Here is a 249,081-nt window from a genome sequence, read left to right as displayed (position 1 = left end):
CAAAATTGTAAGGGCTACTCGAAAGCCGCAACTACTCGATCAAATAATAGCCGGTACGTCGAACGTGGTAGTGGTAGAGCCACAATTTTCCCATACTTCATCCTTCTAATTGTATAGTCCTAACTCCAGGGCTAAGGAGTACCCATTCTGGCCACATCTAAGCCAGGCGTGGAGTTACTATTCTTTATAAGCCGATAACACAGGAAAGGAAAATAATGAACAGCCAGTTGAACAAACCGATGGTAAAGAAATTTTAAATAAAACCACAAATAATAAACGGATCAAAGAAACAACCGCGAATATCATAACTAGTAATTAAAAACCCATAAATCCGCAAAAATATAGTTTCTTATTGTATACATGTTAAAGCAATTATGATACATTCCAAATACTATGTATAAAACCAAACACGTTTTCGACATTTATAGCATGTTCGCGGAAATACATGCAACAGTATAAAAGCGTAACACTAGGCAAAATATTCGCCTAGGGGGCCCAGGATGTTTAAATGAGTTAAGCCTCCCCCCTCACTCAACCTGGGAAAAACTTGCGCACCGCAATTCCCCACAGCTGATGACACTACATCACACCACAGTTGAGAACATCACCACACCCAGCAAGCTGTCACCACAACAAAAAAGGATTTGAACAATGTTTCAGACGATCATTGCACGTCAACATTCGAATATACACATTCGCTTTCAATTTTTCGTTCTCGAATGATCCCCCGCGCTGCAACGTATCGATCCTACGCGGCGCCACGTCGATATCTTCTGCTATCACTCGGTTTGGGAACTATATCCACCCCGTTCCGTACAATTGAATTTCCAACATACATAACTATGTATTTAATACTTGCGCTAAATAAACCTTAAAATAAAATTATTGTACATTTTAAAATAAAGCATTTTTTATTTAACGAGTGTTAAAATGGTCGGTAATTCTTTTTAAAAAATTGGCTAGCAATTTAATCACACTTATTTCAGTTTAGCTAAGCCGAAAGTTGTAAAGAGTTTTACACCAACAGTATTTACTTGTGATTTTTGGACTAACTGTTCATACCGTTTTGTTAAGTAAGGCCACTACAAATTTATCCAGCAACAAAAACTATATAGCGGTAAAATAAACATAACATTAATACATTGAAGCATTGTCCCATATAATTATTTCGCGCAGTCACCGTCGAACTGTCATCGTAACCGGTTGCTTTTCGCTCTGTGCTTATTGAGTTTGTTAAAACGGTATAACGGTTTGTTCTGCGTTTATATTACGCTCGTGCTTTGTTTGTGAATTAATTTTTTATCGTTTTATATCTTTTCAATCACTTAATTTCTTAATTTGTTAAACTAAAATTCAGAAAGCGTTTACTATGGCCCCTAAATACCAAATTAGGGGGATAATAGGTTTTCCTATTATCTCCAATAATAAAAAGAAAAGAAAAAAACCAAATCCGATCCCGTTAGACCAATTTCCAGAATTACCAGTCTCAAACACGGATGATCCAAAATTTTTGGTCATGTGTCATCGCTGGACGACAACAAGCCACTTAATTCGTTATCATGCTTCGCTACGTATAAAGGTATTCAAGCAATCAGTAAGGAAGTAAGTAAAGTTACTGAGCTACGTGATGGTAGCCTACTGCTCTTTGTAAATAACAACAAAACAGCTAGCAAATTTCTTTCTGCAAAAATTTTACCTGGCGGAGGTCATATCAATGTCAAGCTTCATAATACTTTGAATACGGTTAAAGGCACCATATACGCCCCATTCCTGAATTATCAGAAGAAGATATTGTTGATGGTCTTAAGGAGCAGGGTGTTTCTGCTGTACATAAGTTTTCACGAATTGCTGACGGCTCCCGTAATCCTACGGGTGTAGTTTTATTAACTTTTGATAAATACAAACTTCCTGAAAGAATTCGATGTTGCCTGGAGGAACCTCACTGTCCGTCCGTATTACCCTAATCCTATGCGTTGTAAGCAATGTCAATTAATTGGCCACACAGCAAAATACTGCCGTAATTCACCTTCTTGTGTCTCATGCAACCTCCCTTCCGATCATACCCCACCTACTGAATGTAAGAGAATAATGTGTGCAAATTGCTCGGGCGACCACCCGGCATCATCTAATACTTGCCCTAAATATCAACAATCCAAAGAAATATTAAAAATTAAAACTATTTATAAATGTAGTATGCGTGAAGCTGTTACCAAGTATAAAATTCAATTTTCTCATACAACTTCTAATGCAAACTCTTTTGCCTCTATAGCTAAAATTTCTAACAATACTAATCAAATCAATAATGAAACAACACCTAATAACAAATCCAACAATCCTACCAAAACTAATCTAACAACAACTACAGACATCAATTCATCTAAACAATCCCTTCCAACCCATCCTACCTCCTCTTCTGTCACTTCTCCTTCCCCTCTCTTTTCCCCTTTATCCATCTCTGACTCTCCTCTCAATATCCTTTCCTCCTGTCCTATCACACCCTCCCCCACCCTCTCCCTGCTCTCGCAAGATCCTCTTGCATTACCCAATTTTCCTTCTTACAATGAAGACATTTAGTTTAAATAAAATATTCGTAGCTTAACTTTTTTCTTTTATAAGTTTACATATGATATGATTACACTTCTTCAATGGAACATTAACGGTTATGTTAATAATTATATTAACTTAGAGTTACTTATGGGATCGTACAATCCATCTATTATCCTGTTGAATGAAACTCACCTATCTTATAATGCCTCAGCTTTTACCCCTAGGGCTTATGTGGGATATTTTATTAATCTCCCACATAACACCACCAACAAGCAGGGAGTTGCCATCCTAGTTAAAAGAAATCTACCTCACGTATTACTTCCCATACCCCTTTCAATTTTTTTCTTCTGTAGCTATTGAGATCCTCGCCCCCTATAAAATTTCAATCATCTGTGCTTATTCCCCTCCTGATCAATCATTTTCTACTACTGAATTTTTTAAATCTTATTCCTTCCGGTTCAAATCCTTTTATCTTGTGTGGTGACTTCAATGCTTGGAGTCCCCTTTGGGGCTCTGCTTCGGCTAACTCCAAGGGACGTAGCATTGAGGATGCCTTACTAAGATCCAACTGCATTGTTTTAAATGATGGTTCCCCCACCCATTTTTCCACTCACTCTACCTTCACTAATATTGATCCTCAAAAATATCCTGGTGTTGTATTGATGATCTCCATGGCAGTGATCATTTTCCCATCCTTTCCGAAATATCTACTTCTCGCCCTCATTCATTTTTTAAGCCCAGGATTCGGTTTAAAACTGATTCGGCTGATTGGGATAGGTTTGAAGAAGCCTGTTTTTCGCATTCACGTTATTTCCCCTTTTCTTCCAATATAAATCAAGAGGCTTCTAGAATCCAAAAAATTATACGTTCTGCTTCTAACTATTCTTTTCCCCTTTCTTCTTTCTAAACCAGTCAAGCTTGCTCCTCTTTGGTGGAATAATGAGCTTTCTCTGCACTAAGAAATCTGAAACAGATCGCATGGCATCAATTTAAACGTTTACGTTCTAGTGCAAACTTAATAGCTTACAAAAAATCCAATGCACTTTTTCGCCATAAAGCTAAGGCTGCTAAGGTTCATTGTTTCCAAGAATTTACGAATAATATCACTTCTTCTTCGGATTCTAGAAAAATCTGGACTGATATGAAAAGACTGGCTGGTTTATCACCTTCTTCTCCTATCACTTATTTAAATACTCCTCGGGGCACTCTACTATATCCCAAAGATATAGCCTTAGAGTTTGCCACCCACTTTTCCAATATTTCTTTGGACTCCAATTTCTCTTCTGATTTTTCCTCTAGTAAACTTTCTTCTCTTTGCTCTCCTTACCTTCCTCCTTCCACCTTATCTCAATCAGCTGAATATTTAGATGCCGATATATCTGAACTTGATTTTAATTTAGCCCTCTCGTCAGTCAAGGGCAAAACTCCTGGCATTGATAAAATCTCTTACCTTATCATCAAGCACCTTCCTCCATTCCTTATATCCCGTCTAGTCAAACTTTACAATAGTATTTTTCTCAGTGGCAACTACCCTGTCCTCTGGAAGACTAGCGCGATTATTCCTATTTTAAAACCTGGTAAACCTCCTGGTGTGGTCAGCAGTCATCGTTATCGTCCCATTTCCCTTCTTCCTTGCCTTGGTAAATTGATTGAAAAGATTATTGCTACTAGACTCGCCTGGTATGCTCAATCTAATAATCTCATTTCGCACAACCAAGTTGCGTTCAAGAGGGGGCAGGGTACGTTGGATGCTCTCCTGCACCTTGATCACTTTATCTCTGATACTCTGTCCCACAAAAATCATGTTTCTATTCTTTCTTTAGATTTCCTAAAAGCATTTGACAGGATTGGGATTCATGTAGTGTTAAGACAGCTTAGTAGGTGGAGAGTGGGGTCTCTCGTATTTTTAACTTTGTCAAATCTTTCCTATCCAACCGTAAATTAAGTGTTATCATATCCAATGTTTCATCCTCTGTTCTACCATTAGATAGGGTCACCGCTCTCGGTGATCCTATTTACTATTGCATTTGATGAAATCAGTACCATTCTATCAGATTTTGTTACTATCCGGCATCAGATTTATGCTGATGATTTAATTTTATTCTCAAAAACTTCAAATTTGACTTCAGTAACAATTACTTTCTCTGAAATTTTATTGCGTCTTTCTCGTTGGTCCTCTACTTCAGGCACATCAATATCTTTTCCTAAATCGAAACTTTTTCATATTTGTAAAAAACATCAATGTACTATCCCAACGCTCACATTTGATAATACAAACATTTTGTGTACAGATAGTATTAAGTTCCTTGGTATTGTATTAGACTCTAAGTATACATTTAAGAAACATTGTCAGTATATAAGAAAAAGACTTTTTGTTAATTTAAATATTATTAAATACCTCTCATGTAAGCGCTCACTCATCGGCTCGGCTTTACTGGTCAACGTCACTAAAGCCCTCATCTCATCTGTAATTAATTATGGCTTGGAAATTTATGGACATCATTCTAAGAATCATCTAAAGATGCTTGCTGCGCCCTATCATTCTTCAGTTCGTTGTTCTCTTCGAGTGTTTCCAACATCGCCAATTAAAAACATACTGACGGAAGCTGGCCTACCTTCTCTAAAAGATGCAGTGGAAGATAGCTTAAATAAGCTTTATTCAAAACTCATACTCAGCACGAACTTTACTATAAAAAAGGACTTTCAATCATCACTTTTTGCAGAAAGAGGTCTCCTAAAATACCGTCTTCTATTTTTAAAAGTGCTTTGTTTGCTAAAACCAATGAGTTGCCGCTTAAAATATTGCTGCCTTGCAGTAAATATATTCCACCGTGGAAAGTAAATGAATCTTCTTTCATTAGTGATCTTACTTTTCTTCGCAAATCCATCACTCCAAGCACTGTGTATAAATCTCGATTTTTGGAATTATCTGCGCACTTCAAATCTTTTGGTTGGCAGTTTATATATACTGATGGCTCCAAATCGTCGCATACATCTTTTGCTGTAGTTGATGATAACCAACAAAGAATATCGTATGATTTATTATTTCCATTTTGTTCAATTTTTACCGCTGAAGCTACGGGTATTCTCAAAGCTGTCCAGTATGCCCAACAAAACCTTGGTAAATTCATCATCTGTACAGATAGTCTATCGTGTTTTCAAGCTTTAAAAAACCGCAGTAACTACAATGACGTCATTATTGGCATTAGATCGCTGTTGTTTTCGTTAGCACATAGACTAAAATAATGTGGATACCCGGTCACTCTGGAATCATTGGAAATACTTTTGCGGACTCGGTGGCTAAGGAGGTGTGCATCACTCCAACAACTACATCTGCACCTTGTTTGTTAAGAGTGATATAAAACGGCTTATTATTCAACAAAGATCCACTAAATTGGCGGCTTGATTGATGATTGCAGACACCACTACTCTAGATTCACACTAAATTCTACACTAAATTCAAATCGTATCAAACCATCCTTTCCGTCATCGCTTTCATCCAATTGCTATCATTCCATATATCAGACTTCGCATTGGCCACTCCATTATCACACACGCTCACATACTAAATGGCACTCAGATCAACCAATGCCCATTTTGTGATTCAGATTTAAATCTATTGCATCTTCTGCAACATTGTCCAGCACTTCAAACTCATAGACTGTCAAACTTCAATAATACTGATCCAATAATTTTATTGATGGATCCCTCAAGCAACAACATTTCGAAAATCTACAACTTTTTGAAAGACAGCGACCTTCTTCGACGCATATAACATAACCAGTCGGCCGATAGCCCATGATGCTAGTGCTGCGTATTTTCTTAAGTTTGTATAATAATTGTATTATTATGTAAGCTTTTATAAAATAAAAAAAAAAAAAAAAAAAAAAAAAAAAAAAAAAAAAAAAAAAAAAAAAAAAAAAAAAAAAAAAAATAAATAAAATAAAATAAAATAAAAACAAAAAAAAATTATTTCGCGCACTGTACATACATAATTGTTATTGATAGTTTTGCTAATATATTACATACAAACTTTCAACATATAATTGTTGCCATAATATGTAAATGTAAACAAAAAACTGTTTTTATTTTAGAGTAACTGGTGGTGAACTATTCGATAGAATTGTAGAAAAAGGTTCCTATACCGAAAAAGATGCGTCTGATCTTATACGTCAAATTTTAGAAGCTGTTGATTATATGCATGAACAAGGTGTTGTTCACAGAGACTTAAAGGTAAGTAAGAAACGTAATACCCTTTTCTTTATTTTCTTAAGAATTCCCAGAAAGATTAATCAGTTTTTACTACCAAATTATTTTATTTTATTAATCCCAACTTTTCAATACAATCAAGACGCCTGATACATTAAAATATGTACATATATGCAGGGTTTGTCCGGAAAGTAATAGGGTTGATTTTCTTTCGCCACAACTGTACTTCAGAGTGTGCGCGAGTTAATTTTTATGTTAAGTAAAAATGAGTCAAAAGAATATATTTTGAGCTGCACCGAAATGTGTACTCTTTATTTATCCTCTTAAGACTAACTTATTACATGTTTCTTACTTCTATTTATACTAACTAGTATGTTTACTTATTACTAGTTGACAGTTTGTTTACATTTATATTGTTTGCTTAAAAACATTTGCTTTGTTTTAAGATAAGGTTGTTGCGGTACTCAAACTCAATGTTGTTTTGATACTTGTTTGTTTAGGATTGATTGTTGTAGTGATAGTGCATTTCAATTGTTGGAACTCAAGGTTGTTTCTGCATTCTGTTTACTGAAACAAACGGTTGTTTTGATGTTTGTTACTATTATAAGGAATACAATCCTTAACTCGGGCACCGGTAGAGGCCGTTCCTAGCTAACGAACGAGCCACTGGTCAGTTGTATCCTGGAAAGTCAGGACAAACATTTTCACGCAATGTGTTTCTGGGGGTGGCACAAGCCGAAAATGCAGCGTTCGTTAAAGCAGAGGTACGCTTTTAAATTGTGTGTGAAATACGGTTAATCTACGACAGAGACATTTGATAACCGTCGACTAAAAATTCTTTAATTGCTCAGATGTTAAATTTATGAAAATCTGTGATTCTTGACATTGTGTCGGAGCACTTGAACATGAGCAAGGTGTGCGCTAAGATGGTCCCAAAAGTGCTCACTGACGACCAGAAATTGCGGCGAGTGGAAGTGGGCCAATAAAATTTTAACACGTTGTGAAAGAGACCCCCAATTTTTGAATAACGCAATCACAGGTGACGAGTCATGGATCCCGAGACAAAGAGGCAATCTTCCTTTTCTTTTGAGACGACAAATGGGATCAAAGCAGCATGCACCTCGGCCCTCAAGGCTATTCGGGAGAACGCCTTCAACGCCTGGAAATCGCGCTGGCAGCGCGGCATCGACGCAGAAGGAGCCTCTTTTGGAAGTTATTAAATAATTGTAACGATTGGTTCAATACATGTTTTTAAATCGACTTAGTCCTATTACTTTCCGGACAAACCCTGTATACTTATGAGTTATTTGTCTATATATTCAAAACATGAAGGTTCTGAGAAGATATAAAGCGATTTTACCAATTCACTGATGTTAAGAGTATAGATTTCGCCGGTCGGAATTATTGATTTCTAAATATTTTCTGTTAAACTATTAAAGTGAAGGTAAAAAGTATTGCTACGCAAATCTGAAGAAATGCATACTTGAAAATTCTAGCTTAGCCACGAAGATGCTGCTAAAATCAGAAGTAAATACTTGTAGTATGCAGGAATAAGTACAAAGATGGTGAGGTGTTCACTTGGTGGGTATATTTTTATAGCTTCTAAACGTACTACGCGTTCTCATCAATTAGTAGTTTTATGAATAATGATACTAATGTATAACAAATGAAATATGTGTACCTGTTTTTTCGATGGACGAACCTTTCTCGTTCAGCAAACGTTTTTTGGTTCTAAACGTCAAATAAAAAGTACAACTTAGACAGTTTTTCTTCTTCTTCTTCTTAATTGGCGTAGACATCGCTTACGCGATTGTAGCCGAGTTAACAACAGCGCGCCAGTCGTTTCTTCTTTTCGCTACGTGGCGCCAATTGGATCTTCCGAGCGAAGCCAGGTCCTTCTCCACTTGGTCCTTCCAACGGAGTGGAGGTCTTCCTCTTCCTCTGCTTCCCCCGGCGGGTACTGCGTCGAATACTTTCAGAGCTGGAGTGTTTTTATCCATCCGGACAACATGACCTAGTCAGCGTAGCCGCTGTCTTTTAATTCGCTGAACTATGTCAATGTCGTCATATATCTCGTACAGCTCATCGTTCCATCGAATGCGATATTCGCCGTGGCCAATGCGCAAAGGACCATAAATCTTTCGCAGAATTTTTCTCTTGAAAACTCGTAACGTCGACTCATCGGTTGTTGTCATCGACCAAAGCCTCTGCACCATATAGCAGGACGGGAATTATGAGCGACTTATAGATTTTAGCTTTTGTTCGTCGAGAGAGGACTTTACTTTTCAATTGCCTACTCAGTCCGAAGTAGCACCTGTTGGCAAGAGCAATCCTGCGTTGGATTTCCAGGCTGACATTATTGGTGGTGTTAATGCTGGTTCCTAAATATACGAAACTATCTACAACTTAAAATTTATGACTGTCAACAGTGACATGAGAGCCAAGTCGCGTGTGCGACGACTGTTTGTTTGATGACAGGAGATATTTCGTTTTGCCCTCGTTCACTGCTAGACCCATTTTCTGTGCTTCCTTGTCCAGCCTGGAGAAAGCAGAACTAACGGCGCGAGTGTTGAGGCCGATGATATCAATATCTTATAGAAGATGGTACCTTCTCTATTTAGTTCTGCAGCTCGAACTATTTTCTCCAGAAGCAGGTTGAAGAAGTCGCACGATAGGGAGTCGCCTTGTCTGAAACCTCGTTTGGTATCGAACGGCTCGGAGTGGTCCTTCCCGATCCTGACGGAGCTTTTGGTGTTACTCAACGTCAGTTTACACAGCCGTATTAGTTTTGCGGGGATACAAAATTCAGACATCGCGGCATAAAGGCAGCTCCTTTTCGTGCTGTCCAAAGCAGCTTTGAAATCGACGAAGAGGTGGTGTGTGTCGATTCTTCTTTCACGGGTCTTTTCCAAGATTTGACGCATGGTGAATATCTGGTCGGTTGTTGATTTTCCAGGTCTGAAGCCACACTGATAAGGTCCAATCAGTTTGTTAACGGTGGGCTTTAATCTTTCACACAATACTCTCGGTAGAACCTTATATGCGATGTTGAGGAGGTTAATCCCACGGCAGTTGGCGCAGATTGTGGGGTCTTCTTTTTTATGGATTGGGCATAGCACACTTAAATTTCAATCGTTGGGCATGCCTTCGTCCGACCATATTTTACAAAGAAGCTGATGCATGCTCCTTATCAGTTCTTCGCCGCCTTGTTTGAATAGCACGGCCGGCAATCCGTCGGCCCCAGCCGCTTTGTTGTTCTTCAGGCGGGCCATTGCTATTCGAACTTCTTCCTGGTCGGGCAATGGAACGTCTGCTCCATTGTCATCGATTGGGGAATCGGGTTCGCCTTCTCCTTGCGTTGTGCGTTCACTGCCATTTAGCATGCTGGAGAAATGTTGCCTTCATAATTTAAGTATGCTCTGGGCATCGGTCACTAGATCACCTTTGGGGGTTCTACAAGAGTATGCTCCGGTCTTGAAACCTTCTGTAAGCCGCCGCATTTTTTCGTAGAGTTTTCGAGCATTACCCCTGTCGGCCAGCTTATCAAGCTCTTCGTACTCACGCATTTCGGCCTCTTTCTCCTTCTGTCTACAATTGCGTCTCGCTTCCCTCTTCAACTCTCGGTATCTATCCCATCCCGCACGTGTAGTGGTCGATCGTAACGTTGCGAGGTAGGCAGCCTGTTTTCTCTCCGCTGCGACACGGCACTCCTCGTCGTACCAGCTGTTTTTTTGCTCTTTCCGAAAACCAATGGTTTCGGTTGCAGCTGTACGTAACAAATTTGAAATACCGCCCCACAGTTCCCTTATACCGAGTTGTTGACGAGTGCTCTCAGAGAGCAGGAGTGCAAGTCGAGTAGAAAATCGTTCGGCTGTCTGTTGTGATTGCAGCTTCTCGACGTCGAACCTTTCTTGTGTTTGTTGGCGTTCGTTTTTTGCTGCACAGAGGCGAGTGCGAATCTTAGCTGCAACATGATCGTGGTCCGAGTCGATGTTAGGACCTCGGAGCGCACGCACATCTAGAACACTGGAGACGTGTCTTCCATCTATCACAACATGATCGATCTGGTTGTTAGTTTTTCTATCCGGAGACAGCCAGGTAGCTTGATGAATCTTCTTATGCTGGAATCTAGTACTACAGGTAACCATATTTCGGGCCCCGGCGAAGTCAATCAGCCTCAACCCATTTGGGGATGTTTCGTCGTGGAGGCTGAATTTACCGACCGTAGTGCCAAATATACCTTCTTTGCCCACCCTGGCGTTAAAGTCGCCAAGCACGATTTTGACATCGTGGCGGGGGCAGCTCTCATGATTGCGCTCCAAGCGCTCATAGAAGGCATCTTTGGTCACATCGTCTTTCTCTTCCGTCGGGGCGTGGGCGCAAATCAGCGATATGTTGAAGAACCTCGCTTTGATGCGGATTGTGGCTAGACGTTCATTCACCGGAGTGAATGATAGTACTCGGCGACGGAGTCTCTCTCCCACCACGAATCCAACACCAAACATGCGCTCCTTTATATGGCCACTGCAGTAAATGTCACAAGGACCTACTTGTCTCTGTCCTTGTCCCGTCCATCGCATTTCTTGGACGGCGGTGATGTCAGCCCTTATTTTTGCGAGGACATCAACCAGCTGGGCAGCGGCACCTTCCCAATTAAGGGTCCGGACATTCCAGGTGCATGCCCTCAAATCGTAGTCTTTATTCCGTTTGCCATGGTCGTCATCAAAAAGGGGGTCTCTCATCCGAGGCTGTTTAAACTTTTTCATTGGTATTGTTTTTTACGTGGCGGGTCCCAATCCCAGCGCATAACCTTGAGAAGGGATGTTTCGCCTTCTCACATTAGTTCGCCTTCGAACGGATGTTCTTAGGCTACCCAGAGGATACTTGGTCAAAGACCGGAAGTAGTGAGCTGCTTGAGCCATGTGTAAAAGAATCGTTTCTGGCCACTCCCAAGTGAATGGCGATCAGAGAACTTTCCTCACTTGCGTGAACTTCTACTCATGACTCCATCCTCCATAGACAGTTTTTCGCAATTCGAAAAATATCAAAAGTTATTGCAATTTATATATTTTTTGCAAGATATTGGAAAATATTTTCTCTTAACAGACCAAACCAATTTCGTTTATATTCACTAATATTATTTATTTTTACAAAAACCAATGTTTGTACAAGGAGCGTTCCAAACTAAATAGGACTTTTTCAATCTATATGTCGACTGGTGCGTTAGAATCTGCTATCTTTATCGATTGTCCAGTGAGAATTTCATGACATTTCATTGATGAGAGCTTCGAACAAAGAGCCAACATTAAATTTTGTTTTAAAATTGGTAAAACTTTTACCGAAACGTTTCAATTGATGAAGCAAGTTTATGGCGATGATTACCTATCCCGTAGCAGAGTGCACGAGTGGTTTCAACGTTTTCAAATCGGTCGTAAGGACATAAATGACGATCAACACGTGGGTCAATCAAAATCTGTGATCACCGGAAACTCCATCGAAAATGTGCATGAATTCATCAAAAAACAGTCGAAATCGTCATTGAAATTCATGGAAATGAAATTAAACATCTCCAAAACATCGATCTATCGCATTTTGACCGAACATTTGGGCTTACGAAAGGTGTATGCACAGTTTTTCCGCACAAATTGACTGACGACCAAAAATAGTTCTCTTCGATCGACGCTTGTGACCGATTATTTGACTAAAAATCACATTTTAACTATTAACCACTCCCCGTATTCACCTGATATGGCATCGTGCGACTTCTTCCTTTTCGGAAAAATCCATTTGCTCATGAAAGGAAAGCGTTATACAGACATAGAGGCTATTCAAATGGCTTGCACCGGCATACTAGCGGTCATACCGGTCAACGAGCTAAAACACTTGTTCGACATGCTTTTGGACCGTGAAAAAAGCTGTATTGAAGCAGAAGGAAACTATTTTGAATAAAGTAAATTAATTTCGCCGATTTTGCCATTTGTCCTTTTTTTTAAGTCCTGTTTACTTTGTAACGCACCTTGTAAAAAATGGAAACAACTTTCTTAGACAAATTTAAAAATTTTTTCATAAATTGTTCACTTTTTCGGCTAAATAGTTGTTTATAGAGAATCGACAAGAGCGATGTAAGCGACGCACTGGTTCCGATGACGTAGCATGATGATTTGGATCGAAATCAGTTCGGTGTGTTAAGTGAAAGTAAATATTTTCCAAAAAACAATATAAATTTAAAAGATAACTTTCGAAAATTTTCGAAACAAAGCAGCTCAACATGGGAGGTTTTGTTTCATATGTTATACATTAGTGGCATTGTTAATTGAATAACTCCTTACAGATGTGTTCAGTGCCCAAACAATAGCCAGTAACTCCTTTTCATTATTGGCGTAAATGATCTCCCTTTCCGTCCTATGCCATAGGCCGAAGTACCGATCGTTTGTTCGAATGGCTTGTTGTAATATGGATACCTAAGCATTTTAGGCTCTGGAAATTCTGCAATAGCCTTTAATTTCTCCTGGTCTGTTGTTGTATCGTATCCAAAAAAGTTCACGCTCTTCTTAAAAATCATGAAACATACTCATTCAGAATTCTTCAGACCGAAAAGGAGTCTTCGAGCATCGTGCTTCCTCCCATTTATCGAGAAAAAATTTTTATCACAGTTACCTTCTGCGAGCATTATTTGATGACACCCGGACTTGCGGTCCTGCGTTGAGAAGTACTTGGCTTTACCAAGTGCCAAGTACCCATGATATATTAAGTATCGGGTACTTGTCAGGTGTGGACCTATCATTAAGGGGCTATACCAATGTGATGCATGAAAAATTAGGCGAATTTCGTGATTTTTTTTAGGAGAAAGTACGGGATTGAATATTTCGAACTTCTTTGAACGTATAAATGCATAATTTCAGCTATATTTTAAGATTATTGTTTACAAAAATATTGAAAAATAACGGAGTTATGGGCTGTCTTAGGAGGTGCTGAAAAAAAATCCCCGAACTGCTGACATGATTCTGACCGAATGATTAGCTGAACCAAAAAAAAATTAAAAAATAAAAAAAAAGTTTATTAAACTTAAAAATATTTCCTATACAATGACCTACTTCTTCTTCTTAATTGGCGTAGACACCGCTTACGCGATTATAGCCGAGTTAACAACAGCGCGCCAGTCGTTTCTCCTTTTCGCTACGTGGCGCCAATTGGATATTCCAAGCGTAGCCAGGTCCTTCTCCACTTGGTCCTTCCAACGGAGTGGAGGTCTTCCTCTTCCTCTGCTTCCCCCGGCGGGTACAGCATCGAATACCTTCAGAGCTGGAGTGTTTTCGTCCATTCGGACAACATGACCTAGCCAGCGTAGCCGCTGTCTTTTAATTCGCTGAACTGTGTCAATGTCGTCGTATATCTCGTACAGCTCATCGTTCCATCGAATGCGATATTCGCCGTGGCCAACGCGCAAAGGACCATAAATCTTTCACAGAACTTTTCTCTCGAAAACTCGCAACGTCGACTCATCAGTTGTTGACAACGTCCAAGCCTCTGCACCATATAGCAGGACGGGAATTATGAGCGACTTATAGAGTTTGGCTTTTGTTCGTCGAGAGAGGACTTTACTTTTCAATTGCCTACTCAGTCCGAAGTAGCACCTGTTGGCAAGAGCAATCCTGCGTTGGATTTCCAGGCTGACATTGTTGGTGGTGTTAATACTGGTTCCTAAATAGACGAAATTATCTACAACTTCAAAGTTATGACTGTTAACAGTGATGTGAGTGCCAAGTCGCGAGTGCGACGACTGTTTGTTTGATGACAGGAGATATTTCGTCTTGCCCTCGTTCACTGCCAGACCAATTTGTTTTGCTTCCTTGTCTAGTCTGAAGAAAGCAGAACTAACGGCGCCGGTGATAAGGCCGATGATATCAATATCATCAGCATACGCCAGCAGCTGTACACTCTTATAAAAGATGGTACCTTCTCTGTTTAGTTCTGCAGCTCGAACTATTTTCTCCAGAAGCAGGTTGAAAAAGTCACACGATAGGGAATCGCCTTGTCTGAAACCTCGTTTGGTATCGAACGGCTCGGAGAGGTCCTTCCCGATTCTGACGGAGCTCTTCGTGTTGCTCAACGTCAGTTTACAAAGCCGTATTAGTTTTGCGGGGATACCAAATTCAGACATCGCGGCATAGAAGCAGTTCCTTTTCGTGCTGTCGAAAGCAGCTTTGAAATCGACGAAGAGGTGGTGTGTGCCTATTCTTCTTTCACGGGTCTTTTCCAAGATTTGGCGCATGGTGAATATCTGGTCGGTTGTTGATTTTCCAGGTCTAAAACCACACTGATAAGGTCCAATCAGTTTGTTGACGGTGGGCTTTAATCTTTCACACAATACGCTCGATAGAACCTTATATGCGATATTGAGGAGGCTAATCCCACGGTAGTTGGCGCAGATTGTGGGGTCTCCTTTTTTATGGATTGGGCATAGCACACTTAAATTCCAATCGTTGGGCATGCTTTCGTCCGACCATATTTTACAAAGAAGCTGATGCATGCTCCCTATTAGTTCTTCGCCGCCGTGTTTGAATAGCTCGGCCGGATATCCGTCGGCCCCAGCCGTTTTGTTGTTCTTGAGGCGGGCAATTGCTATTCAAAATTCTTCATGGTCGGGTAATGGAACGTCTGCTCCATCGTCATCGATTGGGGAATCGGATTCTCCTTCTCCTGGTGTAATTTAAGTATGCTCTGGGCATCGGTGACTATATCACCTTTGGGGCTTCTACAAGAGTATGCTCCGGTCTTGAAATCTTCTGTAAGCCGCCGCATTTTTTCGTAGAATTTTCGAGCATTCCCCCTGTCGGCCAGCTTATCAAGCTCTTCATACTCACGCATTTCGGCCTCTTTCTTTTTCTGTCTGCAGATGCGTCTCGCTTCCCTCTTCAAATCTCGGTATCTATCCCATCTCGCACGTGTTGTGGTCGATCGTAACGTTGCGAGGTAGGCAGCCTGTTTTCTCTCCGCTGCGGCGCGGCACTCCTCGTCGTACCAGTTGTTCTTTTGCACTTTCCGAAAACCAAGGGTTTCCGGATGCAGCTGTAACGTAGGAGTTTGAAATGCCGTCCCACTGGTTCCCTTATACCGAGTTGTTGATGAGTGCTCTCAGAGAAACGAGTGCAAGCCGAGTAGAAAATCGTTCAGCAGTCTGTTGTGATTGCAGCTTTTCGACGTCGAACCTTCCTTGTGTTTGTTGGCGTGCGTTTTTCGCTGCACAGGAGGCGGAATAGAATCTTGGCTGCAACAAGATGATGGTCGAGTCAGTGTAGGACCTCGGGCGCACGCACATCTAAAACACTGGAGACGTGTCTTCCGTCTATCACAGCATGATCGATCTGGTTGGTAGTTTTTCGATCCGGAGACAGCCAGGTAGCTTGATGAATTTTTTTGTGCTGGAATCTAGTACCACAGATAACCATATTTCGGGCCCCGGCGAAGTCGATCAACCTCAACCCATTTGGGATGTTTCCTCGTGGAGGCTGAATTTACCGACCGTAGTGCCAAAGATACCTTCCTTGCCCACCTTGGCGTTAAAGTCGCCAAGCACGATTTTGACATCGTGGCGGGGGCATCTCTCATAAGTGCGTTCCAAGCACTCATAAAAGGCATCTTTGGTCGCATCGTCCTTCTCATCCGTCGGAGCGTGGGCGCAGATCAGCGATATGTTGAAGAACCTCGCTTTGATGCGGATTGTGGCTAGACGTTCATTCACCGGAGTGAATGATAGTACTCGGCGACGGAGTCTCTCTCCCACCACGAATCCCACACCAAACTTGCGCTCCTTTATATGGCCACTGCAGTAAATGTCACAAGGACCTACTCATCTCTGTCCTTGTCCCGCCCATCGCATTTCTTGGACGGCGGTGATGTCAGCCTTTATTTTCACGAGGACATCAACCAGCTGGGCAGCGGCACCTTCCCAATTAAGGGACCGGACATTCCAGGTGCATGCCCTGATATCGTTGTCCTTATTTCGTTTTCCATGGTCGTCATCAAAAGAGGGGTTTCTCATCCGAGGCTGTTTGTCGTTTTTCATTGGGGTAGGCTTTTTACGTGGCGGGTCCCAAACCCAGCGCACAACCCTATGCAGGGGATGTTTCGCCTTCTCACTTTAGCTCGCCTTCGAACGGATGTTCTTAGGCTACCCAGAGGATACTTGGTCAAAGACCGGTAGTCGTGAGCTGCTTGAGTCATATGTAAAAGAATCGTTTCTAGCCACTCCCAAGTGAATGGCGATCAAAGAACTTTCCTCACTTGCCTGAACTTCTACACATGACCCCATCCTCCTATGACCTACGATCTTTGAAAAAATCAAAAATTAACAAAATAGCGTAAATTTGAAAAAAAAATCGTTTCTTTAGGGAAAAAATGGACGTGTTTTTAATGCCAATTGCACAATTTTCAACCAATAAAAAAAATAATTTCTCGTTGAGCTGTGAGTTAAAAGTTTCACTTATATATGTATGTTTGCACCTCCGAGTGGTCTTTAGAACGCTGTCATCCAAAAACTATTCAAGATACGACCTTTCCGATTTCACAGGATAGTTTTGAAAATATAAACTATCGAAAAAGTGTCACATTGGTATTGCCCCTTAAGCTAAGTCAGTTTCTCGGACTTTTGTATAATGCCATTTTCAATGAGATTTTAAATTTCTTTATTGGCGAAAGCAGCTACCTCCATTGGGTATAAGTAGAGTCTGGCATAAATGGGCTCCTAATCTATTTGTCTGATCTTAGCTACCACCGCCATTGATCTATTATTCCATAGAACATCGACTGGTCCTGCAGAAAAAAAAATTTGCTTCCATGTTGAAAATTGAGACAAAATATTTTTGCGTTATTTTGGTTGCGCCGTGTATTGAGTGTATTGTAAATGGGGTCTCTACTTATCAGACGGCCTTCAACCTCTTATGTGGCCTAGTAAAATTATGAGTCCGTATTATTTTTCTTGTATCACAAACACATAAAAATATATTTTTAGTTTATCAAGATGCTGAACGGTTTTTTATTTGTATAAAACGACTACACGTATAAACTTCAAATGGCAAATGCTATGCAAGCAAGTAAGGAAGGGCTAAGTTGGGGTGAAACTGAATACTTTAAACTCTTGCAACTTGCAAAAATTAAGTTAGGAAAATACTCAAGGCTGATTGACTTCGCCGGGGTCCGAAATATGGTTATCTGTAATACAAGATTCCAGCATAGAAAAATTCATCAAGCTACCTGGCTGTCTCCGGATCGAAAAGCCACCAACTAGATCGATCATGTTGTGATAGACGGAAGACATGTCTCCAGTGTTCTAGACGTGCGTACGCTTCGAGGTCCTAACATCGACTCAGACCACTATCTTGTTGCAGCCAAGATTCGCACCCGCCTCTGTGCAGCAAAAAACGCACATCAACAAACACAAGGAAGGTTCGACGTCGATAAACTGCAATCACAACAGATGGCTGAACGATTTGCTACTCGACTTGCACTCCTGCTCTCTGAGAGCATTCGTCAACAACTCGGTATAAGAGAACTGTGAAACGGCATTTCAAACTCCTTATGTACAGCTGCAACCAAAACCATTGGTTTTCGGAGAATGCAAAAGAACAGCTGGTACAACGAGGAGTGCCGTCTCGTAACGTTATGATCGAACACAACACGTGCGGGATGGGATAGATACCGACAGCTTAAGAGGGAAGCGAGATGCATTTGCAGACAGAAAAAGAGAGAGGTCGAAAAGCGTGAGTGTGTAGAGTTTGACAAGCTCGGCGACATGGGTAATTCTCGAAAATTCTACAAAAAGATGCTACGACTAACAGAAGGTTTCAAGGCCGGAGCATACTCTTGTAGAACCCCCAAGGATGATCGGATAACCGCTGCTCAAATCATACTAAAATTATGAAGGGAACACTTCTCCAACCTGCTGAATGGCAGTGAAATCAAAACGCCAGGAGAAGGCCGACCCGATTCCCCAGTCGACGACGATGGAGCGGATGACAAACTGAACGATCGGAATCAAGTTCTTGTATGGAAAACTTTCACATTTGACAATGTATCTTCACAAAAGTTGGCACAGGTTATTTTCTAATATAATAATGTAATGTCCGAAGAAATTGTTCAGATCGGCTTACTATAGCATCTAGCTGCTATAAAAACTGAACGATTGGAATCTAGTGCTGGTATGCCTCCCCCACTCTACCTGGGATAAACTGACGCACCCTAGCAAGACACTTAATACACCTCAGACGATAACACCATAACACAACACCAACTCAACTCACCACATCTGCACCCCTACCCACTAAAAAAACAGGATGGACAACAGGACAGGAGACACAAATCGTTCTACACTTTCGCACGTTAACATACACACTGCGCCGCGTCGACACCTATGTACGTTACTCAACTTCTATCGATACCGAAATATAAATTATAAAAGAAATTATAAAATCTATTTAAAACTTACCTTCCTCAACAATTTAACGACGTTATATGTCTTTATGTAAAATGACAGCTAAAACAGGGTCGCATTTATATTTTTGCGTGACATTGCACGCAAATATACATGGGTTTTGGTCTGACGTATTTTATAGCCATTGTAAATAATTTTCTGCGTGTGTTTGTTGTTGTGCCGGTGCACCAAGGGGAAATATGTATATGCAATTCTTGCACCATGCAAGGGTTTTGCAAGAGCTAGCGAATACCCCTAATGTGTTATCTTTGGCATAGTTAATAGTTTAATAAAATCTAAAAATTAAGTGCTGGATGTTTCCCACTAAATTGGGCATCCAATTTATTCATGGTCCTTCGAGCCTTAAGGCAAGGCACCTTTGGTTTTCAAACAAACTGACATAATAAAATCAAAACTAATTTTGGTGGCAAATTTCAAATGCGATAATGAAAGTGAAAGATATACATATATAAAGTGCAGTGGAGAAAACCAAAACATAAAGTGCAGTGACTCAAATAGAACAAAAAAAAATAAAATAAACAAAGCAAATTAAAATATACTTATACTTAGTAATACAAAAATAACAGAAAAGGTGTAGTGACAAAAACCAAACCAAATTCCAAAGAAAGTCGACAACAAATACAAATTACAACACAGAAATACATACATACATACACATGTGTGCATAACCAAAAAAAAACCAAACGAGTGTTGTGAAAAAAAAACATTGCAGTGAACAAGCAGAAAAACAAAAAAAAAAAAACATTATTATATATTAGAAACAAAAAAACAAAAGAAAGTACAGTGCAGTACACTAAAAATATTAAATACATTCGGACAAACACAGTAAAACAGTTCCAGCAAACAAACAAAAAAAAACCAACACAAACGCGAGAATTCTAAAAGCAAAACCTAAATCGGGCGCGAAATTTAAAAGTGCTTTAATAATAAAACACAACAAAACTACGCAAAAACGAAACAATCGGGCGCGATAATTAGAACAAATATATATGTATACAAACAAAACAACAGCAGAAGGAGGTAACCAGCTGGAGCACGGAAAGAGGAACAAAACGCAGAAGGCATTAGGGCAACATATGTACATACATACATACACCCTGCAAAGCAAAACATACAGAAGGAATACTAAGTGAGCGCATCAAGACATTTAATATATTATATGCATGTATGTATGAAAAAAGAACCTATAACACTTTAACAAGTCACCAAATGGTGTTAATTTTGGGTTTAATTTACCGGAAAATCCGAAAACAGTTTAGTATATCTTACCTTCGTGTATTCAAGCACACTTATTAACAAACAATTAAAATATTTACTTGCAATTTTCCAGCATATATCTTATGTTTCACAAAAACAATAAGCAGGATTGCATAGGCAAGGGCGTAAACATAAATTAGAATCATAACATAAAAAACAAGGCAAGAAAGGCAAAAACTACAAACATATATATAAGCACCTTTACCTTTTTTCAAATTTTCAGCAATACCCTCCTTCTTTGTCAAACAAAAACAAGAAGGACTGCCCAAACGTTACAGCAAATATTTTGCACACATACGTTAGCACAAGCAATTCGTACAGATTTATGTAAATAGCACATTGATCTCTTCAACGAGCTCTCAATTGCACAAAACATAGGCACTTACAAGTCCAAGTCTTAGGGTGTACCTAAATACAAATCATTCAGACATCAAATATTTTAATTAATAAAAAGCGCGGTTTTCAATAGCAATTAACAATTCAAATATATTTTCGAACTAAAATATAAATAAATAATATTATTTTCCAAAAATGGTTAACAACAACAATAATCAAAATACACCTGCAGGAGCTACACGCCCAAAACAGGTTGCTAAATTTATTTCAGAAAGTGACAGTTTAACAAGATACTGCACTAGATTTGCCTCTTCATCGATTCAAGAAAACTCCGAATCATTACTAGAAATCAAAATTATAAATCTCAACAAATTTTGGACACGACTCCAAGCGGCTCATAACGCCATTCTAGATTCTGGCGATTCACATCTACCACAAAATTTTAAATTATCTGCTTACGCCATATACGAAAACTGCTTAGACCAGTAAGAAGAAACAAAACCTATGATATCCGGTCAACAAAATTTAGAAAGAAACAAGTGAAGCATTCATAAAGCTTCAATCCACTGTTTCAAATTGTTTGTCGGTTTTATCGACACGGAATATTCCCACAGATAACTGGGACCCCATTCTGGTAAATATATGCACCGCTGCATTACCAGAAAAATCGTTACTTTTATTTGAGCAATCGCTCTCATCGCGAAGAAAGTGCCGAATGTGGCAGCAAATGAAAGATTTTCTTACTACCCAATATGAAATTGCGGAAAGAGTAGAAGAAAAAATAATCAAAACTAAGAACATTAAACACCACCAAAATAGAAACTTGAATAGACCCCAAGTTAGTAACAATAACAATTCAAACAAAAACTTTTACAAAACGCAATCGTTCACATCTGAACAAAGAAAACATACGTCATGCGAACTATGTAAAAGAGGGCATAAACTTATATCTTGCGAGAAGTTTAAAAACTTAAAAGCTAACGAACGAAATAATTTTGTCAGGTCACACAAACTTTGCACTTTGCACAAATTGCCTGTCACATGCGCACACATATAAAAATTGCAAAGGCAAATTCAATTGCATCTATTGTTACAAAAGACATCATTCAATGCTGCATATAACAAATTATTCCATCTCACCCCAAAGAAGCGCTTATACAAAAAGAGACACAAGTTCAACTTCAAAAGCAAATACAGAAAAACAAAATACTAAAAATTGTCAAGAAACGCCATGCACAAAAATTTCGATTGCTACACAGCGAAACTCAAAGTAGACCAATTTCAGAACCAATTACCACTATAAAAACTCAAGTTGAGGAAACCACGAACGAATGCTTCAATTCACAATTGAAAAAAATTTCGAGAGATAAGAAAACTCCCTCCCCTATCAAATAAAACTATAAAGATTCAATATTGTGAAGCCTCTTCTAGAGCCACAACGACTCGATCAAATAATGGCCGGTACGTCGTACGACTACTACTAAAACCACTAGTTTCCAATACCCCACATATTGGTAGAAAAAACCAAACTCAGAATTTAGTCTAACAATATTAAAAACTCAAATATATGCTACTTTTCGACCCCGCAGGACGGCTTTCGCCAATAACGAAAAAAAAATTCCCTGAATAAATCTTTAAGCGGCGGCAGGCTGCTACTTGCCAAATTAATGCACAGCTGCTGAAATATTACATAAAAGAAAATGGTTCAAAAAGTCGAAAATTCGACACCCATCATAAACTAGTGCCTAATAATTTTTAAATAATAAAATATAAGGGTGGGAATCGGTTGTACTTGTACTAACTTGAACATTCCACTTATAAAGAAAAACTGGAAATTACCAAATTATAATTCCAATAGAAGCCGTTCTCCATTCACGGCCACACTCTCGCAAGATCCCTCATAGTCATTTCATAGACCTAATCCAGGGCTAAGGAGTACCATTCTGGCGATAATCCAAAAAAGCAAGTAATAAATGATCAGCATAATAACTATCAAAGAAACAACCGCTTTATATAACTGCGAAAAGCAGTTACAAACTCGTAACTGCGCAATATATAGTTTCATATCGTATGAACGTAGAAGCAAATACATACTAAAATAGTATGTTTAAAATCAAAGCCATTTTCACAATTTATTCTGAGCCCTCGGGTACTCTACTATCAGTACGCCGATACACATTCCATCGCATATACATACACAATACTAGGCAAAATATTCGCCTAGGGGGCCCATGATGTTTAAATGAGTTAAGCCTCCCCCACTCTACCTGGGATAAACTGACGCACCCTAGCGAGACAGCTTAATACACCGCAGCCGATGACACCATAACACAACACCAACTCAACTCATCACACCTGTACCCCTACCCACTAAAAGAAAAGGATGGACAACAGGACAGGAGACACAATTCGTTCTACACTTTCGCACCTTAACATACACACTGCGCCGCGTCGACATCTACGTTACTCAACTTCTATCGATACCGATCCTGTGCGCTTCGGAAATACAATTAAGTTCTCAGCGGTCCTCAGCGATATGAAAATTCAATAAAGTTAACTCTTAAAGTGTTTACTATTTAATCATAAAATAATGTGTTTTCTTTGGCATAGTTAATGGTTTAATAAAACCTAAAAATTAAGTGCTGAATGTTTCCCACTAAATTGGGCGTCCAATTTATTCAATTTCCATACCAGCACTAGATTCCAATCGTTCAGTTTTTATAGCAGCTAGATGCCATAGTAAGCCGATCTGAACAATTTCTTCGGAGATTACATTATTATCTTAGAAAATAACCTTTTGCATTTGACAAGATATGTTAACGAATTTTGGTATATATTATTTTCCAAAGCAACAATGTTATACATATATTACCACCACTTACTTGTTAAATCACTCCAGAATAAAAACCTTTTTTTTGTGTTATGGCCAAATGATTGCCTTTTAATTCTTTAAAGTATTTATATGCACAAGTTTTACACAATATTTCAAATGAAAACTTAAGAGAAAAATCTCCCTGGTCGGATACCAGTGGAGTGACAGTAAACGTGTGGAAGAACCGTATATTGATGAGCTCCTTGGTCTGATACCAATGGAGGTTGTACCAAGTATACGCAAAAAACGAAATTAGGATAATTGGATGAAGTGCTGCGCGTCGAAGATCAAAAGATGAGACAAGATGCTTGGAGAAAAACGTGAAAAGTTGCTGCGCGCCGAAAACACGTCCGCTGATGTGTATCACTGGTAGATCGTGATCGAAAAGGACGGCCTCTTCCAGGACGAGGGTTTTTGCTCGTTGGGCTGTGGAGAGCTATGGTGGGTTGATGTACGGCGTGTATTAGTGTGTGTGTAGACTTCTGCTTCCAATCGATGAGTGTTGTCTCCAAGTGTGGTGAGTGTGCCAGTGTTGCTTTGTGAACCAGTATTTATTTTGCATTTTAGGTGACGATATACACTTGCAGAACCTGTGCAACAAGGTGCTTAAAGCAAAGTGCTGTGAACCCAAAAATGGGTAAAGACATTACATGTATTAAATTCACTGCTGATAGTGACAGTTTGATAAGATCTGAATCGTCATTAGAAATCTAAATCCAGAATCCCCACAATTTCTGGACACGTCTCCAATTTGCATATGAAGCAATTTTAAGTAGACAACATGAATAAAAGGGTACAGAATTTATGTAGGATAAAATAAATGTTGGTTGTATTTCGACCATTTGTTGAAGGAGATAATAAGTTTTAATATTATAAATGTTAATGTTAATGAAAATAAGTGTCGACGAGCGGTGAGAATCCTAATACGACTTGCCGGCACTGGCGATCTATTTTCCGCAGGATCGTGGTCGAATTGTAGAACGGAATATATTAGCGTAGGTGTCGGCGCGGCGCAGTGTGGGAATGAAAGTGACGGGCGAACTGTGAATTGACGTGTCGAATTGTTTAGGACGAATGTGTCAGCTTCCTCGTTGTCCATTCCTTTTGTTGGTTGGGTTGGTATACATGTAGGTGTGGTGAGTTATTGGTTTTGCGTTGCAGTACCATTCTGTGGTGAATTGCGCTGTTTTTTTAGGATGCGCCAGTTTTACCGGGTAGAGGGGGTGGGTGCTTAACTTATTTAAACATCCTGGGCCTAGGCGAATATTTTGCCTAGTAGTATACGTATAGGTAAGTATTTCGACGTACTACTGGTGGAGTAGCCGAAGCGCGGAAGTATTTCTTGATGGAGTTGTAATATACTCATGTGTGTCCGTGTGTGTAGAGTACGGATTTTGGTTTGAAACATACCCATGTATTTAAATGTGCATTTTAATATGCGGGTAGGTGCTTAAGAGAAGCAACTTTATTTTGAGGATTTATTTGATTTTACTGTCAACTTTTTGTATTTGCGATTTTTTCTTTTTATCGTTTTATTAAGTGGATTATTTATTATTTTCCCTTTCTGTATGAACGGCAATTGTTTGCATTTAATTTATTCTCGGCTAATGAACGATAGTAACTCCACGCCTGGCTCAGATATGGCCCGAATGTGTACTCCTTAGCACTGGAATTAGGGCTGTGACAATAGAAGGATCTTGCGAGAGAGTGGCCGGTAATTGCGAACGGCTTCATTAGAATTATAATTTTTTAAGTGGGATGTTCAAGCTTTACAACAGACTCTCACCAACTCTTATGAGGAGCGCTTATGTAAGAATGAAAAGAACGACCTTTGCTTTTTGTAAGCCTAAGTGCGTCACACTATCGCATTGGGTATATGGTGCTCGTTGAACATTAATTTTGTTTAAGATTTTATTTATTCTGAAAATTTACGAAAAAATATCGATTTTTCGACTTTTGATACAACTGTGTTTATTTGTTTTTATTTTATGTTTTTATGTATGCGCTAATTTGGCGTTAGTAGCCCGCCACCGCTCTAGGATCTGTTCAGAATTTTTTTTTTTCATTATTGGCGAAAGCCATCCTGCGGGGCCGAAAAGTTGTATGTGCTTTTAATATAGGAAGAAGTTTCCCTATATCTCGAAATTTCCTTAATTGTGAATTAAGGTATTGATTTTGTTTTTTCTCAACTGGAGTTGTCATGGTGATAATTGGTTCTGTAATTAATCGACTTTGTGTTTCGCTGTGTAGCGTTTGAGCTTTTTGTGCCTTTGAGCAACATGGTGTCTCTTGGCAATTTTTAAAATTGTGGATTTCGGGATTTGCTTTTACTAAACCCGTGGTTTCTTTTGTGTAAGCGTTTTTTTGGAGTAAGTTAGGATATCTACTATAATGAAGCATTGAATGGTGTCTTTTGTGACAATGGAAGCAATTAACTTAACTTTTGCAATTTTTATATGTATGCGCATGTGACAGACAATTTGTGCTAAGTCTTTTTGGCTGGACAAAATTATTTCGTTCGTTAACTGTTAAGTTTTTAAACCTCTCGCAAGATGTAATTTTATGCCCTCTTTTACATAGTTCGCATGACGTTTGTTTTCTTTGTTCTGATGTGAACATTTGTGTTTTGTAAAAGTTTTTGTTTAAATTGTTTTTGTTACTAACTTGGGGTCTATTAAAGCTTCGGTTTTGGTCGTGTTTAATGTTTTTTTTTTGATTATTTTTCCTTGTAACCTTTCCGCAATTTGATATTGGGTGGTGAGAAAATCTTTCATTTGTTGCCACGATGGGCACTTTTTTCGTGATGAGAGCGATTGCTCCCATAGAAGTAACGACTTTTCTGGTAATGCGGCGGTGTAAATGTTTACCAGAATTGGGTCCCAGCTGTCTGTGGGAATATTTTGTGTCGACAGAATCGACAAACAATTAGAAACAGTGGATTGTAGTCTCGTAAATTCTTCACTTGTTTCTTTCTTGATTTTAGGCAAGTTTAATAGTGTCGTTACTTTTTTATCGACCAGACTTCTGCCGTTTTCATAACTCGCTTTTAGAGCTTCCCAAGCCAAATTGAAATTATCGTAATTAAGAGCGAACTGTTTTGCTATGACGCCTGCTTGACCTTTTGTCTTGTATCGGAGGTGATACAATTTTTGTGCTTTTGATAGTTCTGGATGGTTGATGTAAACGGCTGTAAACATGTCCCGGAAGGACGGCCATTCTTCATAACCTCCATAGAATGTTTCTGTGTCACTTGCGGGCACCTCTTGACTGTCTATTTGTGGCAGCTCTACTCGAATGTGGGGAGTAGGTGCAGTTGCTTTAATTAGCTTTAGTTGATCGGAGATCATAGCTTTTGTGTCTTCATATTGGTCTAAGCAGTTTTCAGAAATATCGTAAGCCGATGATTTAAAATTTTGTGGTAGATGTGAATTGCCAGAATCTACTATGGCGTCATGAGCCGCTTGGAGGCGAGTCCAAAAATTTTTGAGATTTTGGCTTTTTATTTCTAATAACGATTCCGAGTTTTCGTGAATCGCTGAAGAGGCAAATCTAGTGCAGTATCTTGTTAAACTGTCACTCTCTGAAATAAATCTAGCAACCTGTTTTGAGCGTGTAGCTCCTGCAGGTGTATTTTGATTTTTTCGTTATTAACCATTTTTGTTATATTGTGTATTAAAATATTTCTCGAACGAATTAAATTTTCCTCAGAGTAAACTGATTTGAATAAGGCAATTGAATTGAAACTTTTTTAGGTAAATGTTTTTATTTTCAGTTTAAGTAGCTGTTATTTCGTGTTATTATTACTGTTTCTATTTATTTGCCAAATAATAATATTTATTTATTTTTTTTTAGTCTTAAGTTTGCCAATATCCGCACTTTTAATTTATAAACACTTTTTACGTCCTTATGTTAGTATTTAGGTACACCCTAATACTTGGACTTGTATATACATATGTATGTGCTTATGAAGGTACTTATGTTTTGTGCAATTGAGAGCTCGCTGAAGAGATCAATGCGCTATTTACATAAGTATGCACGAATTGTTTGTGTGTTTATGAATATGGTTATTTTAAGCAATTGAGAGCTCGTTAGAGAGATTTTGAATATTTGAATATGTGCGCCCACAGTTTTTATTTAACCGCGATTTGATTATAGTTTTTAGCAGGGTTCCGATTTACTAATCCGTAGCAGCAAAATTTCTAAAATTATTGCTATGCTATCGCTACCGCTCTCACTTTGTCGGGAGCCACAGCATAGCCTTAGCATTACAATGTAAAGTATGTGCTCTACTCTGCTCCGAGTTTTGTTAGATAAAAAACTATAGCTAGAGCGGCAGCAAAAAATTAAATTCTGCGCTATGCTCTGGCGTAGCGGTAGCAAAAAATTGGGAGCGGTAGCACAGCAGAGCTAATGAAAATTTTCATGTGCTACAGCTCCCGCATGTGTTTGTCGTTTTTTTTTTGCTATTTTCTGTCATAATATTTGAATTAATTGAATAATTCAAACAAAAAAAAGTTATGCAAATCATTTTGGCACTTGTTGCGTCAAGTAACTTTATAAATCTAAAATCAACTATTTTAAGAAATATATTAATAAAGTGAATTAGATAATAATTGAATAAATCATAGAATTTTTTTTATTATGTAGAATATTTACCATTTTTATATTACCAAGAACATCATCTATTCCAAATGTATGTATTACAATACTCAATTACTATGAATTTTCGAAATTAATTTTAACTACATATACTTTCCCTCTTTTTATATACTTTCCCCCTTTTTATATACATTATGGTGTTTTTTTTTTTTTTTGAATTATTAATTTTGTTCGTCCCGTCACGAAATTTCCTTGGAAATTCCCCAAAAAAAAATTCCCTGAAAATTTTAGCCCTACATATTAACATTAAGAACTGGACCGAGGCATGTAAACATTTTCCATAGAAAATACGCTACAAGCTTGGTTTTTTATCTTTAAATTCCTACAGATCAGAGGTATTTTATGGCATCGCTTTGACTTTAGACGCTGTAGCTCTTGTCAGTTATACAAAAAAATGCGAATTTCGTGGAAAAATCAGGTTTAGATACCTCGCCTTTATCTTTTGGAATACTGGTAATCAGTAAATGAATATTTGGTTAATATTTGGTTAATATTCATTTACTGATTACCAGTACCAGTTTTAATCCATTGCACTGCGTATTTGCAGTTCTATTCTACCATTCCCAATATTTAGTAATTTTATCATTTTTTAGGAAGAATCAGTTTGAAATTGTACGCATATACATACTTCAATGTATATTGCAAAGAATCGAAAAGATTTCTGTATATCTAAAATTATAATAAACCTTTTTATCAACACTCCAATTATTCCGCTATATCTTTATGTTAGATATCCCGTTTGGTTTGTTATGAATGCATTTGCGTCCTTGACTAATAATCGAGCAAAGTATCCGCAGTGCATTGACGATGAAAATTTCAATGCCATTTTTTGTTGTGATATTAAATATATCGGACGGGTTCGTCTTAAAAGAAAACTACCTGCTTAAGGAGCAAAATCAGTATAACCCATATACTAAGCATGTTTGGATATGAAAATTTTTATTTATTTCTTTCTATTTTTGAATTACTAAAACTTTCAAATGATTCCTACAAATATGATTTTTAACAAATGCTTATGATTTCAAATATAAAATTTGTATTTATGAATTGTATTGAATTTTAGCATAAAGAGTTAAAATGTATCCTATGTCCTTACCCTGCTTCTAAGCTACCTCCCCACCAATTTTAAGCCAAATCGGTTCAGCCATTCTTGAGTTATAAACGACTTTCTTTTATATGCCAACTTGTACCATACTTGTAAATGACAGAAAATAGCAAAAAAGAAAAAAAAAACAACAAACACATGCGGGAGCTGTAGCACATGAAAATTTTCATTAGCTGTGCTGTGCGGGATGCATGGGCAGTTGGCCACCAAGATCATGCGATTTAACGCCTTTAGACTATTTTTTGTGGGGCTACGTCAAGTCTAAAGTCTACAGAAATAAGCCAGCAACTATTCCAGCTTTGGAAGACAACATTTCCGAAGAAATTCGGGCTATTCCGGCCGAAATGCTCGAAAAAGTTGCCCAAAATTGGACTTTCCGAATGGACCACCTAAGACGCAGCCGCGGTCAACATTTAAATGAAATTATCTTCAAAAAGTAAATGTCATGAACCAATCTAACGTTTCAAATAAAGAACCGATGAGATTTTGCAAATTTTATGCGTTTTTTTTTAAAAAAAAGTTATCAAGCTCTTAAAAAATCACCCGATATATATATATATGTATTTTTGTTATAGAATTGAGAATATAATGGAAATCTATGTATGCCTGTTTTTTGTGTTGCTTTTTATGCTTTAAATTTAGTTTTTGCCTTCGCTTAATAATTTTAAGCAATCCTGATTATTTCTTAATCAAGTATGGGTTTTGCTGGATACTGGTGCAAGTGAATATTTGAATTTTTGTTTTGTTGGTAAGGTAAGCTTACTTAAGTATGTACATATATACAGTAGGCATTCAATTAATATTTAAAAAATTATATATAAATGTATATATCTAATGCGTTAAGTGGTATTGCTTTTTTGCTTTTACCGTGTTTAGATTTTTTTCCGTTTTTATCAAGCCGTTGAAGCGGCTTTTTAGCAATACATATGTATGTATGTATATATTTGCATATAACCCTGCGAACCACGGCTACCCGCTTGAGACAAAAATTCCAATACAACTACACATTTTTTCTCTATACACTAACACCAACGCACATTTTCGGGTTATTTTTTGTTTACCTAAATGCGATGAAAAAAAGTTTCTTTCATCTCTTGATTTATTTGAATGAGTGCGAAGGAGAAAACATTATTGTCAATAGTGACAAAAGAAAATCCCAAAAAGGGTAATAAAAAAACGATTGAAAGACGCATGTCATTCGTGATCGTACTATCGTAAAGGAGGCTCGTACAACAAGAAGGTAAGTGAATGATTTTTTTTTTAATAATTTGCAAATAATTACTTTATTTGTTTTTATAGCATTGGAATTAGCAGCTGCAGCAATATCATCAGAAGCACCAAATTTAAATTGTTAAGTAAGTGTGTCAGCAAAAGTGTGTGTTGTTTGAAATTGAATTGCGCAGTTCAACATAATACGCAAAAATAATTACATACATACATATGTACATATGTAAGTATGTATTTTATGCGTTTAAGGCGGCCTGCACAATCCAATATAATATGTGAAAACCAAGGTTTGCCTTATATTTTAAATAATCAGATAATATTATTCTTTTATTTCAGATATTATTATGACTTTTATTTAATTATTCTTTCTTTTCAGATTTTATCACTATTTGTATTTAATATATTTTATGCTTTCAGATAATATTAATCTTTTTTTTCAGATATTATTATCATTTTATACAATTAATCTTTCTTCAATGTAATTATTATTTATTTTCAGGTATTAATAATCTTTATTTTATTTTCAGGTATTTGTCTTTTATAATATTTTTCCACTCTTTTATTTTCAGGTTTTAATAACATTTATTTTATTTACAGGAATTTGTGTTTTATAATATTTTTCCACTCTTTTATTTTCAGGTTTTAAAAATTCTTTTCTTTATTTCATCTTTTTTTAAATATTAAATATTTTTAAAATTAAATATATTTTTATTTATATAAATTGTAATACATTTTTTGTAAACATATAAAAAAATAAAATAAAATAAAAATTTTGAAAATTTAAAAGTTTAGTTTGAAATTTTAAAAGTAGGAATCAAACAATGCAACCCTGCATCAGATGTTTAAAATGCAACCCTGCATCAGCTATTTAAAAAGAGAAAATGCAACCCTGCATCAGCCGTCGATTGGGGATATTAGAGCAGGACAGATATACTTTTTTATATGACACTGCTGAATGAGCGCAACAAAGATGTCTGATCACATGTATACGTACGTGAGTAGGTAAAATATCTGCCTGGCTTAAGAAACATTCTATATGTTTACCACCACGTTTACCACCATGTTACCCGCTAATTATCTGGTGTTTTACCCGCTCATGGTTGGCAGGGTAAAAATTAAAAGAAACATAATACTCTCACTTTGTACTCGTATGGTATGCTTTGCAGGGTGTATTTGTGTGCATATATTACTGCCTTCTTCTATTTGTTCCTCTCTCTGCGCTCCAGCTGGCTACCTCCTTCTTCCGCTGCTTGCTTATTTGTTGTAATTATCGCGCCCGTTTTTTTATTTTATTGGTGCTATGGTTTTTCGCGCCCGATTTCTGTTTTAGCTTACTGTTTTCTTTTCGCTTTCGCGAACGATTGTGTGGGGCTTTTTTTTGGTCACCACACTTAGTTTTTTGTTCTGTGTCTTTCTGTTTTATATATATGTATGTTACTTATGTTTGAACATTTTTTTTTGTCACTTCACCGTGTTTTTTGTTTCTTAACTGCTTGGTAGCTTTATCTTAGAAATGCATTTTGTTTTTTGTTTGTTTTGTTTGTTCACTGCACTGCAGCTACTGTGGATTCTTTTTGTTTATTAGTTATAAGTATATGAATATGTTGCTGGTTTTTGATTTTTGTTCTGGTTGAGTCACTGTACTGGTTTTTTCACTGCACACTCTTTTTTTGTTCAACTGCACTTTTTTATTTTATGTCTCGTTTTTGGATAAGCGTATAAAAACTTTCTTTCTTTTCTATATATATGTACATAGGTATGTTTTTTGTGATTGGCCCACTGCACGTTTTGTTTTTCAATTTTCGGAGACCGCGCTCTTTTGGCTTGAGTATTTTTTTTGATTGTTCGCCACTTCTTCACCGCACTGCACTGGATTTTCTTGTATTTTATTTTGTTTAAAAATCCATAGAGCCTGTCACTATGGCTCGAAGGACCATGAATAAAAGGGTACACAATTTATGTAGGATAAAATAAATGTTGGTTGTATTTCGACCATTTGTTGAAGGAGATAATAAGTTTTAATATTATAAATGTTAATGTTAATAAAAATAAGTGTCGACGAGCGGCGAGAATCCTAATACGACTTGCCGGCACTGGCGATCTATTTTCCGCAGGATCGTGGTCGAATTGTAGAACGGAATATATTAGCGTAGGTGTCGGCGCGGCGCGGTGTGGGAATGAAAGTGATGGGCGAACTGTGAATTGACGTGTCGAATTGTTTAGGACGAATGTGTCATCTTCCTCGTTGTCCATTCCTTTTGTTGGTTGGGTTGGTATAGGTGTGCTTAGTTATTGGTTTTGCGTTGCTGTAGCATTCTGTGGTGAATTGCGCTGTTGTATTAGGATGCGCCAGTTTTACCGGGTAGAGGGGTGGATGCTTAACTCATTTAAGTATAGATCTACCGAAAAATTTGAAATCATCGGATTACGCCAAATACGAAAACTGTTTGAAGAAACAAAAGCAATTATTTCTGACAAATTAAAATTAATTAAAGCAATTGCGTCTCCGCTCTATATCCGAGAGTAAAGCTGTCACAAATTCAAAGTCAAGAGTCAAGTATGGGTATCCATCTCAATGTACCCAGAGAAATTTTTCATGATGGTTATGAACAATGGTCGTCCTTCTGAGACATGAGTACAGCAGGTAACATAATCCATCAAAACTTATCCGATACAAAACAAAAGGTCAAGCAGGCATCATAGCAATGCAGTTCGCACTATAATAAATGACGAGAATGCAATTTGGCTAGGAAATCTCTTAAATGACGATACGAAAGCGAAAGAATATTGATCGATAAGCAAATAACGATGTTAATGAACTTGTGAAAAATTCAAACGGAAATAAGTGAAGAATATCGTAACGAATCTTTCTGCTGCCCTGCTTCTTATAGATTGACACGGCGAGTATGTCCAGGGTTCATTACAATAAATTTGTAAACATTGGGGTTCTCTATGAATCGTAATTTATTTAGCTTTATGTTTTACTAGCTGTGCCCGCGACTTCGTCCGCGTGGAATAGTGATTTTGGGCTTCGTCTTTATCTTCGTCCGCGTCAATTTCTGTTATCAAAGAACTTCTGCGTAAATTATATTGTTTGTTTTATTTTCTGGTGGCAAAAGAACATATTGATTTTCTCCGCAACCTGATCTTGACAACGCAACATATAATTGACCATGTGAAAAGCAGTCTTGGCGTAAATCGATCCCCACGTGTTTAAATGTTTGCCCCTGCGATTTATTAATTGTAACGGCGAAGGATAGCTTAAGGGGAAATTGAATTCTTTTGAAATTAAAAGGTATATCATTTGGGATCATCGGGACGCGAGGTATAAGTACTGTTTGACCAACTGCTGGACCAGTCAAAATGATTGCAACGATCATGTTATTGCGAAGAAATTTGACTTGAAGTCGGGTTTCGTTGCATAAATTATGTGGTTTCCGATTTCTAAGCAAAATTATTGGGGCGCCTATTTTTAGCTTAAGGGAATGTGGAGGAAGGCCACTTGGGTTCAAAGAATTTAGAAACTCCTGTGTGTAATGGACCACATCTTCTTGATCCATTACATTATCAATAGATGTGTATGTGACTATATCTCCTTCAAGTTTATTTAAAATTATGTCATTAATTTCGTCCACGCTACTGTTTCTCGCCGCCAATATTGCCCTTTGACACATCCATTGGTGATCTTTATTTTCTATTTCGCTGATGTCAGGGTAAACTTTTGATATTAAATCCTCAATGTTACCTACTCTTACTCCTAAATCGCGGTCAATTTCAGTTTTATTTTGAAAATGAGGTATTTTCCCGTCTCCTACTAAAAGTAATTTTGGAGGGAAAGTTATACTACCTCCCCCCAAATGGGCTCTCATATTTGTCAATAATTTTAAAATATGTACAAACTTCCATAATGGAGAACTTTTAAGGCAAGACTTTACAATATCTGCTCTAGTTCCCCTTACTATTACGGGTAAAGTTTGTCGAAAGTCCCCAGCAAATATAACAGTAGTCCCACCCATAATTTTATCACAGCTTCTAAGATCTCTAAGAGTTCTGTCTAGAGCTTCTACGTGAGCTCTATGGATCATGGTACATTCGTCCCAGATTATTAAACTGACATCTTGTAAAACTTTTCCCAAAGGGCTATTTTTACGTATAGAGCACACGCTATTTTTCTCTAAAGAAACACTTGGGGGCAGTTTAAAAGTGGAATGAGCTGTGCGTCCACCTGCTAATAAAGTTGCAGCGATACCTGACGACGCTACTGCTAAGGCTAGCTGTCCCTGAGACCTTACTTTTGCTAATATAAGATTAGTAACGAAGGTCTTGCCAGTCCCACCGGGAGCATCAAAAAAAAATTCTTCCTTCATTGAAACGAACACTTTGCAGAACACCATTATACGCTGTCACCTGGTCATTAACTAATCTTGGTTCATTTTGCATAATATACTCATTTAACTCATTTATAGCATATGGTTTTCGCAATGCTACTTCTAACGGGTCCAAAAGCGAATGATTTCTTTTTGATGCAGGAAGCCCAAAATCAGTTAGGGATTTGTCGCAAATCTCATGAATTTTATCTTCAATTATGATTAGTCCATCATTGTATACATCATCATTATGTGCTAATGTCATATCTTGATTCTCATTACGCAGTCTGTTTAATATATCTTCACATAAAGCATTACGAAATTTATTCCATAACTCTAGGGGGTCAGATGGTTGGCAAAATATAGGGATGATGGTAAATAATTCCCTTAATTTTGTAGCTGAATCAGATATGACAGCATCGGACATGGTATTTTGCCAATGTTCATCTCCCTCCAGTACACCTAATTCCTTGCAAGCGCCTTGATAAGTTTGGAAAATAACACCATTCACGGTCCTTAGATGTTCAAATGACACTGGACCGCGAACATATTGCAGTAACATCCTTAAATAAAAACATTCAGTTTGAGTTGGATGAATGTTGTAAACACGGCCTAAAGTTGTGTCTTTTTTTACACCGGGATATCCTTCAACATCTTGCCCACGTTTTCCTCTAGAAAATGAATTTCTTTGCCACACGTAATACTGAGGAAAGATCAAAGAACGCTGTAAGTGTCGTTGATGAAGGATTGTTAACACGATCTTGGAGATTTTCATTATTATAAAAATAAACTCTTTGTCCAGAAAAATTGGAAAATTCTCCAGAACACTTCCGAGGAACTTATATAGCGACCATTTAGGTATCTTTCTACTTCATCGTTATTCATTTGTAACGAAAATGTGGCTTGATCAGAACCTTTATGAATATACTTACAGATGTACTTAATAGCTTTGACCGATTGACAAAACTCTACGTTAATGTGTGCATTGAATTTTAGATTCGTGGTAGCACTGGATTATAGGGAACCACCCAACGATTATCCACGCTCATTTCTGTACCTTTGACACGAATTACTGCTATGTTTCCACCATTATCTGGACACCTGCGTCTGTAGGTTGGAAATAAAATGTTTAGGGTACTTTTTAGAACAAACGTTTTCTTTCATACATGGTGACGCAGGATTATGAAATCCGCAAAGACCATGTATCATATTTTTATGACAATATTATGAAGAATTGGATCTTGTTGTTTGTCAGGTATTTCAGCCGATATTACTGCATCTATAGAATCTGGTTGTACTATGTTAGCCAGCCACAATAAAATGTGGGCGTGAGGTAAACCTCTTTTTTGCCATTCTACGCTGTAAACAAAAGCTTTCGATGGTCCAAAAATATTCTTCTTCGTTAGTAGGTCTATCATTTTCTTGAGTTTTAAATGAAATACTCTAGAAACCAAATCATGTCTGTCGTAAGAATGTTGATTAGGTAATAACTCAATTTTTATTTCCGGCCATTCTGAGTTACATGTAAATGTAATGAAGAGATCAGGTCTTCCAAATTTCCTGACATATGTCATGGCATCTTGACTTTTTTCATTCATGAATCTGGGGGATCCTGTAAATGACGACGGCAATATAACGTGCTGGCCAATATTAGAAGCGTTTATATTCCCATCATTTACGACGGCATCTCTTAAATGGATGTATTCTTCTGTATTCTTCTGATCTCAATTTTTTTTGATTTCTTTTGATGAAGTCAAGCCTCTCTGAAATCATTTTTGCCGCCATATCAACACAATATTGGTTGAATAATCCTTTTAAATAATGTATGCTGTTAAAGTCATTTATTCTCACCATGAGTCTAAATGCATAAAACTGTATACATGATACTGTTTTAGATGTAGCAGTAGTATCCTGCTGTGGAATATTAATACAGTATCCGTCCTTTCCAAAGGGAAATAGTAAGGGAAATTGAAGCGGGTCATAAGATCTATGAGTTTCAGAAACTCGTTGAAGTCGACCATCTCTCTCAGTCAACACAATATCTCGGGGACCTTTGTCTTCGTCGATTAAAATAACAGCTACCTCATCTACTACCGGCGCATTATACCGACCTCGATGCTCGTTGGTAGGTTTCACATCAGCATGAATAATAAGTTTTAAATCAATGGGCGTTCTATTTTCCAGATTGTACTTAAAACTTTTAATATACGTATTATGATCGTGAAGATTTGTTTGGAGAACGTCGATAAGATCGATTTGCAAGCTAGGGTTTAAATTTGAGCGCAAAGATATCTGATCTGAATGGGAAACCAAATATATTTGCAAAAATTCGGGTTGCGCCCTTTCAGCTGGAAGAAAGTCACCGATCAAATGATAAACTTGCCCTTGGACTTTAAAAGTGGGCATAAAGTTTCCCTCACGAATTTCTTTGGCACCAAGTGAAGTCATCTGAAATAGTGTACTATATTGTCTTGAGTGATTTAAGAAATGCTTTGATGATGGATGTGAGCCTGATATCAGTTCTTTTAAAACTGATGTAGGTTGCGGAATTATAGGTATATTTACTTTGCCACCACTACAAAACAGTCCAGGAGCTTCCGCCGCCCATTTTTTTGCTTGGCATAAGTTGCAAATTTTATCCATTCTACCAATATCAATATAATTTTACTCAGTATAGTCAAGGGTGCAATCATAAATAAACGCAGCATTCAATAAATTACTGATCGGGCATTTTGCTGTGCTAATCGATGGGATCGTTCAGCACTTGATTCCTGATTGCGGCCAGCCAAAGTTCGGAATTCTGTGAGGCCAAACGTTGAGAACGTCCAGCGCTTGATTCCCGATCACGGCTAGCCAAAGTTCGGGAATTCTGTAAGGTCAAACGTTCAGATCGTTCAGCGCTTGATTCCCGTTGTCGGTTCGCCAAAGTTCGGGAATTCTGTGAAGCCAAACGTTGAGATCGTTCAGCGCTTAATTCCCGTTGTCGGTTCGCCAAAGTTCGGAAATTTTGTGAGGCGAGATGCTGCGAACGTTCAACGCTCGATTCCCTAGCACGGTTTTGTTCACTGATTGCTCGTTGAGTACCCAATCTATGCATATTCTCATCCTCAGTTTCATTGCTGCGCAAAACTCGCAGTCGCTTTGCAGTAGCAGTCTGCCGAGAAAGCTGAGTTCTTTTTCTAGGCATTATAGTGACAAAGAAAGAACGTAGAAAATTAATAAAAAGAATGTAGAAAAAAGAAATGTAAAATTAATAATTATTTTTACCTGCACTTGGTATTTACGTAAACTGAATATTATGTCAAAAGAATTACCATAAAACGAAAATAAGGTAAACTAACCTATTTATTTAATTAATAATCTACAAAAAAAGGATTAACTACTATAAAACTATTAGAAACAAAGTAATATACTAAAACAAAAAAATATCTCCTATGAAGAAAACAACTACAAAATGAAAATGTGTAGTATTAAGTATAAAAACCGTTCAGTACGGAGCCGACCGCGTGAGTGATAGCAGAAACAGTGGAGAACGTAGAACGGAGGCCCGACTCAGCTTATACGACCTATCTTACGGGGCATCTCGACAGGATAAAATCTATGTCTTGCTAACTGTCAAATCTATTGCTATTGCCATTGCCAAATCTGTACGTGGGCATTTGTTATCATAACATAATCATTTGCGCAAAGGCGTAGGGTAGGTAGGTTCGAGCTGATGTAGCGCATGCTTTGAGCTCTTGAAAAATTTATTTTATCACATTACGAAATGCCGTCGGGTAGGTAGCTGATGTAGCGCACGTTTTGAGCTCTTGAACTCCTTAAATCTTTTATGTGGAAAACAAAAAAGGGATTAAGATGTTTTTGTTTACAAAGGTATTTCTGGAAAAAATAAAATAATAACAAAGGATAAAGATCCTTTTTTTACAAATATATTTCTGGGAAAAATAAGATAATAAGAAAAGGATAAAGATCCTTTTTTTACAAATGTATTTCTGGGAAAATAAGAATTCATATTTTTGGACTACTATATAATTGTGGCATAAATTTTATATACCAATTAAAATAATAAATTTAAAATGAGAAATGATATTTTGATTTATGCTTGTATAAGTTTATTAAATTTAAGACTTCGCTCATCCCCAACCCGATTTGCATAATTATTCTGTAAATTAACAATATTAAACTAAATATTAATTTTTTGGAAGAATGTTATTTTGAAAATGTACTTTATTTTCATAATATAACACAACACAACCGTCTTAATACTCGCTCTACTAAATTTCATATTACCGAAAAGAAAATGCCGTCGGCATATGTGTAAATGAGATATGTTGCCTATTCGAAATTTTCATAAACCGCTTTCGGAGCGCAAGGAACGAAAGCCCTCAAAGATAAATAATTTCCCCCGTTTTCTACACATTTACCACTGTTTCTTCGCTCCTATTGGTCGCAGCGTGATGCTATATAGCCTATTGCCTTCCTCGATAAATGTACTATCCCACACAAAAAGAATTATTCAATTCGAACCAGTAGTTTCGGAGATTAGCGCGTTCAAACAAACAAACAAACAAACAAATTCTTCAACTTTATAATATTAGTATAGATTTGTGTTTAAATATTGTCCCCCGCGTTGTAATGTCGTCACCCTGGGAAAGTGCTGTCGCAGGGTAACGGCTCAGAGTGGCCCGTTAGTGCAATATCGTTTCCCGCTCTGCTGCACTCCTGGGTGCTAATCGACGTTCTGCTCTGCGCTACGACGATTACGCTCTACTACTTCTGCCGGCGCTCGTGTAGGCTCCGATGACGATGTCTTGCGGCGTGCGCTGACGCTCGAGTGCTACGACGACCACGCCCGGCTATTTCTGCCGGTGCTCGTGTTGGCTTCGAACACAGCCATGTCCTGCGGCGTGCGCTGACGCTCTTGTGCTACTTCGGTGATGTCCTTTTGGATTGCTCACTACAGCCGCGCAAAGATACCGGATCACGAGAAACCACGTTAGTTACCGCAATGTTAAAGATTGAGTTGGTTAGAGGATCAACTCACCATCAGGCTCACCCTTAGCCGACGGCATTCACAGTCAGGGTACCAAGACTAGCCAGAGGGTCAACTCACTACGTAGTCTGGTGCTGAGCGTGTGTACCAGAGATAAAGATATGCTCAACTCTCCTGTCACTGAAAATGTGAGAACCGTTCACCAACCTAATTTGACAGCTGACTGGATTGGGTAAGATTTGACGTTTTGCAATTGGAATGACTGGAACGGTCAGATAGAAATTATACCAATAATATATGTGAACTGAGGGATTTGTTGTCGTCGTTCAAGATCGCTAATAATAAAAAATGTAAAACAATGAAAATCAAAGAAAATGTGAAATTTAAATACATTTCATGAAACGTTTTGCAATTTGACGCATAGTAGAATTAATTTTAAATTACAAATGATTAAAAACAGTTATTAATTGATAACTAACAGATTTAATTCACCATATTAAGTATTGAAAACTAAAAAGTCAGTTGTTTTAATATACCATAAAATCATAAAAGAGGATTTAAGTAGTTTCGCCATATATTAAATGTCCAATACATAATAATTTGCGATCGTTATAAATGTTGGGTGTTTTAATTTAAATGCCTAAATATTCTTATTTTGTTCGATCTGGCCACAATGGAAAATGTTATAAAACACGGTTATTTTGAGGCGCTCTCACAATGGAATAATTTGGGCATCCCATTATCCCTGCTGTCACAGTTCTGTGCTGACTGCCTGATCATCGGCCTTCTAACTCTCCGCCAAGCCTGTACTGCGTGCTAGTACATTCGCAACATTTTGTGTTGGGATACGTGTGTTGCTGGCAGTGGCGTGGTTTTACCGCTGCGTATGCATGCTTGTTGTTGTTTCGTCTGCTTGTCTGGTTTTTCCGTCTTCTTGTGTTTCTAGAAGTGGCGTGATTTTCCCATTGTATTGTTTGCGTGACGTGGTTTTACCGCTGCGTATGCATTCTTGTTGTGAATAATAGGATGTGCATTTATGGGTTGTGTGGACTAATTTCGTTTAGATATTTAATTCTCACAATATATCAAACTTCAATCGACTGTTTTCAACTGTTTGTCGGTTTTATCGAAACAAAATATACCCACAGCTATCTGGTAAATATATGCATAATCGCATTACCAATGAAGCGCTGTCATCAAGAAAAAAAATTCCCCATGTGGCAGTAAATGCGGAATTTCCTAAGCGCCTAGTATAAAATCGCAGAAAGGGTAGGCAAAAAAATAACTAAACCAAAAGGTATTCAACACGATCTCAATAGAAGCTTCCAAAGACCCCAAGCTAGTAGCAAGAACAATATAAACACAAGCTTATTAAGAAACACTTCACTTCACTTCCGAACAGTACAAACAACAAACGTCTTGCGAACTGGTGGACATAAGTTCAAGTCTTGCGAGAGATTTAAAAAATTAAATATCATTGACCGAAACAATTTTGTAAAATCAGAAAGACTGGTGCCAAATGCACACATGTTTATAAATTGTGAAAGGAAATTTAATTGCGTTTATTGTCATAAACGACATCATTCGACATATTACACATCCATTCCAGCATTGCACTAATTGTCAGAAAAAACAAAGTCAGAATTTCCTCTGGCAACCCCAATGATAGAAACCCAGACATGTGTAGACGATATCCTGTCTGGAAATAACAGTCTTCTACAAGCATATAAATCCTCACACAGGTTGTAACAGCCCTCAAAATCGTAGGGTTTATATTAAAAAAGATTACTACAAATCATCCAGATAAAGAAAAACATATACCGAAAGAAATTTTGTTGAATACTAATTTCCTTAAATTCGAAAAGAAAAGTGCAACAAAAAATCTGTGGATTCAATGGAATGCGATATCTGACCAGTTTTCACACACTATCGGGTTAATATCTGCATTATCCGCCATGACAAAGTGACGCATTCTATCATCTATTGCAAAATTTAGTAACTGCGTTAGGTAAAAATCGGCGTCACCATGCTTTCTACAAACTCAGGTTTCAACATTTTTAATCAACCTGTGAGTCCATCGTTATTGGGCGTTGAATAACACAGATATTGCCATTCCTTAAGACTCTGTTGTCTTTCTTCCTCGCGCTCTTTAGATATTACTGGCCAGCTTTTATTTTGGTTTTTTTTTTTTCATACACCCCCTTGAACTTGAGAGCCATTATTTCAGATGGCATTATGCCTGAAATCACTCGTGCGGCTTCGTGAGAAACCGTTCGGAATGCACTGGCAACTTTAAGTACACTTAGCCGAAATAAGGATCTACCTGGTTTCGCAAATGTTTTTTGCTTTAGCGCGTTAGCCCATACTGGTGCTGCATACATGTGTTAGCCATTATTCGGCTTAGGGCATTGTTAACTCGCGTCGCTATTTCGCAGGCTTTCTCAGTGTTTGTTTTGTAATTCATTCTCGTGCCAATTATTACGTTCAAGCATTTAAGATGTGGCTGTATCCAACAATATCCAATGTGACGGCTTCTACTTTCTTCCTGCTAGAAATTAGTACTGCTTCTGTTTTTGCCCTGTTTCGCTGTTGTACCATCTCTTAATTTTTGAGCAACAGTGCTGCATACGTACTCAATTTGGTTCAGATCTTTTGCCACTATTGTTACCGCAATATCATCAACATACCTTACTATTTCCATTTCTTCGGTGTTGGAAAGCGAAGGATTCCGTAATAAAGTATGTTCCATAGAAACGGGCCCAGCACCGATCCTTATGGTACTCCACCAGTAGCTTCATACCGCCTTATCCTTGCCCCCCTTATTGAAGTTCCGTAAAATATTTGGGTTTGAATTTGATGGCAGTTTTTAAAGCCCTATCTGGAATGCTATCCAAACCAAGTGCTTTTGCATTGCCGAAACGTTCCGATGCGTGTACTACATCACTGATAGCTCTCCCCTTGCTTGCGTTTGTTGTCTTGGAAACAAGGTTTCTACTACCTCCTGAAGTAGTATAGGACAGGTCGACATTTGTCCTTTATCACCTCTAACTTTCGTCAATACTGCTTTATACGCTCCATCCCACGGGTTTTCATCCAGTTTATCGCAGAATTCTTTAAAGCATGCAGCTTTGCTTTTCCTGATTGCTAAGGTCTTTGATATTTCCGTCGAACTTTGTGGCAGCTATTTCTCAAAACAGCAATTTCGCTATTCGACCAATATATATATATATATAATTCCTCATCTATTGTTTCGTCTTTCCATCCTCTACTTTGAGCTTTTTTCGGCCACCCAGTTCTCTTTTGGCGTTTATTATTACTGCAGCTGTTTATTATTATTTCTTAGTAGTCACTATCTGTGTATATACTCGTATCACATATTTGCTACTTCGGCTTTCCTGCTAGGAACTTACTGACAAACGCAATGTCGATTATGGAGCCATATCCATTTTTTTTTCAAAAGTATACTTGGTTCCTGTGTTTAGCAGTAACACGTCAAGTACCGAGAATGCTTTGAGTAAGGCATTTCCACGTTAGTTTGTCTTTCTACTTCCCCATTCCAAGGCCCAGGCGTTGAAATCTCCTGCATTAAGACTCGGAGTTGTTGTTTGGGCATCTCTAACTAGATGGTCAAGGGGTTTTCATACGCTTCTAGCGATAAACTTGGTGGCGCGTAGAAACTATAGATATCGACACCACAAACCTTCTCTGACATAGAACGATCTGCCAGTCAGTGTTCTATCTTGTACCGTCTGTCGCCGCAGGCCCATATTGCCACTTGACTTGTGCTATCTGAGACCCATGTTCCTGCTTTTAAGCTTCTGTATTGCTCACACATTACTCTATGTACATCTATTTCCTTTTCGTATACCGTTTGTTTTAGCAGTTCCTGAGCTGCTTCTTCGCAGTGGTGTAAATTAATTTGGAGGATTAGCAGATAAACTGGACATCTTTTGCTGCCGATTTGGTGTTTGTTATCCGCCCTTTCACTGATTTTCCAGGATACGAAACGGATCCTTTACACACGTTTTAGCAAAATGCCTTTTTTCTCCATATTTGAAGAAGCATTTGTTTTTATTAAGGATGGTAGTTTCCCATATTCTTCACACAACCCAGCCAATCTTAATTTTTCATGCGTCTAGAATACAAGGTGCGTTCGAAAGTCGACTGGTCCGTTAAAATCTGCTATCTTTATCGATTGTCCAGTGAGATTTTTATGACATTTCATCATTCATTGGAAGTGAAGTTATTGCGTTTGAAGTGTCAGTATTTTAATGTTATCGGTGCGAAAATGAGCTTCGAACAATGAGCCAACATTAAATTTTGTTTTAAAATTAAAACTTTTACCGAAACGTTTCAATTGAGGAAACAAGTTTATGGCGATGTTTGCCTATCCTGTAGCAGAGTGCACGAGTGGTTTCAACGTTTGCAAAGTGGTCGGAGGACGTAAATGACGATGGGCCTATCAAAATCCGCGATCACCGCAAATTCCATCGAAACTGTGCGTGAATTCATCAAAAATCAGTCGAAATCATCATTGAAATTCATAGAATGGAATTATACTTCTCCAAAACATCGATTCTCGCATCTTGACCGAACATTTGCGCTTGCGAAATGTGTGTGCACGGTTTGTTCCGCACAAATTGACTGACGACCAAAAAATTCTCAGAATCCAACATTCGAAGGACCAAGGTCAAAAAGAACAAAAAACTTCCTTTACAATATTGTGACTGGTGACGAAACGTGGTGTTACCATTTTAACCATTAACCACTCCCGTATTCATCTGATATATGTAGGATAGGAGGATGGAGTCATGTGTAGAAGTTCACGCAAGTGAGGAAAGTTCTCTGATCGCCACTCACTTGGGACTGGCCAGAAACGATTCTTTTACACATGGCTCAAGCAGCTCACAACTTCCGGTCTTTGACTAAGTATCCTCTGGGTAGCCTAAGAACATCCGTTCGAAGGCGAGCTAAAGTGAGAAGGTGAAACATCCCCCACATAGGGTTGTGCGCTGGGTTTGGGACCCGCCACGTAAAAACACCCCCAACGAAACGGAACAACAAGCCTCGGATGAGAGACCCCCCCCTTTTTTTGACGACCATGGCAAACGAAATAAAGATTACGATATCAGGGCATGCACGTGGAATGTCCGAACCCTTAATTGGGAAGGTGCCGCTGCCTAGCTGGTTGATGTCCTCGCAAAAATAAAGGCTGATATCGCCGCCGTCCAAGAAATGCGATGGACGGGAAAAGGACAGAGACGAGTAGGTCCTTGTGGCATTTAATACAGTGGCCATATAAAAGAGCGCAAGTTTGGTGTTGGATTCGTGGTGGGAGAGAGACTCCGTCGCCGAGTACTATCATTCACTCCGGTGAATGAGCGTCTAGCCACAATCGCTGATTTGCGCTCACGCCCCGACGGAAGAGAAGAACGATGTGACCAAAGATGCCTTCTATGAGCGCTTGGAGCGCGCTTATGAGAGCTGCCCCCGCCACAATGTCAAAATCGTGCTTGGCGACTTTAGCGCCAGTGTGGGCAAAGAAGGTATCTTTGGCACTACGGTCGTTACATTCAGCCTCCACGACGAAACATCCCCAAATGGGTTGAGGCTGATCGACTTCGCCAGGGCCCGAATATGGTTATCTGTGGTACTAGATTCAAGCAGAAGAAGATACATCAAGCTACGTGGCTGTCTCCGGATCGAAAAGCCACCAACCAGATCGATCATGTTGTGATAGACGGAAGACACGTCTCCAGTGTTCCAGATGTGCGTACGCTCCGAGGTCCTAACATCGACTCGGACCATTATCTTGTTGCAGCCAAAATTCGCACCCGCCTCTGTGCAGCAAAAAAACGCACGTCAACAAACACAAGGAAGGTTCGACGTTGAGAAGCTGCAATCACAACAGACAGCCAAACGATTTTCTACTCGACTTGCACTCCTGCTCTCTGAGAGCACTCGTCAACAACTCGGTATAAGGGAACTGTGGGACGGCATTTCAAACTCCTTACGTACAGCTGCAACCGAAACCATTGGTTTTCGGAAAGTGCAAAAGAACAGCTGGTACGACGAGGGGTGCCGTGTCGCAGCGGAGAGAAAACAGGCTGCCTACCTCGCAACGTTACGATCGACCACTACACGTGCGGGATGGGATAGATACCGAGAGTTGAAGAGGGAAGCGAGACGCAATTGTAGACAGAAGGAGAAAGAGGCCGAAATGCGTGAGTATGAAGAGCTTGATAAGCTGGCCGACAGGGGTAATGCTCGAAAATTCTACGAACAAATGCGGCGGCTTACAGAAGGTTTCAAAACCGGAGCATACTCTTGTAGAACCCCCAAAGGTGATCTAGTCACCAATGCCCAGAGCATACTTAAATTATGGAGGGTACACTTCTCCAGCCTGCTGAATGGCAGTAAACGCACAACGCCATGAGTAGGCGAACCCGATTCCGCAATCGATGACGATGGAGCAGACGTTCCATTACCCGCCTGAAGAACAACAAAGCGGCGGGGGCAGATGGATTACCGGGCGAGCTATTCAAACACGCCAGCGAAGAACTGATAAGGAGCATGCATCAGCTTCTTTGTAAAATATGGTCGAACGAAGGCATGACCAACGATTGGAATTTAAGTGTGCACTGCCCAAACCACAAAAGGGAAGACCCCACAATCTGTGCCAACTACCGTGGGATAAGCCTCCTCAACATCGCGTATAAGGTTCTATCGAGCGTATTGTGTGAAAGATTAAAGCCCACCGTCAACAAACTGATTGAATCTTATCAGTGTGGCTTTAGACCTGAAAGGAGAATCGACACACACCACCTCTAAGTCGATTTCAAAACTGCTTTCGACAGCACGAAAAGGAGCTGCCTCTATGCCGCGATGTCTGAATTTGGTATCCCCGCAAAACTAATACGGCTGTGTAAACTGACGTTGAGCAACACGAAAAGCTCCGTCAGGATCGGGAAGGACCTCTCCGAGCCGTTCGATACCAAACGAGGTTTCAGACAAGGCGACTCCCTATCGTGCGACTTCTTCAACCTGCTGCTGGAGAAAATAGTTCGAGCTGCAGAACTAAATAGAGAAGGTACCATCTTCTATAAGAGTGTACAGCTGCTGGCGTATTCTGATGATATTGATATTATTGGCCTCAGCATCCGCGCCGTTAGTTCTGCTTTCTCCAGGCTGGACAAGGAAGCACAGAAAATGGGTCTGGCAGTGAAACAGTCGTCGCACTCGCGACTTGGCTCTCACGTCACTGCTGACAGTTGAAGTGACAGTGATAACTTTGAAGTTGTAGAAAATTTCGTCTATTTAGTAACCAGTATTAACACCACCAACAATGTCAGCCTGGAAATCTAACGCAGGATTGCTCTTGCCAACAGGTGCTACTTCGGACTGAGTAGGCAATTGAAAAGTATAGTCCTCTCTCGACGAACAAAAGCTAAACTCTATAAGTCGCTCATAATTCCCGTCCTGCTATATGGTGCAGAGGCTTGGACGATGACAGCAACCGATATATCGACGTTACGAGTTTTCGAGAGAAAGGTTCTGCGAAAGATTTATGGTCTTTTGCGCGTTGGTCACGGCGAATATCGCATTCGATGGAACGATGAGCTGTACGAGATATACGACGACATTGAAATAGTTCAGCGAATTAAAAGACATCGGCTACTCTGGCTAGGTCATGTTGTCTGGATAGACGAAATCACTCCAGCTCTGAAAGTATTCGACGCAGTACCCGCCGGGGGAAGCAGAGGAAGAGGAAGACCTCCACTCCGTTGGAAGGACCAAGTGGAGAAGGACCTGGCTTCGCTTGGAATATCCAATTGGCGCCACGTAGCGAAAAGAAGAAACGAATGGCACGCTGTTGTTAACTCGGCTATAATCGCGTAAGCGGTGTCTACGCCAATTAAGAAGAAGAAGAAGATTCACCTGATATGGCACCGTGCGACTTCTTCCTTTTCGGAAAAGTGCATTTGCCCATGAAAGGAAAGCGTTATGCAGACGTAGAGGCCAAAAGGCTTGCACCGGCATACTGGCGGCCATACCGGCCAACGAGCTAAAACACTCGTTTGACATGCTTTTTGGCCGTGCAAAAAGCTGTATTGAAGCAGAAGAAGACTATTTTGAATAAAGTAAATTGATTTTGCCGAATTGTTTTAATTTTTTTTTAAATCCTGTTTACTTTGGAACGTTGCTTGTACACCTTGCTTCTGTTTTTTTGGAAGGCTTAAAACTGCTGTTTTCGTTTCTGCATAGGCTTTTCTGATATTTTTAATTGAAATTTGCTCGACAGTAAGTTCTTTTAGCTGCGAACTTTATCATCCTTTGTAGTAACATTGTCAACGTCCCGAATTTCTATTGAGATCTAATGCGTTAAAACTTTTATTTTCAGCTTGTTGCCTAGAACTTTATAAATTTTTTCTTTGTATTCATTGCTGTTTTCTTTTTGCTCTCTCGCTAGCTCCAGCATAGTCTCTACTTTAGCTGTTCTAATTCGCGACACGTTTTTTCCCAGATTTTAAAGAGTTTCCTCATTTTTAACCACTTTTAAAATCTCACTAGCCCATCCGGTTTCGGAGGGGCATGCTTTTATCCCTTTGTCCTTGACAGTCGTTCAATTTCCATTCGTTAGCGCTTCTTTTATTTTCTCCTTAGTGGGGCTCATCTCCATTTTTCCGTCATTTCTCCTTTTTCTTACCTTCACCTCATGAGATGTCTTGCTTTTATTTGGTGGCGTTTTCCGATTGGCTTGTCTTTCGTTACGGATTCGTTTATGTTGCTAGATTAGCTGTTCGATCCGCTTTCTTAAAATATCGACGGCGGAAGCCTACTTGCCTACCTCCTAAAACCGCCGGCACTGGGCTTTTTACACCTTTCATCGTAACTGCAATGCTTTTTGTGTACTCGCAGACATGTTTTATTAATTCCGGGATCTTACCCGTACTATTTTATACCTACTGGAAGGTGATTTGTCCAGCCGCTCCTAACCTGGAGACAGACGTTGCGCATTAAGCCGCTCACTCTCAGTCAGAGGCTTCCTGGATTTAGTTCGTTTGACATTTATTTATGGGCGATATCGATTCACCTCATCACGGAGACTTCGGCGGGCAGATATAGATTTTAGCTTTAGCTATTCGCTACCTGCTGACCTCACAGTAGTCCAAGCCCAAGCTAGCCCTGTGCCAGAAGGCATAATATGTTACTATCTATGTGCACACCCAAAGCGTTACCGGGACCTGAATCCTCTTATTAGTAGCAAAAGCTAAGGTTGCTTCTTTAAAAATGCTAAGACTACCTCGGCTTGAGCTCTGTGTCGCCGTACTATTCGTAAAATTACAAGTAGTTTCCATGATGCAGACCCATTTAAACATGAAGAATTACATATTGTTTCTCTAATCCATTAAACAATATAACGGCGAACTACCCTAATATTTTAAAAGATATACCTAAAGAAAATCTATTAGACACTAATTTTCTTAAATTTGAAAAGGAAAGCACAACAAAAACTTTGGGGATACAATGGAATGCGATATCTGACCAGTTCTCATACACTGCTGAGTCAATATCTACACTATCCGCCATAACAAAGAGGCAATTTTTATCCTCGGTGGCAAAACTTTTCGACCCCGCAGGATGGCTTTCGCCAATAATGATACAAACAAAAATCCTTATACAGTAATTGTGGCTAGACGGAACTGACTGGGATAAAAATGTGAAACTATTTTGTTTAGAAAAGTGGTCCCAGTTCGCGGTCAATCTTAGTGATATCTCACATACACAAATCCCGCAATGGGTAAATTATGCCCCAGAGCACATTTATGTGCGCACACAATCAGACACAGCGACCACCAGTCATCTACTAGTAGCCAGGGCAAAGGTAGCTCCTCTAAAAACAACAAGCCTACCACGAGTGGAACTATGTGGTGCGTTACTACTAGCCAAACTAGTATCCATGGTACAAACACATCTAAATATGGAAAAATATAAATGGTATTTCTGGTCTGATTCCGAAATTGTTCTAGCATGGTTGGAAAAACCACCACATGAATGGCCGACGTATATTTCCAATCGAACGTCACGACTTAGTGAAATCAGCCACATGGCGACCAGTGCGTAGCCAGTGCGGACAATCCTGCCGATCTACACTAGACATCAAATGAAAGTATAAATGTAATATATGTACATAAACTGGCAATCTCAGATCATTCATTTACTTTAGCAATTTATGTGGATGCACCGTTATGTAAATAAACAGTTGGAGAAATATTTGCACTTATTATTTAGACGCAAAAAATATTTAATGCATCGAGAGTGATTTGTTTTTATTAAGAGAATTTATGTTATGGTGAACATTTTTTTGTTCTGTTCTTAGTAAAAAATTCAAAGAACTGAAGAGAATCAGATCTTAATTGAAGAAGAAGGGAAGAGGGGTGATGAAACATATCAAAAAATATATGAAAAATATTCCATTTCGATCAGAGAGCAATAAAGATTTTTTAATTTTTTGATTATCGAATAGGAAAAAAGAGTTTGCAAAACATTATCTAAATATTTCAACCATATTTTAAGATCAAGTAATTTGGCCCGATGAATTCAAATTCAAGCTAAGGAGTTAAAAAATACGTGAGTGTGGTGTAAACCTTCTGATCGCTTAAAACCACAGTGCATACAATCATCAGTGAAACATGGAGGATGTTCTCTCATGGTTTGCGGCTGTTTCTTAAAATTTGGTCTAGGTAGTGTAGTTAAAATCGATGGACGAATGACAGGTGCTTCATATGTTGATATTCTCTGCGAAATTTTGAAAATAAATGCGGAAAAAGTGAACTTGTGCCCCAATTGCGGTTTTCAACCCGACTTGGTCGAATTGAAGTTAAGGCAATTCAACTTCAGATCAACCAAACTCTTTTTCGGTATTGCGAACTTCAACTAAGTTCAGTCGAAGTATGATTGGCGTTGCCAACCTAAGAAAGAGAATTTTGACAGATAGTGAAACAGCTAAAATTTTGTAAACGACATATTTAAACAATTGATTTCAGTTGTCGCTCGCGAAAAAGTGAATAAACATTAAAATAAATAAAAAATGGATATACATTTTGATTTATATTACAATGACGAAAATATTGGGGGCAAAATTGATGTGCTACGTATACGAAAAAGCCTTCGTGATCACTCAAATCCATTGGAGCTTCCAAATGCAAAGTAAGCCATAGTTTTTTCACAATTGAGTGGCTTTTTAATAATATTTGTTGCAGATTCATAAGTTATTTTCGATTAAATAACGTGTGCGAGGAACGGCCACACCTCCTATATTAAAACTATGCGCAACTCTGCGTTTCCTTGCTGACGGTGGTTATCAAAAATGCAGTGGAAATGGTTTTAACATTGGGCTGGCGCAACCTACGATATCTTTAGTAATTAAAGAGGTTCTAAATATAATTGAACAACGTACATATTTGTGCCCAATGGATAAAAATTCAAATGACTGAGGAGGAGCAAAACGCTTCAAAAGTTTCATTTAATTCAAAAAGTGCTTTCCCGGGAGTAGTTGGTTGCATCGACGGGACTCATGTTCGCATAATTTCACCAAGAAAAGAAGTGCAACATCTTTATCTTAACAGAAAGGGCTACTACAGTTTAAACGTGATGATTGTATGTATAAAATCTGAATTATATTAGAAACAAAATGGTATAATTTCTTAAAATTTTTAGCTTTGTGATTATAAAATGTATATTCGGTATGTGGATGCTAGGCATGCACAATATTTGCCAACACTTTCATGTGGAATCTCCGGAAGAAATACCATCTACTTCAAATACTACAAAGACCAATGATGTTTTGGACATAGAAAGAGAAGAAGAGGATACGGCTCGAATAATTCGCAATAACATTATGACTTCCCTCTAAATAATTAAAATATTAAATTTTATTTATTCTTTCTAATGTGCTATTTATTCAGGCATATATTTAAATTTTATTTCAATAAATTCATTAAATAACAATATCACTTCATTTTTTAAAGTAAACTTACACTATGGTACAAAAATATAAAATATCACTTCATTCCAGAATAATTAAATATAAAATACAAAAAAATATTACTTCGTGTATTAAATAACCAAAAAAAATTAAAATCTTTGCGAAGATTTTAATTTAGCAACTTTGAGGGGCTGCACCTTAATTTTAAGTGTATGGAGTTCATGCGCCTCGTTTGTTTTCCTTTCGTATATCTCCATTTTCCTTTTTTTAAATCTGAAGCTTCGTTTTGGACAGTATAAGATTTATGTTCAGTTTTCTCCAACTATCCAATTTGTTTTTAAATTTGCTGTTGCGTTTCAGCCTGGATTGAAAGGAATTGCAGCCTTTCCGACTCCATGCAATTGTTCGCCCTCCTTAACTGAACTCTCCTGGAAGGAGTCGGGCGTTCCTGCACAACTGGAGCGGACAATGGCGTACGTTCAAAGGGCACATCGGCGACAGTAGGAGGTATATTCTCCACACCAAATGCTGGCCCACTTGGTGCAACTGCTTCCCTTAATTGAATAAGCTGGGCCACGCTCTCTTCCACTGGGCTCAGCGACTGCTCTTGCGACGGTCCACCACCAGTCGCAAGGTAGTTATTCCTGTTGTTGGCAAGTTTTTTCTTTAGATTTGCCTTATAGTGAATCCACACCTAATAAAAAATTTTATTTTTAGTTAATATTTTTAATGTCATAACCATAACTTACTCTCGTCCCCATTCGTAGGCAGTTCTGCTTGGTGACCCTAAACAATTTAACTGCAGTGCCACACTCTCCCACAATTCTTTGTTATTTTGAATTTATTGTTTCTAAATTGTGGCTTTCCTCTTCCTACTTCTGGAAACTTTTCCATTAACTCCACCAATTTTTCGAATTGCTTTTTTGTTGTAACTTTATTTTTTCAAAAAATTTGTAAAAAATATTAATTGAAATTAATTTAACATTAATTTAACATTAATTAAAATAGTTATTTTACACGTTCTCCACTTTTCTTTAATATTTTTTTGTATTTCACTGCACGAATGTTGAACTTCTACTGCTATTAAGCAGTTGAAGTTTATTTATATACTAGTCAACCCCACTTGTACAGAGTTGAAAACCGCAATACCAAAAAAAAGTTGAAGTTCCATCATACTTCAACTGCAATTTTTTTTGACAGATTGAGTTGATGTCGGCAATACCGAATTTTTAAACTTCGACTAAAATGCAGTTGGGTTGAAAACCGCAATAGGCGCATTGATCTTCCAATAAAATAACGACTCCCAACGCAAATCTCGCCTGGCTACTCGATGCATTAAATATTTTTTGAAGAATTTAATCGAAAAACCGGATTGGTCCGCTCAGTCACCGGATTTAAATCCAATTCAGCATTTGTGCTTAATTTTTGATTCCGAAATACCAAAAAGCAGAAGTACAAACTTGGAATAATTTTTCTTAGAGACGAAGCGTCGATTTGACATTATTCCAACGAAAATATTAGAAAATTTGGTTCGAAGCATGCCAAAACGTCTTCGTGCAGAGTAATTCAGAATAAAGAAGGCAATATTAATTACACCAAACTTTTTTTTACACGGTAGGTACGTTCCTCAGAAAACCGTGTTAAAAAAGAGGCGTTTCCTCTAGTAAAATGGGGGATATGTTCCATGTCATCTGAAAACCGTGTAAGATGAAATAAAGAACTATATTTACTTCGAAAAACCGTCTAAAAAATTTTGAAAACTATAAAATTTCAGATATGCATAGAAATTGTATATTCATATGGCATTTTATTGAACATTAAAACTTAAAATACATATGTAATTCATACAGGTGAAAAATTGGTAGAGCAAGCAAAAAACAAAAGAAATCTGTTAATCCAGAATTAGGAACAGAAAAATTAAAAAAGAAATAAGGAAACAATATTGACATAGCTACATATGTAATTATTCTTCGCTACTTGATAGCAAGCGCAATTGTTTGCGACGAACTGGACTAAAGTCGGTGTCGTCACTAGAGATATCCATTTCAGCAATGTAAATATCATGCGAACAAAATGTGTAGGTAAGAGTTATCGAATAAAGGGATTTCCCAGTTACTACTTTGTATGTTCATTTCAGCAATGGTGCTAAGTGTAGTAAATACAAACATAATTACAAGACAGAGCTTTTGAAACCGTAGATTAAAAATTGTTTCCAAAAAATTTTTTTTTGTCAACCGTGTAACTTCAAATCCGTGTAAAAAGAAACCGTGTAAAAAAAGAGTTGGGTGTACTAAATTTATTTTTAAACCAAACGTTTTGTATTTTCACAAAAATTAAACTTTGATCACTTTTCTTTAAGAGTCTTTTTTTTTTAAAGTGTAATAAATCTTTTCTTTCTATTCCGGGGAAAAAATATATTTATAATTTTTTGCTTAAATACCTATGTAAATATAATATTAATGTATTATTTATTATTTGTTTATTTTAATAAAACTGCATTGGAATAACGTCTGCGAAATTTATAATTTTATTTGGTGCCTAGTGTAGGAACAAGAAGGTTCAAAACGCTGCACCCTACCACCACCACCCTCTGGTGGAATAGCCCCCGATGATTAACAGAAGCTCCCGGTATTTGGTCAAAATCAGTCATGCGCAATATAATTACCCCAGAAAGTCAAAAAATTGACTCCTTTCACACAACATTGGATGATACTGACATCTTTGAGCGATTTTCATCGCTCCCCCGAGCCCTCAGGATAGACGTATTTATGCTAGCGTTCATAGAGCGGCTTAAAAGCAAAGACAAGGGAGTTCCCCCAGAATCGTAAAAATCCGACACATTCACGTATCTATAACTTAGAAAGGCAAACGCTGCTCTAATCGGCGCGATTCAGCCGCGGTATATCATTATAAAGGGAATCAAAACCCATTAACAAAAGGAGTTCACTTTTAGTTATTAAACCATTTTTAGACACAAAAGGTCTGCCTCGTGCGAATAAGGCCAATTCAAGCCTAACGTATAACGAACGCCACCCCCTAATTATACCAAAGAAGTCCCGACTTGGCCCTTTACTCCTTAGTTATATCCATTTACTTATGCCTCTCGCAGAACATCGCCTAAAGCAGCATATAATCCGCCAAGAGCTCTGTATTCCCCGTCTTAAGCTCCAAATAAAAAAATGCATTTTCATGTGCAAGATTTGCACTATGTATAAACAGAGGTTGCGAACATAGATTATGGAAGCACTTTCACTATAATGGTGCAACTTCGCGGTCCACTCACGAATAATCCACATACTATACTAATACAAAAACAACATACATCACACACGCAGACATCACAAACCTATACACACAGGAGACTACACACCAAAACTCTACACCACCCAAACCGGTAACACACGTCCGTAGCAGAAGTATTAATTTTCCTGCGATACGCGCAGAATACGGATACCGTGACTTCCGGGTACAACAAAGCTTTAAATAAAAACAAAACAAAAAACGAACCAACTTCTGCATCGTTTTTTCAAACTCGAAAGTTTAGTAGTGAAAGATGAACGTGAACGAGAAAAACAGTTCGTATGCAATGCAATTGATATTTTCGAAGTCAGTTTGTATAATATATATTTATCTCGATTAGTTTTAGATGATATTGTTAACTAAACTATTATACTCTATTGCAACATGTTGTAAGAGTATAAAATTTAATAAACGTTTTTTTTTGGCTTAGTAACAATTAAACATACTTTTAGAATTTGGTACAGCTGTTGTTTAAAGCTCTTTCAATATCAAGGAAGGTCCCAACAGCGAATCCCTTAACCCTAGTGACACGATCGCATCCAGGGAAGTATCCACTCACCTGCTTTTAAAATAAGCATGTTGCGCTCCTGATGAATGGTCCCTCGGAATGTGCCTCCTTATATACCAGCTCATCAGTCTCTCCACAGTTTTTAGTAAGAAGAAGGAGAGTCTGATGGGCCTGAAATCCTTGGCCGAATCGTGGAAGCCCTACTAGCCTTCAAGGTGACCGAAACTCTGATTCGTCTCCAGGCCCAGGATGTAGCCTAGTCTTATACAATTCGGGTTCAAAAAAATTGCGATGGAATTAAAAAGCTGCGCGAAGGTCTACTTTCACTAAATAAGTTATCACCTGACTTTGATATGTGCCTTAAGGGGTTTGTCCGGACAGTCATAGGACTGAGTCGATTTGAAAACCATTATTGAAACAAACGTTACAATTCTTTAAAAACTTTCAAAGTAGGCTCCTTCTGCGTCGATGCAGCGCTGCTGTTTAGGTAGCTGTTCACAAGAAAGGCGGTGTGAGCCGGGATGTCGTCGTGGAGCAACTTCCAATCGGCTGCGCTGTCTTGTCGGACCCGATTGACCCTTCGTTTGAGTCTGTTGAGGACGGTTTGTCTAGGAGGAATGGTGGACGATGCCTTAGATGTCAAAAAAGACAATGAGCATCGTTTTCACTTTGGTTTTGCTCATTCTTCCGGTCTTCAATAGCGATCTCTTCCCGGCCGTCCAAAAAGGCCTGGTGCCACCGAAACACACTACTTCTTGCTAATTGGCGTGATAATATCAAACGTCTCTGTTTCACACAGAATTTAATCGCGTACCTCCGCTCTAACCAATGCCGAAGTTTCGGCTTGCACCGCTTTCAGAAACATGTCGTGTGAAAATGTTTGTCCTGACTCTCCAGGTACTCTGAGTAAAGCGTTCGTTAGCTAGGAACGCTCTCTACCGAATCCTGTCGTTGCGCGAGTTAAGAAATGTATTCCTTATAATAGTAACAAACATCAAAACAATCTTTTGTTTCAGTAAACAGAATGCAGAAACAACCTTGAACTGGAACAATTGAAATGCACTATCACTACAACAAACAATACTAAACAAACAAGTATCAAAACAACGTTGAGTTTGAATACCACAACAACCTTATCTTAAAACAAAGCAATTGTATCTAAGCAAGCAATATATACATATACATATGTATATAGTATGTATGTATGTAAACAAACCTAAACAAATAATATAATCTGTATCTTAATAAACTATCAACTAGTAATAAGTAAACATACTAGTTAGTATAAATAGAAGTAAGAACCATGTAATAAATTAGTCTTAAGAGTATAAATAAAGAGTACACATTTCGGTGCAGCTCAAAATATATTCTTTTGACTCATTTTTATTTATGGTAAAAATTAACTAGCGCACGCTCCCAAGTACAGTCGCGGCGGAAGAAAATCAGTCTTATTACTTTCCGAACAAACTCTGTATATCGATCTCATTTTTTTAGTATTTAATAAGTTTTTTCTTCCAACCAAATGTATTCATGAAATGAAATAATTTAAACTTTATATATAATTCAAAGAAAACTTTATTTTGCTAAGCTGACATAAAAGTAGCAAGCTTTTCCCTTTTCGCTCATCACTTCTCCAACGTGACTTCGGGACGTCCCGTAGCCAATTTATTCCATAAAGGTTCTAGTATACAGTGTAATTTCTCGAAAATGGCGTAATAATAATATATTTCAAATAACGAAATAACAATACTTTCCTCGAAAGGTGATATTTGCCTTCTGAAATGACTATAAAACACGTCATTAGGCATTTGATTAATTGTTTCTAAAAAGTTTTTGTTTGATTCCTTGTTATGTTGTGTCTCCATGGCAAATTTTTCTGCACAAATAATGCAGTCAGTCTTTTACGCCTTTTTAAAATCATTTTTGTAAAAAACAATGAATTTTATTTTTTTGAAGTTATACTTCTTATACGAGTTCGGAAAAGGTTGCGATAGATTCAGGTTGTACAACCTTGCTCAATATGAATCTACGCAACCCCTTGCTCAATATGAATCTACGCAACCTTGTCTGCGAAGATGTTCGAGCAGTAAGCGAAGCGGTGACAATCGGCTATCGTTTGTTCGTTTCTTTCGGCACAGCTCGGCTTTTCTACCAACAACACAATGTTGTCATGCTTATGCTGTTGTTGTTTTTGTAGAACAATGTTTCAATTTTTGGTTGGTGACATATTCAATGAAAAATAAATTCTGTTGGGATTCGAACCTACGTACCTACGTGCTCGTCGTAACTTTTGAAGCGCTTACCACCTCGACCACCATTGACTCCTGTATTGCGTTGTCCTAATTATGGTTTGGTTATGCATGAAAGAAATATACAATGGATCGACGATTGTTACCTCTTTCCTTGCTGCTGCTGCGCATATGTATGTTTGTATGCTTGTTCATTATTGAAGTTATACTGCTTTTTCTTTCCTTTGTCTTTCATTTCTGCGAATTCTCAACTATTTTATGTGCCCCTTTGTTGAAGTACCCTGCGTTGGTCTTTGAAAAATTAAGACTATACTTCATTACAGAAATGATCCTGTGAAGTACGGTCTTCATCATTCCACGATGACGAAGTATTTTCGTTTTACCTGACAGCGTGCGGTTAAGAAGTTCATTTCTAATTTTGTCTTGTGGCATATTTGAAATGATGTTTCTTCGAAAATCATTCGCTTACAACGGATAAAACGACTTCTGAGTGGTGATTTTAATGAATGAATTCCTTTTGGTTGAAACGCTCTGCGTTGGCCGTTGAAAAGTTAAGACAGTACTTCTCAGGATCATTCATTTCTTCAAAGAAATTAATGACATTTAGAAATATGCATATTTGCATTATTTTGTTGTCATTTCCATATTCGTAGCAATAGAAGTTCTATGGCATAAGTAAAGTAATGGCCGCCGATTGTCACCCCTTGCCGCTGCAGCAGCTTCGCCGATGTGTACGCATATGTATGTTTGTATGCTTGTGCATTATTCGGCAATGTATGCAAATATAAGTTAGCACATATACAAAATATACAGACAATTTTGTAAATAAAATCTAATTCAGCAATATTTTGCATTGCTCAAGTAAAATTAAATCAAATAAAATTAAAGTTAGCACATATACAAAATATACAGACAATTTTGTAAGTAAAATCTAATTCAGCAATATTTTGAATTGCTCAAGTAAAATTAAATCAAATAAAATTAATTTCCAAAAATTGCAATAACAAAAACACATTTTCGTCGGCACTATAACAAGCGGAAACCGTGCCGCCGCAATGTGAACCGTTTCACAACCAAACTGAGGTTCGCACTGGTTTTAGCTTACGTTATGATTATTTGATGTATAGAAAGAAATAAGTTCTAGCTAGTAAGAACTCGTACATATGTAAGTTTTTAGTAAGTAAGCAAAATTTGATTATAAAAACTAAGTAAATTTGTTGAATAAAGAGAGTTAAATTTTTTGCCAGCAGCAAAGGTGCGTGTTGATATTATTGGTGGGCAGCATTAACTGGCGCCCGAGACTTCAAATTTAAATTGTCTATATCGGTTGAAAAAAAAGCAGCGTTAGAAAACTCTAAATCGCGCATTGATAAAATTGTTGTTGCCCGCGAGCAGAAAAAAAACAGCGTTAGGAAACTGCTGTTATCTAAACAAAGTGTTTAAAGTAACTCTAATCGCACATTAATAAAACTTCTGTTATCCGCGTGTAAGTAACTAAGCAGCTTAACAAAACATCTGTTATCTAAAAACGTGCTCAAAGAGACTCAAAACTGTGCATTAATAAAAACTATTGTTGCCCCTAAACAAGAAGGAATCAACGTAGAAAAGCTGCCATAACACCAAGTGCTCAAAGTGACTCTAATACGACAATAATAACTGTGCAACTGAGAAAATTATTCTCGCAGCATATTCAACTGTGTAGACAAAAATGCAAAACCACCAAGACAACAATCAAAGCCTGAACTGTGACGGCATCCACTCCCAAGTAGCGGAGTAAAACACCTCAAAAAGGAACAAGTGGACCGCCCGAAATCAGGATGCAGAAGCTGATACTCCCGATACTGTTGTAAGAATTAAAAATTAAGTTATTCACCTTTTTGTAATCAAATTTATGCATTGAGCAATTTAAAATAAATTGTAATAAAAGCAAGATTATAACAATTAGCAATAGAAAAAATTGTAAAAACTAGTGAGCCTCAGTATGGAGTAAGTACAAGAAGCCATCACACACTTGACAGGCGCTATAAACGCGCAAATCGAGCAAGCTAAGATATTAAACAATAGAATAAATCAATTAGAAGCTAGAATCAACCCACACAGCGAAAGCGCTAACCCAAATAACCTTATTCACTTAACAGAGGCAGACCTTGCCGAAATTAGCAGATTGCCTGATAGTGTAAAGAACCTACAGACATTCGAAGGAGACCCGATCCAATTTATCTCCTGGATCCACAATGTAGAATCTATTTTACAGGACTATGAGGTGACAAGGACGAAGCCACTCTATAGAGCCATCTTACGGCACATTAGGCAAAAAGTGAAAGGTCCTGCGGATACGGCCTTAATATCATATAATATATTTGATGACAACTGGGGGACAATGAAGAGTTGTTTCAAACGCGACCTAAGGACCCTAGAACACGAACTAGGATCCTTATCTCAAAAGCACTTTAGCGTAGAGCAGTTCTATGCTCGAATTAATCACCAATTATCTTTGATAATCAATAAAATAAAGGGACAGGACTATTCCAGAGAAACAAGTAGCGTGCTACTAGAAACTTATAGGAACCGAGCCCTTGACGTATTCATCAGAGGCCTAAACGGTGAACTATCCAGGATGCTAGTCATCCAACGACCCAAGAACTTACCCGAAGCATACGCTTCCTGTCTTGAAATACAAAACATTAACTTAAGAAACTATTCAATCTACCCAAGGAATATAGGTAGCTTAAGCCAAACGCAAAGAAACCAAATGAACCAAAAACAGGTATTTGTACCAAGGGAATTAAACTCGTTCGAAAAAAATCAAATCTGTAATAAAAATATTCAAACTCAAGCGCTACCTCCACCTAGGCCAACCCAACCCAAGCCTGCGGTCCCGATGGCGGTAGACCCTTCAATACATTCACAAAAAATAAATTATATGAACCGACCGGTAAATATAACTTTAGTAAAGCCATCCAACAGTTCTTCAAATATTCCTAGGAAACACCCAAAATTATTTAATATTCAAACAGAGGACCAAGAATTTACTGAAGGTGGAGAGTGCGAAGAAATAAATTTTATGACAGACGCCTCTCTTGTTTACCCCATCTAGAACTCACCTTAAAAAATGGGGGTACCTTAAAGTTCCTTATAGATACAGGAGCTAATAAAAATTTTGTGTGTGAAAAACTTTCAAGGAATTCCAGTAAACTTAGATGTCCTTTTGAAGTCCAATCAGCCGCGGGTCTAGTAAAAATAACCCATAAACTGTGTGGATCATTTTGAAAAGTATAGGTATAACAAATAAGATTGATTTCTTTATATTACCTAATTTAAAGCCCTTTGATGGCATCATAGGTGATGATACCCTCAAAGAATTGGGAGCGATTATAAACAGAAAAAATGACGCGCTAACCCTCGGGGATGTGGTACTGCCACTAAAACAAAAATTGGGAGTATCAAAACAGAAAAAATGACGCGCTAACCAAGAAACGACCCATGAACAGGAGGTTAGGGAAATAATAAAATAATAAATAAGTACTCGGAACTTTTCGGACCAGTCTCTGACAGTGCGACAATCAATACAACCGATCTATACAAAATCATACCCTTACCCAACCAACCTCCGGAGTGAGGTAGAAAGACAGATAGCAGAACTTCTGGACAATGGACAATTATTAGGCCTTCAAAGAGCCCATATAACTCACCATTGTGGATTGTACCAAAAAAATCAGGACCGACAGGGGAAAAGAAGTACAGAGTTGTCGTCGATTTTAAACGACTAAATGCAGTAACGATACCTGACTCCTACCCAATACCTGATATAAACAACACTCTTGCTAGCTTAGGCGAGTGCAGTTATTTTACCACACTCGACCTTACATCCGGATTCCACCAAATCAGGATGAAGGAAAAGGACATAGAAAAGACAGCCTTTTCAACAGCCAATGGTAAATACGAATTTACTAGGTTGCCGTTCGGCTTAAAAATGCCCCTTCCATTTTTTCAGAGAATGATCAATGACGTTCTCAAACCTCTTATAGGGAAGTCCTGCTACGTCTATATTGATGATATTATAATAACAGGGAAAACTAAAGAAGAACATCTAAACAATATTAAAGATGTATTCGCGCTCTTGTGTAAAGCAAATCTAAAAGTCAATCTAGAAAAATCCAAATTTTTCAAGACGAAAGTGGAATTTTTAGGGCATATCGTTACAGGAGAAGGGATTTTTCCAGATCCTGAAAAGATATCCGCTATTAAAAAGATTCCTGCACCTGCTAACCTTAAGGAATTAAAAGGTTTCCTAGGTTTAGCGTCATATTACAGGAGATTTATAAAAGACTTTGCGAAAATTGTCAAGCCACTTACAAATTTAACTAGAGGCGAAAATGCGCAAGTGAAAGCAAGTCAATCTAAAAGAATACAAATTTCGCTAACAGATGAATGCTTAAAATCATTTCATGATATAAAATATCTGCTTATGTCTTCCGAAATCCTGGTATTCCCAGACTTCAATAAACCATTTATTTTGACGACAGATGCTTCCAATACAGCAATTGGGGCATTCCTTTCACAAGGGGAAATCGGTAAAGATAGACCCATAACTTACATATCTAGATCACTCAATAAAACCGAGGAGAATTACTCCACAATTGAAAAAGAAATGCTCGACAAGTTAAGGACCTACTTATATGGAGCTAAGGAAATAAAAATCCTTACCGACCACCAGCCGCTGACGTTTGCACTAAGTAACAGTAACAACAACGCCAAGCTCAAAAGGTGGAAAGCAAGGATAGAAGAGTATAATTATAAACTCATTTATAAACCGGGAAAAACTAACGTAGTCGCTGATGCGTTATCACGGTTACCAATAGAAATAAATACGCTCACATCCACAGATGAAAATTCACAACATAGCGCAGAAGAGGATAGCTCAAAACTCATTCCTCACTGTGAAGCGCCATTAAATGTTTTCAAAAATCAAATTGTATTCTTAGAAGGAAAGGAGGAGATAATTCACGAAGAACCTCATCCAAGGTACCACAGGCACCGCATTACATGTGAAGCTTACAATAAGGAAAAACTAATTGAAATCTTAAAAAGCGTTCTCAACCCAAATATAATCAATGGTATTAAAATCCGCGAAAAATATATTTCATTATTACAGCAGGTAAACCAAGAATATTTCTCACAATTTCGTATCAGGATAACACAGAAAGTGGTTACTGATATCCCTGATGAGAAAGTTAAATTTAAAATAATAGAACAGGAACACAAAAGAGCTCATCGAAACGGTAAGGAAAATAAAGGCCAGATATTGGAAAGATATTACTTCCCGCAGATGACTAAACTTATTAAAAAATATACTAAGTCATGTGAAATTTGTGGATGTAATAAATACGACCGACATCCACAAAAACCCAAGTTACAAGCAACTCCCAAACCTTCATACCCAACAGAAATACTGCATATAGACATTATAGAAATATCCGGTGAAAAGTTTATTACGTGCGTTGACAAATTCTCTAAATTTGCGAAATTTTTTAGAATCAAGAATAAATCAGTATTGCATATCAGGGATAAGCTGATAAAGCTTCTTCACTATTTTACTGTACCAAAGACATTAGTCATGGATAACGAGGGCAGCTTTATAAGCCCAATAACATTGAATTATTTAGAAAGATTAGGAATAGAGATCTATTTAGCACCACCCCAAAAGAGTGAGGTTAATGGTGCAATAGAACGTGTGCATTCCACTATTGTTGAAATAACCAGATGCCTCCAAGTGGAATACTCTGAATGCTCTATTAAAGAAATCATCAACATTGCAGTTGACAGATACAATAACACTATACACTCAGTTACGAAAAAAAAGCCAGCCGACATTTTCTTTGGAAGAACGCAGAGAATTAATTTCCAAGATCTAACAAACTTTAAAGAAATAGTTAATTCTGACCTCCGAAATGAAATAGCCAGAAACCAAAAAAATATGTTAAGTTATCATAACAAAAAGAGATCAAAAATAAAGAATTACGAACCAGGGGATACTGTATTTAAAAAGAACAAACAGATTAAGGGTAAAACTAAACTTATTTTTATAAAAGAAACTGTCGCTAAAGACAATACCGTAACAATAACTACTAAAAATAATAGAAAGATTCATAAATCGCATTTAAGAAACTAACAGGCATTTATCTTTTAGACTCTTACCGTACTGGACGAATGCGACGGTAGACACTTACGAATATAACAGCCCGCTCGTAACGATCAAACAAGGACAAGGAAAAGTCAGTAAAGGAACATATAAAATTATTCATACTATCGACTTGAACGAATACGAAAACATTGCCCATGACATCAGACGTACTATAAACCACGAAATTAGTAAAACAAGTATTTTACTTCCACAATTAAAACATCAACTTTCCGAAATAGATAACCTTCTAAGCCAACTACGAACAAAAAACACAACCATACAGAAGAGATCAATCAATTGGATTGGATCCGCCTGGAAATGGTTAGCAGGAAACCCCGATGCTACGGACTGGGACCGAATTCTTTCTACAACACATGAACTGACTGAAAACAGTAACATACAATATACCACAAACGAATACCTTATCAAGACAAATAATAAAATACTAGATAGTTGTAACACAATAATGGACGAAATAAGTAAGGATAACAGGGAATTGTTCGAACAGACATTATATAATAGGTTAGGTATAGTAAAAGATGAAATTGCGAAAATTATAATGGCAACCCAGCTAGCAAAACAAGGATTTGTCCATTCCCAAATTTTAAATAAGGAAGATATCGCTAATGTTCTTTCTCAAACCGAGACACTACCATTCAGAAATGAACTACAAGCACTCAAATACGCAGAACCCTCTATGATTGTCACTTCTTTTATATGTAATTTCACTACCACAAACCGAAGATACCATATTCAATAATATATTCAACTGTAAAACACCTTAAACGAGTTTATTTAGAATTCACTAACCTTTTCATATCCCAAAATGACAAATACGGCATACTTGGGAAATGCATTGAAATAGATGACACTAAAATATGCAAGAGAAACCAACTTCAAAAACTGGACAAAACTCACTGCATCGCACAAATTCTTAGCGGAGAGAAAGCGCTATGCGATTACCAATACGAAAATAAAGCTATAATTGAGTTAATCGAAGAAGGAACATTATTTCTTTCAAATTTCATTGGAAATATTACTTATAATAATACATCCCTTAAACTAAATGGAACATTTCTTATAAACTTCTTTAATGAAACTATAACCTTGAACAACGTTACTTACACAAACTGGCAAACAAGTTCCTACTAGGTCTTACCCGCAATATTTCAGAATAACCTAACAGAAAATGAAATTAAATTAGATCTAAACTATTTACATCAACTTCATTTAAATAATGTAAATAAGCTAGAACGCATAACAGCAAAAAACATTCTTTCAGTTAGCTCAAGCTTCGTAGCAATTCTTGTTGCAATAACACTATCATTAGTTTTGTATATCATACTAAAACCAAAAAATAGGAATTCGTTTTTTATTCCACCAATAGTAGATTATCCACAGATTTCAGTAGCAAATGAAATTTTATCAGCGAGACGCTGATGCTTAAGAAAGGGGGAGTTAGCACATATACAAAATATACAGACAATTTCGTAAGTAAAATCTAATTCAGCAATATTTTGCATTGCTCAAGTAAAATTAAATCAAATAAAATTGAAGTTAGCACATATACAAAATATACAGACAATTTTGTAAGTAAAATCAAATTCAGCAATATTTTGCATTGCTCAAGTAAAATTAATTTCCAAAAATTGCAATAACAAAAACGCGTTTCGTCGGCACTATAACAAGCGGAAACCGAAGCGGAAACCGTGCCGCCGCAATGTGAGCCGTTTCACTACCAAACTGAGGTTCGCACTGGTTTTAGCTTACGTTATGATTATTTGATGTATAGAAATAAGTTCTAGCTAGTAAGAACTCGTACATATGTAAGTTTTTAGTTAGTAAGCAAAATTTGATTATAAAAACTAAGTAAATTTGTTGAATAAAGAGAGTTCAATTTTTGCCAGCAGCAAAGGTGCGTGTTGATATTATTGGTGGGCAGCATTAATTTATATGTACATATAAGTATATATGAATGTATGAACAAGTCAATGCGCGCACATGTAATAAGTATATTGATAAGTGATGAAAAATTTCTGAACGCGCACATGCGTATACATACACTCATATGAGCATATGCAGATACACAAGATAGGATAGAAGATGTATGCCTTTTAACATCGTATACTATACAAATAAACATTTTTCTTACTAATAGAAATTAAATTTATCACAGCAATATTATGTACATATATTGCTGTGATAATATGCTGACTTAAGTATGGTTTGGTTATGCATGTACATAAGAAACATACGATGTTTCTAATAATTTTGTTTAAGTATAGAAATATACTTTTGTAGAACATTTGCTTTCGCAAACATACAGACAAATGTGCAAACGACATAATATATGTATGTATGATTGGTTCGCATTTTGCTTCTACGCCGGTCAAATTTCTATACAAAAATCGGCTGAAATGTGTGAGAAAATAAAAAATGGACAACTAGGGCAAATAATTTTTAAAAAATTTATTGACAATTAAATATAAATGAAAATACATGTAAATTTACTTAAATTTATTTAAATTTATTGAAATTTCGTTTCGCATTTTTCAGCACTTTCAAATTAATTAATATAATTAATATTCACGACTTAACCCGCACACGTCTTATTCGCGCAAAATTTCCAACTTTATGAAAATTGGCGCAATTATTGACACTTCAATTTTATGTAAAGTTTAAAACATGTTTACATATGAATATATAATATATTTGATTTTGGCTCAATTATTGACACTTGTCTTAATATACAAAATTGGGCCAAAACGATACAATGAAATATATAATTACTTTTGCATGTCAATATGGAAATGCCGACGGCAAAACGCAAAGGCATATATTGCACATATGTACATACATACATACAAGCGATTTCTTGGTTGAAAGCAAAAATTGAAGCATGAGAAATTGAAATGCCGACGGCAAAACGAAATTGCTTACATTCGTACATTGCGTATGAATCATGAAAATATCATCATAATGTTTAGGTAAATCTTTTATATATTTAAAATGAGTTATTATAAAATAAGATCACATATTCAATTAAAAAAAATAAATTCTGTTGGGATTCGAACCTACGTACCTACGTGCTCGTCGTAACTTTTGAAGCGCTTACCACCTAGACCACCATTGACACTTGAATTGCGTTGTCCTAATTATGGTTTGGTTATGCACGAAAGAAATATACAATGGATCGCCGATTGTTACCTCTTTCCTTGCTGCTGCTGCGCATATGTATGTATGTATGCTTGTTCATTATTGAAGTTATACTCCTTTTTCTTTCCTTTGTCTTTCATTTCTGCGAATTTCCAACTATTTTATGTGCCCTTTTATTGAAATACCCTGCGTTGGCCGTTGAAAAATTAAAGCTATACTTTAAAGGATTATTTCTGTAGTTAGTCTTCATTTACATTTTTGGAAATCGACGAGGTATATCGTTTTATCTGACAGCGTAAGGTTTAAGAAGCTCATTTCTAATTTTGTCTTGTGGCATATTAGAAATGATGTTTCTTCGAAAATCGTTCACTTACAACGGATAAAACGAATTCTGAGTGGTGATTTTAATGAATGAATTCCTTTTGGTTGAAATTCTCTGCGTTGGCCGTTGAAAAGTTAAGACTATACTTCTCAGGATCATTCATTTCTTCAAAGAAATTAATGACCTTTAGAAATATGCATATTTGCATTATTTCGTTGTCATTTCAATATTCGTAGCAATGGAATTTCTATGGCATAAGTAAAGTAATGGCCGCCGATTGTCACTCCTTGCCGCTGTAGCAGCTTCGCCTACAAACATGCTTAAATATGTATGTATGTATACGTATGATCGTGAATACATATCGACGCAGATTTTTGCGAGAAGCACCAGAAAGTTGTGCAATTTATGATTTTTAGCTTTTGCCATCGTCGCGAAAAGACGACTTGTTTGCAAAGGCATGCTCGGGGAGATAATAAATTATAATAAATTTATAAAATGTGAATTTAAGTTTTCTGGTTTTCTTTCATACGAAATGATATGCATTTCTTGGAATATCACTAAGAAGTATAACTTCATCCGCGCGTAGGGACTCCACGCACCTTTTTTTAATTCAATTAAGTTTAACATTTTGCTCATTAGAGATATACCTAAACGCAACAGTGTTATACAAAGTTTAGAATTAGCAACGTTGCAAAGTATCGAGTGTTTAAGTTAACATAAGCTGCCCTTTGTCAACAATAAAGTCCGCGCGAGTTATAGTTTCCGAAAAAAAAGGAGCTTAGGCTTTTTTTTTTCTACGACCGCCTTTATTGAATTGAATCTTAAGACTAACTAGCTCTATATTCCTTATTAGTTTACATACTCCTTATTCTAATGCTAACTGTACTGACATTCTTAGTTAGTTAGCTTCTAATATCAGGCTTAACTGTATTATCGTTCGACATTAGCTTATTTACTTATATATACTTATTTATATATATATGTATGTATACATTTATGTTTTTAGTTGAGATGGCGTTAGCAGACCCGAAATACGCTCACTCTCTTATTCCGCAACTAAGCCTAATGTGGAACCTAATTTTATGTTAGTGAGCTATTAAGCATTTACAATATACATACATAAGTATATATTATTACAAGGTGTTTAGAGTATAGGAATGTAACTCCTCCACCCTTTGATTTGAGATTCTCCTGGATCTCATTACAAAAATATATAATAATTTTATTAAATTTTAATTAATTCAATAGATAAAATAAGTTTTTTTTTTATAAATATGTAAATTGTAAACATTTTTAATTTAGAGTTGTTTGTTATTGTTTGTTAATATAAATTATGATAGGTAATTATTGTTTTATATTTTTACAATTTTATTTTCAACAATGGTAAGTATATATTTATTAAAATTGAGACGATCGATGGGAATATAGGTTATATACATATAACCGGAATTAAAAAAAAATGTATATTTAGTTTTTTTATCTTCTTTTAAAAGATATATATTGCGCATTACACTGAAGGGGATAGATTTTTGTTTTAAAATGGGCTAATTGTCGTTAGAGTTATATTGTGATTGTTGTCATTTGCAAATTTAAAAGGGCGTTTAATATTTGAAGTATGTACGTTTTCTAGATTTCTTTTAATAAATTTTGGTTCTTCTTTGTGTCTAACGCTTTTGTAATTTCGAATGAAACCTTCTCGCCTTTTTTCTAGGTAATTTTCCTTTTTTGTGTTATGTTTAGAAATGATCTTCAATTTTGCTTCTTATAACCGATTTTTAATTATGCTATGATTAACTTTGTTGTTTTGAACATCTAAAGGAGTAGCTTTTATTGTGGTATGAAATGAATTGTTATAAAGTTTTACGGCTTTACACATTTGGATGGTAATTGGAACTTTTTCTTCTAAATTTAGGGTTCTTATACGTTCGGTAAGGGTATTATTTATTCTCTCTACATCTGAATTTCCCGTATGACTATGTGGTTTAGTGGCATGAAATTCTATATTTTCTCTATTTCAAAATTCCCGGATTGGTTTTGAATTAAATTCATTATCGAAAACAAACTTTTTATATGGCCTTTAATTGACAAAAATTCATTAATTTTATCTATGATCGTTAGACTATTTCTATCGGGTAAATGGAAAGAAATAACATGTTTTGAAAATTTATCGAAAATATATAAATGTTAAACATAAATATGTATATGAACAATTTCATTAACTGTATTTGGTGTTTAGGTAATTTGAAATTTAGCTTTGATCGGATTTCTATCATATTTTCCACCATTACATATGTCGCAATTATTTATTATTTCATGGATTTTAATTTCTAGGTCTGGATGATATACTTTATGCTTCATTCCCTCGTAAGTTGGAATAATGCCTGAATGACCTACTTCGATTTTATTTCTCTTTTTAGTTCGTATTCATCTTCGATATCTTTGGCAAAGTTTGTGCAATTTACAAAAGAAATATTTTGATTGTTTGCGAAAGAATTTAAAAGTATTTGGTCCACTTCATTATGTTTTTCTTCATTAAGTTCAAAATATATAGCGATCTTACCTTTTTCAAAATGTTTATTTATAATATTAATAACGTTGTGAGAGTTAATATCTCCTATATCGATAAAAATGCGTTTGTTTTTGAAAATATTTTCTACTTCTTTTTCTTTTGCTTGAACTAAAATTAATTGCTGTTTGAAACGATTTACGACTGTATTGAGAATGTTAAAGTGATTATAAAGATTTTCTTCATGAGAATGGCTAGTTTGGACTTCTATTGAAAGCATTGTTTTGGTCTTGTTGTTCACCAGCGTTTAAATCTTTTATTTGCAACATTTTGTTAAGGGTCATTCCCAAATTTTCGGAATTCACCATGTTTATTTCATCACTGTTAATTCGGCTCAGAAAATCCGCTATTTTATTTTCTTTTACCGGTTATATAATCGATTTTTGCATCGTACTCTCCTAATTGTACCAGCCAACGTTGAAGTCTTGGATTTATATCCTTACCACAATTTTTCTTTTGTAGCCATTTAAGTGGTTGGTGATCTGTTTTTAGATCGAATTTTCCTCCATATAAGTAGGTTCTATAGTATTTTACTGACCACACTATTGCTAATAGTTCCTTTTCGATGGTTGAGTAGTTTTTCTCGTGGGTATTTAATGTGCGTGAAGCATATGAAATTGGGTGGTCATCTTGTGTGAGAACTGCGCCAATAGCAAAGTTGCTAGCGTCTGTAGTTAATTTAAATCTTTTTGTAAAAATTGGATACCTTAAAATGGGGGGATTTGTAATAATATTTTTTAAATTTTCGAAAGCGGTTATATAACTTGGGTTATTAACGTTAATCTTTGCATCTTTTTTCAGATATGCGACCATAGGATAAGCTATTTTAGAATAGTCTTTTATGAATTTCCTGTAAAAGCCGGTAATGCCTAAGAAAGATTTTATTTGCTTTTGAGAAATTGGTAACTTTAATTTTTGGATAACTTCAACTTTGCTTGGATTTGGTTTTATTCCTTCAGGAGTTAGTATATGACCTAGAAAGTCTGTTTCTTTCTTTAAAAAACTGCATTTTTCTAAACGTATTTTCAATTTTGCTTGTTTTAGTTTTGTAAAAATTTTCCGCATATTAGTTATATGTTCTGACAAAGAAGTACTAAAAATCAAAATGTCGTCTAAGTATACAACGCATATCTTGTTTATGAAATCTCGAAGTACTGAGTTCATAAGACGTTGGAATGTCGATGGGGCATTTTTAAGACCGAATGGCATTCTTAAGAATTCATAATGTCCTAACGGAGTAGAAAACGCTGTTTTCTTTCTGTCTTTTTCATCTACCAGTATTTGATGAAATCCTTTCGCGAGATCGATAGAGGAAAAATATTGTGCTCTACCTAGGTTATCCATGATACCATCGATATTAGGTATCGGGAATTTATCGCTAATAGTAATTTCATTAAATCTCCTGTAATCGACGACGATACGCCATTTTTTATTTCCGTCTGCATCCGGTTTTTTGGGGACTATCCACAAAGGGCTGTTGTAAGCAGAGTTGCTTTCTCTAATTATATTATGTTCTAACATTTCTTTTATTTGTTTTTGTATTTCTAATTCATGAACTTGTGGATACCTATAAATTTTCGAATGAATGGGTCTATCGTTTGTTGTAAAAATTTGATGTTTGATTTCATGCGTAAAAGAAAGTTTATCTCCTTCTTTGAAAAATAATTCGTTAAATTCTTGTAATAGATCTTTTTATCAATTGGCTTTCTTCGATATTTAAATGATTCAAGTTTAAGTTTTCATATCACTGAATTCGAGTGCGCAAATTTCCGTTTTCCATAAAGGAATTCGTTGATCAAAATAAATTATGTTTCCTAATATATTAATAAACGTGTTTTCTACATCAATTTTAGCTTTAAAAGGGATAAGAAAATTTTGTCCTATAATAGCTTCGTATTTGTTGCTGTTAAAATCTATTACTTTCCATGATAAAGTACCTAAGACGTTAAATTCTTTCGGAAAAGGTGTTACAATTTTGTATTTTATTTCATTAATTCCGTTGATAGTTCCATAGCATAACGGTTTTGGAAAGTTTTTCTTTGAAAATTTTCGAATAGGGCGTTTGGTTTATGATGCTAGTTGTTGAACCTGTATCTATAAACATTTAATTCTGTGATTTCCTATTGTTACTGTTATTATGGGGAGTTGAGGGTTTGAGGCGGTGTTAAAAATTTACTTTTTTTCTTCACTGTGCAATTTCCATCAAATTTGAATTATTGGACAAACGACTTGTACTTGGATTGTAATCGACGCTCATATGAGAGCTTTTAGTTTGTCTCGGTAAATTTGGTTGTATTTTATTTGTAGAATTGTTGTACCCGTAATCGTAGTTATTCCGATTGTTGTAATTGTTACGATTAAAATTTGTATTACGTATGTAATTGTTATTGTTCCCGCTTTGTTGTCTATTGTCGTTTGTTGATTTGGTTTGTCTATTGTCTGAAATTTTATTATGTTCGTAAGATCTGTAATTTTTCTTGAAACCTTCGTAGTTTGTTTTGTTTTTATCGACATACTTTCGATGTCTATAATCTATCGCTCTTTTGTCCTGCAGCAATTTTAACTTTGAATATTTTACTATTATATCATTTAATGTTTCCGTTTCGGTTATATGTGCCCTTATAGGCCCATCGATTTTCTCTAACAGTATATCAACAAGGTCCCTATCTACATTTTTTCAGGTTTGTAAATGCCCGGTTTTAAAGGGTCAAATATGTATATTTCATTTATTTCTGCCTCACATTTTTCAAAATTATATAAAATAATTCATTAAGATTACTTACTTTGACTGTCCTACAAAAATTGAATACCTCTGTGTATGTCTTTCGGACGAGATCCTTGTAGAATTTTGGCCTTAATCGCTTCCCCACGATGAGTTGTCCTCCAGTTCTCTTGTTCTTTTCCAGCGGTGCCCAGTATTTTTTTCGTTTGCTATAATGTTGATACAATGTTGGACGAGTTCCTGGTCTGTGCCGCAGAGAGAAATGTTGGTTTCGAACTGCTTTAATGAATGCTTTTGGATTATGATGGTCGTCTAGTGGCTTCATTCTCCGGAATTGATCCATGATGTCCTTGCAGACATGTGAAATCTGTAGAATTGTGGTTGTTGATTCATTTGTAGTTATAGTAGATGTTGAGCATGTTGTTGTTGCATTTCTTGTTGTTGGGTTTGTAGCAATTCTTCTTGCCTTGCGATAACCCTTTCCAGTTTGGTTTAGATTCTCCATTGTAGTAGTAGTTGTAAATAAGTCATTTTAATTGTGGTTTGAAGATGTGGTCCGCGGAGTATTTCTTTTTGGACCAGTTGTGAAAAGTAAAGATGTATTCTCCTTTAAGTTTAGAAGTCTTTTAAACGTTGTAGAAACTTTTTTATATGTATTTTGTTTCTATTTCTGGATGCACATGAGCTTAATTATTTCTAGGCCGCTGTCCTTATTATTTTTCGGGTAACTGTATATATAGCCTTTGCTTTCAGAAATTTTTCATTAACTTTTTATTTTTATATTTTTTTTTCTGTTTTCAATATTTTCACTATAACCAGTATTACTTGGCGTGTTTTGTTTTATTTTGATGGTTAAATTCGGTTGTCCGTAACTGTATACACTTTTATGTTTTAGAAATGTTTTTTTTTTTTTTTTTTTTTTTTAATACTTGTTAAATTGTTTAATTTTCACAAAAATATTCAAACTCTTTTTCTTAATATTTTTTCTTCGTTTTCGTTTTGTTTTTTTTTCAATATATATTTGTTTTTTGACACATTAATAATATTTCAATTCTTTTTTTCTAATATTTTTCGCGTGTGAATATTTTTTGTTTAAACTGTGAATTGGTTTTGTTGGTTCCGCAAAAATATTTGTTTTTAACTTGCTGTTTTTTCTTCTTTTTTTGTGGCGGTTCACAAAACGGTTTTAAAAACTGTAGTTGCTTTTTCCGAAACTGTGCTTTATATATACATATATGAATATATGTATATACCGCAAGTTCCGTTCTTACTGTTTTAACGCGTGTTGCAAGCTGTACATTTTTGCTTTGTCGATACTGTACTTTTTACGGCAAACGTAATTTCCGTTGTTACTGTTGCAAGCTGTGAATTTCTTAAATCTTTGTCGAAACTGTACTCATTATTTGTGATACGTGACACTAGCACTTTTTGGACGACTTGTAACTTTCTGTAAATTTTTCTTTTTTAGCACTTATTTCGCTTCTCTTTTCCTTCAAGATTTTAATGCTTTTTGTTTAATGCTTTATTTTCACTTATTTTCAACAAAAAATTTTCTAATTTTTTTTTTTCACTGTAGCTTTCGTTTTCTTTTTTTTTTGGAAATTTGAGTTCGATTTTCACCAAAAAAAAATGTTTTTATTGTTTTTTTTATTTTCACTGGAGCTTTCGTTTTCCATAGATTTTTGTACTATTTCCATGCTCACTTTTTTTTGTAAAATGTATACTTTAGTATTTATTTTAAACTTTTTGCACTATTGTTTCGTTTTTTATAGGATTTTTTGCTATTTTCGCACTTTCCTTTTTTTGTAAAATGTATATTTAAGTATTTATTTTAAAATTATTGCACTTTTGTTTCGTTTTTTTATAGGATTTTTACTATCTCGCACTTCCTATTTATTTTAAAATTTTTGCACTTTTGCTTCGTTTTTTATAGGATTTTTTACTATCTTCGCACTTCCTATTTATTTTAAACTTTTTGCACTTTTGTTTCGTTTTTTATAGAATTTTTTTTACTATTTTCGCACTTTCTTTTTTTTTGTAAAATGTATATTTAAGTATATATTCTAAACTTTTTGCACTTTTGTTTCGTTTTTTTATAGAATTTTTTTACTATTTTCACACTTTCTTTTCTTTGTAAAATGTATATTTAAGTATTTATTTTAAACTTTTTGCTTTTATTTCATTTTTTATAGGATTTTTTTTTACTATTTTACTTTCTATTTATTTTAAACTTTTTGCACTTTTGTTTGTTCTATATATCTCACTAATTTCACTAATTTATGCATCGTTTACTTTTTTTGTAAAATGTATATTTAAGTATTTATTTTAAACTTTTTCGCTTTTGTTTTTTTTAATTAAACTTTTTAAATATTTTCGGCAATCCGATTCGATTCCTCTGATCTTTTGATCAAAGTTAACCCGACTGCGCCAGTTATAGTTTCCGAAAAAAAAGGAGCTTAGGCTTTTTTTTTTTCTACGACCGCCTTTATTGAATTGAATCTTAAGACTAACTAGCTCTATATTCCTTATTAGTTTACATACTCCTTATTCTAATGCTAACTGTACTGACATTCTTAGTTAGTTAGCTTCTAATATTAGGCTTAACTGTATTATCGTTCGACATTAGCTTATTTACTTATATATGCTTATTTATATATATATGTATGTATACATTTATGTTTTTAGTTGAGATGGCGTTAGCAGACCCGAAATACGCTCACTCTCTTATTCCGCAACTAAGCCTAATGTGGAACCTAATTTTATGTTAGTGAGCTATTAAGCACTATATACATACATAAGTATATATTATTACAAGGTGTTTAGAGTATAGGAATGTAACTCGCGTGGCCTGAGTCAGCGAATCCACATTCTCACGCTGGCAGCTAGCAGTCAACATAAGCACCACTTTGTCAACGAATTCACATTCCCACGCTGACGGGTAAGGCACAGCAGTAGCAGCAAACTGCCAACACAAGCGTAGGTGTCGTATCCGCTGCAATAACTCTACAACTACTACTAACAACGAATTGCGGGACACAACAACTAAGAAAAGGTGAAGGGACTTATTTAAGACATTAGCTTTAGAATGTAAGGTCAGTTTGTAACAGAGAACTCATCAGACAGCATGATCTGATTAATAAAGTGATAATAATAAAGAAACAAGACGGTAATTCGTAATTTGTATTCATACTTTGCATTCAGACGTTTAGTATGTCAGCCGTAATGGGTGACTTCGTTAGCAAACGAATTGCTGACAGTCGCTGCATTATTATTCTTAGCTGTTCAAGGTCCATGTTATTCGATACCGACAGGGATACTATAGCTTAACAAAAACATAACAATACAAAGTTTGGGCATAGTTACACAATATGCGCTCCTTTGGTTTTCGAATCAGAAAAGTAGGTCACAATTTAGAAAAAAAAAATATAATTACAAATTTATTAATTGTTACTTAACGCGGTCATTTGGCGTCAATAAAAATTTATTGTTTTTATGTTTCTACAATATTATTTAACACATATTATTTTAGTTTTTTTTAGTAACAACTACTACTCGTGGAACGTCGGTTACTTTGGAGAACGAGTTGGGATTTCGTGACTACTTTTATTATTGCTATATGAAATGTACTGCAGCTAATTTCTAAAACCAAACTGAAGATAATTATCGATACCATACGGAGAAATTAAATTAATAAATTCCTTTTATAACTAAATTCAAAACATTCAAAAAATTTTGTTCAAACAACCTGTTCTTCTTTTTCAATTGTTTGTTGTGCTGAGCATCTCGAAAATAACACCCTTTGTTCCTGTTTGTGTTAATTGATGCCATTAAGCCAAAACTAATTTTAAAATTAGGCAATAGCTCTGACTTCTGAACTTATGAATCACATACATAGCTAATTTCTTGATCCAAACGATTTGAAGAAATAATGTTTATTTTAAAGTTAAATATGTAGTGAGACGTTTTGTATAAATCATTTTAGACATGTAGTACGATCTCAAAAGCATATGCTAATATTAAATACTTGAATCGTTTGAACCCCTCTCATTGGAATAGAGTACATCTCATTTTTATTGTTTTTAAACTAAATCTCTTAATATCTTGATTTATTTAGTAAAGTCTATGAACAATGACACAAACTGACAATAGATTTGGTGTTAGAAAGGGATGAAATTGGTTCAGTTCTATAGCTAGCCCCTTATATTTTATATTTAACACACATTTACATCTAACATTCATATGATGATTTTCGAATTTCGGGTGACCTTATTACGTTTAAGTCAGTTTAAGAAAGTTTTGGTACATGCTCATGAGTGATCAAGATTCAAAAATATAAAAATTTCTGTACTATGATTTGTGAAAGGAAGCGCAACAATAGATATACAAAAGGAATATACTTAAACATAGCACTTAACGAGAGTAAGATTAATATAGTAGAGGAGAAAGTGCCTAGATGGTTCCATCTCGTCTAGCTTTGGCAAAAACCGCGCGAGCCTTTTGGGCTGTCTTCAGTCCGAACACTTATGTATATATCGGTAAGGTGGACTTTGTTACGAACAAGTATTTCAGAGAACCTCTTCATTCTGGAGTCATAATCTGAATATTCCCCATCTCTTTCCAATTGCTCCTCTATAGAAGTATTAGTCAGACCCGGAATCGGCTGTTCCGTGGAGTTCAGGACCATAAGCCTCTCCTAACCAGAGACGTGAGAATTTTTACTATCCTTCGGTACGAACCCACCACCACCCCCACCTGCCCTTAAGCTGCTGGAATATGGCCTAATTTTACTCATTTCGCGTAGATAGTGCCCATCAGCTGCATGATACTTTCGCTGAAGTTGCGCAGCTATGATGCCGTCTGGCCCTGCTGACTTACATGGCTTAAATGTGCCCCTCGCCCACGTATGATGATGCTCGTTTAAAAAGTCTGTAAAAGGCTGTTAAGTCTTCTCGAAGCTCTTCAAAGGTTACTTCGTGCTTAGATTGGTTTAGCGGAAACTTAGCGTATAAGAGTAGCTTTAGGGAATCGTCACTGCTCGAAAGTCCAGTTACCAGTCTCGCCTCTCAAATATCCAAAGGCGATAAGACTCTTAGCAAGATTGATCCTCAACTTAGAGGATTCATGACAGACCTATACGTTTTCGCAAAAGGCTCTTCAAACAGACCTTTTAGTCTTCCTAATGTTTATCCCGTTCTCATGAGGCATATAGAGCCAGAGTTGCCTTGCTAAAATTAGTTAAAAAGAAAACAAATAATTTATGTTCGATCCACAAAAACCGTTTTCTCTTTGTTCTGCTGGTCTTCGTAAGCTGCCCCTTAAGCGTTCTTAACCCTTTCATGCCCGAATTAAAATGAGCGGAGGTAAAACATTTTTTAGGACAGATATATGTATGTTAGTCCTAACTCTAGTATGAAGTGATAAAAATTTCAAAGTCCTTAGTGTCCTGGTTCGTTAGTTACAGGATGTTGCCTATAGACAACAGCACTTTTATTGTTATTTTAAACAAACTAAACACTTTTCCAATGATTTGTTTTATTTTCAATAACTTATTACCTTTATTTATTTATGTTGTTCCTTTGGTTTTACAATAAAACACCTATTTAAATCTTTTTAAACACTTTTTGGGTAAACACCTTTTTTCGCGATCTTGACAATTTCACTCTACAAAAAAACGCCTACTGAATAAACCCTTGCATAGCTTACGATAGAACAATTCACTGTAAGCTTACACAATACAGCAGACTACATGATGCAAAAAAACGTGCGTCAAAAAAATTGATATAACGGGACTTGGAAGCATATATGTAAATTTTGCCTATAGGCAACATCGAGCATGAAAGTTCTCGGTGGGATATCCTCCTTGGTATTTATTAGTCGGAATGATCCTGAAAACTACCCTATACAAATCATTGCGAATGCTACCTTTTACGTTTGTGGAGGAACCGCTGGATTCCTTATTCAAAAGAAGCAATGCTTGCCGATATGGTTCATCAATTCTCTCAAGATTTTTTAACCTCCAGTCGCGATGTGGAAAAGATGGATTGTTGTACCGCAGAACTTCCTGTCTATTCTATTGAACTAACACTTACCACATTTACTTTGCACTACTTTGTACGGGCGATTTCGAAAATATTTCAATCAATATTCCGAACAATTTGTGAAGATGCCGTTGATGTGGACGGTCGAAACAAAGCGTGAGGTAAGCGATCACGTGCACGTTCGAAAATTAATGCGAAAAAGAGAGTTTTCCATCGATAACTATACAATTGTGTCCGACCGTTGCCCAAACTTTGGTCAATGCCAATTAATCAGCCATTTGCCAAAGAATCGGCCGATACCGATGCCGTTGCCAATTTATTAAAACAAAACTACCCGAATATTATTACGTTAATGATCGTATGTATTCAGTAACTAATATAACAAATGAAAAACATAAACAAATAACATTACCAAACAAAAAAGCATTTAAGATTCACTTTCTTATACATAAATAAATATTTATTAAAAATTACTATTAATATATAATAAAAACTACAATACTTTTTCCAAGAGGAATTAAGAAAGCAATAAATAAAAACAGGGAATGACATCCGAAAAAAGTATAAATGTTTGCGAAGGATCGGCAAAAAATGGCCGATGCCTATGTCGATTCCAATTTTCTTGCCCGATACTGGCCGATGCTAATTAATTATTCGAACACAACTCATGTGTCGTTAATTACATTTAAAACAAATGAAAGGCAGAGAACGGACGATTTGCAAGTGATTTAAGGTGTAATAGCAATAAACGAGGCAAGGTTATAGTGTCAATAAACTTTAAGGAGCGGAGGGCAAATTTATGAAAAATTGCGAACGCGTTTAATCCTAACAATAGATAATATGGTCTCCACATAAACTTAGCATACTCCAAGATAGCACGAAAACAGATGTCTACAATAATTCTAACGTATAGGGTCGTAAAATTTGAAAGCATTTCGACGAACAAGCAACAGAAAATGACTTAGAAGTGATATAATTGTTGTGATAATTGAAAGAAAATCTTTTGTCTAAGATTACTCCAAGATCTTGATTTCAATTACACATCTTAGGACGTACTTTGAATATTGTAATTGGAAGGTAAGCTGCTACGTCCCTTCATATACAAGATTTGAGAATATTTATCTAAATTTAGAAAATGCTGCAATTTCAGGGACCAAAAACTATTGAAATCACATTGAAGTTTAATTACACCCGTGCTGATTAACGTTAATGCTTGAATTAACTGCAAAGTATTATTTTTTTTTAACAGAGCTCTCAAAAAATTTGGAAATGGTCGAGAGATTAGAAATAGGCATGTAATTGGGGAATACATCCTTTTCACCACCTTTCAGGATAGGGGCAATGAATGTCAATTTCAGGGATTTATTGAAGAGAAGCATGAGAAGATAGTATGTATACATACAAAGCTAGTACAATTTTTTATAAGTACAAGCGGCAGCCCATTAAATTCCAATTTAAAGGAAGGCTTGACATCACAACGGAAGGAATGGCCGAACACACCTTTCTAAATTTTGCATAGTTTCAAAAAACTTAGGGTTCGACTTAATGTTAGACTCCGTGCTGTCAATAATCCTTTTATATAGTTACTAGCTGGCCCCGCAGGTGTTATCCTATGTGAAATTATATGTTTTAAATTGAAAAGACGGTTTAATTTATATTGCGTTGAAAATCATTTATTTGTGATTTTTCTACATTTTTTTTTCAAATGTGGCGCAGCTTGATAAACAACATTGTTTTGTTTTTGTTCCCGAGCGTAAATGTACAGAGAAGATGGCTTTCCAACTTGTAAACACGCCACATATAGCTGGCCGTGTGGAAAACATGGCATTTCCAGATTCATGCCACACACTTCTGGCGACTATGCTTGTCCTATTGATTGTCATCGCAAATGCAATTTTCCCTGTTTATTGCTTAGTTTATTACGTTTTATTATAAGATAGGTTTTTAATGGTAAAGATTGAGTCTGTTAGATCACATGTGCTGGAATGAGAATTAAAATCGTGACATATACTGCGAAATGGTTCATTTAACTCAAAATCTTTTCTAGAAAATTTTAAAAGTAAAGGTCTAAACTGCCTGGTAGAGCGAGCGGGAACGTTAAAACTAATATCAGATAAGAGAGATGGACTACAAACTGACCTCTTCATGAGTTTTACAAGAAATATTATACCAAGTATTTTCCTACGACTACTAATTTAAACCGGTTAGTGTAAGGTGGAAGATTTAACCTGGAATCCCAATGCAAATGATTTAAGTTAAAAAGTAAAAATGTTTTTGAACGGACTCTAACACCTCAAAATGAAGGTGATAACTAAGGTTCCAAACCACAGAAACATACTCTAAAATAGGCCTCACTGATGATGTTAAAGGATTTTTGTGGTAAGCGGATCTCTAAACCAAGACCAACGTTTAACAAAACTAAGAGCTTAGCTTTAAAACCCTCGGAAGATGCATGAAGATTAAAATGGAGTTTGGGGTCAATAGTTACTCCCAGATCAACAAAAAGGTATATTTGCTCTACCTTAAAGTTTTGTATTACGTATGAAGTAGGGTCTACAGATCTACGTGAAGAGCACATCGTTTTACATTTTTAAGGTTCAATGGCATATCTTTTCTAAGACACCAAGAAACTAGGTTGTTTAAGTCTGTGCAACTGACATCTTTCACTATTTAAAGTATATGATTTAAAAAGTTTTACATCGTCAGCACATAATAAAACTCTTGAAAACTTAATAATAGATGATATGTCATTAATAAATAACAAGAACAGAATTGGACCATGACGGCTACCTTTAAGAACGCCTGAAAGAACATTGATTTTGTCAGAAAAAATATGGTTAAATATGACTTGTTGAATTCTATTACTTAAATAAGAAGCAACCCATTTTCGAAATATTAGTTGAAAACCAAGAATGGTTTACTTTATCAAAAGCTATACTAAAATCTCCCTAAAGCCCGTTGAAATATGTGATACATATTCAAGAAAATTAGCTACTGCGGATTTATCATTTACTAAAACCGTGCTGAGAACAAGATATTAGTGGAAAAATCCAGGTTATGTTGTCTGTTATAATTGCTTCAAAAAGTTTAGATATTGCTGACCACTTTGCAATTCCCCTATAGTTTTCAATGCATGACCTAAATCCACTCTTATGCAAAGGAATTATAAATGATTTTTTCCCTATAGATGGAAATAAGCCTTGCTAAAGAGTTGAATTAAATAGTTTTGTTAAGGGTTGGTATTTATATTTTGCACATTGTTTAAGAAAGCATGAGGGATTCATATCTGCGAAGATGGCGAAACATGATAATGACAGATCCAACTTTGAGACGCAAATGATGCGGTATGCTACCCAAAGAGCCTCTCCAAAGAATTTAGAAATTTTACTGGATAATTGACGGCTGCGTCTTCACTGTCAAGACGATCGATTCCATCTGTATGAAAGCAAACCTCCCAAAATTTTACTTTGAATCTTCCAGTTTAAGTCATTAACATCGGTATTTTTGAAAGCTAAAATTGCGTGTGCAATTAAGCAATCGCAGTTAAGATAATTTGGCCAATGCTCGGATAAGCATTCGTGCTGAGTTCATCTTTCGTTGAAGTAAATTAACAAAAGGCAGGTGGAATTGATATCAAACCTCTGCCCATTCCCAATTCTTAGCGAATACGATTTAAAATGTCGTCGGCAATGTCATTTTTGTTCCTATCCCATAATTGACGCGGGTTCGAGAGCTGACATGTCGAAATGATCATCGCGAAAAGTATACGAACTTCAGTGGCATACGAAGTAGCTATCGCATCGTCCATCGTTTGATTTCAGTGAATTGTTCCAGCAATTGAAATTGCTGGCATGCTTTTAAAAAAGTTGCACATACCGTACCATTCACAATACACAATGACTCAAATGAATTTGAACAGAGGAGAGAGAGAGAGAACGAAGGTAGAAACAATCGTCGTTTTTCAGGTAGATTGTATAAATTAGTCCCAATGCATTAGTTGAGAACACACCTGGATGTCCATCTACTGCTTGGCCTTGCCTTCTGCGCAATAATTTCTTCGACGATGCATTCCTTTTATGATATCAAGGCATTTCCGAATAAAGCAATGTTCTCGAAAACGGATCCCTGACGCAAGTTGAAAAAAAACTTGTCGATGTCGATTGTGTGGTTGGCGGTGTTTCCGTTGGCTGTACTGTATTCTCTAAGTTGAAATACACTCTTTGGCCTTCTCCAAATGAACAGCGAGATGCACAACAGCCGGAAAACGTTCATGAATTGCAAAAGTAAAAGCGACTCTTTGCAATTCACGTATCGACCCATTTGATACTTGCTGATCTGATCTCGTTCAAAGCCAATAACCGCCATGTTGCTTTCTTTGCTGACGTACTTGCAAACGTATTTGATCGATTTCACCAAAATGCAATATTCAAAATTGATATGAATGTGAATTAAACAATAATAGCGAATATGGTATGATCCATGTGTTGTCAACTTCGATATTCACTCCTCTAAATTGAATGCTGAATTTTCTGCCATTGTCGTCTGGTGAGCGACGCCGATACAATGGATATCCATCATTTCCAGTTTGCGTTTCCGAAAGAAAAGCACGTGGATAGTGTTTCGTGGATTTACTGTCAGACATACAAACCGAAGTGGGATTGTGGGCTAGGTATTGGTTTTCACCACTTCGTATAATTCGGGAACTATCTCTGGATCAGGAATTTCCGCAGAAATGATTTCATCAATTTGATCTGGTGTAACCACCATCCACTATCCAAAGAAAAATATGTTCGTGCGCAAATCTCTCTTTTACCACTCAACAGAGTACATCCAGCATCTATTTAACAGCACATGAACTTTCTGTAATATTTGTTTGTAAGATTCTTCAAGCGTTTGAGGCTCTTAGTATACCAAGGTATCCTATTTGGTTGTACATATATGTTAAACGAGGATATTGTAACGACAAAATTTTTGAATGGATTTCTTAAAAATGGAAAAAAATATTAGTAGTATCTAATCCAGAAAGTAAATCATCCCATTTAAATTCAAGTGGCAGATCGTGGAGTTTTGCAAAATCACAAAATGCAAAATTAAAACCTAGTCTGTCAATAGGTTTTACAGGAGTGAAAAGATAAGTATCAAGGTCAAACGTTTAAAGAGTATGATGAATGGTAGCTGGAGCAATGGAAGAAAAACCATTAAGGAAATATTATTCTGTTTCACCTTATTTAATACCAGCGAGGAAATATTATTTGCATGCATCTTATACAACTCTAGAGGACTATTAGGAGGGATATATGAAACTACAATGAACAGAGCGTGATCGATACAAATACATAGTTGGTCAAGAATTGAATCATTATTATCAAGAATTATTAAATGAGGACGGAATTTGCCATGAACTGGTAACCACCCCCTCTATTACAGCCAGTTTTTTCTATCCTTACGGAAGACATAATAGAAACTTGAATTGAAATATTCACTGTCATAGTACCTAGAATTAAGCCAGGTCTCAACAATAACGATAATATCAAAATCCAATTGCGAAGAAAAATTGCGAATAATATTTGATTTAGACCTAATACCCGACCGATTTTGATAGTACACCTTAGTAGTACACCTTAAAATAATAGCCATTAGGACAAGGTGCAGAAAACGGATAAAGTTATAATTAATTGGCGCATTAACTAGTCCGCGGCATTGTTTTCCCATCTCTTTGGGGCGATTTGGTTTAGCAGCAGCTGTTGGATTGTTTTTTAGCATTGGCTATCAGGTGAGTGTTGATGCTCCGCGCTAATCCACACTGACATTACCAGCAGAAATTGAAACAGCAAAGTTGGACGGAGATGTATTTATAGCAGGAACAGTGAAAAACGTAGAATCGTGGCCCGTGTCAGCTGATACGACCTATCTTGTGGGCGCGCAATGTAAGTGAACGGTGAAAAACGATACTCCCTTCTCTCTTTGCCGTAGGAATCCTCGGCATTTGGATTTTTGCCGTGGAAACGTGTCAGCTGATTGCTCTCTCACAATGCAGGGTTGCCAATCTCGTTATACTGTAGTAATTATAAATGTTGTCTATGTTTGAAATTTTCTTAAAATTACTTAAAATCAGAGTTGAATGCTATTATTTTTAAATATGTAAAGTATTTTTAATAGTTTGTTTTCAGTTTTGATATTTTTTATTATAAAAAATTGCAATTGAAAACATAGATGTGTATAAAACTATATATGCGTATTGAGCAATGGCAACATTGTATAAATGAAAACAAACAAAGATGGCTGATTTCTGCGTTTTTACCATGGGCTCAACTTTTAACACATTTTGCTAAAAAAGGAAGGGAGTAGCGTTTTTGACTGTTTCTGCTATTATAGCATTTACAGCGGCAGAGGAGAGAATGGAGCTGGAAGCAGATGGAGCGGCAGAGACTGTTGCCACACTCATTATCAGTAGAAACGGAAACTGCAACGTAAGGTGGAGAAGCATTTGTACCAGCAAAAGTCGTAGAAGTGAGAATGGAGTTAGCAGCAGTTGGAGCGGAAGAGAATGCTTTCGGTCTAGTGGGAGCGAGATAATCCACACTCACATTATCAGGAGAAGCAGAAACAGCAACGTTAGACGGAGAAGTGTTTATAGAAGCATTTGTACCAACAACAGTCGTAGCAGTGAGAGTGGATTTGGCGGCAGATGAGGTAGCAGAGAGAGCATTCGAAATTGATGTAGAGAATTTGCCATTGTCGGATAATTTGTTTAGCACATTTCAGATCTCTTCATTAAGCTTTGCGAAAAAGAATTTCGATCATCACACAGTTGTTGTATTAATGTGAGCGCCTTCGAGTGTTCACTTCTCAGTGAAGTAACTTCAAGAACCAGAGAATAAAGTAAAACATTTACCTTACTAAAATCAATAGGCTCCGACAAAGGTTCCGTTGCTTCCTGGTTTCACTGCTCAGCATTTTGTTGTTGCAAGTTTACAATAAGAGCACTGCGCACTGCTGGCGACGCAGGTGGCGAACATATAGACTTTTTCCGAACTACCGCGCACACTTTGCAATAAAATGCATTTTTGGATTTTAGCTAAAAAATCCACATCAGCCTCTGATAAATTAACACAAGGCAAATGAAAGAGTTTATTGCATTTTTGACAGTTGGTCTTAGGCAGAGCACGATCAACTCTATGGCCGCAGACACACGGCATTAATACAAAATATAACTAAGAACACGGAGCAAAAATAAACACGTCTCTTCGCTGTGACAACCTAAACCTTTATTTCTAAGTGTCGTCTTGACCATTGTTAATATGTTATGATCAGTATTTTTTATACTCTTGCAACATGTTGCTACAGATTTATAATAGTTTCTTTTACCTAACGGCTGCTCGTATCACCTAAAACTAATACAGATATACATACATATATGTATAGGGTTATATATACATTAACAATAATGCGGTTGACAGCCTGTCCGTCCGTTTGTCCGAGCAAGCTGTAACTTCAGTCAAAATTGAGATATCTTCATGAAACTTGGTATACGCATTCCTTGGTAACAAAACTATGAGTTCGTAGATGGGCGTAAGCGGACCACTGTCATGCTCACAAAACGCCATTAACCGAAAACTTATAAAGTGCCATAACTAAGCACTACATAATGACATAAATCTGTAATTTGGCGCAAATTTCATTGGTGGCTGCATTTTTCCCTTTTCTATACAAACATTTCCAAATATAACGAATTTCTTCATTATTTTCACTCATTCTTGAACAACTGAAGTTTTTTTTAATTTTCCGATTTAAATTGAAATATAGCTTAGAATCTCTCCTGTGTATGACACAATGTGATTGGTAGCACTTCAGATATACGACTTCAACGACATATACGAGTACTGACAAAATACGAAAATACTTTTTCGACTACCCAATATTAACCCTCCATTACTAACCTTAGGGTCGAATCGACCCAGACACGCAAACTTTTTAAATTTACAAAAAATAAAGAATATTTTTTAACGCAAGATATATGTGTAATCTAAATTTGTACATATTTAAACGTTTATAAACAATAAGAATAAGAAACATGTAAAATATTATGCATAAAAAATTGTTTTAAAAAATAGCCTGGGTCGATTAGACCCATAGTTAGTAATAGCGCAATAAATATTATGGGTCTATTAGATCCAGGTTAGTTATAACGTTTTAAAAAAAATTACGAAATAAAACACATCATATACAATAAATTAATTACATAGCAAGGCGTCAGAATTCTTTAAGTCTGCAGATTCCGTTAGGTGTTCGTCAACACTTATTATTCAATTTGCAATTATACATGCACACTACTGTTAGGTCGTTGTTGGTACTTTTTGTTATATTTCGACATATTTCCCTAAACAAATGCAAGTGAGAGATCTTGTGGCTAACGGTATATGAATAAAACAATACGTGTTTGTGTGTCACATTCATGCGAAAACGATTTGCAGCACATTCCCGATTGCTACACTTTGCTTGTTTTTGCGATTATTGAAATTAAGACGTAATTCTTTGTCGCAATGTGTATCTATAATGAGCACAAAATATATTATAACGGTAGTTATCAGGTGCGGTTATTTTCAATTGTGTTACGGAGTTTCATTGAAGTAGTTAAGCGTCTTACATGTTATCAGTTCGCGGTTATTTGTCGAAAATAAAAGACTATAATTGGTGCTTGAGCAAAATTTTAAAATGAATTCTTATGAAAGAGAACAAGAGCGATTGATTGTCTTTTTAGCCGATGTATCAAATGACGAAGATATAATAGATAATTGTTTCAGTAATACTGATAGTGATGATGAACTTTTTAGTAATCATGAGTCGGAAATAGATCAAGAACTAGATGAAAATAATAGTAATTCTGTTCAAAGCACAACAGACAAATATATTGGAAAAGATGGAACAATCTGGAATGCAAGAGCCTATAAAGTAACTCGAACGCCTAGAGAAAATATTTTTACTGTAATTATAGATTTCTACAATCATACGAAAGGAGGAGTGGATGTAACTGATCAGTTGGGTGCTGGATATAGCGTAGCCAGAAACTGTCGGCGTTCGCCTTTAGTAATATTTTATTCACTTATGAATATGGCTGCTATAAATGCTAGAGTTATTTTACTCTGTACTCAAAACACAGCAGCAGAGTACAAATAAAGTTCTGTTTTTATAAAGGATTTGGCAATGGATCTTGTACAGGCAAATATTCAAAAACGTTATAAAATATTAACTTTGCCAAAAAATCTGAAAGCAAGCTGCTCAAAATTTGCAAAGCCATTGAAGGAGGTGGAGGAACAAGAGCCACCTACGAAACAATTGAAAAGAGGCCGCTGTCAGATTTGTGATTACAAACAAGATCGCAAAACCAAAACCACGTGCTCAAAATGTGGAAAATATATTTGCCAGAAGCACTTTTGTATACTGTGCTCAAATTGCATTGCTTCCCCCCCAAGAGAAAGACGTTTATGACGATATGTTCGATACAAATTCCGAATAAAAGGTAACATTTACAGTACATAATTGAAAAATTTTTGCATTAGTCATTCCAATTTTTATTTTTAACATTTTACTTTTATATTTCAGGTTTCAAATGCACTTTATTTGAAGTCAATATCTTTAAAACTTATCATTTTATGCGGAATACAATATACTAAAAGACGTATACGTTTTAGCAATTTATAAGCTTAAACGATTCTTATAGATAATACAAATGAGAGTCGATAAGACCCATGGTTAGTAACCATGCGACATGATTTGAGGTTAGTAATGCAGGGTTAAGTATATAAAATGATTTTCGTTTTTCTAAGAAACCTTTTGACGAATATGTCGATCAGTGTATGAGTTATATATATTTGCATATCTTGACAACGTCTGCCTCCAACAAGACGAGGATACACACAACACGTGCAACAACCGAATTATTACGAGAAAAGTTTGGAGATTGGATTATTTCGAGATATTACGACATTGAATGGCCTACAAGAAGTTGAAGCCATTGGTCTTTTGCAATGAACCAGACTCTCTTCAAGCTTAAGAAATTAATATTGAACGTGCTTTTTATGACATACGACTTGATTTAGAAAAAAAAGTACTCAAAAATTGTTTTCATCGAATTGGTTCCTGCAAAAGAATCCGTGGAAGCCATTTGTATGATTATATTCACAACTTAATTGTTTCGATTGTTTTTCACATAAAACAAGTTATTTTTTATGAAATAATATCACTCTGTTTAGTATACCCTTGTATTTTTGAAGTACATAAAGTGCATTCAGCGATTTTTAAGATGAGTGATATTATTCAACAAAGATGTTCGGTTAAATTTTGTGTGTGAAACAAAATTTTTGGTGCAGAAACGTTCACTATGTTGAAAAAGGCCTTCGCTGATGATTATTTGCTACCAGCAAGTGTTGCTGACTGGTACAAATTATTAAAATAGTAGAAACGCGTTAACGACGAACCACGTCCAGAACAGCCATCAACGTCAACTGATTGATCACACGTCAGTAAAATAAAGGGTTTGGTGCTTGAGAATCGGCGATTAACAGTCAGAGATCTTACTGGCATAGTTGGAATATCGGAAGGATCAGTGAAAACCATTCTGAAAGATCATTTGGGTCTGAGAAAAGAAAAAGCATGATTGGTTCCAAAAACACAAAATTTTTTTGCGAAAACAGCGCCGCGTTAACGTCTGGGAAACAATGTTTTTCGTTTTGTTGACAGTTTTTTCGATTACCGAGGTGCGGTGTATTCCGAGTTCTTTTCGACCAGCGATACTGTCAACAAGGAATACTATTTGAGTGTTATGCGTTATGTGAGCAAAGCTATTCGTAAAAATGGTCCGGAAGCAAGGGCCGAAAGCTCTTGGTTTTTGCACCACGATAACCCCAGCTAACATTTAAGTTAGTGAATGATTAGAGAACAAGTCGAACTCTAATATATTTCTCTAAGGTAGAACGTTAGAAAACTATAAGAAAAACTGTCGAGAACTATAGCATTCTCTACAAAAAGGGGACTTAGTTCTCGATATCGAAAAAAGTTAGTTATCTAGTCGTATTCTAAGGTTGAATTCTAATTGGATTGTAATGTTGATTTTTGATGGTTTTGGAGCTATTATTGGATTTCGTTTATTAAAAAAATAATTTTTTTTTTTCAAATTAAAACAGTTTTATTTCATATTGCCTTATTTACATTGCATTAATATTAATATCTTCTTCTTCTTAATTGGCGTAGACACCGCTTACGCGATTATAGCCGAGTTAACAACAGCGCGCCAATCGTTTCTTCTTTTCGCTACGTGGCGCCAGTTGAATATTCCAAACGAAGCCAGGTCCTTCTCCACTTGGTCCTTCCAACGGAGTGGAGGTCTTCCTCTTCCTCTGCTTCCCCCCTCGGGTATTGCGTCGAATACTTTCAGAGCTGGAGTGTTTTCATCCATCCGGACAACATGACCTAGCCAGCGTAGCCGCTGTCTTTTAATTCGCTGAACTATTTCAATGTCGTCGTATATCTCGTACAGCTCATCGTTCCATCGAATGCGATATTCGCCGTGGCCAATGCGCAAAGGACCACAAATCTTTTGCAGAATTTTTCTCTCGAAAACTCGTAACGTCGACTCATCGGTTGTTGTCATCGCCCAAGCCTCTGCACCATAGCAGGACGGGAATTATGAGCGACTTATAGAGTTTAGCTTTTGTTCGTCGAGAGAGGACTTTACTTTTCAATTGCCTACTCAGTCCGAAGTAGCACCTGTTGGCAAGAGCAATCCTGCGTTGGATTTCCAGGCTGACATTATTGGTGGTGTTAATGCTGGTTCCTAAATAGACGAAATTATCTACAACTTCAAAGTTATGACTGTCAACAGTAACGTGAGAGCCAAGTCGCGAATGCGACGACTGTTTGTTTGATGACAGGAGATATTTCGTTTTGCCCTCGTTCACTGCCAGACCCATTTTCTGTGCTTCCTTGTCCAGCCTGGAGAAAGCAGAACTAACGGCGCGAGTGTTGAGGCCGATGATATCAATATCATCGACATATGCCAGCAGCTGTACACTCTTATAGAAGATGGTACCTTCTCTATTTAGTTTTGCAGCTCTAACTATTTTCTCCGGAAGCAGGTTGAAGAAGTCGCACGATAGGGAATCGCCTTGTCTGAAACCTCGTTTGGTATCGAACGGCTCGGAGAGGTCCTTCCCGATCCTGACGGAGCTTATCGTGGTGCTCAACGTCAGTTTACACAGCCGTATTAGTTTTGCGGGGATACCAAATTCAAACATCGCGGCATAGAGGCAGCTCCTTTTCGTGCTGTCGAAAGCAGCTTTGAAATCGACGAAGAGGTGGTGTGTGTCGATTCTTCTTTCACGGGTCTTTTCCAAGATTTGGCGCATGATGAATATCTGGTCGGTTGTTGATTTTCCAGGTCTGAAGCCAAACTGATAAGGTCCAATCAGTTTGTTGACGGTGGGCTTTAATCTTTCACACAATACGCTCGATGGAACCTTATATGCGATGTTGAGGAGGCTAATCCCACGGTAGTTGGCGCAGATTGTGGGGTCTCCTTTCTTATGGATTGTTCATTCACTGCCATTCAGCAGGCTGGAGAAGTGTTCCCTCCATAATTTAAGTATGCTCTGGGCATCGGTCACTAGATCACCTGTGGGGGTTCTACAAGAGTATGCTCCGGTCTTGAAACCTTCTGTAAGCCGCCGAATTTTTTCGTAGAATTTTCGAGCATTACCCCTGTCGGCCAGCTTATCAAGCTCTTCATACTCACGCATTTCGGCCTCTTTCTCCTTCTGTCTACAATTGCGTCTCGCTTCCCTCTTCAACTTTCGGTATCTATCCCATCCCGCACGTGTAGTGGTCGATCGTAACGTTGCGAGGTAGGCAGCCTGTTTTCTCTCCGCTGCGACACGGCACCCCTCGTCGTACCAGCTGTTTTTTTGCTCTTTCCGAAAACCAATCCCGGTTTCGGTTGCAGCTGTACGTAACAAATTTGGAAATACCGCCCCACAGTTCCCTTATACCGAGTTGTTGACGAGGTGCTCTCAGAGAGCAGTGAGTGCAAGTCGAGTAGAAAATCGTTCGTGCTCTTGTGATTGCAGATTTTCGACGTCGAACCTTCCTTGTGTTTGTTGGCGTGCGTTTTTTGCTGCACAGAGGCGAGTGCGAATCTTAGCTGCAACAAGATAGTGGTCCGAGTCGATGTTAGGACCTCGGAGCGCACGCACATCTAAAACACTGGAGACGTGTCTTCCGTCTATCACAACATGATCGATCTGGTTGGTAGTTTTTCGATCCGGAGACAGCCAGGTAGCTTGATGAATCTTCTTATGCTGGAATCTAGTACTACAGATAACCATATTTCGGGCCCCGGCGAAGTCAATCAGCCTCAACCCATTTGGGGATGTTTCGTCGTGGAGGCTGAATTTACCGACCGTAGTGCCAAATATACCTTCTTTGCCCACCCTGGCGTTAAAGTCGCCAAGCACGATTTTGACATCGTGGCGGGGGCAGCTCTCATAAGCGCGGTCAACAAGATAGTGGTCCGAGTCGATGTTAGGACCTCGGAGCGCACGCACATCTAAAACACTGGAGACGTGTCTTCCGTCTATCACAACATGATCGATCTGGTTGGTAGTTTTTCGATCCGGAGACAGCCAGGTAGCTTGATGAATCTTCTTATGCTGGAATCTAGTACTACAGATAACCATATTTCGGGCCCCGGCGAAGTCAATCAGCCTCAACCCATTTGGGGATGTTTCGTCGTGGAGGCTGAATTTACCGACCGTAGTGCCAAATATACCTTCTTTGCCCACCCTGGCGTTAAAGTCGCCAAGCACGATTTTGACATCGTGGCGGGGGCAGCTCTCATAAGCGCGCTCCAAGCGCTCATAGAAGGCATCTTTGGTTACATCGTCCTTCTCTTCCCGTCGAGGCGTGGGCGAAAATCAGCGATATGTTGTGGAACATCGCTTTGATGTGGATTGTGGCTAGACGCTCATTCACCGGAGTGAATGATAGTACTCGGCGACGGAGTCTCTCTCCCACCACGAATCCAACACCAAACTTGCGCTCCTTTATATGGCCACTGTAGTAAATGTCACAAGGATCTACTCGTCTCTGTCCTTGTCCCGTCCATCGCATTTCTTGGACGGCGACGATGTCAGCCTTTATTTTTGCGAGGACATCAACCAGCTGGGCAGCGGCACCTTCCCAATTAAGGGTCCGCACATTCCAGGTGCATGCCCTGAAATCGTAGCCCTGATTTCGTTTGCCATGGTCGTCATCAAAAGGGGGGTCTCTCATCCGAGGCTGCTTTTTCTTTTTCATTGGTACTGATTTCCCAAACCCAGCGCATAACCTTGAGAAGGGATGTTTCGCCTTCTCACATTAGCTCGCCTTCGAACGGATGTTCTTAAGTCCCAAATGAATGGCGATCAGAGAACTTTCCTCACTTGCGTGAACTTCTACACATGACTCCATCCTCCATGAACATTAATATTAATATAGTTGTGTGTAAAAAGGCCAACACAAAAAGTCTTTATATTTAATTCTAGTAAATTAATTAAAATTATAAATTCAAATTCAAACACAAAAATATTCATAAAAAAATTAAAATGAGATCACATTATGTTCTTAAATTTTTACGTTTTTGTTTTTTTGAAGTCGTATGCCTTTTTCTTCATGTAGCGTCCTTTAGCATGCTGGAAGAAGACTATAGACGTGCGCTCAAAGTCTATATCTGTCGCATGAGGGAATTTAGACGAAAACGTACCTAAAACAAAATAATTAGTTTCGTAAAATTTCGGAAATGTGAAGAACTATACTTTTTAAGGCAGCTGTTACACTTAAGGGTCTCACAGCCATTTTATCCTTCGTACCCTTCCAAAACAAATTCTGCGCAACACCATCGGTCAAAAATTGGCGCCAAGCATTTTTTACGAACTGTGAAAAATTCCTCCTTCTGGAAAGATAAGCATTGAGTTCAAGTTTAACAATTTAGATAGTCTGTTGGTTAATAAAAATATTACCAGTTCATTAAATTTGCTGGAATGCTCCTGTATATCCTTTTCAAAATTTTTAAATTGTTCCAAGTTATCAAATGGAACTTTCAGGAGCTGCTCCCTTCGTGATTTGTGGCTTGTCTTTGTAGTCTGCTTTGTTTCTTGCAAAATTCGTGTCAGGGCCCTCTTTAAGGGTTTTTGATTGTGGTCTATTTCTGTAATACAAAAACGTATCGAATAACATTAAAAAACATATTTTTGACGTTTCATAAGTTGTCACATAAGACTGAATGGTAAAACGGAAATATACGCAGCTACGAAAGTCGCATAGCCATTTTCTTACTTTTCAGTATTTTATTTTCCGACTGGACACGACGGTCCAATATCCCTTTCTTTTTTTACCATTTTTAGTTACAAGAGTATTTTCTGATGCTTCTTCTATGAAGTGGTTAAAATCCATTTTCTATCCGAATAATTTATGTACGTTTATATGTTCGAATTAATAAATAATATTAATAATAATATTTAAATATCCAAAAAAAAAAAATTAAGTAAGGAAAGGAATGAACAAGTTGATGTTAGACTCGTAGTTACTAAATTTTATAATTTTTTCTGATATTTCATCTAAGTTGTGATGATAGACGGAAGACGAAATTTTTAGGACTTCACACGACTTGATATTGAGAATTCCTGATGAGATAGGTGTTTCAAAATAATCCTGCAAATTCCGAACTTCCTTTCCAAGTAGCTTTGTGGCCTTATTTATAGGTTAGGTTAGGTTAGGTAAAAATGGCTGATCGATGATCCCACGTAGACTAACAAATTAGTCCTTTGTGATGCCATTAAATGAAAACTCCCGTATTCGGACTTACAGATTGCCGAAGCGCTTTGTAGCCAATATAAAGTTACACAGACGCTTAACTTCAACCCCCACGCCAATTCGGTGGGGTGTCCAAGAGTATGCGCCCCCAAGTGTCTTAGTCTTGACCTCCCAAAAGCAGGACAGTCAAGCAGGAAGTGCTGGCTTGTTTCTACCACATCTTCCTCTAAACAGCATCTGCATTCAGCATCCGGCAAGATACCCATTCTTACCGCATGTAAGCCAATTGGACAGTGGCCTGTTAAAAAGACCCGCTAACAATGAGATGTTGGCCTTACTGAGGACTAAGAAGATCATTTGATCTCCTGCGATCTATACTGGGCCAGAAGGCTTTTGCAACCGCACAGAGTGCCGGTGCTGGCCCAGCGTTGAACAGCATCCGCGTGGCCCAGCTATCTGTAGTGAGACCACAAGAAGAAACAGGAGCACCGATCCGTTTCCATTTCTACCGATAATGATTCTCGGGTGCCTTTTCCTTGCTAACTCATCAGCTTTGCAGTTGCCCACACAATTCCGCGCTATGGCCCGGCACCCACACCAGTCTAATCACGAAACATCCTGGCTGCTAGAGATAGCTTGACGTTAAGACATTCATTCGACCAACCCTGAACTACTTCGAATGAGTTCAAGGCTAATATAACCGCTCTACTATCTGAGTGAATAGTCACTTGTCTGAAGGTGGATGCACACTGCAACAGCAAATCAGCTGCTACCTTGATGGCTGCGGCCTCAGCCTGGAATACACTACAGTGGTCAGGAAATCTGAAACAGGAGTTGATGGAGAGCTCCCGACAGTAGACCTCTCCACCAACTTTCCCCCCAAGCTTTGACCCATCCGTGAAGAAGCTTGCTGCCCCTCTCCTCCAACGGCTTCTTCCCACCCACATCTCCCTCGTCGGTATATGGGCAGAGAAGGAGCCGCCAGAGTTTGGTACGGCGATTCCATGATCCAGATGATCCGGTATGCAGTCAAAGTTTGTAAGGATATCCGAATGACCAGATGCACGTTCCTTTAAGAAACCATATTCTCTGAGTCTAATAGCCACCTTCGCGGCTATGCACCTACCGGCAATGTCCACCGGCGTAATGTTCAAAATTGCATTAAGTGCCATAGTTGGGGTAGATCTTAATGCACCGCATATGCTAATTAGCGCAGCCCGTTGAACGCTTTCGAGCTTTTTGGCCAGTGAGGTCTTCCCTAAAGCCCTCCACCACATGAAGACACCATAGAACAAGATGGGCTTTACTATGGTGTCATGGGCCAGAAGGATCACTTTCGGTGAGAGACCCATCTTTTGCCAATAGCTCCTCTGCAGCAGTATAAGGCAATAGATGCCTTTTTTGCTCTCTCCTCGATATTCGGCTTCCATAAAAGCTTCTTATCCAGTATGAGCCCTAAATATTTCACTGAGTCCGCCGGCTGCAGGTGAATACCTCCTATCTGCGGCAACGGTACCGCCGGGATTTTATATTTTCGGCTGAATAAAACCATTTCCGTTTTGTTAGGATTAATGGCGAGTCCACTTCCGGCCGCCCACTTTGTTACATCGCTGAGATATCCCTGCGTCAACTCGTACACGGTGCTAAGGAACTTTCCTTTGACCATAAGTGCAACATCGTCTGCGTAGGCAATCACCCGGCAGCCGCGATCCTCTAGTTTTTTGAGCAATTCGTCAGCAACCGGGATCCATAGAAGGAGAAGAACCCCACCTTGTGGTGTTCCCCTACTCACCCTACGCCTCGCACGCGCGCGCTGCCCCATTCCGTTTCGATCACTCTGTCACACAGAAGACTGAGAATGAGGCGCGAGGTTCGATTTTACCCTAATACCGTCAAGGGCAGTTACTACTGCCTCCGGTAGGGACATTGTTGAAAGCTCCTCGATATCCAGGAAGGTCCCAACAGCGAAGTCCTTGGCTTCAATGGCTTCTTCGAGCCATGACACGATAGTATGCAAGGCAGTGTCTACTGACCTGCCTTTGCGATAAGCATGTTGTGCTCTAGACAAATAGTCTCTCGGAATGCTCTTCCTTATATACCAGTCCATCAGCCTCTCCAGAGTCTTTAACAACAAGGAGGAGAGGCTGATTGGCCTGAAATCCTTAGCCGTGACATGGGAGCCCCTGCCAGCCTTCGGGATGAATGTAACCTTGACTCGTCTCCAGGCCCCAGGGATGTAACCTAATCTGATGCAGTTCGCATAGATAGGTGCCAACCAGCTGCATGACACCTTAACAGCTTGTTGCAGCTGCGCTGGTATGATGCCGTCTGGTCCCGGGGACTTGAATTGTTCGAACGAGTTAATCGCCCACGTCAAATGCCGCTCATCCAGGATGCTGACAAAGGCCGCGCAGTCGTCATGCGGCACCCCGATAGATCCCCTAACAGAGGACATGTTACACGGAAAGTGAGCGTCGACAAGCATTTGAAGTGTTTCTTCACTACTGAGGGCCCACTTCCAATTTTCGTCCCCGCTTGAGATACCCCAGGGACACTGGGGTTTTGCGAGAATACGCCTGAATCTCGAGGACTCGTGACAGCCTTCCACTTTTTCACAGAAGCGCTTCCACGAGGTCCTCTTAGCCTTTCTTAACTCGGACTTGTATATTGAAAGTCCAACTTTATACAAAAGCCCAGTCATCAGATAACCCACTCCTGCGGGCCTTGTTGAAAAGCCGTCTGCAAGACGCCCTAATATCTGAGAGCTCCATAGTCCACCATAGAGGTTTCTCTTTTGCCCTTCGGCGATCTCAGCGGACAAGACCTCTCCAGCGCAGCCTTACACGCCGAGCTGAAGACTTCAGCCACTCCTCCACCGCATCGGTGGTGGCCAACGCGTCCACCTCCGGTGCGCGCGGGAGAAGTTTGCCGAAGCCTTCTGCGGTAACCTACCCAGTCCGTGTACCTAGGATTCCTAAAGGATTTGGAGAAAAGGAGTGATCGTCGAGGACCCTCCAGTTCGAGATCAACGGGGCAATCGCTTGTGAGGTTAGGGTGAGGTCGAGGACCTCCTCCTGCCAGCGGACACAAAAGTAGGAGAGTCTCCTCTATTACAAATGCGAAGATCTTCGCCAATAATGAAATCAAAAAGCGACTCACCTCTAATGTTCGTATCCGAGCTTCCCCAGGTCTGGTGCCGCGAGTTAGCGTCGGAGCCGATGATGACGCCAGTGCCAGCCTTAGACGCTTCGGCTAAGGTCCTTCTCAGCATTAGGGGATGTGGCTCCACCACATCATCGTGTGGCATATATGCGGAGATAAGCCAGAAATCTCCGGTGTCACACTCCAGTTTCGCTGTCACAATGTCAGCACTGCTGAAATTAGGTAAAAGAAATACCGTTAATTCATTCCTTACCAGCATACAGGCTCTGTTCCTACCTGCACCCTTGGCCGACAGGAGCCTGTGGCTCTTTGTCCTCAATCCAGATATCCCGTTACCAGTCAGCCACGGTTCCTGGATCAGGACGACATCAGCTCCATCTTGTTCCAGACGGAGCAATAGATTGGCGGAGGCCGCCTTCGCATGCTGGAGGTTAATCTGGAGGAATTTCATCCTTCAGACTTTCCTCCAGGAGCGCTATTTCAGCGCCCAAGTCGTGGTCGACCCGAACCTCCTCAAACAGTCGTTCGAGGCTGAAGACGGAGTCGCCAATCGACGAACCGCCCCCAACACTCGCCACATCCGAGAGATCCGGATCGATTTCCACGGTCATTTGACCGTTGGCGCCCTCTGTCGCACCGATTTCCACGGTCGTTTGACCGTCAGTAACCTTCGACACCTCCACCGCAGGCACCGCAGCTTGGGGCCATCAGCCCTGGCATCAGATGGAAGTACTTTCAGCACTACCATCTCAAAACCATAGCTTATGGCTCCCTTTGTTTTGCTGAGAGGACCGATGGATTCCGTGTTTAGCATTATCAGCGCTTGCCGATACGGTTCATCAGTCCTCTCCAGCCATAAGACTTTCCAGTCCTGCGCTGGAAGTGAGGGATTGCAATATTTGAGGATTTCCTCAATCTCACTCGGAGTGGAAGGTTCGGCCGGCAGCCAGACTCGAGCCCTAGGACGAAGGGGAAGATCCTCCTGGCCACGGCCTCCAGTCTGGCTCCCTTCCAGACCTCCCCCACCTGAGAGACTGCCTTCTTGTACAAGATGGCCGATCTCTCATCAGCACAACAAGTGAGCTTATGTAGCCCCTGGTGCCAACCGGCACTCACACATTTCGGGGGTGGCCCCGGGTTTTCCTTGACCACCCTCAGGAAGACCGATGAGATAGCCGCTGCTACCCTCTTCCATTCATCATGGGAGATGGCACCGTCCTCTCTACTGCGGTCAAGCACCCCCAGTATTCTGGCCCCAGCACCTTTAGCGATTTCGCTGAAGGTTGGCGCTTTTCTTGTCCGCGGTTTCTTAACAAGGGAGGTTTCTCCCTCATGCGACCTCTGCCGCTTGACCGCCGGTTCTGTCCTGCAGGTTTTCAGTTTTACCCTATCGTCCTCGCTCAGCACTTTCTTGGCCCACTCAAGCGTACTAGCATGCTGCTCAGACACCTGACCAGCATGCTTGTCACCGTAGCGCTCCAAGATTTTGGCCGCCAATCGGCGGTCAGACTTTAGCTTTCTAGCTAAAGCTGCCTTGCTCTTATTCCCTGTGGATCCTTTCATAATTCTAGCTGAGGTTCCCCTGCTAGTGCTGGCGATTCCGCCGCGTATGAATGATCCACCCTTCGCTACTACTGCTGCCGACGGTTTAGCGCCGGTTACCCCAGTCTGCTACCTACGGAGACACCTACTGGAGTCTTGTCTTGTCGCTGCCATTAGTCGGCGACGGTTTCGTCGCCATAGGAGCAGCATCCCCACCTAGGTTGGATCTAGGTGCCGATTTCGACAGCCCTTCACCTCCTTCGTCGTTCTTCCGTCAGTTAAATTGTTATTTACCTTGTCCATGCAAAAGGGTCCCCACTCAGAGCCGCTATCCGTCCCCGGAAAGGTAGTCGCCTTTATGGTCCCAAGGTTATCTCGATGACGAGGCCAAGGCGAGGGTTGACGTACGCCCTTATGAGGCAATACGTTCAGAGCCGACCAGCGCAAAGAAGGAGTCATCTCAACATACACCTACCACGCCAACTTAACGACGACGGGGGGGGAACGTACTCTGAGGCCTGCCAGAGTTTTAACGGGACGGGGGCAGTTGCGACATTTGCCTGTCAACCATTTCCGATGAGTGTCACCTCATCGTACTCAGGTGTCAGAATGCCGCCACCACCAGCCCAGGGTTCTACCAAATCTAATAAAAAGTTTCTCAAAAAAACCTGTCCAAAGCCAGAGTCGTCTAGGGAGTTGTTAGGCCGTGAAGGCCGCAGGTCATTTAGCGTTACCCAGGATGCACCAGCTTGGAGGCGACCTGCCTTACATCCCAACACTAATTTAAATATTTTGCCCTTAACGCTGTAAAAGTTATCAGGTTCTTTCGGCGAAAAGTAAAACTTTGAAGATTGTACAAATATCAATGAATCATTTCTAAATTTTCCTTTTTTAATTTCATTCCATGAATTCATAGTATTGTTTGACCTAAAACTGTCCTCAACTAAACGATTGTATACTTGTGAGACGACATGGTTATGCTTTTTTATCTTTCTTTTCAATTTCCATAAGTAATTTTCAAATTTAAATGCACTAAAAGATTGAAGACATCCGAAATTTATGGTATCATTTGCGAGATGTGTTAAGCAATGAAAATTGGATGTAAGGAAATCATCATCGTAATACTGAGGCACAAGTTCTACGAATTTTTCCAGCATTTGACTAGCACATCTATTGTATTTAATATAATTACTTTGACTTAAAAGAATCCTAATGCTCAGTGAAAGAAGAAAAAAATGGTTATATTTTACTGGACCTAAAATTTCTTTTAGTAAAAATATTCCAGTATAGAGACGAAAGCTTTCAAAGAACGTGGGTTCCTAGCAAACTCTCGCGGCACCTGATTGCAAATAAACATTATTTTTGAATCTAATGCTTGAATTTGTTTCTGTTTAAGTGAATAAGGTTTTTTACGTTTTTTTATCCAGGCCAACAATAAAGTCTTTCTAACTCCTAGACAGACTACATGCATGTAATCCAAAGCAAACGATTTAACAATATCTATTGGAAGCTTTTCAATTACCATCGGTTCTAAAATTACATGATGGGCTCCATCAACACGAGCACGAAAATCGGTATCAGTTCGAGGAAGACTATTTTCTTTAACAAAAATTATTTTGTGATTTTTAGACCTTTCTGTATGCATTTAGGACAACACGAATATCCACAATGACCTTTGATACCAAGGATAAACGCACGCGCAGGGGCGTCTCATATAAAAGCTCGACAATTTACAGAGTAATGTTTTTCGTTAAAAAATATTCCATTTTCCATTAAAATAAGTAGTTCATCTACAAATTTTGCAAGAAATTCGTTTGCGCTTGCTGACTTGCTATTCCCACAATACACTCCAATAACCTTCACATCGTCCCACCCGTTTACATTAATTAGAATTGGCCACACCTGAAGGTTAGAACTTTTTGCCAGTGGAAGCCCATCAATATTAAAGTTTAAGTCCAACCGGGTATCATTGATTTAAAAAATCGGTCAAAGCACTTTCAACGCCGTAATGAACATATTGGCTATGTTCGTAAATGCATCATGACGCGCATCATGACGATTGCATAACAAACAGAACGTTCAAAAATGCCAATATTGCAGCACTGCAATAATCAAGCGTTCAAAAAGACAACAATTCTATCAGCTGTCACTCATAATTTCTATCAAAAAATTGTTTACTGCATTTAACTACGATGTCTGACGAAAAGTAAGTGCAAAACTGTTTTATTTTAATTTTTGTATTGAAATTTAGTTAAATTATGTTAATAATAATTGTATAAATTATTATTTTTAAAGTTTTAGTGAAAATCTCAGTAATGCGGAGACACAGTTATTGCTAAGAGAACGGTTGAATATGGAGGACGAGTTTAAATCGGGTAGAAGGAAAAAAAATGTATTGTGGAAGAAAGTTGTGACCGAAGTTAAAAATGTAAATGAAAACAATAAAAATTAAAACGAAGTTCATCAGAAAAAGTAATAAAAAAATTATTCAAATAAAGGAAGGTGAGGTAAAGTAAATTTTTTATGATGAAAACAAGGTGGTAAAATAGTTTCTTCTATCGATTCCATTGATATCATCTGAATCAACACGGCGAATGGGGGCATCTTGAATTCCTTCGATTTCATTGTTGGTTTCCATATCGGCATGTGTTATTGTATCGTTAATATGTTCAAAATAACCTCCCTTATTTATGATAAAATTGTGTAAGATAGCGCAAGCGAGTATTACATTAGATGTACGTTTAATGCTCGAACTTCAATATAATTTAAAATTTTAAACTGTTTCTTAAAAATCCCGAAAGTTTGTTCTATAAATACTTTGTCTTTTAAAAGACAAACATTTGTACCTACAAATTTTTCTTTTTTACTTCAATACCCTTCTTTTTCTTAAATTTAAAGAAAATCTATCATTTCTTTGCTCACAAATTTCGTCTAGTGTTAGATTCAGCAAAATTTCCATTTTAGTATTATACGCGTTCAAAAATGCAAACAAATGTATCTGCTAATTGTCAAAAATTGTATAAGAAGTATCAAACGTCAAACTTGCAGTGTTGCTACTGTTGCTTATGCTGCAAGTCATGATGCATTTACGAACATAGCCATTCTCCCGAACCCATTGTTACTTTAGGTATTTCTTTTGGTGTATTTCTTAAAGTTCTAGAGCATAACGGAAGTCCTGAAACATTCTTTCCTAAAATTTTCAATAAGTCGTCCGTCGCAGAAGTCGTAATATTATGTTTAATTGTCCATTCGGTTAAGTCCTGTGGCAAACTTGAATTTTCACTATCAGAAGCACTATCTATGTCATCATTTGATTCACTAAACTACTTTTCGGATTCACTGCCGCTTGAATCACATTCGATATTGTCACTTCGCTATTCTTTAAGAGCTGGCGGCGAATCTGAATCTGACTCAAGTGCATCGTGGGTTTCATTCCTTAAGTCACGATAATCAAACAGCATGTCCACAATCTGCTCGCTTTCCCTCTTTAACTTTTTTATATACATTTAAAAATTATATTTACCCGTAACTTTGTAATAATAATAACGATATTTATAAAAAAATTTAAAGCACTTTCTTTTCGCACGTATTATTTTTATTTGACACTAGGAATGAGCGACTCAGCAGACACTTATTGTATTCGATAACTATCATTTATATCGATAGTGCATTTCGAGTGTTTCTCTAATCATTCTACATATAATCAAATTCTAATGTTGTTCTCTAAGCTTGAATTCGATTCGAGAAACATTAGAAAACTATATTAGAATTCTAATGTAAAATCTAGCGTTTTCTCTAACGTTAGAGACAGTGTTTGCTGGGACGTACCGTTTTCTCCAAATTTTTAACCAGTATCGTGTCGCAACCACCGTATACGCCTGTTTGGCTCATGGTGACACAAACAACCGATCCGGGAAACCCGTTTTGAGCCAATTAAAGGCATTAAACATAAATCGCTACGCATATTGCAGGATATTCCGGAAAATGAAAACGTCGGCACAAGTATATAGGGCCAAGGGGGATTACTTCGAGAGCGAAGATATAGATTTTGAAGAATAAATTAAGAATTTTAAAATTATCAACAAAGTGTTCAAAAACATTAAAGTACGCGGTTTACGCTAGAACCTAGTGTTGAATATAAAAAAACAAGTAATTTGGACAATTTATGGTAACAAAGTGACATACGATAAAGGCATTATTCGTGCAAGGTTTTATCTCGTTATATTAATTGTTTCTTGATTTGTTCTCTGATCGCCATTCACTTGGGAGTCGCCAGAAACGAATGTTTTACATATGGCTCAAGCAGCTCACGATTTCCTGTCTTTGACCAAGTATCCTGTGGGTAGCCAAAGAACATCCTTTTGAAGGCGAGCCGAAGTGAGAAGGCGAAACATCCCTTCTCAAGGTTATGCGCTGGGTTTGGGACCCGCCACGTAAAAAATGCGCTCAATGAAAACAAAAAAATAGCTTCGAAAGAGAAACCTCACTTTTGATGACTACCATGGCAAACGCATTAAGGATAACGATTTATGGGCATACACCTGGAATGTCCGGACTCTTGGGAAAGTGCCCCTGCCCAGCTGGTTGATGTCCTCGCGAAAATAAAGGCTGACATCACCGCCGTCCAAGAAATGCGATGGACGGGACAAGGACAGAGACGAGTAGATCCTTGTGACATTTACTACAGTGGCCATATAAAGGAGCGCAAATTTGGTGTTGGTTTCGTGGTGGGAGAGAGACTCTGTCGCCGAGTACTATCATTCACCAGTTTTGCGTTTTATTAATCCAAGGTTTTCTAATTCAATGGTCCACCATGGTTTATATGGGTGTTGATATGTATTCGTGGTTTGAGGTATGGTGTGGTATTTTTATTCTTATAAATGGAGCCTCTTGGTAGATATTATTAGAAACAATAAATTTACTAGAATCGATAAGCAAAGATCTTTGTAATATTAATATTGGTTTAAATTTTTTTATCGCCTCGTCTGAAATCCGACTTCTATCATCTATGGGGAAATGATAACTACCTTGAAGGTCACTAAGAACCTTCCAAGGAAATAAAGGAAAAATATTGGTGGAACATGTCGGAACATCTACTTGAGTGAATAATTGATAGGTGGCGAAGTGTGTATGGATACCATCGTTTAAAACTATGAGATTACTGCATACTAAGGCATCTTCAAGTTTTGTACCGCTATCGTTTGATAGACCACATATTCGGTACCATGAATTTAAATCACCCATCCAAAGTATTGGATATCGCGATAGTGAGTAAAATGTTGTCGGTAAAAGCAATTCAATGCGCGTATCGATTCCCGTTTAATGTATTCAATTGACTCAAAACGGCGAATACGGGGGTTAAGGCACGACAATGGTTGAAAATTTGGCGAAGCACTCACCAAGAATCATTGCAGTAAGAGACAGAGCATTACCGTAGTGCAAAAACCAAGAGTTGTCGGCCCATAATTCCTGCCTATTTTTACGAATAGCCGCGCACTAACGACGCATAACAATAAAATAGTATTACTTGTTGACAGCTTGGCTGGTCAGAAGGCATTCGGATTCACCTCTATAATCGAAGAAAACTGTCAACATAATCTTGATTTGACCTGCTTTGACGTGGTTTTTTCGGCTTCGGCTTACCTTGGGCAAGATATTCGGCCGATTAATCGTCTGCTTCCAAGTTATGGTAGTAGCATGGTTTCACAGACGTTAACGCGACGCTGTTTTGAGTAATTTTTGAACCTATTATCACTATCATTCACTTTTCTTAGCCCCAAATGATGGTTTTCACTGAACTTATCACCCCAGCATAAAGCAGAAGTTCCAAAAATACTTAGGGTTCGACTTAATGTTAGACTCTGTGCTGTTAATAAACCTTTTATAGAGTAATTTATCCAAATCACTAAGCAGTTTTGTAAAGTGCTGAAATTGGGAAAAGAAAACATGAGATTTAGCTGAAGATAATTTTCTGTAGTATTTATTTCTAAGATTTTTCAAGCCTTTGAGATCCTTAGTATACCATGGCAGCTTACATGGTTATATATGTTTAACAGGGATACTGGAACGAATTCTTGAATGGATTTCTTAAAAATGGAAAAACTATTAGACGTATCTGGCCCAGAAAATAAACTATCTATTTTAAACTCAATGAGCTGATTGTTGAGTCGTGTAAAATCACAAAATGCAAAAATAAGCTTGTCAATAGCACAGTACAACAGCTAATCTGGGGGGTGAGAAATTCCAAGTCAGGGTGATGGTACTAGGTCAGTATAGTAAAACCCTCACAGGGTTTGGCGTTCGTATATGTCAGTTTTTTTTTATGACTGTCGGGGTATGTCGACGTAGGGGGCCGAGTTCGAATAATTAAAAGATGATTATTTTGAGTTCAAACGTTATAAAATTTTGGTTTAATAATTCATAAGTTTGGGTATATACAAATATGAGTATGTGAGTGTGTGTTTCCAATATTGATTAAATGTGCTTAATTTCTTATTAGCTAGTGTTAAATCTTAGTGTTAATATACATACATGTTCTTGTGATTATAAATATTTTAATGCGTTTTGGGTGTTGGGTTTAGTCCCTCGCTGTGGCGTATTGTAAACGAATTTGCGTGGATCCTTATGTTGTATCCGTATTACTTGTTTGAAAACGTTTTATTATTTTCACTTATTGTATGTTTCATTTATTGTGTTTACTCGTTATCGCTGATAGGAAAAAATGATATTCACTGTTTGCTTGATGTTCTCTGTAGTTACGTGTGTATTGGCGGGATAATAATATGCCTTAAGGCAAAAAGCGCGGGAAAGTTATTTTCTTTTTGTCTTTCCTCCTTCGCCTGTTGCGTGAAGTTGGGGCGGTTGATATTCCTCTGCATTACGCCTCTATTACTTTATGTAATTTGTGGGAGTAATGCAGAGGAGTATTTGTTTGGATTAAACATCCCGGCCACCCTGCAGAATCTGCGAAATAATTGAATATTAACAGGGTAACTGATTGGGTATTAAAAAAATTTAGATTTTTTTTTGAGTATTTATCAGCAATATACTTAGGGTTTGATGGTGCCAGTAAGGGTCCAGCCAAATGCTGTATTCTGCGCTACCACTGTACCATTGTCGGGTTTGAATAGTCCATTTCTGATGATTTGTGGGTAGATATCCGCTCCAATCTCCAACGTTATATCCCTGTTGCTATGGAATTGAGGGTCAGCGAGAACTAAGTGTTCAAAGCGCATTTGCACATCGTCACTTAGATCTCGCTCATATGGGTTTTTGGGTAACTTGTGTGTTATAACTGCGTTGCATTCCAAACAAAACTTTGTTTCATTATTTGAGCTAATTTTGATGCTACAAATACGATAAGTGTTGAGGTATGTAATTGGCAGTTTTAATTTTTTAACGAGTTCGGCCGCTATATTTGTAATTTTGAGGGTAGGGTTTAAAATGGCTCGAACTTTATACCATTCGCCATCGCATCTTAAACGGATCTTCAGTGTGGGTAATAGGGTCTGCTTAGCCAGTAAGGATGGTAGTCGGGTCTCTGTCGCAAGTGGATGTTTCTCAACAGTATTTGCATCGTTGGCCGGGTATAGCCTCGGATGTCCGTGTAGGGATGAATGATGCTTCCCATGACAAGTGGAGCATCGATTTTTGCTTGTGCATCCTTCTGTCTTGTGCGACCTGGCTAAGCAATTAACGCAGTAGTGGTGTTTTATTACTGCTTCGTATTTCTTATTTATGTTGTATGAAGAGTATGTAGCGCAAGTCACTAGACGGTGGTCTTTTTTGCATATTCCGCAGGCGACATGACGATGTGACGTGGGTTTTCTGTGATGTGAGATCGTTTTTCGGGTTGTGCGATCATCACATTCCTTTTCCTCACGAATAGTGGGAAGGGTCGACTTGAAACGCCGCATGCGTCGTGACATCGTTTCGTCTTCCGAAATTGGCGTAATGCTACGGTTGCGCTACGGGACCGGATGGTAATGGTCGAGCTCATACGACGAGGTTTGGGTGAGTTGGTGATTGTTGGGCCATTTCACTAAAAAAAGAAGAAAACTTGTATGTTATTCTGTATTTAATATCACAATTTTTGTGATGGGGCGGGTTATTGTGCCTTGAGCAGTTCGGTTTTCAACCACTCGTGTTTTATTGTCTAAGCCGGGGAAGACCTTTTAGATTCGACCGAGCTTCCATTCGTTGGGTGAAATATTTTCGTTTCTTATAACGACTAAGTCGTTAACTTCAACATTGCGTTGTGGATATTTCCATTTGTATCGTTTGTGAGTCTTAAGGCTCTTCCATCTCTTGCAAATGTGCTGGTAGAGTATTTTTAGTTTCTGCCATCTGTTAACGATGCTTAAGTTTGCATCCTCTAAATTGGGTTCGGCAGGGGTTAACAATGGGGTACCTATAAGGAAGTGTCCTGGAGTTAGAGGTTCCAAGTTTGATGAGTCGTCGCTTATGGGGCTTATTGGCCGAGAGTTTAAACAACTTTCAATGCGGGTCAATAGGGTAGCAAATTCTTCAAACGTGAATTTTTGTAGTTTTGCGATCTTTTTAGGTGGGTTTTTAGACTTTTGACGCCTGCTTCCCATAATCCACCCATATGTGGAGCTCCTGGTGGGTTGAAGTGCCATGAGATATTTTGATGGCTATGGAGAGATGTAATTTGAGTTCGAAGTGTCTGTAAATAATTCACGCCGATCTTTCATTAGCAACTGTGAAGCTCCTATAAAGTTTGTTCCGTTGTCGGAATAAAGATTGGCGGGACATCCACGCCTCGAGAAGAAACGGGAGAATGCTGCTAGGAAGGCTTGCGTAGTGAGATCGCTAACGGGTTCGAGATGTATTGCTTTAGTTGAGAAGCATACAAATACACCTATATATCCTTTGGTGATTAGACATGCTCTCCCAGTGTAGTTTTTGATGTCGTAGGGTCCAGCAAAGTCGATACCAGTGGCAGCAAACGGCCGGGTTAGGATGGTTCGCTCATTTGGAAGAGCTGCCATTATTTGGGTTTGTTGAGCCTTGTTGTGTATAATGCACGTTTTGCATTGATGAATTATTGTTTTAATCAGCATCTTTGCTTTGGGTATCCAGAATTCTGTCCCTAGGAGTCGGAGAACTAGCTGATTTCCGCCGTGTAACGTTGCTAAATGGGTAAATTGAGTTAGTAATTTTGTTAAACGACTATTATAGGGTAATAAGATAGGGTGGCGCTCATTATATGATAGCGCTGCGGAATTGGTTAATCTTCCGTCACTTCGCATAACTCCTTTAGGGTCAATGAATGGATTTAAAGTCAATAATGAACTTTTCTTATGTATTTGGGTTTTACGGGTCAATGCATCATATTCTTCTCGGAAATGTGTTTTTTGAGTGTGAATAATTAACTTCATTCGGGTTGTTTTGAACTCTTCCGGGGTTATTTCGTGGCTTGAGTAATCAGTTTCTCGTCTCCTTGGTGAGGCATTTGCGCAAAACCTGAATAGGTAAGCGATAACGCGAATAGCTCTGGGGAATGAGGAAAACCTTTCGAGTATATCCTCTTGGGTGGTTATCGCAAACGTTTTAACGGGTTTGAATTCCACGGTAGTGTTGTATGTTTTCTCCGATGCTGGAAAATGCTCCTTTTCATGTTGTAGCCATTGGGGTCCATGCCATCAGAGGTTGCAATTCAATAGATCGGTGGGTGTACATCCTCGGCTGGCCAAGTCTGCGGGATCGTCTTGGCTTTCCACATGGCTCCAATTATCGACTCCCACTTTCTCGGTGATTGCAGCTACTCGATGAGAAACGAAAGTGGTCCATGAACAGGGTGGTTTGTTTAACCAAGCGAGAACTATGGTTGAGTCAGTCCAAAAATAATTTTTGTATTGGGTTAGGTGTAGTTGGGATAGGGTAGAGTTAACAAGGTTTGCTAGTAGAACCGCTCCACAGAGTTCCAATCTGGGTAGGGATACGGTTTTAATGGGAGCAACTCTTGTTTTTGAGACTAAGAGAGTTGTCCATATTTTGTGTCCAACTGAAACTCTTATATAAAGTGTCGCAGCATATGCTTTTTCTGAAGCATCAGAGAAACCGTGGAATTCAATGGTGGCTGTTGGGTTGAAATGGGTCCATCTGGGTATTTCAATTTTGTTTATGTTGTCGTAATCCTTTACGAAACTGTTCCATCGATGAAGGGTGAGTGGCTTCAGGCTTTCATTCCAGTCAGTTTTATCTAGCCATATTTGTTGCATAATTATGGCTGGGTCAAACAATTTTGCTATGGCTGATAAAACTTTACGTTTGGTTTGTGCGGGTTTTTTCTCCATTGGGTTGACGAGGAAAAAAAATGAATTCTTTTTGGAGTTCCATCGAATGCCCAGGGTTTTGGTGTTCTCGGGTTCCGAAAGGTTGAGTGTTTCCGTCTCTAAAAGATGATCCTGTGGAAGTCCTTTCAGAATGTGTGGGTCATTGGAGGTCCATTTTCGCAGAGCGAATCCTGGGGACTTCAGAGCGGAAATGAGTTCATCTCGTGCTGACTTTGCCGTGGTCAGGTCATGTGTTCCAGCTAAAACATCGTCTACATACATTTCCTGGCGAAGTATTTTGGCTGCTAATGGGTGGGTTTCGTCTATATCATCAGCTAGCTTCATGAGGGTACGGATCGCTAGATACGGCGCACAATTTATGCCGAACGTGACTGTTTGCAATTCGAAGTCGTCTATTGTGTCATCCGGGGACTTTCTAAATAATATCCTTTGGAACCGAGTGTGATTAGGGTCTACAAGTATTTGCCGGTACATTTTCTGAATATCCGCATTAAAAACGAATTGGAAGTGTCGCCAATTTGTGATCAGAATGACAAGGTCTTTCTGTAAAGTAGGCCCAATATGTAAGACGTCATTTAAGCTTTTGTTATTTGACGTGGGGCAAGATGCATTAAATACCACACGCAATTTCGTGGTTATACGATCGGGTTTAATGACTGCGTGGTAAGTAATATTGGGTCGCTTTGACAGAAGGGTCATATTCTATTTTCTTCATTTGTCCGAGTTCCAAATATTCCATAATTGCTTCGTCATATTCTGCTTTCACTTCGGGTTTTTTAAGTAAAGCTCGTTCATTTCTGAGGAATAGGGCCAACGCTATATGTCTAGAGTATCCGATATCAATATTGTCGGGTTCTTTGAAGGGTAGGGTTACTATATATTACTATATATAAAATTTCCTCACAAATTTGGTCCGATTTGGAAACTATGGATTCCTTTGGGATTTCCTCCACCTCCCAAAAACGTGTGAGTAGATTCTCAGGGTTCACTTTATTGTGAAATGAGACTATGGCGGAATTTTGGGAGGGTTGGGTTATGGGTCCGGACAATATCCATCCGAATTCTGTCTCTTGAGCTAAGAGTGAACCTAGTATATTTCGCTTTACTCCATTGAGTAAAATACTTGGATAGATATCACTACCGATTAGTATATCCACGGGTCTGGGTTTGTGAAATTGGGTGTCTGCTAAAGTGAATCCAAGATTTTTAAGACACTGCTTTGGATCCAAAGGGTATGAGGGTAAATTATCAGTTAGGCTATTTAGTATAAATGCCTGTGCTGATAGCTTATAATTTTTGTTTAAGGGTGAGCAAAGCGTGATTTCACAAATACTCGTTGGTGTTGCTGAAACTGCATTGTTTAGTCCGGTCACTTGGGCTGATACAGAGTGGGTGGGTATATCCAAACTTCTTTGAATTCTTCGAGATATAAATGTGGCTTCCGATCCTGAATCAATAAGAGCTCTCGCGGAATATCGCTGGCCGTTATGTTCTACTTGATCCATTGCAGTACCGAGTAATACATTATCTGTTTCCTACTTGGGTTGCGTGGGTCTTGGGTTGATGATATAGTGGACTGTATAGTTGTAGTGTAGGCTTGCCGATTTGTATTTGTGCTTTGGGTGGGTATAACGGTACTTGAAGCGTTTTCAGAGTTCGAACTAGTGACGTTTTGTATTTCCAGAGTTGATTCAGGTCGAAAGCTGGATTCTCTGTGTATCAGAGTATTGTGTTTTTTGTAACACTTACGACACAAGAATTTACTCACACAATTCTTGTAGCTATGTGAAATGGCCAAGCAGTTATAGCAATAACCATATTTTTTTGATTGTGGAGATACGTGTCTCTACATTCATTGCGAGAAACTTGGGACATTCTCGAATAGGGTGCTGCTTTTTGCAGAGCTTACAGCTTTCTGTATCTATATTATATTGAGAAAAGTTGAAATTATTATTTCTTTGGGTGTTAGAGGGTCTAGCAATTGGCATTTCAGCCACGTTTGCATGAAAAGTGTTATATTTCTTTTCATCTGTTCTTTTAACTGTACCGGTGTGGAATGGGGGTAATTTTGCTACTGCAGCTTTGAAGTTTCCAACAGATTCGAGAGTTTTGTATTTGTGGGTTAAAAAATTGTCGAAATTTGACCACGTCGGTATATCTGAATTATCTGCTAGGGTATATTCAATAGTTTCGAGAGTTTGTTTAGGTAGGTTTGAACTACAAAGATATATCAATATCGGATCCCAGCTTTGTGTGTCAATCTCAAGGTTATTTAAATTAGTTAAAACGTTATTAACGGAACGTTGTAAGCTTTTATAGCACAACCTGTTTCCTGAGTTACTTGGAGTAGATTAAAAAGGGTCTTTAATTGGGTGTTTACCTGCAACCTCTTATTTTCGTATTGGTCGACTAAATTTTTCCAGGCAAGTATGAAACCATGATTTGTTAAGGATGCGTTTTGAATAACCTCTCTTGCTTCTCCTCGGGTCTTCTGAGTAAGGTGAAAGAGTCTTTCAACATTACTTATCCTTGGGTTACGGATATACAGGGCTGTAAACATATCCCTAAAGGTGGGCCAGGTTGTGTAATCTCCGTAAAAGATGTCGAAGTCGCATGGTGGAAGGTGAACTGCAGGGGTGAAATCCATCATTGTGGCTTCTGAAGACCTTTCCTTAATGAGTTGGGTTGACACCTGTGTTTTACGTGTATCTACATCTTCGTTGATGGAAGCTAAGCAAGAGAGGTACATTCGATAACTTTTTTGGTATTTTTCTTTCACTTTAAAGAAATCGATGGTTTCATGACTTTTGTGAGAGATTCTTCTAATCTCGTATCGTATGAGCGCTTTGCTTTTTCATAAAGCGAATTTAGTTCGACCCTTTTAATTTCTAGGCTATAGATCGATTCATCTTCACTTTGGGTCTGAAGATGGTCTTCCACGAATTCAATTAAATCCGTTGTTGTGATTTTGAAATCTTCCATTTCCATTTTTGGCTAAGATATATTTGATTTTTGGGTTAAATGAGAAAAATGAGTCGCGTAGGGTTACGAAAATGTAAGAAAACAAATTTAGAAACTTTTTGTATAGTGCTTTATTTATTTTAAAAATTTCAAATTAATTTCCTTGCTTTTATCTCGATGGTGTCCGATTGTTAATATTTATGGGAAATTATTAAATTTCCGATGAATTGTAGAAAAAAAATTGATAAATTAAATTTTGCAGGGTTTTGTATTTTTCCTACTGGGTCACCTTTTTAATTTCCTACTGGGTATTTGTCTTTTGACGTGCTGTTCGCTAGCAATTTTCGTCACCAACAAATATAAGCGAATGGGTGCGCTATTCGTATGTAGAATGTAGCGGGTGTATATTTATTAAGGTATATATGTATGTATGTAATTTTACTTCAACGAGAAGAATGCAATAGCCGACGGCAAAATATATGCATATATTTTATTATTGCACTTCTTCTCTTGGGTAAATATGTGTGTACGAGTATATACATTTACTTAAATAGTGCAAATCAAATTTTTGTTAACCCAATAAAACAAATAAATTATGCTTAAGTCTTCTTAAGGACACAATTTGACAACTGGGTATTTTTTAACAAATATGATTTGCACTTTGTATTATTTTGTAGAAAAAATATGGGTCGCACTTACAGCTTTTTTCCGGTTTTTGTTTTTATTTACTTGTTGGGGTATTTGTTGATTCAGCATGCAAGCTTTTTGTTTGTTGGGTGCACTCTTTGAATTTTTGGGTTTGGTTCTGGAACTCCAACGATGATGTTGTTGTTAAAATTCCCACGAAGACTTTTTCTTTTAATTATCCGGCTCGAAGGACCAAAAATGTCGGGGTGTGTCGACGTAGGGGGCCGAGTTCGAATAATTAAAAGATGATTATTTTGAGTTCAAACTTTATAAAATTTTGGTTTAATAATTCATAAGTTTGGGTATATACAAATATGAGTATGTGTGTGTGTGTTTCCAATATTGATTAAATGTGCTTAATTTCTTATTAGCTAATGTTAAATTTTAGTGTTAATATACATACATGTTCTTGTGATTATAAATATTTTAATGCGTTTTGGGTGTTGGGTTTAGTCCCTCGCTGTGGCGTATTGTAAACGAATTTGCGTGGATCCTTATGTTGTATCCGTATTACTTGTTTGAAAACGTTTTATTATTTTCACTTATTGTATGTTTCATTTATTGTGTTCACTCGTTATCGCTGATAGGAAAAATGATATTCACTGTTTGCTTGATGTTCTCTGTATTCACTTGTGTGTTGGCGGGATAATAATATGCCTTAAGGCAAAAAGCGCGGGAAAGTTATTTTCTTTTTTGTCTTTCCTTCTTCGCCTGTTGCGTGAAGTTGGATCGGTTGATATTCCTCTGCATTACGCCTCTATTACTTTATGTAATTTGTGGGAGTAATGCAGAGGAATATTTGTTGGGATTAAACAATGACCTTTTAAATTTTTTCCTTATCTTGATGTTTTTTCGCTTACTTGTAACAGGAAGAAGGCGTGGTTGTGAACCGATTTCACCCATGTTTCGTACACGTCATCAGGGTGTTAAGAAAATATTATATACCGAATTTCATTGAAATCGGTATAGTAGTTCCTGAGATATGGTTTTTGGTCCATAAGTGGGCGACGCCACGCCCATTTTCAATTTTTAAAAAAAGCCTGGGTGCAGCTTCCTTCTGCCATTTCTTCCGTAAAATTTAGTGTTTCTGACGTTTTTTGTTAGTCGGTTAACGTAGTGTGATTAGTGATTTTTAACATAACCTTTATATGGGAGGTGGACGTGGTTATTATCCGATTTCTTCCATTTTTGAACTGTATATGGAAATGCCTGAAGGAAACAACTCTATAGAGTTTCCGAGATATGTACAAAAAACTTAGTAGGGGGCGGGGCCACGCCCACTTTTCCAAAAAAATTACGTCCAAATAAACAGACGGACGGACAGACAGACATCCGGATTTCAACAGCTTGCAACTAAGCGAAAAAACATCAAGATAAGGAAAAAATTTAAAAGGTCATAAAAAAAACTGACACATACGAACGCCAAACCCTTTGAGGGTTTTACTATACTGACCTAGTACCATCACCCTGACTTGGAATTTCTCACCCCCCAGACAATAATCCCAAAAATGTTCCACAGTGTAGTTTTTACAGGAGTGAAAAGATAAGTATCAAGCTCAAACATTAAAAGAGTATGATGAATAGTAGCTGGAGCAATGGAAGAAAAGTCATCAAGGAACTTAAAGTTTAAATTATCTCTGAGAAATACTAAGTCGAGAAGTCGATCAAGGCTATTTGAATCAGATTGAGACTAAGCAGGTTATCAATGAGATATAACTCGTGAGAAAACGAAAATTTGAAGGGAATAAAGGCAGGGTTATAGGAACAACTGGACCAGACAATATTATTTAGATTAAAGTCATCAAAAACATATTTAGCAATGGATAAATATATCGAAATTGTCTTAATTTTTTTTTATATCTCACCAAATTTCGTGTGCGGAATCGTTGCGAATGTTGGAAAAGGCTTACGGTCATTCAGTTTTATCAAAACCTTAAGCCTACGAGTACAAAGCCTTCAAAGACGGTAGAAAGATCGTTGAAGACATGCCTCGTTCTGGACGACTATCGACCTCTTCAACTGATGAAAATATCAAAAAGAGATGAATGATATGGTGCTTGATAATTGTCAGGTAGATGTTAGAGAGATCCGTTCGAATGATTTTGATAGATATTTTGGGCATAAAACGCGTTCTTGCTCGACTCGTCCTGTTAGAGCTCCTTGGACACGCTTGATCGAACGAATTCCGATCCCATATTTATGGAGAGGATTATAACTGCCGATAAGACAGGGGTTTAGGAGATTGATATGTTTGTTCCCAAACTGAAATTGCCGCTCCGTGCAACCCGTTTCCAGTCGTTCGAAGAGATAAAACAAAATTCACTGAAGGAGCTGAAGGCCATCAGAAAAAGTGATGTTTCGAGTATATTACATTTGGTAAAAATTACTTTGAAGGCGACCAAATAAATATTGACGAAATTAAATATTTTGCCTTTTATTTACAATTTCCGTGTACTTTTTGTCACAATGTATGTATGTGTGTAACTTTTTAAAGCTAAATTAAGCGTTAAGCTTTCTAATTAAAATCAGATAGTAACAACGCACAATCATTAAACTGCACAACTAAGATGGTGGAGAAGACATCTTAGTTGTGCAGTTTAATGCTTGTGCGTTGTTACTATCTGATTTTAATTAGAAAGCTTAACGCTTAATTTAGCTTTATAAAGTTACACACATACATAGAAGCTTATAGAAAGCAGGTATAAAAATTGAACTATGTGCGTGACACCGCGCACCGTTGGATGAAATCCTATATATCAGGAACTACCAGACCAATTTCAATCACATTTGGTTGGGTACACAGCCTTTTTAACATAAACTGTAAAAATGGGCGAAGTCGGACAAGACCACTTGTTTTCATATAACACTATTACTTTTACTTCTAGTATGTATACAAATTAAACACCAATGAATATATCAGAATAGAACTTTGCACAATTAGTGTCTTAAGGCTCCAGACATCAAATATCTGCACACCCGTTCATTTTACTGTTTTAAAACGATTTTACCACCTTCACCTGTATGTTTGCATGTATGTAAAAGGTGGCGCAAAAATAACCTTCAGATGTTTTTTGGCGGTAATTTTTTAAAATAATATAAAACTTTGATTCTGCTCTGATTAATTTTTTTTTACATCAAGTCGATGATATGATATCATGTAAATGGCCACAGCTGATGGTTATTTTAGCCCTTTTTATGGCATTTTCCATCACTTTGGCCAGAACTTCCGGCGATAGGACCTCACATTCTTGACGGATATTGCCTTTAAGAGCTGCAATGGTGTACTGAGACTGAACTAACAGTTTGATAAGCACTATCCACGCCAAAGAAATACAGTTTGAAAGGCAAAAACACGCTTTTACAGCACTTCAAATTTAAAAATGAAAAGAAATCTAGTTTGAAGAACTAAAGTACTCGCTTTTAAGGCATTGCAATGAACTGGCGATAATATTAATTAAAAAATACTTATATTATTTTGAGAAACGCCTGAGATGCTTTTTTCTATATCGAGCATATCACAGTTTTCACACAATCATACAAGTATGCCACTTTATTGCAATGATTTAAAAGCGGTACAGAGTATTATAGTTTTGTTCACCTAATGGTTGTACGTATCACCTGAAACTAATCGAGATAATATAGAGTTATATACGACGACGGGTGACGAGAAAAGTTGAAATCCGGTTGACTGTCTGTCTGTCCGTCCGTACGTGCAAGCTGTAACTTGAGTAAAAAGTGAGATATTTTGAAGAAACTTAGTTAGCAAGCAAGATCAGTGCCACGCCCACTAATCGCCATTAACCGAAAACCTATAAAGTGCCATAACTGAGCACCAAATTATGATAATAGGTTGTCTAAAAAGTCTTGCGGTATATTCGCTGGTTGGCGCTAAAAGCGCGTAGTTCTAGTTTTATTCGTCGCATCGAGTCATGCTATACCTTTTTGGAAAGCTCATTTCACGCGCTAACACGTGTTTGATTGATTGTTTCTTTTAAGTCGCTCGTGAGTTATAGCGTCGCAAACATGGAGCAAAATAAAGAGAAAATACGGCATATTTTACAGTTCTACTAAGATAAAGGCAAAAATGCATCTCAAGCCGCCAATAAAATTTGTGCAGTTTATGGACCTGATACAGTTTCCATTTCCACCGCACAACGATGGTTTCAACGTTTTCGTTCTGGTGTAGAAGTGGTCGAAGATGCGCCACGCTCCGAAAGGCCTGTCGTCAAAAATTGCGATAAAATCGCTGAATTGGTCGAAAGAGACCGGCATAGTAGCAGCCGTAGCATCGGTCAAGAGCTGGGCATGAGTCATCAAAAATTCATTTCAATTTCAATAAAAAAAAATTCAATAAAAATACCACAAGACTTTTTTGACAACCCATTATAAAACTCATATTTTGCACAGGGTATCGGAGTAGATAGGGGCACCTGTGGGGAAAAATTTGGAAAAAATGGGCGTGGCACCGCACTCTTATAAGTTTAAGGTATCTATTTCCTAAACCACTTCAGATACAACAACCAAATTCGCTCAGCGCGAATATTATAAAAACTCCTACCTATAGTGTGAATATGGACGAAATCAGATGAAAAGCCCGTTCACTCGCCATACAAATTAAGTGTTTTAGTCTTTTTTAGTTTAAGTATTTTTTATTTATGATTAATCGATACGGCGATACAACTCGCCTGTTCCACGTCCACCTTTTTATTGATTCTTACTGCCACTTCACTCTGATCGCAAGCTGACGTAAAATGAATTCGGTGCATCGATTGTTGTTGAAGAGCATTCCACTCTTTTGGAAAAACCCAGATGCGTTTTCCCGCGCATTTTTAGAAGAAGGGGAATTGACAATGGAAAACATCGGAGAGCATGGAAAGCTGTTGCTAAGGCCTCATTTTTGCTTGCGCTCATCTTCTAATATATGTACCATGTGGTATGTATGTATGTATGTAGGTATGGATGCACCGACTGCGTCGGTGGTTTAACCCAACGCACCGCACAAGAGGAACAGCACCTTCTATAGCACGCTGCTAACACGTTACGTTCAAAGCGGCCTCGGTTTGATCAGATACCTCGATTCACACCTTTTTTCATTTGATGAACATACATATGTATAATGCTTGAATTCTCAGAGTTTACTGACAGTGGAAACATATTTGCGTGGTGGTTTGGCTTAAGTTTTACAAAGACTTTGGATTAGTTACTACTGACTACAATAAAGAACAGAATTACTATGAATGTTAAATTATACAAAATAAATTAAACAATGTCGTACAAAGTTAATTATAATTCAATTTGCGAAATTTTTTAAGATTATCGTGATAATTCGAGAAATTAGCAAGTGGTTTATTTAACTATATATTTTATGTTATTTTAATGCTGTTGCCGTTTGCTTATGATATTTTGTTTTTTTATGTGTTTTTGCTTAGAGGAAAATATAGATTTGAATGGTTTTATCTTTAACGAAGATTGCTTTTATGAACCTTTCTGCCATCAATCAAACTGTCGTGCCGAGGTCTTTTTCAATTCTCTTCTCAACAAACACCTTATCAAATTTGTTTCCAAATCTTTTATTTCGTCTGATAAAAACTTTATCTCCAACGCTATAAGTTTTAACTGCTTTCCCTTGATTGTTTCTTTGTAGAGTCTTTTCCTGAGTTTCGGATAACTTGTTCCTTATAAAATCTAGCTTTTCTGTCGCGCATTTGTGAAATATATCGGTTGGTCTAGCATTGATGACGGAATGATAGCTACAATTGTATTTGTGCATTGCTAAAATAACCAAACTAATAGGATCATCTATCTTTTGCTGCTCTTTAATACAGCGCGCAATTTCCAACAAAGTGGAGTGGACCTGACCATTGCTTTCGCTGTGAAGAGTGGGTATGAAGAATTGGTCTATCGAAAAACTATCTCTTAGTAAAATTTTAATTGCATTTGATTGAAAGGCCTTTTCGTTATCAGAAACAATGACTTTGGTGTTACTGAATGCTAATAAAACTTCTAACATAGCGTATTTGATATCAATCGTAGCTCTTGACGTTTACGTTAAAAATAATTGTTTGCCAGTTATAAAAATATCCATATGGAGGATTTCTCCTGGATGGTGTGGGATTGGTGTTTTACCTATTCCTGGGTCGGGGGGTTTTCGTTGGTACTTATTCTCCAAACATATCTTACAATTCGTTATTATTGATTTCAGTAGTTTTTTTATGTCTAGAAAGTAATACTCGCGAGTAATTTGGCGAAAGTTTTCGTGTAAGCCACGATGAGCCCGATTGTGTTCCGTTGCTATCACTTCCATTTGGTCATCTTTATTGATTAATCAATTAAGAGAATCTCAGTGTGAATAAATTTAACGCCAGGAAAAGCCGATATTATTACATTTTGTACTTGTGCTAATGTTTTGAGATCAAAGAATATTCCGTTGGTGACGTTAGGGTTAATAATACTTTTCAAGCATTGAAAAGACTATCTAGGGTGTCGAAGCTGATCGTGTGACGAATCAGTTTTTTAAAAAGAATTTTGGTATTTTTGCTAAAATGATTTGACTTGGAAACTATTAACTGGTTTCTGAATTGGTTAATTGGACAATGAACTGTTTTAATTACTTCACTTAAAGATTCTTCGCTGTGTACAGTTTCGTCTGAAGCAACTTCACTCAAATTGTGGGAAAACTGCCTAGAAAGTGCATCTGCTACTATATTATCTTTTCCAGGTTTAAAATGTAAAGTTGGCGCAAACTCTTCTATGAACGATCGCCATTCTTTCATTTTGGCGTTCGGATTTTTCTCTCATATTGCAAATATCAGTGGCTGGTGGTCAGTAAAAATTTTGATATCTCTGATTCCGTACAAATAATGGCGAAGTTTCCTCAATGCCCATACAATTGCAAGTAGCTCACCTTCTTTAGTAGCGTAATTTTGTTCACTAGCGGAGAGTGTCCGTGAAATCATTGTAATGGGACGACCTTTTTGCGATAAAACCGCACCTAACGCTGTAGAATAGGCATCTGTAGTGAGCTCAAAAGACTGGTTATAGCCGGGGTATTGAAGTAAAACATCCTCTGAAGCTAGTATCTGTTTTATTCGCTCAAAGGCTTGAAACGCTTCAGGGTTAAATCGATTTCCACATTTTTTGAGTTGCGTTTACCCACTTGTCCGTTTTCTCCGCGAAGATACACAGTCAAAGGTTTGACGATAGCAGCGTAATCTTTTATAAAACGCCGGTAGTACCCGGATAGGCCAAGGAATGAACGTAACGCTCGAAGGGTTTGCGGAAGCTCATAATTAACAATATCATGAACCTTATCCGGACAAGTTCTAATACCTGTTTGAGAGACGTGAAATCCCAGGAACTCTACCTTGATTTTAAAAAATTTTGATTTTTCAGGCAATACTCTCATTCCGGCATTCTCAAGTTTTTGAAGTATGTGGTCGATGTGTTTTAAGTGCGACTCTCCATCTGGAGAGTAAATAATTATGTCGTCGACATAAACATGACAATATTTCCCTATAGCTTCACGTAAAACATCATCAATGGCCCTTTGAAAAATACTGGGTGCATTCCTTAACCCAAAAGGTAATCTACAGAACTCGTATTTCCCGTTGTTTATACTAAACGCCGTTTTCTGCCTATCATTTGATGAAATCCTGACTTAAGGTCTAATGTTGTGAAAAATTTTGTGTTTCCTAAGTTGGCCAAGATTACAGATGTATCCGGAATGGGATATCGATCCGGAATTGTTTTCTCATTAATTTTCCGAAAATCGATTACCATTCGCAATTTTGGCTTTCTGTCTTCGTCAAAACCCTTCTTAGACACCACATGAACAGATGAATTATAAGGCGAACAAGATTCCATTATTATACCTTCCCTAAGAAGCGTAGTGTTTACTCACTTGCTTGGTTCCACGACACTTGCTGCGGTTGGGTATCGCACACTGGTTTCCACTCAACACTTCAGATTTCCGCAAAACACTTTTGATTACTTCAATAGAGCACTTTAAGTTTATTCCGCTGACTCCCTATTGACCTCAGTTAAACACTTTGAATTTATTTAGTAAAAACCAGTTGTAATTGTTTGGTAAACCACTTTTGAACGTATGTATGTAGTGAAAATATCAGAAAGCACTTTTGAACGTACGTAGGTATGTATTTGGGAAAATTATCAGCAAACACTTCTGAACGTACATATGTATGTGGAAATATCAGAGAACACTTTTGAACGTTTGTATGGAAAAATATCAGCAAGCACTTTTGAACGTATGTATGGAAAAATATCAGCAAGCACTTTTACACGTTTGTATATGAAAATATCAGCAAGCACTTTTGCACGTCTGTATTTAAAATATCAGAAAACACTTTTCAACGTTTGTATATGAAAACATCAGCAAGCACTTTTGCACGTTTGTATTTAAAATATCAGAAAACACTTTGAAAGTGTTTGTGTTTAGGAAAAATAACTTGTAAAAAAGAGATCGTTGTTGTCAGCATTCGCTTCACTCTTGCCGACCGCCGGAGAATATGTTGTCGCTACGAATGGGAGACGAAAAAAGGTTCGTTGCTCGTTACTGCTGATCTTTTTAAGGGCTGCTGAGTGGCGAATACGCTGTATAACGGCATAACGGTATGATGTTGTCATGTGTTTTGTCTTCATGTGTGATGTATTCGTGTGTGGTCTTCATGTGCGGATCGTGTTGGTGTCGTGAATTATCGTCCAGGGACGTGTATTGAGGGGGGGCGCTAACTCATCTAGCAGTCGCTGTAGTTTCTACAGCGTGGCAGCAACACTGCTGAGGCCAGTGGAGCGGGGGTATGACGACCGAGGCTGTCGACGCCGTAATGCCTCATTTCGTCTCGATATGGTTGGAGGAGGGGCTATTAGCCTCTTTTGCCGACCCGGACGACTGGTCTGCTGCGATCTGCCCGCGGAGCGTTGGCGCATGGCGGCCCGCTTTGGGGTGCGATGCAGCATAGTGTTATGTGGCCGGTTGCACAGTTGGCAGAGGGTGACTGACGTACAGTACTGTGTGTGGTGTATCGTCGCCAAGCAGTTCAGGCAGTGTCCGTGAGCCAGAGCAAACTTCTGGCGTTGTAAGGGCTGCATGCCACGGAAAATGCTGCAATGCTGTAGCCGATGAGAGCACCGACACAGGGGACATCGGCTGCGCGGCGGCTCCGCGGCTGGTGTTGAGGGGGTGGTAGCGGTCGCGTACCACTACGAGGAGCGGTTGCAGGAGGCCTTGCCGCTGGGTTTCGTGGCGCTGAAGCTGCCCCAGGGCGTGGCACAGTAATGGTGGACCTCACTGTTGGCGTTGGCACGCTGGGCATATCCACATCCATATTGATCTGTATAGAGAAGTTATTATAATTACAAATTTGTTGCTTGCAAATTTATATGACGATTGTGCCACGGTATTTGGCAAGAATGAGTCGTCATGTAGATCGACCATTGCGGTTAGATTCGTTAGTAGTTTTGATTAGATTTTATTTGCGGGTTCATCGATTAACTATTTGGTTTTAATTTTGTTTGCGGGATTATCGACTAATTATTTGATTTTTTTTTTAATTTTGTTTGCGGGATTATCGGCGGTTTTTTCATTATATGCGATTTCGTTACTATATGGCAGAAAGCATAGTTTCACGAGCGATCTTGTTAACATACCGCTTTGAGTGCGGAGATCAACAACTCGCACATGACCGTCAGAACCGTAGTGTAGTTTTTCTATGCGGCCAAGCCGCCATTCGGTAGGGGGTTGACAGTCATCATGGATGATGACACAATCTCCAAGCTTTGGCGCCTTTTCTGGACTCTTCCACCGGTACCTTTTATGGAGGTCCTTTATGTATTCTTCCTTCCATAGGCGGCTGAAATCGTGATGGAGAATTTTTATTCTCTCCCATTGATTTAATAAGGATAGCGACCCCACGCCTGGCTCAGGTATGACCAGAATCTGTGCTTTGTTGAGAAAATGCCCTGGTGTCAGGGCTGTAAAGTCAGAGGGATCTTGCGAGACGGTTGTGAGTGGCCGTGTATTGAGAACGGCTTCAATTCGCACTAACAGTGTGGTGAACTGTTCATAATTAAATTTGTAGTTTCCAGCTACTTTTTTGAAATGGGATTTAAAGCTTTTTACTGTTGGTTCCCATAAACCACCCATATGAGGAGCGCTTGGTGGGATAAATTGCCAAGTAATACCTTGGGGAGCATACCTTTGTACAATTTCTGGTGAGACTTGTTTGATAAAATCCACAAACTCCTTTTCATTGGCTCTTTGGGCTCCAATGAAGGTTTTACCATTATCGTTCATCAGTTTTGATGGGAAGCCGCGTCGTCCGAGGAAGCGAGCGAATGCCGCGAGAAAAGCCTCCTTTGTCAGCTGCACAGCTCGAGGTGCACTGCTTTTGTCGTAAAACAGACAAAGACAGCCACATAGCCTTTCGTGAGGGTGGGAGATCTTAGCATGGAAGCCTTTATTTGAAAAGGCCCAGCAAAATCGACACCTGTAACGGTGAAGGGCAGAGCGAAGTTGCAGCGTTCCGGTGGAAGTGCTGCCATAATCTGTGTTCGCAACTTCTGCTTGCGCATAGTGCAGATCTTGCACATGTCAACGCATTTCTTTATTTGGGGCTTAAGGCGGGGAATATAGAACTCATGACGGACTATATGCTGCATTAGGCGATGTTCCGCGTGAAGCATGAGTAAGTGGATATAACTGAGGAGTAATGTGGCAAGTTGGGATTTCTCTGCTATAATTAGAGGGTGGCGTTCGTTGTACGTCAGGCTTGAGTTAGCAAGCCTACCATTCGCACGAAGCAGACCTTTCGTGTCCAAGAATGGGTCAAGAACCAAGATTGAACTCCTTTTATCAATGGGTTTTGATTCTCTTAATAATGAGATATCGCGGCTGAAGTAGCGCACTTGAGTGGATGCGACCTTTGCCTTTTGGAGTTCTAGGTGCGTTAGCGTATCGCATTGGTTAGATTCTGGGTGAACTCCCTTAATTTTATTTTTGAGTCGCTCTACGAACTTTAGCATGTAGGCGATAACTCGAAGGGCTCGAGGGAACGATGAAAATCGCTCAAGGATGTCATTATCATCCAAGGTTGCGTGAAAGCAGTCGATTTTTCGACTTTCTGGGGATATTACATTGTGCATGGGCGATTTTGGCCAAGAATCGGGAGATTCTGTCAACCATCGGGGGCCATTTCACCAGAGGGTGGTGGTGGCAAGGTGCAGAGGCTTGCACCCTCTTGTACCTAAATCGGCAGGATTGTCAGCACTGGCTACGTGTCGCCAAGTGGCTGACCCCACTAGGTCAAGTATTTGTGACGTACGATTAGAAATGTACGTTTTCCATGCATGTGGTGGTTTTTCCAACCAAGCTAGAACGATTTCAGAATCGGCCCAGAGATGCAATCTGTATTTCTTCATGTTTAAGTGGGTCTGCACCATGGGTCTGCGCCACAGAGCTCAAGTCGAGGTAGACTTAGCGTTTTTAGAGGAGCCACCTTAGCTTTAGCTACTAATAAGTGGCTTGTGGTCGCGTTATCGCTTTGTGTGCGCACATATGAAGTGGCACAGTATGCCTTCTCAGAGGAGTCACAGAAGCCGCGTAATTCGACTTTGTGTTCGGGGGAATAGTTAACCCACCGTGGGATTTGTATCTGTGAGATATCGTTTAGATTGCTCGCGAACTGTGACCACTTTTCTAAACGAAGTGGTTTTACTTGTTCGTCCCAGTCGGTCCCATCTAGCCATAATTCTTGTATCAAGATTTTCGATTGTATCAAAATTGGCGAAAGCCATCCTGCGGGGTCGAAAAGTTTCGCCACAGAGGATAAAATTTGTCTCTTTGTGATGGCGGATAATGCGGATATTGACTCCGTAGTATATGAAAACTGGTCAGATATCGCATTCCATTGTATGCCCAGTGTTTTTGTTGTACTTTCCTTTTCAAATATAAGGAAATTAGTATCCAACAAATGGTCTTTAGGAATATTATTTAAAATATTCGGGTGATTGGCTGTAATCTTTTTTAAAGGAAACCCTGCGGTATTGAGAGCATTTATAACCTGTGATAAGGATTCGTATGCTTGTGGAAGACTGTGACTTCCAGACAAAATGTCGTCAACATACGTTTGCGTTTTTAACACCTGGGTTGCCAGAGGGAATTCTGACTTGGTGTTTTCTGCCAATTCGGGCAGTGTCCGAATGGCTAAGTATGGGGCACAGTTGACGCCAAAGGTAACTGTTTTTAACTTAAAGTCGCGTAGGGGACCAGTGGGGGATTTTCTGAAAATAATTCTTTGAAAATCTTGATCGTCTTTATGTACGACTATTTGTCTATATATTTTCTCGACGTCCCCGTTGAATACATATTTGAAGATACGCCAATTTAATATAAGCAGCATTAGGTCTGGCTGAAGCGTGGGTCCCGTATATAAAATGTCATTCAGGGAATTTCCTGAACTAGTGGATTTTGACGCATTGAACACAACTCTTACCTTTGTGGTTTTTTTTGTCTGGTTTTACTACTGCATGATGTGGCAAATAAAACGAGTAGTATTTACTTTGTATGATTTTTTCGCCAGCGATGACTTAAGGTGTGAAACCTTTTGCCAATGCTTGCTATTTATATGATAGCTTGGAAGCATGTTTGTTAATTGCGGTAAGACAATAGCTTCTGCTTGTATGCGCTTATCCGCTTTGGGGGAAAAGAGGGTAATGGGGCAGATTTTATTTGAGTTTTGAACAACTCTTCCGCCCATTCCCGTGATTTCAAAATTGGCCAGTTTTGTTGGCAACTGTAGCCTGTTTTGTGCCCGAGATGCTATAAAAGATCGTTGTGATCCTTGGTCTATTAGGGCTCTGAGTTTAAACCGCTCTCCTCGGTGTTCGATGGAGACGACTGCTGTAGGTAGTAGTACTCTACTGTTGTTTTCGCTATGTAGCGTTTGGGTTTTTAACGCCTTTGAGCAGCATGGTGCTTCTTGGCTGTTTTCTGAATTTGTTGTTGCAACTAAACCTGTTGCTCTTTTTATGTTTGCGCTGTTGGGGGTGAGCTGGAATAATGTGTAACATCGAATGATGTCGTTTATGGCAATAAACGCAATTAAATTTGCTTTCACAATCTTTAAGCATGTGTGCATGTGATAAGCAGTCTGTGCAAAGTCTTTTTGACTTTACAAAATTGTTTCGGTCAATTGCATTTAAATTCTTAAATTTCTCGCAAGATTTAAGTTTATGTCCCCCTGTGCACAATTCGCATGACGTTTGTTTGTATTGTTCAGATGTGAACGTTTGATTTTTGAAGAAGCTTCTATTTGAATTTTTGTTGCTACTGGCTTGGGATCTTTGGAAGCTTCTATTAAGGTCATGGGAAATACCTTTTGGTTTAATTATCTTTTTATCAACTCTTTCTGCGATTTCATACTGGGTAGTTAGGAAATCTTGCATTTGCCGCCACGTGGGGCATTTTTTCCTCGATGAGAGAGATTGTTCCCATAGCAATAACGATTTTTCTGATAATGCGGAGGTGCATATATTTATCAGAATTGGGTCCCAATTGTCTGTGGGAATATTTTGTGTCGCTAAAACCTGTTTGTCGGTTTTAGCGACACAAAATACAAAATTGGAAACAGTGGATTGAAGTTTCATATATACTTCACTTGTTTCCTTTTGAATTTTGGGCAAGTTCATTAATATCGTTATTTGCTTATCTACCAGTATTCGTTCGTTTTCGTACCTTGATCTCAGAGCTTCCCAAGCCAAATGGAAATTGTCGTCATTTAATGCGAACTGTTTTACGATGACGCCTGCTTGAGCTTTTGTTTTGTATCTGAGGTGATACAACTTTTGAGCATTTGATAATTTCGGATGGTTTATGTAAACAGCTGTGAACATGTCCCGGAAGGACGGCCATTGTTCATAACCACCATGGAAAATTTCAGTGTCACAAGCGGGCACCTTGAGGTGGATACCCGAACTTGCCTCTTGATTTTGAATTTGTGGCAGCTCTACTCTCGGAGGTGGAGTAGGTGCAACTGCTTTAATTAATTTTAGCTGATCTGCGATCATAATTTTTGTGTCTTCATACTGGTCTAAGCAGTTTTCAAATTTGGCGTAAGCAGAAGATTTAAAGTTTTCTGGTAGATCTGAATCGTCAGTATCTACAATTGCGTCATATGCAGCCTGGAGACGTGTCCAAAAATTTTCGATTGTTTGGCTTTTTATTTCTAGCGCAGATTCAGAATTCTCTTGAATCGGCGAATTAGCAAATCGATTGCAATCTTTTATTAGACAGTCACTCTCAGAAATGAATTTAGAGTATGATATGTCTTCCCCCTTTTTAGTTTCGTAGCACCTTGCTTCGAGCGTGTAGCTTCTGCAGGTGTACATGGACTTTTTTCGTCAGAAATCATCTTTGGGACTTTTAGTAACTGACTTGGTTTAGAGTCTTTTGAGTCAGAGCTCATTTAAAAAAAATGTGACGAATAGAAAACAGAAATTTTCAATGAAAACTTGATTGGTATTATCAAGTTGTAGATGCAATGTTTCGAAAAGAAGACTCTTTTGTAAGTAAGAGTTTCAAAGAAAATCGATAAACAGATTGTTTCTTTTTTTATATACTGAAATTATTGAATTTAATTTCAACATAGATTTCGGATATATCTATGTATGTTCAGACGAGAACTCTTTTACGTGAATAAGAGTTTTTGATTGAATTAGTAAAGCAAAACGCTTTTAATTGCCGGGTATAATCGTGATTTTTTGTAACCGTCAACTCTTTTTAAGGTAAATAAGAGTTGTTTTATTTTTGCTTCGAATTATGTAATTCAATAGTATTCAATTTAATTTTATTTAATTATTTGTTGTTAATCCGCAAAAACAAACACTTTTTTGTATATATTTGTATATGTACGTGTGTATATATATTTATGTATCTTTTATTTTGTTATGTGCAAATGAGAGCTCGTTTTAGAGATCACTGCACTTTGTACATATGCATGTTTGTACATATGTATTACGCTTTATTATGTTTTACACAATCCTTCTTGTTTTTGTTGACCAAAAATCAAGGGGTATTGTGGGATATGAAAAACAAATTTTTATTTTGTTCAAGTTGCACCCGGGGTATAAATTTACCATATGCGTTTCTGCGTATGTATGTATGTATGTACGCAAGTAAATATTGTATATGTATGTATACGTTTTCACAAAGTAATGTATAAAGGAGTAACATTTACTCTTTCAAATTTATATATATATATATCGGATATAGTGTTATGATGTATGTATATGAATTTTATTTACACATACACATGTACATATGTATGGCTGGTTTTAACTTATTCTGTTATTTCCTCTCTTTCGTCTGTTTATTATTTGCCGTAGCTTATTTTAAGCAGTCCTGCTTATACTTGATTAAGTATAAGGGGTACCGCTGGAAATTGGTGCAAGTAAATACTTGAAATATTTTTTGTTCTTGAAATAATTTTGTGTTTTCAAGCTTTTAGCGGTAATTAATTATTGATTATACGTATTACCAAACTGTTTTATTTCTTAGAATTTATCTATTTATCATCTAACGGATGGTTAGAATCGCAAATTTATCCTTGTTTTAAATTTTGGCTTTATTTAAAAACCATACATACATATATACATATATAAATACTAATAGGAACGATACAACTCACTTGTATTTTCGCCAGGGGTTTTGGGGACAGTTTGAGTGTCTGTTTCTTCGTGGTCTTGAGAGTGTGCGTTTGTAGCCTCTTCTCCGATTTTGTGCGTTTGTTGTTTCTCCCAGTCCTTTGGCTGTGCTAATGATGTTCTTGTTGATTGTGTTTAGTTAGTTTAGTACTAATTATTAATTCGCGCCCGTTTTGTTTTGTTATTTATGTATGTATATTTGTTATTGTATTATTCGCGCCCGCTATGTAGTTTATTTCCTTATTTCGCGCCCGTTTTTTTTGTTTTTTGTTTCAGTATAAGTATATGTATATTATTTTTATTTCAGTATAAGTATATATTCACATATATATATATATATTTTTTTTTTTTTAAAGAATCCATAGTGCCTGTCACTATGGCTCGAAGGACCATATGTTTACTCACTTGCTTGGTTCCACGACACTTGCTGCGGTTGGGTATCGCACACTGGTTTCCACTCAACACTTCAGATTTCCGCAAAACACTTTTGATTACTTCAATAGAGCACTTTAAGTTTATTCCGCTGACTCCCTATTGACCTCAGTTAAACACTTTAAATTTATTTAGTAAAAACCAGTTGTAATTTTTTGGTAAACCATTTTTGAACGTATGTATGTAGTGAAAATATCAGAAAGCACTTTTGAACGTTTGTATATGAAAATATCAGCAAGCACTTTTGCACGTCTGTATTTAAAATATCAGAAAACACTTTTCAACGTTTGTATATGAAAACATCAGCAAGCACTTTTGCACGTCTGTATTTAAAATATCAGCAAAGCACTTTTGACCGTTTGTGTTTAGGAAAAATAACTTGTAAAAAAGAAATCTGCAATCACAACAGACTGCCGAACGATTTTCTACTCGGCTTGCACTCCTGCTCTCTGAGAGCACTAGTCAACAACTCGGTATAGGGGAACTGTGGGACGGCATTTCAAATTCCATACGTACAGCTGCAACCGAAACCATTGGTTTTCGGAAAAGAGCAAAAGAACAGCTGGTACGACGAGGAGTGCCGTGTCGCAGCGGAGAGAAAACAGGCTGCCTACACTCGCAACGTTACGATCGACCACTACACGTGCGGGATGGGATAGATACCGAAGTTGAAGAGGGAAGCGAGACGCAATTGTAGACAGAAGGAGAAAGAAGGCCGAAATGCGTGTATGAAGAGCTTGATAAGCTGAAGAAGTTAATGTCAGCTACGAAAAATGCGGCAGCTTACAGAAGGTTTCAAGACCGGACATACTCTTGTAGAACCCCCAACGGTGATCTAGTGCTGATGCCCAGAGCATAGTTAAATTATGGAGGGAACACTTCTCTGGCCTGCTGAATGGCAGTGAACGCAAACACCAGGAGAAGGCGAACCGGATTCCCCAATCGATGACGGTGGAGCAGACGTTCCATTACCCGACCATGAAAGAAGTTCGAATAGCAATTGTACCCGCCTCAAGAACAACAAAGCGGCAGGGGCCGACGGACTACCGGCCGAGCTATTCAAACACGGCGGCGAAGACTAATAGGGAGCATGCATCAGCTTCTTTGTAAAATATGGTCGGACGAGAGCATACCCAACGATTGGAATTTAAGTGTTACTATGCCCGAATCCATAAAAGGGGAGACTCCACAATCTGCGCCAACTACCGTGGGATTAGCCTCCTCAACATCGCATATAAGGTTCTATCAGAGCGTATTGTGTGAAAGATTAAGCCCACCATCAACAAACTGATTGGACCTTATCAGTGTGGCTTCAGACCTGGAAAATCAACAACCGACCAGATATATCACCATGCGCCAAATCTTGGAAAAGACGTGAAGAGGAGAATCGGCTCACACCTTACCTCTTCGTCGATTTCAAAGCTGCTTTCGACAGCACGAAAGGAGCTGCCTTTATGCCCGCGATGTCTGAATTTGGTATCCACGCAAAACTAATACGGCTGTGTAAACTGACGTTGAGTAACAACCTGAAAAGCTCCGTCAGGATTGGGAAGGACTTATCTCCGAGCCGTTCGATGCCAAAAGAGGTTTCAGACAAGGCAGACTTCCTATCGTGCGACTTCTTCAACCTGCTCCTGGAGAAAAACTCAGGTTCCGAGCTGCAAGAACTAAACAGAGAAAAATTACCATCTTCTACAAGTGTGTACAGCTGTTGGCGTATGCCGACGATATTGATATCATCGGCCTCAACACCTGCGCCGTTAGTTCTGCTTTCTCTAGGCTGGACAAGGAAGCACAGAAAATGGGTCTGGTAGTGAACGAGGGCAAAACGAAATGTCTCCTGTCATCAAACAAACAGTCGTCGCACTCGCGACTTGGCTCTCACGTCACTGTTGACAGTCATAACTTTGAAGTTGTAGATAATTTCGTCTATTTAGGAACCAGCATTAACACCACCAATAATGTCAGCCTGGAAATCCAACGCAGGATTGCTCTTGCCAACAGGTGCTACTTCGGACTGAGTAGGCAATTGAAAAGTAAAGTCCTCTCTCGACGAACAAAAGCTAAACTCTATAAGTCGCTCATAATTCCCGTCCTGCTATATGGTGCAGAGGCTTGGGCGATGACAACAACCGATGAGTCGACGTTACGAGTTTTCGAGAGAAAAATTCTGCAAAAGATTTGTGGTCCTTTGCGCATTGGCCACGGCGAATATCGCATTCGATGGAACGATGAGCTGTACGAGATATACGACGACATTGACATAGTTCAGCGAATTGAAAGACAGCGGCTACGCTGGCTAGGTCATGTTGTCCGGATGGACGAAACCACTCCAGCTCTGAAAGTATTCGACGCAGTACCCTCCGGGGGAAGCAGAGGAAGAGGAAGACCTCCACTCCGTTGGAAGGACCAAGTGGAGAAAGACGTGGCTTCGCTTGGAATATTCTATTGGCGCCACGCAGCGAAAAGAAGAAACGACTGGCGCGCTGTTGTTAACTCGGCTATAATCGCGTAAGCGGTGTCTACGCCAATTAAGAAGAAGAAGAAAAAAGAGATCGTTGTTGTCAGCATTCGCTTGACTCTTGCGGACCGCCGGAGAATATGTTGTCGCTACGAACGGGAGACGAAAAAAGGGTCGTTGCTCGTTACTGCTGATCTTTTTAAGGGCTGCTGAGTGGCGAATACGCTGTATAACGGCATAACGGTATGATGTTGTCATGTGTTTTGTCTTCATGTGTGATGTATTCGTGTGTGGTCTTCATGTGCGGATCGTGTTGATGTCGTGAATTGTCGTCCAGGGACGTGTGTTGAAGGGGGGGCGCTAACTCAACTAGCCACGTAGTTATTTCATTATTTATAAAATGAAAAACAGAAATTGGATAGGGATAACTTCTGGTTCGTTTGTATTTGTACGAATTCTGCCTTTAACGGTCGTGTTGTATGCCAAAGCTCTGTTTGGGTCAGCAAAAACGTTCATATTCTTACTTATAATCTGTTGAAACTGAGCTTGGAATTTGGCTGGGACTGTATCTTCTTCTATCGTAATTAAATTTACTTGATCGCATGAAAGATATTGTAATTTTTCTTTACCATTTCGGTAAAGTAAATACCCTCTAACAGTGTCAATTTTCGCATTAATTTCTTTTAAAAAATCGTAACCTACAATACCGTCGAACGTGCTTAAGTTGGAAAGCAGAAAAAACGTTGAGGTATTGTCTAACACATTAATAATGCACTTTCTATTTATCAGATTTGTCCCGTTTATTGAGTTCAAATTGAAAGGTTTTTCTAAAGGCTTAATGCCTTGTAGAAATGAAAAATTCTTGATGTAATTTTTTGAAGTCCCAGTGTCAATTAAAAGGCGAAGCTCCTGACCGTTTCTGCACTTTCTCATAATAAACGGTAGGAGCGATTTCGGTTTAAATAATTAACCTCGTCACCGTATTCCACCTCAACGTCATCATTGTAATTATGACTATATTCGTTTTCAAATTCAATATTCCGATTCAAGTTTTCCTCCTCATTCGAAATAGTTTCTAATTCTTCATATAATTTACCCTTTGTAGTTTCTGAAAAGGTGAACGATCGGAATGTAACTGTTCGCGATTCCGTTTAAATGTTATTGCCAAATTTGGATTTAAATGCTGCTGTTTAGGGATATAATTAAGTAGGTGTGGTACGCGGTAGAACTGCCTGAAATAACTTGTATTATTATCAACTTCCATTGGAGCTATTCTATTGGAAGCATTTCGGTTGAATCGCGTACTGGTATGGTCGGTCATTGCGCTCTAGTTGTTTGTATTGAGACATTATTGGCCTATTGGGGTTAAAAGTATTTCCGAGCGCAAAGGCTTCTGCAAAATCGTATCGCTTATGATTGACTTGGAGTTCTTGGGCAACTGCAAGAGCAGTTGGAAGGCCTTTGGGTCTAGCAGAGAAAAGTATATCGCACAGTGGGCGGCGGAGTCCTGATATAAAAACGCGTAGAGCGTTCTCCCTAGCGCGTTCATTTAAAGTGGCGATGATATCTTTATTATCGCTATGTGTCATGATCTGCTTGTTTATTATAAGTCATAGTTTTTTATCTACTCTATTGTAGTACTCAGTCATAGAAAGATTATCTTGCCTAAGAATGCTTAGCTCATTTTCCAGTACATATAGCGGCGTTTTATCGGCATATTCTTGACCTAACCTAGCTAATATTGCCTTAAAATTAAGAATTGTGTTAAAAGATGCAAGTGTGGCGTTTGCAGAACCTATAATTTTGTTTCGAAATATGCCCATTGCATTGCATATGTAGTATTTTTCGGACCCCTCGGTATAATAGTTAATGGCAAATTCAGCTGCGCTTCGCCAGGCTGGATAAGAAACTGAATCACCACTGAATTCGGGAAGAGACTTTATGAGATCTAAACTTGAACTATTTTCTACAACCAATGGGTTAATCGCGACAGGCAAATATTGTTCAACGCCACGGGGTTGCAATTGATCAATCGCCAAAGTCAAGCGATTTAACTGTTCGGTGAACTGTTGCCTTGTATGCTCGGTAGCCTCATTAACAATTTCTACCACCTGCTCTCTATTAAGAAACATTTCGTCAAATTTTAACTAATTTTCACTAAAAGACTTGGTAGAGATAACTTCATAAGTATAGTAATAAACACAAAATTCTTATATAATTTTCGGTTTTGAATTTTATTTATACGGGTTCCGAAAATAATCGTTGTTTTAGAAAATAAAATTTATTGTATTGGATCAATTTTAATACTTTATTTGATTCAATGAAAACAAATAACCTTAAAATTATATAAGAGGCACGATATCAAACACGTGTTCTTTCTTTAAGTATATTTTTCTGAAGATATTAAGCACTTTTGTTAAGTACTTTATTGAAAATCTGTGATCAAAAAGTTAAATATTAAGAGAAACTGTAGTTTGTTTAAATTAGTTTTAGAAAGTACACATATACTTGATAAGAATAGTAATCAACACAAATTTGCTTATATAATTTTTACTTTGCGTAATTTACAATACTCGAACAGGTTTCAAAAACAATAATCGTTTAAAGAATAAGCTTTATTGTGTTTAAATAATTTTAATACTTTACTTGATTTAATGAGGATAACTAACCTTAGAGTTATATAAGAGGCACGATATCAAACACCTGTGTTTTCTCCATCGAAAATTTTTTATTACACAAAAAAAAATTAAATATTAGGAGAAACTGTGGTTAATTTGAATTAGTTTTAGAAAATATTTTCTAAACTTACTTAATTTGAAAAACAAAATAACATTTGTGCACCAGGTTTTAACTTCTCAATTTTTAAGTAGTTTCGTAGAATACAACACGTATTTTTAACAATTTAATTTTGAAATAATATCCACTTTGAAAATTTTTTAAATTATCACTTACACGTTTTAAATTTATTTAGATTAAATATGAAGGCAGTCAGAGTTCCTTAGTCCTTTCAGGATTCGCATGTCCTTTCAGCGGTTGTAGGTCCTCGGCCATTCGAGTTGGGCGCCAATTAAGTGTTTTAGTCTTTTTTAGTTTAAGTATTTTTTATTTATGATTAATCGATACGGCGATACAACTCGCCTGTTCCACGTCCACCTTTTTATTGATTCTTACTGCCACTTCACTCTGATCGCAAGCTGACGTAAAATGAATTCGGTGCATCGATTGTTGTTGAAGAGCATTCCACTCTTTTGGAAAAACCCAGATGCGTTTTCCCGCGCATTTTTAGAAGAAGGGGAATTGACAATGGAAAACATCGGAGAGCATGGAAAGCTGTTGCTAAGGCCTCATTTTTGCTTGCGCTCATCTTCTAATATATGTACCATATGGTATGTATGTATGTATGTAGGTATGGATGCACCGATTGCGTCGGTGGTTTAACCCAACGCACCACACAAGAGGAACAGCACCTTCTATAGCACAGCACCTTCTATAGCAACGCTGCTACACGTTACGTTAACTTACATATAACAGTACTGTTAAAAACTACTAAAAGCGCGATAAAGCAATAACTAAATGCGCCAGGGACGCAAAAGTTCGCTGGCGGGAAGGTATGACAAGGCATTATAGGGAACGGGGTAAAAATTGGACAATGGGCGTGGCACCGCCTGCTTTTTAGTGAAATCCCATATCTCGGGACCCGACCAACCGATTTCGACAAAATTTGGTATGTGTTATTTTTTACGCGTTTCTATGTCTTTGTACCCTGCACAGGGTATATTAAGTTTGCCACGAAGTTTGTAACACCCAGAAGGAAACCTCCGAGACCCTATAAAGTATATATGTACATACATATATAAATGATCAGTATGTTGAACTGAGTCGACTTAGCCATGTCCGTCTGTCTGTCTGTACGTCCGTCCGTCCGTCTGTATATATACGAACTAGTCCCTCAGTTTTTAAGATATCGTTTCGAAATTTTGCAAACGTCATTTTCTCTTAAAGAAGCTGCTCATTTATCGGAACTATAACATATAGCTGTAATACAAACTGAACGATCGGAATCAAGTTCTTGTATGGAAAGCTTTCACATGTGACAATGTATTTTCACAAAAGTTGGCACAGGTTATTTTTTAGGGCAACAATGTAATCTCCGAAGGAATTGTTCAGATCGGCTTAATATAGTATATATCTGCTATACAAAGTGAACCATCGGAATCTAGTGCTGGTATGGAAAACTTTTGCATTTGACAAGATTTATTCACGAAATTTGGTATAGATTATTGTTTAAGACAACAATGTAATCTCCGAAGAAATTGTTCAGATCGGTTAACTATAGCATGTAGCTGCCATACAAACCGAACGATCGGAAACAAGGGCTTGTATGGAAAACTTTCGCATTTGACGTGGTATCTTCACGAAATTTGATATGGATTACTGCTTAAGGTAATAATAATGGGTTGAAAAGTCTTGCGGTTTTTTTATTGAATTTTTTTTTTTATTGAAAATGAAATGAATTTTTGATGACTCATGCCCAGCTCTTGACCGATGCTACGGCTGCTACTATGCCGGTCTCTTTCGACCAATTCAGCGATTTTATCGCGGTTTTCGACGACAGGCCTTCCGGAGCGTGGCGCATCTTCGACCGCCTCTACACCAGAACGAAAACGTTGAAACCATCGTTGCGCGGTGGAAATGGAAACAGTATCAGGTCCATAAACTGCACAAATTTTATTGGCGGCTTGAGATGCATTTTTGCCTTTATCGTAGTAGTACTGTAAAATATGCCGTATTTTCTCTTTATTTTGCTCCATGTTTGCGACGCTATAACTCACGAACGCTTTAAAAGTAACGACAATCAATCAAACACGTGTTAGCACGTGAAATGAGCTTTCCAAAACGGTTGGCTTTCAGCGCCAACTAGCGAAAATACCGCAAGACTTTTTTGACAAACTATTATAATCTGCGAAGAAATTGTTCAGATTGGATTACTATAGCTTATAGCTTCCACATAAACTGAACCCATAGTTACTAAAATAAATGCACCTGTGAAGGGTATATTAGCTTCGGTGCAGCCGAAGTTAACGTTTTTCCTTGTTTTTTTGTTTAATTTAAAAAATGAGCGTGTCGGTTACTTTCAATACACAAATCAATAAGCAATTATTATAACGGGATTAAATTTTGCACGAATAATGCCTTTAGTGTATGTCACCTTATGATAAAAAATTAATAATATCCAACAAAAGCTGTTTAGGCCCCTTCTTCTTCTTCTTAATTGGCGTAGACACCGCTTACGCGATTATAGCCGAGTTAACAACAGCGCGCCAGTCATTTCTTTTTTCGCTACGTGGCGCCAATTGGCTATTCCAAGGGTAGCCAGGTGCTTCTCCACCTGGTCCTTCCAACGGAGTGGCGGTCTTCCTCTTCCTCTGCTTCCCTCGGCGGGTACTGCGTCGAATACTTTCCGAGCTGGAGTGGTTTCGTTCACCGGGTCAACATGACCTAGCCAGCGTAGCCGCTGTCTTTTAATTCGCTGAACTATTTCAATGTCGTCGTATATCTCGTACAGTTCATCGTTCCATCGAATGCGATATTCGCCGTGGCCAATGCGCAAAGTACGATAAATCTTTCGCAGGGCTTTTCTCTCGAAAACTCTCAACGTCGCCGTATTAGTTTTGCGGGGATACCAAATTCAGACATCGCGGCATAGAGGCAGCTCCTTTTCGTGCTGTCAAAAATTGAAATCGACGAAGAGGGGGTGTGTGTCGTATCTCCTTTCACGAGTCTTTTCCAAGACTTGGCGCATGGTGAATATCAGGTCGGTTGTGGATTTGCCAGGTTTAAAGCCCCATTGATAAGGTCCAATCAGTGTGTTGACGGTGGGCTTTAATCTTTCACACAATACGCTTGATAGAACCTTATACGCGATGTTGAGGAGGCTAATCCCACGGTAGTTGGCGCAGATTGTGGGGTCTCCCTTTTTGTGGATTGGGCAGAGCACACTTAAATTCCAATCGTTGGGCATGCTTTCGTCCGTAAATTTGAGCTAAAACTTGAATTATTCCCCTATAACTAATATCAGGTTTTTCGAACATCCGGCTGACTTTTTTCAATATGATTCGTTTTTTAGTAACTGCCAAGTTAATAGTAAGGTAAATGCTCCTAATTACGGCATATTAAGGTAGATTGATGAATATACGCATATTACAGTGAATCAAAAGTTAGACGGAATGAAGAATTATAAACAAATCGTAAATAAAGCTTTTATTTTTCATATTAACTTTTCAAATGATAGAATTTGTGTACCGTTTTTTTGTTATTAATGCTTTTCTGAAACACTCAATTGACCCGAATTCCGTTCTAAAATTTTGTCAAAATCCTAATTCCGTGCTACATTAGAAAAGGTTCTTATTTCAACTATTCCTAGCAATTTGTTAGTAAAACTTACACAGTTTATACGTGGAACACAACGAAACATTTTTATTCACATAAATCACATAGAAAATTACTTAGTTAGATAAAATAAAATAACTTCAAATATTTTAATGACATTATTTGTCAGCATTGATGCGATATATAAACATAAAATAATAAGTATTTAGTTAGTAAAACTGTATACATTCAATTACTTGTACGTGAAATAAAATAATTTCAATTCAGTTCAATATTAAATTTTAGTTTATTACATATCAGGTATTGAAAATATTTATAGGCTGAGGTAAATTAATTTTTTTAACTACTTCATCGGCAACGTATTCTAAAATATCTTCTTTTCCTGGCCAATGCCAGTTAGATCCACTCATTGTCATGGTTTTGATTTGAAATTTTTCTGGATTCCCATTAGTAACTTTTAACACCTGTACAGGAAATTTCTCGCCTTCATACCTTACTACAACATAGTCTCCTGGATTAAAACTATTATTAATGTTCCGTTTTGCTTTCACCTTTGAACCTTGCTTTTATTTCTTTTTTAAAATTATCTTTTCTATCTTAATCTTTTTTTTCTTCATCCAAGCGTCGCTGATACTCAATGTATTCAGAAGCAGTGGCGACAGTTGGGGTTAATTTTTTCTTGACAAATTTTTTGTTCGGGTTCACTGGTTGGGGCTCTGGCCAGAAAAGAGCATTTTTGAAAGGCGTTGGAAATTCAGATTTTTTTATTTCTATTGCATTAACTGTGCTTTTTGGTGGAGTTCACGAATTAATATTAACCACGTCTACATTGTCATTCGCCTCCCTAGGGGGCAACTGAGGTCTTGGTGGATGGTTGACAGTTGTTGGGATATCTTCGAAGTTAATGGCTTGAGCTACTGGGCAGGGTATACTGTCCAATATATGTACTACTTCACGCTGCTTGGACTTCACGGCTCAAGATGGAGTTGAGCTGCTCAAATTATGTTTGTTAACTAATTCTTCATTGGAATCTATGAAATCAATACTCATGTTTTCGATATCCAATAAACAGACGTTGTTAGCTAAAATACTCGTAATATTAAGATCGGAAATAGAAATACTTGCAATGTAGCTGCTTGTAAAAGTAAAATGCTGCTTCTCCAAAAGTAAAATAAGTTTTCGTCTTTAACATCACGCTTCCAAGTTCCGCTGCACTCCATAAACAGTTTAAGCTTTTCAGCCGGCAACCTTTTCTCAAAACTTTGTAAAAATTCTTCGGAATTATTTTTAATTTAGTTCCTTAACCAAGTTAGTAACGCAGTTTACAAGTTGATATTTTGTTACTGGAAAGCCTATTTCCGCCAGATAAAAACCCATTTGACAATAAAACTTTCTTCTTCTGTCGTTAAGCACAGCTGGAGATCCTGGGCAGCCTTTTGAATACTTGTATTTAATTTTGTCCAGTAGAGTTTGCTTCGGAGCACGATATACCTTTGAAGCCTTGTAACATGTCATCCGATTGCTTTTTATTGCTTCAAGAGCTAAATTTAATGATTCCTGTGTATATTTTGGCATGATGGCGGCACTCAAATTTCTGTTAAAATGAATTGAAACGTAATTAGAAACACACCGTTCCCAACTGCGGCCTATAGAACGGAATTAGGCACAAAATTAAAAACTGAAGCCTATTTTCGTGCTACGTGTTTTTGTAAATATTAAGCAGGGAGTTCCCGAAATATTTGATGTAAACTGTTTTGCAACTAATTTAAATTCCACCAATGAAGAATCATCGCAAATAAAGTCTTGTTAATCCAATAACATAGCTTTAGAAAAAGTAAGCCTCTGAATTGTGTTTACTTATTTTAAGCTCATTTATGAAATTTCATACGCAAAAAATAAGCTTTTTCCTCAAAAAACGATAGGACGGAAATTGATCTTTAAACAATTTATTGAGTTTACTTTAAGCTAAGACTTTAAATATATATTAAAACTCAATTTTCAACCCCAAAACAAAGTAAAACGAAATATGATATATGTTCCTAATTCCGTTTCATAGCACGGAGATCGGTACAGGTGAAATTTCAATGTCCAAATTCCGTTCTAACTTTGCATTTAACATTTTTATGAGTTTATTATATAAAATTCATATTAAAACATATATTTCGGTAAAAAATGCTATAATGTACAAATATTTTAGTATATATATATATATGCACTTACCCAATTATAATATCAGTCTTAAACAATTTTTACACAACTCTTAGCACTTTTCACAACAAAACTTGTTAATTATCACCACCGGCTAGGCAACTGCTTCCAGCCAACTAACATATGTGAATTTAATATGAAATAAACTGATTTATGGTTTGACATTTTTCAAATGTAAAGTTGAATATATTTTTGACAATTTAAAATAACTGTCCTTTGAATGATGGGTAGCATTGACTTATTTTGTTTATTTGAAACACTTGTAAACGAAATGGCACGGGATTAGGTATTAGGCCGTAATTGGGCACACTTACGTTATGTGGTATTCGGAAAAATAGATAAAATCTGGTCGAGCCCACCTGCCATATACTACATATAATGGTTTTCGATTCTAACAAAACCTTCGGTGCTATTCTGTACTGTGATACAGTCTCAAGTCTCTAAATTTGATTTTTTAAGTTAGAGACAATTTTTGAGACTTGAGACGATTTTGCTATTCTGTAAGTGACAGTCACAAAATCTATTACATGTCTTTATTCAGAGATGTTTTTACACTTGAATGAAAATAAATATGTCGATAACAAATATTAAATTTTCTATAACATAAAAACCTAATTATCAATAAAAATAAAAATAAATCTTGACTTTGCTTCATAATATTTATGAAATTTATGTAAAATTGATTTATTTTTAACCCTTTCGTGTTTGAGTTGCTTACAAAATATAAAAAAACGACAATCGATTAATATTTATGATGATCTCTATTCAGTATATTCAAAATGGCAGACAAGAGTTATTTTTAGTTTTGAGACTTGCTAACTATAAGGTCTCAAATTTGAGGCAATATTTTGAGACTAAAGCTACAGACTGTTTAATGAATAATAACTAGTCACAAATTGAGGCTTTACCACAAAATGTCTCAAATAGAGACTAGAGACTGGTTACAGAATCCCGCTACTTATGTGTCTGTCAGTATAGGAGTTATATATAGTACATGTATATATAAAATTGCTTGGATTTCGATCCTCAAGTTGACGTTTTACACCTTAAAGTACTTCCCTAGCTTTGATTCTTGTAAGTTGAAAGAGTATAATATGTTCGGTTGCACCCGAACTTAGCACTTCCTTACTTGTTCAAACTGTATTTATAATTTGAGGATGTTGTTGTCTCTATGTAAGAAGGTGGTAGGTAGAGAGGCTGTCTGACGACGCACCTATATCTTTAGGAGACGCATTTTGATATCTCAGGGACTAATATTTACTCACACTATTGTCTCCTCTCTGAACCACCGCGTGCTCCTGATGTAGTTCATAAGTTCATCATTCAGTCTTATACATATTTGCAACCTCAGAAAAGTCATCCGAAAACTGTCGACTTATTGTTGCTATTCTTTTTCTGTACAGAGCTATGCATTCGCAAGGGATATCTAGTCATTGTATAGTGCACTTAGGCTGCTGGCTATTCTGCCAATTTGACAGCACCCTACTAGAGTTATTACATCATTCCTTAAGAATTTTAATAGTCGGCATTTGTTTCATTCAAGACACATTTGCCGAGACTCTTCTAACTTTTTGATATGTTTGTCGATTAAATATCTACATGTGGGCAGAAGTATGTAAATACCGTCTTTTTTGCCGTCTCATTGTAGGTTGGTGCCTTTGCTGACTAGTTCATCTGCTTCACTGTTACTGTTATGATGTTAGATATATAAAAAGATCAAGGCAATAAGTGATTTCAATGTCACTTGGTTATCCGTATATATATACATAGTTAATGTATTCCTTGTGAGCACATTTCTTGTACGAACAACAAAGTTTTCTTTGATTGCTGTGATCTCCGCTTGGAAGACACTACAGTGATCTGGTAAACAGAAGGCGATTTCGATATCTAATTTTGCTGAAGAGACACCAACTCCTTTTCGATTATCTAGTTTGGACCCATTCGTATAGAAACGGAAACTTGCTAAGTATCAAGGAATGTCTGTTTTTGCAAGCGATTAATTGGGAGAATTCTAAGAGCCGACTTCGCTGCCTGTTGCTTGTAGAACAAGTCTGTTGGCAACAGTTGTAAAATTACGTTTAGTTCCTGACTTGGCGTTATCCTAAGAGCTCCACTGTTGCATATACTACCTTCTCCTTGTATGCTTTGTATGCTTACAAGGTACCGCGTATTTTTCAATATACCGTATGTTATAATCGGTCAAACAACTACTGTGTAGAACCATTAAGCCACCATAGGAGTTATTTCCCATTTGGGCCCCACCATTCTTTTAAAAGTGCAAAATACTATAGTTACTTTCTTCATCCTAGCGTCTGTGTCATTTAAGGGATCGTCTCAGTGTGTAAGTTCCGAGAAATTTTTAGTTAGCCGCCGCATCTTTTCGTAGAAGTTTCGAGCATTACCCCTGTCGGCCAGCCTATTAAGCTCTTCATGCTCACGCATTTCGGCCTCTTTCTTTTTCTGTCTGCAAATGCGTCTCGCTTCCCTCTTCAATTCTCGGCATCTATCCCATCCCGCACGTGTTGTGGTCGATCGTAACGATGCGAGGTAGGCACTCTGCTTTTTCTCCACTGCGACACGACACTCCTCATCGTACCAACTGTTCTTTTGCATTTTCCGAAAACCAATAGATTCGTTTGCAATTGTACGTAAGGACCTCCCACAGTTTCCTTATACCGAGTTGCTGACGAGTGCTCTGAGAGAGCAGGAGTACAAGTCGAGTAGAAAATCGTTCGGCTGCCTGTTGTGATTGAAGGCGTTTCCCAGCACGAATCCCATACTGAATTTGTACTCTATTGTATGACCACTCAGTGATGTGAACCTTTATTTGTACAAGGACATGAATCAGCTGGGCAGCAGCGCCTTCCTAATTAAGGGACCGGACATTCCACGTGTATGCCCTTAAATCGTTATCCTTAATGCGTTTACCGAGGTCGTCAACAAAAGAGGGGTTCCTCTTCTGAGGCTGTTTTTGACCAAACCCGCCTTAAGACAGATGTAGCTGGGTAGCCAATGCCAGAGGATACTTGGTCAAAGGTCGGAAGTTGTGTAGAAGAATCGTTTCTTTCCACTCCCAAGTGAATGCCAACCAGAATTTTCCTCATATGCGTGAACTTTTACACATGACTCCATTTTCTGGGAGACCACTATGCGAGCCAAATTCTACCCCTAACACGTGTTTTTGAACAAGCTACCTCTAATGCTTGCCAGGAAGATTCCGTGAAGCGTTTAACGAGGATGACCTCTTTGGAATCCTAGGGATACGTTTTTACAGCTCGTACAAATGTTCGTTTTCCTATGATTACTGAAATTGTTGACTTTAGCCACACTTTCTTCAATTAAACATTCCATGTATCGGTGATCGGAAAAGGAGTGTTCATTGACAACTCTCCAATGGATTCCTTTATGTACCAGTTCTTCCAACACAAGTGGGATATCCAACACTTCTTGTCGGCTTCTTGTGATAAACGTTGGGACGTTCTCTTTCGGAGTTGTTGAACTTTAAACGCGTTTTTCTCAAAACATTGTTTTTCTGGTCGGCCCGGGTCCTAACTTTTTTCTACTGAACCGATTGCTTTCAAATTTTAACAGGCTATTCTACACACTTATAGTTCTCGTCGGCACTAACGAGAATTTTTTTCACCCCTAACTTTTGCTAAAATAAAAGGACTTTAACTTCGGTAGTTCCGAGCAGATAGACATGTCTATAGATTAAGAATAATCAAGAATATTTGATTTCAGATAACATCAAGAGCCAAAATCACCCGTTCCACCCACGTGCATTTTTTTTGGGGTTCCAACTTCGAGTGACAATAATAATAGTAATAAGTATTAAATTTTTTCAAATAATTTTTTTTTGTTTTTTTCAATATGTAAATAAAAGCACTCTAAATATTCAAGATAATTCATTTTTATTTTCCTATATAAAACCACTCTCCAAAGAAGTCATGAAAATAGGCATAAGTTACCAGACTACTACCTTAAAGAGACACTCACCTTTATCATTGTTTTCTCAATTCGCTCAGAATAAAGTTTTGAGAGTCCGTCGGCAAGCTCATACCCCGAAAAATGCTCACCTTGCTCTATGAAATGCGGTTCCGGGCCACATCAGCCTACGATTTTGTGGGAGTTATTTCCCTACTCTTCGATCTCTTGGCTGAGGGATTAGCCTCTTCACCTGACCTCTGTCGCTTAGCTGCTTGGTTGTCACTTTGGTTAGCTTCAACCTTCTGGCACTAGCAGCCCTTGTACCTAGACCAAGCTTTGCACCTGCTTTAGTGCCGACTGTTTTCACGTTCGTTGCAAACGCTGCCTTCTTTTCGGAGGTAATTCCCTCCGTCTTTTTTTTTTTTTGAGATTCGGACTGCTTCAACTATTTTTTGTTTTTGATAGTTTGGTTTATATGTAGGGAAATGTATAGTATGTCCGCTTACGCATAGCTCCCGCTGCTAAGTAAGGCTGTCTTGTTACGCATCAACCATGATAAGATTCCTTATTAGAATGCTGTGCTGTTGAGGAGCAACGAACACACAGATAAGAAGTCAGACCTTATCTAGCCCAACTGCAACAGAAGCAAGCTGTTTGCAGCCAATCCTGTCTTATCTATTACACAGTACAACAGCTAATCTGGGGGGTGAGAAATTCCAAGTCAGGGTGATGGTACTAGGTCAGTATAGTAAAACCCTCAAAGGGTTTGGCGTTCGTATGTGTCAGTTTTTTTATGACCTTTTAAATTTTTTCTTATGTTATAGTGAACGAAAATTGGGCTGCTGCAACCGTCTAATGGATTGGAAAAATAGATAATAGTGGTTCGCGAGTTATGTTAAACTACGTTTTTGCCAAAATGTTACTAAGCGAAAAAACATCAAGATAAGGAAAAAATTTAAAAGGTCATAAAAAAACTGACACATACTATACGCCAAACCCTTTGAGGGTTTTACTATACTGACCTAGTACCATTACCCTGATTTGGAATTTCTCACCCCCCAGACAGTAATCCCAAAAATGTTCCACAGTGTTATCAGTTGGCATCTTCGGGGAGGGTTCTGCGAGAGATTTTTGCCAACCATGTATGTAAGAAGGAGAATATCAAAGTAATATAATACCATGTTCACAAGATTTCGACTGTTAAGTAGTTTATTCCACCAATCTTATAAATTTAACAAGATTTCGCCATACAAAAATTACACTTTTTAATCTCGTCTCCGAGGTGATTTCAATCTAATCTACGCGAAAACTCTCTCTGTGCGACACTGATTTAGCACCATCTACTTGTCAACATTGGAGATCTATTACATTATCACAGCTAATTTAGACACTAAAAAGAGAAAAAATTTAAACAAACAAATTAATTAAACACAATAAATGTGAATTCACCTGAAAATCGACTTCCCAAATAAAAAAATGCTCCCCTTATTTCCATTAAATGGAAAATATTTGAAAGAAGACGGCTTCAATAGCAAAATTCTATATAACAATGTTTTCTTTCAATAAATATTATGTGATGTGAATTCTTGAATGGCAAAAACATCTGTTTTATCATCTGTCCAAAGGGCTAGATAAGTGTAATCTAATCACTTAAAATTTTTGGTGGGACAACATAGTGTAAATAACGTTTGTTTCAAATTTTCGCTAAATTTTTTATTTATACCTACACACACGTACATCGGTAATTTTTATCATTTCTTAAGTTCAATCTGTTTTCTAAGCAAAGATATTCTGTTTGTTTAAATTTTGGCAGCTTCGATTTTCTTTTCGAGTATTAATTATAATTTCTGGAATATTTCGTAATATTTACTAGTATTTATTTTCTATACCTTATTACATCTATTTTTTTTATTCAATTAACGAAAAAAAATTCCAATTAAGTTATTTATTTTTCCACTATTGACACCAAACGTCTTCGTAAAATATTTTTAACGTTTTTGTTTAATATTCTTATATTTTTTTAGTTCTGAGCACTTCAAATGGCAGTATATTTATAAAATTTAAGGTAATTTCTTCGATTTATTTCTTTTTTTTCATTATTGCCATTAAGCTTTTTTATATTGTACTCTAAAACGCCTCCCTAGATTGCGTCATAATTCTTTTGTGTAGTTTTGAAATTACATTGTGTTTTTAGAAACTAAATTTTCTATGTAATTTTTTATTTCCAATTTTGTTTGTAAGGAGTTTTATATTTCGCTGAGTGCAGTCACTGATGTTTAATTGAATACTAAAATGTTGCTTATTTTACTAATAATTTCAATTAATCTTTGAAATAAATAAATGCTGCTCGTTTCCTTTTGGTGCGATTAGTATAAGCTCTTGCTTGCATGTGCTTTGCAATTTTGAAGTCAATATCGAGGAAGGGATATTATACAAATGAACACCCTTCAGCCATCAGCCATCAAACGAGTAAAAACTTTTGGTTCTGAGCTTTTTTGGCAGTGACGTTAAAGCTTTGGCATTTGGAATAAACTCCATTTTAACTTATCTTCAATCCCCTGAAAATGAGCCTAAACTAATGAAGTTCACATTGATGGGGACCAGCCAGCTTCATTACAACTCAATCACGGCGAAAGCATTGTCAAAGTTCTTAAAAGCCCTTAAAGGGTAACATGCTTGGCAATTCACGTACGCTAGCTCTAGTTTCCACCAAAAGGATATCCCTTGTCGAAAGTCTTACCGGGTGTCGCCTGGTAGCCGCAACATCCTCAATTCTCAAATTGGGTAAAAGAAAAATATTTATACATACATAATTCTACCTGTTCTGTTGGCTGTTTTCATCTTGTGGATTCTAATCGATTTTTCTTTAGTTCAATTTTCTTTAGTTCAAGCTTCCCACCAATAACATTTCCAACTCGGCAGTTTTCGAACAACCTCTCGAGACAGTAGACGATTCGTTCATCGACGATCCGATCTCAACTCGAAATCATCATTATATACCTGTTTATCTGTTTATGTTCTGCCCCTTTCGATATTTCAATACACAAATTTAAATCTAACATATCGCTTTTTATCGTAATTGCTTTACTTTGCTTTAAGTTACATTTAATTTTAGCCTAATTTCACATAACTATTTATTAGTATAATTTTTCGCTCGATCGCTTTATATTTTTGTACTCATGTTGCTACATATGTAGTATGTTTTGTTCACCTAGCGGTTGTTTGTGTCATTTATAACTAATAAAAATAGATATACGGTTATGTACATATAAATGAATAGGATGACGAGACGAGTTGTCCGTCCGTCTGTGCAATCCATAACTTGATGAAAAATTGAGATGTCGTAATGAAATATGTACACGTGTGGCAAACAATGGAGAGCGAATTCATAGATGGAGCAGACCACCGACACGCCCACAAAACGTCAATAAACGAACCAATAAATTAAGCTCAGACAAATATTATAAGAACTACGACCGGCAAAATGGAAATATTAAAATTTGCACCCGAGATAGTATGAAAGGGCTTTAAAGAAGCCGAGGATTAAATTGGACGAGGGGCGTGGAACCGCCTTCCTGTAGGTGAAATGACATATTTCGAAACATGCTCGAGTGATTTCCAACAATTTTTTTTTTTTTTAACGTTCTTCTGACATTCTTATGTTACAGTCTGAAGATAAGAGAATTCGGACTAGAACCACACATACTTCCCAAATAACACAATTTTAAATTTCATTTGATTCTTTCTGATTCCTTAAGTAGCGAACTCACCTTTCGTTTTACCGAAACTCACTTTTCTAAAGAAGAACGCAAAGTACGGGTTTTTTTTTCCTCTTTAAATATTTTTATATGAGTATGTATTATATTTCGAATTGAATTTCACAATTATACTTTACACCAATCGGCGGCGGAATAAATTGATTCTAACAACGATTTCAAAATTATAAATTATGTACACCAATCGGCGGAGTAAACAGATTATATTGGACGGGGGAAAAAAAGGCCGTGATGATGCGAAAAAAACGGATGCGCAAGTGCCTGAGTCTTAACTCGTACGGAAACCAATAACGAAGTGTGGGCGGCTGGAGTTGTCCGTCCCTTTTGTTGAAAGTTGTTGTGTTCTAATTGGTAGTGTGGTGTCATGTTTGAGTGTATTGATGTGATGTGGAAGGTGAGTGGTGAGTGAGGTGTGCTGTTCGTTTATGATGATTTTTTCTGCCAATGTGGGGTGTTGAAATGTGATGTAGCTGTGTTTGATGACGGTGTAGACTGAGAGTCATTTGGACATCCCGGCCCGCCTAGGCAAATTATTAGCCTAGTAATCTTTGCAACTGTTGCAATGTGGCCACCACGTTACTGAGCCCAGTGGGTTGGCGAGACCGCGGCCTAGGTTGACGCCGCCGCGTAGAGGTATTATGGTGTTGGCGCCGAGTACGTGTTCGGGATTCTGGAGGTGGCTCAGCTCTTCGTGGTCGTGCAGCACGGTTCGCCTGCGGTCGTCGGGTCGTAGCACGACTGGAGGAGGCAAGTATTTGTCTGCCGTCTCGATGAAGGAGTGTGTGATGCGGCCGCATGCATATTTGGCACGTATATCCGGACGTACACTCCGATGTGGAGTGGGTAGTTGCCAGACAGTTTAGGCAGTGGCCATGTGCCTGGACAATCTGCTGGCGGAGCGGAGGCAGCATCCTCTTAAATATGCTGCAGTGCGGCAACCTGTGGGGGCGGCGGCAAAGCGGGCATCGGAGGCGCTGCGGTTCTGCTGGCACCGGCGTCGGATTTGCGCGTGTTGCACTTCGGGCAAGGGTTGGTTGCGTTATGGCCGTAGGATTTCGAGGGACTGGTGTAGGCCCCGTTCGTGGCACGTGAATGGTCGACCGAACGGCTGGCGTTGGTGCTGGCGGCATATCGACATCCATTTGATCTGTCAAAGATATTATTTAAGTTATATGTTTGTGGTAGATACGGATATGATAGTTGGTGCTACGTTAGGTGGCATTGGTGGGTAGTCATGTGGATCACCCATCTATTATTACTTTTGCGGTTCATTAATATATTATTCGTGGTTCGTTTTGCGGGTTATATCGATTTATCGTTTATTGTTTACGGTTTACGTGTCGGTTTTATCGGCTGTGGGCAAAAAGCATAGTTTAACGAGCGGCCGAGTTAGTGATCCGTTTTGCGTACGGAGATCAACAACGCGAATGTGACCGTCGGAGCCGTGGTAAAGCTTCTCTATGAGGCCAAGCCTCCATTCAGTGGGGGGCAGACAATCGTCATGAATTAAGACACAATCTCCATCTAGTGTTTTCCACCGGTACCTTCTGTGGAGGTCCTTTAAATAATCTTCTTTCCATCGGACACTGAAATCATGATGGAGAATTTTAGTTCTTTCCCATCTGTTTAATAATGAAAGCGACTCCACGCCTGGCTCAGGTGTGGCCAGAATGGGCGCTCCTTTAAGAAAATGCCCTGGTGTGAGGGCTGTAAAGTCGGATGGATCCTGCGAGAGGGCAGCGAGAGGCCGAGAGTTGAGAACGGCTTCAATTCTGGTTAACAATGTCGTAAATTCTTCATAATAAAATTTATAAGTGCCAGCTAGCTCTTAAAATGTGATTTGAAGCTTTTTACGGCTGATTCCCATAAACCACCCATATGTATAGCGCTAGGGGGGATAAACTGCCAATTGATACCTTGGGGAGCGTATTTTTGTACAATGTTGAGCTCCGATAAATGTTTTACCATTATCGCTCATGATTTTGGATGGGAAGCCACGTCGTCCGACGAAGCGAGCAAATGCTGCGAGAAAAGCCTCCTTTGTCAGATTGGTACATAGCCCAAGGTGTACTGCTTTTGTCGTAAAACAGACAAAGACAGCCACATAGCCTTTCATCAGGGTGGGAGACCTTAGCATGGACGCCTTTATTTTAAAAGGCCCAGCAAAGTCGATACCTGTGGTGGTGAAAGGCAGAGCGAAGTTGCAGGGTTCCGGTGGAAGTGTTGCCATAATCTGAGTTCGCATTTTTTGCTTATGCATAGTGCAGATCTTGCACACGAAAATGCATTTTTTGATCTGGGGCTTAAGACGGGGAATATAATATTCTTGGCGTACCATATGTTGCATGAGTCGATGTTCGGCGTGTAACATGAGTATATGGATATACTTGATGAATAATGTGGCAAATGGGGATTTCTCTGGTATTATTATGGGATGGCGTTCGTTATGCGTAAGGCTGGAATTAGCATGCCGGCCGTTTGCACGAAGCAGACCTTTCGTGTCTATAAATGGGTTTAGTCCTAAGAGTGAGCTCTTTTTGTCAATTGGCTTCGATTCTCTTAGTAACCCTAGGTCGCGGCTGAAGTAGCGCGTTTGGGTTGATGCGATAGGAGCGACCTTCGCTTTTTATAAGTCTTGGTGCGTCAATGTATCGCATTGGGGGCAAGTTGCTCCCTTTACCTTAAGTTTGAGTCGCTCTGCGAATTTGAGAATATAGGCGATTACTCTGAGTGCTCGGGGGAACGATGAAAATCGTTCAAGGATGTCAGCATCATCCATTGTAGTGTGATAAGTGGCGATTTTTCGACGATTTTCGGCGATTTAGATCCGCAGAATTCTCAGCACTGGCTACGTGTCGCCAAGTGGGCCAAGTGACCTACTAGGTCAAGTATTTGAGACGTTCTGTTGGAAATATATGTTTTCCACGCATGTGGTGGTTTTTCCAACCAGGCTAGAACTATTTCGGAATCGGACCAGAGGTATAATTTACATTGTGCCATGTTTAAGTGGGTCTGCAGCATGGAGACTAGCTTTGCTAGTAGCAGAGGGCCACATAGTTCAAGTCGTGGTAGACTTATGGTTTTTAGAGGCGCAACTTTTGCTTTTGCCACTAGTAGGTGGCTTGGCTTGGAGGATGGAGTCATGTGTAGAAGTTCACGCAAGTGAGGAAAGTTCTCTGATCGCCATTCACTTCGGAGTGGCCAGAAGCGATTCTTTTACACATGGCTCAAGCAGCTCACTACTTCCGGTCTTTGACCAAGTATCCTCTGTGTAGCCTAACAACATCCGTTCGAAGGCGAGCTAAAGTGAGAAGGCGAAACATCCCCTTCGTAGGGTTGTGCGCTGGGTTTGGGACCCGCCACGTAAAAAGCTCACCCCAGTGAAAAACCAACAGCAGCCTCGGATGAGAGACCCCCCTTTTGATGACGACCATGGCAAACGAAATAAGGACTACGAATTAAGGGCATGCACCTGGAATGTCCGGACCCTTAATTGGGAAGGTGCCGCTGCCCAGCTGGTTGATGTCCTTGTAAAAACAAAGGCTGACATCACCGCCGTCCAAGAAATGCGATGGACGGGACAAGGACAGAGACGAGTAGGTCCTTGTGACATTTACTACAGTGGCCATATAAAGTAGCGCAAGTTTGGTGTTGGATTCGTGGTAGGAGAGAGACTCCGTCGCCGAGTACTATCATTCACTGCGGTGAATGAACGTCTAGCCACAATCCGCATCAAAGCGAGGTTCTTCAACATATCGCTTATCTGCGCCCACGCCCAGACGGAAGAGAAGGACGATGTGACCAAAGATGCCTTCTATGAGTGCTTGGAGCGCGCTTATGAAGGCTGCCCCCGCCACGATGTCAAAATCGTCCTTGGCGACTTCAACACCAGGCACTACGGTCGGTAAATTCAGCCTCCACGACGAAACATCCCCAAATGGGTTGAGGCTGATTGACTTCGCCGGGGCCCGAAATATGGTTAGCTGTAGTACTACATTCCAGCATAATAAGATTCATCAAGCTACCTGGCTGTCTCCGGATCGAAAAACTACCAACCAGATCGATCATGTTGTGATAGACGGAAGACACGTCTCCAGTGTTTTAGATGTGCGTGCGCTCCGAGGTCCTAACATCTACTCGGACCACTATCTTGTTGCAGCCAAGATTCGCACCCGCCTCTGTGCAGCAAAAAACGCGCGCCACCAAACACAAGGAAGGTTCGACGTCGAGAAGCTGCAATCACAACAGAGAGCCGAACGATTTTCTACTCGGCTTGCACTCCTGCTCTCTGAGAGCACTCGTCAACAACTCGGTATAAGGGAACTGTGGGACGGCATTTCAAACTCCTTACGTACAGCTGCAACCGAAACCATTGGTTTTCGGAAAGTGCAAAAGAACAACTGGTACGACGAGGAGTGCCGTGTCGTAGCGGAGAGAAAACAGGCTGCTTACCTCGCAACGTTACGATCGACCACTACACGTGCGGGATGGGATAGATACCGAGAGTTGAAGAGGGAAGCGAGACGCATTTGTAGACAGAAGAAGAAAGAGGCCGAAATGCGTGAGTACGAAGAGCTTGATAAGCTGGCCGACAGGGGTAATGCTCGAAAATTATACGAAAAAATGCGGCGGCTTACAGAAGGTTTCAAGACCGGAGCATACTCTTGTAGAACCCCCAAAGGTGATCTATTCACTGATGCCTAGAGCATACTTAAATTATGGAGGGAACACTTTTCCAGCCTTCTGAATGGCAGTGACAACTACCGTGGGATTAGTCTCCTCAACATCGCATATAAGGTTCTATCAAGCGTATTGTGTGAAAGATTAAAGCCCACCGTACACAAACTGATTGGACCTTATCAGTGTGGACCTGGAAAATCAACAACCGACCAGATATTCACCATGCGCCAAATCTTGGAAAAGACCCGTGAAAGAAGAATCGACACACACCACCTCTTCGTCGATTTCAAAACTGCTTTCGACAGCACGAAAAGGAGCTGCTTTTATGCCGCGATGTCTGAATTTGGTATCCCCGCAAAATTAATACGGCTGTGTAAGCTGACGTTGAGCAACACCAAAAGCTCCGTCAGAATCGGGAAGGACCTCTCCGAGCCGTTCGATACCAAACGAGGTTTCAGACAAGGCGATTCCCTTTCGTGTGACTTTTTCAACCTGCTTCTGGAGAAAATAGTTCGAGCTGCAGAACTTAATAGAGAAGGTACCATCTTTTATAAGAGTGTACAGCTGCTGGTGTATGCCGATGATATTGATATCATCGGCCTTAACACCCGCGCCGTTAGTTCTGCTTTCTCCATACTGGACAAGGAAGCAAAACAAATGGATCTGGCAGTGAACGAGGGCAAAACGAAATATCTCCTGTCATCAAACAAACAGTCGTCGCACTCGCGACTTGGAACTCACGTCACTGTTGACAGTCATAACTTTGAAGTCGTATATAATTTCGTCTATCTTGGAACCAGCGTAAACACCACCAACAACGTCAGCCTAGAAATCCAACGCAGAATAACTCTTGCCAACAGGTGCTACTTCGGACTGAGTAGGCAATTGAGAAGTAAAGTCCTCTCTCGACAAACAAAAACCAAACTCTATAAGTCACTCATAATTCCCGTCCTGCTATATGGTGCAGAGGCTTGGACGTTGTCAACAACTGATGAGTCGACGTTGCGAGTTTTCGAGAGAAAAGTTCTGCGAAAGATTTATGGTCCTTTGCGCGTTGGCCACGGCGAATATCGCATTCGATGGAACGATGAGCTATACGAGATATGTGACGACATTGACATAGTTCAGCGAATTAAAAGACAGCGGCTACGCTGGCTAGGTCATGTTGTCCGAATGGACGGAAACACTCCAGCTCTGAAAGTATTCGACGCTTTACCCGCCTGGGGAAGCAGAGGAAGAGGAAGACCTCCACTCCGTTGCAAGGACCAGGTGAAGAAGGACCTGGCTACGCTTGGAATATCCAATTGGCGCCACGTAGCGAAAAGAAGAAACGACTGGCGCGCTGTTGTTAACTCGGCTATAATCGCGTAAGCGGTGTCTACGCCAATTAAGAAGAAGAAGAGGTGGCTTGTAGTCGCTTTGTGTACGCACATATATAGTGGCACAATATGCTTTTTCAGAGGCGAGGCAGAAGCCGTGTAGTTCCACTTTGTATTCGGGGGAATAGTTTACCCACCGTGGAATTTGTATCTGCGAAATGTCTTTTAGGTTATTAGCAAACTGGGACCATTTTTCTAAGCGAAGAGGCTTCACTTGTTTATCCCAGTCGGTTCCGCCTAGCCATAATTCTTGGATCAGGATTTTCGCTTGTATCATAATTGGCGAAAGCCATCCTGCGGGGTCGAAAAGTTTTGCCACAGAGGATAAAATTTGTCTCTTTGTGATGGCGGATAATGCGGATATTGACTCTGTAGTATATGAAAACTGGTCCGATATCGCATTCCATTGTATGCCCAGTGTTTTTGTTGTACTTTCCTTTTCAAATATAAGGAAATTAGTATCCAACAAATGGTCTTTAGGAATATTTTTTTAAATATTCGGGTGATTGGCTGTAATCTTTTTTAAAGGAAACCCTGCGGTATTGAGGGCATTTATTACCTGTGATAAGGTATCGTATGCTAGTGGAAGACTGTGGCTCCCAGACAGGATATCGTCTACATACGTCTGTGTTTTTAACACTTGTGTTGCCAGAGGAAATTCTGACTTTGTGTTTTCTGCCAGTTCGTGGAGTGTACGAATAATTCGCTGAAAATCTTGATCGTCTTTATGTACGACTATTTGTCGATACATTTTTTCGACATCCCCATTGAATACGTATTTGTATATACGCCAATTCAATATGCGGAGCATTAGATCTGGTTGGAGTGTACGTCCCGTAAATAGAATATCAATTAGGGAATTCCCCGATCTAGTAGTTCTTGAGGCATTGAAGACAACTCTGACTTTTGTTGTTCTTTTGTCAGGTTTTACTACTGCATGATGTGGCAAGTAGAATGAGTAATATTTGCCTTTTAAGATTTTTTCACATCGGCTTACTTCCTCCATGTGATTTAAATGAAGGTATTCTTCTAAGACACCATCATAATCTTGCTTCAGCTCACCTTTTCTAAGTAGGTTTTTTTCCATACTTAGAAACTGCTGTATTGCAGAGGTGCTTGAAGCTTCTGTTTAGGTCGGGTTGAAAGTTTTCAGTTCTGACTGTTTTTTTATCTGCCCTTTCCGCAATTTCATATTGGGCAGTTAAGAAATCTTTTATTTGCTGCCACGTTGGGCAGTCTCTTCTTGATGAGAGCGATTGCTCCCATAGAAGTAATGATTTTTCTGGTAATGGTAAACAATTTGAAACAGTGGATTCTAATTTTATGAATTCTTCACTTGTTTCTTTTTTTTTCGGCAAGTTCATGAGTATCGTTACTTGCTTGTCGACCAATATTCTTTTGTTTTCATATCTTGCTTTCAGAGCTTCCCAAGCCAAATTGAAATTGTCATCACTTAATGCGAACTGTTTTACTATTACGCCTGCTTGACCTTTTGTTTTGTATCGGAGATGATAGAACTTTTGCGCTTGCGATAATTTTCGATGGTTTATGTACACGGCAGTAAACATGTCCCGGAAGGACGGCCATTGTTCATAACCTCCATGAAATATTTCTGTATCGCATGCTGGCACTTTGAGATGAATGCCAGAACTTGCTTCTTGGGCTTGTATTTGTGGCAGCTCTACTCTTGAATGGGGAGTAGGTGCGATTGATTTAATAAGTTTTAGTTGATTTGCGATCATAATTTTCGTGTCTTCATACTGGTCTAAGCATTTTTCAAATTTTGCGTAAGCAGGAGATTTAAAGTTTTCTGGTAGATCTGACTCGTCAGTATCTACAATTGCGTCATATGCAGCTTCGAGACGTGTCCAAAAATTTTCAATCGTTTGGCTTTTTATTTCTAGCGCCGATTCAGAATTGTCTTGAATCGGCGAAGAAGCAAATCGAGTGCAGTATTTTATTAGACAGTCACTCTCAGAAATGAATTTGGAGTATGATATGTCTTTCCCCCTCTTTTGTTTTTTAGCACCTTGCTTAGAGCGTGTAGCTTCTGCAGGTGTATATGGACTTTTATCGTCAGAAATCATTTTGGGAATTTTCAAGAATTGAGATGTTTTAGATTCTTTTGAATCTATATTCATTTAGAAAATGTAAGTTTGTAAAATATTTGTATATATTTTCTTTCAGTGTAAACTGAGAACTTTATAAACCGAAAACTCTTTTAAGTAAATAAGAGTTTTTTGTTTTTTCGATTAAATTAATGAAATCCGCGTTTATAGTTTTTATTATTATATTTATTAAATATAATAATAATAATAATATTATTATAACAATATTTTTTTTTTTTTTAATGTACTGCGAGTATATATATTTTTTTTTTTTTTTGGATTTATTGGTATGCCCTCGTATTTGTGTGCGGGCCGAGAGTCATTTAGACACTTTCATTTTCCAATATACAAATCAATAAGCAATTAATATAACGACGTAAAACTCTGCACGAATAGTGACTTTGAGATATGTCAGTTTATGACCAAAAATTGTGCAAATTGCAAATCAAACCAAAACTGTTCAAGCTCCTAAGCACCGAATAAGTTGACCCCATTGCCTATAGTTATATATATAATATATTGTTATAGTTAATATGAGTTAGTGTGCCAGATATACACTGTATATTATACAGGTAAGATTTAAATTCGGACAAAATCATTTACCGATAATAGTATGTCTGTGTGTTAAAAATGGATTAAGCCGGCTCGATACTTTCTTTAGCCCTTTATACCTAATATAAAGATTTTCGAACTTCCGAGTGACTTCATATCGCTTATATCGGCCAATATGTGATTTATATTAATTAAATAGAGAGAATGTGCACCCGTTTCTAATATGGAGAAGATTAAAGATTGATGGTCGGTGTAAATTTTTATGCCTGCTATGGCGTACGTAGGTCGCCTTTTATACTTCGGTATTAGAGCGATATTAATCATCGAAAATCGCTCTAATGATTTTCAAAATATATTTTTTTTTTATCTATACCTTTTGCATGAGTACAAAACCATTTGTCGAAGCACTTTTGTCACTCTGTTTGAGTATCTCCAAAACATGCGTTCTGATCATCCTCTGATGCTCATTGTTCCAGTCGATGTGTGAGAGTTCGCATTGTCGTGGTGAAGAGACTTCGGTAGTTGATTTTCCTGATTTCTTGAAAGATAAGTAGCAAAAAAATTATCGTGCACCACTCAGATTTTACTGTTTTGTTAGCGATCGACAAATTGTGTGGGATCCAACTTAAACAATTTTTTATACAGTCAAATATTAATTCAATGTTGAATTTATGCTAGTCCCACTACTGCCTATAGCTGACTAAGTCTCACGATAGGTCGCATGATAATCTTGCAATATTAATTTGTGCACTGCATAAATAGTTTCCCCAGCAAGAACTGATTTTAAACGACTTTCACGAAATTCGTCTTGGAGTGATCTACGACCTTGATTGGATTCACCATACCATCCGATAAACACTGCTCGTTAATGGAGCTTCATCGCCAACAATTGAAATAAGTTCACCGATGTACTGTTTAAGTAAAAGATTAATTCCATTTTTTGGCCGAAATGAATATTTTAAATAACTGTAAACAATATAAAAAGCGTTCGTATGCTTAAACGTTCTGAGTATGTTTAACATCAAAAATGTCAAACTTTACACGATAAAGCTGTGAATCGTTAGATTGCCACAATTGGCTTGCAAACTTCTGAAATATAAAAGTTATTCTTTATACAGTTAGTTACCAAGTATTTATAGTGCCCAAACAATTCCGTTTACTTTTCCTTAGTTGAGTAGTTTTAATCTTTTGCACTAAGTATTCGTGAGATGATAGCTATCTGGGTATTTTATTGGAATTAGTATTGCTCCTTTTTCGGAACGACTTAAGTCTGTAGTCAGATCAAATCCATTTTTGAAATCGGGTTCTATAACTGGAGGTGCCGGAGAATTGGCCATTATTTCAGTATAAGAGTTATATGCGTTAGTCACACTATGTATTTTAAATGACTTCGAAGAAATTGTGAAAATATTACAAAAAATTACATTTGTTTAAATTTATACCACAGGTCCACTTAGTTTCAATGTTGTAATATTTTGTTTATGTCTGATATATTTATACATCAATATAACTAGCTCAATTCACTATACCAATTATAATAGATCTGTGGGAATGTATATTCAAAAGATATTCGTAATATTAAAAACATATCTTCCATTAACATATGATTTAGATGTTTTTAAATATCGATATTAAAATAATCCCAAATTATACAAATAACTATTTTCCTCATATCTTGTAATAATGGTAAAGTTGACCTTGGGAGAACCATGACTTTTCTGTAAGTAACCCTGTTATATGTAATGTCTTTCTCTCTGCTTTGTTAATGGAGCTTTGTTAGAATTTTTTTTTCTGAGGTAATGTCTGTCCATCCTGACTTAAGAGCAATACGCCTACGTACTAAACTCTTAACTCTGTGGTAGTTGCTTGTATTCAGTACACGAAACTTTCGTTAGACGTTACATCTTGAGGGTAAGCTTAGCCCTTCGGCTCGCCACTCGCGCCTTTCTGACCTACGCTTCGCCCATTATTCTGCTTTCGCCACGCTCGACCCGTTGCCAATTTCTCTAAATCAGCTCCCTCAATTCCAAACGTCAGGCGGGAAAATATGATGTACAGCACATTACTCCTTAAATTTTACTTTGGATGACTGATTTCAAATGTTATTAACAACCTAATGGTCACTGCGCATTTGTTGTCCGCAACAGAGAGCTAAAGAAGGTACTATCGATTACAAGCTCCGACTGTTCTTCTCGGAAGTGTTTTCTTGCTCGGGATGTAGCAACAGCGTGCCTAGCAATAAAAAAAGTTTTTAGGGCGCCTCCACGGCTATTCGTCCTGATGCTACCCTTGAAATTCATCCATTAAAATCGCTTGCGACTTCATTTATGGCAATAGCCAAAATTGTCTCACAAGTTCGTCCACAATTTTTTCAAAAAACGCCTGGTGTTACTTTTAGCAGAATATATTAACTATTCCCAAGATTGTCTCTTGAGAGTATAATGATTTATATCAGGGATGGGCAGATTTTTAGCACGCAAAGTTTGCAAAGTGCGCACGAGGGTTAGATGAGGGGAATATTAGTTTACGGAGGGAAGGGCATAAAATGTTGCGAAAAAAATCAATTACATTCCTCCATAACTTAATGTTTATCGAAGAATGGTTGCGGCCAGGAATAAAGGGATAATAAACTTATTCCAGTGTGAGAGCGCCTCAAAATTAGCGTTTTTTATAACATTTTCCATTATGGCCAGATTGAACAAAATTACAATTTTTGGGCATTTATCAACCCAATACCCAACATTTAGTACGAATAAAAATTACTAAATAGTGGTTATTTATTATATGGAGAAACTATTTACATCTTTTTAAAGAATATTATAACAACTGACTTTTGTCCTTTCAATACCCAATAATAGGATTTAAGCTTGTTAGCTCTCAATCATTAAATTTTTTTAATCATTTTCCATTGAAAATAAAACTATGATGCTTAAAATTCCAAAACGTTTCATCAAAAGGTATATATAAAGGTATATTTCACAAATTTATTTAATTTTCATTGTTTTACATTTTTTATAGGTGGTCTTGAACGATGCAACAAATCCCTCCGTTTACATATTTTTTGGGTAAGATTTCAATCTGGCCATCGCTCGTTTCCAATTGCTAAACGTCAAAACCTCCTGAACTCGATCAACTGTCAAAGTTTAGGTGGTTTTGACGTTTAGCAATTGTTCTCTCACTTCCAGTGAGAGAGAAGTTAAACATCTCTTTATCTCTGGTTGCGGCAATACTGACATCAGGGATAATGGGATGCCCAACTTATTCCAGTGTGAGACTGCCTCAAAATAAGCGTTTTTTATAACATTTTCCATTATGGCCAGATCGAACAAAATAACAATTTTTGGGCATTTATTAACCCAACACCCAACATTTAGTACGTATAAAAATTACTAAATAGTGGTTATTTATTATATGGAGAAACTATTTAAATCTGTCTAAAGTATATTAGAACAACGGAATTTTTGACCTTTTAGTACCCAATAAAAGGATTTAAGCTTGTTAGCTCTCAATCATTAAATGTTTTTAATCATTTTCCATTGAAAATAATACTATGATGCTTCAAATTACAATTACGTTTCATCAAATACCTTTAAATTTCACAAATTTATTTAATTTTCATTGTTTTACATTTTTTATAAGAGGTCTTGAACGATGCAACAAATCCCTCCGTTTATATATTTTTTTGGTAAGATTTCAATCTGGCCATCGCTCGTTTCCAATTGCTAAACGTCAAAACCTCCGCAATCCAGTCAACTGTCAAAGTTTAGGTGGTTTTGACGTTTAGCAATTGTTCTCTCACTTCCAGTGAGAGAGGTGTTGGGCGTGCCATTATTCCTGACTGACATCGTACACAAATTAAAGAGCGGAAGTCTACTTCATATCGGAATTGTACAGTTGTGTGAACAAAAAGAGGTAAACATTATTTGTAGGTTTTAGAGTTTCACATTAATATTGCTTTTTATTTACCTTTGCATGGTGGAAAATTGTAATCACTGTTAGGAAAAAATTATATAAGTTATACGTGTATCTAAAAACAATTTTATTTAATAAGAGAACAGCACATTTTAAATCTTCACAACAACTTATGGTTGTTCCTATTTTGTTCACACCACTGTACATCCGATAGAGTAGTAATGGTGGTGATGCCAGTTGTAAAAATTCATTTTAGCTACAATTGGGAAAACTTTTCTCAAGTTGTGGGCTTTTATACGAACATATGCAAGGCAGTTTTATATATCTGCATAAATAAAAAGAAGGATACTTGTGACCATAATATTTAGTTTGTTTAAACATATTTCAGTTCCATTTAATGAAAATGCTTATATAAATATATATTAAATATATATTATATATATATATATTAATATTTGTGATATTTTCAGTTTGGTTGTTTTATCAAAATATTCAAAGAATTGCGTTTTTTTTCTGTAATTGTTCTGTTTAATTTTAAAAATCTAAGTTGCCTCTGGAAATGTATTAAAATAATAATACGCACTTTAGAAAGGGAACACATATTTCCAATAATATAAAAAAACATCAAATAAAAATATATTTGCGCGGTATGACATTATTGATTGAGAGTGGCTAAGCACTCAAATAGGATACAAACGCTAATGGCAGAAACATAGAATTCCGCTTCTCCCTTCGCTACGAGCGGCAAGCGTTTTGTTCTCGTTTTCATGAGAACAATGTTGGCATTACTTAATACGCATATGTAGTTTTATACACATCTAACTTTTCAATTATAATTTTTCATAATATAAAATATCAAAACTGAAATCAAACTATTAAAAATAGTTAATATATTTATAAATAATAGCATTCGACTCTCATTTTGAGTTAGTTTAAGAAAATTTCAAACATATTGAAGACATTTTTTATAATTACTACAGTATAAGGAGATTGACAACCCTGCGTTGTGAGAGAGCAATCTGCTGATTCGTTTCTACGGGGAAAACCCCAAATAGTTGGAAATTCTATGGTAAGCAGGCGGTAGAAGCGGTGTTGGTTTATCATTCACATTGCGCTCTCATAAGATTCATTTGGGCATATGTGTTTGGAGAAACAGTGGTTCATAAACTGGAGTTAATATTAAAATTACTTTTTATTAGGAAGTTTAAAGAAATAACCTGGTTTGAAACTTTTTGATTCGAAAAAAATTATATCTATGTTTGGAAGTACCTACACTTGTGAATAATTTTTTTCTATAATGAAATTGAACAAACATAATATTAGAAGTAGGTTATCTGATTTAAATTTTGGTACAATAATGCGTGTAGCTACAGCAAATGAGATTAAACCAAACATAGAATTTATTATTTGAAGTAAAGTAAATTAAATGCTGTTAAAAAGACATATTAAAAAAATGATTACTAAAATAAAATATTTATTATGCTTTTTATTATTTGTCTTACATTTTTTAAATTTATAGTAGTATAGTATATAGGCTAATATGCCCTCCCCTGATTTATATGTATAATAGCGGCTTGTCGTGTAAAGCTTTCCCTCTACATACCGATATGACAGCTTTGGTCAAGCCGTCGGAGATCCATGTCGTGTCGTTTAAGATTTTAGACTGCTATACTCACCACATCTACTTTCTGCTCGTTTACAGTCTGCTTTGAAAGCTCCTGTTCTTATTACGACTCCTATCGTGGGGGGTCTCGCACGCTTACGCTGATGTCTGTCTTCGAGACACTTCCTCCGATTTTTGTTTGCCCTTATTCCGTTGTGTTCTTGCCTCCCTTATCTAGTTTTTATCAAAATGGATCAGCTCTTTATTCGAGTGTGTATATGCAGCATGGAGTCATGTGTAGAAGTTCACGCAAGTGAGGAAAGTTCTCTGATCGCCATTCACTTGGGAGTGGCCAGAAACAATTACTTTACATATGTATGACTCAAGCAGCTCACAACTTCCGGTTCTAGACAAAGTATCCTAAGTTTGAAGACGCACCCAATAAAAAATAGCAACCAGCCTCGGATGAGAGACACCCATTTTGATGACGACCATGGGAAACGAATTAAGGATTACGATTTGAGGGCATGCACCTGGAATGACCGGTCCCTTAATTGGGAAGGTGCTGTTGCCCAGCTGGTTGATGTCCTCGTTAGAGTGAAGGCTGACTTCACCGCCGTCCAAGAAATGCGATGGACGGGACAAAGACTGGGGCGAGTAGGTCCTTGTGGCAATTACTACATTAGCTATATAAAGAAACGCAAGTTTGGTGTGGGATTCGTGGTGGTGATGGAGTACTGTCATCCACCCCGGTGGATGAACGTCTAGTCACAATCCGCATCAAGGCGAAGTTCTTCAGACCTCCACTCCGTGGAAAGGACCAGGTGAAGAAGGACCTGGCTTCGCTTGAAATCTCCAATCGGCGCCACGTAGCGAAAAGAAGAAACGACTGGCGCGCTGTTATTAACTCAGCTATAATCGCGTAAAAGGGGCCATACACTACACATATGTGCATTCGATCTGTATGAAATCGTTTCGCCGTACACGACATACAAATCCATTTTGCATTCGTTCTTCAAACAGTGAATATGTGCGACAAGCAAGTGGAAAATTGTTCGTCAGCGATCTTTTCTAATTGACGGCACGAGAGAAATGAGATTTTGTGTGCACACAGCGCCATACACGACATACATGTGTGCACACTGATCATAACAAATCAAACATTTTCGCGATTGCACACATACCGATTGAATGCACATGTGTGTCGTGTATACCCACTTAAGCGGTGTCTACGCCCGTAAAGAAGAAGAAGAAGTATATGCACCATTGCTTCTTAGATTAGTGCTTTAGTCTTGACATCTGTCATATCCTTAATTTGTGCATCTTTTGTAAAAAAAATTTGGTCACTGACCGTCTTTCTAAACCTTAAAATGACGCTGAAAGATATTCTTTTAATAATTATAGCAACGGGTCGAGTGGCGGTTCGTACAATGTCTGCTTTGATGGTAACGTTTACCGCACATGTCCCTCTCTACTGGGCTCCTATGTATAGAATTTCAAGTTTTGCAGATATGGTCTACAACTTTGCTTCCGCCGTTTTCCAATAGATGTCTCTAGGGTCAAGCACTGGTCGATTAAATCGTTTTATATCGATCTTGGACATTTGTGTCAACGCTAACTCAACAAAATATTTGTAGAGATCTGTTTGCATCCAAAATTTATTCTAAACTAAAAATGTCACTTTTTGAGCCGAATTCTCGATATTTGCGGGAAATTTTGCTTTTCTTTTTGAATTCCAAGAAAACTGGGACTGAGGCTCATCGAATGTTTCGGATACGTACGGTTAGGCTGTCCTAAGTGAAAGAACATGTCGCGAATGGTTTCAACATTTTAAGAATGGTGATTATGAAGTCAAAGACCGGCATAGTGGTGGGGAGAAGATTTTCGAAGATGCTGAATTCGGAGCATTACTCCAACAAGATGCGTTTCAAACCCAAGAAGAATTGACCGAATCTTTGCAAGTGACACAGCAAGCCCTATCAAAACGCCTCAAAGCCATGGGGATGACTCAGAAATAAGGAAACTGGGTTCCTTACGACTTGAAACCAAGAGATGTCGAACGGCGCTTCTTTGCATGTGAACAGCTGCTTCAAAGGCACTACCGAAAGGGATTTTTACATCGCATTGTAACTGGCGACGAAAAATGGGTCCACTACGATAATCCTAAGCGAAGAAAGTCATGGGGAAAGCCTGGACATGCCTCAACGTCAACGGTAAAACCGAACATTCACGGCGCCAAGGTCATGCTCTGCATTTGGTGGGACCAACTGGGGGTAATATATTATGAGCTGCTAAAGCCAAGGTGGTCAAAAAATAGTTGGAGTCGCTGAAATGGGAGATCTTACCCACCCGCCGTGTTCTCCAGACGTTGCTCCATCTGACTACTACTTGTTCCGATCGATGGCACACGGTCTAGCTAACGAGCACTTCAGTTCTTATGAAGAAGTCAAAAATTAGATTGATACTTGGATCGACTCGAAAGATGAGCAGTTCTTTCGTCACGGAATATGCATGCTGCGAGAAAGATGGTCAAAAGTAGTAGCTAGCGACGGCCAATATTTTGAATAACATTTTTGTTACCGTTTTTATACAATAAAGCCTTAAATTTACAAAAAAACGGCATAAGCAGAGTTGTAGACCAATTAAATTGTATGTTATTTAAAATACTCTATAATTTTCCCATTAATGACATTTTGTAGGCATAACAATAGATCAATTTCTTACATCTGCATTACCAACCTTCGAATAATTCTTGATACTCGTGTTCTCTAGGCCATGTCTCAATTACAGAAAACGAAGAGATATTCGATTTAGGATATTGTTTCAACAATTGTCCTAATCTGACCAAAATTATATCAACTTTTCATAAGACGCCACCAATTTAAATCCATCATTATCTTTTACATGTATTGTAACTCAACCACAAAATAGGGTAAATAAATACCTTCACCTTTTTATATAGTTTCAAAGTATGTTGCACAGATTATAATTGGTTTATCAAACTTATCCGTTTCCCTTTTGAGATAACAAAGTTAAGGTAAAAGTAGCACTGCATTTTTTACATAGCTCGATAAGTTTGCACAAAATTTGTAATAGAGGCACGACAAATTTATACAGAATTTTGAACCAAATTTCTGGATTTGTATAACATGTTGCTGAAAATCAGTTTTTTAGGCACGCAATAAGTGGTATTATATTGTAATGAAAATTTAATATAATTAATTAATTTAATTATATTTTTTGTATGACCTCTTCGCGATTTAGAGAAATGATAGGATTAGTATTGCAAAACCTTTGCACGGTGCACGGATTACCATGGCACATCAACAAAACATGTACAAAAAAGCTGGTACTGCCTGCCAAGTTTGCTTCATCAAGACTCATGTAAATTTAAGGAATGTGTTAAAATAATTACAGCCTTGAGCCTGCTACCACATTATTTATATACATATATATATTTTTTTCAATTTGATTTTTTTGGAGGATGTGCTGTTTTTTAAGTCTTACAATAAGTTATAAAATCTTAAATCTATTTAAAAACTAGACAAGCTCAAGCAAGTGATTGAGCTATTTTGGTGATACGTTACTCTTTAATACGCAGGCATATCTCTTCTTTTAAGGCGTGTTTGATCGGAAGAATGTGCCAAAGCATTAGCCAAAGGGTTTGGGTGATCTCGGAGTTTAGATATATATATATTTAATTCTGCTATCTTCTACTTCTTTCTTTATTATAGGAATACCAAGGTCTTTATGGATATTTTCGTTCCGCATGTACCATGGGGAACACGTAATTGTTCTAAGCATTTGCGATTGGAACCTTTGTTTTATATCAATATTATGTAGTTGCACAGGTCGCACTCCACAATTAAATGCCATATATCCAAATCGGCTTTATGACCGTATTATATAAAAGCACTTTGTTGTCTTCGTACCTGTTATTTTACTAGGATGTGTTTTCTCCACATGAGCCTTTATATTGTTTACATGATTCAAATAATTCACTGTTTTTTATTTATAAAGTTTTTTTTCTACAATATCCTTCGTGTTTATTAATTAAAAATGGTTTACTTCACATTTATACTTGTAGATAAAAGTTACTGAAGAAGGTATTTATATTAAAAGCGGCTTCTTTATTTATGAAATAAAAAAAAACTCGTTAAAATTGTATTGATTTTTTGTTTCTTTTTCAATACATATACGAGAGTTTGTCACTTAGTATTATCTGCTTCATTTAAAGTGGCTAGAATTTTGTAATGTGCTCTGTAATCCTGCACTCTTGCAAGACTTGGAAAATTTGTAAAACTAAAACTAGCAAAATAATCAAATTAATAATTAATTGTGAAAAATAACTTTTTTTTATATAAATTACAGCCAGAAAATCTTCTTTACTACAGTCCTAATAATGACAGTAAAATAATGATTAGTGATTTCGGGTTGTCGAAGATGGAAGACTCCGGTATTATGGCAACCGCATGTGGTACACCAGGTTACGTAGCGCCCGAAGTTTTGGCTCAGAAACCATATGGAAAAGCGGTTGATGTATGGAGCATAGGAGTTATTTCTTACATATTACTCTGTGGTTATCCACCATTCTACGATGAAAATGACGCAAATCTTTTCGCTCAGATTTTAAAAGGTTAGTTTAAAGTACCAATTTAATTTTTTATATTATTGTAACACCAAACGAAGTTCAGGAAGTAAAATGCTTTTGTTTATTTGCTCTAACTGCCCAAAAGAAAATACTCCAGATTTTCTCTAGGAATATAACAAATGGGAGGATTGTTTTTTCTTCATAAATTATATGTAAATAAGTACATAATTAGTTATGTAAAAAAAAATCGATTAATTAGGATTCAAATTTATATTCCTGATTAATGTAAATTCATGCATATATGTTCATGCGCATTTGACACAAAAACTATTTTTTTCGATTGGATTTTTAAAGTTCATACAAACTCCCATTTGGCTACATACGTAGGTTGTATTTTATATTTCGGGATTAGAAAACAAAAACAAATATTAATCATCTAAATCTAGAATCGCTTTATTGTTTTTCAAAATATTCTGCATTAAGATCCAAAAAATTTTTGAATATGTTTAAACCAATCATCGTTGCACTTTTGCCACTCTGATTGAGGTATCTTCAACACATGCGTTCTAAACATATCAACTGCCTCTTCACTGGCAAGCAAATGGTAAGTGGTAATTTACTATTCTGCGTAGTTCAAGTAGTTTTGCCAAAAAACAGGCAACCATTTGCTTGCAAGTGCTTTGTGTGCGAATAGCTTTTATGGAAAGCATACAACTGATTGTTACGTATGTACATAAGTATATGGGGCAGTTGTGTAAGTTGTGCCAACTGATTGGATGAAAATCAAAATTTTTTTGATATTTAGTCAAGTTGGTTGTGTTACTTGAATAGTGTTTGGGTTGGTCGTGCGACTTCAATCGATTTCGCCACTTAATTTCGGCTGTCAAAGAGAGCGCGTCTACGGAGCAAAGTGTTAAACAAAGTAAAGTTAATAAGTAAAAACAAATAAAAATGCGTGAAAGCGATCGGAAAATGCGTGAATTTATCGAAGTATATAAAACTATGCCGGAGTTGTGGAACAGCAAACTTGACTGTTATAAAAACAAAAATGTACGCCGTAAAGCTACGGATACCAAAAACTTTTATTGGAATTTCAAGAAATAAAAAGCGATGTGTCGATAGACGACATGAAGAAAAAACTGGCAACTATGCAAACGTTGCAAAGTCAAACATCTGGTGCAGGAGCTGATGGGTTATACGTTTCACCTCTATGGTATTTTGATGAGCTCGACTTTTTGCGAGACCTGGAAGTACCTATGGATGATATTGATATCATCGGCCTCAACACCCGCGCCGTTAGTTCTGCTTTCTCCAGACTGGACAAGGAAGCAAAGCAAACGGGTCTGGTAGTGAACGAGGGCAAGACGAATTATCTCCTGTCATCAAACAAACAGTCGTCGCACTCGCGACTTGGCTCTCACATCACTGTTGAAAGTCATAAATTTGAAGTTGTAGATAGTTTCGTATATTTGGAAACCAGCATAAACCCTACCAACAATGTCAGCCCTGAAATCCAACGCAGGATAACTCTTGCCAACAGGTGCTACTTCGGACTGAGTAGGCAATTGAAAAGTAAAGTCCTCTCTCGACGAACAAAAACCAAACTCTCTAAGTCGCTCATAACTCCCGTCCTGCTATATGGTGCAGAGGCTTGGACGTTGACATCAACTGATGAGTCGACGTTGAGAGTTTTCGAGAGAAAAGTTCTGCGAAAGATTTACGGTCCTTTGCGCGTTGGCCACGACGAATATCGCATTCGATGGAACGATGAGCTGTACGAGATATACGACGACATTGACATAGTTCAGCGAATTAAAAAACAGCGGCTACGCTGGCTAGGTCATGTTGTCCGGATGGACGAAACCACTCCAGCTCTGAAAGTATTCGACGCAGTACCCTCCGGGGGAAGCAGAGGAAGAGGAAGACCTCCACTCCGTTGGAAGGACCAAGTGGAGAAAGACGTGGCTTCGCTTGGAATATCCTATTGGCGCCACGTAGCGAAAGAAGAAACGACTGGCGCGCTGTTGTTAACTCGGCTATAATCGCGTAAGCGGTGTCAACGCCAATTAAAAAGAAGAAGAAGGAAATACATATGCCTGCTGTAACATCCATCAGTTCGGATGAAGATGAAGAATCGTCCGTTCGCGTAGTATGTTGAAAAAGCGTTTAAAAATTTTATTGATTTTATTTATGAAATTATGTTTTTTTACTCAGTAATCGTCGAAGAAATTTAAAAAGTTTGGAGACATCCAAAAAACAAATGGATGAAGCAGAAAATTACGCAAAGGCATGGGCTTGCATGTTCAGGCAAATGAAACCAAAGCAGCAACTTTTTGCAAAGCAAGCAGTAAACGAAGTAAAGCTGTTGGGCCGATTTAGCAAATTATGTTTCAATCATCTGAACAGTCCAAATTTAAGTAGTGCGGATGTATCACGAACCAGCTTTTTTAAGTAATGACTCGCAACATTATATTTCGACACCTTTTGTAAATCCAACTGAATCAACGTCACGCTCGGCACATTTTATTTCTGGGCCAACTGGAAGTCCTATAGAATCCATTTCACATTCGCAACGTTTTATTTCTGTGCCAACTGGAAGTCCTATAGAATCCACATCACATTCGCAACGTTTTATTTCTGTGCCAACTGGAAGCCCCATGCAATCAACATCACATTCGCAACATTTGCATTTCAATGCACAAGTGTTCTTGATTTGTTCAATAACTCGCAATATCAATGAATTAAACCATATTAAGATGGAGTACATATATTTTATTTTATTTTTCTCATTTTTTTTTTAATTATTATTTTTAGTTAATTTTTTATGTATTAGTTTTAAGAGAATGAATATAAGTTTTATTTAAAGAACACAACTAAATTAACTATTTTATATGTAAATAAAAGGAATTAAAGAGATTTCAGTTTTTTGATAATTTCACAATATTTCAACCTTATTGTTTAGACCTCATTAGATGCATTTCTAGTCATGCCTGATAGCTGAATATTTTCACGTTCAAATCGATTTAAGTTTGACTGGCGACGTTAGTAATTGTGTAAGTAGAAACAGGCAAGAACAACTGTAGTAACTTTTTCAGGACATAAATTTATTGTCGTTTGAAGAAGTTGAAAACGCGATGCCAAAATACAAAAAGCGTTTTCAACTTTAACCCGTGCTGAGCTCAGAGTTTTGTTAAGCAGCATTTCATTCTCTGTCAAATTGTTGTGACCAAATGGTTTTAAACAAATACAAAGGGGACGAAGATCCGTCTGCAAGCATTGCTTGTGGTTCCGGTAAATATAAACTTCCACTTTCTAATTTTTTAAAAAATTTCGAATTTCTGAAAACGCCTCCATCGGAAATTCGTCCATTTGCACCTACATCTACCATTAAAAAGTTGGAGTTGCTGTCAACAATTGCCAACAAGACAATACTGAATGTCTTTTTATAATTAGAATAGAATGAACCGGAGTTAGGAAGACGTGAAATATTTATGTGCTTTTCAAGGAGCGCGCCTAGACAGTTGGGAAACATCGACTTCTCATAAAATTGATCAGCTACAGCCATCCATTGCTCAGGTGTTTTAGGAAGCTAAAAATATATTTTGTGTTAAAAAAAAGGTATAACTCGAATATTCTTTTAATACTACCTTAATTGAGTCTTTTACTTTAGTAATGGCCTCGTATGTCTCAATTACAATTTTAAGAACCGCTTGCGCAAATATTACTTTTGAAAATTTTTGGTCTTCAGATGAGTTTCCGGTAGCCAAAAATCTTAAACTTATTGCCAAACGATTCTCTGCACTAATTGCTTCTCGCATTATTGTGTCCGTTTTTTTCAATAAAAACTTTCACTTTGAAGAGAAGATCATCGCTCATGCGCATGTAATTCTTGCAGTCTTTTGTCTCGGTTTCTCTCAACGTCTTCAAAAGCTTGTTATTTGAAAATTCATTTGATTTTGCAACCACATTTTAGACCATTTTCTTTTTTTCCGAATGTTTTTTTGGTCCTGTTCTTTTGCTTCCGCTAAAACTTCATATATAATAAGTAAATCAACAACTGAACTTATGTTTAAGCAACGAAGTATGTAAATATTCAAAATGAAGTTTGCCTCAAAATTGTGTTAAAAGTTGTGTCGTATGTAGCGGCAAGGGCAATTTCTAGCCCAACTCAATCAACCAACTAATTGTTGCGTGTATGTCTTCCACTATTGGATCCGGATATTTTCGAAACACTCATTACAATGGAGTTGCCAAATTCCGAAATATAAAAGTCGACCCAGTGAACTTAAAACATAGTGCAGGTTCGATGTCGAACATTTTATAGAATTGAAGTATGGAATTCACCTCAGAACCACAGAATTCACGCTGTGAAATGTTAACATTTTTAACAGTTCTCCACATACTCAAACAGAATATGAAGAGAAATAATATCGGGTGATTTTTTAAGAGCTTGATAACTTTTTTTAAAAAAAAAACGCATAAAATTTTCAAAATCTCATCGGTTCTTTATTTGAAACGTTAGATTGGTTCATGACATTTACTTTTTGAAGATAATTTCATTTAAATGTTGACTCATGTGGTTTCAACAAGATGGCGCTACATGCCACACAGCTCGCGATTCTATGGCCATTTTGAGGGAAAACTTCGGAGAACAATTCATCTCAAGAAATGGACCCGTAAGTTGGCCACCAAGATCATGCGATTTAACGCCTTTAGACTATTTTTTGTGGGGCTACGTCAAGTCTAAAGTCTACAGAAATAAGCCAGCAACTATTCCAGCTTTGGAAGACAACATTTCCGAAGAAATTCCGGGCTATTCCGGCCGAAATGCTCGAAAAAGTTGCCCAAAATTGGACTTTCCGAATGGACCACCTAAAGACGCAGCCGCGGTCAACATTTTAAATGAAATTATCTTCAAAAAGTAAATGTCATGAACCAATCTAACGTTTCAAATAAAGAACCGATGAGATTTTGCAAATTTTATGCGTTTTTTTTTTAAAAAAAGTTATCAAGCTCTTAAAAAATCACCCGATATATGCATATGATGCCATAGCATGTATGCGCAATCAAGAAATATTGAAGAAAAATAAGTTCTTTGATATTCCATTTTTAACAGCGAAAAATGTATACAAATACAGCTCTCTCACATACTCAAGAATATGAAGAGACATGATCATTATGATACTCCCAAAGAGAATATTGAAGAAAAATAATTTTTTTGATATTCAATAGGAAATATGTTCCCTTATGTAGAACTTTTATTTATTATTTTTCAAATTATTTTGTTAATTTCATCTTATTTTATAATAAGTTATTATTAATAATTTCAATATATTGTAATATGTATATATCTTTAAAGAATTGATTTATTTAACAGCATTATGATATTTTCATGCTTCATGTTAGCTTTCAACCATGGAACTTCTTTCATACGCAATGTATGAATGTAAGGAATTTCGTTTTGTTGTCGGCATTTCTATACTCATGCTAAAATTTTTGCTTTCAACCAAGGAATCGCTTGTATGTATGTGCAATGTATGTCTTTGCCTTTTGCCGTCGGCATTTCCATACTGGCATGTAAAAATAATGATGATATGAGTAGAATTTTGTATGAATGACTTGCATATTTAATAATGTTAATTGATTTTTACATAATATACAATAGTACTATAAATAGTTGTGTATTATATTTCTTACTAATAGAACTTAAATTTATCACAACAACATATACATAGTATGTATGTACATCTTCTATCATATTAATCTTATGTCTCTGCTCATATGAATGTACATACATATGTATGTATACACATGTGTTACATTTGCGCGCATTGATCTGCATGTTCATACATTCATAAATACTTAAATGTACATATATTTATATACATTGCCGAACAAATAATGCACAAGCATACAAACATACATTTGCGTACACATGTGAATATGTCACCAAGAAAAAATTGACCAAAACAACAATTGTCTAAAATAGCACAATACTATGTTCGGACCTACAACAAAACCAGTTTTTCCCACGAAAACTTGTGTTTTCGTCCATGAAAAATCTGTCAAACGAAAACACAGTTTTCGGTGAAAACTACTTGAAAACTTACATTCCACTCATTATAATCGGTGCCTGCTCTAGTTTAATCGATGTTTTTGGCAGACATATTTTGCCGGCCCTAAATTGTCACTTGATATTTGTTTACCTTCCATATACAAAAACAGCTGTCGCTTGATATTCTCATATTAGGAGGATTCTATTGCTCTTGCAAAACCTTGCACGTTGCAGAAATTGCACAATTTTCTTCTTGGTGCAACGGCACAACAACAAACACACGCAGAAAATTATTTGCAATAGCTTTAAATATGTCAGACCAAACCTCACGTTTATTTTTGTGCCGTCATATATCACTAGATTCGGCAATGGGTGCTCTCTTGGCCTTGCATATTTCGGTATAGGTAATGCACATAGGAGCATTTGGTCTCAAAAGACGGACAAAATTATTTAAAGTGATTTTATGAATGAAAATGAATAAAAATGCATGATTAAATATTATAATGCAATATATTAAAATAAAACAAGTAAGGAAGGACTAAGTTCGGGTGCAACCGGAAATTTTATATTGAATATATTTGAGAAGGAGGTAGTGCCGACCAGATTTTATCTATTTTTGCTCATCCTACATACTGCTAATATACCACATACTCAAACAAATGTTCCCTCGGTTTCATTTAGGTACCTTACATACAATCAGCAATCATATGGAGCAAGGTCAAGTGGATATCCGAAAATCTTGGTAATAGTTATAAGGGGATGGGGGCTTGTGTTGGAGGGGTCAAGTTTTCGCGCAATTGTACCTATTTTAGGCGCAGAGATACACTGTTATGAATAAAATATGTTCTGCGATTTTCATTGAGACTTGACTCAAATATTGGCGGATATATCTAACATAAAGCGACATAGAAGTTCTAAAATCTTTATATTAGATATAAGGGGGCCCAGGTAAGTATTGACCCGATTCAATCCATTTTTGACACAATGAAATACTATTGTCATGGATTGGATTTAGAAAATTATTGGTCAAAAGTTGGCTTACTTTAGAGGAATTATTACTGCAAAATTTTATTCCGTTATATTAATTAATTCTTTATTTGTGTACTGGAAAGTGAAAGAATCAAATGGAATTTTAAACTGTGTTATATGGGAAGTAGGCGTGGTTGTAGTCCGATTTCGCTCATTTTCACAGAGTGATACAGGAAAATGAAAATAATGTTACGTTCCAAATTTTGTCGAAATCGGTGTGTCATGCCCTGAGATATGGGATTTCACCAGAAAGTGTGCGGTGCCACACCCATTGTCCAATTTTAACACCGGCTCCGATAGAGCCCCCTTATACCATCTATATACCACCCGTATAGAATAATTAAGCAGCATTTCAGAATTTAATTAAAAAAAATAAATAAAGCAGTACCAATTTTATGCAGCTGGCCAACTTTTTTCAAAGCGCTTTTTTTAAACCCGCTAGTTTACTAGGAAAAATAATTCATAGCTCGACCTCGCCCGACACTATAACAAAAACACTAATTTCTAAAAAATTTAAAAAAAGATGTTGTTTTTTTAGTTGTTTTTTTAATGATACATTGTTTTCCTGAAAAAAATCATAATAATACATTAACTAAATTAATTTTTATATCATTAATATAATATTTTCAAGAATTCCGTTCACGCAATAAAAAAAGGTGCGTGGAGTCCCTACGCGCGGATGAAGTTATACTTCTTAGTGATAGTCCAAGAAATTTTTAAAATTTTGTATGAAGGAAAACTAGAAAACTTAAATTCACATTCTATAAATTTATTGTGCACATAAAATGAAGAATAAAGCAAAGTCTAAATGAAGGAACTTTGACTAGAAAAGTAGGAAGAGAATATGCAGCGTAATCATCTCTCTTTTGTAATCCATCAACACGCGTTGAAGGCCCAGCAGTTATCGGTGAATTGACGACCGTTGATTCATCAGTAGTTATAGATGGTCCCGTAGAGATTGATGGAACAGCAAACGTTGAATCTTTTCTTACGCGCTCTCTGATATTCCGCAGCTGTTTCCTCTTCCTCGATTGACTGCCAGCTATCATTTCCAATTTCTCCTTTTCCCGCTCTGCTTTCTTTCGTGCTCGGTATTCACGATAATATTGTGCTGTTTTCCCTCCTCTTGAAACACGGGCTACACTGTCTTTTTCCGCTGTAAAATCAATTTAAAATCAAAACATTAAAATTTTTGCCAATCCAATTGATATTAGTTTCAAAGCACAAGTTTAATACACAAGGTGCATCTTTTACGGACAATTGAAATATTCAAGAGAAACTTACCATCACATAACCTGGAATCCGCTGTGTTATGCGTATTATCACTGTCATTTATTTTATCAACATTGATCGGAGGTCCAGCCGTCATTAATCCATCAACACGCGTTGAAGGCCCAGCAGTTATCGGTGAATTGACGCCCGTTGATACATCAGTAGTTATAGATGCTCCCGCAGAGATTGATGGAACAGCAAACGTTGTATCTTTTTTACGCGCTCTCTGATATACCGCAGCTGTTTTCCTCTTCTTCGTTTGACTGCCAGCTATCATTTCCAATTTCTCCTTTTCCCGCTCTGCTTTCTTTTGTACTCGGTATTCACGATAATATTGTACTGTTTTCCCTCCTCTTGAAACACGGGCTGCACTGCCCGCGTTGAAAGCCCAGCAGTTATCGGTGAAATGACGATCGCTGATTCATCAGTAGTTATAGATGCTCCCGCAGAGATTGATGGAACAGCAAACGTTGAATCTTTATTAGAGAATATGAAGAGGCAGAAATATATGTATTTATAAAATGATTTCTTTGATATTCCATAGGATGTAAATATATTTATGTAGAACTCTTGTATGTAGAACTCTTTTATTTTTGATTTATTATTTTTCAAATTATTTAATGCTAATTTGATCTTATTTTATAATAACTCATTGTAATTATATAAAAGATTTATCTAAAGATTATGATGATATTTTCATGATTCATACGCAATGTACGAATGTAAGCAATTTCGTTTTGCCGTCGGCATTTCAATTTCTATGTGATAATTCGGGTGGTGGAGCACGGTGCTCGCTCGTTCCAAAGATGTGGTTGGCCGTGGGGAAACGGTCGGCGCAATTTATTCCACAAAATGTTAAATAAAACAAAGGGTTTCATATAATAAATGTATTTTAAATAAATAAATTGGACAAACACTTACCACGTCTGTATCTCTGAACGGTCGCAAAAGGAGAGAGCGCGCGCAACTTTTTAGTAAGTGTTTAGTTGCGCGCGAATTAAAACTTCGAAAAAACTTCGAAAAGAGAAAAAGAAAAGATTGCTCTGCCGATACAGACGTGGCAAAGAAATTGGGCGGGGGCGGCGTCAACATTCTTCCCGCCTTGCAGTATTACTGCAAATGCAGTTTACAATAAATTACTTAAAACTAACTTAACTAACTGGCTCCTGCACTAACTCTTCCACGTCTTCTTTGCAGATGGGGTGGCCGACGAGACGAATCGAGTCTGGTTCGGTCTGGGAAATGCCGCTGAGAGGAATCGAGTCTCAGTCGGTCATTGCCATGCTGCCAATTTGCATCGAAGTCACAACTTTCCGAGGTCGTCAAGACGACTCGAATCTAACTCGATCCTGGGTAGGTGGTGAATGTGAGAGGCAGGCAGCCAGTGCACTTTATTGTGCCGATTTTATATGACGCCGGATATTATATATCCCAGCGACGTATTTTGGGCGATGAGTTGGCCCATTGCCGCTGGTTGTAACCCGGGCAACATGAGCCGGGAGTAAACGTCCGCTCCCAAGATTATTTCGACTGGCGCTGCTCTGTGGAATTCGTTGTCTGCCAGTCTTAGGTTGCGGAATTGTTGAACCAAATGGTCTTCCAGAGACCTTACTGGCGTCGGTGGTAACGGACGTCGCTGAATTTGGGCACTCACGGAGATTTCTGTATCTCCACCCTGGTTGTCCCGAAACATGAGTTCGCACACTCGGCTGTCTCCTCGTGCATGCGTATGCAGTCGCAATCGTGCAATTGTGGAGGCGAGGATAACCGTGGCTGGACTAACTGGGCTAATCATGGCCCGCACTGTTACGAACCTCGTTGCAGTTCGAACGCTTATTAAGGCGGTTGGTGATAGCGCAAGTCTTTGTTGCCAAGGTTGTGTTGCATGCCTGTCCTTTATGATACGGCGTGCATCGGCTTGACGACGAACGTCTCTTCCACGCCTTCGCTTCGGATGGGGTGGCCGACGAGACGAATCGAGTCTGGTTCGGTCCGGACAATGTCGCTGAGACGAATCGAGTCTCAGTCGATCGTTGCCATGCCGCCAATCCGAAAGGAAGTTACCAGCACGCCGAAGTCGGCGAGACGACTCGAGTCTGGCTCGATCTTGGGCGTGTGGTATGCGGGAGAGGCATCGTTGGTCAGAGCTTTGCGGCTGCTTGACTGTTGAAGTCGGTTGATGTGGTCGATGGGGCTCCGAATCCGTCGTGCCAATTGTCAACGAATTTTCTTCCATTTCCGCTGCCTCGACCTGCTGTGCCCATGTCAACTCAATGACATCGTCATCTTGTTCTTCGGCGTCTGAACTGATGCCATGAAGCATCGTGTGGTGTGGATTGCCGCAACGTTTGCAGCGTATTACGCTGTCGCATTCATTCTTTGAATGGCTCCACGCGAGGCAGTTGCTGCAATATCTGTTGATCAATGTGGTCCTCAGCCTATCTTCTGGGGACATCTGACGGAACTTTGGACACCAGCGGAGTAGATGGCTATCTACGCATAGGGGGCAGTTGATTGTTGACATTTTAAATAATTTTCTAAACGAAAAGAAAGATTATTAACGTGAGAATATTAACATTGTTTGGGTAAAATTATAATCTTTGTTATAGGCCTAGAAATTAAGCCACGTTGAGTTTGGATGTCTACCACCCGAACTCGTTGGTCCAACCCTGGATGCACTTTGATTATCCTGCCCAATCTCCATTCATTTGGAGGTAAATTTTCGTCACGAACTACCACTAGGTCGTTGACTTCGGCGTTCTGTTGGGAATGTTTCCATTTCTTTCGTTTTTGAAGTTCCTTTAAGTATTCGGTCTTCCATCTCTGACAGAAGTGTTGACTTAGGGCCTTTAATTTTTGCTATCGGTTTACTAATGATAATGGGTTCTCAGTGATTTCTGGTTCTGCCGGTGCTAGCAGGGGAGCACCGACCAGAAAATGGCCTGGTGTTAACGGAGTCAAGTCATTGATGTCATCCGTCATAGAACTGATGGGCCGAGAGTTTAGACAGGCTTCTATTCGAGTTAACAGCGTAGTAAGTTCCTCGAAGGTGTACTTCATGGATCCTGTCAATTTTTTGAAATGACTTTTAAAACTTTTCACACCTGCCTCCCACAAGCCTCCCATATGAGGAGCACCTGCAGGAATGAAATGCCATTTTAGGTGGGGGAAATTGTTAGAGTTGGCTATCGCGTCAGGGCATGTCTTTAAGAAGGCTTTGAAATCTTTCTTGATTTCTCTCGATGCTCCAACGAAGTTAGCGCCATTATCCGAATAAATGTGATTTGGGCAACTCCGACGTGATACGAATCTTGTGAGGGCACTCATGAATGCGGCCGTAGATAAGTTACTAGTGGCTTCAAGATGGATAGCCCTTGTTGAAAAGCAAACAAAAACGCATACATATCCCTTTGTTATTAGGCAAGCTCGGCCTGTATAGTTTTTGATGTCGAATGGACCAGTGAAATCTACTCCGGTTGACTCAAAGGGCCTTGTAAGACTTGTTCGTGGCGCAGGAAGTGATGCCATAAGTTGTGTTTGCTCTCGTTTTTTATATAAAACGCAGATCTTACAATTATGTATCACTGTGCGGATTAGATTCTTAGCCTTGAGGATCCAAAATTGCATTCGCAGAAGACGCAGGACTAGTTGATTGCCTCCGTGAAGGGAAGTAAGATGAATAAATTTTTCCAATAATTTCGAGAATTGACAGTTGTATGGTAGTATAATTGGGTGCTGCTCATCGAAGCTGAGGGAGGGAGCGTTGTTTAAACGCCCGCCTACTCTTATGATTCCGTTATCATCAACAAAGGGATTTAATGATAGAATCGAAGATTTACTATTGATGGGAAGATTCTTAGTTAAATCTGAGTACTCAGAAGCAAAATGTGCCTTCTGAGTTAACTGAATAAGTCGGTGTTTGACAAATTTAACTTCATCAGAAGTGAGCGTTGCCGACGGTGTAGGAGTTTTGTATCCTGGATGAATTTTGTTGAAGAATCTGAAGACTCGAGAAATTACGCGGAGTGCTCTTGAAAATTCGGAAAAACGTTCCAAAACATCTTCGGTCTCAATAACTGAGGTATGATGTACACGAATGCTCTTGGCCTCCAGAGTAGTATCAACGTCTACTGCATAATTTTGGTTTGGCCACTCGGATGGTTGAAGTTTTAGCCACTTGGGACCACACCACCAAAGATCATTTGGTTGTAAATCTTGAGGAGAGATTCCTCTGCTGGCTAGGTCGGCGGGATTATCTTCGGAGTTGACATGCCTCCAGTTTCCAATTTGAGTATGCTCGCAAATCTTTGATATTTGATTCGCAACGAAAGTCGACCACGAACACGGTGGCTTACGTAGCCATGCGAGAACAATGGTGGAGTCAGTCCATAAATATATTCCTTGATGTACAATGTCCAGCTTGGGTTGAAGATATTCAACCATTTTAGCTAATAAAAGAGCACCAGATAATTCTAATCTCGGTATTGAGATGGTTTTAACAGGAGCGACCTTTGTTTTTGCTAAAAGCAAGCCCGTTTTAATCTCGTGGTCGTTCACCTGCACGCGTAAATAGATGGCTGCGCCGTACGCCTTTTCTGAGGCATCGCAGAATCCATGGAACTGTACTTGACAGCTCGGTGTATAACATACCCATCGCGGGATCCTGATATTGTTTATGTGTGGGTAATTTTCTAAAAATGTCTTCCACTGCTTGAGAGATTTGGGAGTCAAAGCTTCGTCCCAATCGGTTTTTTCCAACCAAATGTCCTGCATTAAGATTTTAGCAACGATGATTACTGGACTTAACCATCCTGCTGGGTCGAACAATTTAGCTATCATAGACAAAACTTCTCTTTTAGTGAAAGAGTCTTTGTTGTCCAGCGGCTTAGTGGAAAAGTAAAAGTTATCGGATCTCGCGTTCCATCGAATTCCCAATGTTTTGGCTTCGCTACTGCTGTCGAATTCCAGAAAATCTGTGGTCAAAAGATGATCGTTAGGTATGCCCCTCAGAATCTTCTTGCTGTTTGATGTCCACTTTCTTAATGGGAAGCCGGCTGAGGCTAATAATTTAATCAACTGGTCTCTTGAATCAATTGCAGTGGAGATTTCATGAGCACCAGATAAGACGTCGTCTACGTACGTATTAGCTTTTATTATTTTCGCAGCTAAGGGGAACGCTGATTTTGAATCTTCAGCTAGTTCCATCAGTGTACGGATTGCTAGATACGGAGCACAATTGAGCCCGAAAGTGACTCTGTTTAATTGAAACTCATTGACCTCCCCGTCCAAAGAATCCCTAAAGAGGATTCTTTGATAAGATGTATGCTTAGAATTGACCAAAATTTGACGATACATTTTTTCAATATCAGCATTGAACACAAATCTAAAAAGTCGCCATTTGGTGATCATAATAGTAAATACAAAATGTCATTTAAACTTACACCATTGGATGTGGTACATGAAGCATTGAAAACGACTCTAAGCTTAGAGGTTTTACTTTCAGGTTTGTAAACGGTGTGGTGAGGAAGATAGTAACTTTTGTACGGATTTTCTGCCATGTTGTGTGGAATTCGTTGCATATGACCTAAGTCTATGTATTCCCTCAAGACCTTCCGGTATTCTTCCTTAACGAGAGGTTGTTTATTGAGAGATTTCTCACTTCTCAAGTATTGTTAGAATGCAATATGGCGCGATGCTCCAAAATTAGTTTCTACTGGAAAAACTTTAAATGGGAGTGAAACAATGTAACGCCCTTCTTTGTTTCTAATGGTTTTTTCTCAATATAACTTTTCACAATATTGTTCTTCCACGGTGAGAAATGGTTTTTTAGGTATTTCTTCTAGCTCCCAGAATTTGGACAACTGATTATGTAAAGATACCTCGTTAAAATATGTACCGTAAGTCGTATTATTATTATTCTTCGATTCTTCGAAGGGAACGAAACCTGTTAAAATCCAACCGAACACTGTATGTTGTGCTACGAGGGATCCAAAGATTTTTGATTTTACCCCATTTAAATGATTTTTGGGTAAAGATCCGCTCCGATCAACAAGTCAACCTTTTGACTCGTATAGAAATTATTATCCGCTATGGGGATATTGGGTAAACCTTTTAAAATTGAAGAGTTAATTGACCTGGATGGAAGCAGTCCAGTCAATTTTGGCAGTACCAACGCTTTCGCTTCTAATCTTAGACTTTTGTTACGGGGCGAGCCAATTGTAATTGAGCATACCGATTGAACTCGTCCTGATACGGTATTATTCAATCCTGAAACTCGCGCGCTGATCTTTTTGCTTGCTAGATGTAAGCGTTTTTGCAGACTATTGCTTACGAAGGTGGCTTCAGATCCTGAATCAATCAGGGCTCTGACAGTGAAGGTGTTCTCGTTGTGACATACGGTCACCATGGCTGTACCTAAGAGCATGCTTCGACTGGTAGGCACATTTGAAATATTGGCCTTATTAGAGGCCACATGAGATTTAGTAGAAATCTCAGTAGGGTTTGTGCTGTCGGACATCTGAGCTATTTCCTCACTCTGATCCCGGTGAATCATGGAGTGATGTCTCTGTTTACATTTATTACAATTAAACATACTTTTACAATTTTTGACTTCATGTGAGTCCGATAAACAGTTTAGGCAGACGTGAAGTTTTCTGACAGCATTTGATCGTGCATTAGGCTGCATCTCAATGAATCTTTGACAAGTTTTCAAAATGTGCGATTGAGATGAGCGCAGTTTACATTTGATATTATTTGTCTTGGCGTGATGGGAATTGATGGGTTTGGATCCAATCCTCGACTGCAAGGTTGGTATCCGACCTTCACCATCAGCCGACTTAATCTTGGGTTGAGTACCCATCGCCTTTGAGGTTTGATACTCTCTCAAGCGTTTTAACCCATTTGGTTAGAAATTTGTCTAAGTCAACCCATTTTGGGATCTCTGAATCCGAATCCAGAGATTGTTCCCAAAGCGACAGTGTATAGTCCGGCAGTCGGATAGAACACAAATACGTAAATATGGCATCCCAGCTATCTACATTGATGCCATGTATTTGTAAAGCTGAAATGCAGCTATTAATCTCCCGCTGTAAATTTCTGAGTTCGGTCTCAGATTCCGTTGAGATGTGCGGAAGCTTGAACAACAAATTTAATTGCGTGTTGACAAGCACTCGCTTTTTTTCATATCTACACAACAAATTATTCCAAGCCAATGTGAATCCGTCATTCGTCAGTGGCGCTTTCGAAACAATAGCTTTTGCTTCACGTCGCGTTTTTTGATTCAGATGGAATAACTTTTCTACTGGAGATAGCCTTGGGTTATTCCCATAAATGGCGGCAAATAAATCCCTAAATGAGGGCCATTGTAAAACATCGCCATGAAATATTTCTGTATCACATGGCGGTAAGTTGATGGAATACCTCACGGGTTCTACCGTTTGTTGTAACCGTTCAGGTTGAATCACTGTAGAATTTGAAGTTGGGCTTTGGTTGAAAGCCGTGAGGTTGTGCAAGTGTTCGCCCATCAAGGCCGCGCAACACACATACGCGTGGTAACAGCTTGAATATTTAAGCTTAATGTCGTCAATTGAGCTTGTGTCAGAAGGATCCAACTTTGGCAAACACAACTTGTATTCTGACTTTACCTCTGCCCACAGAGATTTCAGTTCAGCTTGCTGTACTTCAAGAGAGTAGGCACTTTGGTTGGTTGCTGTTGGAGTAAAAGACTCCTCAAACTCCAGTAGAGCGTCTGCAGCTGTGTTAAATGCTCTGATGGCTTCCATTGTGTAATTGAACCGGAACTGCAAAATGTTGCACAAAATCGGATCTAAAGCTTTGAAATTAAAATTTAAAAAATGTTTGCAAATATGTTGCAAAAAGTTCAAAAGTTATAAAAAATTAGTAGTGCGTTGTTTCTTAGTGAAGCGTGAATATTCGAAGGCACAAAAAAAAATTAATAAATTTCAAACTATTTTCGCAAAGTATTTTTTCGAATTAAATTAGAATGTGCTTGCTGGGTAATCGGCCCAATGCACTTGCACGCCTAGTCTTCGAATATGTATGTACACAAACAAAATTGCTTTGTCTTAATTGCTTTATTTAAATCCAAATACAAATACAGATAAAAATTCACAAGCACTTCACTTTCACTTTTGTTCACACTATTTGTTTGTTGCTGTCCTTCTGGGATGGCTGCTGCGCTGCTTTGCCTTTGCTGCTTTGCCGGTGCTGCTCTCCCTTTGTTGCTTAGCCTTAGCTGCTCTGCCTTTGCAGTTTTGCTAGTGCTGCTCTGCCTATGCTGCTTGGCTTTCTTGCTCACTTCACTTGCTCCAATTTTTGATGTCGCTCACTTCACTTGTATTTAATTTTTGTATTTTTTTTTGTTTGTTCACTCGCGAAACTGCAGCTGCGTTATTGCTGCTTGCCTTTATTGCTATTCGAGCAATATATGGGAAGGCAGAGTTGAGCGACTAGACTCAAATTAACCACAAGAAAACGCAAAAAACCGAGAGAGATGGTTGACGCTCCAGACGAGGTTTGTGCGTCCAAGAAATTTATAACTTTTCTCGAATAACAGAGTGTGGTTTTTTTTTGTAAAGTGAAATAGTGCATTTGCCAGGTGTATTTGTTGTTGTACTTAAATGAAGTACAATACTACCTGCAATCTTGTGCTTTGATTTTGTGGGTAGAGTGCCAAAAATAAGTTTTGGTCTCCACTTCACACAGCACAATTGGTTTTGTACATAAATGATGCACAAATTAACCAATCTATTGCCTTTTAGCTTGCAGAGCACAAATCCAAAATATGTTTGGCTGTAACTTGCGTGTTGCTAAATTGGGCAAATTATGCACTTTCACTTTAATAAAAAATCGACTTGTTACCTGTTATCCGGCTCGAAGGACCAATGATAATTCGGGTGGTGGAGCACGGTGCTCGTTCGTTCCAATGATGTGGTTGGCCGTGGGGAAACGGTTGGCGCAATTATTCCACAAAATGTTAAATAAATAAATAAACCAAAAAGTTTCATATAATATATATATTTTAAATAAATAAATTGGACAAACACTTACCACGTCTGTATCTCTGAACGGTCGCAAAAGGAGAGAGCGCGCGCAACTTTTTTAGTTAGTGTTTAGTTGCGCGCGAATTAAAACTTCGAAAAAACTTCGAAAAGAGAAAATGAAAAGATTTCTCTGCCGATACAGACGTGGCAAAGAAATTGGGCGGGGGCGGCGTCAACACTATGTGCAATATATGCTTTTGCGTTTTGCCGTCGGCATTTCCATATTGACATGCAAAAGTAATTATGTATTTCATTGTTTCGTTTTGGCCCAATTTTGTATATTAAGACAAGTGTCAATACTTGCGCCAAAATCAAATATATTATGTATTCATATGTAAACATGTTTTAAACTTTACATAAAATTGAAGTGTCAATAATTGCGCCAATTTTCATAAAGTTGGAAATTTTGCGCGAATAAGACGTGTGCGGGTTAAGTCGTGAATTTTACTTATATTAATTAATTTGAAAGTGCCGAAAAATGCGAAACGAAATTTCAATAAATTTAAATAAATTTAAGTAAATTTACATGTATTTTCATTTATATTTAATTGTCAATAAATTTTTTTAAAAATTATTTGCCCTAGTTGTCCATTTTTTATTTTCTCACACTTTTCAGCCGATTTTTGTATCGAAATTTGACCGGCGTAGAAGCAAAATGCGAAACAATCATACATACATATACTATGTCGTTTGCACATTTGTCTGTATGTTTGCGAAAGCAAATGTTCTACAAAAGCATATTTCTATACTTAAACAAAATTATTAGAACCATCGTATGTTTCTTATGTACATGCATAACCAAACCATACTTAAGTCAGCGCACTAAGTGTCAATAGTGGTGTTGGTGGTAAGCGCTTGGAAAGTCAAGATGCTACCACAGGTCACAGGCTCGAATCTCGACAGAATAAATTTTTAATTTTTTGCTTTTAACATCGTATACTATACAAATGAATATTTTTCTTACTAATAGAAATTAAATTTATCACAGCAATATTATGTATATGTATATTATGTATATTACTGTGATAAATTTAATTTCTATTAGTAAGAAAAATATTTATTTGTATAGTATACGATGTTAAAAGGCATACATCTTCTATCCTATCTTGTGTATCTGCACATGCTCATATGAGTGTATGTATACTAGAGCTCCCACTCCCGGAATGTTTTCGAATTCCCGGGATTTCGGGATATCGAAATTTCATTTCCCGGGATTCAGGGGAAAAACGGGAGAAAATAAAAATTGCTATTTATTGCTTATAAATTAAAAAAAATTAAATTATTTTTTTTATTTTCAATCAGTTACATAGATTCAATTAAGTATGCCCATGTTCTTGGGTTCTTTATAATAAAAATTATTATTTAATAATAATTATTATTTCTTATAAATTGAAAAAAATATATAATTCACTTTTATTTCGAATCAGTTACATGAATTAAATTAAAAATATACCTATGTATTTGGTATTATATATACATATATTATTTTGTCAAAAAACAAATAATAAAAATCACAGATCGATTTCTGTAGGAACTAATTTTAAATAGTATTTTAAAAATACAAGCGCATCCATTGTTTCATCGTTAAAACTAGATCTGATTTTAGTGCAAAGGCTTCCAGACACTGAAAAACAACGCTAGCATTCGACACTAGTTGGTGGTATTGTCTTTAAAAAATTACAAGCAACCTCCAGATTGCTGCCAAGCCCGCCGCCCCCAAAAAGTAAATTTATTTCCTTTGGTACCGCTTCCTTTACTGATAATGAGACATCTCTTTTTAAAACGCGAGATTCTTTGACAGTTTCTTGCAACCTTTCCTTCAACGTTTTTTCCTTTTCATTTTCGATTATTTTTAAATCGATATCGCGATTCTCAACAAAAACCAGTGCTGTAACTTTGATCAAACAGTGTTGTAAAGTACTAAATTCTTACTAATTGGTTTTTGGCAATGTTCATCTATTGTAAATACAACTTTGTTTATGAAAAAATAATAATTAACAGTGTTTAAAAAAAAAGGACAAAAATCCCGAATATCCCGGGAAATTAATTTTAAATCCCGGGAGGAGTTTTAAGTCCGGGATCCCGGGATTTCGGGAGCCCGGGAGCCCGGGAGTGGGAGCTCTAATGTATACGCATGTTCGCGTTCAGAAATTGAAATCATATTTTCATCACTTATCAATATACTTATTACATGTGCGCGCATTGACTTGCATGTTCATACATTCATATATACTTATATGGACATATATTTGCATACATTGCCAAACAAATAATGCACAAGCATACAAACATACATATGCGTACACATATGAATATGTCACCAACAAAAAATTGATCTTCACAAGACAACATAACAGCCAAATTGGCGAAGAACAAGTGTAGTACATTTTACAACAAAAACGATTTCATTCATGAACGCAGGCGCAAATTCCACGAGCGATCTCGTTTCATTCATAAAAACAGAGGCCGTAACATCTCCCCGAGCATGCCTTTGCCAACAAGTCGTCTTTTCGCGACGATAGCAAAAGCCAAAAACCATAAATTGCACAACTTTCTGGTGCTTCTCGCAAAAATGTGCGTCGATATGAATTCACGATCATAGGGATACATACATACATATTTACGCATGTTTGTAGGCGAAGCTGCTACAGCGGCAAGGGGTGACAATCGGCGGCCATTACTTTACTTATGCCATAGAAATTCTATTGCTACGAATATGGAAACGACAACGAAATAATGCAAATATGCATATTTCTAAAGGTCATTAATTTCTTTGAAGAAATGAATGATCCTGAGAAGTATAGTCTTAACTTTTCAACGGCCAACGCAGAGCATTTCAACCAAAAGGAATTTATTTATTAAAATCACCACTCAGAAGTCGTTTTATCCGTTGTAGGCGAACAATTTTCGGAGAAACATCATTTCTAATATGGCACAGGACAAAATTAGAAATGAACTTCTTAAACCTCACGCTGTCAGATAAAACGATATACCTCGTCATCGCCGGTCGATTTCCAAAAAATGTAAATGAAGACTAACTACAGAAATGATCCTGTAAAGTATAGCCTTAATTTTTCAACGGCCAACGCAGAGTATTTCAACCAAAAGATACGCAAAATAGTTGAGAATTCGCAGAAATGAAAGACAAACGAAAGAAAAAGAAGCATAACTTCAATAATGCACAAGCATACAAACATACATATGCACACACATGTGAATATGTCACCAACCAAAAATTCAAACATTCTACAAAAACAACAACAGCATAAGCATGGCAACATTGTGTTGTTGGTAGAAAAGCCGAGCTGTGCCGAAAGAAACGAACAAACGATCGCCGATTGTCACCGCTTCGCTTCTGCTCGAACATCTTCGCAGACAAGGTTGCGTTAGATTCATATTGAGCAAGGTTGCGCAACCTGAATCTATCGTAACATTTTCCGAAGTCGTATAAGAAGTATAACTTCAAAAACAACTTGCAATTTCGAGAACAATGGAGAGTTTCGCGAATAAGCACGTGCGATCTAAACGAAGTCTAGGTTCCGACTACTTGTGTGGCAATATAGCGGCCTGAAGGTCATTCATTTAATCAGTTCATTGTAGAGCGGTTATTTAGGTACCGAAAAAAATCAATTTTGAGTACCATCGCTGAAGTTTGTAATTTTCAATTTTGTCCGGTATTTGAGGGTAAATGCTTCTATGTGCGATGGCGAAAGCTAAAAATCATAAATAGAACATCTTGGTGTTTGTTCTAAGAAAGAAGTGAGAAAAGTGACAACATAGCTGTTGTCGATTAACAATATTTGTCATGTCTAAAATATTTTTCCGTGGCTCGCAAAAATCAGCGTCGATATGTGTGCAAGCTCATTCAAAAACAAGGGAAAGCGGTGACAATCGGCGGCCATTTGTTTATTTTTTTCGGCACAGCTTGGATTTTCTATCATCACACAATGTTGTGGCGTTTTGTCGTCGCGTCAGTCGACAGATTGACTCTTTGACAAAACGCCAGTTTCGGCCATTGGTTGTCCGTGGCAACGGAGATGCGAAAGATGCGTGCGACACTTGTTATTATGAACATACGTACACATGTATCTGGCTCGCATTTGCTTTCGCAAACATACAGACAAATGTGCCAAAGAAATATATACATATGTATATGCCATAGAAATTCTATTGGTACAAATATGGAAATGATAACGAAATAATATGAATATGCATATTTCATGAAGGTCACTAATTTTTTTAGAAGAAATGAAAGGAATGACCCAAGACGTGTTTATATGATTAGTTATTTTATAATAGTCGAAATAAATATAATATAAAAGTCGAAATTAATATAATGTAATAGTCGAAATTAAAATAATTTTTGAAAGAATAATTTATTTAAAATTATTTATTTAATTTTTCCCGATTTTGAAAAAAAATAAAAAATTTTACCATTTTTCTGAAAAAAATGGTTCATATGATACAAGATCACGCATATGTGACTCAGAGAATACAGACTTGGCAATGGCAATAGCAATAGATTTGAAAGTTAGTACGCCATAAATTATTGCCTATCGAGATGTCCCGTTAGGCAGGTTCGAGTCGATCTAGTGTTTTAAGCAATTGAAAACTTATTTTATCATTTGCGAAATGGCGTCAGGTAGGTAGGTTCGGGCTGATGTACCGCATGTTTTGAGCTCTTGAACTGTTTAAAGTTTTATATGGATAAAAAAATTTATATGCAAAATAAAAAAGGAGGAATATACTTTTTTCTACAAGTGTATTTCTTGTAAAAAATGATTTTATATTTTCGGACTATGGTAATTATAGCATAAATTTTATGTACCAATTAAAAAAATAAATTTTAAGGGAGCAATGATATTTTGATTTAGACTTTTATAAGTTTATTAAATTTAAGACTGACTTCACTCATTCGCCAATCCATTTTGTTTAATTTTTCCGCAAATTAACAATATTAAGCTAAATATTAATTTTTTGGAGAAATTTATTAATTATTTTGAAAATGTACTTTCTTTTTATAATTAAACACAGCTGTCTTACTACTCGTTCTACTAAATTTTATAATACCGAAATGAAACTGAAGTCGAGATATGTGTAAATGGGTTGTGCTGCCTCTTCGAAATTTTCACAGAAATGAAAACTGATCTGTCAAACTGCTGAAGTGACAGCTCATTGCTTTCAATATATGGCATACTAATTAGTATTCCATATATTACATTTCATAAGCAATAAGGAGTCGCCACAGGCAATAGGCACGGCAATAGGCACGGCAATACAGTTAGTACACAATAAATTTTTGCCTGTCGAGATGCCCCGTTAAGTCGGTACACCTTAGTATTGTATTGCGATTTTTACAATGGATAAAAATGTCGAACAAAGAATTTGTCTCAATTTTTGTATTTCTAACCAAATTTCGTTGCGAATGTTGGAAAAGGCTTACGGTGATTCAGTTTTATCAAAACCACAAGCCTACTAGAGGTATAAAGTCTTCAAAGACGGTCGAGAGATCGTTGATCAGGCCCAATTCCGATTTCTTTGGCGCCGCGATTTGAAGGTATCGTTGGAAAGAGGAAGTCCTCTTGATTATAAAATATGGGTTATAGGTACCGCAAACGCTTAGTTTACGACATATTCGACCTTAAAGTTCAAAAATTCCCAAAATTCGAACATTTCAACAAGCTATTTTACCACATTAAACACACTTTACTTACATGTTTCACTTCAAATTAATTAAATTAAACTATAAACTTTTAAATAAATCCACATTTAATCTTTTAACAGTTTTTTTTACCGAATAAATCTTTATTTTAAAAATTACATTTTACACTCGTAGTGAACACCATGTGATAATAAGGAAATTCGCTGAAATGCCATTTTTCCCAAAAATTCCTCTATACATTCATATGGATATATTCTTTAATTATATAACTTAATAAACAAATAAGTAATATTATATAATATTATATTATATTTTATTATATTATTAATATTATTATTGTCACCTAATATACAAAACAACGTATTATTAAAAATAAATGGAAAGCGCTGACAGATATAATAACCAAAATTTAACCATTTTATAACGAAAATTAAAATTTTGTTTCAATATCAGTGCAAGATAACCAAAAAATATAACCACTTTATAACAAAACTCAATTTTTTGTTTATTTTAACGCAGAAAGGAGTACTACGCGAAAGTACTTCAGTCACCCCGGTATTCGCTCGACCAGGATTATTTTTTTAAAGAGGGGCCGAAGGCCGCCAACGCAGAATGGAGTACTACGCGAAAGTACTTCAGTCACATAAATCACATATTACATATATACATATGTAGAAAGTATTTTTTTATAGTTAATATAGAAAAAGGAATCACGCGAGAAAGCAAACAAAGAAAAATTGTTAAATACCTACATATTTGCTGTTTAAGATGTGGCAATGCTCGTTTTCCTCATAATTGTAAACAATCTAACGATTTCAACGATGAGTGTGCTAAGTGATTTTTAAATTAATAAATTTAGTTAAAATATAGTAAAATAAAAGTGAAATGTGAACTTATTTCAATGTTTAGAGTGTATATTTAAATATACAGAGTGAAAAACGTGAAAAAATTTAGTGAAACATAGAGATATACCATGTGTTATTAGTGCAAATTTTTGAACTTTTAATCGTGAATATTTTAAGAAATAAAAGTTATTTTATATTATTTTTCTTCTTCTGGAGAAGCTCCCCTCTCCGCACATACCCCATTTATACGGAAATTCGGTTTTTTTACCTCTCCGCCAAAGTAATCGAATTCGTGCCGTTGATCGTTCTGGACGATCGTCAACTGACGAAAATATTAAAAAAATGAAGTATATGGTGCTTAGAAATCGTCAGACATCTCTCATGACTCCGTTCCAACGATTTTGGTGGATACATTGGGTATGAAACTTGTTCTCGCTCGGCTCGTCCCGATATAGCTCATTTTTGTTTTTAAATAATAATTTTAATACAGTTAACAGGTCTCTTTGGACGTATTTGTTCGTGCGAATTCTGATCCCACATTCATGAAGAGCATTATAACTGCCAATAAAACATGGGTTTATGAGTTTCACATGCTTACAAGTCAAAAATCATCGGAATGGTACCCGTTTTCAATTGATCAAAGAGATAAAAAAAAAATCGTTGAATGAGCCGAAAGTCATCCCAGAAAGTGCTTGTGAAAACTGCTTCGAGAATTAAAAAAATTGTTGGAATATGTGTATTACATCTGGTGGAAATTGCTTTGAAGACGACAAAATAAATATTGAAGAGTAATTAAATATTTTGCCCGTTGTTAACAATCTCGGGATATTTTTCGTCATAATGCATAGATTCTAATTTTTGGGTAAAAATTGCATTGGGACTTACAGTGAATGAAGAAACACTGTATACCAGTATTTTATATTTTAGCAACTGAGATGCACTCCACCTTTGAAAATGTGTAGTTATAACCCAATGTTGAAGATACTTTCTTTCTGCATCAGTATACGAAAGTTTTAGGGAAGGACACTGCAGTACAAATGAAAATTATATTGCAGAACATTTATTTCTTACAAAAATACTGTTAACATTAAAAAATATATTATAACTCAGGAACCAATTCGCCAGAGTAGGTCAGAGTGTATGTAAATGAGTATGCGCAGATTTAAAATGTTGGCTGGACCGCCCCTTATCAGTTTAATTTATAAGAACACTTAATTTAAGTTAATACGTCTTTTTTATTATACGATCAACCCTAAAAGAAACCTAACCACTCGTAAAGGTAAGCGAGCGAAAAATATTATTGGGGTACTAACAACGTGTTATAAGCATCGTAAAATCATAACATCATAAACTTTTATGCTAGTGTAAAAAATTTGTTTTTAGATTGAAAATAAGTTTACGCAAATACAACTCTGGACGCTATGTTTTCGGATCGTTATAACTTATAACTTTATGAGACTATGTGAAATCCCTATACATATATAAGTTTAAAAAAATTTTATTTAGTTTTTTAAAAGAATATTTTTTAGGGAGCTACGCTCCTTTATTGAATTGCTTAAGATCTAAATTTTACAATTAATTTCACTTAATTCTAAACCTACGTTTGCCGCTGCAACGAGTATGGAGTTTGCTGACGCTGCGCTTCCCACAGCTTGCCACTGCACGTGTCGCAATCTCAGCGATTTAGTTGGTGTCGTATTCTATTGCTTTGTATCATATGAAATTAATGCATCATATGATACTTTTTAAATGTGTGTGGTGCTAACTTATATACAGCCATGGTCACGCAAATAGTACACTTATTCATAAGAAGCAATAAGCGCTAATACATTTCACAAAGATCTTTAAAAGAGTAAAAAAAGCTAAAATATGTTACTTGTTTATTAATTTATCCATTTAAGTAAAACAAAAAACAACAATTTCCAAATCATTAGTGATTAAATGAGTTAAGCATCCACCCACTCTATCCGGAAAACTTGCGCACCCTAGCAAGACACAGCTAATATACCACAGCCGATGACACCATAACCAGAGAACGTATGTATGTACATATATATATAGATAGAGAAGGTTCACGATTAGGCATATTTCACTTTTGGGATATTTACTGTTTTGGATGCGCGTGTTTCACCACACCACAGAAAAATTATTAGAGTGTTTCACCACATTTAACTTAAGGGGACATTAAATAGCAGAGAATTGAGCATTTTCAGTGTTAAATGAAACAAATTATAATATTTCCGATGTTAAGGAATGTACGCTTACAGATTCGCATATTTGCAATGCGCAAACGACTCTGCATATAATTTATATATGTATGTATGTACACATATGTATATGTACATTATATTTTCTAAATATTTTATATCAAGGACACAAGCATGGAAGTACAAATTGAACTATTTCATGATGAATTCCATAAAATCTTTGGAAATATATAATAAAGTCATGCAAATTAATTCCCGTATTGCGGGAATTTATAAAAAAATATATTTCTCTTTTATCTGCCAACGCGCAGAGAAAATTAAACAAGACGTGTCGACTGTGTCGCCTGAGACAAAATCCCCTTTTATTTACAAGTTACTCATATTTATACATTTACTTATTATTTATCTTAAAGTTATTACATATTGGTTGAGTTTAAAACAAAGCAAGTGTCAATTTACATTAATGTCCTATTCAGCATTTTTATTTTATTATGCCTTCTTGTGAGGGCTACAAATATTGTTTACATAAGAATGGTTTATTCTAATGTGAACGGAAAAAGTATATCGAATTCTATTTTAATTTATGAGTTGTGCCGACAAAGTATAAAGATTCAATATTGTTTACAGTTATGGTCAAGTGGCTGTGTGGAGGCTGTCATTAACTCCCCCCTTCCTAAGATGAATCGTCCCCGATTCACTATTATTTTGAGTTAATTTATGTATTTGATCTAAAAGAGCATTATATGTGACTTCTTGCAATTGCACATTTTTTATTGGTTTGGGAATTTCGCGAGATTTTTTGAATTTTAATATTATGTAATTTATGAAAAGTATTCCCAAAATTAAAATTATGTACCAAAAATATGAATGGACTGTGATATGCTTATTCCGTTCTGCTAAAATGTTTATATTATCTAATTTTAACAGTTTATTAGTTGTTTCTATATATTCCAAAATTTCAAAATTATTGATATGATTATTTTTAAGATAATTCCAAATTTTTATTTCTATATTTTCATAAGTTTGATTATTAATTACTGTATTATTTTCAAATGTTATTAAATATGTTCCAGTTAATGTTTGGTTGTCTACAATATTTTTTCCTGAAATTAATATTGCTCCTGGTTTTATTTCTTCTATTTTCAAATTTTTCTCTTTTAATTTTTTACATTTTCCTTGTTTTTTATTTAATATTTCTGACAAACATGTACTTTTTTATTTAATTTGCAATAGGTTTTTGTAATTTCAGTTTTACAATTTTGTATATTAAAAAAATTATTATTACAATATGTTATGTTCTGATCAATTATAAGCTTACCATCTAATTGAGCTATGGCTCTCACATCATAATATTTACATGTTGATTCTATTTTAGGGTATTTGATATAGAGTATAATTATATCTCTTTTTTGTGCTATTTTAAATTTTGAAATGTCCATTAAGTCTGTAATGGTCATTGTACCATGTTGGTAATCTATAAAAATAAAAATGAATACCAAAAATGTATGTACGCGCATAACTCAATAACGCCTGGACCAATTTGGCCAATTCTTTTTCTTAAATGTTTGTTGAAGTTCAATGATGGTTTTTACGGCGAGAAAAATTCGAATAGTTTCCGGAAAACCCCTAAAAACAGACCTTTTCTTTTCCCCATACAAACGTTACAATAAATATGAATGTTTGTTTGTTAGTAACACTAAGAGAACGGTTGAACCAATCTTAATGAAATTTTTAAAGGTTGTTTGTTGTGGATCGGGAAGGTTTAGAAACAAAATACCTTATACTTTTTATGAGGAAAGTCGGAAAATTGGACAATTCCAAAAAGTAACATTTTCCATACACATTTTTTCAATTTTTGTTTGTTTTGTTTTTCAATATTTTGATTTGTAAATTATTTGAATCGTTCAATTGCGGTCGCTTACTTTTTTATTCCGGCTATCCAAAGGAAAAATTATTGAAAATTATTCAGTGAAAACTTTATGTATGTTTGAGACGATGTGATCAATTACAGATTGAAATTTGTTACGAAGCCACGAAGAGGTGGCGCTAATATTGGTCGGCGTTCTTTTTGCCATCAACGAATGGCAGCCCAAAGAAAGGCAAGAAGTACTCCCAAAATGCGATGACATACGTGCGGAATTATGGATCGCGGTCAATCAGCTAGCGATCGTAACGATATCACAGCACGACTTTTTAAACAATAGCTGCGATGTTTTATGGTCTTTATCTTGAAGCAACCTGTGGGATATATGATGCTGTTAGCTGCTGAATGTGTTCTGTTGAGTAGCAAAAAAGAGGTTTGCCGCACGCACACATTCTTCTTTGGATGCGGATGGTGATTACACCAGATCAAATTGATGAAATCATTTCAGCGGAAATTCCTGATTCAGAGATAGATCCAGAAATATACGAAGTGATGAAAACCAATTAGATTCATGGACTTTGCGAACCTTACAATCCCCCTTTGGTTTGTATGTTTGACAATAAATGCACGAAACACTACTCATGTGCTTTTCTTTCGGAAACGGGAATGGGAAATGATGGATATTCACTGTATCGCCGTCACTCAGCAGACGACAATGGCAGAACATTTAGCATTAAGAGGCGTGAATATCGAAGTTGACAACACATGGGTCGTACCATATTCGCCCCTTTTGTTTAATTCACATGCAAAACTCATGTCAATGTTGAATATTGCAGATTGGTGAAATCGATCAAATACGTTTGAAAGTACGTCACCAAAGAAAGCAACATAGCGGTTATTGGCCTTGAACGATATGAGATCAGCAGTATCAAATGGGCCGATATGTGAACTGCAATAAAGCGCTTTGTAGGATATTTACTTTTGCAATTCATGAAAGTTTTCCGACTGTTTTGCGTCTCGCGGTTCAACTTCATTTAAGTCATCGCGTATTGTTGATCGGTTGATACTTCCAGTGGTTTGATATCAATTTCACCTCCCTTTTGTCAATTCACTTCAACGGAAGATGAACTCATCACGAATGTTTATCCGAACATTGGCCAAATTATCGTAACTGCGATAGCTTGAGTGCACGAGCAATTTTAGCTGAAAAAATTGCCGATGTTAGTGATTTAAACTGGAAGATTCAAAGTCAAGTTCCGGGAGGTTTGCGCTCATATAAATCGATCGATCGTCTTGACAAGGAAGACGAAACCGTAAATTATACAGTGGAATTTCCAAATACCATACCAAGCCTGCCCCTGCATCATTTGCGTCTTAAAGTTGGATCTGTCATTATTATGTTTCACAATCTTCATGCGCCGAAACTGTGTAATGGAACCCGAATGATTATGACGTAGTTTTCGAATACAAGGGACAGCCATTTCAGTTCAAACGTATTCAATTTCCAGGGAAAATTGTCCTTGCGTTGACAATCAACAGGACACAAGGAAATCGGGAAATGCTATGTTTTTCACACGGCCAGATATACATATGTGGTGTGTTGACGAGTTGGAAACCCATCTTCTCTATATATTTACGCACCAGAACAGAAATCAAAAAGTTATGTTTATTAAGTTGCGCTACATAAAAAAAATGTAGAAAAATCGTAAATAAATCATTTTCGACAGAATATAATTTCAACTTTTTTTCATTTCAAAACACATAATTTCATGCAGGGCAACGGCTGCGGGGTCAGCTAGTATGTTATATTTTTTAATTCATGAAAATGTAAAATTGTTGGACTTAAAATTCCTATTTTCCCAATGTTATTGTGTTTATTATATTTTATAGTTCATGTATAATGTATTGATTTCTTTTTCTTTATATTTTTATGGCTATGTTATCACTTTTTATATTATTTATTGTGTCAGTTAATTCTGTTATTACTTTAAAAATTTCTGAATTTGTAGTAAATTGTTTATTGTTATTTATTGTTAGATCATTTAATCTATCATTTATTTTTATGAAATCGTCATGATCTGGAGTTCCTGCTATCCATTTCCAAATTGTACCTAATTCATTTATTCCTCTTTTTTGTCTAGCATGGTTTTGTTTTAACTGTCCTAATAAAGTTTCAATTAAAAATATTTCTGATTCTATTTTTTGAGTGATAATTTCTAAATTATCAATATTATCAATTCCATATTTCATATTGTTATAAAAACTTCTTTTTTCTTCTGTTATTATATTTTCAAAGATTGTTAAATTAGTGATGTGAAATATATCTCCATATTCTTCATAAATGGAAACGTCTCCATTTTCGATAAGTACGTAGTCCTGTCGGGTATAATCTATGATATCAGCTATTGTCAAGCCAATTAGTAATGCGAAAATTGAAAGGATCATTTTGAAAACCTATAATTAATTATGATTTTATGTTATCTTTATGTATAATTCTATTTCTATTATTTATTATTATGTTATTCCCCAAGTTTTCTTTAACTTGTTGTTTCTTATACCTAGGTTGTAATTTATTTCTTTCTCCTATTATTTTTTCATAAATAATTTGTCCAGGATGATATTGCTTATCTGTTCTATGTTTATTATGAAACATTAGCATTTTCTCTTGTGCTTGCTTTAAAGTGGTTGGTAAGTTTTCATGGTTTACCCTATTGTAAAGTACTTCGTTTGGTTTAAAATTCGTTACTGAATGAATAGTTGTATTGTATTGTTGCGCTGCTCTAAGTACTACTTCTAAATTACTGACAATATTGTATTCTTCTTTTATACATCTGGCTATTTCGATTATCGTTGAATGAACTCTTTCAACTTGTCCATTAGTTGTGCTATGACGTGGATCACAAAAGTAAATTTCAATATTTAACCTTTGCATTAAAGATTTAAATGTTGGTGTGGTAAAGCTTGGTTCATTATCTAAAGTAATTTGTTTTACATCTGTGAAGGTTTGAAGTAATTCTAAAACCTTTTCTTCGATATTTGACTTGTCTTCTATATGTTTTAATATTAAAAATTTTGAATAAGCGTCTACACATGTGATAAATTTTAGTTTCTGTGCGTAAAAAATGTCTAAATGGAGCTGTTCTCCTTCTTTCTCTGGAATTGGGGCTTTACCTATTGGTATTTTCTTAGGATGGCGATCATATTTATTTTTATTGCATATTATACAATTTCGAATGTATTCTTTCATTCTTTTCCTCATTTCGGGCCAATAATACAATTTCTCTATTTGTTTAAGATTTTCATTATAGCTTCGATGAGCTCTATTATGGGTTTGTTCTATTAATCCGGACTGATCTTCTCTATTAATAATATCCATTGGAAAAAGTTTGGTAAATACAAATTTGTTTTGAAAAGTTTGTTTCAGAGCTTCTTGGATTTCGTGCAAGTCTTCAACAGTGCAGTGAATCGCTGTCACTAACTTTGGTTGAATATATTCTTTCAAAAGAGTCATTAAATTTTCTACTGTGTCATACTCTATTACATAAATGCCTTTTATTCCCAAAGGTTTCGATTAATTCCTGAATCGTGAACCTATTTTTCCTTAGTATAATTTGCTGTTTAAACTGATTTAATGGTTTTTGTGTTTCCTGTATGTGATTGTTTTCGGTACTCTGTGCTGGGTGCTCTGAATCTTCCGATTAGTTTGATAAATGGTTTAACTGGAGACGGGAAAGTGCGTCTGCTACTACATTGCTTTTACCGGGTTGGTACACAAATTTAGGAGAGAATTCTTCTATAATTGCGTGCCATCTTTTCATTTTTGGATTCGGCTTACGGGGTGATAAAGCAAATGTTAATGGTTGATGATCAGTATGTATTTCCAAATTGGTTACACCGTAGTAATAATTTCGTAGATTTTTTAGTACCCAAACAATGGCATAAAGCTCCTTCTTATTAGTTGCGTAATTTCTTTCAGTTTTATTAAGAGTTTTTGAAATGAAGGTAATTGGTTTACCTCCTTGTGATAGTACCGCACCCATTGCAAAGTTAGATGCATCGGTAGTTAATACAAATATTTTTGAGTAATCGGGTTGTGTTAATTCCATTTCTGAAGCCAAATGATTCTTTAATTTATTTAATGCAGATATTCCTTCCTCATTTAGAGTTATTTCAAATTTTTTTGATTTATTTTTAGAAATCCTACCATTTTCTCCTGATAGATATTTTGTCAAAGGTTTAGCTATCGCTGCATAGTCTTTAACAAATTTACGATAATATCCTGCAAGCCCTAAGAAACCTCTTAATTCGCACAAACTTCTTGGTATTGGATAATTTAATATTAATTTTATTTTATTTGGGTCTGTTTTGATAACATTCTGAGCTACTACATAACCTAAAAACTCTATTTCTTTCTCGAAAAATTTTGATTTTTCTAATGAAATTTTCATATTAGCTTCTTTTAAAATTTGCGTAATTGTTTCCAAATCCTTTAAGTGTTGAGTTATATTTTCCGAAAAAACAATTATATCATCCATATAAACGTGACAAATTTTTCCAATATGTTCTCGCAATATGTCATCCATTGCCCTCTGAAAAATTCTAGGAGCATTTTTTAAACCAAAAGGCATCCTCAAAAATTCATATTTGCCATTATTAACGGAAAAAGCTGTTTTCTCAATATCATTCTTTGACATTATAATTTGATGAAATGCTGATTCTAGATCGATGCTTGAAAAATATTTTGCCTTGCCTAAATTAGACAATATTACATTAGTGTCTGGAATAGGGAACGATCGGAAATTGTATGCTCATTTAGCTTTTTGTAATCGATTACCATTCTAAGTTTTGGTGTTCCATTCTCATTTGTACCTTTTTTTGGTACCACCCAAATAGGTGAATTATATGGACTTTTACTCGGTCTTATGATATTTTCATTAATCAATTTTTTTATTTCTTCATTAATAAACGAATTTACAGATAAGGGATATGTATATTGTCTGCTCCATATCGGATCCTCATTTTTCATTCTTATTTCTGCTTTTACTTTTGCAATGAATGGAAAGTTTGTATTGATACTTGAATGCATTTGAGCAATTTTTTTCTTTTATATGTGTTTTAAGATCCTGCAGTTCTTCATCTTGATTTTCATTGTTTGGACTTTCGGAATTCTTTACCGAATAACAATTATCATTATCATCATTCATTTCTGAGCCACTTTCACCCAATGTTGAATAGTTATCGTTTATGTTGCCGGTAAATTCATCGGCTAGCATTGTAGAACTTTTTTGTTCCACAATATATTTTGTATATTTATTATTTTTATTCTGCTGGTATAAATCTTCAGCTGGCGTTTTAGGATCTTTTTGTCCCAAAATAAATTTTTTTAATATAATATTGCCGGTAAAATCTTCGGCTGGCGGTGTAGAACTTCTTTGTTCCACAATATATTTTTTATTCAATTTGCCGGTATTATCATTGGCTGGCGTTGCAGAGCTTTCCTGCTCCACAGTATTTATTTTTTTATATTTCTGTCGGCTGGTTTTTTGGAAACTTCTTGTTCCTTAATATTTTTACTTATACCAATATTTTTATCGGTTAGTTTAGCGGAAGCTTTTTGTTCCTTATTGTTTTCTCCATTTTTATTTTCAAAATAAATGTTCATACTGTTTGCTTCATTTTTATTATTTTTTTCCATATAATTTAATTTCCTATTGGGCACGTCGATAAGTGCCTCAATTTTTTCAAGGAAATTATATCCCAAAAGGAGATCTGATTCTAAACCGTCTATTTCGTAGAAAATTTCCTCGACCCCGAATATGGTTATTATATGGTAATGCTTTATGATGGAATAGCCGTTCACGGTTTTTATCCGTTTGTAAATGGCTAGTTCGTTTTTGTTATTATAAACCCCAGGCTTAATGTAGCAAGAGGTTGCTCCTGTATCGACTAGAGCTTTTAAACTTTTCTTTATTTTTGAGTCGTTGAGCTTTAGATAGGGGAGTTCATCCCCTCTTTGTCTAAAAAATGACTCTCATTCATGTTGTTTATCCTCTGGGTTTTCTCCTGTGGGCGAAAGCTATAATTGCTTTCCCTTCGTCGTTTTATTCCTTGGATATTTTTATTTGAAATATACCTATTTGGTTGGTCCATATTGGCTTGATGGCTTGTACTGGCAAATGGGTTTCCAAAATTTTGGTATTTATGGCTGTATAATTTTGTAATAAATTAGTTTATCGATGAGTACCAACCACGCAATTTAAGTGATTCCACTTGCACTCACATTCGCCAGAGTATTTAAAAAGAAAAAAGGTTATTTAATCAAAGGGTACAATTTATTTAAAGGTATCGCTTATTTACAATACAATGTTTTTTTTGAAAATATATCGCGCCGAATCGAGGTAGAATGCGTTGTATCGATGTAAGTCGTCGCAGGCGGAACGATGAAGATCGATGCAAAAGGAAGGAAAGTCACGGCGCAGTGGGTAAACGAATGTGTCGAATAGCTTAGTACGAATTGAATCTGCTTTCCCACTGTCCATCCTTTTTTGATGAGTGGGTGCATAGGTATGGTGAGTTGTGTTGGTGTCCTCAGCTGTGGTGAAGTAAGTGTACGGTGCCATCTTGCTAGGGTGTGCCAGTTTTCCCAGGTAGAGTGGGGGATGCTTAACTCATTTAAACATCCTGGGCCCCCTAGGCGAATATTTTGCCTAGTATTGCGTGTGTATATGATGTTGCATGTATTTCGGCGTACTGCTGGTAGAGTTGCCGAAGGCGCAGAATACATGCTGTAAATCCGGAAAGTGCCTTTGGTTTTAAAATATAGCACATGTACATACATACATATTTGAATATGAATTTTAAAAGGCAAATACATGCTTAAGAGAAGCAAAGTTATTTTGCGGGTTATTTATTATTTGGCTTTTCTGTGTTATTGGCAATGGTTGCAATTTTTTTATGATATTTAATTTATGATCGGCTTATGAAGTATAGTAACTCCACGTCTGGCTCAGATATGGCCAGAATGGGTACTCCTTAGCCCTGGAGTTAGGACTGTGACAATAGAGGAAGCTTGCGAGCGAGTGGCCGGGAATAAAGAACGGCTCGCCTCGTGAAGTAGAGAATTCTTCATCATTAATTTGAAGCTTTGTTCAGCTGATTCCCATAACCCACCCATATGGGAAGCTCTAGAAGCTAGATTTGAAAACGAAAGAATACTGGTCGATAAGCAAGTAACGACACTATTAAACTTGCCTAAAATTAAGAAAGAAACAAGTGTAGAATTCATTAAACTAGAATCCATTGTTTCTAATTGTTTGTCGGTTCTATCGACACTTAATATCCCCACAGACACCTGGGATCCTATTCTGGTAAACATTTGCACCGCCGCATTACCAGAAAAGTCGTTACTTCTATGGGAGCAATCGCTCTCATCAAGAAGAGACTGCCCAACGTGGCAACAAATGAAAGATTTTCTCACCACCCAATATGAAATTGCGGAAAGGTTAGAAGAAAAAATAAACAAAACTAAAAACAAACACGACCAAAATGGAAGCTTAAATAGACCCCAAGCTAGAAGCAAAAACAAATCGAACCGGTTCGAAGGACCATGTATAATTTTGTAATAAATTAGTTTATCGATGAGTACCAACCACGCAATTTAAGTGATTCCACTTGCACTCACATTCGCCAGAGTATTTAAAAAGAAAAAAGGTTATTTAATCAAAGGGTACAATTTATTTAAAGGTATCGCTTATTTACAATACAATGTTTTTGAAAATATATCGCGCCGAATCGAGGTAGAATGCGTTGTATCGATGTAAGTCGTCGCAGGCGGAACGATGAAGATCGATGCAAAAAGGAAGGAAAGTCACGGCGCAGTGGGTAAACGAATGTGTCGAATAGCTTAGTACGAATTGAATCTGCTTTCCCACTGTCCATCCTTTTTGATGAGTGGGTGCATAGGTATGGTGAGTTGTGTTGGTGTCCTCAGCTGTGGTGAAGTAAGTGTACGGTGCCATCTTGCTAGGGTGTGCCAGTTTTTCCCAGGTAGAGTGGGGGGATGCTTAACTCATTTAAACAATGGCTATTGGTTAGTTGAAGCTTGGGGTAATTTTCCCTTCGGTATGATCTAGACATAGATGGATCTATATCCATTGGTTTTGGTTTTGGCATGTTGTTCCTCTGAGGAAATCGTAAATTATTACTTGGATAAAACTGTTTTACTCTTGTCCTTTCATTTGCAAAATTTTGTGCAAATCGAGCTCTCTGATTATTGGACTCTAATTCCTGAGCTTTGGCCAATGCGTCGGGCAAATCTTCCGGACAGAGGGAAAATATAATATCTCTTAATGGAGCGTTAAGTCCGGTTATAAATATTCTAAGAGCCTGGTCTCTATTCTTTTGGTTCAATTCTTTGGTTATTGGTGCGGCCCCTCCATAAGTCATAATGGTTTTATTAATCATCAACGTTAGTTTTTTGTTAACTAAATTATAATATTCAATGACCGTCATTGAGCCTTGTCGTAGAACACACATTTCTTGTTCTATGATATGCATTGGACGTTTGTCCGAATACCCAAAATCGAGACGCACAATTATCGCGTCAAAATTTAACACAGTACCATGGTTGGTTAATGTGTCATTTGCTTCTAGTGTAATTTTGTTACGCAAAATCGTAAGGGCTGCGAAGTACTTTCGGCTACCTCTTACATATAGGCCCATAATGTTATGTGCTGCTTCGCGCCAGCTAACATAAGCGTTTATCCTTCCTGAAAATTCTGGTAAGGATTTTATAACATCTAGTGACTCATGACACTGAATGTTGTCATTTATTATTTCCGTCTGAAAATCTGTTACCCTGTGTGTTTCAATTTCAACTTGAGATTTTAATCTGTCAATTTCTTGCCTTATTGTAATATTGCTTTCCGCAATTAGGCACGTAATTAAATCTACCGTTAATCCTGCCTCATTAGCCATGATTAATTATTATTATTTTTTTTAGTTTAGAGAAAGAGCTTTATTATTATTTTATATTTGTATAATCTCTTCTAGGAAGAGATGCTCTTCTATTCTAGAGGGTCCTTTTATGTAGGATTCGTAGAATTGAGCTAAGTTATGGGGGTCTTTTTTTATTTTGTTATGTGGCTGGTCGAGCCTTAATTTATATTTTTATTTTTTCTAAGCTGGAGGGTCCCCCCGCTGGTGGTGAATCGCAGCTTTATTTTATTTTATTATTGGTTGCGCAAACCAGAAATTATGTTTTTATTTTTTTTCTGGGGCACTTTTTCTCTTCGTGATCCCCACCGCAATTTTTACAATAGTATAGTCTAATATACTTAGGTTTAATTTGGGTGTTCCCCATAAATATATATGTATATGTATATATGATTTATAATTTTAACATATTTATTTTTCTTAACAATAATGATTAATTAATCTTACTGCTTTCTCCAATGTTGTCCTCTCTTGTCTTCTTGTTGTTTCGTCTTTACTCTCACTGTTTTCTATAGGTTTTCCGGCATTTCTCACATTGCTGTGGTCACAAATGTTGTTGATATGTATTTGTTTGTTTGATAGCTTTATTTAATTTTTTTTTGGCGACACGACACGTGTTATATATTAGATTTCGTATTATTATTTTTTGTTAGTTTACGCGGCATAGCCTGTTTTGGTTTCAACTTTTAACTTTTAATTTTTCTCACTTTTATTGAGATATAATTATTATGCTTTTTTGCATATTACCTTTCACACGAGGATTTTATATTTTTATTATTTATCTTTTATAAGGATCCACGATCACGTATCCTTTTCCGAGGATATTTTGTTTTTCGTGGACCCCACGTTGGGCGCCAATTAATTCCCGTATTGCGGGAATTTATAAAAAAAATATATTTCTCTTTTATCTGCCAACGCGCAGAGAAAATTAAACAAGACGTGTCGACTGTGTCGCCTGAGACAAAATCCCCTTTTATTTACAAGTTACTCATATTTATACATTTACTTATTATTTATCTTAAAGTTATTACATATTGGTTGAGTTTAAAACAATGCAAGTGTCAATTTACATTAATGTCCTATTCAGCATTTTTATTTTATTATGCCTTCTTGTGAGGGCTACAAATATTGTTTACATAAGAATGGTTTATTCTAATGTGTTTTCTATTTTAATTTATGAGTTGTGCGGACAAAGTATAAAGATTCAATATTGTTTACAGTTATGGTCAAGTGGCTGTGTGGAGGCTGTCATTAACTTGCATGCATTATTACTATTACCTAAATATTTAATTAATGTAGGTTTAATAATTTATTATATATTTATACATAAAAGTTATTTGGTGGGCATTATACATATGTTACATATGCGGTCACTCATATTCACGTAAATATGTAATTATGTGTGCAAGAACCATACGCATAATGTTTGTAAATTTGTCTACCCATAACTTTGTATGTAAATGTGCACACTTATTGCTTCATGCGAAATCTCCGTTGTCACGGGCAACCAATGACTGAAGCTCACGTTTTGTCAAAGAGTCAAAGTGTAAACACAATGACTGCGACAGACTGCAGCAGCACGACAGTGAACTGAAAACGTCGTTGTTCATCTTACTACATGTACATTTTGAGAAGCAACAACAACACAATGGCCGGCATGTACACAAAACAACGCAGTTGTCCATTTTGTATGTACACAATTTCGTTGTGGCCATACTAATTCTTTTCACTTCAATGAAATTTTAATATTTTGTTCAAAGTGAAATTTTTTATGCAAAAAATAAGTAAATAGGTCAATATTTTTGCTTTAAATTATCAATTGTTATTACAAATAATATAATAGAGCTATAATACAGCTATTTTATGCTTTTATTTGTAAAATAACGTCAAGTTTGTTAGAGCTGTGAATAATTTTACATTTTCACATATTAGTGGCATCACCACTCTACCTCCTCTTTCTATCTTCCATTCTACTGTCAACTTTACTGTCGTCCTACTGTCGTTGGCAAAAATAGGAGGATATTGAAGTTAGCGAGAACGACAACTGTCGGCCTGCAGTCGTGTAGTCGTGCAGCTGTCAAAATAACACTGCCCATAAGAACGTGTGTATTTTAATATTTGACAGATGTAGTTTGCAGTCTGTCGCCGTCTATGTGTTCACCACATCAATGTGTCGAAGAACTGACGCGACGACAAAGCGTATTGTTGGTAGAAAATCCGAGCTGGGTCGAAAAAATAACCGAACGATCGCCGATTGTCACTGCTTCCCTTGCCGCTCTAACAGCTTTACTATCAAACTTGTGTAAATATGTATGTATATGTATCAGCGTGCATATATATCGACGCAGATTTTTGCGAGCCACGGGAAAATAATTTAGAATCGACAAATATTATAAATCGACAACAACTGTGGTCACAACATCAGAAAGTTGTTCAATTTATGATTTTTAGCTTTTGCCATCGTCGCAAAAAGACGCTTGTCAGCAAAGGCGTGCTCGGGTAGATGTAATGGTGTTTGTATTTATGAAAGTTTACCCGTTGAAAGTGCGCTAGCGTTCATGAATGAAAATGTTGTTGTTGTGTGTTTTTCTACAAACTTGGGCTTCGACTATTTTTCTGCCATGACTTGTGACGTTGCTGATGCTATTTGAAACGATTGTTGTTTTTGTAGAACAATATTTGTAGTTTTTGCGGCGACATATGTATTTACATGTGTACGCAGATATGTATACATATATGTGGGCTCGTGTAGTATGTATTATTTGTGTGGGATTGTCATACGCACATATGCATATGTGCAAGTGCATATAGAGCAGTGCGCTCACATTATTTTACTTCTAAACTATAATATCATGATTTGTATTTGAATTGTACTTAGATACATATGTATGTACATAAATATGTAATTATGTGCTGATATGTATGTAGATGCGTATGAAAATTAAAATAAAATGTAATTTACATATGATATTATTGTAATATGTAGCATATCCACATAGATACATATTTGTGAATTTATAATATATTATCAAATATATATAATATTTAAAAAGTAGATCTTATTTGTACATTAACTACAAATATTACTTTGAAAATAGCATAATTTAATGATATAGTTATTAATTTTGAATGAATTCAGAAAAATTCGCAAAATGATTTTCATTTGAACTAATATGACTGCATGTAAACGTATAAAAATATAAGCAAAAAGTCAACATACGTCTGTAAAAGCAATGTACTTATATTTATGAGCATAATTTTCATTGAAGGCTCCGCTATGTTCACGCGCCACTGTTAAAATTTCTCCTTCTGAACTATCTGTGGTGAAACACGCTCATCGCATTTTGTTAGCTTTTGACAGTTCACACGCTTGTGCGCAGTCGGACCTTCTCTATACTTTATATATATTATACGGATTTTCTAAGTACCCAGTACGAAATCGTGGAAAGGGTAGGCAAAAAACTAATTAAATCAAAATATGTTCAAAATGACCTAGAAAGAAGATTCAATAGACCCCAAGTTAGTAGCAAAAACAATTTAAACAAGAGCTTTCACAAAATACAATCGTTCACATCGGAACAAAGAAAACATATGTCATGCGAACAATGCACAAGAGGGCATAAGCTTAAAACTTGCGAGAAGTTTAAAAAATTGAATGAACAACTTTGTCAGATCAAAAAGACTCTGTACAAAATGTCCCACTCGCACAATCTTAATAACTGCAAACGCAAAAATAACTGCTTATATTGTCACAAAAGATACAATTCAATACTTCCTTACAGCAGATATCCTATCGCTCTCCAAAGAAGCGCTTACACAAAAAATTACACGAGTTTAATTGCAAAAGCAAATCCCGAAACCGAAAATTCTAAAAGTTGCCAAGAGACACCATGTTTCTCAAAGGCACAAAAGGTTTAAACGCTGCACAGCGAAACACAAAATGGACTAGTTACAGAACTAGTCACCACCATACCAACTCAAGTTGAGGACAAATACCTTAATTCACAATTAAGGAAATTTCAAAAGTTAAGGAAACTTACCCCCATAACAAACAAAACTAAAGAATCTCAGTATTGTGAGGACTTTTCTAAAGTCACAACTACTCAATCAAATAATGGCCGGTACGTCGTACGACAACCACTAGAGCCACAATTTTCCAATACCCTGCATAAAGGTAGAAAAAAACAAGGTCAGATTCCCTCATAGAACCTCATATAAAAACACAATTATATGTTCGTAACTTTTCGACCCTGCAGGGTGGCTTTCGCCAATAATGATACAAAATTCCTGCTTAAAAAATCTCAACCTATGTGGCGCGGTACTAAACGTCAAATCAGTGCATTCGCACTTAAACATAAAATATAACAAAAGCGTTTCAAAAGATCAAAAAAATTTACACTTTTCATACAATATTGCCCCACAGAGGTTTAAATTTTCAAATAAATAAAATCTCAAAAGTAAGTTAAGGCATCACCATACTCCCACCGCACCTGCACTCAAAAATAGCTAAGATCGCTCTTATTGCATCTATCCAAGCGCTCTTCATATGGGTGGGCTATAGGAATCAGCTATACAGCATTAATTAAGAAGAATTCTGTACTGTACGAATCGAAGCCGTTCTCCATTCCGGGCCATTTGAGTGTCATCGCCTTACCCTTCAATATTAATTTTTAATTAATTTTTGAAATATACATTTATTTTCTTAAATAAAATTGTTTAAAAAAAAACTAAGCGGATAATTTTGTTTTAATTAACACAGTGGTGGATGCTCCACAATAAACTGAGTACAAAATTATACAATTAGTATTATTTCAAAAACTTGATCTTCCTCTAAAACGCCTTGGTCACCCAAATAGCACATTTTACCAAACCTGCAAAAGTCATGTGAAATTAGTGAAATTTAGTCAACGATTTGGTGCTATAATAGTGCTAACGTTTCTAATACTTAGTTCTATACTCCAGATTTTCAATTACAGCCTTTTTACAGGGTTTTCGCATTCTTTGGGATGGAGCTTCCAAGCTTCCTTAATACCTTCCCATAAATCTTCAGAATTTTGTTAAAATCTTTAGCAAATTTTTTAAGGTTAACATCGTTCCATAAGTTTTCTATTAGATTAAAGTCAGGGCTTAACACTGGCTCAATACATTCAATATTTTACGTTTAAAGTGAATAAAATTGTAAATTTATTTTAAAGTTTATGTTAAGTGAATTTTCGGGTAAATAATAACAAATTATGGAGAAAAGTGACACAGACTCCGAGTATCAAAGCGGTGCTTTAGGACCACCAACTAAGAAGAAATTACGTGCGGAAATTGTGCATAAAAAGTGTGTGACAACAGATTCAAGACAAGATTTTAAACCTAGTGAGACCCAATCAATTGATAATGAATCACGAAGGTGAGTACGCATCTCAAACCAGTTACTGGCGTCGTAGCGTCATATGCATTGTTTCTTTGTCCTTGACTATTTTCTCCCTCTACTAATATGCGGCATTCTACTCTCGACATTGGGACGCGTTTGATTCTCTGTCCTTTTCTTTCCTCTCTTTCTCTTTTTCTCTCGCTTTTTCCTTGTTACTCTTCCGTATTTTGGCCTCACGTTTCTACAATTTAAATTATAAAATACTAATTAATTGTAGAGGTTTACCATTACAAATAATTGGTGACATCGTGATTGAACATGGCAATAATCAAATGGAAGTTAATGATGGAAATCTCACTATAGATCATGTACAAAAACCGAGACAAATGATTGAAGTTAGGTACATTAATTTCGATTTTACTTTTATGATCATTCATGACTCTAACAATAATTTACCACATTTACACAACTGAAATTATGGAATTATAGGTTGAATAAAGCGCCAAAAACTTCTGCAGAACGTGGTCGAGAATTCAGAGCACGAAAAGCACTGCTTAAAAAACAATGTAAGCAACAACAGGAACCAGATGCAATAGTTGAAATTGCTATGATACCTCGAATATAGTAACTTCGAACATGGACATTCTATTACGACATATTCGTGAAGTTGATATTTTTCAGTCATCAATTGGTGATATATGTGCTGCTCACTGTGTTTTGGACGATGGAACAAACATCATAATGGTAGTTGTTTACATTTCGCCCAATAACACAGTTAATAATATCATAAAGTTTATATACAGAAGACTTATGATTTATGGTCGAGTAGGTTCTGAAGAACTAGGAGAAAACTATCATACGTTGCCACTAATCTTAGCAGGAGATTTCAATATCAATTTCATCCGAAGATGGACAACTCTTGATAAACTTTCTACGAGATAAATTAGAATTACAAATGAATAATGACCGTAATGAGCCAACTACAAGACATGGACCAACAATCGATGCAGTTTTTTCTAGATTTCGGTCTAATTTTAATTCTAAAATATATGTATCGTATTTCTCGTATCATAAGCCTATTGTCAACCACATTAATTACTGATGTACCCAATAATTAAAATAACGAATAAAACAATGAAAAAAATAAAAGATCTATGCAAAAATATTAATTTACTAATGAAAACATAAAACAAATTTAAATATTTGTAGGAAATTAATATATGTATATGTGCATACATGTATATATTGCACACACACATTCATATATATACATATAGATAGAGCGAAAGAAGTTTCACTTCAGTCGTGCGGTCATAAGCACACTCACTTTTTTTTAAGTAGGGGGAAGCATCAAAAGCCGGAGTGCGGAACTTTAATCCGCTAAATCTATCTTACTCCCAACTCCAGACTCTCCCACGGAACCACCTGATTAAGTATTACTTCGTGGGAGTGATAAGACATTTAAGTCTCTTCTATGGCAGGGACTGACGGACGCCTACTCTTCTCTAAGTGTCTCAGTTTTGTCATGATTGAGGCTGCCGCTCCGCTGACAGCTCTCCAGTTCTCAGTGGACTGACAAATGAGTGTCGTCAAATTTTCCACCGTAAAACTATGTACCACCGAGTGTAGTTTTAAGTTTTTCCCTTGCACTTATAAAGCGCGGGCAATAAGAAAACACGCTTAGAGTCTTCACAGTACTCTGAACACGACGGACAATTCGGACTAATGTCGCGCTGGAATCTATAGAGATAGTCCATCCATGTCCACTTAGTATTTAGGTTAGGTGGAAATACAGGTCCCCATGTCGTCTGCCGATCCAGGAATGGATATCCGGTATGAGTCTGTAGGTCCACCGTCCTTTGAGTGAGGTTTGCAACCGTTGCTGCCATATAGTTAAGCTTTTCACTCTCTCTCTTCTTTTGGCTCCTGTAGTTGGCTCTGATAATTTGTACACTCGCTCGTATTCGTCACCCTGGATATCAATGGGCATCATACAGGCTATTTCTTCAGCAGCATCGCTTGAAATTGTTCGGAAAGCACTGATAACTCTTAGTGCCGACAGCCTGTGCACTGTGTTTATTTGTCTGGCATGTGCTTTGATGCCTAGCGCCTGGATCCATATTGGAGCCACATATAATAAAACCGATCTCATTACCTTTGCGAGTAAGAAACGCCGGCTGGAACGCTCGCAGCCTTTATTTGCCATCATTCTTGATAAGGCATTCAGGACTTTGTTCGCTTTACCTGCAGTGTATTCAAGGTGGTCCTTAAGTTTGAGCCTTGAGTCTACTATTACTCCCAAATATTTTAGGTGTGGCTGTGAATGAATCTCGCACTCCCCTATGGTGAGAAATATACTTTCCTCCACTTTTCTTGTACTTATGAGCAAGACTTCAGTGGTTTGCTCCGCCAGTTCTAAACTCATTGAGGAGAACCATTGGCGCAGACCTTTTATGCACTCGTTGCATTTTCTCCGGAGGTCATCGAGGTGTTTAGCAACTGCTACCACAATAAGGTCGTCTACATATGCAACTAATTTAATAGCTTTCGGTTGGTGTCTCCTTAGTACCCCATCATACATTATGTTCCATAAAAGGGGGAAAAGTACCGAGCCTTGCGGTACTCCACTCGAGATAGAGTAACTCTTGGTGCCTTCATCTGTATCGAATAAAAGTCGCCTGTGTTCAAAATAACTTATAACAATTTCCATAAGGTATTGAGGAGCGCGCATTTCATACAGAGGCTTGATTATGTTTGCCCACTTTGGTGAGTTGAAGGCATTCTTCACATCCAGGGTGATCAGCCAGGGTGTACCGCCTTTCCATCGTTTGCCATTTACTGCGCATTTCGCGGTGTCAACGACATCATGTAATGCGTCAATGGGGGACCTCTTTTTCAGAAAGCCGTATTGTCTTTCTGATAATCCGCCGGCTTTCTAGATTACTAACTCCAAGCGATTTCTTACTATGCTTTCATATACTTTGCCAATAGTGTCAAGCATGCACAGAGATCGGTATGATGAAGGTTCCTCTAGAGGCTTTTTTGGTTTAGGGAGCAGAACCAAACGCTGGACTTTCCGTGGACTATTTGCCATTTACTGCTTTTAAATTTTCCGGTTATGGCAAAAAAAAAAAAAAAAAACAAAAAAGTATGTAGAAATATTGTAGTGAAATGTAAGTGTATAAAAAGTGCATAATATGAAAGAAAAACTAACCATAATTCGAGAAATTGCAAAATTAAATTAGCGAAATTTTCAACTTTAAATGCAAATATCTCGAAAACCATAAGTTTGCGGCGGCTATAATTATATATTTTCTTAATCTGGAGCATCAGCCCTATCCAACCATACCACTTTTAACCCTGAAATCGTGGGATGGTATACTAAAGTTTCCCCCTATAAGGCAACTAATTTTAGTTTTTCCTATCGTTATATGTATGGTATTATGGGGAGTTTTGTTCTTAACTCATTTACAACCAAGGAGTCAAAAAATAAATTTATTTAAAATTTTCAGTTTTTTTATTGATTTATACCACCGCAGAGATGAACAAAAAAAAATTTTTTTTTGTTACATATACGAAAATTTTGCTGTACCACACGAGTACAATGGTCAAAAGTGTATAAAATATTTATGAGTGGGTTATTTTAAAACAGTCGCGTTCCACGCCCAAAGCAGTACCACATAGCTCGCAAATCCACCTGATTCGTTTATGGCAGACTCTGCATCTAAGAGACTTGAGGATTCTCTTTGGAAAATGTGCTCCTCCAGCTGTAGAAACACTTGGAGCTTACGCGCGCTTAGAATATCTTTTTAATGTGTAGTGTCGTGGGTAGTATCGCGTAATGTCACGTTGAAACTCAAGCAAATCTTTGGTACTATTATTCATGTCTTTGTACAGTTTCCAAGCGTTTACCATTGTGGAGCACATAATCGAAGTAAACAGCGGCCACCACCATTTTTTGCCTCGAATCCCAATTTTGTATACATTTACGGCCTGATCATGTAGATCAACACCGCCCATACCGTGGTTGTAATTTCAAAGTAAATTTGGCTGAGGTATACTTATCTTTTTTTGTTCCAGTTTTGACCAACGCTTTACGTATTTCAACGGGTCAACCGTATCAAAATTAGTTCCCATAGTTACCACATTATTGTCATTCTACTTGACAAACAATATTTTATTATTGTGGTCGTATTTGATCTCGAAATATCCTCTTGCCTGTTTTTGGAAATATTTTTTTGGATTCAAAGGACATTTTTTAGTTCTATTTTCTCTCGTTATTCCTACGGCTTTGAAGTTTTTCTCACGCAACATACGTAGAAGTTCATGACTTGTGAAAAAATTGTCAAAATGGATAATATGATCGCAGGGGTTACTTATGGTTTTTATTAGATCGAACACAACTCGAGATCCAAGGGGAAGATGTCTTGTATCACTATCAACATTTTTAGCACAACAGTAAGTATCAAATTTGTACAAGTACCCACAGCTACTTGTGAGCATCCAATTTTTAAATCCGAATCTTACGGGCTTTCCTTTGATGAATTGTTTCGCTGAATGATGGCCAAAATATTTTACCATTGCCTCGTCAATTGAAAGCTTTTCGTGCATAAAACCCTACCTTTGAAACTTTTCGCATAATAGATTCGACAGTGGGCGAGTTTTTGCCATTTTATCAGACTTGTCAATTTCATTATTGTTTGTAAAATGAATGTGGCGTTTCATTTCCAAAAATCTGTTTTTAGAAATGTTATTGCTTACAAGAGGTGATAACGTGTCTTCATCCAATTGCCAGTACGTAGATTCTCTTGGCATTGAATGGTAACCAGAGTAAAAAAAAAATGTCTAAAAAGACTTTTAGATCATCTTCGTCGAATATAAATTTATGCGAATTTTTTTGAGAAGCATACAAATGAGTTTGTTCTATGATCAGTTGTACAACATCTTTATCAAACAGTTGTAATGGGGTTTCGTCCATAGCTAAGGTATGCTCAGCCGCTCCAGGGTCAGTCTTGGGACCCACGATCCCTTAGCAAAAAGAGTGTTTACTCTTGTAACGATGTATCCACACCCCCTTCTGTGGACAGCCAGACCAGCGTGATGTATACGGCGGTGATGAAAACGAGTGAAACTAGCGTGCCAGGCGTTGACGCTTGTTAAAGCTGGCACGGTGATGCATACGGCGGTGATGAAAACGGGTGAAACTAGCGTGCCATGCGTTGACGCTTGTTTAAGCTAGCACGGTGATGTATACGGCGGTGATGAAAACGGGTGCAACTAGCGTGCCAGGCGTTGACGCTTGTTAGAGCCGGCACGGTGATGTATACGGCGGTGATGAAAACGGGTGAAACTAGCGTGCTAGGCGTTGACGCACGGTGATGTATACGGCGGTGATGGTCCTTCGGTTTCGCGCTGAAGGAGAAATATAATTAGAGCGTCTGTATACGATGAACTCCGGTTCACAACTGTCTTCGTTGACCTCTCGCTAGCAACTCTACTAGCATTGTACTTACATGTGAGTCGCCTGTTAGTCGCGTTATTTTCTGGTAACGGTGCACTACGGTGTGCAAGCAGCGGTACTGACGCTGTTCGAGGCAGCGCAACGGTGCACTAGCGTGCAGGCAGCGGTAGTGACGCTGTTCGAGGCAGCGCAGCTGAGCTGTCGCTGTATCACAACGCAACTACGGTCGATATCACACGAGAACTAACAAAACGGCAGAGTCATTGCGAACACTGGCATCACACCGAAGCGTGATGCCTTATCAACGCAATGCCTGCGAAGTATCAAATTCTACGGTATACTAGCTAACCTGCTACTCCACTTACCCTTGGCTATTGCTGCTGCTTGCGACCTTCCTCTCTGGCGAGCTGGAACAAATGATCGCATTCGGTGTGAAGTGCTTGCTTATATAGCAGCATAGCGCAGCTTTCGTCACCGTAGTGAGGTAAGTTAAGTGCGTAGTCAATGCGGTGAAGTTTAGTAGGTACGTATGGTGGAAAGCTCTATGTTGAGGTATGGTGAGCGTAAATGATGTACTGTGGTGTGAAGTTGAAGTAAATTATTGTAAGGTGGTAAAAGCCACGTTACACAGAGTCTCAGATACTTCAACGGGACTTCTACCATCCAAACCCATTTTCATTTTCATCTTATTTTCTATACATATATGTATATTGTAGTCGAATCCATTGTCAAGTTGCATGCTTCGTTGTTCCAAATAGGGCTTACAGAACGTATTTCAGCACCCATTTTTTGTAGCTGGGCAAGCGGTATTTTATCTTCGCTGTCGAAAGTTTATGCTGTTATTGAATACTTCAACGCATCCAGCAACGTCGCCAGGCAAGTTTATTTCATTTATGCTATCTTCATCACCTTCCTCTTCGTTAGTATTGACATCGACATCAGGAGGAATCATAACGATATCGACGTCATCTGCCTCATCATCATCCACGATGTCAGCTAAAGCCTGTGAAAGTTATTTATATCTCTTTCCATAAAAACACGAAGTGGAAATAGCCATCCTAACCAAAAGATACAATTTTTTATTTCACCTACACATTTTGCCATTGCACCTAAGCGGGTACACAACTTTTAAAAGGCACATACCTCAAATAAGAATTTCAAATGGGTTTTTTTTTGTAAAATTGATCTCTTTAGTCTTATCTCACACAACACACAATTTTAAAACTAACAACTGAGAGATAATAGCTCATCAATCGCAAAATAATGACTAAAGACATAAAATCACATAACATGAAAAAAACGCACAGAAGTTGACTCCACAAAAAATGCCGTTATGAATTCGCGTGAAGCGAATGTTTTTTTTTTGTTGTTTCTAGGAATAAAACTACACATTTGATCAAAAATTTGTGTGCAAATACTTAGCATTGAGTTACGCCACATGCCTAAACTTGACTGATTTTCTGTACACAAGCGAGTACAATGGTTGTAAATGGGTTAAGGCGTTTTTAAAAAATTTACTTCATTTTTTCGAGTACACCTATTTCCATTGGTTCAGGTGTCAATGTGGTATTATTATTGTAAGTGCTTCTACGCGAAAATCTGGTATTATTGCTTCTATATTCTCTGCCATAATTTTGGGTAAAATTGTGTGAATATTGCTCATTTCGGCGAGTGTTAGTATTTTGTGTGTTTTGGTAATTTTGGTTATACATATTAGTATTTGGTTTAATTATTATAACCGAGCTGTTTCTATTTGTGCGTTGATTAGTGTGAAAATATTGTGTTTTATTCGTAGTAAAATTTTGTTTGCTTAAGTTTTTTCTGTGTGTAATGTGTATAGTTCTAGTGTCATCTAAAGCTTTAATTTTAGAATATTTATTTATAATATTGTTAAGCTAACAATTTTCAATTAAATGTGATCTCATATGGACATCCGTTTATTTCAATTAATTAGCTAACTAAATCTCTGTCTACCCTATCTGGCTTATAAATATAAGGCTTGTCCTCATCGAATAAATAGATTTGATTTATCTCAAATTTAGCTTTTTGAAAATAATCAAATAATTATCTTAAAGTACTTACTTTTATATTTCTGCATCTATTGAAAATGTCTCCATATGATGTTTTTGGTCTTCCCTGTTGTATTAGTTTTTATCTGATATCCTGCCATTTTGGGTTGTCGCCTAGTTCTTGCGTCTACAGGGTCTTTTCATTGGCTATTATGGTTATCGCCAGTATTGTTAATTGTTGGTTGTTTTGTGGGAATAAGTTGATGATAGCTTCCACCGATTTTATAAACGCCATCACATTATGCCCTTCGCCCAAACACCTCAGCTGTCTAAATTGTTGTAACAGCTCTTTCGGCTTTAGTAATGGCTGAGGTTGCACTTGTTTTGCATATTGCAACGTTTGGTTAATGCCTTCTTCTTGCTGAGTAATCACTCTAGATATCTGAATCATTTGTTGCTCCTGGTCGGTTAGTTATCTTTCTCCTCCGTTTCTTAAATTCCGGTTGGCATCAAATCGACTTATTTTTTATTATATCCTGAACAGGGTATATTAAGTTTGCCACGAAGTTTGTAACACCCAGAAGGAAACGTCGGAAACCCTATAATGTATATTTATAAATGATCAGTATGTTCAGCTGAGTCGATTTTGCTATGTCCGTCTGTCTGTCTGTCCATCTGTTTGTATGTATACGAACTAGTCCCTCAGTTTTTATGATATCGTTTTGAAATTTTGCAAACGTTATTTTCTCTTCAAGAAGCTGCTCAATTTTCGGACCAGTATAACAATTTCAAAAACATTCAATATTCAAAACATTCACATTTGGCAATGTATCTTCACAAAAGTTGCCATAGGTTATTTTCTAAGTTAATAATGTAATATACGAAGTATGGAAAACTTTTGCATTTGACAAGATAAAATTGGTATAGATTATTTTCTAAGGCAACAATGTAATCTTCGAAGAAATTGTTCAGATCAGTTAACTATGGCATACGAGTATAGCTGCCATAAAAACTGAATGATCGGAATCAAATGCTTGCATGGGAAACTTCCTCATTTGACGATATATCCTCACGAAATTTGATATTAGTTATTGTTCATAGAAATAATGTAATATCGGAAGAAATTGTTCAGATCGGCTCACTATAGCATTTAGCTGCCATACAAACCAAACGATCGGAATCAAGGCCTTGTATGGAAAACTTTCGCATTTGACGTGGTATCTTCACGAAATTTGACATGAACTACTGCTTAAGGTAATAATATAATCTCCAAATTGTTCAGAACGGATTACTATAGCATATAGCGGTGTGTTCACAACTATTATATTTCATAAAATGAATCCGATTTTGACTGAGACCGATATGGTAACCCAACTAGCAGCCCCGGTGGACTTCGTGCCACGGAAAAATACAACGAAACTATTGCAAGACAATGCAATTCTAACGATGCCACTTCAACTTTCGTAACTATGAGGGATTCAACTTTCATAACTATGACGGATTTTGATCGCTCTCGATCCCAATGAAATAGATTTGCAAGAAATTGTATTCGCCATCAGGAAGCGGCAATGATGACCCAGCACGATGATGCACCTGCCCTTGAATCTGGTTACCAAGCGAAACGGAAACGGAAAGGAAACGGAAGAGTACTCTTTCGAGCAGGAATTTCCTTGAACGACGGATTATATCCGCTTTCATTGATAATTGATGCAGCATCATTTGAAGTCATTTGAAATCACCCATTATAGTTTTCAACATTTGCAAGAAATTGCTTTGGTTCTGTTATTACGCCTTCTAGATACGATCGCAATGGTTCCGGTGGCGATGGCAATTTTGGAAATTTAACTTTTCCACTAAGGCAACACAATCCAGTGGTTTCTCCTGGAAATTTCAATGCGTTGCATACTACAACCATTGATCCAATTTCAAAGACAGGAAGAGATCGATAATCGAATGCACAATCATATCAGAACGCTACACGAAGCAAATTGACATTGCACTTCTTTTTTGCTTTCTATTTTCAGTATTTATTCCTCGACTTTGCACCGATAAATTTCCACATTGATTTACTCGATGACTTTGTTGTTTTTCTGTTTGTTGCGCACGAATTTGGACGTGGTTTGCGTTTCTTCGTTGCTGCTCAATGTTTCTATCTTGACTCATATTCGCACGATGAGTCGGCACTGCTCATTCACCTGCTGAAGGTCGGCTCAAATTAGATCTCCTCATTGGTGGCATTATGAAGAACAACTGCAATACAATAAAATCTCGAATAGAAAATTTGAAAACAATGAAACAATAATAGAAACGTACCACTTCTTACAGACAAATCCCTATAGCCAACCAACAATGCAACATCCACTCAAAAAAAAAAACATTTGCTGTTATCACCAATGTTGTATCCGCTTTCAATGAATGTTTTGTATGATTTTATTTGATTTTCTGAATCAAATGCCACAGTAGAGACAGAGAGAGAGGCGTATATCATAGAGAAGGTTCACGGCGTTGTCAATTTTCATTTTTCGAAAGGGTACTCTTTTCTTTTAAAGGATTTCACCACAAAAATATTATTAGCGGATTTCACTAATTCACGTTCTCTGTACACACGTTCTCTGCACACTCGTCTTATTTTGTTGATTTTGACAATTCACATGCTGATCCGTAATAGAACATTTTCTATACGATCTCTGCTGAAAGTATTGTCAGAGAACGTGTATTATAATACGTTCTCTGGTATTGTGTTTGAAGTTTGACAATATACGCTCACGTTCGTTGCAATTTCGTTCCGATAACGTCAAATAAATCACAAACGAAAACATATAAAATCGAAAAAACAGAAAATTGAGTAAATATAATTAAAGAACGTCACTACATTGATCTGTTTCACATCCCAGAAAAATTAAAATCATAAATAAATGAAATCGTATTTGTTTTATGTGAATTGTGAGCATTTTTCAAGCTGCGTGATTAAAAGAATTCTTGGAAGACCAACAAATTTCTGTAAAGCTGATCCAAAAGGCGCTAATATAGCTGCAAATTTAACAGAATCGATTTATTCGAATATTTTTAAAGTATTATCTTGTTTAAAACAAATGAAATGCAAGAAAAAGTTTCTTGTGAGTAAACAATGGATTTTTTCCTCATTTAAAAAGAATATTCACGATAATTGTTGAAAGGAAATTCAACAAATACTACTTTCATTATCAGATTCATAAGGAATTTATCAAATTTTACCGTGGCAAATATTTTTTAGAGATACTGGATATAGATCATAAGAATGGCTCCACTATCTTGCCCAACGGAATCCATCGATTTTTGGAGAAATGAGATGCCAAATGGTATTCTTACCATGCCATTCTGTACTGTGATACAGTCTCAAGTCTCTAAATTTGAGATTTTAAGTTAGAGACAATTTTTGTGACTTGAGACGATTTTGCTATTCTGTAAGTGACAGTCGATAACAAATATTAAATTTTCTATAACATAGTCAAAAAACATAATTACCAATAAAAAAATGTATAGTGACTTTATTTCATAATATTTAAGAAATTTAAGTAAAATTGATTTATTTGTAACCTTTTCGTGTTTGAGTTGCTTCTTCTTCTTCTTAATTGGCGTAGACACCGCTTAAGCGATTATAGCCGACTTAAGAACAACGCGCCAGTCGTTGCGTCGGCGCTACGTGGCGCCAATTGGATATTCCAAGCGTAGCCAGGTCCTTCTCCACCTGGTCCTTCTAACGGAGTGGAGGTCTTCCTCTTCCTCTGCTTTCCCCGGTGGGTACAGCGTCGAATACTTTCAGAGCTGGAGTGTTTTCGTCCATTCGGACAACATGACCTAGCCAGCGTAGCGGCTGTCTTTTAATTCGCTGAACTATGTCAATGCCGTCGTATATCTCCTACAGCTCATCGTTCCATCGAATGCGATATTCGCCGTGGCCAACGCGAAAAGGACGTAAATCTTTCGCAGAACTTTTCTCTCGAAAACTCGCAACGTCGACTCATCAGTTGTTAACATCGTCCAAGCCTCTGCACCATATAGCAGGACGGGAATTATGAGTGACTTATAGAGTTTGGTTTTTGTTTGTCGAGAGAGGACTTTGCTTCTCAATTGCCTACTCAGTCCGAAGTAGCACCTGTTGGCAAGAGTTATCCTGCGTTGGATTTCTAGGCTGACGTTGTTGGTGGTGTTTACGCTGGTTCCAAGATAGACGAAATTATCTACAACTTCAAGGTTATGACTGCCAACAGTGACGTGAGAGCCAAGTCGCAAGTGCGACGACTGTTTGTTTGATGACAGGAGATATTTCGTTTTGCCCTCGTTCACTGCCAGACCCATTTCTGTGCTTCATTGTCCAGTCTGGAGAAGGCAGAACTAACGGCGCGGGTGTTGAGGCCGATGATATCAATTTGAGTTGCTTACAAAATATAAAAAAACACAATCTATTAATATCTATGATGATCTCTATTCGGTATATGCAAAATGGCAAACAAGAATTCTTTTTAGATTTGTGACCTGCTAACTATCAATTTTCAAATTTGAGTCAATATTTTGAGACTAACGCCAGAGACTGTTTAGTGAATAGTAACTAGTCAACAATTGAGACTTTACCTCAAAATGTCTCAAATAGTGACTAGAGACTGCTTACAGAATCGCGCTATTATTTATTCTAACAGTAGTACCCATTAATTGTGCTATCCGGGAAATCAAAACTGCAAGCTTAAAACTATGAAAATAATAATAGTTACCACTCTTAGGGAACAAAATTTGCCAAAAGTTGAGCCCGTAGAAATCAGTCATTATTATACTCTCGCAACAAAGTTCTAAGGAGAGTACAATAGTTTTGTTCACATAACGGTTGTTTGTAAGTCCTAAACTAAAAGAGTCAGATATAGGGTTATATATATCAACGTGATCAGGGTGACGAATAGAGTTTAAATCCGGATGTCTGTCTGTCCGTCCGTCCGTCCGTGCAAGCTGTAACTTGAGTAAAAATTGAGATATCATGATGAAACTTTGTACACGTATTTCTTGGCTCCATAAGAAGGATAAGTTTGAAGATGGGCAAAATCGGCCCAATCGGCAAAACTGCCACGCCCACAAAAAGGCGAAAACTGAAAACCTATAAAGTGTCATAACTAAGCCATAAATAAAGATATTAAATTGCACAATTTGGCACAAAGGATCGCATTAGGGAGGGGCATATTTGGACGTAATTTTTTTGGAAAAGTGGGCGTGGCCCGCCCCTACTAAGTTTTTTGTACATATCTCGGAAACTACTATAGCTATGTCAATAAACTCTACAGAGTCGTTTTCTTCAGGCATTCCCATATACAGTTAAAAAATGGAAGAAATCGGATAATAACCACGCCCACCTCCCATACAAAGGTTATGTTGAAAATCACTAAAAGTGCGTTAACCGACTACCAAAAAACGTCAGAAACACGAAATTTTACGGAAGAAATGGCAGAAAGAAGCTGCACCCAGGCTTTTTTTAAAAATTGAAAATGGGTGTGGCGTCGCCCACTTATGGACCAAAAACCATATCTCAGGAACTACTTGACCGATTACAATGAAATTCGGTATATAATATTTTCTTAACACCCTGATGATATGTACGAAATATGGGTGAAATCGGTTCACAACCACGCCTTCTTCCAATATAACGCTATTTTGAACTCCATCTGATGCCTTCTCTGTATAATATGTACACATATACAATAGGAAATGAAAATACAATTCAATACTCAAAGTATACAAATTGATCTAATCTAATTAATTTTACAGCAAAATAAAAAAAAATATGTAAATGACGGACAATGAAATCTCGATTATCACTTTATCATGCGAGAGTATAAAATGATCGGTTACACCCGAACTTAGCCCTTCCTTACTTGTTTTTTGTTTTCATTTGAACAATTTTGTCATTGCTCAATACGCATATGTATTTTTGTACACACCTAAGTTTTCAATTACAATTTTTCGTAATATAAAATATCAGAACTGAAATTAAACAATTAAAAATAGCTTATATATTTATAAATAATAGCATTCGACTTTGATTTTGAGTTAGTTTAAGAAATTTTCAAACATATTGAAAACAATTTTTATAATTTCTACAGTATATCGAGACTTATAACCCTGCGTTGTGAGAAATCAGCTGACTCGTTTCTATGGGAAAAACCCAAATCACGAATAAAAGCGAAAACGGTTTTGTCGGTATAAGAATCCAAGGGATTGTACTTGAGATTTATTTTAAATATGTTCACACAAATAAATTTCATTGGAAAATATAATGAATTTAAGGCTGCTTTCTCAAAGTCTGATTACCAGACTTTCTGTCTAATTAATAGATGGTACTTAATAAACATCAAAAATGTGCCTGGTTAATGGAGATGTCCGCTTAATAGGGCATCCATTTAATAGAGCTTTCACTATATACTAAGTTGGTTCGAACTGGACACAGTGTGCTAAATTTTACTAAACTCGGCTCAGTAGTTTCGGAGTCCATCGAGGACAAACAAAGTAACACGTACTTTTTATATATAAAGATATATACTTGTATATATGTATATACATATATATTTAATGTACAAAGAGACTTTTTAATTATATAGTAGATATTTCTTTATTCCTTGACATTGGTCTTGAGACTAATTTTAAAATAATTTTATTCTTAAAATGAAGCATTCAATAATGAGTACAAATAAGCATACATATATAAATAAAAAGGAAATGTGTAGCCGTTTAATACTTTTTCAAGTATTATATTTCATTGCAGTTCAAAGTGGACAACCACCGTGTAAACACGTCCCGTGACCGTTTCTCGCGTTCTTTTCCTCTTTGCGATCGACTACGATAGTCTAACTGATCCAGTTACCGCAACTCCTTATAGTTGTAGTTGTTAGTTTATTAGTGTAAACTTATAAAAAAAAAAAAACTCAGTGCCGTAGTTAAAAATAAAAAAACTCAGTGCCGTAGTTAACATTCGACACCATGAAGGGGGATCTAGAATAATATCTTTTCTACAGGCATTTTCCCCCAAGCTTGGAAAACCAGCTTGATAGTTCCCATCCTCAAACCTGGTAAATCTCCTCTTGATGTCTGCAGTTACCGCCCAATCTCCCTTCTTCCGTGTTTAGGCAAACTGCTAGAAAAAATGATTGCTTCCAGACTCTCCTGGTTTGCCCGCAAAAATAATTTCATTCATCATAACCAAGTTGCATTCAAAAGAGGGCAGGGTACTATCGACTCACTTGTTCATCTTGACCACTACATTTCTAATGCTCTGTCTAATAAAAATCACATCTCCTTGATGTCTCTCGATTTTCAAAAAGCCTTCGATCGAATAGGCATTCATATCGTACTAAGGCAACTAACCAAATGGAAAGTGGGTCCGCGAATCTTAAACTTTATAAAATCTTTTTTATCCCATCGTAAAATAAGTGTCCTTATCTCGAACACCCGCTCCTCTATCCTTCCCCTAGATAATGGCACTCCTCAAGGATCACCCTTATCGGTGATTCTCTTCATTATAGCGTTTGATGAACTTAGCGAATTACTATCTAAATTTACCACAATTGAGCACCAACTGTACGCTGACGATGTTCTGGTGTACTCCAAAAACACTGATCAAGCAGCAGTTCAAAGAACCTTTTCCGATATCCTCTCCAAAATCTTCTCCTGGTCGCAAACTTCCGGCGCTTCAATATCCCCTAGCAAATCCAAATTGGTGCACATTTGTAGAAAAAGAAACTGTATCACCCATACCATAACTTTTTCCGATATAACTATAAATTGTACAAATAGCATTAAGTTTTTAGGTATAATATTAGACTCTAAGTACTCTTTCGCACAACATTCTCAATATGTAAGAGATAGATTAATGTCCAAACTATTAATAGTTAAGTTGATTAACGTAACCAGGGCACTTATTGTCTCAATTATACAATACGGTTTGGAAGTTTATGGACACCATGCAAAAAATAAGTTGAAAATGCTTAATGCCCCTTACCACGCTGCTATTCGAAGATCGCTGCGCGCGTTTCCAACGACTCCCTTAAATAATTTATTCGCAGAATCTGGGCTAAATACAATATTCGATGACGCCGAAGATTCAATTCGCAAACTCTATGCTAAGCTGATGTTTTCACCGAATGCTCTTCTTAGAACGGACCTACAATTAGCGATTTCGCGCAAACGGCCACCCAAAATGCAATCATCTGTTTACTTATGCGGCAAATTCGCAAAGGATATCGGCATTCCACTCCAAAGGCCTCATATTCTCAAAAGCATTCATCCGCCGTGGCTGTTTAGAAATGATTCTTTTATCAATGAACTTGTCCATCTGCGGAAGGCGGATACTCCCAACGATGTATACAAGGCAAATCTCCTTGAAGTGGCAACTAAATATAAATCCACTGGATGGGATCTGATTTTTACCGACGGCTCAAAATCATCACAGACTTCATTTGCTGTCGTGAAAGAACATGGAGAAGTAATTTCTTATGGTATCTTGTTTAATTTCTGCTCGATTTACACAGCAGAAGCCGTGGCAATATTCAACGCGATGCTTTATTCCGTACGAAATAAAGGAAAAAGTATAATTTGCTCTGACAGTATGTCATGCTTTCAAGCTATTAAGGGATGTAACCAAACCAACCCCGTTATTGAAAACATTCGTGACATCCTTATTTCACACCCCCAGAATATCAAAATCATGTGGGTCACGCAGATATAAACGGCAACACGATTGCCGATAAGATCGCTAAAGATATGGTTCTTACTCCTACCATAACTTCCAACGTTCTATTTAAAAGGGATATCTATCGGATTATAAATAATGAGAGGCAAAAAAAACTGCTAACCGAGTGGAGCCGATATAACCATCACTACTCCTCAATCAACCCCAGTCGTACAAAGCCCTGCTTCTCTCTGACCATCCCCACAAATTACATTACTCCATATACCCGTCTCCGACTTGGCCACACGATTATTACAACCTCTCATTTGCTTCAAGGCGCTACACCTAGTTGCTGCCCTTTCTGTAACTTTTCACTTAGCATTAACCACCTCTTGGATTGCTGCCCGAAACTTGACGCCCAAAGACTTGACGCCCAAAGACTATTTCAATGATATTAATCCTACAGAGCTGTTAAAAAACCCTACTGACAATAATATTAGCAAGATATATCGGGTGATTTTTTAAGAGCTTGATAACTTTTTTTAAAAAAAAAACGCATAAAATTTGCAAAATCTCATCGGTTCTTTATTTGAAACGTTAGATTGGTTCATGACATTTACTTTTTGAAGATAATTTCATTTAAATGTTGACTGCGGCTGCGTCTTAGGTGGTCCATTCGGAAAGTCCAATTTTGGGCAACTTTTTCGAGCATTTCGGCCGGAATAGCCCGAATTTCTTTTCGGAAATGTTGTCTTCCAAAGCTGGAATAGTTGCTGGCTTATTTCTGTAGACTTTAGACTTGACGTAGCCCCACAAAAAATAGTCTAAAGGCGTTAAATCGCATGATCTTGGTGGCCAACTTACGGGTCCATTTCTTGAGATGAATTGTTCTCCGAAGTTTTCCTCAAAATGGCCATAGAATCGCGAGCTGTGTGGCATGTAGCGCCATCTTGTTGAAACCACATGTCAACCAAGTTCAGTTCTTCCATTTTTGGCAACAAAAAGTTTGTTAGCATCTTGGTTGACATGTGGTTTCCAGCAAGATGGCGCTACATGCCACACAGCTCGCGATTCTATGGCCATTTTGAGGGAAAACTTCGGAGAACAATTCATCTCAAGAAATGGACCCGTAAGTTGGCCACCAAGATCATGCGATTTAACGCCTTTAGACTATTTTTTGTGGGGCTACGTCAATTCTAAAGTCTACAGAAATAAGCCAGCAACTATTCCAGCTTTGGAAGACAACATTTCCGAAGAAATTCGGGCTATTCCGGCCGAAATGCTCGAAAAAGTTGCCCAAAATTGGACTTTCCGAATGGACCACCTAAGACGCAGCCGCGGTCAACATTTAAATGAAATTATCTTCAAAAAGTAAATGTCATGAACCAATCTAACGTTTCAAATAAAGAACCGATGATATTTTGCAAATTTTATGCGTTTTTTTTTTAAAAAAAGTTATCAAGCTCTTAAAAAATCACCCGATATAACTTCCTCAGAGAGACCGACCTACTTCGACGCATATGAAACCGCCCTAGTCAAAATGCCAGCCGAAAGCCTCCGACGCTAGCGCTGCGTTATCTTTAGTTTATGTAATAATTTATTGTTATGTAAACTTTTATAAATAAATAAATAAATATTTCATTGCATTGACACTTATTTGACTTAAGTACGCTTTTAAGTGGAGTAAAACAAAACGTAAAACAAAACGTATATTCTTACATAATTGGTTATCACTTTTACTTCTGCTTATAAAAGGAAAAGTACAAGTAATAACGTTTCATGTATGTATTATTCATAAATTTGAGTTCGGTGACATACAAATTATTTACATTGCAAGTATCGTTGTTTTATTTTTTATGAAGCAACGACACATTTCGACCAACAATAAAATAAATGTTTTACACAGTCATTTTAGGGTTTCATAATTATTGGTTCGATGTTGCTAAATTCCTTATTCGCGACGAACATAGTGTCGTTCTCAAAATTAACCAAGTAACTTCTTACTACTTGACTGCTAAAGCTGTTCAATGTGACTGATCCATTAAATTTGCTCAACAAGATGAGACCCTTACCAATCTGTTTAATCTGTGGGATAGAATTGGCGTTTCTAAAAGTGCAAAGTGATCTTTCTCCCCTAACTTATTTGGTATTCCTAAAACTAACAATTGTATTCTTATGGGATATTGTTACATTTATTATAGTTTTAAAATCATTTTGAATGTGATATATTTCTTCTTTGAACACAAATATGTATTTCGTTTTGTTCTAAATGGATAACTGAATTATATTTGACAGTCGGTTTTAAAAGTATATTTTGGTAATAGGTTTTATCAAAGTTCGGTATCTTAACATTTGGGGTACTCACACGTGTCTTAAAGCATCGTAAAATCATAAAATCATAAGTTTTTATGCTAGTGTAAAAAATTTGTCGTTGATTGCATACTAAAATAGGTTTATCAGATCAGCTGATTTCTGTTTACATCAGTTTGCTTTTGTGTTGTGGTTACATTTGTGTTTAAATTTAAATTTCTTTCAATTTTCTTTTGTCGAGGGTTTTCAGAATAATGGAGTAATATAATGTTATACAGGTAATATAAAAATGCATAATAAATACAATTTAACTAATTAAATGCGCTTTTAGACAAAATCAAAGTGGGTGCTTTCCAACCCAACCAGAAAGTGGCTGTTTGAAGATGAAAAGGCATTGATTGAATTTTTGACACAAAACAGGGGTTTTGAGGTAAATCTATTAATTAAAATACAACTTAAAAGTAATCTATTATAATTTTAATTATAGAAGCCAACGTCTCAAATGTATTATAGACGATTTTCAAAGGAGAGCAACATTGCGGTGGACTGGAAGCTGACACGCTCGAAGGTTCGTTATATGCGTACAACATATGACAAAGCAAAAGCATGGAAGGCTCGACGGGTGCAGGGAGTATGGAAGGCGAAACTATGAAGGGTAAGATTTTGTTTTGTAAATAAAACTAAATTTTCACAGTTTCTGCATGCTTATAGAAGTGAAACAAATAGTATTGAGGACAATTGCGAATTTGTGTAAATGGTTCAAACCATAAAATGAAGCGGAACGACTAGTAAATCGCATCAGAACTTGAGAATTTAAATGTTTTTCATTCTTCTAGTGGTACTTAGAATAACTAGACATTTTTATTTCAGCCACTTTACTTAAAATGTGTACGTTTTTTTATGAAATGGATGAAATTTTCGGCGGTGGAGTGGTTGAGTCAGCAGTAATAAACGACAGTTTGGAGAACAACGAAGACTATTCGGAAGTAGACCTCAACAAGCAGAAAACCGAGAAAGCAGAAAACCGAGTAAAAAATGAGTTTTAAGGAGAAAGAGTTGGAATTAAGAGAAATGGAATTGATGATTAAAGAAAAAGAAGTAGAGCTAAGGGAAAAGCAAGAATTATTACTAAAAGACAAAGAAATGTAGATGAAATTAAGAGAACTGGAAAGTAATGAAATATTAAAAATAATGGAAATACAAATGAAAGAAAGATTGGCAATGGAGGAATTAAAACACAAATACAAATAAGTGGAAGAACTGGAAGAAGTGGTGCAAGATAATTTTAAATTACCTAAAGTGAATTAATGTACCTGAAGTTTATTTTTAATAATTAATTTTTATATTAATTTTTTAATTAAAAAAAAAAACACATTTTTGTATATGAATACTAATACTAATGAATAGTAAATATACGTTTAAATAAGTATTTAAGTTAATGTATGATTTTGTATGAAGTCAAGAAGGCTAGATCTTGTGTTACTTCCTGGTGGTAAGCTATATTGAGGTGGGTTAATTTTAACGCTTTCTTCAGTTTCAATTCGAAAATTGATTACCATATTATGGAGAATGCGGCATACCATGATCCACTCATTGCATTCTTATTTATTTTGCTCATTTATCATTCTAAACTTCAATTCCTTCAAGCTACCGAATTTTTCTTTTAAAATGCTAAAACAGTTCTCAATTCGCTCACGATATTTTGAAAAGTACTTGTTGAAACTTTCTCTTTCTTCAGTAGTGTAGTGTTAATAAAAATTGCTTGAGTGGATGGGCGCTATCTCCAGCAATCCACTGAGAGTTAGATAAAAATCGTTGAGGATGTTTTGCAAGAGGGCTATTCAAGAAGATTTTGGCGTCATGAACACTTCCAGGGTATCCTATTGTGACTTGTCTTATTCGTAGCCTATAGTCACAAACAGCTTCCATTTTAATAGCATATTGGCGTTTTCGTGAATAAAAAAGTTCATGTTTTTTAGCTGGCGCTTCAGCCATCTTTAATTCGGATCCATCAATATATCCTATACAACCTGGCATCTCTTTCCGCGGTGCAGTAACAATTTCCAACCGTTCATTTTCATTTCGCCAAAATAGAAACTTCTCTTTTAATTTCAATATTGCTTTAAATACGCGCTAAACAATGAAGCAACCTTTCGTATAGATAATCCATCTCCGGAAGATCCCAACCTAAATAGCACTATTTTTAATTGTAGATCTAAAGGAAGTTGTGCTCCACTAGAATTTGTGTTAAATACACTATCGTCCTTTATATAATCTAGTATGCGACGAAATTCGTCCGGGCGAACACGAATCATTTCGTTGAAACGGCTGTCTTCAAAGTTCCTAAGTACATTATGTCGCCATTGGGATGACTTTGGTATTCCGAGATGAACACTTCTACGAGTGTTTAATAAACAAAGTAAACTCAATGAAAAATTTTCAAACATTTCGTCCGCATCTTCGTCGTCGCCTAGAAATTAATTTTTACGTAAATAAATATCAAAGTGAGACTTGCTTATAATGGTAAAACTCACTTGAGTTAAGTGTTATCAGGGTTAATGCCTGATTCTTGCCAAGGAGAGGATGGATGCGCTGTCCATTATTTTAAAATTTTCACCTCTCCTTGGCATTTTGACTGCGAAATACTTATTTTTGCAAATATTGTAATTTATGTTTTTTCAATCAGCTGATTGATAAGTGATTTACAACAACAAATTTATAACGACGTGTTCACAACCATTGTATTTTGTCTTAATTTTACTTTATGACTTATAACTTTGTGACACGTTGTGGTACTCACAAATGTATAGGAGTGTGGTGGTATTATGCAAAATGGATATATCGGAGTTTTGCTCTATCACGACTAGATCGTCATGGTCTGGGACATATTTGATGATATTTTTGCATGTAAAGTGGTGAAAGTTTGTGTGGTCTCGTGGTGAAGGGTGTGTTAAAGACTATTGTCGTGTAAGTAATTCTCATTAATATTTGGTCCAAATTTATGAGATTAATAATTTTAATTGTGGATGTTCGTATCTTCTCGATTCCCTTATAAACTGATATTGTTTGTGCATCTGTATAATTGGTGATTTTAGATCCTAACGTGGGTTTCTTCTTGACAAATATCTCTTGTCCTTGTTCGTAAAATATTGTTCGCTTTTTATTTTTGTTGTGGGTGTCAAGATAATTTTTTTGTCTTCGTTAATTTTGTCAATATTGTCTAGTCGGTTTTTTCATATTTTTCGGAGTTCGTTTGGGCATTTCTGCCAAAAGGAAAGACATCCAAAGGTAATTTTTTGTAACTGAATAGATAGCATAATTATATTCATAAATAGCTCTACTAAACAGTTATTTAAAAGTTCGATGTTTACGTTTTAACTTTAGGCGCCTCATGATTTCAGATAAGGTTGAAGGAAACCTTTCAACGTGCCTGTTGACTGAACTTTTATAGGGGTGCTGTGAATATTTGAATGTTAAGCTGTTCTCTCAGCATGAAAGTTATACTTTCGGAATTAAGTAATTTTTCATTGTCCATTACGACATACTTTGGTACACCCTGATAGAAAAATGGCTTCTGCAAGAGTTTTTTTATATCTGCGATAGATTTGTATTTAACGATTCTGTCTTGTGCAAGCTTTGAGAACTTATCCACTGCAGTTAGAACTAGTACCTTCTCTCTCGAGTAAATGTCTATGTGTAAAAATCCTAGAAATTATGGTATGGTAGTTTCTTTAATATGAGGATTCGGAGGATGTCTGTTTCTACATACTTGACATTGTTTTACTAATCTTTCAATTTTACTTTTCATTCCTGGAAAGTAGAATTTCTTTGCTAATTGCAATTACGATGAGCTCTATTATGAAGTTGTAAAATTTGTTCATCTTGCTTTACTTCTGTTATGTGGTCTTGAACAATAAAAGAAGTAAACCAGGTCTTAATATTTTTGAAATTATTTGGATACAGATTTAGGATTACGCTCATTTTTTCTTCTGTTGCACGAATTCCGTTGATGACGGATAGGTTGAAATATTTATTTAGTAGTTATTTTAATATTTATTAGTCGGAAAAGGGATATTGAATTTATAGTCTGTAAATTAATCTTTCTGAATGAAGATGTAATTTTTGAAGGTTGATTGGGACTTCAATACTTGAATTTAGGTATTCCGATAAACTGTCGGCACTGTGTTGAGTTGAGAGAACTTAGTTCTCTTGAATAACTCGCGATAGCGCATCCGCTTCAGTATTACTTTTACCTGGGTGGTATAACAATTCATAATTATATTCTCCTAAATACGCCTTCTATCTTTTGATTCTCGCGTTACCGTTCCAACTGCTAAGAGAATGCGTTAGGTTGATGGTTTTGACTCTTGATTTACCATAATTGTAGTTTTTGAGGGACTTCTTCTCCTTCTTAATTGACGTAGACACCCCCTTACGCGATTATAGCCGAGTTAACAACAGCGCGCCAGTCGTTTCTTCTTTTCGTTACGAGGCGCCAATTGGATATTTAAAGCGAAGCCAGGTCCTTCTCCACTTGGTCCTTCCAACGGAGTGGACGTCTTCCTCTGCTTCCCCCGGCGGGTACTACGTCGAATACTTTCAGAGCTGGAATGTTTTCGTCCATCCGGACAATATGACCTAGCCAGCGTAGCCGCTGTCTTTTAATTCGCTGAACTATGTCAATGTCGTCGTATATCACGTACAGCTCATCGTTCCATTGAATGCAATATTCACCGTGGCCAATGCGCAAAGGACCATAAATCTTTCGCAGAACTTTTCTCTCGAAAACTCGTAACGTCGACTCATCGGTTGCTGTCTGCACCATATAACAGAACGGGAATTATGAGCGACTTATAGAGTTTGGCTTTTGTTCTTCGAGAGAGGACTTTACTTTTCAATTGCCCAAATTATCTACAACTTCAAAGTTATTACTGTCAACAGTGACGTGAGAGCCAAGTCGCGAGTGCGACGACTGTTTGTTTGATGACAGGAGATATTTCGTTTTGCCCTCGTTCACTGCCAGACCCATTTGCTCTGCCTCCTTGTCCAGTCTGAAGAAAGCAGAACTAACGGCGCGGGTGTTGAGGCCGATGATCTCAATATCATCGGCATACGCCAGCAGTTGTAAACTCTTATAAAAGGGTGCACCTTCTCGATAAAGTTCTGCAGCTCGAATAATTTTCTCCAGCAGCAGATTGAAGAAGTCGCGCGATAGGGAGTCGCCTTGTCTGAAACCTCGTTTGGTATCGAACGGCTCGTAGAGGTCCTTCCCGATCCTGACGGAGCTTTTCGTGTTGCTCAACGTCAGTTTCCACAGCCGTATTAGTTTTGCGCGGATACCAAATTCAGACATCGCGGCATAAAGGCAGCTCCTTGTCGTGCTGTCGAAAGCAGCTTTGAAATCGACGAAGAGGTGGTGTGTGTCGATTCTCCTTTCAGCTCTGGGCATCGGTGACTAGATCACTTTTTGGGGTTCTACAAGAGTATGCTCCGGTCTGGAAACCTTCTGCAAGGCGACGCATTTTTTCGTAGAATTGTCGAGCATTACCTCTGTCGGCCAGCTTATCAAGCTCTTCGTACTCACGCATTTCGGCCTCTTTCTTTTTTTGTCTGCAAATGCGTCTCGCTTCCCTCTTCAACTCTCGGTATCTATCCTATCCCGCACGTGTTGTGGTCGATTGTAACGTTGCATGGTAGGCAGCCTGTTTTCTCTCCGCTGCGACACGGCACTCCTCGTCGTACCAGCTGTACTTTCCGAAAACCAATGGTTTCGGTTGCATCTGTACGTAAGGAGTTTGAAATACAGTTCTCTTATACCGAGTTGTTGACGAGTGCTCTCAGAGAGCAGGAGTGCAAGCCGAGTAAAAAATCCCTCGGCTGTCTGTTGTGATTGCTTTGGTGCGGATTGTGGCTAGACGTTCATTCACCGCAGTGAATGATAGTACTCGGCGACGGAGTCTCTCTCCCACAACGAATCCCACACCAAACTTGCGCTCCTTTATATGGCCACTGTAGTAAATGCCACAAGGACCTTGTCCCGTCATCGCATTTCTTGGACGGCGGTGATGTCAGCCTTTGTCCTTGTCCCGTCCATCGCATTTCTTGGACGGCGGTGATGTCAGCCTTTATTTTCACGAGGACATCAACCAGCTGGGCAGCGGCACCTTCCCAATTAAGGGACCGGACATTCCAGGTGCATGCCCTTAAATCGTAGTCCTTATTTCGTTTGCCATGGTCGTCATCAAAAGGGGGGTCTCTCATCCGAGGCTTGTTGTTCCGTTTCGTTGGGAGTGTTTTTACGTGGCGGGTCCCAAACCCAGCGCACAACCCTATATAGGGGATATTTCGCCTTCTCACTTTAGCTCGCCTTCAAACGGTTATTCTTAGGATACCCAGAGGATACTTGGTCAAAGACCGGAAGTCGTGAGCTGCTTGAGTCATAAGTATGTAAAAGAATCGTTTCTGGCCACTCCCAAGTGAATGGCGATCAGAGAACTTTCCTCACTTGCGTGAACTTCTACACATGACTCCATCCTCCAACTTCTACACGTGACTCCATCCTGAGGGACTTCAATGCCCAAATTATGGCGAGCATTTCTCTCTCGTTGGTAGCGTAAATTTCTTCTGTTTTGGCTAAGGAATGTTATTGGCCCGTCATTCTGAGATAGAACTGCTCCATAAAAATATTTATAGCGTCTGTTGTCAGATGGAATTCTTTAGTAAAATCGAGATATTGTAAAATGACCTCATTTGATAGTAATGCAATTCTAGTCTTATTGGTTGCTTCAACAGCTTCTTGATCGAAGTTGATGAGTCTATTTACAGACTCTCGTTTAGACACTCGTTCATCTTAAAATAGAGCTAAGTGGTTTTGCAATTTTAGCGAAATCTATGGTAAATCGTCTATAATAGCCGGGCAGAGCTAAAAAGGCTCTTAGATCTTTAAGAGTTTTGGGAAGAGGATAGTTAGAAATTGTTAACATTTTTTTTTGGATTCATTTCCACGCCTTTGTCGAAATTAATAAACCCAAGAAATTCGACTTTGTCCCTAAAAAACTTTCAATTGTCCAACTGGCATTTCATGTTGGCTTCCTGCAGAGTTCGAAAAATTGTCTCCAAGTTCTTGATGTAGGATTCATAATTTTTGCTGAATATAATAATGTCATCTATGTAGATATAACGCCCTTAAGATATCACCGAGTGCATGTTGAAATATGGCTGGAGAATTTTTCGGACCGAATGGTAACCGAGTAAACTCGAATTTCTCGTTGCTAACGGAGAAAGCGGTATTTTCTATGTCTGTCTTTCAAAGGTATTATTTGGAATCCAATTTTGACCTCTTTAATTTTATGTATGGGGTACCTATCTACTATTGTTACTGAGTTGAGTTTTCTATAATCTGTAACCATTCTATATTTTTGCTTCCCAGAGGCATCAAGTTTTTCGGAACAATCCACACAGTTGAATTGTATAGGAATCTCGATGGCTGTATTATACCGTCATCCAATAATTCTCTTATTTGTTTATTAACTTCCTCTTTTAATGCCAGAGTGTACAGATGAATCATTTCTAGTTCTGATTTCCGCCTGCACGTTTTTAGTATAGCTTAATTTTTCATTAAGGTTTACAAAAAGTTTTGCGTAGTTTTGAACTAATGTGGATATTTTTGTGCCTTTGTTAAATGACTTGTCCTGGGGATACTACTATTGATAGCCTCATGTTTTTTCACTGTCATTGTTGTTACTATCATTATTTTTGCTACTTTTGATTCCTGCTTCTAATTTTTTTCAAACTATCAGTTCCACATATATTTTTACATAACATATAAATTTTTTACAAAAATCTGAGGCCTTGGGCATTTAAGGGTTAAATATGCAAACGGGAGTACAAATCATTTTTATGATCGCCAAAGAAAACGCCAAATGAACAATCGTTTTAATTTAATGTTTATTTAATATACAAATGTCTTTTATACAAGTTAACATTTTTTAAAGTTATTAAAAATGCGAATGCCGACGTTAACCGAATTGAGTGCCCAAAGAATGACGCGCAGGCTCGTCGTCGTATCACGTTAGTATCGACTTGCCTTAGCGCACGGGATCGATGTACCACGAAGTAAATAATCGGAAGGTGGTGTCGACGTGACTCAACGTGGAAATATCAAAAACAAATGTTGAAAATTAATGCAGGATTGATCCGATTTAATGTGCGAGAGTTAATTGCAGCACGAGATCCGTGAAGAAAAAACGTATGTTGATGTGCGAACTGTATGTAACGAAGTGAGTCCTTTTTGTTGAGTGGGTTGGCGTACAGATGTGTTGAGTTGTGCTGTAGTGGCATCAGCTGTGGTGAATTGCGATCTAGCATTAGGATGCGCTAGTTTTACCGAGTAGAGGGGATGGATGCTTAACTCACTTAACTTAAACATGCATGTAATTCGGCTTACTGTTGGTGGAGTAACCGAGGCCGTAGAATATTAGCTGTAAGAAGCGATTTTGGTTTTAATAGCCAATTGTATTTTATGTAAATATTGGTGCTTGAGGTAATAATTGATTTTGCTGTGATTTTGATTGTGCTTTGACGACTTATTGTATTATTATACCAAAAAAGTTGTTTGCTTTTATTAATTTTATTAGCTGTTATTTACAATTTATTATTTATCGGTTTGGCATACCGGTAGTTTATTATATGACTTTTCTGTATTATGGGCAATGTTTGGACTTTATTTATTCTCGGCTTATGAAGGATAGTAACTCCACGCCTGGCCAGATTGGGTACTCCTTAGCCCTGGAGTTAGGACTGTGACAATAGAGGGTTCTTGCGAGAGAATGGCCGTGAATTGGGAACGGCTTCATTTCGAATTGTATCGTGGTAATTTCTAGCTACTTTTTTTGAAGTGGAATGTTAAAATTTTACAACATATTCCCATCCACTTCTCTTATGAGAGCGCTTATGTAAGAATGATAAGAATGACCTTTGCTTTTTGTTAGTCTAGGTGCGTCAAACTATCGCATTGGGTATATGGTGCTCGTTGAACATTAATTTTGTTTAAGATTTTATTTATTCTGAAAATTTACGAAAAAATGTCGATTTTTCGACTTTGATACAACTTTGTTTATTTGCTTTTATTTTATCTTTTTATGTATGCGCTACTTTGGCGTTTAGTAGCCCGCCACCGCTTTAGGATCTGTTCAGAATTGTTTTTTTTTTTTCATTATTGGGCGGAGGCCATCCTGCGGGGCCGAAAAGTTGTATGTGCTTTTAATTTAGAAGGAAGTTTCCCTATATCTCGAAATTTCCTTAATTGTGAATTAAGGTATTTTTCCTCAACTTGAGTTGGTATGGTGGAAACTGGTTCTGCAACTAGTCCACTTTGTATTTCACTGTGCAGCGATTGAATTTTTTGTGCCTTTGAGCAACATGGTGTCTCTTGGCAATTTTTACAGTTTTGGGTTTCGGGATTTGCTTTTGCAATGAAACCAGTGTTTTTTTTAATTTGCGCCGTTTTTTGGTGTGATAGGGGATATGTGCTATAATGAAGCATTGTATGATGTCTTTTATGACAATATAAGCATTTAAATTTGCTTTTGCAATTTGTAAATGTATGCGCATGTGACAGGCAATTTGTGCAAAGTCTTTTTGACCTGACAAAATTATTTCGTTCGTTAACTTTTAAGATTTTAAACCTCTCGCAAGATTTAAGTTTATGCCCTCTTTTACATAGTTCGCATGACGTACATATGTTTTCGTTATTCAGATGTGAACGATTGCGTTTTGTGAAAGTTTTTGTTTAAATTGTTTTTGTTACTAACTTGGGGTCTATTTAGGCTTCCATTTTGGTCGTGTTTGTTCTTAGTTTTGATATTTTTTTCTTCTAACCTTTCCGCAATTTCATATTGGGTGGTGAGAAAATCTTTCATATGTTGCCACGTTGGGAACTTTTTTCGTGATGAGAGCGATTGCTCCCATAGAAGTAACGACTTTTCTGGTAATGCGGCGGTGCAAATGTTTACCAGAATTGGGTCCCAGTTGTCTGTGGGAATATTTAGTGTCGATAATATCGACAAACAATTTGAAACAATGGATTCTAGTTTGATGAATTCTACACTTGTTTCTTTCTTAATTTTTGGCAAGTTCATTAGGGTCGTTACTGCTTATCGACCAGTATTCTGTCATTTTCATATCTAGCTTTTTGAGCTTCCCAAGCCAAATTGAAATTGTCGCCATTTAATGCGAACTGTTTGACTATTTCGCCTGCTTGACCTTTAGTTTTGTATCTGAGGTGATTCAATTTTTGCGCATGTGATAATTGAGGATGGTTTATGTACACGGCCGTGAACATCTCCCGGAAGGACGGCCATTCTTCATAACCTCCGTAAAAGGTTTCTCTGTCACAAGCGGGCACCTCGAGGTGGACGCCTGAACTTGCCTCGGATGTGGAGTAGGTGCAATTGCTTTAATGAGCTTTAGTTGATCGGAGATCATAGCTTTTGTTTCTTCGAAATGGTTCAAGCAGTTTTCGTAAATATCGTAAGCCGATGATTTCCAATTATGTGGCAGATCTGAATCGTCAGAATCTACAATGGCGTCATGATCCGTTTGGAGGACAATCCGAAAATTTTTAAGATTTTGGCCTTTTACTTCTAATAACGATTCAGAGTTTTCGTGAATCGGTGAGGAGGCAAATCTAGTGCAGTATCTAGTGAAACTGTCACTTTCTGAAATAAATTTATTAGCCTGTTTTGAGCGTTTAGCTCCTACAGGTGTATTTTGATTTTTTTCGTTATTAGCCATTTTGGTTGTTTTTTTTAAATATCTGTATAAATAATTAAATTTTTTTTTCTCTCAGTGCGACTGATTTGAATAAGCAATATTGCTTAAAACCGAATACTCTTTTGGTAAATAGAGTTTTGAATTTTGATTTAGGTTGGTAAAAAGGAGTATGTTATATCGTGTTATTATTGCCGTTTCTATTTATTTGCAACCAATGCGCCAAATCTTGGAAAAGACCCGTGAAAGGAGAATCGACACACACCACCTCTTCGTCGATTTCAAAGCTGCTGTCGACAGCACGAAAAGGAGCTGCCTTTATGCCACGATGTCTGAATTTGGTATCCCCGCAAAACTAATACGGCTGTGTAAACTGACGTTGAACAACACGAAAAGCTCCGTCAGGATCGGGAAGGACCTCTCCGAGCCGTTCGATATCAAACGAGGTTTCAGACAAGGCGACTCCCTATCGTGCGACTTCTTCAACCTGCTCCTGGAGAAAATAGTTCGAGCTGCAGAACTAAACAGAGAAAGTACCATCTTCTATAAGAGTGTACAGCTGCTGGCGTATGCCGACGATATTGATATCATCGGCCTCAACACCCGCGCCGTTAGTTCTGCTTTCTCTAGGCTGGACAAGGAAGCACAGAAAATGGGTCTGGTAGTGAACGAGGGCAAAACGAAATATCTCCTGTCATCAAACAAACAGTCGTCGCACTTGCGACTTGGCTCTCACGTCACTGTTGACAGTCATAACTTTGAAGTTGTAGATAATTTTGTCTGTTTAGGAACCAGAATTAACACCACTAATAATGTCAGCCTGGAAATCCAACGCAGGATTGCTCTTGCCAACAGGTGCTACTTCGGACTGAGAAGGCAATTGAAAAGTAAAGTCCTTTCTCGACGAACAAAAGCCAAACTCTATAAGTCGCTCATAATTCCCGTTCTGTTATATGGTGCAGAGGCTTGGGCGATGACAACAACCGATGAGTCGACGTTACGAGTTTTCGAGAGAAAAATTCTGCGAAAGATTTATGGTCCTTTTTGCAAAGTCTTTGGTTTTATTTATTTATTATTTAAACGATTTATTTTTATCAAATCAGCACTTTTAATTTATTCAAACTTTTTCCGTCCTTGTGTTAGTATTTAGGCACCCCCTAATACCTGGACTTGTATGTACGTATTTTTGTGCCATTGAGAGCTCGTTGAAGAGATCAATGTGCTTTGTGCATAAGTATGTGCTAATGTATATGTACAAGGAATATGCTGTAATGTTTTTTGTAATTCTGTTTGGTTTGTTTTTGTTTTTAAGCAATTAAGAGCTCGTTAGAGAGATCAATTCGCTTTTTGTATGCAATCTTATTTGTTTTTGTTTGTCAAATAACAAGGAGTATTGCCGGAAAATTGCCAGTGTGGACTTTGAATATGTGTATATGTATATACGAATATGTATGCAAATATATGTTCAATTATTTATTTATGTTGAGCTGCGTTTTTGTTTAATTGCTAGATTTGAATAAGGTTTAATATTTAATAGACCCAATGTATATAGGGTATAGCCCAAGCAGTTTGTATGACGCATGTTTGTATGTAAGCGTTTTTATATTATTTCGCTTTAGAGAGAGGGCACGAAATCGGAATAGAAATAAATATAGTTAAAAAAACCTAAAAAACACGCTTTTAAAACATATCAAACTAAAAAGTGAAAAATAATTCCTGCATTATTGTGAGAAAAGCGTGGAATGCTCGATATATGACCAAGCACCCCACGCTTTTTCGTTCTAAATTATTCCAACCGACCCAGTTAGCCATATCATCAAATTCAACCCAGTGACGAACATCGCAAGTATCATCACCGAAAAAATCTGAAACACTGTCTTTAATGTCACGCAACGAAAATGACACCCTTTGCGAATTCGATGGGGCAGCATTTACATCCACGTACAACGAATTTTCCGATTCGTCGTCGCATCCCCCTTCATCTTGCTCATCACCGAAAACTAAATATTGTAGCAAACGCAGATGTAACTCCTTTTTCCTACCCGTAACGCACAACCCTAGTTCTCTTAGTTTTTCTTTTAACGTCTCTACCGTCATTGCCCTAATGGTTTCAGCGTCCATCTTACAAATTTATTTTTCTCTTAGCTCTTATAAAAATTCAAATCACGGATACGCTTTTACAAATTTAATTATGATTCTTGAAAGCAAATGTACATTTTGTTTTTGCTTACAAACTAAAAGCTACACATTCTACTACATTACCATTGTATAAACCTACAAGTAACAAAAGAATCAGCTGTTTTCCAAGAATTTTTCACAGCTGAGATCACCTGATCGAAATCTGCCTTTTTTAGGCCCAGGGATGTAATTAAAAGAAATGTAATAGATCAACTTTCTTGCGAAAAAGTATTTGTAACGGAAAACATTAATGAAAACTTTTAAGAATATTTTTGAAACAAAAGTTTATTGGATATTTATTGCTCTTCCTCACCACCTCTGAGGTTGCAATGTAGGCGCGCTACCGATGTTTTTTGAGTGTTTCACCAGGAGGCCTATTTTATACAGTTTTAAATCAATCTACTTATTATAAAAAATATGACTAGACATAAATAAATATACAAGGTCAAGTACAATTCATGAATATTAATTACATTAAAAATATAACATTGACAATATATGTATGTCAAAACAATCAACTGGAAACTATTTAAACAAAAACCAAAATAAATCTAAAAAAATCAGGTACATAGTTTTTACACAATAAATAATAAAATAATAAATAAATATAATTATTTAAATATAAATATAAAGATTTTTTTATAAAATTGGAAACATTTAATAATATATTGATACAATAATTAATATTTTGCACAAAACTGATTAAATTTAATATTTAGGAATTTAAATAATCGAAAAATATTTGAATATTTTATAAAAATATTGTTAAAGTTATAAATTTTAAAACCTAACACGGCAACACACTATAGCAGATTTGAGGCATTTTAACGTTTTAGTAGTAGAATATTTGGGGGCAACCCGTACCAAGTGACTAATTAGTAGCAGAATATTTGGGGGCAACCCGAACCAAGTGCCTAATTCGTAGTAGAATATTTAGGGGCAACCCGTACCAAGTGCCTAATTTGTAGTAGATTTTTGCATATGTGTTAGTGAAAAATGAAGGATTGGTTACTTGTAGGTTTATACAATGTACATTACATCGAAGCTGAGTGCAAATAACACACCCTTCTACTCAAGTAACTACAAAATCATTATAACTTATCTTAGCTTCCGTTTCTCTGCTGCCGTTGTTCAGCTTTCTTCGTGCGCCGCCCACTGCTACGATGCTTTGCTGCCTGCTGTTGCTGCGTTGTTCTGCTACTTAGGCTTTGCTTTGCGCGTCTTATGCGCCCGTCTACGATTTTGCACCGTTATACAAATTTCTAGAAACTGTGCTGACTGCCAGTTATAGCGTACTGGGTACTGTCGCGCACTGAGTACGGTTTTTTGCTTTTACGCCGTTATACAAATTTATCAGGAACTTGGTCCGTGCAACCGGAAAAATTTATTTCAAAAAAATGTCTTTAAATTTATATTTCAATTATTTATGTAACCGCACAACACTTTCCGGACACATCCCGGTTGAGCCCCCAAATGTGAGATTCATTCTAAAGAAAACCACCGTGTTCTTAATTTAATTCAAATTATTATTTTATTTGTTCGCACTTTAAATTCATGCGGCGGCGCGACCGCCTTAAACAACGTTTCTTTAACAACTCACTCTTACCGACTGCACTTAACAACTAACTTAAGCAATGAATCTTAGTTTCTAATACAAATGGACGATCAATATTGACCGTTACAATGATGGCTGCTGATGGACGCTTCGTTCGTTAACAGCTGAGTTAAAGTGTTGCCATCTGAACGACATATTATCGTTCAGTGACAATACTGCCACCTGTCCTACATATTATTTCCTCCCACAAGTATTTGATTTTTGAAAGAATTAAATGGTGATTTTACCTGTCAAATATTATTTTGTGTTGATGTTTCTGCTGAATGTTGCGATTTATTGGAAGTGATATTTATTTGTCGAGACAAAGCATCTGCGACTACGTTTTCGTAGGCTTGTATTTTAATGTGTCCCCGTATTCTTCTATGAGGTTTTTCCACCTTTTTAACTTTGTGTTTGGGTTTTTCTCGGATATTGAAAAAATTAGTGACTGATGATCAGTGTATATCGTTAAGTTGGCTATGCCGTATAGATAGTTTCTAAGTTTTTTTAATGACCAGACTATCGCTAACATTTATTTTTGATTAGTCGAATAGTTTTGTTCGGTCTGACTCAATGTTCGAGAAATGAATGCTATTGGATTCCTGCCTTGGCTGAGTACGGCTCCTATGGCGTAATTACTAGCGTCAGTTGTTAGGTCGAATCCTTTTTCAAAGTCAGGTTGGTATAATTCTATTTGTTCTTTTAAACAAGTTTTTTAGTGTTTCAATAGCTTTTAATGCTTCATTGTCTAATGTAACTTTCACGTTTGAGCTTTTATTTTTTGAAATGTTTCCATTTGTGCAAAGTTTTTTTTTTTAAATTTCCTATAATAGGAAGCTAGACCTATGAATGACCTAAGTTCTTTCAGATTTGTTGGTATTTTATATCGATCAATAACTTCTATTTCTTTGGATCTACAGTTATTCTTCCTTTTTTGATAACATATCTCAGAAATTCGGTTTGCTTCTGAAAAAAATTTGACTTTTCTTCAGAGATTTTCATTTTGGCTCTGTATAATGTCTGTATTATATTAGAGATATCTCTCATATGTTCCTCGGGTGAGTTGGAATATATCAGGAAATCATCTATATAAACGTATGCACATTTGCCAATATACGGTCTGAGTATATCATCGACACATCTCTGGAATTAGAAGAAGCGTTTTTTAACCCGAATGGCAGTCTTAATACTTAGCTCCATTTACTGAAAAGGCTGTTTTTTCTCTGTCTCCCTTTTTAATCATGATCTGGTGAAATCCTGATTCTAAATCGAGTGTCGTGAAGTATGTAGCTTTCCCTAAATTCTGTAAAGTCATTGTTATGTCAGGAATTGGATATCTATCTGCTAACGTTTGTTTATTAAGATTTTGGAAATCTATAACCATTCTTCTTTTAGGTTTTCCCTCTTCATCTTTGCCTTTCTTTGAAACTGTCCATATTGGGGAATTATAAGGGCTTTTGCTTGGCTGAATTATATTATTCTGCAATAATTTCTCAATTTCTTTTTTAACAAAATCGTGATCCGAATAAGGATATGGATATTGTCTTACCCAGACAGGATCTTTGGTCTCTGTCCTAATTTCTGCTTCTATAGTAGTTGTAAATGGTAAAATTTCTCCACAATAATTATTTTTCAATAAATTATCAATTTCTTTTTTGTATGTTTCGTCACCTATGGTATAATTAAGTACATTCTTTATTAAATTATTTTCTTTTTTTGAAAAACTAATTGAATAATTCATCATATTAACTTTAGCTCTCATTTTCTTTAAATTGTCATCTCCTAATATCATATCGAAATATTTTAATTTATCAATATCTAGAAGTAACAAATTTATTTTCCTTTTATGTGTAATTATTGAACCTCCATGTAAAGATCTAGTTTTTAGTGGTTTATCTAACAATATTTTCTTTGCGTATGGATATTCACTTTTTACATAACTGCTTGTAGCACCTGTATCTATCAGTATATACACGGACTTACCATTTGGTGCAGTTCTTCTTCAAGTAGGAAGACCGTGGTATTTTATAAAAAATGGGTCTGTTCAACTTCTTCTTCATCGGTGGCTAGTTCGTTGTAGAGAGACTGTACATCTTCTCCGTCGTTATCGCCGTTGAGCTGGCTGACTCTTTTATTTTTTCCATGTACTTCTGAATTTGTATCTCTGCTTCTCTTCAAAAACTGGTTTAGGCGTTGACCGCTGAATATTCCATGACGTTGTTACTGTGGTGGTTGAATATTTCTTTGTTGATACTGCTGTTGCTGGGCGTTGGCTTGTTGTGGTATGTAGTGTGTGCGTCGTCTGAATTGTGCTGATGACGGGTCTACTTCCATGTGTTCGACACGTGGTTGAGTTTGCTGTGGCTGCTGAAATGATTGTTTGTTGTATCTGGGTACGGTCATGCTCATGCGTGGAATATACTCTAACTGTTGGTATTGCGAGTCATGCTGCATCGTGCGTGCGATTCCATATGCTTCATTAATACTTTGGCATTCTCTGGAGTAAAGCGCATTTTTGTTATCAGGCTTTTTAATCCTGTTATAAACGTTCGGACAGCTTTAGACTACACTTCTTTGCTTAAGGCTTCAGCTACATATTCGTTTTTGTGCGTCATTTCTATTTTTGATAACACGATGTTCAGAGATTGATTCAATCTGTCGTAATGTACGTGTAGAGGTTGATTTTCCTGTCGAATCTTCATTATCTCCTCTTCCAGAACGGAGTGGTCTCTGGTCTACGCATGAATCATCTAATCTTTCAAATATTGCGTCGAAGTTTTGTTTAGTGTAGCTATTAATTAATATCTGGGCTGCTTCCCCGTGAGTTTACTCCTAACCATGATGAGTGCTTCAGCATATATATTAAATGCTTGAAATATGGATATATTGGACATTAATGTTGTAGCCATCTTCCTCCAATTTCGGTAATCGTGGTAGTCTCCACTAAACATTGGTAATATTTTAAATATATTTAGGTCTACATCTCCAGGATTGTTGTATGAACATAATTGATCCTGGTATTCGTGTATGACTCCAGTTCCTTGGCTTGTTTCCTTTAGCGCCAGTCTCCTCTGCAGGTTCTGTACGACTACACTTAGAGCTGTTATTTCGTTCTGTGTCATTTTTTATTCACTTGTATTTTCACTTTATTTGTTTAAAATATGGAATTTATATTCCTTTATGATTTCATATGAAATTTATATCCCTTTGACTACACTGTAAGGATTTTATATCTGAATCCTTTTGTTGTGTAGCCCCACGTTGGGCGCCAATTAATAATCTTCCGTATTGGAAATACAAGAAAATATATATTTTTTAGTTATGTACTTGCGTGTTAGCGCTTATATCAGAACGTTCCTTTATTGTTTGACCGAACTCTATGGTTGCTGTATAACAAAAGACGTTTGTGTAACTTATTGAACTAGTATTTATATGTTTGCTTAACATATACATACATTTGTTGCTGATTAGCATGTGGCATGATGTTTGGACTTTATATTCAGGCAATGCGCTGAGTGCGTGATCTGGTGACGTGATAATTGTGGATGATGTCATGCTTATCATAATGAGTGTTAACTCCCATCTGAGTTTTAGATAATACTGATTTTTCCATTTATTATTTTGCGAAATCTTGTTCGTAGTACTGTTTTCGTAGTACTGAGTTGTAGTTCTATACAAGTATTCTTATTGACTGTCATTAGAAAACAGTTCGACTATTTTTTCCTCTACTATATTGTTTTGACGTTCTGAAGTTTCTGAAAATATTCCTAATTTTCCTTTTCCTATATGCTCTAAAAATGTTTCGCTCGGTTTTCAAAGTCGTTTTCTGAAATGAAAGTAACTCTTCTTCGGTGTAAAATTTTTAATTCTTCTGTCTTGTTATTAGTTTTATACTTATTAACTATTTCATTCTTTATGTAAAAATGATCACCTAGCTCTTTTTCGGCTGAATGTATAGTTGCTAAACTTTCTATCTCTTCTATATTATTAATTAAACAGGTAGGAAAGGCCTAAGTTCAGATGCAACCGAACATTTTACACTCTTGCAACTTTCAGGAATCAAAGTAAGGGAAATACCTTAAGATGTAAAACATCAACCTGAGGATCGAAATTCAAGGAATTTTATATACATATACATAATATATATAATTCATATGCTGACGGATACATAAGATTTGTTAGAAAAACGAAAAGCATTATATGTAGTATACGAGTATAGAAGTTAGGGTAGTATTGACCAAATTTTATCTATTTTTTCCTATATCACATACTTTTAACATGTCACATATTAAAAAACTGATCATATAGAGTAAAGTCAGTCGGATGTTCGAAAATCCTGATATTAGTTATGTGGGGCGCAAGTCAAGTTTTCGCACAAATTTATTCATTTTTGGCACAAAGATACGTTGTTATGAGTAAAACACGTTAGCTCATTTTCAATGAGATAACGCACACCTTGGCCGATATATGCGGTGCAAAATCACCCGGAAGTTCGATTATCTGTATATTAGATATATAGTATGGGGACTAAAGGAAGTATTGGTCCGATTTAACATTTCATTTTAGACATACAGACATACCATTGGCAGTTAAGTACTATCCCTGAATTTCAATTATGTATTCAGACATTGACCAATATTTTCTAACTATAGGTACCGGGGTATAAATATTCGGTACCTATGGGCGTGAACAGTTTTTGTTGGATTTGAACAATTTTTGGTCATAAGGTGGCATACGCTAAGGGTGCAAAGTGTAGTCCCGGTATATTAATTGCTTCTTGATTTGCGTATTGGAAACTGAACGAATCGAGTGGAATTTAAAATTGTGGTTTAGTGGAAGTAGGCGTAGTTATTAGCCAATAGGAATATGAAAAGAATGCTTTCACATACCATCCTGGCGGCAAATCTTTACGTATCTGACGCATTGAGTTATCATTTATCGCACTTTTAGTAGTTTTGAACAGTGTGTAATATGGAGAGTGAACGAGATTTTCATCCCATTTCATCAATTTTCACGCTATAGGTAGGAGTTTTTGTAGTACTCGCGCCGAGCAAATTTGAGATATGGCTTAGGAGATATGCACATTAAACTTATTAGAGGGCGGTGCGACGCCCATTTTTCCAAAATTGTCTTCCCACAGATGCCCCTTCTAACTGAAATCCCCTGTGCCAAATATAAGTTTTATATCTTAGTCAAATGCTTAGTTATGTCACTTTGTAGGTTTTCGGTTAATGGCGATTTGTGGGCGTGGCAGAGGTCTGATTACGCCCGTCTACGAACTCGAAATTTTTTTTTGTACTGAGAACTGTATACCAAGTTTCATTAAGATATCTCAATTTTTACTCAAGTTACAACTTGCACGGACGGACGGACAGACATACCGTCAACCGGATTTTAACTTTTCTCATCACCCTAATACCCTATAACCCTATGTCTATCTCGATTAGCGTTAGGTGAACAAAACTATAATACTCTGTAGCAACTGGTTGCAAGAGTATAAAAATCTGAACTACATATGTATTTTGTATGTATTATGGGAGGATGGAGTCATGTGTAGAAGTTCACGCAAGTGAGGAAACTTCTCTGATCGCCATTCACTTGGGAGTGGCCAGAAACGATTCTTTTACACATGGCTCAAGCAGCTCACTACTTCCGGTCTTTGACCAAGTATCCTCTGGGTAGCCTAAGAACATCCGTTCGAAGGCGAGCTAAAGTGAGAAGGCGAAACATTCCCTACAAGGGTTGTGCGCTGGGTTTGGGACCCGCCACGTAAAAACACCCCCAGTGAAGAGCTACAACCAGCCTCGGATGAGAGACCCCCCCTTTGATGATGACGACTATGGCAAACGAAATAAGGACTCACGAATTGAGGGCATGCACCTGGAATGTCCGGTCCCTTAATTGGGAAGGTGCCGCTGCCCAGCTGGTTGATGTCCTCGTAAAGACAAAGGCTGACATCACCGCCGTCCAAGAAATGCGATGAACGCGACAAGGACAGAGGCGAATAGGTCCTTGTGACATTTACTACAGTGGCCATATAAAGGAGCGCAAGTTTGGTGTCGGATTTGTGGTGGGAGAGAGACTCCGTCGCCGAGTACTATCATTCACTGCGGTGAATGAACGTCTAGCCACAATCCGCATCAAAGCGATGTTCTTCAACATATCGCTGATTTGCGCCCACGCCCCGACGGAAGAGACGGACGATGTGACCAAAGATGCCTTCTATGAGCGCTTGGAGCGCAATCATGAGAGCTGCCCCCGCCACGATGTCAAAATCGTGCTTGGCGACATTAACGCCAGGGTGGGCAAAGAAGGTATATTTGGCACTACGGTCGGTAACTTCAGCCTCCACGACGAAACATCCCCAAATGGGTTGAG

General features: G+C 37.3%; 3 protein-coding genes and 4 pseudogenes across 5 annotated transcripts; 5 read left to right on the top strand and 2 right to left on the bottom strand.

Annotated features, from left to right (window-relative positions):
- Positions 1 to 6,624: 6,624 nt before the first annotated feature.
- On the top strand, positions 6,625 to 167,425 carry LOC120780024 (calcium/calmodulin-dependent protein kinase type 1). The gene is made up of 2 exons (XM_040112313.1): positions 6,625 to 6,780; positions 167,127 to 167,425. Exons 1-2 carry the CDS (start codon positions 6,745 to 6,747, stop codon positions 167,394 to 167,396), a joined length of 306 nt encoding a protein of 101 aa, XP_039968247.1. The 5' UTR covers positions 6,625 to 6,744; the 3' UTR covers positions 167,397 to 167,425.
- On the top strand, positions 58,412 to 58,603 carry LOC120780037 (annotated as a pseudogene).
- LOC120780035 lies at positions 67,657 to 67,848 on the top strand (annotated as a pseudogene).
- Positions 167,426 to 170,519: 3,094 nt separating the features above from the next.
- LOC120780012 lies at positions 170,520 to 171,721 on the bottom strand. The gene is made up of 2 exons (XM_040112294.1): positions 170,994 to 171,721; positions 170,520 to 170,935 (listed from the first exon to the last, which is right to left on the bottom strand). The coding sequence occupies exons 1-2, from the start codon at positions 171,162 to 171,164 to the stop codon at positions 170,549 to 170,551; spliced, it is 558 nt and encodes a 185-aa protein (XP_039968228.1). The 5' UTR covers positions 171,165 to 171,721; the 3' UTR covers positions 170,520 to 170,548.
- A 15,909-nt stretch (positions 171,722 to 187,630) lies between these two features.
- Positions 187,631 to 187,833, bottom strand: LOC120780027 (annotated as a pseudogene).
- A 21,549-nt stretch (positions 187,834 to 209,382) lies between these two features.
- Positions 209,383 to 210,779, top strand: LOC120780013. Of its 3 annotated transcripts, none has more exons than XR_005705785.1 (3): positions 209,383 to 209,734; positions 209,976 to 210,442; positions 210,505 to 210,779. XR_005705785.1 is itself a non-coding variant. In XM_040112295.1 (2 exons), exons 1-2 carry the CDS (start codon positions 209,571 to 209,573, stop codon positions 210,169 to 210,171), a joined length of 360 nt encoding a protein of 119 aa, XP_039968229.1. In that variant the 5' UTR covers positions 209,383 to 209,570; the 3' UTR covers positions 210,172 to 210,779. The 3 variants fall into 3 exon arrangements, 1 of the variants encoding a protein (XP_039968229.1); XR_005705784.1 differs by having other exon boundaries at positions 210,502 to 210,779; XM_040112295.1 differs by having other exon boundaries at positions 209,976 to 210,779.
- A 17,636-nt stretch (positions 210,780 to 228,415) lies between these two features.
- Positions 228,416 to 228,954, top strand: LOC120780011 (annotated as a pseudogene).
- The last annotated feature ends 20,127 nt before the right edge of the window (positions 228,955 to 249,081 follow it).

Source organism: Bactrocera tryoni, unplaced genomic scaffold (genome assembly GCF_016617805.1).
Source record: "Bactrocera tryoni isolate S06 unplaced genomic scaffold, CSIRO_BtryS06_freeze2 scaffold_120, whole genome shotgun sequence".
Taxonomy (NCBI): Eukaryota; Metazoa; Arthropoda; class Insecta; order Diptera; family Tephritidae; genus Bactrocera; species Bactrocera tryoni.
The sequence above is the reverse complement of the archived record's forward strand: the minus strand, read 5'-3'. Positions and strand labels throughout refer to the sequence as shown.

Bases quoted from the DNA above. Each gene is read 5' to 3' on its own strand.
- LOC120780012 (XM_040112294.1), bottom strand. From the start codon at position 171,164: ATGCGAGAAGCAATTAGTGCAGAGAATCGTTTGGCAATAAGTTTAAGA. The intron at 170,936-170,993 runs GTAGTATTAAAA...ATATATTTTTAG, and splicing joins AAGTAAAAGACTCAATTAAG to CTTCCTAAAACACCTGAGCA.
- LOC120780024 (XM_040112313.1), top strand. From the start codon at position 6,745: ATGCATGAACAAGGTGTTGTTCACAGAGACTTAAAG. The intron at 6,781-167,126 runs GTAAGTAAGAAA...TATAAATTACAG, and splicing joins TTGTTCACAGAGACTTAAAG to CCAGAAAATCTTCTTTACTA.
- LOC120780013 (XM_040112295.1), top strand. From the start codon at position 209,571: ATGGAGAAAAGTGACACAGACTCCGAGTATCAAAGCGGTGCTTTAGGA. The intron at 209,735-209,975 runs GTGAGTACGCAT...AATTAATTGTAG, and splicing joins ATTGATAATGAATCACGAAG to AGGTTTACCATTACAAATAA.